This window comes from Typopeltis vanoorti, chromosome 24 (genome assembly GCF_054136105.1).
Source record: "Typopeltis vanoorti isolate ZY-2024b chromosome 24, IOZ_Tvanoo_1.0, whole genome shotgun sequence".
Taxonomy (NCBI): domain Eukaryota; kingdom Metazoa; phylum Arthropoda; class Arachnida; order Uropygi; family Thelyphonidae; genus Typopeltis; species Typopeltis vanoorti.
Window position 1 is genome coordinate 75,731,704 of NC_143572.1, and position 243,793 is coordinate 75,975,496.

Consider the following 243,793-nt stretch of genomic DNA (forward strand, 5'->3'; position numbering starts at 1 on the left):
ACGTTATATGTTATTCTTGCAGTGCACTGTGTGCAAATCAATAAGAATAACAGAATGATACAATGAATAAAATTGATCCAAGTACAGTATTTCAAAATATTTGCAAATAAATTTTATTACTATCTTTGAATTGTGTTAAATTTTTTCTTACAATCGACAAAGGATATTTATGGACATTTAAGTTCCAATGACTTATATAGATGATGAAAAAGAAAACGTCAGATTCAGGGTCACATTTTAAAGGGGAAAAATTGATATCGAAGTACTCAAAAAAAAAAAGTCCTATAAATTTAAGGCCAAGTTGATTGAGTGGATAGCGTACTCACTCGGTAACCAATTGAAAGCGAATTCGAATCCCGCTATGACCTTGAATGTTTATAAATTTCTTTAGGTGGGAGAAGATTATGTAATAACAATAATAAATAATAATAAGGATAAGAAATAATAATAAGAAGACGAAGAAGGAAGACTGTCTTAACGATAATCAATTCCATCAAAACACATTGGATGAGTGAGCATTGTTCCGAGTTAAAAACAATTAATAGACTTTCTGACGTAATGTGTAAGACTCTGAAATACCCTAAACATCTTTTCTTTTAAAATATTACACTTTTCTGTTTTACATCAATAGACTGCTCTTTGCAGCCTCCATAGCTCAGGTGGTTTCGACGATGTCCTTCAATTAGAAAGATCTGGGTTCGAATCCCGTGTTTTCAACTGAAGATGAGTTATCAGGTGTCATACGGAATCGATCGGGATTTTTTCCTCCGGAAACTCAGGTTTCTTTCCTCACGTGTACAGGCAAATCGGCCATAAGAACACACTCAATTTTGCATACAAAACATACTATAGGCACAGGGCTAACCACCCTATCCAGGAATAACGGGTAAGAAATCCAAAGGCTTATTGGATGGTCGTAGGCTTAAAGATCTGTTTAGGACCATGACAGAAGAAGAAGAAGCATGCTTTTTGGTGAGTTGTCTTTCGAAGAACTGCCATTCGATAAACTTCATTTTGAAATCTTTCCTATGAATTTTTATGACATCCATTTCCAGAGAGTCCTGTAAATGACTATTGGCAAATAACTACATCAAAAATGTATCTTGGAGTTATGAGTCTGAATACTTTTAGCGGCATCTGGTGGGAAAAAATAATAAGAAATTATTAGGCTTAGCGCTGTTTTCCGACGAGTGTAAATAGTACTTCGTTTTATACTAATACCAATAGTATCCTTTATTTATTCGTGAGTTTCTGAGTTTGTTCAACTAATACTATAACACATGGTACTCCAGGTCATAAACCATTGGTTTTAAGTCATTCTTCCCACAAAAAAAAAGAGAAAAAGAACAGATTTGTATCAAGTAAGAGTATTAAGTATTTGGCTATCAGCAAGCCAAAAAGGAAGTTGTCTCTCTTACAGAAGTGCTAATAAAAACTCCGTGGGTGTGATGACGGCATTCACCGAATCGCCATCTCCCGAATTCATTTGTGAGTTTCGTTCATTTTAATCAGAACTAATTGACGTTGGCTACGCTTTGTGGTTCGCAGGAGCAATTCGCCTTTGTACTTCTCGTGTGACTTCCCAATTTTGCTCCCCATTAACTCTGCTAGGGGACAAAATCTTTGCGCGCAGTTATAATGCACCGAATAAGTTGTATTCACGCCATTATAGTCCTCCCGTATATAATCAATCACGAACTGTGAACACTTGTTTAAAATGAACGCAGTGAAAGCTGCCCCAAAAATCCACAGCTAAGAGTTCTGCTACTGGAACAACATCATAAGCGCTAAATGTTGAGCTCGGAAGTGTCTGCAAAGCGACTTCTACAATCACGAGAATATATAATGACCCTCAAAAATATAGTTTCCAAACTTTTACGAAATAGGGTGCGAAGAAACATTCCTAATTGTTTATCTCTAGAATTCTAATATTTAAAACAAAACGGATATCATTGAATGCAACCGCCATCTACTGGTGAAGCAGTGAACTCGCACATATTTTTTTACTTTTATATATGTAATTTTCAATTCTGCAGATCTACCAATGTGATATTGTTTATCTCTCTGTAATAATAATATTATTAAAAGAAACCCTTTCTATATATATATATATATATATATATATATATATATATATATATATATATATATATATATATATATATATATATATATATATATATATATAAAGGGTTTCTTTTATATATACAGTAAATAGAAAGACCTGGATTCGATTCTCGTCAGTGACGTGGGGAACCTTTATCTAGTCTCTTTCGACTAAAGGTGAGTTGTAAAGTTTCTTTTAATAATTCATTTCAACATTGTCATTATTCTCTGACTTGTATTTACAATTTTTGCTATATGACCCACGAACTTCAACTTCCTGTCTACTAAAATCCAAGATCCCTATCCTCATCAGTTTCTTCAAGTATAATCCCACCAATGCAAAGCGACATTGGATATCTAATCATGCTCAAGTGCATGACTTCGCATTTACTAACATTAAACTGACAGCCATTTTCACATGTCCAGTTCCAGCCTATTCAAATAATTCTGCAAGTCCTGCATATCAGTAGCACTCCTCATTACCCTGCATATCTTTGCATCATCAGCAAATAGATGTATGTCACATGTCAAAGCCTTCCCAACATCATTAATGTACTGACTGAATAATGGTGGACCAAGGACTGATCCTTGAGGCACACCACTTGAATCTTGCAGATTCACACATCCCCCAAATACCACTTTTTGATATCTGGCAGTCAGCCATCCTCTTATCCCTGCCAATAGTTTATACTCCAATCCCATATTCTTCAATTTATGCAATAGTCTTCCATGCTGTATTCTGTCAAAAGCCTTAGCAAAATCCAAAAGTATCATAGTGTATCCACTCCCGTTGTCTAACTTAGTGTTAATATTATTATAGAATGTGAAGAAGTTGTTAAAACATGACCTTCCCTTAGTAAACCCATGTTGTTCATTGCAAAGTAGGGATTCACTGTCAACCCATTTCTGAAAGCAAGCCCTAACCAACTTTTCGAAATCTTCACCACCACTCCTCAGATACTGATTGGTCGATAGTTGGATACATTGGTCTTTGCATCATCCTTGTTTTATGGGATTACCATACATTCTTTCCACCTCTGTGGAATCTTTCCTGTTTGAGACTCAAATTATATAGCCTGGTCAAAGGAATAGCCAGTTCAGCTGTACACACCCTTTAGCATCCGTGCTGATATCTCATCAGTTCCTACTGCAGAATTCTTATTCAGTTTTATGCAACAGCTCTTGTACTTCTTCCTTATCCACATGAGTTTCTTCGTAAGGTGAAAAGGTAGCAGTGAGTTCAATACTACATATACCAGGTTGATAGCTTTTAACAAAATGGCTGCTCATTAGTCGAACATTCACTTCATCAGCCACCCGCATACCATCTGCATTCAATAGAGTTATTCTTTCAAATTCATTCTTTCTTTTACTTGCAGCATAGCGATAGAATTCGTGTGGGTTGTGTTTAGTTTGCTGAGGCAGTTTGGTTTCAGACTTGGCTTCCTTACAACACTTGTGACTCTTCTGGCCTGCTGCTTATAATTATCGCAACGGACATCATCCTTATGCACACGATATTCCTTCCACATCTTCGATTTTTTACGAATCTCTTGCTTAATTAGCTTGCATATCCATTTGACTCCTACCATATTTATTCGAAATTTAGGGACACATTCAAATATCGCATCATTTAAGTATTTTAAACACTTCCCGCGCACTCTCGACATCCTTTCCATCAATAACTGATACCATGGCATGGCACAGAACCCAGCATACCCCTCACATGGTCATAGTTTTCTGCTTTGTAGTTCAGCATGTAACCTTTTCAATGGAACATTCATAAACTTAGCCACTTCCCAAGCGAATACTGTATGATCACTGTCACCAACCGGGGGCAGAATTGTTACGTATTTAACTGAAACCTCCTCTGACAGTATAATGAGATCTATCACTCTTTGACTACGAGTTCCTTCTGTCACATGCTGCTTGAGGAAGTTGTCTCACAACAGCTCAATAAATTCACTTTTTCATTCTTATTTGATTTCATAGCTACCCAATCAATGTTCACCATTATGATCTCTTTTCACACCCATCGTATTTATTTGGTGATGCATTTCTTCGTCACTAGCAACCGATCCGCTAGGTCTATAACAACACCCCAACTGTGTGTGTGTTCAATCTTGTTAGACTCCACCTCACACTAGATGGCGTGAAACTCACTGCCACATGAAAAATTGTTACTAGTATTGCAGTCATAGGTCTCAACTCTAACTGTATTCAAGACATTTGATATCATTAACAACACCCCCTCCTCCTCTCCTGTCCTCTCTATCCTTCCGAAAAATACTGTAATACTGTACCCTTGACACTCGATCCCAGTTAGTACGTCTGCTTCTGATAGTCAGGTCTCACTAATGCCTACAATATGAGGTCCCAACATATTGACCAAGGCAACAAACTCTACGCCTTTCTGATGCTCCTAGCATTCGTGTACAGACATAATAAATTAGCTGAATGCCCTTTTGTATACGCTTATCTGTGGTCTGCATGACACAGTTCGACGGCTTGCAGATCTCTGTTCTTATCTAGTTCCTTACTTATGTAGACATCGTTACACATGCTTAGGACGAACACAGAATCGTTCTCTCTTCATAATCATTTCTATATTAATAACCATTCCCATCATTAACACAGTTAACTAACACACACACATATATATATATATATATATATAAACTTTTATATATTTTTATATTATTTAACCCTTCATAACTCAACAACTAAATGTATCGTATAATAATTGACGACAAGAAACAAACTGTCATTGATTTGGCAATTATTAGTATTAGTATTATCTCAGACCTCCAGGGAGTCAATGACTCATTGAGGGAGGCGGTAAATTACCCAACCCATCTATCATACCGTCCCTTAAATTAATTTACACTAGATGTGCTCACTACCCTTATGGGCAAATTATTCCACTGACTCACTTTTCTCTGGGAGAAATACCTAGCTCTTACCCCTTTCTTCTTGACTGTGAACAACCTTAACTTCCGTGGATGCCCCCATGTTCTCTCCCTTCCGTTCATATAGCGAAACATTTCATCATTCGAAATGCTATAACACCCATTCAAAAGTTTATAGACCTCTATCATATCACCCCTCTTTCTCCTGTTAACCAGTCTGCAATCCACATACTCGCAATCTGTCCTCATAATCTAAATCTCATATAATCTTTGTAACTCTTCTTTGCACCCGTTCCACAGCTTCTTTATCCCCTTGGAACCTAGGAGACCAAATCTGAGCACAGTAATCCAAGTGTGCTTATCAAAGCCTTATAAAGAGCAAAATTACTTCCTTATCCTTACATGTCAAGGTTCGCTTCAACATCGCAGTTATCTTCTGAGTTATATTTGCAACTTTTGCTATGTGACCATTGAACTTTAAATTCTTATCCACCAATACACCAAGATCCCTTGCCTCTTCAGTTTCTTGTAGCATAACCCCGCTAATATGCCGCTGGAACTCTAATCACGCCAAAGTGCATAACTTTACACTTACTAACATTCAACTGACAGCCATTTTCGTTTGTTCGGAGTTCTCGTCTATTCAAATAATTTTGTAATTGCTGAATATCAACAGCATCCCTGATTGCCCTACCTATCTTCGCATCATCGGCACATCTGATGATAGACCCTGCTTGATGTCATATAATGCATAGATTGAACAACAATGGCCCAAGGACTGAACCCTGAGGTACACCACTGGTTACCTTAAATCTGCCAGATTCACACCCACTGTATACCACTTTTTGATATTTTCTGTCAACCATCCCCTGATCCAAGTCTATACATTATATTGCAATCCCATATTCTCCAGTTTACGCAACAGCCTTTCTTACTTTTTCGTACTTTCGTACTATTCATACTAAAATTAGGATACGGCAACTATAAATGCAGAACTTGATAATCTAGTTCTGTAGAAGTTGATGATCTAGTTTTGCTTATGTGAATATAAAAATGTCAACTGTCTCGAAAATCGAAACACCAATAGCTACATAAATTGACATCCAAACCATCATACTATTTTCCTATTCCACAAAGTAAAGTTAGATAGATTTTTGTGTGTCTATGAAATGTTATAAACCTATATTCCATAAGCCCCGTGGGGAATTAATAGGATTCAAAATAAAAAATGCCATCGTGCCATGGATGTGTGTACGAGTATGTGAACGAACTTTAGGTAGTGGATGAATTTCACTGCTCGGTGTAAGACCACCATCGTGCTTACTGGACCCATGAAGTGGCTTTAAAAACCTTGCTGCAGAGATGATTTGCTCTCTAGATCACGGATTCGAAATATCAAATCCTTAATCCACCTCGATCAATATAATAAATACGTAATACAAATAGAAGTTGCAAAACATAAAATTCAACAAGCATCACGTGATGTGTGTTAAAAATTCGCGCGCTACCGCTTTGTTTACAGTAATGTTTATGTGTGGAAGGGGTGTCGCCGACTTTCCTTACAAGAAATAAGTGGTTTTGTGCCTAATTATGGTCGGTTTACGCCGCTGTTCACTCCGTCATGTTCTCAATTGCCGCCTATTTACTTGCAGTCAGTGAAAATGCAGTTGAAAGATTTAAATGGCCCAGTGGAAAGTTCCCTGGAAATTCTACGCGAGGTTGCCTCCCCCCCCCTCCTCTCTCTGTTATTTATCTGCTTTTGTTATTACGGGGTTCCAAGTGGCGGGAATGACGTATCGACTCGCGCCCACGTGCGATTGCTTGACGTGAAAAGTACATCATGTTCCACGCGAGAACAAGTGAAGTGTTTTAAGACGAACTTTTGTGTTTCTTCACAGCGAAGTGGTTTGTTGAGAAAAAGAGATCTTTGCATCCCCCGAAGGAACGAGCACTTCGTGTGGAAGCTGATTGTATCGCCGTGTCGTAAAAGGCTAACTGTTGGTTTACCGAGGGCGAAACTAAGTCTTTGTTCGTGTACTTTCATCCAGCACTAAACAAACAAAAACAGCAAGAGCAAGCACATGATGCTCTTCATTGTGAAATGGCGATGCGTCTTCCGAATTATCTTCATCCCTCTCTTCAGAAGCCCCCGATATTCTCTCGTTGACTACCTAAATTGCCGGTGAAGAGTTGGATACAAAATAAGATAAAAGCTCGAAGAGTAAAATGATGAAGAGACAAATCTCTTCTTTCTCTATTTATCTATCTCTTCCTTTCTCTCTTTCTCTCTGTCTCTTTATTTATCTATCTCTCTAGGTGGCCAAGGTGTTGCACGTGCGTTCATACCGCTCCTCCCTTCCCCCACCTTTTATACGTTTATCCGCAAGGAAGGACTTAGTTTTTTATATAGGTATATTTTCCAATCTGAGAGCAATCTACTCATACTAGCCGTGTACGCGTAAGTGTAGTGGTAAGTGATTTATGACAGTGTTCTTCTCCTGGTGTACGAGTTCAATTTCGACGCCATAATTCCTTCTCCGCCATCTGCACTCCTCACCTGAGGCTATAGCCGGCGAAGGATTACCCGCCATGGCAACTGCACATTCATGTACTACCAAGGATCTAACAATTCAAAGACCCCCTACGACTTCGGACCCGGAAGGAAGAGCAAAGTTCACCGGAGCTACGTACATGGAAAACAGGTCAGTCAATTCAAAATCTTACGCTAATGTTGTATCTAATGGAAATATCCCATCGTCTCCCAAAACACTGATCTCACACACGAATGCCACATCAGCCAACAATAAACCGATTAACGCAAAAATAACTACCACTGTTACGAACGTCATTTCCCAAGAAAATGGAATTGTTATTTTCGCCACCAAAGAAAACATCCCATTAGAAGATTATCTGACGGCGATCGCCAAAATTGTACCCACAATAAATATTACTGACGCTTCCCGCGTAGCTGGAGACAGTTCCAGCCATATCTCATAGCTGGAACTGTGTCATATTTTAGCTATATTTTAGCCATATCTCATGGGCACAAACGGTACTGCAAAAAGGCGTCGATATTGGCGATTATCACTTCGAAGCAGCCCCAATAGCATGACCCATACAAAAGTTACAGTATCAAATGTTCCCCCTGAAATCCCTCATCAACTCATCAGATCCATGTTATCAAGATACGGTTCTGTCACAGGAAAAATACGCACATTGTCAGCAGCCACGAAGAAGCCCGAATTTTCCCATGTCAAAAGCTTTCGAAGACAGCCATTAATGCACTTTCCAAAGAACGACGCACTACACGACCTCCCAAAATTAATCAACACGGATATAAATGGAATAAACTACACTTTCTACTTATCTTCCTCATCACAGTGCTTCTTCTGTCATGAAGATGGTCACATTAGGAAACAATGTCCCTATATTACCAACAGTTCATCAACAAACATCCCAGCCCAGAATAGCAAACCAGTTGAACAGAACAACATCATACATGAAGAAAATCAAAGCATAGGAAAAAGTAAACCAAAAATTCTCTCCCCATCACGAACTTCAGAGGAAAGAAAATCCCGAACTGGAAAAGACAGCGCTCATGTCGCTCTTGAACGCCTACCAAGTAATGAGATCCAAGGCTCTGATAACGAAGTCTCACAGCATGAAAACACGGATCCTCCCAACAGAGATGACAAGGACGAACTAATTAAAAGCAATCCCCAGACCCAGCAACCAGAATCACCAACCCAGCCTCCCACTAATTCAAAACCTCACCCTATAGAAGAAACTACTCAAAATGGCCTCTCATCACCTGCAGCCAGCCAAGGAGAAACTGAGTTCCCAGACGATGAGGAAACTGTACTTCCATATGACGACCTAGAAGAAGAGGAAGCTAAGGGCTAACTTCCCCACACTGAGAGTCCCCTAACCATGAAGCAGCTTTCATCCTTCATACAGAAAGTGCGAGGCTCTCCTCACAAACTAACTATAGCCCTTAAATACGCCACAAGAATCCCGGAACTAATATCTCAACTTCAGGACTACACTCGAAACTGAAATGTAAAAAGAGCAGAGCCGAGGTTAACAGGAGTAAGCGAATCTGCTACTTAATTAATGGGCTACAAACACAGTACCAGGACCAATATTAGATTAAACTTACAATCAAACTTTCATAAATCATAATGTCTATAAGCCTTTGTTCTCTCAATGCAAGAGGATGTGCCTCTTCTCTACGCAACAGAATAGTCCTTGACCAGGTGCAAAAATATCATATAGACCTAATACTTCTTCAAGAAACAAACATCATCTCCTCATCCAATTTATCCAGATGAGCAGAGTGACCTTATGACTTACAGCACTCTGCAACCCAACAACATCATGGAGCAGAAGTTAGCTTAGGTGTACATCATAGATCTCCCTACAAACTAAAAAAGTGATTGCTGATATACAAGGATATGCCTTGTATGCTCACATAATAGCACCCAACCATAATACCCTGCATAATGTGGTATATAGATGTGTTCAACATCTATATACCACAGCAGGATGCTCTGGCATCACAAGTCCTGGATTTCGTTCAAACCATCTTTCTAGTATAGACCAAGAACATGTCATAATAGCTGGAGACTTTAATTGCACTCTTGACAAAGAAAAAGACAGACTTCAGTGTGCTGAACATCGTAGCCAATTAATAAACAAACTTCAAGCACTGGTAAATGATTATGAAATCATCGACGTCTTTCGGCATCAACATCCTGATAAGAAATCCTACACATGGAGGTCAGCAATCACAGCGACTAATAGGCTACTCTACCAAGCACGACTGGACAGATACTACATTTCCAAACACACCTTTCCTCTAGTTAGAAACATCTCACACATCCCTTCCTACATTTCAGATCATTGCTTCGTCAAGCTGCAACTTTCATTATCTTTGGAAGCATCCAAATCAGGAAGTGCCTACTGGATCTTCAACAATACTCTCCTGAAAGATCCAGCTTATATGATAAACATTCAGGCTTTAATAACCAACCTCACTCACTCGAAAGTGGATACAGAACCAATGAAAACATGGTGGCCCACTTAAAATCACGAATAAAATCCTTTACGCAGATCTACAGTCACCAGAAAAATCAACAGAAGAACATTATAATCCGACAACTCGAAGAACAGCTCAAGTATCTTCCAGACGAAAGCCCTGAATATCACTCTGCCTTCCAAGCCATGCAAAGAAACGCAGAAGTATCGGCAAAAGGTGCCCTACTTATATCGTGGCATACATAAATAAATCTTTCAGATGCCCCACAAAATATTTTTTCTCTTTGGAAACAAAATGCCAGCAGCAAACTCCATCTCTGCAATCAGACTTCAAGATGGCCGCATCACAGAAGATCCAAGTAAAATCACTTCTGAAATCCTACAATACTACAAGAATGCATACAGCACTGCAGGAACATTCCATCATGCCATTCACGAAATACTGAAAGAAATAAAAAAAATCTCTGCAACAGATCGGAACCACTTAGAAAACAAAATCACGCTAGATGAACTGAAAACCGCATGCACATCTTTGCCAAAGAACAAATCTTCTGGCCTTGATGGTCTCACTACAGAATTTTTCCAAGTCGTCTGGAATCAACTCGGACCACTTCTCCTCAAACACTGCAAGAAGCCCACCTCAAGGGGCTCCCACAATTTGTCACGACCTCAGTAGCATGATTGATACCAAAGAAAGGAGACCACATTGATATCTGATACTGACTTCAAATTTCCCTAATCTAATTAATACCGATTGCAAAATCATTTCCAAATTTATAGCAAACCGAATAAAGCTAACACTGCCTGAAGTTGTTGGCCAACACGAAACGTACCCTGTCCCAGGAAGATCAATACATGAAAACCTCCATTTAATAAGAGATCTCATCCATATCGCAAACAGCCGACACGAAAACCTTGCACTCCTTAGCCTTGATCAGGAGAAGGTTTTCGATAGGGTAGAGCACGAGCACCTTTATGTCCGGAGAGGGGACATCCTTGCTTGATCCCTCGAGAGTATGACAAAGTGCGTGTGAGCCTGCTATTGATTTTTAAACAGAAGTGTGCAATTGCTATACAGAGATGCTTAAAAAGAGTACACGACATCATCATCTCCAAACGAACCAGCATAATAGAGCCACATCAAAAAATAACCCTATTAGCATATGCCGATGACGTCACTGTAATAATCCGAAATGAAGACGAAATGGCATTAACCAAGGAAGCACACACACTATATGCATAAGCCTCAGGGGGCTAAATTAAACTCTTCAAAAACTACTGGCTTGTAGTCAGGCAGATGGAAGGATAGAAATGAATCTCCGAGAGAATGTACCTGGTCAAGCGAAGGACAAAGATACTTAGGTCTGTACCTTGGCAACAGCAGAATATATAACACACTGAACTGGACACAGCTGCACAGCCCTTTTAAACAGGTGCTAAGTAAATGGAACAGCATTCGTTCCATATCTTCACTTAGAGGAAGAATACTAATAGTTAATCAGATGGCTGCGAGTGTGTTATGGCATACCCTCAAAGTACTCACACCCCCTTAAGAATTTATCCATCACATTCAAAAGGAAATCAAACGTTTCCTCTGGAACAATACTCTCTGAACTCCTCAAGCCACTCAATAAGGGAGATCAAGGCCTGATTTCCCTTGAAAACAAGATTGCATCCTTCAGGATAATCCTTCTCCTAAAGACACTTCAGTCCAGTCAAGCTTATGTAACCACTTTCGATTACATCATGAAATCATCCATCCGAGGATGTACACTTTCCACAATCCTCCGAATGGCCATTTCTGCACCATCTCCTCTTCAACTACTTCATTTTTACAAAGATGCTCTACAGCGGTGGAAAAACACAGGACTTCATCACACACTTACAGGATCAACAGAGTCAGCTGTACTATCAGAACCACTGTTTTCGAACAGAAACATCACAAGTCTCAACTGGCCAACCCTTTCTTTTCCCTACATGGAACTGGGAAGGAATAAGAATCATAAGGACCTCCTGACCCAGACTCTAAGGTGGAAAACATTCACAAGCCTACCAATGAAGAACCCAAAAACTTAAAAGCAATACCGACAGATGCAAGCTATTATTATAAAGCCTTCCCAGATATCGCTAGGCCTCAGGAAATCCGTATTTCTTCTAGAAACTGAGGGGAGCCTGCCTTTCATCTTGCATCATCTGAAGCCTCACTTCCAATTATTCCCTCCAACTACAAGAAAATATACCACTTACTCATATCAGTACCTCCAACTTCGCCCTTCGTATATTCATCCTTCTCATCTACTAAGCTGCACGTGCCACCCAGTTTTCAGTGGGAGCTTCCATATAAATCGAGGTGTGCCAAACCAGATTCCGAAATACAGTGGAGGCTATGGCATACCATCTTGCCAACTCAACTCCTACTAAGCTCTACAAATTTCAGCTAAGACAATCGGATCAGTGTCTTTTCTGCGAAGTTTCAGGCACCTTGGAACACACACATATCTAACCTGTCCCGCAAGCAAAGCGATGATCACCTACGCCCTGAGTACAGCCTCTAGCACCTGTAACTACGCACGCAGCCAAGAAGACTACTGGAATTTAGTCCACACAGAAGAGCACAAACACAAAATATGCAATTTCCTCTTCATCTGCGCCAAGGCCGTCATTTATAGTTTCTACCTTAAGCAAACAAGAAATAACCAGCACCCATCCATCCATCCATCACTGAATCGGAACAAACCCTCATGTGTGGCCTACGGCGGAAACTACAAAGCAGGCTTTCACTGGAATTTGATTACTACAAAGAAACAGGAACTGTCACAGAATTCATAGAAGAGTGGAATCCAACTGTACCCTGTTCTGGATTGCCGACGACAATACACTTCAGCTAAAGAATAACTAAAAGTGATGCTGAACTGTAATATTGACTCTTACTGAAAAGACACATCCTGCCTACCATGAATGTACCTTTTCCCCTTCAGTTCTATTGTATATCTAAAAATAAAACCCTTTTTTTCCTGTAATATACATTCTTATAATATGTAAATAGTCCGTTTTTGTTATCTATCTTCCAATGTATATTTTATCAAGTTCAATAAAATTTTAAAAAAAATCCATATCTCATAATTTCTTTATTTTTGTTTTTCTGTCTATTTGTTCATTTTTTTATCTGTCTCTCCTCCCTTTTTCTCTCTTTTTATCTATATATCTCTTTCTATCTATCCATCTCTTCCTTTCTCTCTGTTTATTTGTCTATCTCTTCCTTTCCTTTCTGTCAATCATTTCTTTCTCTGGTCCGCGCAGTGAGCCGAGTGGTACGCGCTTCACAACCATCCCCCCTGGGAAAGGAGGGGGTCCTAGGTTCGATTCGGAGCGACTACGTGCGAAGCTTAAGGATCTTTTTCAGACATGGCCAAGTTAGCCGATCTTGGGCGTGGACAGCAGGGCTTTTCCCTCCAGTTTATCTGGGGTTTTTCATCCCGCAAACAGGCAAACCAACCCCGTGAACACACACGGATTACAGTCAGGAATACTGACCCATCCATAGGCCCGATTCGTCAGCTATGCCGGTTCCGGAGCCTGGATAAAATTTGAGGGGACTGAGATAGTACCGTACATTCCGGTAAAGAGAACTCACGGCCGCTGTATCATCATACGATAATTAATTAGTTAATTAATTTCTCTCCCTCTCTGTTCTCTAGATATGTCAATCTTGTTTTACCCTCTTTCTCTCTTCATCTATTTATGTATCTTTTTCCTTTCTCTATCTATCTATCTATTTTCTCTCTCTCTCTCTCTCTCTCTCTCTCTCTTGATTCATCATCTTCTTTGTTTACTTGCTTTATTTGTGTTTGATGATTAGATGTTGAATAAACATATTTATGTTAACATAATTGAAATTCTCATCCCCTGTCTGTTCTTCGTTTCAGCTCAATCAAGTTTGGCTCCGAATATCTTATCCAACTTATCTTCTAAAAGCACATAATCAGGTATTTTCTTTATTTTCTTTTAATTACTCTTTTAATATAAATTTTATATTAGTCTTCTCTAAATTAGCCTTCGATTGGAAAGTAGGGTAGCTCCACCACCAAATCAGCCTTGCTATTGTTCGATATGTTTTAAATTAGGAGCAACAAAAAGAAGATATGTTGGTAGAAGGTGAATAATCGTCAATTGATAATGACAGCGAAGAGGAGTAATTATATTAGAAAAATACTAAAGAATATTGCTATTTTTTTTTATTTACTTACATTGGTAATATGAATGAGTTTCGAAAGAAGTCTGCAGACAAACGGACAGACGAACTGACAAAGTGATCCTTAAGTGTTATCACGGATGCTTAAAATATAAGATGAGAAAGGGGGCTGAAAAGGGGGAAGAAAGAGACGGCAAAAGAGTGATTAAATCAAAGAGAGAAGATATGAGAAAGTTAAGAATAGAAAGAAGAAAGAAAAGTAATGAAGAGAAGAGCAAATATTTAAAAAAAAAAGTGGAAAGAGAGAAAGAGAATGCAGCATACTCCGTATGAACGTTTCTTTAGTGAAGTTTAACAAAGTGTTCACGAGAACGTGTGTTGATCCTGATTTTAAAATCGTTTTGTGTACCGCGAGGTTGACGTGCACTTATTTAGTACTCTGGACCGGTTCCGACAGTCGCGAGCAACAACAACAAAAACAACAACAACAACAAAAAAAAAAAAATATGCAACTGGCAGACATTCCTTCACAGCGGGCGAGATGTGTGCGGTAAGTATTCGCATTAATGGCCTGATGTGTGCAGACGGAGGCTTTGTGCTGAGGAGGAGTCGAACCACTTCTTCATTCATGTGCAAATGGACGAGTCTGCAGGCGAAGGTTTCACGAATAACTTCGACACAGATGTAACCTGTTGCGGGTTCTTAACGAGCTGTGTTTCCTTTCTTGTAACGCTGACAAAAAAAAAAAATATCACATCCTCTCCGGTGTCTTTTGTGAGGGAGTCTCGACAGCGCAAGATTTTTTTTCTTGGGCTGCCAAAAGTATGAATGCAATTTGCATGTGTTATCGCCTTGTAGCTGGGAGTCGACCTCCGAAGGTAAATTCGATCAAGAAGGGGCAGTTAAAAGAAAGGGGAGGAAACATTATAAGACGTGATGCCCGAAGAGATAAAACTTTAATTTCCTCCACTTTGAGGCAAGGGTTTATGTAGAGAAAAAGAATTAAAAGGTCAGATAAGCATATAAGCTCCATAAAGAGATGCACATTGATCAACTTACCCCTTTAAAACAACTTTCCGTGGATAGCTCCAATGTACTGCGTGTTAATTACATCAATGAAAGTCTTCGAATGAAAATTTTGGCCTTACGAATTCCACTATAGTTTGCAGTCCTTGTAAGGAATCTACCAATGTCAAGGAACTTTTTTATTTCCTTAAATAAGGGCTACCATAACGAGCTGTTTTCTTGCTTGTAGGTAGCCAGAAATAAAAGGATTCTATTCTTTCTTTGCGATAGTTACAATATCTCAGGATTTGTTTTCTTTTGCAGCACAAGTATGAATGCAATTTGCATGAGTTACCGCATCTTGGCACCGGCAGCTTGAGGTAAATTCAATAAAGGAAGGGTTCTTTAAAAAAAATAGGGCATTACAAGTAGCGATGCCAGAAAAGATAAAAGTTTAATTTCCTCGCTTCTCTGGGATACTTTTATGTATTGTCTTGGAAAAGAAAAGCAAAAGTAAAAGATTAAGCTGATGAAAGAAAAGAAGGGGTTCCTTGAATATATTTAAACTTACTTCTTTGTATCTGGGGACTACAACACATTACCTCTACGGTGGACACAAAGTGGACACACAAAATTATCCACGAAATGAAAATAACTTCCATTTTGCAATTTTTAATGTTTTGGTTTTGAAGATGCTATGAAATGTTTTTGCATCCTCAGAGGGATCTCATTAGCAGATTCCGTTGAATCAACTGAAAAAAAAAAACTCGGAAATAATTTGAGAGTTAAGTATATCTCTGATCAGCCAGCCTGGCCTATTAAACTAAGGAAAAAACCTTTACTTCATCTGTAATCTTTTATGCTCCGGAACTTAAGTTTGTGAAAAATGGTTCTCCTATAAAGGCAATAACTTTATTAACAGTTTATTTAAAAAGCGTTACATTTTTCATTTTTCTATAGCACCCAAACATCGCTTTGTATGCATTGTCACTATTAAGTGCTTCCTAATCCAAAAAGAAATAAAAAAAGAAGAAAAATAAAGCTATTAATCATACGATTTTTTTTCGTCTATCTCATTTGCACAGCTTGAAATCCAATTCCCAGAGTTCTCCTTGTTCCTATTGTACTATATTATAATCTTCTTTGCATTTAAATGCTTACGTATGACAGAAACTAGTAACGAATAAGAAAATAAATAAATAAAAAAACTGGAAAATCCGATTGTATTGTTCTTTAAAACATCAGTTTTTATCAATGCTCAAAGTCAGCCAACAGTTAGCCCCTGAAAATATCACTTCTCTGCACATATTAAGAGTACTGCAGAGAAATATACATCAAGGGATTTCCTATTTACGTGACTTAGCCTGGCTAAGAAAAACATCTGGGTTTAGTTGATAGCCAGAAGTTCTGACAGTTTAACACAAACTGATGATTGATTGCAGATATATAGATAGATTTCTCAGTACATGGAAAATGTTGGGGACGGAAGGAATGCTTTGGTATTTTAATGGCATAAAGTGGGAGCTATTGAAGAAATATTTTGCCAGCTCTATTTCGTGAACCCGATATATATATGTAGGCAGAGAGAGGGTGGTCTGCGACGTATAAATGAGGTTTTACTTCCCAAGAATTACTTATTAGAAGCACCATTGGTGAGCTTTCACGCCAACCAATATGAATCTATAAAAATGCTTCAGGTGCTCCTGTTCCTTTAATATTCTCCGTGCCAAATTTCACCTCGATATATTGCGTACGCCACAGCTGATGTAATAGCCACTACGGTGGGCGGACGGCAGGCGGCATTTCCCCTGGACATAATGGCCCATTACATTTGGTTCGTTAATAAATGAAACTCCCTAAGCTATCTGCGGGAACTGTTAGGATGTAAAAGGTTTATTTTTCTTATAATTAAAAAGAAAACCGGTTCGCGTTGGACCTTTGCACGAAACTTCAAAAATATTATCGTGCACGAAAAGAGAATTTCGTTTTTAATTAACTTCCTATGTTTGCCGATATTTAAGAAAATTTTGCGTATTTTTCTCCGACTGAAATGTTCGCTTCATGTCTGTTGTGATTAAAACATGAAGGTGGGCGTAAAGAAAGACTAGATTAAGACTTAATCGCATTTGGCTTTCTTAGCACCTCACCAGAAGGTTATTAAAATTTCTGTCTCATTCAACTTAAGTGTTCTCAATCATTACTTTATCCATTTGAGTTAGGCTCGCTTAGGAAAATCTTATTTTAATCCGCTTTGTTAGCAACTGAGCACCTTAAATACAGCAGATGTCTTTTTGCTATCATCCACTTGCAACTTCGACTAAAAGAAAACTATATTCTCTGGGTTAATAAATACCCAGTTTTCCATAGACTGGTCACAAAGCATTTTAATTAGTACAAGCTTCCACCGCTAGATGTCGGGTAGTAGAACACGGAAATACACGAGTTGAAAACGATTAACAACAACAGATAAAGTCAAATAATGAATTTTCAAGTGATGGCATCATTTGAAAATTGATGTTTCAAAATACCATGCAATAAACACAAGTTCTGTAATCAATACAAGCTTCGTCCGCTAGGTGTAGGTGGAATATAATCTTCCGGATTAGTCGACATTTATTTTAAGGTATGGCTGAGAAGTGATACGATGAATAAGGATAAAAATGTGATGCCGATCAATTAGTTATAAATTTTTTCCCGCTAGGTATATCTCTTATCACCATGACAATGCTCCCGCTCACTCTATTTTGTTAGTGTAGGTATTGATAGACAAATACGGATGTTATCTCACATCCTCCTGAGATGTTATACAGTGTAACATTTTTATATTTTTTTCTAAAACTGAATTGGCACTGAAGGGGAAACGATTTGTGGTTACGTCCTCGGGATTAAAAGAATTAACACTCTTAACAGTTACCTTAGCTCGATGTCAAGTCGCAAGGAAACTATTTCGAAACAACATAATAAGATCAAAGGTAAAGGTCAGTGGGTTACTTTAGAAAAAAAAATCAAGAAAATGTTTTGATCACGACAGGTATTTTTCTGCTACTGGATAAAACGAAGAGTAAAAGTGGTGCAACATTTTCTGTTAATATTATTGTAAGTATTCAACTTTTCCAGAAGGTATGCCTGTGTTCGATCATTCCCTATAGACGTAGAGTAGATCTGTCCTACGTACTGGTCAAGCGGTCTTCATATATCGAGCCCACTTCTTCCTTTTAGTGCAGATAAAATTAACATCATCACCACTTTTATAATATAACTAATCCACGCAAAAGATGTTTGGATTCGTTATATCATATATAATGAAGAATCTTTTCGTGTTTCTGGAGGTTGTAGTAGTTGGGGAAGACTCAGTAAGGGAAGTTGAAATAGACAGAATGAAAGAGGAGCAAAAGAAGTTGGTTTGGTAAACTAGAAGATGGACATTAAACATATGATGACCAGCAGTTGTTCATATTCTCATTTTGACTCTTTTTAGATGCAACGCTGAGTCGGGGTATCATCACGTGTTGCACGGTGCATTTTACGGAGAAACTCGCCCCATTGATTCTACCATCGGGTAGTTTCATATGCAAATAGACAGGCAGACAGACAGAGAATGGATAAAGTAATCCAAACCTACAAAGTATTTACTCATTTTTGAAATTAATTTATTTATGAATATGGAAGCGCTTATAAAAGGCAGAATGAGCGGGCGCATTGTTATGGTGGTGAGTAATAATAATCTAAAATTATAAGTAATAAATAAGTTATTTCTAAAGCTGATATGCTGTAATGTCTTTAGGTGGAAGATGAACTTCAACCCCCCCCCCCTTGGTGAGTCCACCTCGTTGCTTATTGGCGTAGCTTAAATAGTTCCGTGTTTGGGCTCTACAGAAAGAAATTGAACGCTTAGTCCACTTACGAGATTATTAATAATATTATTACGTGACACCTTGGAGGTGTGACGTAATAATACTGTAGGTTTTCAGGTTTTGATTGGTTGAATTCAAAATTAAAAAAAAAAAACTTCAGTCAGGAAATGGACCTTTGTAGAAAAAATGTGTGTTCTCAATCATTCGTGAGTTTATGATTGATATATCATATCAATCATAAACTCACGAATTTTTGGCTTTCTCAAACGAAGTTGGGAAGGCTCTCGAGCAAACGGCATTTCCTCTCCTTCCTTTCTTATCTCTTACCATTCTTTCTTTCCTTTGTATCCATTCCATTACCTGGAAACGTACATCGGATATTTTGAAAGCATCTATCCAGTGGCGCGGTTTATATCTGAATGAAATCATGCCTCATCGTATTTCTTCACTTGCCAACGTTTGGTTGCTACGTGTTTTCTGAGCGTGTAGGTAAAGATAGACAAACATCTCTGGAAGACGATGAACTCTGGATGGCCTTTCACTTCTTGAAATGTAGAATTAGGAGTAAAAATAAGTGACATCGTAGATCAAATCATCCTAAGAATTCCATCATGTAGATTCGCGTTGGACTGGTGGGACTATTTAAAAAAAAAATAACACGTGTCAGTGTTCGGTGTATCACCATTTATTTCAAACTATTAGAGACTAGAACAGATTCACAAAAGTCCCGTTGACAGCAATGCCAGAGTCGTCGAAGTAATTAAGGCGATGAGGAGGATGCATTGTAATTTATATGTTATCTGACCGGTTCACCTGCCTTCAGAGGTTGAAACCCTCCACCTCCATATCTAACTCATCTTCACTCAAAAACTCGGATAAACGTTAGCATCCTAGACCGGTTCGAATCTCGTTTATGAAGCCAAGAACCTTTATCGGGGATTTTCAACCGCAGGTGGGTAAACTGGTCTCGTACGGAGATGGAAGTTTTTTTCATCCCTTAAAATAGGCCAATCGATCCTCGTGAATGCACACATATCTACAGACATAAATTACTTGTTGGGCAAGAAAGGTAAGAGGAAACCATCTTGTTTTGTAATCGCTTCTTCCCCAGAAAGTAGAATTCGCTACTCACCAACCATCTGGTCCAGGAGAGAAGCAGAAGACCCTCTCCTCTTACTGTACTAATAAGATCGTTACAAAAGCACTCACGTGACCAGAGCGTATGTTGATAGTACCTTTGTTTCTAAATGCAGCAATCGAACTCTGAGAATCTGAATGCTCTAAAAACCAATGTCGATGAGATCTTTGACGCCACGTGCTATTGACGAATTTCTAACATGATATGGTCTGTTAGTTACGAACCCCAACTTATTTGTTAAAAATGCGGTGTAGGTAATTAAGGGACAGTGCGTACGGTTTAGTGAGGGGGGAGGACACGTACCTTTGCAAGAGAAGTGGACATTTTCTATTTTTTTAGTGCACCAAGTGAAATGGGGATGAACGATCTTGCAATGTCATCCGAACATCTGGGGGAGCCATACGACATTTGCGATCATTCTCTTTTCCGGCAAGACTGCAAATGGATGATTCCTAGAAGGGATAACTTCCATTTTCATAAAAAGAACAAATGTTCATCCCCCTTCCTGTTTTTATGCGCATGAGAGTTCAGGATTTATCTCATCAGCAAATTACTGCCTCCTAACACTTTATAAATCCCAAATCTGCGCCACTTCCGAATCTTGTTCTCCTACATGAGGTGTAAGAGAAGCTGCACTAAACATCTCTCCAAGAATGCATGATGCTGTTTGATTAATTGCTGACCCTTCTCTCATAGACGTACTGTTTCCACTTTCTGTCTCTCCTACTGGTATCTTTATTGACAGTATTCCCGCTGGATTGACCAACACCATTTCTCCACTAAAAGTCAAGCCCATAAACAACTGAAGGTCAACATCCAGTTCCACTGAACGGACTTTTCATCCTCTTCCATACCTTCACCTTTCTACTCTGGCATTTCACACACAGTTTTCCCCTCAGAACTACAACCTTCAGTTCAAAACACACACACGCATATAGAGTATTTCGCATCTTACAGAAGTGATGCCTTAACTAACGCCTACTCTATCCCCCCCCTCCACCACCCACTCACACGAGTATGGGAAAAGATTCGATGCCGATCTCAGCTGTGAATATCGTAGAAAAAGCAAATACCAAAAAACTAACGGGTTAACACAGAATCAGCATGCAGCTGATCACCACACCTTGTTGAATAATCAAGCCTATTAGTCCACTGACGTTTAGCTTGTCCCTGTACTTTGTTGCTAGAATAAACTGGTGTGAGAATCTTAGTTGTGGTCATAATGCAAACCAACCGCAACGAAAAAAAAAAAAAAAAAATTGTGTTAACTAATCACTAGACCTCCATTGCGCGTAGCATGCTGATATACCCCCTGTTTCGTAATGTCACTTATTGACGGCGTATATAATATGCTATGCCACCTGACATACACAACAAGGATCCATCGTTGCCATGGAAACATGAAAGTATAACATCACATCCATCTTTGTCAAACAAAGAAGCAAAAATATTTTAATATATACAGTAGATAGAAAGAAAGAAAGAAAGAAAGAAAGAGAGAGAGAGAGAGAGAGAGAGAGAGAGAGATGTTATCGATTCAGTAACAAAATCATCCGTCATTCTTTCCGATGAGTTATTCAACATTTTAAGAACAATCTATGAAACGTAAGGTGTTGTTGTACAGGAAAGCATCCACACAGGGGAAGAATGGATAGTTTTTTTTTTATGACCGATAGAGTAGCAACCCGAGAAACGGTGTTTATCTGCAGTTCTCGACGTGGCCTCACATGGGAAAGGAGTACAGGGGAACCGACAGAGAGAGAGAGAGAGAGAGAAGGAAGATTTATGCAGAATCCTCGCGCACTTAGCAGAGCCTCCACTGCCTATCTGGAATGGTTTGTGTGCTGTTTCGTCAGATAGCGATCAATGCATTAGTTTCCGTGTTGCTATCGCTTCCCTAACTCGGACATCGCGTGCTCTAACTTCCTTCTGCCATTCCGTATCAACTGTCAGACCCCATTCTAAACAGACTTTCCCCTTGCAACGAATGGACGCCTTGGGTGTGATGATTTCAGTGCCTGGTAATAGCGGTTCTGTTGAAGAGATGAAACGTTGATAGGCACTTGGCCTTCGGAAACAGACAGAGGGCTTGCACACAGCACGCGGTTAATTATAGCTATGGCAAGATTATTAAAAATCATGGCGGTACCACCGTTGTAATTACGAAAACGTAATGTTAGGCTTCGGAGCTGCGAGTGGGTTCTCTGTGCGGTTTGTTCCCTCCCCCATACCCTCTACGAAATAAGTTGACGATCCAACATCACCCCCCACATTTCTCCCCCCAACTACGAACTGCCTTCACTACCATAATGATCTTTTCAAAGATAATTGCTATTTATTGGCATGCAATCAGCAGGAGACTCTTTAGTCTCCAAAGAACTATTTCAATGTGCGCAGTTTCGCCATTTGTAATGCTCATCAGGAGAAATAAAATAACAAAAATATATAGGCGTATTTTAGAAAGACTTTAAGAGGTGGGGAAAAAAGTTTCCATTCATCTCCGATAGATGGCGCTTCTTGCGCATATTCATTCTCAACTTCTAAAATGAGAAACAAACTTCGAAACACATATATCGGAAATCTATACAGCTTTTGATGCAATTGTTGCGGTGCTTTATTCCTGATGAATGAGTAAAGGTTGACTCGAAACAACGAAATTATGCTCGCATTATTCGAAGTCCTTTCTTTGTTGCTGCGGCTCTCCATACAGCTTGGCCTCATTAATTTTAAAGAACTTCAGTCTTCGTTTGCCAACTTTTCTCGAATAATCTGATAAATATTACGCCGTCCGATAACTTGTATGTCCCGAATTGATCTGTTTCTTGGGTGAATGTACAGTTCCGTATTAAGATGTGGAGTCGGTGATGCTCTCCGACCATGATACCAATCAATAGTAGAACACACCTTGCTTCCTCGATTGCACGAAATCTCGCGTGTACTCAATCGTCTGTTCGTTCGCGTGATCGGACGTTGTAAGTGCGCTACAGAAAAAAAAAAAAAAAAACTGAATCAAAAAGACCCGCTGCTTAAATTTAGATTTTTTTTCCCTCCCTTTTTTTGTGTTCTCTATAAAGTCTGCTTTTAATAATGGTATTGAAAGATTAATTGAATGCCTTGGTCCACTCTTGTTTGAATTACTACAAGAAAACGCATTTTAAAATGAAAATTCCAAGTCAGACAACACTGTCTATAGAAAATGCTCAGAATTAGCAATTGTTTAGGACGCGCGCACCATTGTTTAGCGCGTGATCTCGTCACCAGCAGCTAAGTGACAATGGTGGGCTCGATTAACAATGGCTCCACGTGCTGCCAACGACAAAACCAAAACTGCTCGAGCATGAATTTTAAATGTCGATTTCGTCCAATAGATCAATAATAAAAAAATAAAAATAAAAATATGCTTTGATTATAAAAAATGCAGACATCAATCAAATAAACACGCCAAAGGTAATCCAACCTGTTTATAATATGCAGTTGACTGCTAGCGAGAGATAAACTACGCAGACGAAGAAATTGCTGTTGCCAAGACGTTCTGCACCTCATTCAGGGTTTTAATTAGCAGATATGGAATAAAATGTTTTGTCTATTCTTCTGTCTATTTTTTAATGACCGAGGATTTTGGTAATTTTTCTAAATTTAATACAAAGTTAGTAAGATCTCATGAAAAGCGATGGGTTCCCAGTATTTTTACTATCTCTTTTATTATTATTATTATTATTATTATTATTATTACCAACGAATTAAAATTTGAAAAACGTTACAAAAAACAAATAAATAAATGAGGTTTTATGTACATAAGTAGATAGCTGAGATAAACGCTTGTCTTGGCACTGATTCTACCAACCACGGAAGATGTCCTCAGGTATTCTGAACCAAGTAGACAGAATAACATCCTGGAGGTCCGCGACTAAGTGAGGCGCAGCCGTTCACTGGAGGATGATAAGTACCACGTGATCCCTCAAATGTTCGATGAAACTTAAACCAGGTATATCAGGCTACATTTTCCTCGTGCACAGAAATACCTGGTATGAACACCCCCCCCCCCAGGTAAGAATCAGTAGTCAAGATGCGTTTACTGAGGATGAGAAAACCCAGTGATAGACGTGTGGATAATCCCCCATACCAGGATATTGTCAGCACCATCCTGTTTTCCAACCAGATAGAGCAATTGCTTAAGATATACTTAACACAATGTCAGAACAGTTGGTCAAATTCCTCTCCAAACGCGAATGCTTATTACCATCTTTAGGTGTTTCATGATTTTCACCATCCGGTGGGACATCATCCTACATATTGGAAGTCTGAATTAATTTTAAAAATAATTAACACGCCCTTATCCCAATGCCACACAAAGTAGACATGAACGAACAAAACGTGTGTACAGACATTTGCAAACATCGTCGTACGATTCAAAGGTTATGTTAAACAAATACGATATTCGCCGTACCCACTTTTCTCCGCATTCTTATAAGGAAGGGAGAGTCCAGTGCACCGACTGAAAGTACTTTATTGCTTTTTTCGCGATCGATCGTAGCGCCATCTGACGGAGACAGAGAGAATTACCGATGTATCGAACAATTACAAGCACAGATGATATTGCGACTACTTTTTTTTTTCCGATTTTCTTTCTCTTCTTTTATTTTAAACGAACTTGCAATAAGTTTAAAAAGACGTTTTCATGTCTAAAGAAATAATGACAATAAAAGAAGTACTTAATAAAAGGTATTAGATAAATTAAGTAATGGACAGAGGACAAAATACGCTGGATAGCGTTCCGACAAAGACAAACATTTAAATACTCCTTCTACCCGCGTGCGGGAAAAAAAAAAAAAAAAAAAAAAAAAAAAAAAATTTCCCGGACCTCCATTCTCATTGTAGAACACACAAAAAAAACAACACACTTTATCTTACTTTTAAGTTTTCTTTATTTTTTATTTTTTCTCGAAAACAAGAAGTATCATGCACGACTATCCGTAGGGGGATGGTTCTCGCTGTACTATTCTGGTAACGCCAAATAACGAAACCCTACAGATTTTAGAAACGGTATTCTGTTTCATGGTTAAAAGTCAAGGTTTCCATTTTATTTGTTTCTTAGTCATGAGTCGGTGTTTTCTTGAGAGTGGGACCGATCCCTATGGAGGGAAGCGCGAAGCTATTTTGTCCCATTTGTCTCGTTCATCTGCTAGTCCTATGAGTGTCATTAGCGTCTAGTGGAGCGGGGACTGAGATCCAGTCTCCTGAATAATAGCCCCTTTCGTGCCTACTGTCTCCAACCATTTACACAACAGAGACATTACCGGGATGGTGTGGCTGTTGCCATTAGAATAAAATATTCAGTGTTTATTGGGTGTTTTCACTTTATACAGGCGTCGACAGCGGTCTACCGTCAATGTACTTACATACTTACATAAAAGCGTTTCAACAGAAGCTCCCTATTCTGGCTATTTAAAATATATTTTTTTTTTCCTTCCTCGCACCCTCTGTTTCATAAGCTCTGTTTACATTAATAATGCCAAAAGTTGGTGGTTTGGTACAACAATGAAACACGTGGAGTATAATGAAAACGACATCAAACGTGTAAACAATGAAGTTTGCCATCGCGCGCGCAGAGCACAATGAAATCGACATCAGGCGTGCAAACAATGAAATTTGAAATGCGTCTATTCAACATGCACACACAAAAAAAATATATATACAGAAATGTACAAGTCTGGGAGTGCAAATGAAATTTCTTACAGCACGCACGTAAGCACGAGACAGTAATTCTTGGTAAGGCCTCAGAAAAAAGATCAACATCAGTATCTAAAAGAAATAATCCGATTGTTGCTATAAATTATGATAAAGAGTTATCTTTAAGTTGCGAAATAATGACTTCGTCCGAACTAAAAACGCGAAACACCTGATACCGGAATCGCAAATGAAACAGTATGAAATGTACTTTAGTGTATTTTGCATCGAAGCCTACGAAACGAGCACGGCTATTTAAGTGGGAGTGGAATTCGGTTCTTGGAAGACGTCAGACACTTGATTAATCTGACTAAAAAGACAGATCACCTCCTTTTAGCTTTCGTAATACGCAAATGATGCACTGCGTCATCAAAAGTTAGAGAACTGCAACGATTGCCGTAAAAATAAATAAATAAATAATAAAAATAAACAATTAACAAAAGAATCACACGAGGAAATATAATAATATTTTTAATTGTTATTCTTAAGTGATTTTGTTTACATGTTCACAACATTCCAATTATTTGTGTTTACTTTTTTGACTCATAGATGGCGTTAGGAATTTTTTCAGGAATTTCTTTTTTATTATAGGCAAATGATTCATGAATAAATTAAGTTATATCGCTAATTAAATTTTCCTTTGTAGCTACCGCAGATTTCAAGCGCATTGGGAGGGATAAAACAGACAACTGTCGCTATCTTGTGATCATAAATTCTAATTGGTATTATTGTCTGAAATAGTTTGAGTTTTACGACGTTTTTTTTTTTTTTAGTTACAAGATTAAAAATTCCACTTTCCGAGAAAAGACCTACACCGTAGATCAAATAACTGCAGAACTCACTGTTTTCACAAACAACATCACACAACTCAAAAAAGACAAACTACCAACGATCAACAAAAAACTACCGACACAAAGTCAACAACAAACGATGTATGTTCCACCCATAACAAACCAGGAACTGAAAGAAGCACTCTTACAACTAAAACCAAAGACCACTCCAGGAATAGACAAAATAAGACTCACAGACCTTATAACACACTTCGAACAAATAAATCCAATACTTTTGAAACTCGTGAACATAATATTCGACACAGGCATTATTCCACAACAACTAAAAACTGCAGTAATTACGCCAATATACAAACACGGCAAAAGAAACGATGCTCAGAACTACAGACCAATAGCTACACTACTAGTCATCTCAAAAATCATAGAAAAAATAACACACACCAGACTACAGAACTATTTACAGAAGTACAACATCATCTCACAAAACCAATACGGCTTTCAGAAAACAAAAAGCACCATCACTTTATTAGAAGACATCGCCGACACAATAAACAAAGCTCTCGACAAAAACAAGTACGCTGTCGTTATACTGCTTGACCTAACCAAAGCATTTGATACACTTGAACATGACATACTACTCACCAAACTATACTCAATAGGTATAAGAGGAACACTGCATACATGGTACAGGAACTACCTCTCAAACAGAACACAAGTAACAAAAATAGGTACATGTCACAGTCGGAGTATACAAGTAAAACACGCTGTACCTCAAGGTGCCATATTATCATCCACTCTATTCAACATATACATTAACGATGTTCATAACATATCCAAAAAAAAGTCAAATATTTCAATACGCAGATGACACTGCACTATTAGCAATCCACACAAACATTAACAGAGCTCTCTGAAAAGCACAACAAGACCTAAACGAAATCACAACATACTTCCACCAAAACGCAATTCTAATCAACGGCACCAAAACACAGATGTTGATAATACTCAACCCAAAAATCGTACGCCCCGCATCACTATCGATACATTGTCACACATACCGCTGCATTAACAACAAAAATACCTGCCAATGTTCGGAAATGAAACCTGTCATACACGCAAAATACCTCGGCTGTCGTGACGTTCTATTTTCATGTTGTGTTCTAATTTACCATCTTGTTTCGAGTCACTCTTATAAATAAAACAAGTAATTGCAAATTGATCACCGATCCAAAAGTAGAGAAATTTATAATTATACTGCGCCACCCTATTTTTAGATTAGTCTATATAAAACAGTAGGATCAATTCTTAATTAAGTTAGCAGTCTTCTCATTAGGCCGAATTATTTATTATTCCACTTGGGGCATCCGCAAGATTCGAATTTTTTATGAACGGTGCAATAAAAGGGAATTCAGGCAAACACAATATTTAGATTAAAAAATAAAACATTTAATATATGATATATAACAAATACAAGAATTCTGCTTTAAAATGAAACAATACAAATAACTTAATACATCTTGTTAAGTCACTCATTCCAATCCAATGTTCTAAAGTTTAGCATACAATTCACAGCTTCAAAATCACAAGCTTTCTTAACTCAAGTTAATAAAACAAAACTTCTCATTTGATCAGTCTTGACATATCAAATTGTACTTAATGTTTGTACATCAGTTGTACTTAATGTTTAAATTCACAGCAGGCACTAATCAAGGTAGACAATATTCCAAGCAATCTTATTTCGGACCTTGAACTTCTAAAATACGCTATAGTTAATGTTAGAATAAACAAACAAGTATGACTACTCTTACCAGATACAATCTTCAATACATCAATCTATTGCGAGCACACTTATGAATTAACTTATTTACGTTAGCGGAACACATTAAATAATATTCTCCAAGGCTTTAACTGAACTATTGCTAATCGCGCTTCACTACTCTAAACAACAGCAATAAGGTACTGATATCCTTTCTTGTTTACTTTCCTGCAACTAGTTAAATTCATTATAATTCTTCTCAGGGCAACATAGAATTAAGACGTAATCCTAGAGTAACTGGAACTAATCAGAATTTCCCATTGAATGTCCAGTTCTTTATTTATCCGGTTACGACATCAATTTTCTCCTACAACAACAGCTAATTTCACTTGCAGCTGAGTATAGGATTCACTACGTTTTTGCTCACTTTTAAACACTATTCTCATGAATTTCTGCCCTAAAGAATTTATAATTTTCTTTCACTTTTTTGCTTGTATCCTACCTTCCTTCAGGCTCCGCAAAACTCCTTCTCCCTTCTAATTCAATTTCTTATTGCCTTTTCTCCTCCCTTCTGTTTCGAGGTCACGCACTCTTCGACTCGTGCTTGTTTATTTCATGCGTCTCCATGACAACCAATGAATGCAAACATTTCGCTAATGTAATACAACGCTCTACTATTACATAAGTGATTACATAACGTTAAATTTTTACAAATAAGAATAAATAGAATATTTGAGCTACTTAATCAGCTTTTTCATTACGTATACAATTATTTATAATAACACTTTTCGTTACTTTATATATATTTTTTAGTTATCATAAATTTCTACACATATTATTATTTAATAAATTAATAGTAGGTTAAGTTTAGAATAAATATTTAAATAGTAATTCTTAATTAAGGAACAATAAATAATCTTTATACAAATCATGATTAATATATAATAAGCAATGTTAAATGTGAATGAAAAAAATAAATTACACAACATAGTTTCATTCACAATTTAACACGGTCTCTATATAGATTCCCACCTTAAATGGACTAAACATATAGGATACCTACACACCAAACTCCAGATCATCGCAGCAAAACTCTTCCAAGTTAAAGACATTATTCCACCCAACATAAAAAAAAACTCCTATATCACGGTATCTGCGAATCCCTACTCAGATACGGAATAACAGTCTATACAAATACATCAAACAGCCACCGAACAAAATTAGAAACATTACACAGGAAAATCGTGTCAACAATGATCTGGACACCTTACACAACAACCAATATCTGACAAGCACATGGCGATACACAGAATTCTGAGCATTAAAAACCTAAAACACTACATGACATTAACAAGGAATTACTTCAACATCACCTGTCGAAACAACAGAGACACATATCGTATAACACGACCTACAACAACTCTCTACATCCCCACACCCTTCGACAACTCATACGGTTCTTTTGTGAGATCACATCAGATACCCACGCAACTCAACAACCTACCAAGAAAGTTAAAACACGTAGATAACTACAGAACATTAAAAAACGAACTCTGGAAAATATACCAACAAAGTTAAGAAACCATTAACACTAATATACACATCACAAATCACTAGCATCCAATGCCTAACATCTCTGATACTGGCATTGTTAGTTCAATTCTTCTTTTTTCACTAAACGTGTACCAGTTGAAGCCAAAACTGACAAGACTGGAAGATTAGACTAAGCACTGCGAATACTAAATTTCATTCAAATTGTACTTCATCGTATAAATCTCTGACGTTTATTTAGTACACGGCGATTCTGTGCGAATAAATGGGCAAAAAATTAACAAACAAATGCTTTGGGAAGATTCGTAGTTGCTAACATGCATCATCGGCTGCAGATTTTGCTACAATGCCACACTTCTTGAACACCGTTGTTCTGCGCACGCGCGAGTCTTATTATGACGTCATGTTTTCAACAATGAAAACAACAATATGGAAAAACATTTCAAGCACACGACCGACTGTTCTTGGCAACAATGGCTTTGTTGAATAACAACTAACACGACAAAGTTTGATGTTAATTTCCTATTAGGAGACTAAAATGTTTGCAATTCAATTCTACTTCGATATTGACTTATTTCATTTTAAGGTTTGTTTGCCAATCTTGCTGCACTTGAACGAATAATAATTGGCCGCATTGGGGACAGCAAACAAACAGCTGCCATTGTGGTTTGCTAAGTCCACAAGTGCAAGCCATTCCTTGGGAAGAATAGTGACGAAAGGAGTTGTGTTGCCTTCGAGATTTCAGTTGGAAATTGTTATTGAAAATCCAGACAGCACGCGCAGTTCCGCGAGCCTCGGTAAAGATGTTTTGAACATACTTAAAGCCATTCGTTTGCTGAATCTTTGAGCATTTCTCAGTGTTACGTTGATTAAATATATATTATTATTATTAATGGAAAGGGGTGGTGTTTATGAAGATTTTGTGGATAACAGAGCAGTGCTGATTGCAAACACAAATAACGAATTAAATTATTTAAACTTTTTTTAATGCGAATGTTTTTTAAACTTATATTAAAGCCCGTATAAGAGAATAAAAACTCAACAACATAGTTCTTGAAACAACTACTAGGTGGCGCTACTAGAGCCTTCTTTGCGGTGTTTTATTTTATTAGTGTGTGGGGGAGGTTCCCCTCATTTCTCGATCGCCCCTTAGGACTATTATTCTATGACTGTAGCCTGTGTGTTCACGGGCTGGTTTGCCTGCTTGCATAATGAAAACCTCAGATAAACTGGGAGTAAAACCCTGCTGTCCACGCCCAAGACCGGATAACTTGGCTATGTCTGAGGAGGATCCTTAAGCTCCTCACGGGAATCGAACCTAGGATACTCCTCTTCCAGGCATATGGTTGCCACTAGGCTAACCGCGTGGATTTGCAGTGTTAATAGGATCGCTGTAGACACGTAGCGTTAACATTGACCTTCATCGGTAGCTAGTAAGAATCAGGGACAAAGTAACTAAAGCTATGGAGCTTATGTCTTTAACTGTGTGTTCTTAGGTAGGTTTGACTGTTTGCAGTATGGGAAAACTCCAGTGTCTGGGAAGAAAAAGTCTCCACACTTATGGATATTCCTGATATCTCTGACTGGTTTTATTATTAAAAGGGAAACTGTGGCGTTGTATTTGCGACTGTACTAAGGAAGCCCTTGAGGAAATTGGGTTAGGATTAAGGTACTGAAGCAGATACAGGAAAGGATGAGGAGAGAAGGGGATTGGATAGTTGTGTGTTCATCTTGAACTCCTGTTCCTAGTGGGAATGAGTCTGTATTGGCGTGGATATCGCTTCGGAGGCTGGAAGGAGTCGGCTAGTCTGAAAAACATCCTATGATTTGATTGACGTCTTCAGAGTTGTTATGGTAACGAACGTGTAGAATTATAGGATCAGATGAAGGATGTCTACAGACAAAACTTCGCGAATGAGAAGTCAACTGCTGGAGTAAATCTGTCTTATGGAAGCAAATTGTTTAAACATCTTCAAGGAGGGTCCAGCTGGTGTTCGGAGTAAAATCCCGCACGCAAACGACAGATTAGCACTTAGAGTGTGGAGCACCCAAAATCTTCCTGTTCCGTCTGTTATTCGCGAGCCGTAAAAATTCACAAATCAACAACCTACTTAAAGGAGGTAGTGGAGAAATTTATATCATTTTAATGCAGCGTCTTGGGTTTCGAAGTTGTCGCCGGGGAATACGGCAATAACGTGTGCCGTTGATGCAGCAGTTCTTCCATTAATCAAGTGTCACACTCCCTTAGCTGGTGCTGCCCTCTTTATATCCAACGGGTCCCCAGAGACAAATGCTAAATCAAGTGTCTGACGAGGGAAAAAATGTTAAAAGCTATTAGGCCATATTAGGAGAGACGGCATCCGAGCAGCTTGTAACGATTTCCTCATTACGCACCTAACAACAAGCCGGTCTCTGGAGTCCCATCCGCATCAAAGTGACACGGGTTGCATCGGCGAACACGTGGACCAATTTATCGAAGATAAATTTAGAAAACACTCTTTGCAAAAGACAAGAAAACTTTTCCCTCGTCTTGTGTGTGCGCGCGCGATTCGAGATAATCGCCCAAAAAAAATATGCAGCGGAGGTTAAAAGGCGTTGGGGATTTCTTGCCAGCGCCTTCGGAGGCTGTTTGAGAAGTGTCATAAACTCCTGGAAGATGTCTTTTAGCATCCGTCTCAATTAAGTGGCTTCGACGTAATTAATCTCGCCATCCTTTTCGGTACTCTACGAGCTGAGATAGGAGGGGTAATCGCTGGTGACGTTTGGTGGGTGATGGCGCATCCGTCGATGGTTTTTCTAAAAGGTCATCGGTCGGAGAGTCCGTGGTTATGCCATCAATTGTCCACTCGGGATAATCGTAGCGTATCGTAAGGTCTCCAGAATTAGGACAATCGGCGAGACGACCTCCAAAACACAGGAATTAACTGAAATAACACTTCGTGATGATGACTAATAAAACCGTACTGGTCACTTTTGTAGAATTTCCTGTCCATCTTGAAAAGAAGTTTACATGTCACGTATTGCTTGATTATTTCTTGCAAGAAATAATCCAAATTTATTGGCTAAGATATCATTATCTAGAAATTCCAGAAGACTGACTATCCGACAGTTCATATCTGCCAAACTTCACCATGACAATGCACCAGCACATTCACTTTAGCTTTCTCACTTCCGCGAGTAAACACTGGAATAATACATACATTAAAGATCTTTCTTTTTAGGCCTATAGATAAATTTCCTAACAAGTAATATTTATACACCAAACTTCCATGTTTCCTTGTGTGATTCTTCTACTTATATCTTTGTCTTGTTTTTCCTTAAAACTAACTAGTTGACCGATGTAAACTCTAATTACTCTTTAGAGGATTACTCTAAATAAAATCAAACTTTATTTAGAGTAATCTTTAACCTTTTTTCCTGCTTTATCTGTCAAGGTTATTTAGCATATCCTAAGCGTCTACTTTATTTTTTGCTATGTCATCTGCAAAACATAAGTGAAGGAGATTTTTTCCATTGATGCTAATCCATAGTTTTCCTATGTGATGTTCTTAGACTTCTGTCACAGCAGCAAACAATTTGGGTGATATAAGATCTCCTGGCCTTACTCCTCTCCCAATACAAATTTCTTTCACTGATGTTCTAAGTTTATACTTTTATTTTGAATTTTGATTTATAGATTTTAATAATCGCATATAATTTATTGGGAATAGCTTGTTGTTTTTAGCTGTTTATTATTTCTGAATGATACAGAGAATCAAAGGCTTCTTCAAAATCTACGAACACTAAATATGTAGGAAGGTTACATCCATTTGCTTTTTCTATTACTTGATTAATGGTGTGGATGTGATCTATTGTAGAGAATTCTGGCTCCCGGACAATTTTTTTTCGTTTACAGGAAGGAGTTTCTTTTATGTGGCGGAGTGTTATTGAAGGTGCTCGTTCATACATTCACTGGAGGGTGAGGTGGAATACTAACCAAGTTTGATACGTCTTCAAGTCGTTCATAAACAAACCCCACAGGGACATTTGCCATCATCAAATGACATCGTTCAACTCTCACGAACAACCAGAACACCTCAAAAGGCATTAATTTGCGTTAAGGGAGGGAAACACGTGGGAAACAGGAAGGGGGGGGGTGTTCCGAAAGGGAATCTTTATGTTTCTAATTATCGGGTATTAGGGTTAGTGATATCCGCTAGAGGGCGTCTAATGGCGAAGATATTTTCTTTTCTTTGCTGCTGTTGCAGACATCCTCTGATGAAGATTCATAGCGCTTCCCTCAAGACCGGTCATCACCCCCCTGTTGTCCCCTCACGAGAGAATGAGCGGCCCACCTTAAAGCGTTCTCCTCTCTTTTCCCCCCCATCGGGAGCTTTCAGCGGGACTCGCTGCCACTAATACGCTTTCCCTCGTGCGGCTTTCGCCAACATTACCGTCAGCACGTTTCGCGCGAGGCGTCATTGTGGTTAATGCCCCCCAGAGACAGTCGGATCTGTCGTCACGGCGTGTCCGCTCCACCTTCTGGCGTCCTGCAACTCCCCCGTCTAATACCGATTGTGAACGCCAAGGATCAAGCGGGATATTCCGGATACGGGAAGAAGGAGAAGTGACAGAAGACTGTGCCGGGAGTGCGCGTGCATTTGGTTCGTGCTTTTTTTTTTTTTTTTCTTCCGACGAGGATTTTTATCTTGGACCTCCGGTAATGATTCGCTACTTGCTTATCAACAACTGTTCCGTCCGGTCTAGCTTGTGGAAATACCCCCCCCCCCGCGCTTCCCCCGAATACTACAAGTGTCTAACGTTTAAGTAGGAACATTAATCAACAGATCAGGGTTGGGATGGGGTACACCGCAGCATCCCACTTAGAATGAGGAAGTTGAAGAGCAAAAAGTAGGAAAAGTCAAATGTTGGAAATGACTGTTTAGGCTTAGCTAGTGGAAGTGATGGAGTCTCGAAGGTTTGCTGGAGGAATGTTTTTTAATTGTCAGCCCACACACACAACGCAGAGCGAACTAGAGGAAGACAAAGTAAAATAATAGAGAGATGCGGCAGAGGCTTCATGATCTGCAAAGCTACGTTCAGATGGCGATTCGATTTCATAGCGAGCAGCCACTAATGGGAAAACATAATGAAAGCTTTAATTATTAAGCGGCGATTGCCACGTAAGAGGGAGACCACGTGTTGTTTGTGCCAAGCTAAACGACACTGTAGCCACTTTCAGCTTCGGCCGCTGTCCATTTGGAGCAATTACGGCTGGCGAAACGGCCCACTCGAACAAACCCCCCTTGCATACTACGACTTACGGTATTATGGAAGGGGACAGATATTTCGGCTATCGGAGCGTGACTGGCATCTCCGGACGCGAAGGTAAAAACATCGGAACGGACCGAGATCCGTAATGACCTCACGTCGCCATGGCAACGGATGAACTAGGAAGGAGGATGCTCCTCGCAACGAAACGCATAAAAATTGGAATTTGCGAGATGCAGTCTCCGCTAAGTGGAGATGCGGACGTCATACGGAGAAGCGAAGTGGGCGATGGATGGTCCATTCCATCGAGATGGTTCAGAGATGCAAACGCTCATTGGGGATGCAGCTCCGAATGAATGATGCTCTTTTTTCCGCATCCATTTTACTCTTTCAATAATTAAGTAATCCTCTTACAATCCGCTACCTCTCTTAATCACTGGGTGTGTAGCGGGCAGTTCGCTGAGTGGTGGTCAATGCATTCCCAAATAGGCAGTATTTTTTTTTCCTTTCTTTTTCTGTCTCTCGAACAAATCTTTGGCATTTAAATTAACCTTGGATCGGAGCGCCAACTTCATTATCCCACTTCTCCGTCGCTCCCTGTGTAACGGAGTGTAAATGCCCTTGCAGAGCAGGCTTGGAGAGCGCAAATTAAAATAACTCGTTTTATTTTCTGCCTCGCTTCTTCTCTCGTTCTCTCCGAGTACATCTGTCAGTCGTTGAGGAATTACTTTGCCCGGAAATCAAACACACGGCCATTTATCTGATATTTTATCGATTGGTGGCGCCCTGGCGTTATTCTAATCAACTGTTCATTTGGTGGAGAGAAGAGATAAATCACCGTCAGCGCCATCTGACAAACGCACGACAAACCACAATTAAATTTCTGCCATAAGTCTGAAAAATTTTTGTTGTTAGCTTTTTTTTTTCTTTTTTTCTTTTTTTTGAGGGGGAGGGGACGTTAAATAGTGGATGACGGCATCGGTGTGGACGTCTTGTTGCTCGGCAAGTGGATACGACGTTTCGTCTGCTATTGTTAGATGACGTCATAACAGACTTGCCAAAGCACGTGCTGTCAACTGGTTGTTGGGCACGAGACAGCGCGTGGTTTGAATAGATTTCCAGCACGCATTGACATGGTGGAATATACAAAAAAAAAAAAAAAAGAGAATCCACACAGATTTGATTGGTTGACGATAGGATGATCATACTATTGGATGTTATTTAAATTTTATTTTTTTTTAACTTTTTATTAAAAAAAATCGCTTGTTGGATGCATTTGTCGGGTCCTCATCCTGGGTTTAAGTTCATCCTAAAGGTGTTGCCTTGAATTCGGAAATCTATGCAGGCCAGTTTAAGGTTATCCACATTATTGTCTTTAAACTGTCCCATCAGTACTTGCGATAGAACATAGCGAGGTTTTAAGTGTCGACGCTCAGATCCTTGTTCAATTAACGCTTGATTGAAAGATTGGGTATCAGAGTTGATACTAATAGTTGTCCGAAACAGTGTAGCTGAACCCCAAAAATACACTTTTAAAAAGCAAAATTGGATAATAAGGATGAAAAGAGAGATATATTATTAAAATGGAGGATATTATGGATCCATTCATATTTTATAGCCAAATTTTAATATCAGACTTATGCCATCATACTTCAGCAAAGACGCAGTTTAAAAGTGTTAATTTAATTCGAAAAATATCGCGTGAATTTTATTCTTTATAGAGGGCGTTGGAGTCAATGAAAAGCATTGTGAACAGCTAAAAGGACACTCAAGATGGTCAGTAGAAAATGCGATTTGAACGTGTCTTTGTATTTCGTTTATGTAATAGACTTTGCCATCTTGTTTATCGAATTTTTTTTTTTTTTTTGTTTCGAATGATGAAGTTAATTTTTTTTTTTAATAAAGGAAAAGTCGAGTTCTCCGATAGCATCGTATTTAATGTTGAGCACACCCCCAATGTGTCGGAATGAATGGCTGAGTGTTTGACTTGCGGATTACGACCGACCTGACAGGTAGATAAAGAACTATAAACAGGATGCTGTCCACCATCATTTATCCGCATTTCTTCCGTGCTCCTTCAATCCTACGGAGCCAAACTTTTAATAATAAAAGTGGCAAAAACAAAATGCGCTGATAATTCCTCCCCGAGGGTCTGGAGCGTGAGATTTATGAGTGTTTTTTCATCCCGAGTCCAATTAAAGCCCGAAAGCAGGCATCCATTCTCGGAGCCATATCGATACTTGTGGTTGAGAGAAAGAACGTAGAAATCCATCAGAGCACATAACTTATTGCAAGAAAATACGAGCAGAATGTGAAAAAAATGTCATTATTTGTTTCGCCTATTGCTTTGGCTCTGGAGCGGAACATTAATTTGTAACGGAAACTATTGTCATGTATCACTGCGCCGGATATATATCTGCAACTTATGGGGATGCGTGTGACGGAACAGTCGGCAGTGCGAGGCGCTTCTCATAGAAGACAAACGGCGATAGAAATAAATCTTAAACATTTCTTAAAACGCGCTCAACAAATTTCTTAATTAATATTTTGCATTCGTCTTCGGCTGCCGCTACCAGATGGCGCTCGTGTATACCTGTGTTTACACAGCCAGTTCGATTTTAATTAAATATTTTCAAAAAAAAAAAATTAGGAGAAAGGAGAGTAAAGTTAGCACTAGCTTATTTAATAATAATAATAATAATAATAATAATAATAATAATAATAATAATAATAATAGCTATGTAAGCGATCACTATCCTATTTTTCTTACTTATGTCCCTCTACAATAAGAAAATGAAGAACTCGAATGCCATCTGTGAATACTTAAGTGAGTAAAAAAAAAAAATCGTGGTAAACGGAAACAACTGTCTATACGTTAGGAAGCAAACTAACATTCCTTTTCTTATTAATATTTTTAATAATAATTATTATTAAAAAACAAATAATAAATAAATAAATTATTCTGGAAACAGGTACAGCAGTGCCATCTACAGGTGATACCATAAATTATCAAATATTTTCCTATTTCTATCACTTATACAGTATATTCGGTCCGCGCGCGGTTAGCCTAGTGGCTATGCGCTTCGCAACCATATGCCTGGGAAAGCAGTCCTGGATTCGATTCCCTTTGCTGACGAGGCGCTTAGGATCTTTCTGAGACATAGCTAAGTTAGCCGGTCGTAGACGTGGACTGTAGGGTTTTTTCTCCCCAGTTTATCCGGGGTTTTTCCTCCCGCAAACAGGCAAACCGGCCCCCGTGAACACACGCAGCTACAGACATAGAAGGGAGGCATAGGGTTGTACACGTTCTTCTCGGAATGGGTACGGCTTGGAAGGGGATAGGACAGTTCCGTAACAAGCCAGTAGGCCTAATATGATAAAGGAAGAAGAAGATATAGTGTATCGTTATAATTAAAGGTTAATGTGGGTGTTTACTACCTTACTACTTCAGCGCCATCTGTCGATGAAGTAGTAAACTATTATACTTTTTCTTACTTTAAAAAAGAATATAGTCTGGTAAGAAAAATGGGATTTGGGATTTTTAAAAATTGAAAGAAGAAAAAGATAATGAACGAAGGAAAAAAGAATTATTGGCTTATGGAGAAAAAAAATTAAATATGAAGAGTGTTGAGCAAGGAAGGGAAGTATATCAATATTCATGTAATCAAACAGGAACATTATTTATACAATAAAGCAATCCTAATCTCTCTCTCTCTCTCTCTCTCTCTCTCTCTCTCTCTCTCTCTCTCTCTCTTGTTATTAATAAACACCTGAAAAAAAATTGTTTGAATTTTACGGAAAAGCATGCACAGAAGTAAAATCAATAACCTTGAACCCAGAGATTGTAACTTGTGAGTGCGTCTTGTTTACCATTAGGCGAATGCAAGCAAGGGAATTCTCTTGACTTGCTTTTCGTTCGCTTATTACTTTGGAATTCCTGATGATATCGGAAGAGGCACAACCACCACTTGAGACTCATCGTATCCCGTGTGTTTCACTTTCTTTTTCCTTTTTTTTTTTTTTTTCTTTCTTGTAAACTCCGTAGAGCCATGTAAATGTAGCTAGAGGGGGAAGTTGACAGGTAATGTATCGCCCAATGTAGGCCCTCTTAATCCTGGCAAATGAAACGTCAGTAGAGTAGCAAACAGAACGTGATCTTCTGACAAAGAAGTATTCCCACCCTGAGATGGAGAAAGTCGAAATGTATCGGGCACGGCGGTGTCGCCATCTGTCTCTGCCATCGGAGCTCCATAACAAGTATGGGTCCGCGCAAAATCCAGTCTTATTTGTCTCCACTGATGTACTGCTTTTAGATGGAACCCTCGTATAAATCCTAATATCTTATGTCATCAGAATTCACTTAAAGTAAATCCCGGCGTTTGCACATTCACGGGAGGGCGACGGAGTTAGAAGAAAATTCCATGCCTTTGCCCTTTCTTTCTAAAATATTCCGTTGCAAGGTGAAACATTACTTCCAAGGCTGGTTTCCATTCGCGCATACCCAAAGGAGATAATAACGTCGCCGGACAGGAGATTCGGCTTTAAGCACGGTCGAAGGCGATGTTTGCACACTTGACTCGCAGCAATTAGCGGCATTCCATCACGTGACGTTTGGAAAGTCGCTGTAAAAGACTCGGCAAAAAAGAAATGGACCCTAACATTGAGGCACGTGGCTGTTGTGAATTTCATACTACATGGCTCCAGACGTTATTCATCCCTCTAGAAATCACTTGTTTTAAAATTTTTATTTAAATAAATAGTTACTTGATTCTAATACTGCTGTGGATGGGTTGCACCGTAGGAAGATATACCCGTGTAAAAAATTATATGCAGTATCAAATTTTTGCATTTAAATGATTCTTTTCGTATAAAATCTTAATGTAAATTATATACCAAATAAAAATAAAACTTAAAATCTGGAATATTTTTTAATTTTTCTGGTATTTTTGTAAGTTTTAGAAAACACCTTTTATTTTTTAACATAATTTCTCTAGTAGTAAAACCAGATATCATTTTGCTTGCATGAAATAAGAAGTCATTTTAAATCTCATTTAGCTTTTCCTTTTTTTTAATGCGGTAATTTAAGTCATTCATTTTCCAACTTTTGCTCGTATTAATGGTAATTCAACTTTAATCATAGTTTCGAAGTCACAGTTTCACATTTCTTATTCAATCGTGTGCTTTTATATATTTCGTTTGTCTGTATATGTCTGTATATTTTATTCTGTGAGTTTCTGCTGCCAAGTCAGTGGATTCCAATAAATGAAAACTTATGTTAGTATGGAAGAAGATTTGAAAAACGTTGACGATGCATTAAACCAGTTTGCAAAAATTGGTAAAAGAGCAGTTTTACCCCTAGTCTCGGACAATAGTTCCTCAGAAGATTACAAATGGCAATCCAGGACACAACCAACTCCCCATGCAGGGAAAGACCAACAACACACCACGCAAAGAATACCTGCAATCATTCTCCGCAATAAAAACAAAAGGTCAACAGTAGTAAGTGTCATCAAAACTTAAATAATCAGAGGCTACGCTTGTATGGAAATGGCAGAGCAGATGCAACAGGGGAGGCAAAGAGAGCTGCATAAAGTACAACATGAAGCCTTGAGAAACCGTGACCCTCGCAACAAAGACGAAGAAGCCGACGGGTGAAGGTCCAAATCTCCAATGCAAATAAATTAAAATTTTACTTCTCAAACAAGCAATTACTGAAATCAGATTTGCGCAAATTCTGTTATTCCAGAGATGCTGTACTTATAGACGGCGAGTTAAATGTCAAATATCCCACCTAAATCAGGAGGGATGTTTGACAATTACCACAAGAAATATTGCAGTAGCAAAACTCCGTCTTTCTACTGAACAGCAGATATCTGTTCCATCTCAAGTGAGAAACGACTTCAGCTCAAAGTTCAACACAACCCAGTCCGTCCTACTACAACCAGAAGTGCAGCATGACATCCCACTCGTCGTTAACTGAGGATGGGCACCCGCTGTTCTCCTCATCTCCAGAGACCAGCTTCAACCATAAACTCCAAGGAAGAGATCGACGCCACGATAAAAAAAAAATAATTAAAAAAAATAAAATAAAAAAACTAGAAAAGCAAATAAACATATCCCTAGAAACAGTCATTACTACTATAGCTCAAACACACTGACACCCTGAAGAATTTATTAACTTTTTCCTCAGAAAAATACAAAACCAGAAGCGATGCCACAAAATGCAAGCCACAAAGACTGTAAATGACTCAACAGTAATTTACGGACTGAGAAAACACTATTAAGGAAGCTTAAAGAAATAAAAGACAAGAACAACATCATAGCCAAAGAACAGTTCGTATTTCGCCACATTCATTGCACGATACAGAAAACCCACAGAATTCTTCACAACAGGATTCGGCTGGAAAGGGTACACTGCAACTTCCTTCTAGACATCGCTAAAGCAGTTCATAAAGTATGGTGCAACGGTCGCCCCTATAAATTCAACAAAGCAAATTAGATCAACATGGTCTAACTTATCGAATCCTACCTAAGCAACACGAAGCTGCAAGTCAAAGTGCTAGGAACTAGATCCTTGGAACGGAAAATCAGTGCAAGTGTTCTTTAGGAGATCACTACCCTCCCTTTATATACGTCGACCACCATGGCCTTCTACGTTGATGACATAGCAGTTCTCACGACCATGACGACCAGAGAGCTAATAAGCGACTCCAATCCTTTTATGAATAGATCAACAACAATAAAAAAAGCCTCCGGATAAAATTCTCAGCTCCACCTCTAGGTGGAACAGTGAACTATCATACATATTCGCTCATACGAATAGAAAATACAAATCGCTTCGAACAAAACGATAACACTGCCATCTATAAGTCAGCCATCTATAAAATATCAAAGTTATTTACGAAATCAGCCGCTCCCCATTCAGATATACTTGAATCTTTAGCGACAATAATACTGTAATAAAATTACATTAAAACAAACGGTCATCTACTGAAATAGCGTCATCTTCGCCTCCATCCACGGAATTAGGGATGGCGGGTTTTTTAAAAAATTCTTGGTAAGATCATTGACTCCGTATAAAACCTAAACGTCATCTCATTCACCGTTCCACCCCCACGCAATCCAAGATCGAGTAGAAGTCAATGCCCTCACTCCCACATTTCCTCTACTGGTTGCTTCCATCTCTATGCACGTATTAACAAAAGATCACGCGACACAACGACAAAGGCAAGCCGACGATTGTTGAGTTGAAATGTTTATTTTTTTTCAACCGAATTGGAAAAATACCTGAAACTGCCATAACAACCTTCATTATCTATTTCTTAAAGTTTTACATTTTTTTCGAGATATATGCGAAACATTTTAATTTCTTTTTCATAAAGTAATATCAGGGGTTCGAGATATACGCGAGGGCGAGTTATATTCGAGTCAATACGGTAGATAAGTATACTTAGGAATCGGAGTGAAGATGACCAAAAATCCTAAGGAAATGGATCACCTTTGTTGGACTAATAAATTTAACGGAGCACTCGGCAAGAGTTGCATATACTGTACATGTAAAAGGTGTTAAAATTGTAGCTTTATGAACGGGCTTCCAATAAAGCATCCATGTTATACTGGGGAAGAGAGTTCATAGCAAAGTATACCAGAATCGCAGCCAATTGGAAGCGTCACTAAAAATCATGAACTTCCACTTGAAACGTTATAAGCGAATTTTTCCTATATCACACCGAAAGTTGGTCGATCTTATACGATAGCGAAGTGGTTTGTATTCCCCCCCCCCCCCAAAAAAAAAACTAACGAACCAGCTTGAAAACACACCGAATTGGCAGTTGAAACACAACTCATGTATTTAGTCACCTCTACGTAAATGGTAGCAACCGCAGTCTTGTTCCACTCATTTTTTTGTTGTCTTTGGCTTTCTTGGTTCTCCGTAACTGTATTGTCTTCGAGCAAAGTCCTCTTCTGTCTGCCGCGTATAAACTTCAATCCCATCTGTATCGAAGTCGAAAATGACGTAGGCCAGCTGCCAGAGCCACCTAACTGTCCGAAGCTGTGAAAACTGACAGGTGTGTGTGCCCTCCTCGGAGACTACAGGAGAAAGCTCTTAAGAATTTAATCAGTCAGCGGTGCGGAGGGGGGGGGGCAGGGGAACGCAGCACTTGCCCACCTGACAATTACAGCTCCTAACGAAGTCCCCGTGCAGGTGGATCCCCGGATAGATTTCCATTAAACTATAATAGAGTTCTGTACTTTAAATTGGAACCTGACTTTTTCTTTCGTTTTCTCTTTTCGCCTTGCTCGTATTCGATCGAAAAAAACAAAGCACTGCATTAGCTGTCTTCCAAAACACTCCCTAAATCTCGTGCACTCCGTTTCTCTCTCATTTACTCCCCAGGGGTCGGTCTATTTGAAAAACTTTCTCAGCAAGTGTTTAGTAAATCAGCGAGTTGGAACCGTAACAAGTTGCCAATCTGCATAGTCATTGCACGCAAATTAAGACATTGTAATTGTCAGTCGAGTTCCCCCGTGCGTCTAAAAAATGCACATCCACTTTGCCATGAAAAGTTTTTCAGTTTTTTTTTTTTTTTTTAATTGTTGACTGTTCAGTTTTTGTTGCATCTTCAATGGAAACAGACTCCCAATCATCTCTGTTATTTGCGCTACACTGCAATGATCTATGGTGACGCAAAAAAGGCCCATCAATTGGCCTGGCAACGGAATATCTCCATTTCCTTCTGGAGGAAATAAGCTAATCCACATGTGCATAAATGCATGACGAAGAAAATGTGCAGGTGAATTGTCCAATTGCCGGTAGGTGGTAGGTCATTTTCACCACCATTATTACCCTGTTTTGGGGACATTTGAAAAAATTCCATGCTTGGTTTCTGGAGTAGGATTTCTGAATTCTAATCCTTCAAGTAAACGCAAGATAGGTAGATCGAAAGCGAGCCTGTAAATTGATTTCATCAAATGTTAGCAGTTTTATAGATCTTTCAATGGGATACACTCCAAAACATTCCAGCAGCCAAGAGAGTCTCCAACTGACAGAATTTCAATAAGATCAAATGAAGAACTAGAGACGGTAAGACACTGTCTTTAGAAAATTACTGATGCATTTAAGAAGACAACCACTGCTCAAATATAAATGGGTAGAAATTCTACGTCTCGTAAGTAGTTGAAGCCAGAAGATGGGACAAAATATTGTTTTTTAAAATTATTATTATTATTATTATTATATTAAAATTGTTATTGTTTTATATAAAAAAAGTGTTCCATAACTTTTGATAGGGTAGTGTGGATTGACTATCAGGGACGAATGCTGGTCTTGAAATCCACGCTTGCTCTTGTTATCATTCAGGGAGTGAGAGATGTGATGGAAGTCTGATTAGCGGAATAATGAATTACTGACCATTTAAAACTATATATTTAGAAATTTATGTACATTTAATCATACAAATAAAACATTTATTTTACAAATGATCTTCTACTTTTTTCAATTTAGCTACTTGAATACAAATTCTACCCTCCGGTTCTTCTTTATGAACTGGTCAATAACATCGTCATAAAAAGTTGGTTGTAACTTACTTTTCCCAAGCAACACGCACACTTGTAAACACTGGCTGAAGCTCACCGGCTAGAGCTACTTTCACTGCGTATGACCTGTGTTTAAGACTACGTGAAGGGAGCGGAAATGGCTATGCGCGCGCATGAAATCACGATGCTGCAGCGAGGACCTGGAAGCTCCTACAGCCGAGCAAGCCAAGGTAGCTTTGACTAGACGAGCAAGCATCGGTCTTCGATACACAACGCAAAGCTCAATTATGGACGCGCAAGATTAAGACGTCTTCTCTCTACAAAAATAAAAACCTAAATGGAATGCTTATAAATGCGTGCATTTATTAACAAATAAATATTACTTCTTTCTCAATTAATGAGCTTGCGCAGCAAGCATGGAGAATTCGCCCCTGTTGACTATGATGTTCAAGACATGTGCTAAACGTGTTCTTGGACAAACGGCTGTAAAGGTATTCTGCGAAATGCATTTCAGTATTTGTTCTTTTACGATGTCGCTCCTCCCCACTCCCACTTTAGAAAGTTGATGCGATCGTTGAAATGGTGGACTCAACTATCGCTTAAACTGGGTATGCAGTAACATCATCTTGTTGGCACTGTTGCTAACAGACACGCTTTCAAATAATAGTCAATGTCATCATACCCAAGTAAAGTAAGGACCAATCACATCGTATCTAGATGTAATGTCACTATTCATCTCCGCTAATGGCAACAGAAGTCGCTGATATATGAACAATAACGCGATACACTCCTGGTGTTGCATATGGCAAAATAAAGGTTCTAACAATTGACACTCCGATATAAAACTATCTCTAATAAAAATGTTCCACATACCAGTTGTTTGATGGACAAGAATGATACTGATGTTCTAAAAGTGTTGACAGCATTACACCTAAAAATCTGGCACTGTTTTCAATATTTTTTATAAATATCTGCTTCCTATAAATTGTTACATTAATGATACCTTTTATATTTTTTGTCTACGGCTCGTGCATAGGCACTGCGGAACTGGAGCACTCAGCACTCCCAATTTTTCTCGATATATAAACACTATATACAGGTAATCCTCGTATAACGCGGTACTCATACAACGCGGTTTCGATATAACGCGGTCTAAAATTGTAAACCGTTGTTGAACGCGGTACGTACTTATACAACACGGTTCCGATAAAAACACGGTCTACAAATTGTAGTAATCCTTTTATCTTTTCATGTTTTTCACCGCGCGACGTAAAAATCAAACTTTATCTTCGTTAAATTTGTGTCTGTCTGTTATCCCGCATGTAATTACAAGTAGCGAATTTATATTAAGGGAAATACCCTTTAGCACGCGTGTACCTCAATTGTTTACGTATAAAACATTTATTGTTGAAAATTATGTAAGGCTTGCTTTTTTGTGTAAAAAATTATTTTTATAGTAATGGCCACAAACTGCAACGAAAGGGAAAACCAACATTGAAAACAAAATTAATTTTTCTCTATGAAAAAAATTCAAAATCACGTGATTACATGACAAAACCAGTGTTTCTTAACCAATCCTGAAATCCTATGAAAGATTAAAATATGCACTATTTTATTTTGCCTAAAACATTTATGCATTACGTGCAATGAAGTTTAAGTACAATTTGTAATTTTTATATACTTTTATACTATGTATTTGTTGCATAGTTTATGTTTTCTTAACTTAAATGAATTATCTGAATTAAATAAAAATATATTTTTTGTGGATATGTTATTGTTGTTTATATAATTTAAAAAAAAAAAAAAACGATTTCGAAACCTAACCCTACTTTTTCTATGTGATCTGAGACCTCGCATAACGCGATTTATATTAACGCGGCATTTCTACGAAACCTAACATCCGCGTTATACGAGGGTTACCTGTATTTATTAATTTATTTATATTTGTTTGTAATATTTAATTTTATCATCAACAATCCTATACAATTCTCTTAATTTGTATAAAAAATAATCAAAATCCATCTTGTAGCACTTAGGAGGGCGAAGGCAGTACTGTCTTTACCACAGTGTCATATTGATAGGCGCGCAAGCAATATGCACGTCATAGTGAGATGCGAGCTATTAGCGTAATGCAGCACTGTCCGTCGCGCAGTTCCACTGTTGTTCATATGCAGTTTGCGCCAGTAGTAGTGTTCGTAGTGCTTATCGTGTTTACTCCATCTCTTTAAATATTTGGACATTACAATTAAAGACGTAACATTTGTTATAGTTTTTATTTTAGAACATTATTGGGGTTATGATAATGGATTTTATTTTTAACTAATTTTGAATTATACTAAACTGTATAATTTTATCGCTAATAAACAATATTTTCGTGTTTAATTTTTTTTTAATTTTACCATAATTTTAATATTTTATCCAAACACACTGTACTTACAGTATGTATGGATATTTCAAAAGTTTCAGCATCCCCACGATTTCAAGCTAGGAGCCGCCACTGAGTTCTAGAGAGAATTTCTACAGTAAACTGGTTTAGCGTGAATCCCTTCTTTTCCTGGGCATTAAATACGCACGTGCGTGTGCCAACACGCTAATCTTTCACTGGCTATTTTTCCTTTGTATGGAGGAGGCTAAGGATTCTGTCAGGATATCTAAACATACAAATGATCGAGATGAAAAAGGACTTGCGTTCACGTTGTTGTTACCCCCTTCCCCCCCCCCCCAAAAAAAAAACTGATCCGAGTGTGTCCGTTTTATATATTAGCGACTGCATGGGGAGTAATCATTTTCCCATAGCCTGAGATAAGAATCGGATGTCTCTTAAAAAAGTGCCTAAAATATTCACGATGATTGGGGGTTAGAATCTCCCATCACGTACTCTCCATACGTGACAAACATCCAGTAATGACGTATTTGGCAGGAAAGTTCTGGAAGAGGGTTTATCGCGGCCATTAGCTGTAAGCTGGAAATGCCTTAATTGCTGTATTACGCTTGTATATTATATTAACATCGGAAAACTTCAGTGGAGCCATCGCATGGCGAAGAACGGCGTTTTCTACGTCGTACTGAACTAATGAATTTTAACGATCCGTTCACTCCATGTCCAAATAAATTATTTAAATAAATTTTGCCTTTTAACGCGCGCCTTTCCTGCAGTTTCTGCCTCTGACAGACGTGTTAATTCTCTATTGCAACGGCCGACGTGATTTCGGGTTATTGTTTTCCCAATTCTGGAAATGGAAAATTTTAAAATGAAGTTTATTTTCTTGGTATCTGCAAACTTAATTGAAGACTTTTAATGGATGTCATTTATCACTCTCGCCCTGCTCACAAGCGCGGAAAATTTGAGATATGATCCATCATGACATTTCTTTACAGGTAAAAGCTTCCCTAAAAGGGGGGGGGGTGAGTATGTGTGTGTGATTAGCGCAGACTGCCACGAAAATCCGATCAGATGTTCTTTTAAGATTGAGTGGCGAAGATCGGAATTTTGACGTGTTAAAAATAAGTCGATGTTTTCGAATGATTTAGGATATTTTTATGTCTTAATTATTCATCTCTGGTAGGAGAAATAAAATCCTGTAAATAAACAGAAAATGAACTATATTCACAGCGCTGAAATGCCAAACGGACGTTGATTAGCAACCGATTATCAGAAAATAACTATATTTGGATCGCTGAAATGCCAAATAGACGTAGCTTAGCAACCGATTCAAAAATAAACTAGTTTTACTCAACTGAAATGCCAAATAGATGTTACTTAGCAACCAGTTAGAAAATAAATTAGATTTACACCAATGAAATGCCAAACGGACGTCGCTTAGCAACCAATTATCAAAAAATAAACTATATTTGGATTGCTGAAATACCAAATAGACGTTCCTTAGCAACCAATTAGAAAATAAACTAGATTTACACTAGTGAAATGCCAAACGGACGTTGCTTAGCAACCAATTATCAAAAAATAAACTATATTTGGATTGTTAAAATACCAAATAACGTTGTTTAGCAACCGATTAGAAAATAAACTAGATTTACACTAGTGAAATGTCATATAGACATAGCTTAGCAGCCGATTATCAGAAAAATAAACTATATTTGGATGGCTGAAATGTTAGTTAGACGTTGCTTAGCAACCAATTAGAAAATAAACTCTATTTACACACTGAAATGCCAAATAGACGTAACTTAGCAACCGATTAGTTCATTTCATTTTCAGTGAAAGAAACAATAGTCTTTTTCACGAACAATTGAGCTCGCGAATGCAAGCTCCATTGTTGAAAGAAATCGCGGATTTATTTTTCTGTTTATTAGCTTGCTGTTTGGTTAAAAGTATTTGCACAACACACATAACCGCAAAAAGTCAATCCTGTAGGACCAAATAGTCTGTATTTAAGAAGAAAATGCTATTCGCCCCTTGATTTTCACTTACCTGAAAAACATGAAAGTAAGAACAGCCATCGAATTGCTATAAATAGCCTCTTTTTTTTTCCTTTTTTTTTTTTTTTTCAAATCCAGGCGGCATTCATTCAACTTTAGTTGAATGCTATTGGAAAAAGATAAATTTTGCAATGACTTTATTAAGAATGCCTTAAAAGGTAGACTTTAAATAGCTTCGGACTCTTTACGAAATGTTTTCCGATTCCCTTTCAATCAATTACACTTCAGAGACCGGGTTTCTCTCGGGTGCTTAAATTTTTCATCATTTGTTTGCGAATCTGCCTAATGAAATAAGTGGGTTTCGTATTGCAGTAGCACAACAGTCTACAGAGCCAGAAACTGCCGTAAAATTACTGATGCAGCTTCTAAAGTGTCTTGAAAACTTTCACGGCAAATTTCGTCTGGTGCCGGAAATAGAAATTAAATCCCATCATAGGTAGGGGCGGGGAATGCACGAAAATTATTTGGCGTACAAACGTAATTGAAATCGCCACACATTTTAAACTTCGTGTGTCTATCGCCAGATGGCAGCACCTGTGAAGTGAAAATGAGACTCCGAGGCACTGATCAATGTTAAATATGTAATCACAACTAATGCTGGTTTGCATTCTTTTTTTAATTTAATGGAAGATGCCGAAAAAGAGAAATAAATAAATAAATACCAAGTTATTTCTTTAGAAAGGTCTCTACGATTTGTTCTTTTGTTTGGCAACCCATTCAGAACTTGACAGCTGCCTTTATACAAGCTCAAATCTAAAGTTCGGTATCCCTACCTGGATTTCCGATGCTACATAAACATTCGAGCGATTCCGAGAGCAAGGCAGTGAAATACATCAGTCTAGTATAATGACAGAGGTTGTTTATGCCGCACTATAAAATAGCAGACTGATAAAATATTTTTCGGTACAATATTTTTCGATTTTTGCGCGCAAAAAGAGCCTGTTTGTTTAGGCAGACCAACATCCCACTGCAACTGCAATCCTCTCTCGAGACAACAGCTTTTCACTGAAACAGACATTCTCTCCTAACAATGGAGCTCGCGAATCCCGTGCTAAGTATTGTTGAAATAGATCATAGATTTATTTTTGTGTTTACCAAGAACTCGCCACTAAAACACTACTGCAATATTCATTGTTGATCACAATTTATCTTATTTTAGTTTATTTATTTATTTTTTTCTATTGGCGGGCGATCTCTTTCGATTACCTGTAAACAGGGCTTCGCTGAATGATGATGATATCCTGGGGGATCATTATCTGGTTTCATTTTTATCAAAGCTGTTCTCTCTCTCTCTCTCTCTCCAAGAAAATAAAAAAGAATAAACGCAAAAATAAGAGTCAGTAGGCAGCAAAGTAAACTTCGTCTGCTGCTGTTGACAGCTCTGGTGACGTTAGATGTACTAAATTTCTTTGAGTTCTTGCGTCTTGTAATTCGAAGGTAGAAATAAGAGTACGGGGTAAATAGATTTTGAAAAACTACTCTCTGAATGGTCTATTCCATCATTGGGGGGGGGGGGAGATGAGCGCTGGCCTCACTCATAAATGGCGATCTTGCATTTTATATGGATAATTAACTTCCTTTTTTTTTAGTAAGTAGAACAAATTTATTAATAGTTTTCTGTCTCGCCTATAGGTAGCGTTGGGTTTGTTTTTCTCCCAGAAATTTACGAAAACGAAATACGAAAATGAATGATAGTTCATGAAATAGTTCACAGATGGCGTTTTTTATACTTTTTTTTTAATCATAGAGTTCTTCGAAATTGTAATAGTTTATCATTAGATCGATAGATGTTGTCTGTGATCTACTGATCAAGAGATCTGTCTTTCCTCTCCATATAATAAAATAGTTTTGTTTGTTGTTGTAAACTACGACGGATGTGACGTCATGCTAGCGTGAAATTAATATGAGTAGATTCTGCTTGTTCACAGCAATCACGACATTTTTCGTATTATCCGAAATATATCACCAAAATCTGATTTTTTTTTAATTAAGTAGTTTATTAAGACATATTAAGTAATTTACGGTGTATGTGCTATTGGATATGGCCGTCTTTTCAATGCTTATATTGCTAGTTGTATTTTAGCGTGTTTTTCCTAGTTTTCTTATAAAGATAAATAGGAAAATGTGTAGTAGTTGATCGAGTGGCCGCCAGATGGCGGTAGCGTTCGTGTTTTTGTCCAGGACAATTTGCGAAGTTTATTTTATTTTTTTCCAAACCAGCAAGTAAAAAAATTTCTTGGATTTCTTGAATTAATATTATTTGGGTTCCTTTTTAAATCCTTAAAATATTTCGCATTAATTCTGTAACTTCGAAATTCCATTTCGGCTTTCAGGAACGATATTTCATTCGATAGGAGAAAGACGCATGCGCAAAGAAGCGCACCCGAGCATTTGCACAACTGAAAATGTGTTAAACACGTGAAAGGCCAATCAATAATTGTTGAAGGTAACAATGAATGCTCGCCCATTAGTTAAAGAAAAACGCGTGCCTCAAGCAGCGAGAGAAAGATTACGTGCCAGCACAACAATGGCAAACATTTGTTGTCGATTTCCTGTATGGCGAAACAAACCTCGCATTCAATGAATCTCCGAGATTCATTCATAATGCATATTTATATGTCCCTTTGGGCTGTTTTGCTTCAACTGTCTGGGAAATCAGTAAAGCTATTTGGGATGAAATTTTTATTGCATCACAGATCGTAAAATGATTCTGAGCCATTCAACGATGCATTTTGCAGAATGTTGCGGTTATGAGCCACGATTACCTTTACCTTGACAAACAGAACTCGCCACAAACATTACCAACAAGAAAAATGGCCCATTTTTTTTTCTCTTTTTATAGCTGCGGGTGTGTGCGCGCTTCGATTCACTCTTATTCTCCATTATTTCAAAATACAGAAATATTAATAATTCTGCACATGTTTTTTTTTTTTTTCAAAAAATGGGGAAAATAAAAGAAATCTCATTTTTAAATGTGAAGAAATAATTACAGGAAGTTAACGAGAACAATGGAAATTTACCTGACTCTGAACTGTCAGCATGTGGCTCCATCTATTGGCAGTAGAGATAAGTTTGATGTGTCTACTGAGTTATTCTTTGTTTGTTGTTGGTTTGTGCAAATTAAAACTTGTGTTAAAGTATACTCTAATAACAAATAAATAATCTATTATTTATATTAGAGAACTAATGTATTTGACTTACATGTTTGTTTGTTTTTTATTCTAATATTTTGATGACTTTTAAGTATTTTAGTACAACTCTGTACTATAATATGCAACCTAACAAACTAACACCATAAAAAGCAGTGAAAAAGAGCGAAAATTCAAGGACGTATTATACGAGGTATGATCCACAAGTTTCAGAACTAATCGCCAGACGGCGCTGTTCTTGTGGATCAACTATTTAACACAATAATACCAATTGAGGTTAAGGGGAAAAAATAGAGGATGTCAGTAGTTCTCTGCCTTACTTTCCTACCAAGTCTACAAGATGGTAGAAATGAATACAACTGTTGATGGTAGCGAAGGATGCAGACAGGCTGCCTACCGATTTACCAAAGTCAGCACTGAACCGGTTTCCACCAACTCATTTTGAAACATTAAAAAAAAAAATTGATTTCAATTTTTTTTTTTCAAAAAATTGATTTCAATAATGCAAATTAGTTTACTTGACAAGCAGATATTTGTCTTCATATCGATAATTCTCGCTTTTATACGTTTTTTCCATCGCCATCGTATTCATATATGTTACGTCACTGTCTATACGCAGTTGCGCGTGCGCAGAAGCAAAACGTTTCATTTGCACCCTGATTAATATTGTCAATAAAATCGGCGATGATAGAGATTCGCCAGCACATTAAAAAAAAAAAAAAAAAAAAAAAGGCACGCTGTTATCCATTTCGATACAAAGTTAAAATCGTAGAAAAAGTCGAACGGTTTTAAGATTGCTGACGTCGCACGTGAATTTTAATTTCGCGAGTCAATAATAATCTTTAAAGATGACGATAAAATTAAAGAAGTGAGTGAAAACTCCCTTCACGGGAAAGAAAATCACGCACTCTAAGCGTGAAACCATTCGAAAATTGAAAAAAATTATTAATTGCATAGATCGAAGATTTAAATGAAAAATCGATACCTGTCAACACGTAAATAATACACTTTTTTGTATGGTGCATTAATACGAGAAAAGAAAAATCAATCAATAATAAAAAAAAAAAACCTCAACAGACGCGTACAATACCGGTATCCCCGTTTAACGCGGAAATTCGCTTTGAGCAGATTTCTTGGAACGCATCCTCCACTTAAAACGGGGATTACCTATATATGAGATAACTGCGTATCGAATATGTTAAAAAGAACAAATTTCTTTAAATGCAGAGCAAAACAGTTCCCTTAAGAAAACCAGACTAAAAAAATTTGCTAAAAGTATGTTTTAGCAAATTGTACTTTTTACTCATAATTCTTAAAGAATTCTTTTAAGCATGCATATTTTCCGATTTCGCTCATTAATTCATAAAATAATCCCATTTTTCTCCTATTTGATTATAGTCAACCATTAAAAGTTCATTTAATAAATCTACAATCGTACCAAGACTTCAACGATTGAATATAATTCTATTATTTTCATTTGCACCTCCTATCACGCTATTGAAGAATAATCCATTTAGAAAAAAGAGAAAGGTGTTGGAAGAAGTCACTTATCACTTTATTTTATTTTTAAAATTTAAAAAAATAAAATTATAATAAGGAAATAAGTTTAAAATGCATTTCTTTTATATATAAAAAATATAAAATTTTTCCAGGATGGCTTGGTCAATAGCAATTATGTTTAATGTGTTTATTAAATGGATTTCTATCAGTTTAAATTATTTTCTAATAAAAATATTCCTTTTTAAGAAATTCTTAAAAGAATTTCTTAAAAAGGAATATTGAAAATTGAATTTTAAAAAGGACAAACTGAACACTTAATATTACCCTTCAAAACAACATACAAAAGTAAAATACACTTTAAAACTCCTGGCGTCTGAAGGAGTTTAACAATTCTAAGCAGACCATCTTAAACACATAACCTCCAAGGTTTACGACAAGAATTCTTGAAAAGAGTGTACGATATATTACTAAAATTTAAAATAAAACTTGAGTTATATAGAGCATGTTAAAGAAAATAAAAGTTACGTTATTATTTCATAGAAAATTAAATGAATTGCATTAAAAAAAAACTGTGTAAAAGTAGTATAAATGATTTTATATCTTCGGCCTATAATATAATAAAGGAAGTGACGTCACGAATACAACTTTTATGAGAATTGCCAGTGACCGAAGTACGTTATACAGTATTACGTTTGTAATAATGACGGACTAGGGATTTTATTATTTATTTATTTAATCTTTTTTGTATTTTTCCCTAGACGTTATCATATACACTGTTTAGAAAGACATCGACGGACACCATAGCGTGAGGAACAGCCACATTAATAAGATATAGGACCTCCTTCCGCTGCGGAGACTGCAGCAATTCTACGGGGCATACTTCCACAAGCAATGCAACAATGTGATGCTCCCAAGTCAGTGCAACATAATTGCACTGACTTGGGAGCATCACATTGCTTGAATTTATACCGGCTACAAACACGTGACTCGTTACATGGCACGATGCACCTTGCCCATGTGATGTCCGCTGACTTTTTTCCAAGCAGTGTACTTTTATCTACAGTTTGCCTGTAAGACGATCATTATATTTGCTTATTTAAATATTCAAGAAATGTACAGGTCATCGAAATTAGAAACAGACAAATTAGAAATAAACAAAACAAATCCGTCATGATTTTTTTTTTTTTCGTTTTCCTGAATTTTTAACCACATTTAATTCCAAGTTAAATTTTCTTTTCCTTTTGTATTACCTGCGTAACTTTTTTTTTTCAGTCTTTATAATCCTGGTAGGATTACCATATTTATATTTGAGAACTTCCTGATAGTTATCGTGAAGTTCTTAAACTATTACTGGTCATCTTAACTACCACTTATTCTTATTAATCAGACTTCAAATGTACAGAGCAACTGCATCCTCGCATTTATCGCTTTAAGACAATTTTAATTCTTAAATGTTTATTTCAATTGATATTAATAATGTCACTTAAAAATATCTCGTTGGTTTTGGAGATAAAAATCAAATTTCCTAGCTCTGTGATTAGCATGATGAAGAGCTTTTTACTGATGGTATAGAACGGAATGGATCATGAATTGAATTAAATAGTCTTAGTTGGACATGCAGCTATGACATCTCCATGTTATTCAGTCCGTTTTCTTATTTTCTTAACTTACCAATTAAAAATCAGAAAGCGGTCGTTTTTCTGCCAATTTTTTGGGCGAGGGTGATTTGCTGGATCAAATTCATCAAAAAAAAAAAAAATCAAAAATCAGCTAACGCCTTTTTATTCCCCTATATACGGGAGTAGGCGAGGCCATTTAGCCCTATCTAACTTTTGGAGACTGAGTGGGCAGTTCAATCTCCACTGGTACCCAATCAGAGACAGATGGCCCAAGGCTATCACTAATTAAGCGGTACGCAGTGAAGAGAGACAGCTCAAATGTGCCGCCATCTCGTGGTCCCTAACCCTAACACAATATATTTAATGTCTGAAATAATGTGAGTTCTACGGTCGATTTTCTTGAGTTTACAGGACGAAAAACCCGAGTTTCCGGGAGGAAAAACCTGCTTGCCCGTGCCAGAGATCGACTAACTCGGGAACCGGTCGAAAAAGGCTTAGAAAAATTTCCTCTAGTCGCCGACTAGACTCGAAACCAAGACTTCCTTCGTGCGGCCAAGCGCGGTGGTGTGCAAACGCCACATCCACTGAGCTACACAGGCTCCCATTATTTGAAAAATAATGATGAATTTGTGCAAACGCAAACTTTTCTTGGCTGAAAGGAAATAGGCCCAAGATTGTCTAGCGTCTATATTCGGTTGTATTTATATGTGAAACCAAAATTCAAAATCAATTTTGGTGCAATGAATAAAAGACGTGTCACAGACGTCTTTGTATGTTAAGGGGTTTAGCAGATTTATTCCTTTTTTTTTTTTGTTGAGAACATCCCCTCCTTTCTGAGGCTAACTAATTTTTGTACTACACACATGGACCTCCTTCATATCCTGTATGGCAATGTAAATACAGCTCTCGAAAATGGAGGATTCAATCCTATCAACAGCCCATTAATGCCTAGAGGTAATAGAGTGGGCTCATACTGCACGAAATACAATTATTTTAAGCAAAATACACGTGTAATGCAAAACCTTCTGCACAAAATTGTGCAGAAGGGACGGGGATGGGGATGGGGAGGGGACGGGGAGTGAAGGGGTGTTCATCATAGGCCTTGATTAGTTAGTATAGGGATGCAAGAGAGCCTGATAGTATTATGAGAAAGAAAAGACAGACAGATAGTATGAGAAATAAAGAAAAGAACTAGCTCGTTTATGTCATCATATAGAATGTTTTTTTTTAAATACAAAAAATGTCTGACTGAAAAATAAAATTTCCACAGTACAATATTAAAAAGCATTTTGATGTCAAATTGCTGGTTTTCAAATCCCTGATTCTTTCTAACCTTCCATAATGGTATTTTAATTCATAAATTATAAAAATCAAAATGCTCTTCTCGTTGCTGACACTGCAAAAAATATAACCTGTTTTGTTGTAAGCAATGGAATGGCTCCCCCCCCCAACATTACATAATCTTCGGAGTGTTTTAGCAGTCTTAAAGTTAAGCACAGAGTGTTGTAGTATTCAGGAACACTCTCAGCTTTTGGACCTTTATAATCATTAACTCCAAACAGGGGAAGATAAAAACCCAGGTAGTAGTGGAGAAGATCCGCATATGTGTGATTGGTCTGCAATATTTTATGAATTTTTGAAGCTCTTTATTGCTTAAATAGCAGAATTTTAAAACTGGAAGTCCAAATCCTCCATGCTTCTTTGATAGTTGAAGAAATTCCTTTTTAACTTTTTGGTATCAGCTGGACCAAAAAAAAATTGCACAGGTTTACTATCTAATTGCTTTTCTTCAGCTTCTGTAATGTTTGTTATGTACAACTGAGCAAGAAATATTATGGTTTTATTTATTTATTTGAAAGCAATGAAAATAGAACAAACCTAAACATAAATTTTAAAGATAAACGTACAAATTTTTTAGGTGAAAACTTAGTTGTTTACAAAATCTCTCAACAAGATCGAGCAGATTGAAATATCTATTGACAATTGACAATTGACATTTATGTCTTTAGGGGTGAAGCAAGATGCTTTTCATATTCCCCGCTATCTGTTGTGGTTGCAGTGAAGGTAAAATTTATGAGCAGAATGCTCGCCCTGATTGGGCATGGAGATTATGCATCACTAAAGGAGGCCAATATAGCTTTTGGTCTTCTGTATTTGAATATGTCCGTTGGATCGTATGCTGTAGCTTGTTGAACCAAATCGTTGGGATGTGTGGACGTCTTTAGGAAAAACTTGGTGGCTAAGGATCGTAGAAAAGAGAAGATATAGGGAATATTTGTGTCTCTGTGGAGTTGAATGTTTCTAACATACCACGGAGCATTCAAAATCATTCTCAGGCACTTGTTCTGCACTCGCTGTATTTTGATGATGTTAGCATTAGAGGTGTGGCTCCAGGCCGGAGAGGCATAGGTGATTATAGGACGAATCGTCAACTGGTATAGCTGCAATTTGATTCTGTTGCTGAGCTTGCTATTTCTATTAATTAGCGGATAGATCTGTGCTATGACTTTAGATGCCTTTGTGCATGCAGACTTGGTGTGTTGATTGAAAGATAGCCTTTTGTCGAGAATTACACCCAGGTAATTTGTTTCTGACTGCCAGGGAATTTTAATATTGAATAGTAACAAATCTCCTACAGGAGACATTGGCCTTTTTGAGAAAAGAACGGCTGAGCTTTTCTGGGGGTTGACTTCCAATCTCCATTTAGAGAACCAACCCTCCAGCTTTAGAATGTTTTCTTGAAGCTTTCTGGTAATGAAAAGGGGTCTGAGAGATCTGGTTAGTATTGCCGTATCGTCTGCATATAGGGCCAAAATGGAAGTCATCGGATTGTGTGGGATGTCTGACATGTATACAGAGAACAGCAATGGAGCCAGCAGAGATCCCTGCGGCACTCCAGCAAAGATGTGGCGCTGGGAGGATGTAGAACCGTTGATTTTTACTTGCATTGATCTATTTTGAAGATATGAGTGGATTAAATGAACCATTTTAGGTGAGATGCCGGCTGAGATAAGCTTGTGCAGGAGTCCAAAATGCCAGATTTTGTCAAATGCTTTGGATAAGTCTAGGAAAACAGCGCCTGTGCACTGGCGCCAGTTGTAGCTGGTTGTGATGTATTCAACAATTCTGTGGATTTGCTGGGTAGTACTATGGTGTTGCCTAAAACCAAACTGTTCTTTTGGAAGGATGTTTAGGTCATTTATTGAGGTTTGAAGTCGTGAGAGGATGACCTTCTCTGCAACCTTACCCAGATTTGAGATGAGACTGATTGGACGATAATTTTGGGGTAGGTGTGAGTCTTTGCCTGGCTTATGTATGGGAATTACGTCAGCCAGTTTCCAGGTGGAAGGAAAATAGTGAAATCTTAAAATTGCATTTATTATACTGGTCAGGTACACTACTGCCCTCCGGGGCAGAAGTTTAATCACACGATTAGTAATGCCGTCTGGTCCAGGAGCTTTTTTGTTCTTTAAATTTTTAATAATGTCATATATCTCAGCAGGTGATGTTGATGCAATATGGTCAGTGCTGGTGATAGGAAGTTTGAGTGAGTGTCTGACCTTGCTGTGAATCTTATGTATGTGGTCAAAGTCAAGGTTTCCATACGAAGGCCTGCATTGCTCTTCCAAGCTGTGCGCTATAACCTCTGCTTTGTCCACATCTGTGTGAGCAAGGCCCTGATCAGTTAATATTGGGGGAAGGGATCTGCCTTTGTTTTTGGTATTTTTCAGTAGTCCCCAGATGGAGTGATCACTAGGTGAAATGGAGGATAACTTTTCATCCCATACATGGTCTCTGTGAGCTTTCAGTGCATCTCTTACTGCCCCATTTAATCTGTTTAGATTTGTTTTGTCTTGTGGTGCACACGTGTTACGGAATCTCTTTCGAGCTCTGTTTTTATCTCTGATTAAGTTCATGATGTCTTCAGGCAAACGATCTGGCTTGCGGGCAGATTTGTAGGAGGAAGCTACCTTTATAGCAGAATTAATTTGTTGTGTGAGATTTGTAACTGCAGTTTCTACTTCTTCTTTTGTGTGTATGTGAGGAACAGGTCCAATATGATCCTTGAGTGCGGCTGACAGTCTTTCCCATACAATGTAGGAGTGAGAAGGAGGACACAGGAATTCCTGATTTCCCAGATGCAGCAGTATTGGATTGTGATCGGATGATAGTTCATCCATAGAAATGATACTGTACTGAAGTTTAATATCCTGCAGGATAGCTATATCCAGGATATCAGCAGTGCCGAACGTACTGAAATATCTAATTTTTTTGCAATTGATCTTCTAATAATGTTACAATTTCTAACAAATGGTGTACTAATTTTTTCTCAATTTTTTTTAAAAAAATTAAGATTTATAAAAAGATAATTAATGAATATTAAGTAGAATATAAGTTACATTATTATTTCATGCAAAAATCAAATAAAATAAATGACACTAATAAATCATGTAAAAGTAACTTTGAATGACTTTCATGCTTCTGGGTATAATATTATAATATTATAGACAGAAGTGACGTCAAGCATACAACTTTTACGTAATTTGCCAGTAAGTACTTATAGAATGTTTGTAGAATGAGCAAGTTAGGTTTTTTATCATTATTATTTATTTCACTGATTTTTATTTTCCTTTATAGAAAAATAGTGGAATATTTATACGAAAATAAAATTTGCATCAATGAAGTATTTTCTTCATTGGTAAGGAGAAGGAAGAACATACGCCTTCGGATACTAAAATGAATCCGAAATCTGTTGGTATGGCCTCTGGATTTCCAAATTTAAGTGACAAATTCTGTAGCATGTATATAGCATATATTTGCGTTCTTTTATTTATTTGCTGTTCTTTCTTCCAGTAGAAAGCTGTGGGAAATGGGAAATAAGTAATTTTAAGTCCGACACTTTGAAACTCGGTTTACATCCTGAGAGAAACTCGCAGCTTGTGACTAATTCTCTAAAAGTGTCACTTATTTCCACTGCACTGATCAATAAAACAGATAATGTGCCGCGTTCTAGGCTCACGTGTTTCTTTTAAAATGCGACACATTACATCGGAAATAGAAATAAGAATTGCATAAAGTTCGATGGTAATAACGACTGTGGACCAACCCGCCGGTTGGACGATACATTTTGCATGCATTATGGATTCAAAATAGATGTTTGCATATTCTGCCAAAATGTGTATTTGAGTACATACGACGACTTTATGAAATATAAATATCTGGGACAGTTTTGCATGTTTGACAAACCTGAAAGTCTGGTTTCGAGATAAATAAATACTTTTTTTTTTTAAATTGAAAATTTATTCTCATTTATTCTTTACACTGTTACAAAGTTTAAAATAACTTTGCGATTTTCCAGAATTTATTTTTGAGTCCTTGCTTTGACAGTCATTCAGACTATTGCCAAGAGATGGCGACACATCACTACCAGAATATAAAAGTCATCTTGGAAATCAAATATTACAGTTAACGTTTAATAGGTTGAAGGTTTCTGTGATATTTTTTGCAAAAGTTTGGTATTTTTGAAAAGAAATAAATATATAAAGAGACTTCACTGACTTTCGTGTATTTATTTCGTTTTCATGCAAGAAACTTCCTGAGAATTTGTTCATCATTCTGAAAGGTTTTTTCAATGCCTGTGTGGTGGATTGGGATTAGCTGAATACGATGCCATCTTTTATGTAATGCAGGTAGAGTCGTAGTTAATATCATAATCTTTCACTCATCCGTACTAAATGTGAAAACAACTTCGTGCACTTTCAATGGAAACATGGAAGGACATTGCAATGATCCAAGCATCCATATCGAATGTGAAGACCATCAACAATGTTCTTCCAAGTTTTTCCTGTGTTTTTTTACTTTCTACCTAAGCAAACGTATCCACAACTAGTATGGTCAATCCTATAAAATGTTCTTAAGGACTAGAAAAGACAAAACAAATTAAGCATAGGCGAGCATTTTATATACTGTATCTTTTTGTTGTCGAAAGCAGCAACCTTCATTAGTGTTGTGTCAACTGTTTATGACATTTGTTTCATTAGAAGCCGAGTTATAGTGCCAAGAGTGACAGTGTGGTTTGACGAACGGTTGGAAAATGAGTTTCAAACAGAGAGCTGCGATTGATTTTTGTGTTAAACTTGGTAAAAGTTTCACCGAGACGCATCAAATTTTTCAAAAAAGCATACGGTGATGAATGCTTATCCCATACTCAAGTTTACGAGTGGTTTAAGCGATTTCAAAGTGGTCGTGAGACGTTCGAGGACGACGAAAAGCCGGGCCGTCCAAAAACTGGACTGAGCGAAGTTAACATCCAAAAAGTGCTTGATTTCATCAATGAAAACCCGAAATCGTCCATGAAATTGATTGAAGATGAATTGGGATAACAGAATCATCTGTGCATAACATTTTGACCAAGAGTTTGGGCCTTCGTGAATTGAATTCGCGTTTTGTTCCCCACAAGTTCCGACGACCAAAAAAGTATCGAATTAAACACTGCGAGGACCTCATTAAAACCGCTCGTAAGGACTCCAACTTCCTTGAAACGATCGTTACTGGTAACGAAACGTGATGTTTTGAGTATGAGCCCGAAACAGAGTGCTGAGTGGAGACCACCAGAAGAGGGGCATCGGAAAAAAAGTCGCTTGGAGAAGTCAAAAAGTAAAGACAATACTGATTTGTTTCTATGATTCCAAGGCCATTATCCACAAAGAATTCGTTCCGCCTGGCCAAACGGTCAATGGTGAGTTTTATCTCGAAGTTTTGAAGCGTTTGATAGCGAGAATTCGTCGTGTACGGCATGAATATCGTGACGACAGACCGTTCGTCAAAACACGTTGTCACTCTTGGCACTATAACTCGGCTTATAATGAAACAAATGTCATAAACAGTTGACACAACACTAACGAAGGTTGTCGCTTTCGACAGTAAAAAGATACAACAGGTGGCGCCACTAGTTTCTTCTATTTTCGAAAAGTTCGGTTTCTTTTTGACTAGAGGGTGTATATAGGAGGATTGAAAAGAAAGGAGGTTGGAAAATGTGGGATTAGAGAGATGTGGGAGAATTATTGGTGAGGCAAGGGGTATGTGAACTTTTTTGAAAAACCCGGTTTTTTAACTGAATAAAAATAACAGTTTACGTTTTAAAAATTGATGTAAATTTCATGTAATCATCGACTTGCAAATGCAATATATCGAAAAAGTCAAGTAACAGCAAATCGCATGTGAAAACCCATCTTTTGCGCAGAGGTTTATGTAAAGAGAGCGTTTGAATTGTTTGTTTCTTCATACAACCACCAGCTGGCAGCACATTGGCTTCGTGAAGATTCGCTATCAGTTGTGGAATGGCAGGAGGATACGTTGTAAATAGAAGTGAAGGGTGTGATTTCAGCAAGCACTGAGCAAATGTCATATCATGAAATTTGATGAGATGATGGTAGAAGAAAAGCTGACGTGTTAGGCCACGCTGGCCAATAAGGAAGAAAATAAATGCTAAAAGAGATAAAAGTAGTATGCTCCTAACTGAAGAGGGTCCCAGAGTGTAGAAAGAGCGCTCTGATGATATTTGAAATGTAGATGACAATAGCTCATTAAAACTGAACAGCAAATAACAAAAAAGAAATTAAATCTACCAATATTCAATAGAATAGTCAAGAATTTTACATACCTGAGAGCTAATATTGATAATAAAGGTGAAACTGACTTTAAATTTAAGATTATATATATATATCAATTTGCTTCATACGTTTTTTTTTTTTTTTTTTTTTTTTTTTTTTTTTCCCTATTAGATATTTTGAAAAGAGAATCTGCCCTTTCCCTTAAGATTTATATAAATATAGATAAAAGAATTCTGGTAAAATACCGAATTTTTTTTTTTTTTTTTCAGTTGAAATTAATCCCTATAATTTCATGCTAAAAACTGAATTATTCGACCAAAAATATCGATAGGAAATTTAAAAGCTTAGTTGAATTTTAATTTTGCTAACGTAACTGTTTAAGAGACCATATAATAATGCAGACGTCGTTTGGCTTTGAAAAAAAACCCGGATGAATGACAACAGGAAGTAGTACATCGAGCGTTTCTTTGAGGAGTTTTCGAAACTCATCCGACAGTTTAAAAATAATAATAAAAAAATAATAATAATCGACAGTGGTGGAATTTGTCTTCTTTTTTTATATTATTGTGTCATTTAATTCTTTACGACGACAACGAAGGTAATGTTGAAATATTAACAAAGTTATCCAATATTATCAATTGCCTCGCTGTCTGCAGACGATATTTTAATCGGCTGACTGAAGCCCCGAGTTATCAGCTTTCCTGTCACTTTGCGATATTCGACTGCGTCTCAGAGTCGATATTTCCTTTCAATTAAGCGCGGAATGAATTCGATTAATTTATTTGCACTGCCGTGATTTGGATGGCACGTGATGCGAAATATCGCAAATATACTGGGACAATGGAGGAACTCGAGTTTAGAGACAATTAGCGAATATTGCAGTTCAGACTGCTAATCTGCTCGGCCGAAAGGGGAATTTTGGCATTAATTAATACATAATTGAGCCAATTATGAGCCATTGATGGAGTCGAAGAAATATTCCAATTTCCCTTTTAGTTATTAAAAAGGAAATTGGAATGTTTTCCACAGCTTGTACACACTGCTGACTATTTATACAAAGAGGGTTTGATTGTATGAGACGGATGTGACAACACAGTTAAAAATTGTACACAGTTTATTTATTTTAATTTCTTCATAAAATAATGTTGTAATTTATATTTTATTTAAATGTTATTATTTAGAAATTTTAATTATTTAAAAATCATTTAAAATTTTTAAAAACACAAAAACACCATTAAATTATCTATATCACAATATTATAATCACCTACAACAATTTCTTGAAGGGTAATGGCAGGTAACAAATATAACCAAATGTACACCATCAAATAAACTTCCACAGGATATACAACGTCTTATCCAAGAGAAAAACAGATTAAGAAGACAATATCAGAGAACAATGGACCCAGCGGATAAACAAGCAGTCAATAGAGCAACAAACCAGGTTCGATATGCCCTAAAGGACCACCGTAACCAACTCTGGAATAACAAATTTCTCCAATTAAACACAGAGGATCAATCAATATGGAAAATGATGAAATCACTCCGTTCAAAGCGTTTTACATTTCCTCCAATCCAAGGTGAATCTAATGTTGTCTACAACGACGAGGAAAAAGCTGAAGCATTTGCTGACAGTTTAGAAAAGCAATGCAGCCCCAATTATACCAATACAGATATAAATTTCATAAGTAAAATTCACACCCAAGTGCGTAAAATAACTCAAAATGCCTCATTCCAATCCAATAACAAATCCGTATCACCAACAGAAGTATATGAGATTTTAAGAAAACTAAATAACAAAAAGGCTCCAGGTCCAGATGGAATAACAAATAAGGTACTCAAGTTACTTCCTCGCAAAGGGGTTATGCATCTAGTAGCCATCATTAATGCCATCTTCCGGCTAAATTATTTCCCACAACGATGGAAAATTGCCGACGTTTTCCTAATTCCCAAACCTGGGAAAAATACACAGTTCCCTGTAAATTACAGACCAATCAGCCTTCTTTCATGCATAGGTAAGATAGCCGAACGTGCTATTCTCACACGGCTTCAAGAGGCAACAGATATCAACCATATAATTCAAGATGAACAATTCGGCTTTAGGAAATATCACTCCACAACGCTACAAATTTATAGAGTTATCGAACATATAACCCAAGGGTATGAATGGCACCAACACACTGGCGCAGTTTTTCTAGACATCACTCAAGCATTTGATAGAGTATGGCATCATGGACTAATTTTTAAACTACACGAAGTTGGTATTCCATTGCCACTAGTGCTACTTATCAAATCATATCTACACAACAGAAAATTTAAAATAAAACTCAACGGTATCAGATCCACGGAGAGGAGAATCACGGCCGGAGTACCTCAAGGCTCTCTACTATCTCCCCTCCTCTTCTCCATATACATGGCAGATCTCCCCAAACTGTCTCCAGCTATCACCGCTCTGTATGCCGACGATACAATCATTATAGCCAGATCTCTCCGTCCACACCTGGCCACAATCAAGCTGCAGAGAGCAGTCAATGAATTGGAGGATTGGTACACCAAGTGGCGTATCGCAATTAATCCAAACAAAAGCTCTGCAGTACTTTTCACCAGACGTAAGGCAGAACCGAATACAAGCATACAAATGTTTGGTAAAATCATCCCTTGGCGCAATTCTACCAAATATCTGGGAATTCATCTTGATAGACGTCTAAACTTCAAGTCACATATGGATAGTGTTACCACTAAGGCAAGTCAGACTATAGCACAGCTATATCCACTTTTGAACAGGAACAGCTTCCTAAGCATAAGCAACAAAATCTTACTTTTCAAATCGGTAATCAGACCGCAACTAACTTATGCCTCTCCAACCTGGGGTCACACGACTAAAAGCAACATCAACAGACTTCAGATAATACAGAATAAATGCCTAAGAATGGCATTTAATGCCCCATGGTTCATCAGAAACATCCAGTTACATCAAGAAGCCAATCTTCCAGATATTAAGACCTACATGACAAACATTGCAGAGAAATTCTTCACAATCACGGATAATCACCCAAATCAGTTAGTTCGACAGGCAGCGGACTACAAGCCCTCAGATCGTTTCAAACATAAAAAACCGAAATCCTCCATCGCAAGAGAAAGCTGATACAGCCTCAATGCTCACAATGAGCGGGTAAATTACCCACAATAATCTCATCACCCACAATCTAAAATCCAGATGAAGGGATAAAGAGTCAAGGACTCAGTCCATCAACCAATTAAGTTCAAGTTCAAGTTCAAGTTTGAAGGGTAATGGATGGCAATGCTGAACCAATGAAGTTTAACTGAGGTTCGGCTGTTGCTGTTATCCTGGGTTAATGAGTTCGCTCTCTTAGGTTTTGCCCTAAGGGAGCACTTTGAGTCTCCGGGGAAAGCGTTCTCCGGCACGGCCTGCTGAGGGGTGCTTGCAGGTGAATTATTTTCCTCGGAATGTGAGCGGTTCTGCTCGGTACTCGAGTTTCACTGAGTAGAACCAACGCTGAGATTTGGACGGTCTTTCGCCCACGAATGAGTTGCCTAGAGATCGTCCGATATTTTTGAGATATCACCTTTACTTACACATACGGCTGTTGCTGTTATCCTGGGTGATGAGTTTTTGAGTTCGCTCTCTTAAGGTTTTTGCCTTTGGGAGCAATTTGAGTCTCCGGGGAAGGTGTTCTCCGGCACAGCCCGCTGAGGGGTTCTTGCCGGTGAATTATTTTCCTCGGAATTTGAGCGGTTCTGCTCAGTGGTCGGGGAGCCCGTCACTGAGTGGAACCAACGCTGAGATATGGACGGTCTTTCGCCCACTATGGAGTGGCCTAGAGATCGTCCGATTTTTTGAGATTTTACCCTTTACTTACTAATCAGTTTAACTGAGATTCGGCTGTTGCTGTTACCCCACGGGGCGCTGAGATTCGAGAGCTTTGAGTTCGCTCTCTTAAGGTTTGTGCCTTAAGGGAGCAATTTGAGTCTCCGGAGAAAGTGTTCTCCGGCACGGCCCGCTGAGGGGATTTGTCGGTGAATGATGAATGATTTTCTTCGGAATATGAGCGGTTCTGCTCGGTGGTGGTGTGTGGGTGGAAGGCCATCGCTGAATGGAGCCACCGCTGAGATGGACGGTCTTTCGCTCGCGATTGAGTGGCCTAGGGATCGTCCGAATTTTTAGAGACGGCATTACCTTAACATATAGCAATGCTGTAGCCAATGAAGTTCTAACTGAGGCTCGGCTATTGCTGTTACCCTCCTGCCATGATCAGAACTTTAATAGCTCAATAACACCTTATCCCTACACTGTCCTCTACAGATAACGGGGAAGATGAAAAGCATTCTTGCTTCTCCCCTTTAAGCCAGTCCTTATAAGGAATTATAAACAAGACTGCTTGATTAATACCCTTGGAGGGTAATAGATGGCAATGCTGTAGCCAATGAAGTTTAACTGAGGTTCAGCTGTTGCTGTTATCCCCTGGGGCGCAGAGATTAGAGAGTTTGAGTTTGCTCTCTTAAGGTTTTTGCCTTAACACGTTCATTGCCTATCGCGCGATGCGAGTTCTCACCAAACGGCCGATCACGCCTTATCGCGTGGACGTCGCTAACGAAATAAAAAAATTTAAAAAAATTGGCCACCACACGAAATTCCAATTTTCAGCTTGGCAATGAAAGTTAAGGGAGCAATTTGAGTCTCTGCTTTTCTTTGGAATATGAGCGGTTCTGCTCGGTGGTAGTGTGTGAGTGGAAGGCCATCACTGAGTGGAGCCAACGCTGAGATGGACGGTCTTTCGCCCACGATTGAGTAACCTAGGGATCGTCCGAATTTTTAGAGACGGCTTTACCTTTACATATGGCAATGCTATAGCCAACGAAGTTTAACTGAGGCTCGGCTGTTGCTGTTACCTCCTGGGGCGCAGAGATTCGAGAGTTTGAGTTTGATCTCTTAAGGTTTTTGCCTTAAGGGAGCAATTTGAGTCTTTGGGGAAAGTGTTCTCTGGCACGGCCTGCTGAGGGACTTTGTCGGTGAATGCTTTTCTTTGGAATATGAGCGGTTCTGCTCGGTGGTAGTATGTGGGTGGAAGGCCATCACTGAGTGGAGCCAACGCTGAGATGGAGGTCTTTCGCCCACGATTGAGTGGCCTAGGGATCGTCCGAATTTTTAGAGACGGCATTACCTTAACATATAGCAATGCTGTAGCCAATGAAGTTCTAACTGAGGCTCGGCTATTGCTGTTACCCTCCTGCCATGATCAGAACTTTAATAGCTCAATAACACCTTATCCCTACACTGTCATCTACAGATAACGGGGAAGATGAAAAGCATTCTTGCTTCTCCCCTTCAAGCCAGTCCTTATAAGGAATTACAAACAAGACTGCTTGATTAATACCCCTGGAGGCTAATAGATGGCAATGCTGTAGCCAATGAAGTTCTAACTGAGGCTCGGATATTGCTGTTACTCTCCTGCCATGATCAGAGCTTTAATAGCTTAATAACACCTTATACCTACACTGTCATTTACAGATAACGGGGAAGATGAAAGCATTCTTGCTTCGCCCCTTTAAGCCAGTCCTTATAAGGAATTACAAACAAAATAATTAAACTACTCCCCAGAAAAGCCATTGTACATCTAGTCAACATAATTAATGCAATCCTCGGACTCAAGTATTTCCCCTTAACATGGAAAATAACAGATGTTGGAAAAAACGCCCAACTCCCTGAAAGCTACAGCCCTATCAGTCTTCTGTCTAACCTTGGAAAGATCGCAGAAAAAGTAATCCTTACTAGGCTTCAATCACAAACGGACCAACTACGTATAATCCCAAATGAGCAATTTGGATTTAGAAAAAACCACTCCACCGTTCAGCAGATCCACAGGCTGATCGAATACATCTCCGAAGGCTTCAACCGGAACCTTCATACAGCTGCAGTCTTTTTAGATGCTGCAAAGGCTTTTGATAAGGTGTGGCATCAAGGTCTTCTCTACAAACTCATCACATTCAATACACCTATTAATATAGTTAAAATAATTCACTCTTACCTCAGAGACAGATACATGCAAGTCAAAATAAATGAAACTGTATCAACCAGACGCAAGGTTCTGGCGGGAGTGCTGCAGGGCTCACTCTTGGCCCCCTTGCTGTTTTCTATCTATATTGCTGATATCCCTCAAAACCCAAGCTCAACAATCACTGCATTATATGCTGATGATACTGCATTATTAGCAAGATCTCTCAGCCCCAAACTAGCTGTCAAAAGACTCTAAAACAGTATTCACACACTAGAGAAATGGTTGATGGACTGGAGAATCCAAGCCAACCTACAGAAGAGTTCAGCCATATTGTTCACTAAAAAAAAAAAACCCTCAAATCAAGGAAGATATACATTTACTAGATGTTAAAATCCCATGGCAGAATACAGTCAAATATCTCGGAGTAATTCTCGATAAAAATCTTTTAAAGACATCTAAAGCAATAGCGCAGCCTACCCCATGATCAACAGAAAAAGTAAGCTGGATACTCAGAACAAACTACTCATATACAAGATGGTAATATGCCCAGTCATCACTTACGCATCTCCTGCATGGAGTCATACTTCGAACACAAATATTCAAAAGCTGCAGAGAATACAAAACAAATGTCTGAGAATGAGTCGGGATGCTCCGTGGTTTATCAGAAACTCCCAAATTCACAGAGACGTCAACATTCCCTACATTACATCTCTCCTTCACGACCTAGCTGAAAAGTTCTTCATCAAGACAATTAATCATCCGAACCCACTGATCAAGCAATCTTCAGACTATAATGAAGCAGATTTCTACAAATACAAGAGACCCAAATCAATTCCATGCTCAGCTGAACACAGTTAATCTCACTGCCCTTTCAGGGTGAGCTTAAAGCTCAATAATTCTCCACCCAAAGAACTTTCCTTTTCAGATGGAGGGGAATATGAAAAGCATTTATGCTTCACCCATCAAATCAGTATCATTCTGCATGCGGTAATGGGATTCGGTTGATTCTCTCTGGCCCACTGACAACTAGCTGAATGACGTTACGTCAGTAAATAAATAATTAGATACTATAATATTATTATAGTATCAATATTATAAATAAAGAGCCTGTGTAGCTCAGTGGATGTGGCGTTTGCACACCACCGCGCTAGGCCGCACGAAGGAAGTCTTGGTTTCGAGTCTAGTCGGTGACTAGAGGAAATTTTTCTAAGCCTTTTTTCGACCGGTTCCTGAGTTAGTCGATCTCTGGCACGGGCAAGCAGGTTTTTCCTCCCGGAAACTCGGGTTTTTCGTCCTGTAAACTCAAGAAAATCGACCGTAGAACCCACATTATTTCAGACATTAAATATATTGTGTTAGGGTTAGAGACCACGAGATGGCGGCACATTTGAGCCGTCTCTCTTCACTGCGTACCGCTTAATTAGTGATAGCCTTGGGCCATCTGTCTCTGATTGGGTACCAGTGGAGATTGAACTGCCCACTCAGTCTCCAAAAGTTAGATAGGGCTAAATGGCCTCGCTTACTCCCGTATATACGGGAATAAAAAGGCGTTAGCTGATTTTTTTTTTATATTTTTTTTTTATTATAAATAATTAGATATTATTATAGTATCGATATTATTATATCATTGTAAATAGGGAGAGAACATCATAGAGGACACCACAAGAGTCACACCCCAGCCAGTAATCCATCCCCTCAAGAGTTAGATTCGTGTTATGATAAATACCAAGGAGCAAAGAAAAAATGTCCTCTTCAGAGATATCTCCATCCCAATGGAGATCGACCACAACACAAATCCTGAGGAAAGAATACCTCCAGTCATCTTCCCGAAGAAGAACATTGGATGGCTGTAGCGCCATCTATCAAGACTAAAAATCGCCACATCATACATTCGCACTTAATAGTGAAAAAATAATCTTAAATTCGTACCCCGAGGAGTAACAAAGTAAATTTCTAAGAAGTCACAACTGATCTTCAAAACAGAGACTTCGACCTAATTAAGGTCAGCTGTATGTACAGGACTAACGAAGCTCCATACCCATTAGTATTAGTTAAAATCAGCAAAGATCAGGACATATATGATCTCCAACAGTCTGTGAGTTACTTATAAAAACAGAACATTTGAAATACAAATCAACAACTACTCAGTATCGTCGCTGTCAACGGTTTGGCCACGCTCAACTTCGTTGCGTTATGTGAAATGGAGAGACAATCACGCAACTGCTTCTTGCATAAAACCAAGAACATAACCAGCAAAATCTGCAATGGGAGCTCACGTGTCGCCAATTACAGAAGCTATTCACATTTCCCACTCAACCAAAGATTTCAACCTACGTATGAACTGAATTCCTCAGCAAAATATCCACCACCGGAAACTATGGCTACTCGTCAAGCTGCAATTCCTTTAGAACCTTCAACAACAAGAAAAACTTACGCATCCTCATAAAGAAGATCAACACAATCCAACGTCCAATATGCAAGCAAGCATTAATGAAATCAATGCGGGTAGTTTTCGCCGTAGGGATTCAAGCAAAGATGATCAATGAACTCGTCTGCGCCCAGGCGACAAATCCAAAATCAGGATCTACATCCCCTATTGCAAGGGCAGATTGGATACCAGTGCGGGGAACCACCCATATTCATCAGAAGAGGTATAACCACATAATGAAGTCGCTGCTTCTCTTATCCAGAACTTCGAAACCACTGTGGTAGAAATTCGTATGGCGAATTCATGCAGCTTGATGAACTTCTCTGCATATAATCGTCCAACCAAAAAGCTTCTTGGCTCCCATCGAGAGAAATTAACACAGGAAAAACGATAATAGTCTTCGGTGATATGAATGCCAAGCACAAAACCTGGAACAGCGATTCGCAAACAACAACAACAACAACAACAGAAAAATCCTCAATATATTCGTCAAACAAAGCATTGATTGGTCCAACAGAACCTACTCACTATGGTGGCACAGGTCAGCCTAATTTACTAGATACGCAATACTGAAAAATGTAGCGCACAACTACACATACTATCCACTGAAACTTATTTATTCCCGTGTTTGAGATCCTTTAGCGACTGCCAATACTGATCCTCTTCAATTCCTTGCATACACATAGTTGATGAGATACGACGGCAATTTCGTTCTTAACACTGTCTTAGAACCACAGTTACGCCTCTTGGACAAGCAATGCGGATTGTTTTCCCACTGATTAAACACCGAGGATATTCAGAAACCAGTGTGCACTGCCGTTTTCAAAATCGTGACTCCAGCCAGACAGGCACCCACACTTTCATCGAACTTCGAAAGATCCTTTGTTCTTCCCATTGCGATCAGCACTATTGACGATTATTGATCAGCAGCATTCTTAAATAGTTGCCAAGAACTCTCCCAAGTATTTTACATATACGCTGCGTAAGTGACGTTTACGTATATCATAATGGTTTCTAACTCATACAAGCAGTCAACGACTTCAGCTCAGACCATAACCCGATTTTATTCCATCTAGGTACTACACGCAATTTCACCATCAACTGAAATTAACTGACTACAGCTCTACAAGAATACCTCGCCCTAGTCTCCCTTATCGCGACAATCGAAGAAATAGAGAATGCAGTAAGATCCTTAGAGACTCAAGTGCTAACGGCAGTGACTTTTGTCACTCTCATATGCGCACTCACATAGAGGCTTCCTGAAGAAATAAAACAACTCATCCAGTAGCAAAACTAACTAAGATGCCAGTACACCAACAGAAACATGGCTCCAGCTGAACGTCCAGCATTTACCAAGACTACAAATCAGGTTTCCTTTGTTTATAATCATGTTTCGTCCGCACGGTTAGCCTAGTGGCTGTGCGCTTTGCAAGGGGAAGGAGGGTATAAAGAAGATGATGATGATAAGCATGTTTCAAAGAAGGTAAGTTACTGCTCGTGACAAGCCATTGAGCCTAACACGCGAAGAGAAAACAGAATACGTTCAAATTTTTCATACCGATAGCGACCGGAGATATATATATATAGTTAATACTGTAATTATTTGAAATTTTTTATGCATTTGATATGATAAAAAAATATACATTTTCATAACCACTGTTGACCTGAATCATTCCAGAACTGTATATTAAGCAGTGGCTTCCCTCCTTGGCAGGCAAAAAAGTACCACCAAGCAGAGCCACCCAGGTGGAAGCAATTCCAAAGACAAGAATTATTAAATGCCATCAGTGGCAGCCAGACCAGGAAGATTCATTGGGTCTAGACTGGATTCGAAGTCTTTCCAACAGCCAAAGGACGCTGTCGTTGCTCACTGAACTACGGAGGTTCTAAAGTGCAACCCTGTTCTGCCTCGAAAATGCAATAACTAGCATAAATGTTTCTAAAATAATTTGAGTATATTTTAGTTTCTCCATCCTTGAAGAATTTTGTGGCAAATTTGAATGTTTTCATCGAATGCTGACTTATCAAAGTTGTCTTATTTTTATTCGTGAAACAAACAAGCACTTTTATCATCATTATGAATTCTGTGGTGTGGTATTGGAGGTCACGTAGTTTTCGTGAAAATGCTTGGTCACCGCGTGGCAACTATTCGAGAATATTGCTGGTCAGCAATCGCCAACGGTGTTGATCACAATGGAAAAAAATAAGGATCTTTCTAACATAAATTATTGTGCGTGCCTGTCTGGCTAAAGCCACGATTTTGAAAAACAGAACAACTGACTGATTTCCAGGGTGTTTAATCAGTGGAAAAATAACCCACATTGTTTGTCTGAGGCATAACTGTGGTCCTAAGACAGTCTGTCAGAAACGAGATCGCCATCTTTTGAGAAGGCTTTGTGTAACTAGCCTAATTAATCTTCTGGCTAAAAAAATTAACCACAAAAAAGGATTCAATTAAAAAAAAAAGTTAAAGTATTTATATACCAAGTCAGCGAATGCTATACCATACTTCTCTTTTCCACTAATTTTCCTTCAGACTTTGTTTTTTTCATTTCTACCTTTATCGCTCTTCAAATTCTAATAATCATTTCTTTGCAGGCCAACTACCTAAATAGTCAAATCTTCCTTCGTGAATTCACGGAACCAGTTTTTCCAGCGAAATCCCTTCTCCAATTCATCTCATACGATATTTTCCCTGTTAAATGGTTGAGTGTTTGATCTGCACGATTCAGCTTTCGGGTATGGTTGGCCAAGTGGATGGCATTCATGAAGAAGTAAATGTTTGTTGCTTTCAATATAACTTGAACATGCTGAAGTTAAATTGTTTAGAGCAAATGGCCAAGCCAAAGTGTACACTATCGCCTGCTCATTCGAATTCTCGCTCTAATCTAATATGGAAAGATATAACGCTGGTCCATCCTTTTCTGTTCTAACAGCCTTCAATCTTTTGAGAAGGCTTTCCGCTAGATTTTGGTACGATTCTAATTCTTTTCCATTGTTCCAGAAAAGCATTAGTGAGGTGCATTACTAATGTTGGGCGATTAGGTTTGGCTCGCAGTCAACGTTTCAATTCATACTACGCGTGTTCGACGAGGTTGACATCATGACTCTGTGCAGGCCAGTCAAATTCTTCGTCACCCATCTCATCAAACCATTCCTGCACAAACCTCACTTTGTAAATGGGAACAATGTCGTGTTACTACAGGAAAGGGCCATTTCCGAAATATCGCAAATTGTCTAAAATGTTATTATAGGCTGCAGCGTTAAAGATTCCTCGTCATTCGAACTTGGAGGGCTCAACCCTAACCATGAAAGAGTCCAAACCATGATACCTCCTACTGCACCAAAGTTCACAATTGGCGCAACACATTCGGGAAAGTAGGGTTTTCCTGTCATCCGCAAAATCCAGACTTCGTACAGCCGCATGGTGAAGTATCATTCATCACTCACGAGTCCAGTGGTGGCAAGCTTTACACCATTCCATCTGACAGCCATGCAAACCCACTTTCTGTCAAGATTAGTCTTTTCAAGTAATGGTTCGTCTTTAATATTTATTTCTTTTATTAAATCGATCAGAAAAACGAAGGTCTCAGTAATTTAATCGGAGCTAAGCAAGCAACCCTCGAGATCTGTAGAATATTTTGTATATAAAGAGCTTCCCATAAATTGACTGTTCACTTATCATATTAGCGGATGTATAGCTGCAACCAAGGTGGGGACTCTAAATTTAGAACTGGTTGAAAGAATATGGCCAGGAAACGTCTATATGAAACAGTCAACGCTAATGCTAGCTTATTTATGCTTTGCCATCTCCTCATTTCGAGGGTTTCCGGCCTATTTGTGCAGAAATGTGTGAAACAAGAACAAGCTTTATTCGTGGATGTCTGAAATTTAACTGACTTAAAGAAGTTACTACTTATCCACGCAATTTCAGAACTGTAAACAAGCGTTTAATGAAGTGATTTCTTTTGGTTGAACCAGATTTTCAGATGGGGGGGGGGGAGAAAGAAAGAAAAGAAAAATTACGTTGAAATTAATGTTAAAAAGTTCTTTGTGTATCAAGATTGAACATCGACTATGGGACTTTCGAATAGATTGAACAGTTAAAAATTTAATTCTATTTCATTTATAATAAATTATTTATAAATATTAAATACAGGGTGTCCCAAAATTCACGCAAGATTTAAATTTAGCGCCATTTGTGCGGTAAAGTGTTGCCAACGAGAAAAAAAAAAGACAGCGTGACAGCTGACAGTTCAGGGTTATTAAAAATGGAGCGCTACACGAAAGAACGGATTTTCATTGTTAAGCAATATTTTAAAAATAATTCAGGTTTGGCAGCTACAGTTCGCAATTTTCGTACAAAATATGGTCGGAATAGTGATTTAACTTCATCAACTGTGAAAAGATTAATTAAAAAATTCAAGGAAACTGGATCAATTAGTGATCTTATACACTCTGGCCGTCCTTCAACAAGGCGTTCAAAACAGAAAATATCGAAGCCGTTCGTGAGAGTGTTGCTGAGAGTCCAGGAACATCAATTCGGCACCGTGGTCTTGAATTGGGTATTTCGAGATTACCCAATTTCGAGATTACTCTACAGCGTATTCTCACGAAAGATTTGCATCTTTATGCTTACAAAGTTCAATTGACTCAAGAACTGTAGCCTACTGACCACACACACAGCGAAGAGAGTTCGTTGAATGGATTATGGAACAACAAAAGTGGATGCTTATTTTTCGAACAAAATCATCTTCAGCGATGAGGCTCATTTTCATCTTGATGGCTTCGTTAATCGACAAAATTGTCGCATTTGGGGTTCAGAAAATCCACGAGTGATTGTTGAGAAACAAATGCATCCACAACGTGTCACTGTTTGTGCGGATTTTGGGCTGGAGGCATCATCGGTCCATTCTTCTTCGAAAATGGTATCGCGACATGATAATCCAGTTTTTTGTGCCTAAATTGCAAGATATGGATGTGGACGACATGTGGTTTCAACAAGACGGTGCCACATGCCATACAGCCCGAGAAACAATTCAATTACTGCATGAGTCATTTCCTGGTCGTGTAATTTCCCGTTTTGGTGATCAGAATTGGCCGCCCAGATCATGTGACTTATCGCCGTTGGACTTTTTTCTTTGGGGTTTTTTGAAGTCTAAGGTTTGTGCCAACAAGCCCACGACCACCCACGCATTGAAAGTGGAAATTGAGCGCTGTTTCAACGAAATTCAGCCACATTTATGCAAAACGGTCATGGAAAATTTCGACAAAAGAGTGCGTATGTGCCAGCAAAGCCGTGGAGGCCATTTACCCGATATGCTATTCCATGCATAACCCTATACTGTATACTTTATGAATCAATAAGAAATTACAATTTTTAATTAAAAACCTGTGTTTTCTATCAAAATTACTTCTTGCGTGAATTTTGGGACACCCTGTATAAGTTGACTGAATATTACAAATAAATATAATTATAAGCGTATTTGTAAATGAAGAAAAAAAAAACTACAGTGCTAACAGCGAAACTTGAAGTATATCGGATTTTAAATGGAAGAAAAACAAAACCAGGAACCACACAAACGTTCGGTAGGTCGATTTCCAATTCACGGCTATAAGGGTTAATAAATGTTTCTGAAATTACAAGATTATAGCCAAGTACTCAAAGTGTTATGCAAAGCAGAGTTGCAACGGTAGATTTATCGATATACTCTTGACCTAAGCGATGACTTCACCAATCACACCCAGGGAGTGAAAAGTGACTCCCAGAACGGGAGTCACTTTTTATTATCTAATTTTGCAATTCTCCTATTATCAGTTTTGCTTTCTTAATATCAAGCAAAAAGGTGACAACAGACCGACGTCAGCCAACACCCTCAAAATGGTGGTGTCATCAGAACTGCACAATCAAAGCCACAGAATTTTGTAAGGAACTTGGGTGGAACCCAATTGCATGATAAGGCTTTCAAGGCGCAATGACTCGCTAACTTTTCCTGTTGCTAATGTTTATTTACATTTAGTAGCAACCACCATTCTAATAATAATGATAGCAAAAAAAAATTTGCATGATTCATCTAAGGCTCCACGACGACAGCAGAATATTAATGACATGCATTGCAACAAAGGTTATTGAACATGGCTGATTTGTTCTAAGATAGCGACACCTCTAAATGAACTTTATTCATTTGGATCGTTCAGTTTTCGGTGCTCTGTTCGAGACTAACTCCTTCCTACTTTCCTTTGGACATTTTAAATATAAAGCAAGAAATTTATCCTGAAGAAAAGCAAAAATATTCTGTGGCATTTTATTAGAATCGTTATATCGAAGATGCTTGCAAGTTGACTTATTTATGGGAAACCGGATTCTCAACCTTCATAAAAAAAAGGGGGAAATGTAACAAGGAAACTCATCAAAAGCGACCTACTTTTTAAATTCTCAACTCAGCAATAAATCTAAAAACAGTTTCGTAAACAAGTTCATCTGTCTCTCTGACTAATTATATTTCCTTGCTAATCGTCATTTCTATATTTAAAAAAATCAATTTTTTTTGGCACACACACACACACACACACACACACACACACACACACACACACACACACACATTTCATAAGACAGTATAATTTCAATTTTCTTCGCTTATATTTCAAGCGATAGGGACCTCTACTCGGCATCGGAGTCCAACATCGTAGGGATTAACAGTTCAGGCAAAATCACAAAGATCTGTGTTCGATGTTGGTTTTTTGCTGCATTGCGAAAATAAATTTTTCTGAGGGAAAAAAAAAAATCCGCTACATCCACCTGCGACTGGTTATTTCACACTTAGTCGAAAATCGTATAGAAATAATTCGAAAGAGTAATAAAAAAATTATTAAAAAGATCGTGTGACCAACTCAAAGGCATGAGCTGCTGATTTGCATAAATTCCTTTTAAAAGATTTTTTATGTAATTGAAGATAGATTTCCAATTTTATGAAATAAATCAAATATTTCAGTTTATTTTTAATAATAAATAATTCAATCCTACGTCATTATGATTTCTAAATAATTATAAATTCTGATAAATATATAATAACATTATTATTATAGTCCTATTTGTATATAAGAAAAGGGCAAAAAGAGTGCCAATTCGGCTCCAAGTTTTTTCGAGTCAATCCTTCCCAATCCTTAATGCTGTTCTAATATAAAACTGAGTCGTCATTATTTCTTTCCAATCAACATTGTTCCTTTGACTGGAACAATGAAAGGAAGGCCGTTCTGACTTCCACTGTAGTATAAGACCTTTTCTAAGGACTTTTCATCTAAAGGTGAGTTAGCTAGTGTCCGAAAAAAAATCCGGTTTTCCTTCACACCTATCAGCTAAGATTGTAAAACGAGTATATATTTGCTTGCAAATTGTGTATTTTCTAGCCAATCTGTATGATGAAAAATCCGACTTGGCAAAGAACTCCGTTATATTACAAACGAGATCTAATCTAACACTTGGGAACCGTTTTCTGTTAAGTTTCGCAATGAAGAAAGGATCTGATAGAGGGGAAAAGATGCATTACTCGTAGGGTAAAAGTAGAATTTGAAAATGCTTGTTAGAATCGAAGTTATTAAAATGAACGTCGCAAAAGTTGAGGTGAATGAGAAATGCCGAGTTACATTTGACAACACTTACCTATAATAAAAGGATCACTGACCATTCGTTGACCACATTCAGACACTCCAGGGATTCTAAAAGCTTTGGACTTGATACAGAAGTAAAGTAGTCAACGCTAAGAAAAAATAACTGTGAATGTTACTTTCAATTATGTTAAATCATTAGTAGCATTTTCAAAATCCCATATTATCTAAACATAAACTTTAGAAGAAAAAAAAATATTTTAAATCGTATTGTGCAAAAGAATCGTCTAAAAGTAGGAGCAAGATACTTCTCGATTATTACAATACTTTAAACTTAATTAAAAGTAATTTAAAAAATACTTTTACAATCTGATTTATGTACTCATGGGAGTGTATGTAAAAAAAGACAGTGACGATACCTTTTGACCTGAAAGACCTGGAATTCCCGTTGCAGTACGATAGCAAATCTCATGAGTGTAACCTACAAGGTAAATTAGCTGGTCTGTCATGGAGGTAGTAGGGTTATTCCCCAAACCGGTCCTGTGAGCATACCCATCTACAGACAATACAACGTACAAGCCACAGTAAGCCAGGCTAAGCGAGTACAGAGGTTTATTAACATGTAACACATCGATCCCAACAAGGATTGGGAAAAGATAGAAGAAACAAATATATAATATTGCGTTACTGAATTTTCGTTTCCATTACATAAATTTGCATTTTTCGAACTGCAACCAACAAATGTTCCATTGCAATACTTAGACTAAACGATAGGTCTTGAGCCAAAAGTTGAATCTCCCCATTGGACAGCTATCCTCCTGTTAACGCAGTTTGGGCTTATATATTTCGAGAACTTGTGGAACTATTTTCGTCAAGCTTTGTACAGCAGCCATATTTTACTATCGGAAGACATGCCTATGTTCGGACCCAAAATTTTAACCCTTGGAATGGTTTATTTCCCCCTAAAGATGTCATGTTTTTAGCTTTCATTGAAAGAACAGGTAGATCTAATTTTACTTATGGACTATGTTTGGAGTCAACTGAATTTGCATTTGGATAATATCTATTTTGCTTTTATATATATATGAATACGTTCACGATTGACCACTGCAAAAAATTCGTTGCCAAGGGCTAACACAATTTTTAAAAAAAAAAAATATGAATTTCTTCACATTTAAAGTCCAACTTAAGAAAAGTAAGCTAATTTTAAGAAACCTAAAATAAGACTGTTTAGTTGACCATCAATTCGTTCTTTTGCACAACGAAAATACTTCTGATATGGCAGCAATTATATTGGCTGAATTATCAGTAATAAACAGTTAACTCTTAAAATATTTAGATTCATACGTTTGCATTAAAGTCAGAAGGATCCATTTGTAAGAGAAATAGTAGGTTTTATAATTGCTACCGTGGTTAAGAAAAAGGATCCATCAAAACAACTAAAAAACAGAATTGTAATAAGATAATCACGATGTTTTAGTCGGTCAGTTTTATTTTTTTGTGTGCATTTATAGCTTTACTACATTTTTATCGCATTTCGTGTAGATAGTAATAGTTTTATTGGGTCTAATTCAAGGTTATATTATAAGGATCGTTTTCCGTAGAGGGCGCTTTATGCTGAAGAAATATATTATTTAGATCAGTGGTTCTCAAAGTGGGCGCTGAAACTATCGGGGGGGGGGGGAGTAGTAGTGGCTTTATGAACAAAAGGGGACGTTGAATTGAAGTAAGGTGACTGCAAAAGGTATACAGGACGAAAATTAGGTGCTGAAAAAAATTTATCATCAAAAATTTCGATGATGTACTCGTAACTGTTGTATAACGTAAGTAAAGGTTGTAATGGTTGCTTTATTTTCCGAGGAAACGTACAAAATGAGAGTTACAACTGATCAGCGTTGAAGTCCAACGACATGTTTTAACAAGTCAAGTGTTGGCGGGCGCGCACTTTCAAGTGATCGGGATTTTACAAGTCCAGTACGCATTGGCAGCAACATGTCCATGTTATGACTTGTTCACTGTATAATATTGTAAATACTTGAGACGCATGAAAGCAGTTTTAGACTGTTTCTGAATTGTATGATAAGTAGTTTGCAATTTGATGCAGCACATAAAAACTTTAGTGCATTGCACACAAAGAAAATTATTGTTGTTCCAATAAAACAGTAGGTTTCACGTGAGTATTTTTATATCTTTTATTGTAAATTTATTTATTTTTTTTTTTTTACAGAGTATATCATGGCTGAACCCAAGAAGAAATGTAGATAATATAATATGGAATATTTGAAATACGGCTTTATTCAGTCGCCTACAAACAAAACATTAGCAATGTGCCTGATTTGCCAAAAAGTTTTTTCAAATTAATCTATGAAGCCTTCAAAGACTAGAAGAACATTTGACAAAAGTTCATATTGATAAAAAAAAAAAAAGGATTTGTTCGTAATTTTAAGCACTTAAAGAAAAATTTTTGAAACAACCGACCTTCGCAGGTATGTTTTCAGCAGCATCCAAACTAGATGATGATGGGTTGCGCGCGTCTTGCATTCCCTTACGGATTGCTAAATGGGGAAAACCGCATAATGTTGGTGAATTCTAATTCTAGTTCTACCCGCTGGTAGTGAGGTCATACGCACTGTGCAGCACAAGCCAGCCTCGGATATTATCAAGAAAATTCCTTTGAGCAATAATAGTGCAACGAAGAATTGATGAAATGGTCCAGGATGTTGAAGACTCAATATGTGAGTATTTAAAAACAACCCAGCTTTCTACAGAACTTCATGAGTCTACTTTACCAGGAAATGAAGCTTTAGCATATGTACGATACATAAAAGAAGAAAACATTTGCCAAGAATTATTTGCTAAAAATGTGCTAACTGACACTAAAGGAAAATCGATACTTCATACATTGGAAGAGTTTTTAAAGAAAAAGAAACCCCTGAATAAATATCTTGGTCAGGTGCTACAGCGATGGTTTATTTCTGTATTTGTTTGTTCGCTTAAAACTCGAGAACTGCTGATCCTATTTTCTTTTATATGTATCAGGTCCTAGAAAGTAGTTTCCAGGAAGATGCTGAATAATTTTGTTTTTCTGAAAAGGGGACGGTAAGCCAAATAAATTTGGGAACCACTGATTTAGATAATCAGAAATTGTTTCTTCTTCGTAAGAAAATTAAAATAACCTAAAACTTCAATTATTTAAGATCAAGCTATTTAAAGTTTTATCGATTTGGAAAAGGCATATGACAAGGTGCTAAGAGAGAAGCTATTCAATACGCTTCTCTCTTGGCACAGTTATATGGTGTCAATGGTGTATTATATCAAGCAATACTTAGTCTTTATTTGAGTTAAGTAAGTCAGCAGTTAGAATTGAAGGATGTACAGGAAGATGGTTTAATGTTAAATCTGGTGTGAGGCAAGGATGTACTTTATCCCCTCTGTTATTCATTATCTATATGGATCACGTTATGAAGGAAAGTGGTATTAATCATAATATCAAAATTGGAGATGTTAATGTCAGCTCTTTGCTTTATGCGGATGATGTTATACTTCTAAATAAATCCGCTACAAGTCTGCAAGATTCTCTGACTAAATTGAATAACTGTTGTAATAGATATGGTATCAAGGTCAGCAATAAAAAGACAAAGACAATGAAAACAGGTAGAATCATTGAAAATGTCAACTGTGCTGTGAATGGAGAACCTGTGGAACATGTAAAACATTTCAGCTACTTAGGTACGATTTTTAATGAAGATGGTAAATTAAATAGAGAACAGAATCGGCAAAGCTGGTATGTTGGGAAGTCAATTGAATAAATTCATATGGAATAAGAGAGAAATTAGTCAGAACACTAAATTAGCTGTATACAAGACAGTGTTCAAACCAGTTTTAACTTATGGATCTGAGAGCTGGGTCAGAAGTAAAACACTTGACCAAAGACTAGAGACCACAAATATGAGAGTCCTGAGAAAGATTATAGGAGTGAACAGATGGCATCAATGGCAATATCATATTAAAAACGAGGATATTAGGAAAGAACTTGACATTGTCAACATCCAGGAATGCGTTAGCAGAGCTAATCTCAGGTGGTATGGTCACTTAAACAGAATGGGCGAGGAAAGATTAACAAAACAAGTGTTCTCTGCCAGGTTGGCAGGAAAACGACCCAGAGGAAGACCAAGATATAGGTGGATTGATACGGTACAAAGTGCCTTAGACGATAGAAATAATGTTGGAGTCTTGACAAGTAACAGACTGATTTGGAGGAAAATTGTAGATAGGAAGTTAGTAATGATGTAAATTTTTTTTCATGTAGTACTGTCATATCCTGTACACCCCTTGAGGGTACATGATGGCAGGAATTTGATGATGACGATTATTTAAAAAAAAGAAAAATAATTGAGTATGGCAAAAAAAAAAAAAAATAATAATTTTGGTAATTTTTTGGACCGACTCGACATCTAGGCTAGATGCAGCTTCGAAACTCGTAGTCTCAAAACACCGTCTTCCCAAACCCTACTTATGTCACAAAAACACGACACATCTTACATAAAAAAAATAAACTGAATATTGCTCCAAATAACATCTTTCAATCACTTGCTCATAACAGAAGAGAAAAGAAAGCTATAATTGCTAATAATATAGTAATTATCTGTAATTAGAAATAATTTTAAAGATTTTAGATATGCTGTAAGAAATCTGAGAGATAAAGTATGAAGAAAATTTCGGATTAGTCAGATTAAAAAAAAAACATCCTCTTTCTTAAAGAAACCTAACCGAATGAAAGACCAGAGTACTGCTAGTTAATACGCTGATCTTAAATACGACAAAAGTATTTGGATCATTTTTAAATAATATACGCATTAATCAATAAATAAACCTTTTGCTTTTTTTCTACAACGGAAGACTAACTCATCCTGTGAAGCGCTGATTGGTCAACAGAATCTCAAATTTGGAGTATTTTTGCGACAGAAATCCTGAATTCTATTGAGGACTCATTGTGAATGTTTATTAAAGAGAGTGCTTACAGAAGCTTTCTCCGAACATTCCTATCAGGAATAACCGGAACCTGTACTCTAACCGGAATTGCTGATGGCGAACTTATGACATCCTGCCAAAAATGGCCCACTACACAAAATTTCTGTGGCGTGCCAACAGATAAGGAACAACTTTTACATCAGAAATAACGTTATTTGGAAGCGGAAACTGTGGATTAATGTTTCTAAACAAAGAAAACCCTGGCGTCTTAAATCCGTTTTTTTTTTTTTTACACTAAAATAAAGAAAGACAATTTTTAGTGTTTCATTTTATTCCCGATTGATATTCATCTGGTTTATGTAACAAGTTCCTTTAGTGTATTAGCGGCATAATACTTTCTGTGGTTCAGCCTCACACGTTACAATATTCATTTAAAACAGGTACAAATTTTATGTTTCTGTTATTAACCACAGTAAATGTAGCTCTGAACGGAACATAAAAAAGAATTAATATTTACTTCACATGACTTATTCTACCGAAATAGGATCCAATTAGCTCAACATCATGTAAACATTGATGTGCATACACAATGTTTACATGATATTTATCTGTGCCTAGAAGACATGGCAAAAACGTGCAGTGTTTTGATTTTTTTTTTTAAAATCTCTTCAGAATTTAAATATTTTGAGATTTGATACGTGAATGAATTTGTATTCTGAAAATGTAATATCCAGTTGCAGCTTAGTACCACACACACGTACTTGTCATTATTCGATGACAGCTGTTGACGCGCTACGACAATAACCGGAGACACACTGGAGACTTTCTTAATAGAAAACTGCTCTCAGAAACTCTGGATTTAGCCCTGATAAACTGAATAAGTATTTCCTGAACTGTGGATCATCCCCAATCCATATGGGGAGAGGAGAGGAAAAGAGAAGTCGGTGCATCTAGGAAGCCGTGCTGGAGAGGAAACAACTTTCCGGAACATAGACAAGCATCAAGATGACGTCACCAATTGTGACGTCGCTTCCTATAAGAATTAAGACAGCTCTTCCCCCCCCCCCCCCAAGTGTGAATGTTACACGCTACTGTAAACATTCGTTTAAGCGAAATGCAACACGGAGTGCATCTCCTCAATGGAATCATAAAACCAAAGCTCCATCTGTGACGTCACGAATTGGCTTTGTTGATCTTTACTGCATGCAATTCTAGTAATAACGACTCTCGCTTTCAAGGTCAGACGCCGAGTCACCGCTGCCCTAACGCTATTGGTTGACAGTCGCGAGAGACACGTGCGCTTTGGGCACGCCAGAGAACGCTGCTTCGCCGCTAACCAGACAACTGTGTGTTAAGTTTTGCCGTCCATACGTACTTAGTTATTTCTCTCTCTCTCTCGCTGCCGAAAAAATGACTGTGGTGGACCCAGCTTTCGAAGGCGTCGGTCAAGAACCCGGCCTGATGATCTGGAGGATAGAGGTGAGTGTCTGTTGTCGTGGCAACGGATGCGGTATAATAGCAAGCGCTGGCGGGTCGCACTAATACACAAAGAGCAATGTTCAAACGCTGCCGTAATGGGAATGGCTTCGTCTGACACTTCATTTGTGGTCTCTTAAGATCTACCGGATAATTTTGTCCATTTTGAATCTCTAATGATTGTTCTTCCTGGGCGATGACTCTTTTCTTCGTCCGTCTGTCTCGACTTTCCCCCATTCTAAAGCGCACAAGGGAGGACCATTCTGGGGAGGTTACATTCCTAAAGGGGGCAAAATAAGGGATGGGGTATGAACAAACGTGACAGGAATGTATTCACTGATGGGGCTACTGAAAGAGGACTTATAATGGATGCATGGTCCCGTTAACTTTGTTGAGGCGGGGGTTTGAGTTTAGGGGAGCTTTAGGAATGTCGTTACCATAGAAATCTTGAAAAGCAAATCCACGTAGAACCGTGAACTTGGATTTACCAGTGAGATCCCCCACCCCACCTCCACAATCGGTGAATGAGACCCACGTTAAAAACGGGAATGGTAACAACCACAATGGCGATTTTGGGGGAGAGATGTTTGCTAAGGGGGTGGCAAATTTGCCGACAGCATTAGGGTGTATGCTTGGTATTTTATGTGCGAACTTGTAGAGATTTTTCGATTCTGTAGAACAATTTTATTAATTGGTAAAATCTTTGTTCGGAATTCCATCATTATTTTGTATGCATATTATTGAGTAATGAATAGAATAAATAACATTTACAGTAAGTACGTGGTATGAATAACAAGTACTTAAGATAAGAATGAATACTTCTTTATGGATAATGCAGATAGAATCCATTTCATAATTGCAGTGCCGTGTTTTAGATGTTGGATACCAATATTATTCTGAGATTCCTTGACCCCTGAAACAAAACTTTTTTACATTTAGGGATTCACTTAAATTCTGGGATCGCTTCCCTACCTAAACCAATATAAAAAAACAAAACAAAATGGTACTTGTGGTTGCAACTCTCATATTAAATATGAGGATACCTCAAAAAAATTCTTGCATTGATAAGAATCCCAGAATTATAAATTTTGGTAGTAATTAATTAACGTATTCTGTGTGTATGAATTCCATATAATTTTGAGTATTCTAAAAGCAAATGAACTCCATATAACAAATATTTTTAAATTTCAACATATGGTTTGCGTAAGCCAGTGGCGCACTCAGGATTTAATCTTGGAGGGGACCGAGCACTCCGGATTTAATCTTGGGGGAGGGGGGGGGGATTGAGTAGACGATTTCATAAATAAAAAAAAATGAATTTTAATTAGGAAAAGAAATTTGGAAATTTTTCTATTGTTTTTTCTTTTTTGGGGGAGGGGAAGGGCCCCTTTGTCCCCCTCCCTGGGTGCGCCACTGGCGTAAGCAAACTCCAATCCCATAACTGTCATCCAGTCGATGGCGTTGAGGAGGAGGAAAAAACAGACTGTGCCTTAAAGATTTTCAGAAAGGAGCTTACTTAAGATAATAAGAATTCTTTCAAGTGTCATATTCTGTAATTTTCCTTTGACGACATTTTTACTTGTTACATATTGTCACAGACCAAAATAGCAACTAAGGAAATATGGTGCAAGTGGGCTGCTGCGAGCATATGACACACGCATTCCGGGCCAGTTGCACCATCTGTGTGTGTGGATGAAACCCGAGTGAAGTCATACTTGTAAGAGATGTCAACAATGTTTTATCGGCCTTATAACGAAGGGAATGGCAATGCATGGATTGTCCTATCAACGCCCAGATGGCCAAGACGTTCTTATTCGTTACGTCACTTCCGCCTAAATGTCATACGCATGCAGGTGGTGATACGCCCACCAGTTTTGTGGTCGTAGGTGACATTCATATTATCGGCAGGAAATGACTCGGTCCAACCTGGCAGCTGGTGTCATTTTCCCACCTTATCTTATATTTACTCACAAAACAAGTCTCTTAATACCCACCTCGCGATCAATATCAGTACTATTTTTAAATTCGGATCCATGTAATTCTCTATTTGAAAATATGCTTCTTGATCTCAGACGAGCTTTTGCGTCAAACCGATTTAAAGTGATATTAGCTTTTTGGTAACAAGAATCTTAAGATTTTATTGCTACGTGATTTGGTTATTTTGCAATGGAGTATTCTCGCTTGATGCAAGTTTTCCGTCACACCTCATTGGCAAACCTCATTTCCGTCACAACTCATTAACAGAATATTGTGAAATAATGCAAAAGGCAACAGAGAATGTGTCGCTACGGTTCATGCAAATGTTTCTCGTGTAATTATCTCCAAAAAAAGGGGGAAGGCCGCCAAGCAAAGATACTTGAGTTGTCACAAAACAATAATGACAAGAATCCGCGGAACTTACAGACCCTAAAGGCCCCCGACCTACCCAAATTGACTTTCAAAAGCATACTTTCAGAATAAGGCGGTTAGGCATTATTCCTAAATGCATATTTTGGTCAGCAAAATTCAGCGTGTTCTTATGGCCTCTTTGCTTGTTTACGGCATGAACAATTCTCCACTGTATAAGACCAGCTAGCTCGTCTTCTATTGAAAAGCGGTAATGAAGGTTTTTCGCATCCTGGACGGGATTTGAACCCAGGTCTTTCCAATTGTCCCATTAGAAACAACGAACTACGAAGGCTCTAAGTATGCTTTTCCTTTGACGTAAATGTGGTGTAAAAGTGCCAACTTTTCGTCTAAATTTGATTTGTTATGAATACTAAAAGAAGCCTTAATTACAAACCACTAGGGAAAAGTAAACTAGGACGTCCTCATAAGAGATTCAACGATGACTTATAAGGCCAGAACAGGCCATTTAGACCTAAATCCTTGACAAGCATGATGATGCGCAATTAGATGCTGTCTGTGACTTCCAAAGAGATTTTTCATTTAGCAAAAATTACTGACATATTATAATACCGCTGCTGATAATCCATTTGAAATGTGTTTAAACATTTTTTCCGTAATAAAGCTCGGAATGTATTGTGTTACCATGCGTAATGATACAGTCATTGCAATTTTTTGGTTATTAAATAGAGTGGAAAATAACCTCTTAGTTTTTATTTTCGACCTAAACTTAAGTGTTTAACTATTCGCATAGGATTCACGTGCTCCACTTGACGTGTGTACAATCTCATTAGAATTAAGTTGCGTCATCCTAGTTTTTTTAACTGAAAATCTTTAAATTGTCTGTATTGGATGGAGCGGATTTCTTGTAGAATTTACTTTTGCAGGTTCCGGAGTTAAATCTTTGCAGTAGGCAAGAGAGTTCCTCTCCTACATACACCTTTTAAAGCAGAATTTTTTTTTATTTAAACCTCGCAAATCAGAAACGACTACTTAAAATGTTTCAGGGAATAATACCAGTTAGTATTATTAAGCAAATCGCAACGCATGATGTTATAGTTCATCTCATATGTCTGCAAATTGCTTGCAGCCATCTAGTCGACTAGGCAACGCCTTGCTCATTGCTGGCAGTTGGTTACTCCAGTATCAAAAAAGCAGGACTAAAAGACTTCCACTTATTTTCTTTGAGAGAGGTGGTTTAGCTCAGTGGATGTGGCGTTCGCACACCACGACGCTTGACCGCACGAAGGAAGACTTGGTTTCAAATCTAGTCAGCGACTAGAGGAAAATTTTCTAAGCTTTTTTCGACAGGTTCCCGAGTTAGTCGATCTCTGGCACTGGCAAGCGGGTTTTTTCTCTCGGTAATTCGGGTTTTTCGTCCCGTAAACTCAAGAAAAACGACCGTAAAACCCACATTATTTCAGATATTAAATATATTGTGTTAGGGTTAGGTACCACGAGATGGCGGAACTTGTTGAGCCGTCTCTCTTCACTGCATGTCACTTAATTAGTGATAGCCTTGGGCTAGCTATCTCTGATTGGCTGCCAGTGGTGATTCAACTGCCCACTCAGTCTCCAAAAGTTAGTTAGGGCTAAAACGGCCTCGCGTACTTCCTATATGGGAATATAAAGGCGTTAGCTGATTATTTTATTTTATTTGGAGTAAAATATTTTAAATGAGTTATCTACTTCTGAAACAATTCGTTAGAGCAAAGTTCGATTTTAACATTAATTTAACTCCATTTGCACATTAATAAGGACACTGCTGTTTCGTTCAGTGTTTGTAAACAGACAACAGAATTGTAATTTACTAAAAAAATTTTCGGAATAAATTTTAATAAACGCAAACTGACTCATATACAGAATCAGACGAAATTAATAATTTAAATCAAATAGCTTAATCTAGAGTTCACTGAAGAAATTCTAGATGAAATTGTCACCGCCGATTTTACTTTACAGCTGTTTCTTCTGCCCTAGGAAAGATTTCGAGAATTGGTCATGTTCTGGGTATGTATGTATGAAAAGCAACTTTTAAGTAGATCGCATACAGGTCTTTTAAAGGACTGTTGACATCAACTCATCTATATCTCCACTGTATTTTATGCGGAATATTTGATTATATTTTCTATAATCAAACACCTGTTTTACCAACTTTGCCTCTATTATTCTGAATGTAACCATCCATCTTAGATTACCTCTGCTCACACATTTTCCAGAATGCTAACAATGCCAAATTCATTCCTAATATTGTCCTTTTTAATATGATATACTACCACTGATGCCATCTATTTACTCCCCTAATTTTTCTCAGAACTCTGCAATCTCTGCTCTACTCTGAAGTTTCATTTGTAACCCAACTTTCAGATCCATAAGTTTCACTCAATCTGAACAGTCTTTTGTCGTTTGATTATTTCTAATGTCCACATAAATTTATTCAACTGCTCTCGACATGATCCAGTACAGAATCCAAGGAGATTACGGTAGTTGTCCAATCTAGAATTTCAGAATATAAAAATGCTTAAATAAAGGTTTATATAAATATTATTGCGTGGGGGGGAAAGCTTGGAGACAAATAATTTCATCAATAAATTTTTATTTAATTTGTTGGGTTTTTCCCACAAGTAGATCCGGGGGGAAGAGCGCCTCGTTTGTCCCCTCCCCCTCTGCGGACTCCCGTGCATCCAAGAACTCGTCGAGAGAGGACATTCCACTGCACAGCTCACTGTCTCTACCAACTACACAGAACACCACTACCATCACCTACACACTGCTGGTACTGTTTCGTCTGTAAGTTGCGTATGTTCTAGTTGATTTTCCTGTATTCAGGAGGAAAAAACTCTGTCCCCTTATGAGATCGGCTAACTCACCTTCAGTTGAAAAATATCATATAAAGATTATATGGTCTTTTTCAACTGGAGGTTAGATAATATTTAATTTCATCATCAACAATCCTATACAATTCTCCTATTTTGTATAAAAAATAATAAAAATCCATTTTGTAGCACTTAGGAGGGCGCTAGCAGCACTGTGTTTACCACAGTGTCACATTGCTACGCGCGCAAGCATATGCACGTCATAGTGAGATGCGAGCTATTAGCGTAATGCGGCACTGTCCGTCGCGCAGTTCCACTGTTGTTTATATGCAGTTTACGCCAGTAGTAGAGTGTTCGTAGTGCTTATCGTGTTTACTCCGTCTCTAAATATTTGGACATGACAATTAAAGACATAACATTTGTTATAGTTTTTATTTTAGAACATTATTGGGGTTATGATAATGGATTTTATTTTAAAGTAAATTTGAATTATACCAAACTGTATAATTTTATCGACAATAAACAAATATTTTTCCATGTTTACCATAATTTGGATATTTTATCCAAACACGTATACACTGTACTTACAGTGTGTATGTATATTTCGAAAGTTGCAGCACCCCCACGATTTCAAGCCACGAGCCGCCTTAACTTTGGGAGAGTGAAAAATTTGATTCAGTGAATCATGAAATTTTAAAGGAATGCGACTACCCTTTGGTTGGTTGGTTGGTTGGCTCGTTATTGTGAATACATTTTGCGTTGTCCAAAAAACCATATGGTTAGAAGGGGGAAATTTTTTTTCCCCTTGTCTCCCGAGAAAATTTACTTTGTGGCCATCTCTCTGAAATCCATCCCAATTCCCCCCCCCCCCCCCCGCTGATAGCATTTACACCACTGCATTAAAGGTGTCATTCATTATGCATGTTGATTCAGCATCAGTAGGAACTTAATTCTTTAGGCCTTGAAAACTTACACCAAAGTGCCACCTTACAGATATTTTGAGTAATGTATCGTAATTAGTGGAGAATGATTAAGCTACTTTTCTTCGCTTTTGTTATTCAGAGCAATTTAACCAATCTTTCTTGCTTGTGTTTTCGTGGTTGCACACTTTCAGTAACCCTTTACGGAAACGTTTTGCGTAACCTACGGGGGAAAAGTATTACACAGCAATTGCTCTGAGGCATTTGGCAACTTCGACCGTATTGCATGCTTTGACAGATTACATTCTTTTCGCCGTATGCCGACTATTTTTGATATGTGGCTAATGAAACGATAATAGTAGCCATAAAAAAGATTTCGTTAATTTCTTTCTTTCTAAGTCTGTGGTCTCATTTATAACTATAAACAATGAAGAGGTACATGCTTTTCGAAAGCAGAAGGGTTATACTGAGGGCATTGCTCCCTCTGGAATATAGGCGTTGTAGTTCTACCGGAAAAATCGAAAAGCGTTAACCCCACATGCAGACATCGTGTTAGAAAATAATAATAAAGCTGCTTTTCAACTTTATACAAAGCAAAGACAATCCTATCAGGAATGCAACCAGCACTATTAGGAACTCTTAGCCCATGGAAAACACGTTTCTGACCACACAAATCTTCGCCTTGTAAGAAAAGTTATCCAATTTCCTGTTTGCATTAAAGATTGCCAGATGGCTAATTAGCGCAAACACCAACATGCTACCAGAATGAATAACCCTTATTATATGGTCGCTACAGTCGAATCTTGTAAGCAGTTTCACTAACGCTTGGGCTTTTATGATATTTCTAGGACTTGCATGAAACCTTAGGTTTCTGCTCACGTAATGTTTTTTTTTTTTTTTTCTGTTCATTATTTCAGTACACAAACCGCGACTTTTAGACGCAAACTGTGTTAATTTATGACCTAGTTTCAGTCAATAAAAATAACCAAACTTACACAAAGAGTTAATTTTCGTGATCCGAGTGCAGATAAGCAAGATGCCCTTCGTCACGCATTTCATACCTGCCGTGATTTGTTCGTTTGAACGCTGAGAGGCAACAAATATCCCTCCCCCCCCCCACTTTTTTTTTTTTTTTTTTGCTAGACTTAACCGCTAGAGTAAGATACAACAGCCTTCAAGAGAGTTGGTTATATGCTCATGTTGTCAATTTATTCAACTGGCTTTGCGTCGAGACTTGAAACCTTGAAAAGTTTGTAGTAAACGACACCCTTGACGCTTTTTTTTTTTTTTTTGCGCATGTCAACACGTGTTCGCTTGGATTGTGACATTACGATTTGGGCCATACTCAAAACAGAGGATGTAAACACCAGAGGGGTGGCACGTGAAAGATGACGTCATTCAAGTGTTTTGAGTTTCTGGAAGTGAGAATACCTAATAATTCTGCTGCACACATCACGAAGTTCCGTGTCACGAATCTGTTGATTGTTTTATGTGCTTTTAGCGTGAATAAATTTATTAGAGCACCCTCTCATTATTTTAAAAGCTTACTTGCAATTTTATTTTATTGATATCCTTTTTTTTTTTTTTTTTACTTATAACTTTCATAATTATTCCCCTGACAACGATCATCAGCGTTGCACAAATATTTTATATTTCTACTGTATTTTTCAAGGTCGTTTCCTGAATAAGTCGCATTCGTTTATAAACAATGACCAGGAAATATAGTGAATGCATATGCTCAGTGCTTTAGCCAGAAAAGACCACCCTTTGTTACTGGATTGTTAATGATGTTCTCATCAACGGCGCTGTTTCCAATTAATTATTTCTTATCTAGCAAATTACCACCCGCAAACTACATAAAGGTTCACTTTGTTTTTTCTTGTGCAATACCAGTATCTGATATTTTATGGCGTTGCGATCAATGGGGTGGTGTTTAAATTAATAACCTCGTAAAGCTCAACACAACTCTTTAAGTTTCATTTCTTCTAGATCCTGACGAAGTTCTGAGTGCTTCTTGCATCTGGAAGAAATATGCTCTCAAGCCTAACACCTTGGACATATTCTTGGATTACATTTCGCGACGCAATAAATTATAAGTAACTGGAGAAAGCAGTTGGCTCTAAACAGCTGCTAAACTTAGCTGCACTACTGTTATTATTTTTGCTAGTGAAGTTAAAGATATTCAGGATCAAACCATTAAATTCTTCTGCTACTGTGCAGCTGAACGTTTTATGCCAATTACTTTTTTATGCTATTCTATTTATCTAAATTTTATTTCTACATATTTACTTTGAATTTTTTTTTTTAATATTAAGGGTTATAGTTTATTTACAATTTTACCAGTGAAGCCTATGGATATTCTAGAGGAAATGAACCAAATACGTTATCTGAATGGAACGAAAGATCTAATACGCTGATTAAATTAAAAAAAAAAAAAGACATTATTATATGAGACTGAAGGGATATCAACAAGAGACCCAGAATGTCCTCACGATATGCAGAAAAATACTTGTGATGTGGAATCACAAGAACAAAAAATGAGGTTTGCTATCATAACAAAACAATTGCCTTCCGAAATTCAAATTCCATAATACTCTTCTAGCATTACATTCAGTATACTATACTCACCAGTGGCCAGGTAAAAACATAATTTTCTGCTATTCGCATCCAACTTTTTTGAAACATTAACTAGAAACTCACTTCTGATTCTTTATGAGCATATGGAAATTTAAAACTTCAATTACAAATAAAATAGCACCACCTTGGTCATAATTCCGATCGTATTTCTATGGACAATATTTTATATGTTTTAATTGAAATTGATTTTAAAAAGGTGAAATGGGCGCTCATTTGTAAATTCATTTTTGGAGATAATTGTATTAAAATGTTAAACCATTACAGCGCCCCAAGTGTGAGTTTCATGAGTTACAATGGTAACAAAATTTCTGCGGGGGAGATAGAAAAAGTGCAGTTTGTGATATTCAATAATGCTTTGTTGAATTAATTTGGGAGGTGTCACGTAATAATAATAATTTCAATTACTCAAGGGGATATATTCATTTACTAAAACATTAAAAAAATTGTTTATATGAAAAGTTTTATGAGAAGGAGTCAAGGCCATTACTACCCATAATAGCTGCTACAGTAATCGATATTTGATTGCCAACTTTTTCAGCACTGGAGTATATCAACTTGACAGACAAGATGCAGTTTTTAAGCATGCTTTATACTTTTCAGTATCGTAACGCTTTCACATAGGCGAACGGCTGGCGAAGCAAGGTGGTATTTTTAGCACCTAATACAGCTTCCCACAGTGTTTCACGACTTAAGGATAAACACGACGAGGGGCGTAGATGATGGGGATTTCATACCCGCCACAGTTCTTAAGTTTTCCGATGTAGAACACGAAACCGTGTTCACGAACTCCTAACTACAGAGTTGAGCTGCATAACGTTGAGCGTGCTAAATGTATTACCCAACTGGCCTTATAGAATTGCATTTTCTAAAGTCGACATTGTGTGCGCAATAAATTTCGTGATTCCTTTCTGAAAATGATGTATGGATACACAGTTATCCCATCTGGTAATGGAATTCAAAAGTTTTACAAGTTAATGAGAACAACAGATGTTCACAATTCGGAGCTTTATCATAGACGCATTTATCATCATAATTGGTTATTCACGAATCCTTGCAGGTCGAATATCACAAGAATAATTAGTAGAGAAAGATGAATGATTGTTCATTAATATTTTTTCAACTTTTTCATGATTGAATATAATTAAAGACTTGCTTTGTAAGAAACACGACATATGTTGTGGATGAGGATGTGCATATAGATTGTATTTTCATTTCAGTCTCCTTTCTGCTGTTTCGTGCTTTCCGTATGTTGCTTTCAATTATTCATGAAAAATACTCTTAAATTACCTGTCAAAGAATTTCATTTGTGCATCTTAGTTTTAAACCAAAGTAATGCAATTTAGGAATTAATAAAAGGAAACATCAACAAAGTGAAAAAAAAAAAAAAACACACCTGCTGTAGACCTAATAAAAAAAAAAAAAAAAAAAAAAAAAAAAAAAAAAAAAAAGGTAACAGCCTCATGAACAATTCAAAGAAAACACGAAGAATGACTAGCAAGGTGTAAAGGGCAAAATTAGATTATGAGACGAGGGGGGGGGGAGAGGATATCCTGAGGTGTTCTTTCACTTTTTGCCAAGTAACAGCTTTAATGGATATTGATGAAGGGAAGTGAGAGAACCATAATAGATAGTTAAATTAATGAGTTATCACTTTCCAAGAGTGTATCATCCTCACGAAGTGAATACTCAGTGTAATTACAACTATGAGATTGAATGTGATTTTGGCCAATATATTATGAGAAAGTGCAAGAGAAATGGTGATGCCTTTGACCACGCTAAGTGTTAGCTCTGGCACAGTCCCAAGGGAGTGGAAAGAGGACAAAATAGTTCCATTGTACAAAGGATCCTCCAAGACAATGGTAATAAATTATACCCCAATCATTATGTGGTAAAATTAATTATTGGAATTCAGAAATGTGGGGATTGCACAGCTTTGTGAAGTGTGGGTGTTTAACTTATTTGTTAATGATATTTCATGTAGATTAACTGGGGATCTTCATTTGTTTGCTGATGATGCAAAATTGGGCAGAATTATAAGGAGTGTTGCTGATGTCAATTCCCTTAAGGAAGATTTAAATAGACTGTTAGCTTGGACAAATGATGTTATAATTTTAATAAAAGCTGTATACTATAGTGATGGAAATGTGTTTCAACAAGTGGATGAGATTAGGGATCTGGGATGATGGTTGACAGTGGACTAATGTTCTGAGGACACATTACAGTGTTGAAAGACTAGTATTGTTGCTATGATAACTAACAAGGAAGTGGGGGGTGGTGGTGGCAATATATAAAGCATTGGTCAGACCACACATGGACTGTTGTGTCAGATTTCGTCACCTACTTTTGGTTGTGATGTGGAAACACTAGAGAAGATCCAAAGACAAATGACTAAGGTAATATCATGACTGTGGAGAGGCTGAGGCAATGTAAGTTGGAATTTAGTAAATAGGAGGAAAAGAGGTGATATGATAGGCATTTCAGTTAGTGAAGAGATTTTAATCTCTTGACTGACTGGGTATCTCATTCTTCCTTTTTGCTCTTTTTACAGATGGGATTGTTAAAAGAGCAAAAAAACAGAAGAATGAGAAGTCATCCTTGGAAGTTGTGTGAAGAGTAGGTTTTTTACATGGAGAAGTGGTGGGCGAGTGGAATGCATTGAGTGTGGAAACATAAATGAATTCAAGATTCAATATGATGGATATGTTACTAGTTAAGTGGGCATCACACAAATTGTGTGATGCCCACTAACTAGTAATTATTCACTTATTATTCATCCTCAACTCTGTGGAGGATGAATAATAATAATATAGTGGAGTAGAATCCAAGAGGAATCAGGTGACTGGTGGTGTGATACAGAGAATGATTTCATTAAGAATATCTATTTATTGAAGTTTTTTCACTTGGCTATGCTACTAGTTATATATTGGGTTTTATTCTTTATCCAAGTGTTAGCAAACAAAGTTTGTGCCTGAAGTACTTTCAGGACTGGAGCAACTCGTGGTAAAGGTGGTATAAGTTCTCATCATTTGCCTTAGTATCTCCACTAATGCAAAGCACATCTCCTTGCAGACATGTATAATGTTATGCATTAAGGGAAGGGCCACTGCCTAGACTGGTTTCCCTGTAATAAGTACGGGGTTATCTCTCCAAAAACTCGTGAGATCCCCTGGATCACCCAAAAATGAGTGACTCGAAGGATCAAAACTCAGCGTTGTTTCACCCTCAGTAACAGGCTCACCCTGTCACTAAGAAGAACTCTCAGCGTTTGGTTCTACCCAGTGGCAGGCTCACTCCATCACTGAGCAGAACCACTCAACAGCCGTGACACAGTTAACTTCATGGGCTACAGCATTGCCATGCATTACCCCTCTACTTGTGTAACAGCCAAGCCTCAGTTTGAACTTCATTGTGTTACGTCGTTACTTTCTCCTAATTTTCTATCTTTACTGTCTCTATAATCACTATTATCTACTTTACTATCGAGCCTAAGAAATTTCTATCTAGGGTTATATCCTTTTCAGATACTGGCAAAATTTATATTATGCTGTGCCAGCCAGTATCCTATAACAGAAAAGATTCTTACTTGTGGGAACAATCCTACATCTCAAGGCATACACACATCATTATGCACTTCATTACGGTCGTACAGATTTCAGATACTGGGTCATGACATGTAATCTATCTTTATATACCTTCTAAATTCTTCCTGCTAAGGTTCTATTTTATAAGTGGTAATTTGATCTCGTAACGAGGCATGACTCAGGCATAAGTAATAAAACATGTTTATTGGAATTTTTAAGACATGTACAACTAAGATGAATCATATTCAAATAATCTCAATTTCATACTAAATAAAGTTCATGCTAAGGAAGTTAATACATTCTAAGTTAGTCAAACACACTTAGTTTCCAAATTATTAATCAAACTAGATAAGGTAGAAAGCAAACACAATACCACATAAACTTATGATCCCTTTTCACATGCCACTCATTAATTACATATTATACATTCTGGTGTTACTCAATTAAAGGCTATCTGCAATCTTAATTTCACTTATCAAACTCAATCATACTCAAACATGAGAATCACTTCCGAACAATTATTTTGTTCAATGGAAACTAGTTATTCCAAATAAGTATTCTCACTAAAATTCTCTAATAAATTGTCCACATCTTATAATTACACACAATTTTCTTTCTTCTAATACTTCCAAAACATATAATAAAGTTCTCTACGTTACAGAGTTCTTTCTGGAGGTCTAGTTGCTACCATGTGTTGGTTCTGGTTACCTTGCGATTAGGCTGTCTCTGCACCTGGCATTGTGACTACATTGTCCTTGAACTACTGCCAGACAAGAACGTGTTTCTGCTGTGTCTAAGGGGACTTTCTCCGCTCCTTCCGATGGGACATTCAGCGATGGCACGATTCTGCAAAGGCCGATAATTCACGAATGGCTCTGCGTAGAATCTCTTGGGCATCTCCAGGAAAAGGCCCACTGTCTAGCATCGCAGCACCTATGCTCCTCACTCTCACGAACCACCCATCAAAACTCACCAAGCAGGAACCAGGAAAAAGAAAGAAGAGAGGTCAATATGGTGCACATCACCTTATATTCTCCTCTCGTGCACCCCCTTTTTTGCTGGGTCTTTTGCACACGACCTTTATCGTTTATGCCCTTAAGTCGATCCCTTACTCTCCCTTTGCTCTTAGGTTGCTGTTTTCATGGAAACCATGCTACCATCACCTTCTGCGTAAGCCATTGCCTCCGGTGCTACGCTCGACTTGTACAGTTCACATGCAACCTTTGGACTGTTGCTTATTACCTGTCTGGTGATTTACAGTATACTAGATAGCTTAATGAGACCAATAACAAGCCAACATTTCTCTTATATAAATTCTCTAATTTGATTTTCTGTTAGACAGCAATAAATTTCGATACATCACATATAAGGAATACATATTCTCACATATATTAAACAAGTTTTCTTTATTTTCTGCTGGTGTGCAGCTATTTCCTTAAGTAGTTAGATTTTGCATGTTAAATCCTGAATGAACAATTTCCTTGCAAAATTTCTCCATTTAGGATCTAACAATTGGCTATAGCATTGCCATCCATCAGCATTGCCTTCCCACTGGTTTTGACCCTTAAGGGTCTCATCAGTGGGAGCCAGACCCAGAGGTGGTGATACTAAGGTGGAAGTAATGGAGAACTCATATTTACCTATACGAGTTGCCAAAGGATGTCACACCCTATTATTAAACTTCTCTAGATTAGCGATAAGTTTATGGAAGTCTGAAATAGTGTGGGTTCTATGGTCAGTTTTTTTGAGTTTGGGGAATGAAAAACCAGAAAGAGGACAAAATAATTCCATTGCTTAAAGGATCCTTCAAGACAATGGTAATAAATTATATGCCAATCATTATTCATTATATGCCAATTATTAGAGTTTTCAGGAGAAGGGAAAAAAAAAAAGTTTTCTCATGCTAGATATTGAATAACTTGGGAACTAGTCTAAGAAAAAGTTACTCTATTAGCGACTGGAATTAAACATGATCTTTCTTCATTGCTGTAGATGCTCAGTAGAAATGGCAAATGCCACTTTCACTGAGCTACACAGGCCTTGAGGGGGATATGATAGAAACATAAGTTACTAAAGAAATTTTATAGAATAAGTACCAAAGGAAATTTTCAGTAGATGACAGGACAAGTGAGAACAAGGGATCAACCTTGGAAGTTGCATAGTTGAGGTTAAGAGGACTACATTTTTTGCTTGGTGAATGAGTGCAATGGATTGCAAAAGGTAGTAGTGAGTGCTCTATCAGTAAATGAGTTATAAGGAGAGATATATATTATGTGTTGTGTGAATATTGGTTAATTGAGCCTCCTGCAATGATGATAATATCATCAATAATAGTAAAATGTTACTGAAGAAATACCTCCCTTAGCAAGTCCATACAGCCTTCTGTAAAAGATTCCCATTCTCATTAATCCAATTTTGTATTCAATTTCTAACCAGCCTCTCTGACCTTGTTGTACCTTTTATACAGTTGAAACCATCTTTCCTTCTTTTGTTGCACTGCACAACTAAGAAGATACTTTTAGCTCCTTTGCACATTCCTTTAATATACATCGAAATATGCTAACTAGTTCCATAATATTGTTAACTTCAAGATTATTTATTATTATTATTAACATCGCAGTGAGATTGCAAACAACGTACAGAAAGAATGAGTGAAGGAAGACTCCCAGAGAGAGACTAAAATGTCGACTTCAAGGGAGAAGGAACAGTGGATGGCCTTTGAAAAGATGAGAAGAGATTGTAACAGGTCACTAGGCCTATTACTAGAAAGGAAGAAGAAGAACAACATCAGATGTCAGGCTCTTGACTACTCGTGATGGGAGGTCCACATTTTCCCATGCAAAAAGATTATCGAACCATGCCCTAAATCATTCACAGTTTTTGTTCTCATCACATGTTCAGGCAATTCAGTCCACTCCCCATACAAAGAACCTCCTCATCACTCCCTGCCAGGGGCTAATGCTGGTCTTGAAATTCATGCTTGCTCTTGTTATCAATCAGAGAGTGAGAGGTGTGATTGAAGTCTGATTTGCGGAATAATAAATTACTGATCATTTAAAACTATATATTTAGAAATTTATGTACATTTAATCATACAAATACAACATTTATTTTACAAATGATATTCTATCTTTTTCAATTTAGCTACTTGAATACAAATTCTACCCTACGGTTCTTCTTTATGAACTGGTCAATAACATTGTCATAAAAAGTTTGCAACTTAATTTTCCCAAGCAACATGCACACTTGTAAAGGCTGGCTGAAATTCGCTGGCTAGAGTTACTTTCACTGCGTATGACCTGTGTTAAGACTACGTGAAGGGAGCGGAAATGGCTATGCGCACGCATGAAATCACAATGCTGCTGCGTGGACCTGGAAGCTCCTACAACTGAGCAAGCCAAGGTAGCTTTGACTAGACGAGCAAGCATCGGCCTTCGATACACAACGCAAAGCTCAATTATTGCCACGTAAGCTTAAGATGTCTTCTGTCTACAAAAATAAAAGTCTAAATGGAAAGCTTATAAATGCATTCATTTACTAACAAGTAAATATTACTTCTTTCTCAATTAATGAGCTTGTGCAGCAAGCATGGAGAATTTGCCCTTGCTCCCTGCTCACACCCTTCTTATACAGCTTCCATTAATGGCTTCTTATTCTGCTCTTGTCCTCCTCTACATCAGTGCCTATGGAGTAAAGGCACCCTTGGAAAAATTAAAATATTTCGCAGCCCCCATCGGAAAAAAATTCATAATATAGACATATATTATTATAATATCTATTGTATATACAAAAGATACACAGTGAATATTGCAAAAATCAAATGCAAATATTATATTTTTATTACATCTTACCTACATATTTGACATGGCACACTTAGTCTTAAAACATTTTAAATTTGTTTTTCATTATTTCACCCCCCCCCCTCAACAAAACTAATGGCCCCAAGGGGGCCGTGGCCCACCATTTGAGAAGCACTGCTCTACATTAATCTGGTAACAACCTCCTCATCAAATCCTTTTTTTTTTTTTTTTTTTTTTTTTACGAATTTCTTCTTTGCTCTTTCTCACATTTGTATTCAGCTGAGTTGAAGATTCTCAAAATGGTGACGGTCACCTGGAGATCATCAGTATTGCCTAGTTTGCTATATGTGTGTGTGTATATATATACTGAAGAATATTGAATAAACAAGAGCTAATTATTAAGTTAATTAAACGTAGTTGATTATTTTACATTTTGTTTTTGTGCATATTTATATATAAAATATGTATATTTATTATTTTAGCAAATGGAAGTAAAACCAGTGGATTCATCCCAGTATGGAAATTTCTATTGTGGGGATTCGTACATTGTGCTTAGTGTAAGTTATGCACTTGTAATTATTTGTTTATATAGTTTAGAGCACCTTAGTCACTGAAGCTACTTGTTAAGAATATTTATGGCCGAATGACAAAACTCTGGGATATAGTGTGTGTGTGTTAAAAATACTTAGAACAGTGCTTATTTAAGATGTTTTTTTTATTAAAAACATTTAGAAATAAGCATTTGTAAATCCTGTTTGACTAAAATCCAAATGTTAATAATAAATAGTTTTAAAATTATGTATTAAAATCATTATGCTGAATGCAATATTTAGCATTCCTGTTGCATGGTTCATATAATGAAATAATTGATGACCACTTTAAATGATATATTAATGTCTTTTGAAAAATGTTAGTTTGTTTGTTTTTCTTTTTTTTCTTTCTTAATTTCTTTTCCATTGTTGCATTCTTTTCATTACTTGCAGAATTTTTACATAATTTATTTTCCCCTGAATAGTGCACTGGTTGATTAAAGGTCTGCAGTTGTGGATATAACCAAATAACATGCCTGCATTCTGTTGTTCCTTGATATAACAGACAAATATCAGTATAACTAGGTTATACTGATATTTGTTTACTTTGAGTTAAATACCTGTCCAGATATATATTATAAGCTTTGTTTACAGAAGCTAGATATTTGATAAAAGGAAGAAACAGATAAGAATTCCACAGTAACTGATAATAAAGAATTAAATATCATAGTTAACATTTAACTTTTCAGTGTTCTTCTCCAGCGCTGTCACTCCCTTTCTCTCTGTCTTTTTCTTTTATTATCTCTCATTTTTACTACATGAGCAAAGAATCCTATATTTATGAACTGGCTCACCTGATATAAAACTAAAAAAAAAAAAAAAAAACGAATGATGGTTGTGTTTCTTGGTCTATGGAAATAGCCCACTAGATCAGTGATTTTCAACTTTTTCATAACACGGCACACCTAGACTAATTATTAAAATTCTGCATCACACTAAAAATATGTTCTTTTAATTTTTTTGATGATCTGGCAAAAAATAAGTAATTTTGATTGATTTACACACACAAGAAGATGGAAGACCAGACACTAATAAATAAATGCGCAAATTATGACATTATTTCTTTTGATTAATTTGTTTTCATAAATCTCTCAGCACACCTGAAGACCTCTCACGACACACTGGCTGAAAATCACTGCACTAGATAGAGGCCAAGAAACACATTCATTATTAAATCTAACCCTCATGCCCATCATGTTACTTCCACCATGTCTTGTGTAAGATAATTATCATCTAACAAGCAATTTCATTCTTGTTATTCATAAACGTTATTTCCTACTTCTATGTGATAATAATGAGGGATAATACCTATTATTGTCATTTGTCTGTCACTCACCAGTTGCATCTGCACAAGTATTTCAGAATTATCTCTCTTTATGTTTCTTGGCCTATGGAAACAGTTCACTAGATATCTAAAATTTTTGTTCATTTCAGCCTCGCACCAAATGCCTTTAATGCCATTATCATTACTGCTTCCTAGAAGCTCCACATGGAGGTTGGGGAGACATCCCCTGCTGATAACCAGCCTGTGGAATTGCACATGTTAGGACAGACTGAAGGAATGTGGAAGTTTGAGGATTACCAGGAGATACTGAGATAGGAGTGTTGGTAGCTTGCTCCGCCTTTGCAAGGAGTTGCCCGGTGTTGTACCACTTTACCCCAGTCCTGAAGATACTTTTAGGCGCAAAGTTTGTTTGCACACACTTGGATAAAGGATTAAACTAAATTTATTATAGCCTAACCAAGTAAAAAATAAACTTTTAACATCTTTATTGAGTGTTCAATACCCTGGAGGAACTTGCATAACAATAATAATAAACTCTTCCTGTCCTGAATATTGCTGAACTTTGCAATATTCACTCTATTTTTAACCTTTACATTTTAAAATACTATATCCATCATATTCTAAATCTGTCAGTATATCATTCTCTATCAACCATATCTCACTGACTAATTTTATCACAAGTTCTGCTTCTTTGTTTCTAATGCTCCTTGCATAGGTGTGTGTATAAGCATTACACCTTGTTCCACCTTTAACAGCAAACCTGAAATGTATGTACTTTGATGAACTGAGTCCTGGCTCTGAAACTGTGTGTTGGAGGTTGGAAGTTTTTTCTCCACTTGGTTAGACTATAAATTATATATTTCGTTTAATCCTTTATTCAAGTGTAAGCAAACAAAGTTTGCACCTGAAGTATCTTCAGGACTGAGGCAACTCGTGGCAAAGATGGACAAACTTCACATCATTTGCCTTAGTATCCCATAATGCAAAGCACATCTCCTTGCAGACATGTATAATGCTATGCATTATGGGAAGGGTCACTGCCCAGACCAGTTTCGACCTTTATTGAGGTCTCTTCAGCGGAAGCCAGAGGTGATACCGAGGTAGCAATGCAGAAGTCATATATTTACCTATACAAGTTGCCAAAAGGTCACTCCTTATTATTAAATTACTCTGGATTAGAGAAAGATCCAAGTGTAAGCAAACAAAGTTCGGCTGAAGTATCTTCAGGACTGGGGAAACACGTGGCAAAGGTGGACAAACTTCCCATCACTTAATCCAGAGTAATTTAATAATAAGGTGTGACACCTTTTGGCAGCTCATATAAGTAAATATGACTTCTGCATTGCTTCAACTTTGGTATCACCTCTGGGTCTGGCTCTCACTGAAGAAACCTCAATAAAGGTAGAAACCAGTCTGAGTAGTGACCCCTCCCATAATGCATAGCATTATATATGTCCACAAGGAGATGTGCTTTGCATTAGGGGATACTAAGGCAAGTGATGTGCAAGTTTTTTCACCTTTGCCACGAGTTGCCCCAGTTCTGAAGATATTTCAGGTGCAAACTTTGTTTGCTTACACTTGGATAAAGGATTAAACTAAATATATAATTTGTGTGTTGGAGGAACGGATAGATTAGATTCAACCTGGATTAGCAGCTAATTAAGCAGTAATCTGGATTTAGAGGATGTCTGTGCAATTAGATTTGGATCTGGTGACAGTCTGAGGACTATACATGAGAGCTGGAATACCTGCTTGTTTTATAAAATATGCACTGTTATAAACATGACTGTACTCAGCCATGTATTTTTGCAGATGACTTGTCTGTATAATTTAATTAATGAATTTCTTTTTTGTTTTTAGACCAAGAAGTCAAGAAGTGGCAAATTAGACTGGGATATTCACTTCTGGCTAGGAAAGGATACTTCTCAGGTAGATATGATTTTGATAAAAATATTTAACATATGTTATATATAGAATTTAATTGATAGGTGCATTAATAAACAAGAATAAACAGATATTTAACAGGCAGAAGAATTCATAAATTTCTGTCATCTGTTTTTTTTTTATTGGCCTGTTTGATGATCTGATATTATTTCAGGTTTTTAATGCTCTTTTTTTAAATTTATATTTTGAAAGAATTAACCCATGCAAATAAAAAAGATTTTGATCAAATAACAAATCAAAATATGACATTTTTGAGTAGTAGTTGAATTTTTCTGGCAGATTGTACTTCTATTTTATTTAGAAATCAGCATATGAAAGTTTGAACTGACTACAGTTATTAATTTTTTTTTTTTTTTAATTTTTTTTAAACCAAAAATTTCTCATTTTCTTTCTCTGTCACACCCAAACATGCTTGTTGCATAGATGTCAATGCAATATGTTTTCTTTTGATTACTTAATGACAATAATACCCATTCCAATAATGGAATGGGTGTTATGTACAAGGAAGATTCCAAAAGCAATGCCTCCACTGTGACCACTCAAAAGACGTAAAATAAAGTGAACCAAAGACAGTTTTGTTCACTTTATTTGTTAGGTCTTCTTTATTTTTATACCTCATTTTGCAATATAATCTTCCTCCATTTCTTCACTTCATAACAAGTTTTTCAAAGTTGTAAAACTCTTTAAGTGTCTTTGGAGCCATTTTCTTACCTTTTAGTTTGATTTGTTTTGTATTTTTCTCAATAGATCCCCTTGAAATGTCTTTAATTTAGGAAATAATCAGAAGTTTGAGGGAGTAACCAAGTCCAGGCTGTAAGAAGGATTTTCAACAATGTCATTCATTTAAATGGCTACTGAAAACATTAGATTTGAAGTCTAACATTCTCCCTATAACACAGACTTGGCTCATTGAATCCCTGATTATTTCATAAAATTTTGAAAATAATGACTATATCATGATGAAAAAATAACAATAAGAAATTGTTACGGTAGAGACTTAAAAACTATATTTTGGTTTTTTTTGTTTCACTGACATCTTTTGGGTGGGAAGCTATCACAGCATAAGCATTACTTTTGAAACACCCCTCATAATTATCATTTCAGAGGCAAGTGGGGCTCTTCCCCCCACTCTGGAAATTCAGGTTTTTTTATCTTGCAAAATTTGTAAACTAGCCAGAAGAACAGATAATTAACAGGCGTAATACACTGGCCTCGTCACCTTAGTTGCATCAGAAATAATTCCAAACATGACCCAACCCATTCCAACTCATAATTATCAGTAGGCTTCTTGGGTATATATGTTTGGTAAATTTTTGTGTGAGTGTAATTGATTTGCATTTGTTGTTGTTATTATTATTACGTGATACCTACAGGGAGTCCAAAGACTCATCGAGGGAGGGCACCTACTCTACAGGTCTCTGTCTCCACCACTCAATCCACCAACTACAACGAACTGCAACTACCATCATCATCTATCACCACTGGTATTTTCACAGACAATCGCAAACATCCATGCCATGGCAGGATTCAAATTTACAGCGTTTTGGCTGGAGAGCAGATATGCTAACCACTCGGCCAACCAGGCCAGCACTAGAATCAAACTGAGGATGCTCTTGTTTTGGACTGTTTAGTAGTACAGAGGAGTGTAAACAACACTTCCACTGAGCTACACAGGCTCAGCTTATTTCTTATGCAAGCTGATATTTCATGGATTATAATATTAATGAGTTCAAGGTATTATATTTTGGAGCACAGAGATATAAGGTTGTGTTCTGTCTTGATGGAACTATGCTTCAGGATGAGGATATGGGAGACAATGGACTGAAGTTTAAAGGCTGCATTACAAGTGTTACAAAGACTGCACATACTATTGCTGCTATGAGTACACTGACAAGTAGGGATAAGGAAGTAGTTTTGCTTACTGTATAAAGTGCTGGTCAGATCACACTTGGACTATTTTGCACAATTAGGTCACCTAGTTTTAACTGTGATGTGAAAACATTGGAGAAGATCCAGAGATGAGTGACTAAGGCAATATCAGGACTCTGGAATGTCAGTTATGGAAAGAGGTTAAAGGAATATAAATTACAGAATTTAGTGGAGGAGGAAAAGAGGGGTTATAATAGAAATGTTTCTGTTAGTGAGGAGATTTTACTAGATTAATACAGAGGCAATTATAAAAAAGAGTAGAAACTGAGAGAGAAAAGAACAAGAGGCCATCCTTCGAAGTTATGTAAGGTATGAAGAGTAGATTTTTTTAATATTTAAAAAAAAAATTTTTTTTTATGGATGAGTGGAACACATTACCTGGAATGTGTTGTGAATGGAGGGAGTGCTATGGATTTTAAGGTTCAATATGATAAATATGTTGTTGGTTGAGCGAACCTCCCATGATGAGTCTTCTGATTCTATGGAGATTGTTGCAATGATGATGATAATAATAATAATAATGAAGAAAAATAATAAAGCAATTTATTCTCAGCATGATTTTCTGGCTTAAGCAAATGCACAGAGCTGTGCATTTGCCTAAGCCAGAATTCAGTGATGAATTTAGTTCATTTATATCAGGTCACTGTATAATAATTTTTATACCATCATAAAAATTGGAGGTGATGATTGATAGAAAACTGAAATTCAGGGGGGGCATATTGCAAAGGTGGTGAAGGTAATCCAGAGGATTGCTGCAATACTGAGAAGGATGTTGACATGCAGAGATAGAAGAGTTATCATTCCATTGTATAAGACCCTGATCAGACCACACTTAGACTATTGTTCTTAAATTTGGTCCCCAGGATTTGAAGGGGATAAATTAACTGTGGAAAGGGTGCAGAAGCGGATAACAAAGTTGGTTTCAGGACTGTACAATGTTAATTATGAGGATTGGCTGAGGGAATGTGGACTGCAGAGTTTGGTGGATAGAAGAAGGAGAGGTGATATAATCGAGACTTTGTTGAGAGGCAGTTATAGGGTGGACACTGGGGAGTTCTTTCACTTGGTGGAGCAGTGAGAAGGAGTGATGACAAGAGACCATTCCTGGAAATTATGAAAGGAAGCTGTGAGCAAGAGGGTGAGGAGTGGTTTCTTTGCATGGAGGGTGGTGGAATCATGGAATGCATTGATAGAGTGGTGAGAGCAAGAACGGTCAGTGAGTTCAAGGAGTGGTATGATTGTGTTTCCTAGGAAGGACCTCCCACAATGAGTCTCTTGACTCCATGGAGGCCTGAATAATAATAACAATAATAATAATTACAGCAGAACTGTAAATCAGTTTAAACTTTGTATAGATCTAATAAATTAGATAGGCTTGCTAATCCCAAAGGTTCAGTGCCAGAAATGCTGCTGTATGACTATCAGTGCATTACAGAGGATATTCAGTTGTTTGCAGATGATGAAAAAGGTTATTAGATATAAAGGGGAAAAGGTTATTAGAGACAGTGCTGATGTGGTCCTTCAGGTTGATTTGAGTATGTAAATGCATTGGGGGGGGGGAGGTGTCAGTTTATTGCAAAAATGTAATGTCTTTAAATTTGGGGTCCACTGATAGAATGTTGCATGCTCTGTTGGCAGAAATATATACTAGACGAAGTGGAAGAGGTAAGGGATCTTGGGGGTGATGATTGATAGAAATTTGAAGTTTAGGGGCCATGTTGTGAAGGTTAATCCAGAAGATTGCTGATATACTGAGAAGGTTGTTGATCAACAGAGAAAGAAGAGTAGTGATACTGTTGTATAAGGCCATATCTGAATTATTGGGCTCAGATCTGGTAACCAGAATTTGAAAGGGATGAATTAACCTTGAAATTGGTGCAGAGATGGGTAACAAAAATGATATCAAGATGGACTGTACAGTGTTAGTTATGAGAATAGACTGAGGACACATCAACCCGCAAAGTTTGATGGATAGAAGATGAAGCAGTGATGTTATCACTGCTTCATCATATTGCAATGATTAAACAACAGTTTAAACATTTCACTGAAATGAGATGTTTAAACTGTTGATGAATGATTACAGGATTGACACTAGGGTGATCTTTCATATGGCAGAACAAGGGAAGGAACAAGGACAAGGGGCTATCCCTGGAAGTTGTGAATGGAAGCAATGGGCAAGTGGGCAAGATTTTTTTTTTTTTTTTTTGCATCGACGGTGGTGGGACCATATAATTGCATTGTCTACTAGGGTGGTGAAAGATGAACAACTTTAAGGAGTGGTATCATACTTTGGTTGTCTAAGATGGACCTCTCACAATAAGTCTTGTGACTACATGCACATGGTGGTCCTAAATAAGAATAAAAATAATAATAAAATTAGTTTGAATGCACCGACCTTGGTATTTGGGATAATTTCTTATTTGTTTCTAACTGAATAAATCTGTTTCAAATTATTCAGTTAGCTCTCTACCATACCAACTTTGTTTATTCCATTATCCATTTCCATATTTCATTTGTGGCTTCACTAAAAATTATGCCTAAGTATTTCGAATTTTCTGAACATGGAGTTTAATCTGTTGATCATGGGGCAAGTAGGTTGCTCAATAATGTTAGGTTCTATGAAAGCATATATATAACAGGCTTATTATTATTATTACCTGACACCTACAATCTTCACAGGAGGGCAAGCTACTTCACTACACACATTTCATCATTATCCCTACTATTTAATCCTCCAACTACACACAACTCACCATCTCCACTACTTAATTCTCCAACTATACACAGTGCCATCCACCACCAACAATATTTTTTGTCTGTAAATTGCATCTATTCTCATCACCAATTTGCTGGTATGCAGGATAAAAACCCTGCTACTTCCATATAGGATTGGCTAACTCGCCCTCAGTTCAAAAAGCCCATATAAAGATTCCTTTCATTGTGATGAGAATCAAACTCAGGTTTTTTTCCAATCAAAGGGCACAATCTCCCATTGTTCTTCCAATTATGCTGTGGAGGTGCTTTCATGCAGATAGAATCACACAGTATTATGTAATCTTCCTTTGGTCATACCAAATGAACATGATTAATTCATTTTTTTTCAACTTGTGTTTTATTTTCAGGATGAGTCTGGTGCAGCTGCTATCAAGTCTGTTGAGTTAGATAATGTCTTGGGAGGCAGTCCTGTGCAGCATCGGGAAGTTCAGGATCATGAAACTAAACAATTCCTTTCATATTTTAAAAAAGGTGTAAGGTAAGAGACAATTTTCAGCAGATATCAGTGCAAATTTAGAACTTCTATCATTTATGGTATTGAAATTATAGTACTTACCTGATTCAGTTCATATAATTAATGCTTATCATTCTTTTAAATCAGTGAAAATAAGAGATTGATGTACTTGTGCAAATTAATTTTATCTGTTTTGAAATTTTAAATATTTGTTATAATCACTATTATGCTAAGACAGAAACAAATAAAAAAAGAACAAATTTTATGCAAATATTCTATTTCAGATATAGCCACTCACTGACTGTCTTTATAAACAAAGATATATTTTAAATATTAATCTTGTGCAATCATAGGCCATTACTATTTTGCTGGTGGTTTAGAGTAGGTATTCAACAGCATAATAGGAAAAAAGATGATGACACATAATAGGCCAGTTTGGAAGAAAATCATTTGAAAACAATTAGTAATGACATGACATAGTATCTAGTGCATCCCTTAAAGCATATTCTACACAAGCATCTCCACAGGGTCCAAAGGCCTTCTATGATTATTTACCCTTCCTCTCTCTCTCTCTCACACACACAACAGGGTAGAGAATCGGAAAGGATATTTGTTTCAATAATGAAATACTGTGAGTAGGCATATTTAAAATAATTATAATACCAGATAAAAACACATGTAATATATTTTATTAGTAAAATTTTTGCCTAAGTATTATAGACATCTTCAGTACAAAAAACACTTAATGGCAATTGAACATTTACAGACAATTCTAAAAAGTACCATCTAATTAGCTAATGTAAGATAACTAAAAAGGTCAGTAAATTTCCCAACTTTTAAAAAAAAAAACAGCTGTGTATTTAAACAAAATAAAATTAGGAAAGATTAGCTGATTTAAAAAGTACTATCTCCCACAAAGGGGATAGACGTAGACCATCGGATCAGTTTAAGTTAGGAGAGTGAAGTAGAGCTTCACACTTTTCTTTATATATAACCATTCCACAAGAATTGTCTTTTATGAGAAACTCTTGTTTGGTTCCAATGAACTCTGTGTCTAGTATTGATAGCATATGCTGCAAGTCCAGACTGTTTAGTCTCACGGTATTCAATATAAGACTTGTGTTATTCTAGCCAAATAAAAGCAGATCTTCCTGTTTGTCTGAAATGGGACCAACAAGAGCAAGGAATCTTCTAAGGACAAGCTTCTACCTCTCAATTATCTAAGCATCTACCAGATTCCTTCAAATTGGTAACATGATAGGTTTATCTGCCTTATTTTTTTATTTTATGTTAATTAGTTAAACTAAAAAACAAAGGAAAAAACAGAAAATACAGTGTTGTAGCATTAAGCTCTCAAGCCAAAGGTGGAGTAGTTAAGTATTTCATTGCTTCATTATTTCATTCTAAGCACACCAGTCAGAAATTCAATTTTTGACATCTTTCACCAAATATACTTGCAGTTGTTATTAACAGCTAAGATTATACATGTGAATATATCTTGATGTTCCATAATTTAACAGAATTTGAGATAAGGGTTTTCATATTACACCATTCAAAGTTCCCTTTGTGTATCATGTATATCTATTTTTTTTTTTTTTTAAATAGAATGTTATATGTTTTTTTTTTTTTTTTTTAGATACCTAGAAGGTGGTATTAAATCTGGGTTTAGGCATGTTGTAGATGATGTTGTGAAACGTTTACTACAAGTAAAAGGAAGGCGTAATGTACGCATATATGAAGTGGCCTTAAGTCCTGATTCCATGAACAAAGGAGATTGTTTTATACTTGATGTAGGACGTAATATTTATATCTGGGTAGGTGAGAACAGTGGAAAAATGGAACGGATAAAGGCTATCCAGGCTGCTAATGCCATTGCTTCTGATGTCCATGCAGGAAGAAGTACTGTGCATATAGTAGGTAAGTAAAATCTTTATAATAATTGAAAACACTGACAAAATAAATGGGTTAATGTTGATATTAACAGTAAGGAGTGCATAACTTTTATATTTGAAAAAATTCATTAAAAATTAATGTTTTCTAAAACATGAAATAATAATATTTGCTGTTGATTCTGTACTTAAAGGAAAAGATGAATAGAACATTGAATACTTAAAACTTAGAAACATTGAGTACTTTCATTTCATAATGAATATTCTTTAAGCCTCTTTTCATTGTAGATTAACTACTCATTTGACATATGTTTTGAGACATTTGGAATCTTTTTTATGAATGTTCAGGATGTATCTTTATTATTATTATTATTATTACTCCAAGATATCTTAAGAGATTATAGCCAATTGGATCTATTTATTCAGTGATTTATATTTCTTGGGCATCAATATGACATTGAACTATCTAAGAAGAATGCTAAGGAACTAATAAAGATTAAATACTAATTATGGTAGGAGAAATTAATTACTTATTCCTCATTATTTCATAAAATGCTAAAAACCAAGGATAAATATGGTTCATAAATTGAATACTTTCAGGATCATTAGTTATTACCCATCATGTGACAACAGATACTGTTACTGTGATTACATCACCCCCCCCCCCCATGGAGCCAGCATATTCATCGTAGGAGGTTCACTCAACCAATAACATATATGCTCCCACCCACAATTCTCCATATAAAAAATCTAGTCCTCACATCTTTTTCACTACATCTTTCCTAACTTTTTTATTATTATTATTACGGGTATCTCCATGGAGTCAGTAGACTCATCGCGGGAGACCCAAACTAGCAAAACAATATCTGTCATATCTCTTCTTGAATTCATTTACAGATGAAGAGCTCACAACAAAGTCAGGCAATGAATTCCACTCATTCACCACCCTCCAGGCAAAAAACCTTGTTCTGACACCTTTGTTAACCACACTCTTCTTTAATTTCCAGAGATGACCTCTTGTTCTTCCATCACTATCACACAGCTGAAACATTTCCCCTGCATCAATCCTATAAAAACCTTTTAGTAATTTGAATGTTTCTATCATATCCCCTCTTCTTCGCCTATCAACCAATCTCTGCAATCCACAAGCTCTCAATCTATCAACGTAGGGAACATTTTTTATATCACTCACCAACTTGGTCACTCTTCTCTGAACCCTCTCCACAGCCTCCTCATCTCCAAGGAATCCAGGTGACCAGACCTGAGCACAGTAATCCAAATGTGGAAGTATCAATGCTTTATAAAGGGGAATAATAACCTCTTTATCTCTGGATGTCAGTGTGTTCCTCAACAACCAAGTAATCCTATGTGCAATCTTGGACACCTTAGCAATGTGTCCTCTGAACTTCATCTCCTTATCTACCAATACCCCTAAGTCCCTAGCCTCATCAATCTCTTGGAGTACCTTTCCATCTATGTAGTACACAGCTGGTAATCTTTTAATCCCAAAATGCAAGACTTTACACTTTTCCACATTGAACTGACATCCATTTTCTTTTGCCCATTTTACCAGCTTATTTAAATCCTCCTGCAAACTTTCAACATCAGCTTGATTTTTTATTGCACTACACAACTTTGCATCATCAGCAAACAACTGAATATCTCCCTTTAAGCCGTTTCCTATATCATTTATATACAAATTAAACAACATTGGCCCAAGCACAGAGCCCTGAGGCACACCACTGGTCACCTGCCTCATTCTGGACTCGGCTCCTCCATACACCACCTTATGGTATCTCTCCCTGAGCCATTCTCCTATCCATATCACCAATTTAATATCCATTCCCATCTGCTCCAATTTGCGTAACAGTGTTCTATGGGGTATCCTGTCAAAAGCCTTAGCAAAATCCAGAAGTACCACTGTGTAGCCAGTTCCTTTGTCCAACTCTGATGTTATTCTATTATGGATAGTTAATAGATTGCTAAGGCAGGATCTACCTTTAACAAAACCATGTTGGCCTCTATAGAGTATCATATCCTGATCCACCCATTCTTGAATTTTGTCTTTAACCAACTTTTCCAATACTTTTACCACTACTCCTGAGATGGTGATTGGTCTGTAATTCAATACTGCAGTTTTAGAGCCACCCTTATGCAAAGGAACCACTTTGCCTAACTTCCACTCCCTAGGGACCATACCAGAGTTCAAACTTAAATTAAATATCCAGGTAAGAGGGGTTGACAATTCATTTGCACATTCACGCAACACCCGAGCTGATATTCCATCTAAGCCTACCGCAGTGTTTGCATTTAAGTTTCGCAATATATTTAATACCTCTGATTCTTTAGCTTCAATTCTCACATTAGGTATTGCTATAGGTATAGAGATATCCTCACTTGGGTGATAGACTTTTGAGAAGTGATCACTCAGTAACTCGACTATTACATCTGATTTTGTCACCTCAATACCATCAGCACCCACTAAGGTTATCCTTCAAGTCATTCTTCCTCTTACTTGCCACATAGCGGAAGAACTCTTTGGGATTACCCTTGATCTCTTTGGCTAAGGTCTTCTCATAATCTGATTTAGCTTTTCTTACTATGCTGGTAACCTTCCTAGCTTGAGCCTTGTACTGCTCATGGGTGTCCTGATCGCCCTTCTCCTTGTAAATTCTCCATAACATTTTCTTTTTTTGTAGTTCAAGCTTGATACTACTGCTCATCCATCTAATGCCTGCCTTGTTTGACCTCCTGACCATGGGGACACAATCTGATATTGCTTTCCTCAGATACCCGCTGATTTTATCCCAAGCACTGCTAACATCTTTCCCTTGCAATATGTTCTGCCATGGGATGGCTGCAAGCTCACTCCGAAGCTTGTTATAATTGCCTAACCTGTAGTTTCGTACATACCCCTTCTTAATAGAAAAATCCACAGATTTTGCAACCTCCCAAGTCAATACCACATGATCGCTTTCACCAACTGGAGGTAACGAGGTCACCTTACTTATGCATATAACCTCTGAACCAATAACCAGGTCCAACACTCTCACACCACGTGTCCCTTCAGTTACGTGCTGTTTCAAGTAATTATCTCGTAGCAGATGTATGAACTCCATTTCCTTTTTGCTACGTGATATTTCCTCCTTCCAATTGATATCACCATAATTAAAATCCCCCATAATAATCACTAAGCCTTCACTCATTGCACTAAGTTGCTGATGCATGAATTCAATATCTCCCCCTGTACTCCCTGGCCTATAGCAGCATCCAACTGTATATTTGGTTGCGTTGGTCACTATTTCGCACCAGACTGCCTCAAATGAACTCTCATTCACATGTCTATCATCATGATATACTACTTTCTTTGGCTGCAACACATCAGCTATCATCAACAGTACTCCTCCTCCTGTTCTATCTTCTCTATCCTCCCTGAAAATACTGTACCCATCACATTCAATTCCAGTGACCACATCTTCTGCTGACAGCCAAGTTTCACTAATGCCTACAACTTTTGGTGAGATTTCACTGACTAATGCCAAAAATTCTTCTCTCTTATTTCTAATGCTTCTAGCATTGGTATACAAAAATTGCAGATTCCCTCTAGATCTTGTACCGGCTTTAGAACTGATATATAAGTCGCTAACTACCGTAGTCCTATGCCGATATTTTTCCCCTCTCTTCTGCAATTTATTCTGCCTATAAGGATCAATAAATACACAATCAGTGCTAAAGTTTCTCTCTCTTACACTCAACCTTTTCAATATTAGTTTCCCTGCCCAATAACTTCAACCTGTTCAGAAAACAATAACTTCTTCAATCTCTTATGTCCTTCCATGTTAAGATGCAGTCCATCTCTAGCATACAACTGCCTTTTTCCTTCAAACACTCCAAACATCAACAAACTCCAGACCTCTTTTTCTGCACATTCTTGCAATCATATCATTCATTATCATTGCTCGTCTACTTAACTCGTAATTGTCAAAACGAGGCAGCACACACACTATTCTCCCATTGACACTTTTCCTCTTCACAATATCTAATAATGTTCTTAAATCTTTTCCTACCCGATTTATACTACCTCTCAGGTCATTCGTACCCACCATAACTATCATCTTGTCTGTTTCATGCCCTCTCTTTATTGCTAAAGCCACTCTTTCTATTGTACCATCAGCCAAGCACTCCTCATGCATACCACTCTCCATACCCTTAATCATAGAATCGCCATATATTTTACCACTATTAACTTCATTCAAGTTCACACTCATGGACTCATTCTCTACACTATTCAGCATGACTCTCCCAGCTTCATTACTCAACTCTCTATTACTTACCCCCCCACTCTCACTACATCTCATTTCTTCTTGGCCACTTTTGGTTTTATTATGTTGACTTCCAATCACTCCCATACTATTTATTACTGAATCATTCACCAAAGACTCACCCATATGTAATCCTGTTCTAGTTACTTCAGCTAAAGTAATCTCTATAGTCTTAATTTCTCTGTTTAACACATTAAACTCAGCTTTAACTTCCAGTATCTCCTTACCGATCACTTCCACTTCCTCATGAAGAAGATGAAGGTCATTTTTCATTTTCATAAACTCCCGCCGAAGTTCTTCCGCTACGGTCCCGATGTCAGCTTCCATTCCTAAACGCTCCAGCCTATCCCGACACTTCTCACATACGTCGACATTTTCTTTCTTTTCATTTTGCCAGACCGACCACAGATCCTTCACATTTTTCGGTGCATACATGTAGCAGTTTCCGCAACGCATCCATTGCGAAAAATCTAACGCTGAGCCAGCCTTTCGTGTAGTAGTAGAAGTCCTGCGCGCCGCTGACGTACGTTTCTTGTTGGACGCCATCTTTACACGTTGATATAGCGAAACAAACGGCAGTGAAAACACAATATATACAACACAGTTCTAAACAATAATACCACTGAAGGACACTTGTTTCTAACCGATGCACAATTTTAGCACAATTTGTGACAAAAAGCCACACTATATTTAACTTTAAAAACACGTTTTCTAGACTAGCTTAACTCGACCGCCACATTTACCAAGGACACTAGCGCCACCCATTAACTTACAAGATTGGATTCCTGTTCTTCCTCTCTCTCTCACCTACTCCTTTTATAATCCACTCTATTAATCCCATAAAATATCCTCACTAACTTTAACATCTTTATCTTATCACCTCTTTTCTGCCTACTGCCAACCATCACCCTCAGAGCTTGAATCTTATCTACTTCCTAAAGCACACTCTCATCAATACAGTACACAATCTTACATCTCTATACTTGTTAAAACTCTACCCCCACTCATTTGTCCAAGCTTGAAAGTAAATATTCAAATCTTCCTGAAGGAAATTAACATCAATGCTCCTCAACTTTGCATTGACATCAAATGACTGAAAATCCCATGTCAGTCCACATGAAATATTAGTAACAAATAAGAACAGATCCCTGGTGCACACCACCAGCTGCCTTCCTTTTTTGAGACACTTTCATCATACAAAACTTTGTTATTGTTCATAGATCCAGTCTTCAATCCATTTAACCAATCTATTTTTCATCTTATTTACTAAATCTTCAAGATCTCTAGCCTGATCACGGTCTTCAAATATAATTACCAATATAATATGTTATTGTATATATCATAATACCAAAATGTACAACTTTACTAACACTGAACCAACAGCTATTTTTACATGTGTACAATTCGAACATATTGAAATAATTTTTCAGATGCTGCATGTCAGACATGTTCCTGATTATGCTGTCTACCTTAGCATCATCAGCAAACATCTGTATGTCATTAAATGTAATTGAATAACAATGGACCAAGAATTAATAGCCACAGTTTTGTAGAATTACACCCCTATCACACACAACTCTTTTTGATATATGTCAGTCAACCATTCTCTTATCCAAGCTGATAGTTTATAATCCAATCTATTATTCTCCAATTTATGCAAAACAGCCTTCCATGATGTATTCTTTCTAAAGCCTTTGTGAAGTCCAAAAGTATCATGGTATATTCATTCCCCATGTCTAACTTGGATGTAACATTACTATAAAATGTGAGCAGATTGTTCAAACATGACCTTCCTTTAGTAAATCCATGCTATTCATTATACAGTATAGATTCTCTTTGAACCCATTTCTGTATGTGAGCTCTCACTAACTCTTCCAAAATCTTCACCATTGCTTCTGAGATGTCTAAGTCAAGGGTCACCAAACTTCTTTTACCATCGACCCCTTCAAGAGTTACTTGACTTTTTATCGACCCCCTCTATTTTACTATTACGTAATCATGATAGGACAAGCAAAAAAGATGCTTATGTGAGTTTTTAGATTTTTTATTTTATAGTTAGTGTTTATTATATGTATAATATATATTATTATATTACTATTACTATCACTAGTAATATCACTGGTGTTACTAGTGATATTAATATCACTGGTATTACTACCAGTCCTGCTCAACTCTTCAACATAGAGAAGTTTAGTTCGTGAATGAATAACTATTGAATTATAATATGTATGTTGATGAATTTTAGAACATTAACGCTCGCTTGTATGTCGATGCGCAAAAAATAAGACTGGGATCGAATACGTGTAAGTATAAGTAAATAAGAACCGCGCACGTGTCGCAATCTCGCTCCCGTTGTGCCGGCCGGGCAGGAACCACAACATCCGTTTATTGGTAAATACGTTATTTTGGCCTACTTGATTGTCCTCCGTAACTATTTTCATGACCTTGCTCCATCTTTCAGGTCCTATTCATGTCACTGTTCCCACGATTCACTCTTAATTGCATCGTTGTCATTCAGGATGGAGGTAATCCAAGTTAACCAAATTATATATTACCCGTACAATGATGTCTTATATTTTTCTATCGATCCCTAACAATGTTATATCGACTCCTGGGGGGTCTATATCGACCACTTTGGCAACCACTGGTCTAAGTCAATAGTTAGATGTATTAGTCTTTGCACTACCATTGTTCATCAATACTATCATATATGCTTTCCAGTCCTGTGGAATCTTTCTTGTTTTGACTCAAATTATACAACCAGTTCAGCTGAATGCTCTTTTAGCATCATGCTGATATCCTGTCATCACCTAGTGCTGAATTCTTATTCAGTTATGCAATAACTATAGTACCTCCTCCTCATGCATATGAGTTTCTTCATCCAGCATAGAGCATTCAAGCCCCCATGTTTCATATACACCAGATTGATTGCTCTTAGCAAAACTGGCACTCATTGAACAATCTTTCTGCATTTGCCATCCACATATCACCTACTCTCAATTATACAGTTAAATAAACCCAGTATAAGTTTGCAAGATTTATTAACTAAATATAGAGAAAATAGAGTAAGGGAGGGGTACAGCTGATGATTGCAAATGCATTGAAGCTAAAGAGAATAGGAGATCATGAATCCAAGCTTGTAGATGTGCAGCTCATTTGAAGCAGTCTTGGATAAGATAGAAGCCAATATGATAAGATATAAGCTAGGAATTCAAAGGATGATGTGAAAATATGAATGAGAAAATTATCAGAGTGAGTGCAGGTCAAGTAATTATCATGTGGACTTCTATGAAGGCATAGGAAGGAAGAAAGATCACATTGAAAGAAGGAAATGCATTTATTCACCTGCTAAGAGATAATTAAATGAAACGGCATTTGATGGAAGGAACTTAGCCTTTGAGAATGTTGGATCAGGTCATTGAATCAGAAGATCTGTCCATAATTAGGGTGGCCACATTGCCTTCACTTGGAGACCGTGATCATCCTTTGAGCAATACAAGGCTCAGGAAGATGTCAAGAAATGTGTCCAGCATGCTAAGGAAAGCAAAATCAGATTATTAGAAAAAATTAGCTGGGTAGGCAAAAGGAAACCACACACCAAAAACATTCATTTGCTGTGTGACAAAGTAAGAGGCAGAATATGGACAGATAACTTTAATTAGTGCTGATAGTAGCAAGGTGACAGAAGCAAACAATATATTTGAGTTACTTAGTGACCACTTTGCAAGGCTCTGTGATCTGAGTGAGAATATTGCTTTGTGACAGAAAATGAAATGAGACTAGAGGTTGATGAATTGGAACTACTTGGGATAAAACAAGAATATAATTTCTTTTGAAGTGCAATATACCTGGATTTGAATCCTGTCTGGAACACGAATCTCTATAAGGGATTTTTACTTAAAGTTGAGTTAACTAATTTCATGGAGATGGATGCATTTCTCCTTTCAGAAGCGTTTTTCTCTTATCCCTTCAAGACAAATAGATTAGTCAGAAAATGCACACAGTTGACAGCCATGGTAGACTCTAAGGTCGGACTAACTGCCATGTCATAAACATTAATGAAATTTCTATAAAGTGAAGTTTCTAGGCTGTGACATGCTGTTGAGCCTAACATGTAAGGCGAAGATGAGAAGAGATGAAACTAAATTTAAATGAATTGTTTATATTAACTCTTACAGTAATTTTGTTTAAAAAATAGTGTACAGTCAGTCACATCAAATTACTTGACTGACTGTACTGATATGCAGCACACAGTGAAGTGCTGACTGAGCCAGTACTAGAATATGTGATGTATACTTGAATATGGTGTATATTTTGAAACTGAAATGTATAAAACTGAAAAGAAAAAAAATAAAATTAACTAGAAACTAATTGACTTTTATTTTGGGCTGGTCTGACCACACTTTTAAACATTAATCTGAAGGATTTATAAGTTACATCTTTCCTTTTTTTTAATGCTAAATATGCACATCATATTTTGCTTTAGCATTTAGTAATCTTAGTACTTTCTTAGGCTCCTTCAAAATATTCTCTTGGAAATGCCAAACCAGTACTTTTTCCTTTTCACAAGACCTTATCTGATTTTCCCTTTCAGTCGTTTCCGACCGTAGGTGACTTTGTAGGCATTGCCCACAAATGTTTAGGTAAGAAATTATTTTTGCTTTTTTATTTTTTATTTTCCTGTTTAAGATGGAAGCAGTACTGAAGGAGAAGTGATGGCATTTTTTGAAGAGGTGGATGTAATGTTGATATTAAAGATTCAGAAGAAGGTGGAGATGATACAAAGTATTCCTGGTGAGACTTTTACTGGGTAGTTCACCATTGCTTTCCCCAACTCCCCAATTTTATCCAGGCTCAGGACTAGCATATGGCTGGGACGTGTTCATGGGGCCTGTTTGCCTGTTCTGGGGAACGAAAAACCAGAGTTTCTGGGTGAAAAAAAAAACCCTACCTCCGTATGAGACCGGCTAACTCACCTTTAGTTGAAAGAGACCATATAAAGGATTCCTCATACCACTGATGGGAATCAAACCCAGGTCTTTCTGATCAAAGGGCTTCATCTATACTGACTGAGATACGGGAGATACGGAGGCTCCTTTTCACAAGAAAAGAATGAAAATCATCCATCACTGAAAAGCTTTTGCAAACATCCATGTCACTAGAAGTGTAATGAACAGTGATCAGTAAGATTAAGTAAGGGCTTTATTTCCATATGGCCAGAAAGATGTCATTTACATTAGTTATAATATTAAATTTGCTGAGAGCAGTACCTGTACTTGCTGCTTAGTATTATTATTCAAGTTCTAACACATTTCCATACAACTGTTAGAAATGTTTAGGTAAGAAATTATTTTTCCTTTTTTTTTTTTTTTTTTTTTCCTGTTTAAGATGGAAGCAGTACTGAAGGAGAAGTGATGGCATTTTTTGAAGAGTTAGGAGGTGGATGTAATGATGATATTAAAGATTCAGAAGAAGGCGGAGATGATACAGATTCAGAACATGCAGCAGAATCCAGCATATCACTTTTCAAGTATGTAGCATAACATTGGCATCTGAACTTCTTAAATCTGCTGAAAATTTTAAATATTTTAGTAATAATATGACTTTTCTGATCAAAAGTTTATTAAAATAATATATGCATTTCTATTTAAAGTTCTTAATAAACTTTAATTGAATATTATAATATATGTATTATTTTTATTATCATAAATTTAGTTTAATCCTTTATCCAAGTGTGAGCAAACAAAGTTTGCGCCTGAAAGTATCTTCAGGACTGGGTTAAGGTGATACAACACTAGGGCAACTCGTTGCAAAGGTGGAGCAAGATAGCAAGATACCAACACTCCTATCTTAGTATCTCCTATAATGCAAAACACATCTCCTTGCGGATATGTCTAATGTTATGCATTAAGGGAAGGGCCACTACCCAGACCGGTTTCGACCTTTATTGAGGTAGAATGGGAGTTCATGCCTTTCATCACTGGTCTCTTTAGATTTAAAAAAAAAAGTTGTGCTGAGAGTCAGCTTGATAGTGAGAGAGGAGGAGAAAAGATAGAGTGGATAGTAGTAGATAGTTAAGAGGCCTCAGTCGATCTACTTGGCCTGACTTAAATGTCAGCACCAAACAGATCTCCGACATTATCTCCCTCCATCCGTTCTTTTCAGCTTTCCCCGGTCAGTCACCTCTTCAGGTGTCTGCTCGAGGAAAGTGGGGAAAAACAAATGAAAGAAGCACCACATGTAAAAGAGGAACTAGTAAATAACATTAAAAATTACATATAACAATTTGTAAGAAACTAGGAAAATTCTGAAATTTCAACCTGAATGACCAGTTTAATACTGAGAAGAGCGGGGGCAGAGCCTGGCCTGGGTGATGCAGCCCACAAGGAGCTGCACCGCCTCGGTGTAAGCCTTCGCAGCCCAGGATCTCAGGATACCCCCTCCTGTGTGGAATATACATAGACCTTTTTTTACAACAAAATTCTAATCTGAAAGAGGACAAGAAGAAGAAAAAACAAACCAGAATTTTTATTTTTTTTTTTGTGGCAGTTCGATACTAGGAGTCGACTGACTTGTTAGGCGAGGTTTAAATCCTCCTGCTGTCTATTGTTATGGGTTTTAATGATGAGATCTGCTAATTTGTCTCCACGGATGTGGTTTAGCATGTAGAGGCCTCTGTGCAGTGCTAGTCCCACGTCGTCCTCTGCATCGATAAGACCAATGATCTTTTCAGGAGTGATTTCATTTATATTATCGACAAACACGTCGTTCCATTTTGCACTGACGACTCTTGGCCCGTTTTGTCCTGTGAGTATCAGTTGAATGTCTCCGAATGTTTCTATTGCTTTTCGTAGTCTCGCCGCCTTCTCGGGGAAATCTTTTAAGAGATGCAATATAGGTGCATTGGCCTTTGCATGAGGGAACTTTGTGGGTTCTGAAGTTGACTTTATATTTCCAACTTGTGCCGGACTTCCTTGTTTCGATTTTTTAATATTTACTTCTTCAGGGCTGGCTGGCCTCTTTTGTGTGGTTTCTGCATTGTTGATTTCCATATCTACTGCCTCCGTGTCCTCGTCTATTGTGACAGCAGTGATAGTTCCGTTTTGTTGGTGCTGCTGGTTATTTTCGGTTGCTACGTCTGTAGTGGCGGTTTGATCGGTGGCCAGTTCCTCCTGCCCTTCATCTCTCCTGGTTGCAGGCTTCTCCACTGGTGTACTTGGCAGTGTTTCGGAGGTGGCGGCATGATTCTTTGTTGTTCCCTCATGCGCGGCCTTCAGGGTGGGGAAATCATTCGGTTCTGCGCCGATAACATTTTGGGCTGTTGTTTCCTTGTTGGACGTAATAGTGCCTCCCAATTTTTCGGCCAGATTTATGTCCGGACAGGTGTCTATTTTATGGCTGTTAATGCCGATTGGCACTGTGCTAGTGTATGACCCGCTGTTAGGCAGTTCTTACACTTTAACTTAGGGCACTGGGCCCCGAGATGAGTCAGGGCTCCACATTTAAAACATTGCCTCTTTACTCCCGGGTAACTTACCATTACCCTGGCCGATCCGATCATTACAAAATTCGGAACTTCTGTTTTCATCGTTAACGAGAACGTGACTTCCCCCGACATCCATTCAGGATAGTCAGTGTCTTTGCCTACTTGGACATCTTGTACGGTTCCCCATTTCGAAAAGACTTGATTAATTATGTCGTTCCCTCCTTCTAGGTATTCCAGAGGGAATCGCTCTATTCTCATCTTTTTAGAGATGCTACCAACGACAAAAGGATGGCAAAGTTTCCCTTGACACTCAACCCCTTTGAGTAGTTTCTCCCTTGTTGTTGTATTTTTACAAACTACTTGATATCTGCCACCCCCATAGGGGGTAAAGCCAGAAATATTATCTGCCCCTACGTAGTCAATTAGCGCTTTCGCAAACGTCCTCTTGTGTACACTTGCGTCGATTTCGAACCCGAGGGTTCTTACTCTCGGTAGAGCCGAAGACATACTTCAAAAAAGGGGAAGAGTCGACCCTTGTACGATCCGAGTCCACAAAAGGACAGACCTGTAGAAAAGGCCAAGCTTTCCCTGTTTGCAGATAAGAAAAAACTGTTAAACTTAGGTACAGGGGGAACACAAAGAACCAAAGAAAAAGACAAAGGGTTCTTACCAAGGCAGCAGGACTGTAATAGGAGCTCTCTCTCGGGGTCTGGAAACTGGAATCCAAGGCTGGGATACTTTCACTGCAGAGCTGGAACATGGAGCTTTCTCTCGGGGCCGCTGAATCTGGAACTTGTCTCATCAGTGAGTAGCTAGACCTAGTGGTCTCTTCAGTGGGAGCCAGGCCCAAGTCGATATCAGACAGAAGCATTAGCAGGTCATCTCCACCTATAGGAATTGCCAATTGGTGTGCCACCCTTTTTTTTAATAAATTACTCTGGATTTAGAGAAAGATGTTGAAAGTTTATTTTCCACTTGGTTAGAGTATAATAAATTTAGTTTAATCCTTTATCCAAGTGTGAGCAAACAAAGTTTGCGCCTGAAAGTATCTTCAGGACTGGGTTAAGGTGATACAACACCAGGGCAACTCGTTGCAAAGGTGGAGCAAGCTACCAACACTCCTATCTTAGTATCTCCTATAATGCAAAACACATCTCCTTGCGGATATGTCTAATGTTATGCATTAAGGGAAGGGCCACTACCCAGACCGGTTTCGACCTTTATTGAGGTCTGTTCAGTGGGAGCTTTGTTTCTTCTTTGTTTCTTCTTTGTTTGTTCACACTTGGATAAAGGATTAAACTAAATTTATTATACTCTAACCAAGTGGAAAATAAACTTTCAACATCTTTCTCTAAATCCAGAGTAATTTATTAAAAAAAAAGGGTGGCACACCAATTGGCAATTCCTATAGGTGGAGATGACCTGCTAATGCTTCTGTCTGATATCTCGACTTGGGCCTGGCTCCCACTGAAGAGACCTCAATAAAGGTCGAAACCGGTCTGGGTAGTGGCCCTTCCCTTAATGCATAACATTAGACATATCCGCAAGGAGATGTGTTTTGCATTATATAGGAGATACTAAGATAGGAGTGTTGGTAGCTTGCTCCACCTTTGCAACGAGTTGCCCTGGTGTTGTATCACCTTAACCCAGTCCTGAAGATACTTTCAGGCGCAAACTTTGTTTGCTCACACTTGGATAAAGGATTAAACTAAATTTATTATACTCTAACCAAGTGGAAAATAAACTTTCAATATTTTTATTATCATTATCAATAAAAATATACTGGGTCTTCTCGCTTTCACTTAGATCTTTTCAAACACCAGTCTGATATTGGGTGAATGGATATATCTGTTGCGAACCTGTAGATGGGAGATGTGCTTCATTGCCTAGTGTGAGATTATTATATATATGTGTGTGTGTGTGTGGAAAGTTTTTTACCTTGGGTATATATATGAGAAGACGATGAGAAATACTGTTTCAAAGAACAGAAGCAGATGGATTGAAAGAAGAGGAAGATAAATTGGTTATGTAAGTTTGAATCTAGACTGTAAATGGATCTTGACCAGAAGCTGCTCCTGGTCAGAAGGAAAAAAGAAAAGGGGAAGGTCTAAACTAACTTGGCAGAGAATGGCAGAAAAAGTAAGAAGGATGGTCTTGTCATGAGGGCTGAAGAGTGTCCGAATTAGTTGCAAAAGACAGGGTTAACTGGAGAAGATGTCTTTATTTGTCACGGGGCACAAAGATGATAAGTAGGTAGTTGCCAACAATATTAATACAAAGCAGCATGCTTAAAAAAATTGATCACATTTTTAAAAAATGTATTTAAGTTTTAAATTAACATGGATATCTGAGCTATTTCATCATATTCCAGTTGGTTGGAAAGACTGTGTTCATAGATGTGAGAAATGTTATAAGCCTTTCCAATAAAGTCTCACTGTGTCTTAGGTGGGGAATTGGATTTTTTTTTTTTTTTAAATTCTGGTTGATGAATATTTTTTCTTTTATTTTGTGCAAAAAAAATCAAAAATAGTGGGGAGGGGATTCTGCTTATTTGAAGACCAAAAACTTAACTTTGATTTGAAAAGTCTTATGAAATATTCATGTGGGATTCAAAAAGGGATGATCTTCAACTACCATATTTTTCGATAGATATCTATACAAAAAAGTCTAAATTCGTTAAAAATGAACATGTGCAATATACATTAGAAAGGTATGAGAGGTAAATCAAATATAATAATAAAACTAAGGTAGAAGTATTACTTAATATTTATTGAACATTACACTGTCCAAATCCAAAATTCTTCATCAGACTCAATATTGAAAGAATCAATTGCGTTAAAAATTTCGTTGGGTATTTCTTCAGCTTCATAATCATTGTCACTGGACACCACTGCATTCCCTTGTGCTTTAATGAAACCATTTCTAACACAATTTTCACTTACAGCAGCCCAACTTTCTACAATCCATGTAACTATATCTTTATATGATGTTCTTTTCATCTGCCCTGTTTTGTTATATTCATGGATGTCATTCATCATCCAGTCTTCCCACGTAGCCCGCAAATTGTCTTTGAATGGTTTATTTACTGCAAGATCAAGGGGTTGGAGTTTTTTTGTTAAACCACCTGGAATGACTGACAATTTGAAATACTTACAATTGTTTTAACTTCTGCTGTCGTGTGTGTCCTATACGAATCTAACACTAACAAAGATTTTGGGTTGAAAAATGCCATTTTTCTCTTTTGCCACACATTCTCCAACCAAAATTTTATAACCTCGGAATTTATCCAACCTTTATCATTAGCAGTAACAATATCTTTGGAATCACAGCCTTTCGGAACAGTCTTTCTTTTGAAAATAACCATCGGTGGCAGTTTGGAACCATCTGCAGTTATGCAGAGAACCACAGTAAAGTTAGACCTTTCGTGCCCTGTTGTAGCAACTGAAACTTCTTTTGCTCCCTTCAGATTCACAATCCTACAACTAAGCATGTCAAAACTTACGGGAACCTCATCCATATTCCCAAAGTGACAAGCATCAACCCCACACAAGTTTTCTCTCAGAAACAAACGAAATTTAGTTATTTTCTCTTCCCAGTCGCACGGCAAATTTTGTCCAACACTAGTGGAGGAGCGCACACTTAAATTGTTTCTCTTCATAAATCCATAAACCCAAGATGGGTATGCCTTGAAATCCTTTGTTATTGTTTTGCGAAATTCTTTTAGATTCATGCAACACCCGACAGTAGATATTCTCATACCTTTTAGCTCTTTCACTAACAACCCAATCAAACAGTTTTTTTTTCTATGGTTGGCCACAAACAAAATGAGGTTTAGAAGTTGGCCACTTCTAAACCTCATAGTACGTTTCCTCGTATGGAAACATTTCAGGACTGTTTCAGCCTTTCGCTATTCAATACCAGCTTCTCGATTCCCTTTTTCCTATGCTATTTCTACCACTTCAAGCTTGAACTGTGCTGTGTAGAATTTTCTCCAAGAAGTACTTCTGTCTTCCATGGGTAATTCAGATCTAATAACAAAATATAAACAAATAATGATTTACTTTATGAAATATTTTAAATCGGGATGTACGAATAATGTAACTTCATAAAATACAAGAAAATGTACATCTACCTTTCAATTGTTGATGCAACTAGTTACAAGAGAACGATTACTAGCAACGCACGTGCTTTTAAAGAATTCCTCCTTCCTCTGTTCTGTACTTCCTAACTCTACCGCTAGTTGGTGCATGCGCGTTATCTATACATCAAAAGGAGTGATGAAAATGTTGGGGGGGTGGGCGTTATCTATAGAAAAATACGGTATATGATAAATGACATATAGACCTCTGAAACCACTGTAGCAAATTGTGATCTTTATTTATTTAGAAATAAATTATATAAAAACCTAATTTAAGTCCATTTTTATGACATGCCGTATGATCCATTTCATACTTCTGTATAATCCCCACCCCCCCCCCCCCCCACCCCCCCCCCCCCCCACCCCCCCCCCCCCCCACCCCCCCCCCCCCCCACCCCCCCCCCCCCCCACCCCCCCCCCCCCCCACCCCCCCCCCCCCCCACCCCCCCCCCCCCCCACCCCCCCCCCCCCCCACCCCCCCCCCCCCCCACCCCCCCCCCCCCCCACCCCCCCCCCCCCCCACCCCCCCCCCCCCCCACCCCCCCCCCCCCCCACCCCCCCCCCCCCCCACCCCCCCCCCCCCCCACCCCCCCCCCCCCCCACCCCCCCCCCCCCCCACCCCCCCCCCCCCCCACCCCCCCCCCCCCCCACCCCCCCCCCCCCCCACCCCCCCCCCCCCCCACCCCCCCCCCCCCCCACCCCCCCCCCCCCCCACCCCCCCCCCCCCCCACCCCCCCCCCCCCCCACCCCCCCCCCCCCCCACCCCCCCCCCCCCCCACCCCCCCCCCCCCCCACCCCCCCCCCCCCCCACCCCCCCCCCCCCCCAGGCAAAACTAAGATTTAAACCAAACTGGCAAAAATAAATACAAAAAATAAACAAACTCGAGATACAAATTCTAATTACAAAGTAAGAATACTAAATGATTCAAGCATAAGAAATTTATACGAACAGAGGATTAACAACTACTTAGAAAAAATACAAGAAAATGAAGACATTGAGAAAGAATGGAATAATATAAAAGAAATCATCGCATCAGCAGCATATGAAAGTCTAGGAACACATAAACAAATATCATAAAAATAAAAAATTACATATATGGGACAATGAAATAAAGCAATGATAAAAAGCTGGTCAAATAGCAAAAAACAAAATGAAATTGAATATAAAAAAGACAGCAATAGCCAAAATAGAAACCAGAAAAAGAAAGAGAAGGCTGGGGGAAAATTACATCATATTTAGAAAATGACAAAGAAAATAAGACCACGTGAGTACAAAATACTAAAACACGTGAATGCAGATAGAAAAGAAACTGCAAATAAAAATTGTGAAGTAGATGTAAAAGAATTCTTGGATTACTTTACAGATATAATATAGTCACGTGCTATATAGGACGTGTAATATAGGACGGATAATACTGCCATCAAAAATAATTACACCAGAAATTTACAAAATACCTTAAATGATAGCATAAAAATGAAAGAATTAAAGGACAAACGAAATAAAAAAAAAATGGCAAATCAGCAGGGGACAAAAGATGGGACAAACTCCGAACTGTATAAATTTGCTGAAAAAAATTTCATCAGATTATTAACATTTTTAAAAAATACATATACAAATGGACAAATACCATATTGAATGGAATACAAGTATAGTAATACTTATATTTAAAAAGGGGAAAAAACAAAACCTGCTAATTACAGACTTTAGATTATTGAATACATGCTACAAAATATATAGCAGAATACTTAATAAAAAATTGAAAATATTCAGTGAAAAAATATTATTCGAATGTCAAAATGGATTTAGAAAAGGACGTTCTACAATGGATGAAGCTTTGTTTAAAACTGCTCATAGAAAAAAGAAGAAAAATTAATTTGGACACTTAAACGGCATTTGACAAAGTAAAAAACCTATATACTGTTTGATATACTCCAAAGAATAAATATACCTAATATTTTACTACATGAAATATTGAATTTATACAAAGATAATGAAATAAAAATAAATGAAAAATTGCCTGAAAAACAATATCAACCAAGGAGTAAAACATGGGTGCCCTCTGTGCCCAACACTTTTCAATATGAAATATTAACACAGTGGAACACTCCTTGAGCAATCAAGTACAGCAATTTCCCTATGATCAGGTAATAATCCCAGATAAGGAAGACAATTTACAAAGAGCAAAAATAACGCTATAGTAGAATAGTTTGGAATGAAAATTACAATCGATAAAAGTAAAACAATGGCATTTAGTGAATAAACTCCAGTTAGAAGGAAAATAGTTATTGATAATAAAATAATTAAACAGATAAATACTTTCAGTTATCTTCATCATACAAATCAAGGATTTAGGCCAGAATGGCCTGTTCCGGCCTTAGAAGTATTCGTTTCAGAGTTATCTTGGATATGAAATATCAAAGGAAGGAGAGAAAGACATAAAATTAACATTTTCAAACTTTTTACAGATTATAGGCCTGATAAATAGAACACTCAACCCAAATATCGTACAAAAAGAAACACGCTTGCAAATATCCAATACTTTAGCAGTGTCCACTGAAATTTCGGCTATAAACAAAGAATAAAAACAAGTGAATTGAGATTCATGAGAAGAAAACTGCAAATTACACATTATTAGATCAAAGAAGGAACGAAGACATTTTAAAAGAACTAAAAACAAAATCAATAGAAGGAAAAGTAAACAATTCTAACCAAAATTGGTTTGAATATGCAAACCGAATGGTCAACTCCCGATATCCGAAACAAATGCTAAAATATAAGCCAATTGGAAAGAGAAGGCAGGGGAGAAAACGATAATGGATGGAAAATGAGACCGGAACAGACCAACATGGCCTAAACCCGTAATTTGTGTGGTGATGATATGAAGATAACCTATTGGGAAATAAATAAAAACACCATGTTTCTGTTTATTTTTGTTGTAAGTATATTTGTTAATAACTAGTTATTAAATAAGTAATAAAAATTACTAAGATAACCGAAATAAAAGAATCTTCTAAAAATAAAATTATCTCACGTGAAAAGTTTTGGTCCCCCAGCTACAACGTTCAAACGCCGGTTGTTCTTTCATTGCCCTTTAACAGACAGCCCATTATACAAAAACGCTGCTGTGAGAGAGTGCTAGAGTTCCAGGAGACCACAACACTGTAAATTATTTTTTAAAAGACGTGGGCCAGGTCCCAACATTAATACTCGTAAATACCTAAGTTCATACATTAAACTAACATAAGTATTAATAATTAATTATGGCATAATCAAAAAGAGTATTAGTACACACATGTATACGGTGTGGCATGTTCACAAATATAAAGTTACATTCAAATCAGTTATCAAACCTGGACTAATGAAATCTTGTAGCATATTTTAGTTTGCTCAGGCCAACATCATTAAATTAATTTCCAATGATTTTCGTTGACATATCGCATTCTGATCACCAAAAATTTATAATATTATTATTATAAGTACTTACGAGTGGATCCAGACTTTTTCTCCTCTGTGCTGGTAGTTTGTATCGCTCTGTAGGCTTCAGTTGGATGAATCAAATTCTGTTGCGTCACAAACAACTTCAATACGAGATTTCTTAACATCACAAATAAACAAAGTCCCTTGTCTCTTATTCATATTAAATTTGAAATCTGCAGGCCTATTACTTTTAAAAAATCACGGCACTCCGGTTTCCAAACAAGCACTTTCACCCTACACTACGAACTTGCGAAGAAAGGAATCAGTGTTACTAGATTTGAGAAACAGATACAGACTAACTTGATCTTTAATTTCAGTGGAAAATTTTTCTTTATATTGCCTTGCTGATTGGTCACTGGCATTTGCTACACAGATGTCATTTCGTTCAGATTGGAGAGCAGAGGATACCCGCCCGTGGCTGTAATTGGCTGGCAGGCAGTCTTTTTCTGCTTGTCATAAATAGCCAGAGGCGTAGCTAGTGGCGGGTGGTTATGGATAGCCCCAGGAGTCATTTCGAAATTTGCAGTTCATTTTAAATAGTCTTGAGAACTCATTTCAAAATATTGTAATACTACTGCGATTATTCCTGACGATCGTGTTGCTAATTGTTAGAGGAGTTTTTCTAAAAATGAAATTGATTAAGAATTACCTACATTACTATGAAATAGACTTCCCCAATGTCATCGACGATTTTGCTAACAGAAAAACAACAAAAATAACATTTAAGAATGTTGAATTAACGTTTTCCTTCAGAAATAAAGTGTTATTCAGAAATAAATTGTTTTCACTAAACTTGGTTAGACTTTGTGTAGTATTTTTGGTGTGTAGCGAGAAGAGTAGCAACCTGAAACACTCCTCAGGTGGCAAAAGCTGTAGCTACACGGCTGTAAGCAGCAGTATTCCCTTTCCCGTATGTTGAAAGATTTCGATGTGTGAAAATTAATTAACGCAATTCATGAATACTTCCGTGTTCAAAAATACGCGGCATGGTCATTGATATTTGCTACACAGATGTTACTTAGGCGTTTTGGGTCTGACTTTATAGACGCTTCACGAATATTATTTTCTTCAGAATATTTCCACTGTAAAATATTTAAGTGAAAAATGCTTAGAAATCTAAAAAGACAAATTCCAGGAGAACTTCTCACGGCCCATGTATAATCGTTGCCAGGGCCGCGCGGTTGAAAAACACTGCTCGAAGCATGTAAGTGCTGTTTAGCTTTCATCCTACATGGACGGCAAACTGAACATTCTCAGTTTAGTTTGTCTGCAGATTGCAACAGACCAGACGTTAAGACTAAACATGATCCACTCGCCGAATATCTATCCAGCAGGTGAACCAAGCAAGAAGGCCGTGAACTAGTTGCACGCAGAAAATTACGATAACAATTTGATGATTTACAAATTTGATAATTCGTTACTAACATCGCCCTGAGAGCCAAATGGATTTTTTTAATTTATAAGTAATAATGAATGAAAGACGTCACAAGAGGGCTCTTGTGTAGATAAATTTCACAAACTCCCTCTTATTTTCCACGTGAGCATCGCGTTCATTTGTGTTATGGATTGAGTTGAAAACTTATCCCAAATCAGATCGATGGGTTTAAAGCCGCGAAATCTTCTGATATTTTCCATTTCATTTAAAAAATACTGGTCCTAAACCACTCATGAATCGCGACCTCCATTTTAAAAAAAAATACTGATGGATTACATTCCCGTTTTTTTTTTAAATAAAAGAATGATATTCGAAGTAATTTGACAAAGCAATTTGCGGAGATAATGCAACTATTTAGATAGAGGCGGCCCGATCTAATGTGGCGAATTTCTGAACAAAAGAATACAAGTTCGTATACACGTCAGTGAATGAATGGCAATCTGAAAATATGCTAGTTACGCCTTTAATGAAAAGTGGGTTTTTTAAATAAAAAGAAGTAAAAGAAAACTATAAACAGTGAGTTATAAATATGAACAAGTGGACTGCGTCAGCAACTTTTAGTTGCCATACTCGCTTTCGAAACAAGTAAGCGTCTTAAGGCAGTGTTTTGGAACTTGTGGTCCGCAACAGTGAGACAGGTGGTCCACGGCTAGACTTAAATTAATTAAATAAATATTTTTTTAATTATCCAAACAAAACAAATTAAAATTGAATAAGTAAAAATTATTGAAATCAAATGAGACTTAAAAACCCAACAGTCAGAATGTTCAAAGGCGGAAGCAAAAAAACAATATTGTTGTCCACTTCATTATTATTCGTCATTCTGCCGCTAAATTTGTAGTGGCAGAAGGACGAATAATAAAAGAGGGGTGAAGTGAAAAATAATTTAGTTTTATTGCTTCCTCCTTCCCGTGCTGTTTTTGTCAGATTTAAGTGAACATGTGTTGTCCACATTTCAACCAAGGCTGAGTATATCTTCAGAAGTGCTAAGTGCTACTTGGACAAACTGTGTCTTGAGTTAACGCCAGTTTAATAATGGAAAAGTGGATTAGGACTAGGAGGTGTTTGTATAATAATAATAATTTCATGGCAGATGTGATCCCACTTCCCCTAACCACCTCACCGGCCATTATGAATCACACACGCATCCTACTTGTTTCCTCCACCATTAACCACGGATATAGTTATATGAATCTATTCACGAAGCTTCTCAGCTACGTTTTACTTTAGTTTAATTGTAATCGGATTAGTGCATCAGAATTATGAAACCAATCTTCTTCTCTTCACGTCTTAGACATAGCGTGTTCCGGGCTATGAGATACACGTGCTAACATAACTCAAAGGTAACAGAAATTGGGAATGTGACGTCAATTATCTTTCTTCTTTTGTTGTCATTTGCAAAAAAAAACAAAAAAACTAGGTCATGATGTTGTCGTTCCCAGACCACTGCAGCCACTTACCCGTTACTAAAAAATAAGACGCAACTAGGGGAGGGCATTAAACAGACGACATCGAACTTCCCCCTAGTTTGGTATTGGTTAGGACTTCGCTTATTTTAATATTGCATAACGGCCAATTTTCTGAGAACACATAGGGGCGATAGCTAAGTATACATTGCTTTTTTCTTCACTCTTATAGCTACGCTTTCAGAAATTCGTAACATTTTTCATTATTTTGAAGATAGATAATACTTGCTGTGTTTTTTTTTGTTTTTTTTTACCAGTATCTAGAATATACAGCTAATTTAGTGTTTTAACTAATTTCTCTCTTATTTCCTATAAATTCAACTGAAGTTCTACAATGTATACTTTTATTCAAGTGCAGGAGTTACACAATTTTTTTTTTCTTAAATTCTGGAATTATAAACAATCTTGGTAGAGGGGTGGACAACTCGCAAACGAACAGGTAGTAGCAAAAGAAGCGGTATGTAAACGAAATAAAGGTGAACAAAAAGATTACGAGAGTGTCGAATGTTGACTATGAAGACAGATTAAGTAAGTGTACGAGCAGAGTTTGTCAGAGGGGTGAAACTATAATAATAATAAAAAAACAAATTATTGCGAGATTTTTTAGGATAGGTGTAGATAAGCACAGTGCAAAAATAACGTGCTATGCATTGCTGCAGTAAACGTTACTTTTCGATTAGTTTTAATAGTTAGTGAAAATTGAAGTTCAATTGTTTACACCCTTACAATTGTATGATTAAGTTGGGACTCCAACAAAAAAAAAAAAAAAAATGTTTTTGAGAAGGAAGTAAACTACGCAATTTCAGTTTCTTTTTTGAAAACCTCGTGCTAGGAGGCTCGAGTCTTAGGAGAGATCAATTACTGAAAAGATCTGACATCTTAAAAAAATACATATTCCTTTCATATTTCTTCACTTAATATTGTATCACTTTGCAAGAACAATGAAACCATCTTTTTTCGCTAATTATCTTAGTCGTCAATACATTTTATTCTCCCAGATCTTGATTTCCGATAAACATTTTTTTCTAACAATTGTTAAAAATTATGAAAATCCGAATCTGAAAATAAACACAACCTCCATCTGTTCCTAATCAAGTCTTACTTATTTTCTCTTCATAATCTTAGTTCGATGGTCAGTTCGCAAATTGCGTGAAGGTTCGCACTTTTACGATTCTGGTTTATAGAGAATTCTACGTAAATCCTGAATCACATCGCGTAATTCATTTTCTTTTTAACGTAGTTTATAAAGAATATGCATAAGACAAATCTCTGCACTTCAACACGGAATTACCATCGATGAGTCTGACTCAATGAGGAGTTTGTATAATAACAACTTTCTTGGTTTCTCCTCATCACTCACTACAAATCGAAATAAACGGCACTTAAAAGTCAACTGTTATGTGCATATTTTCTGCTAATTTTCGTATTAATGCAAAGTTTTGAAGTAGCGACTTTCCACACGCTTTATCATTCGCAACATGTAGAGGCGCATGCTGCAAGGTGATTAAAATTGTATTTCACCTTTGATGGCTAATCCCCCTCCCAAAAAAAAAAAAAAAAAAAAAAAAAAACTATCACGCACACTCGCAAATGCTGCTATGTAACATGAGTGCACTTCCTTTGTGTTTGCATTCGTTCCTTTTCCAAAGTAATTGTACCACAGAACTTTTAATATTCCGATAACGAAATAAAATCAATTATAAATTAACAAATTCTGTATGTTTACTCATTTATATTCTCCGATAATTATAAACCATTCAATTATGCGAAATTCGAGAAATTAATGTCTAAATACAGTGTTATCCTACAAAAGCAATATCAAAAAAAAATGCTTCAAAATATCTGTAAATCAATCAGAAAGGTGTGGGGAAAAAACTGTGTATTCGGTTATTATTATTATTATTATTCGCAACACCTCCAAGTTGTGCGAAGACTAATCGCGGGGGCACACATACTATACAACTCTGTCTCCACCACTACAACGATCATCCACATCAGTGCCACTACCACCCACCACCACAGCTAGGCTGGAGGACTTTTTAGTGTGTCTACTGAAAGTGTAATATATTCCTCACTTCCTCAATAATTTTCTTTAGCATACAGCCTGTTACTCGAATCAGGATATCAGAAAACGTATTGTTATCATAACGTAAACTGTATTCTATAATAACAGCATATTCTGTGTACCACAATCCTCCTAAAGCAACTCGTTCTGAAATTTGCCTGTTATAAGATTGATTTTAGTAAATAAGAATAGTTTGCCAAAAGTGAAACTTTGTCAATTAAATTTTCATAGCAGTGTGCGCCACAGATTAGAAAATTTCAAAATAGTATTTTTTATTACAAAACAGTAAAACGTAGCTTTATTGAAGAAGCTAAACTTTTGCTACTGTTTACACTAAAATGAATTGGCATGATCCCCAAGTGATTTACGTTTGTAACGGTAGTTTGGCGGACCATTATAAAAATAAATTCTCTGAGATATCCGCAGGTTGAATAGGTCTATAACCCCCACCCCCAAAAAAAAATGATTAGGTAACGCTTATGCGACTTTTCTTTTGAATAATTCAAATCCCACATTGTTTAAAAACCGAATACGAAACTCAAAGATTGGAATCAGAGAGTTTCATGCCGATATAGAAAACTAAAGTATCGGCGGCATAGCGTTAGCCAATGCAAGTGACCCTAGTATGTAGTACTAGGGTCACTAGTACGTAGTACAATACTAGTACGTAGTACTAGGGTCACTTGCATTGGCTAACGTATTGCCGCCGATACTTTAGTTTTCTATATCGGCATGAAACTCTCTGATTCCAATCTTTGAGTTTCTTATTCGGTTCCAAAACAATGTGGGATTTAATATCCCCTTAATTTTAATAACGTTTATATCGCCGAAATGAAGCTTATTAGCTTTTTATATTTAAGTAATTCAAATCCTTCTTTTTTTCAAGATAATTGTATCACAGCATTTCTGTGTTAGAAAGGCTGCTAATGAACAATTGAAAATGAAACAAGACATTCTTGATGTATTCTGCACTACAGCTTGAGGAACTTGAGTGTGACTTCTGGCTTAGTGTTACTCTTTTCTTTCTCACTACCCGTGAGGGTAATCTAAGCGTTTAGCTTTCTCTCCAGCTGAGAGGATTATTATGGAGTATTTCGAAGACGCTGATTATTTCAGAAATAGCAACTAACACCAGTAAATTAGTAATATTTAGAATTTTTTAAGAAGAAAAAAAAAAAGGTATTTCTAAAACTTCGAAAAATTTCAACATACAGCCGATTTCAGATTTAATAAATTTTGAATGCTGTCTGTGGATGCTTTCAAAACAGTAGAAATCTTCAATATAAGATATCCTTCAAATTATATTTCATATAATATGAAGACCTCCTGTATCGAGGTCATCATCAGAAAGATACATGTGCATAGGAGACCAAGCTGCTCTTGCACTCTATGAAGGTAAATTAAATCTACGCTGTTAAATCTTTTTCTTAGGCTGACCTCTGTTCATAAAAAAATTAATTAAATAAATTACAATTACATGTGATAAATAACATGTGAAATTCGTTATTATTTTGTGGAACAGACAATGAATAATTGTGCAGCCAAAAAAAAGATCGAAATTTTGTAGGACAGTAAAGGTAATTCCAAGTAACACAAAGGTCTCTACAAATGTTAATCCGTTAATAGCTCTAAATTGTCGTTAGGGGATTAACGACGGAGTAGGAGGAGGGTAATTACATGATATAAGGTAGAATACGTTTTGATCAATGAAAAAGCTGAGATGGTCTGGCTATTTAACCCATCTTGGCCGGTAGGGGGGGGGGTTTAATTCTTGGAACAGATAGTAACGAAGAAAGAGGAAACCAATTGGATGTCGATCTTTACCTCCATTCAGTTGTATGGTTTAATGAGAGCAGAAATAATAGAGTAAAAATTTGGAAGGGTTCTCCGCATCAAATTCCCTGCACATACAAAACGACGACTGTAACACTCCTTCATTTGAAAATACCAAAGGAAGCAGCTTCGTTGATCAGACAATACCAAACAATGCCGCTATTTTCCTCCGGGTTTCTGAATGGATATGCGAAGAAGAGGAAAGCTGTTCTGATCATCGCACATTAAGTTTCATTATCAGTAGCAAAAATTTTAATGGAATACGAAACACACAAACCAATTCAGCTTAGACAAGAACCCAGCCATCTGGACATCAGCACAAGCCGATATAACTTCCTTGCTTCTGCGCGTTCATCAGGTGTGAAAAAATCCAGAGATCAAACACTCAGAACAACCAAGAAGCTAAACATCGATGGAAGAAAATCAGTACCTTGGTGGAACGACGAACTAAGTCCTAAGAAAACGAAAAACTCGGACGACTATTCCAAAAAAATGCAACAATCAAGATTTAAGACAGTAGAAGTCAGAACTACTATAAAGCCAAGTACAGTCCAAAATTACTAACGCGAAAACACAATCATGGGGGAAAAAAAATCTACACTTTTAACCGTATCTAATCTTTTGAATTGTGTGTATAAATTATCAGCAACACTAAAACCATAGCAGACACTGCAGCTATTATGATGAGGAAATCCACTCCTTACGACGACTTCTTTACAAGTAAGGAAACGAGTGAGTATAAAGATCAATGGATCCAAGAAAAACTCATGGACAGGAAGAAATAACCAGCGATTAATAGTAGGAGCGTTTGTCGAATTCATAACACAGTTGACAACGAATGCCTGGAAAAAAAAAAAAATGGCCGATTTATATTAGCGTGGAAACGCTCTAAAATTATACTCATAATCAAACCAGGAAAAGAAACAACCGGCGAAATCAGCAAATGAAGGTCAGTCTCATAAACGTTTTCGATTAACAGAATAATCAATTTGTCTGCTGGAGAAACCTATCAAACAGGAGTCAATTGCTTTGGATCTCAATACAGCACAGTAGACGCAACTATAGAGGTTAGAGTCTACCGGGACAAAAAAAAAAAAAAAAGTATTACTGATCTCACTCAATGTACAAGGAGCCTCCGATGCTGCGTGGTGGCCAGCCTTAATCATCAATTAAGAGATTTAAGATGTCAAAAATAAAACCTACTCTAATTTACAAAAAAAAAATTTTACAGACTAAAGAGCAAACATGAAAATAAAAACCCAAACTGTAGCGAAAGAAGACAAACGAGGCTGCCAGCAAGGTTATTGCTGAAGACCAGGTTTCTGGAGCATCCAGTACGACTCACTATTAAGACTTCCTTTCACTACTGAAACAAAAGTCGTAGCTTTCGCTGATGATAATGATCCAGGGACGCGAAGGCTTACAGTTAGAAGTAACTACCAAAGAAAGATCTCTTTAAAATTGCAGGGTGGACACAGGAGAAGAACGTCACCTTCAATAGCGACAAGTCTGAAGTGCTTCAAAAAACGCTTCACGCGAAAAATGAAAACAACCTCTTTCTAACTTGGGAAATTCTCGAGGTAGCCAGTGAGCTAAAGTACCCTTGGAGTAGCAATAGATGGAAAATTTACCTTCAACAAGCGCATCTCATACGATGCCTAAAAAATCTTACAAATAGTAAATCTTCTACCTAAGTCGTTAAGGTTGAAGTGAGGGGATTAGGGCAATGATCGCTGATAAAAATATGTTCCGGTGCTATACTATCATTGATATCTTGTGTTACATTTGCCTAGAAACATCCACTAAAATCTAAGTAAAACCGACCAAAGGTAAACAGAGTTCATCACTTTATAGCCATACTTATAATTAAAGGGTTGAGGATAATATATCTTTCGAGGCAGCTTGCGTTATTGCTGCTCTACCACCGATCTGCCTGAAAATACAAGAATTATCTCTTATATATGTGAAGTCGCTTCCGGAAGACAACGAAAATTCCAACATTGTTCTAAACATCGAATTCAATATTGTAGGCGGCTTCATCCAGTAAAGAGAACATACACAGTATTAAGGATAAGGAAAGCTCTGAACGTGACGATTTCCACACACACAAACTCCTGGAAGCAAAACGAAGGGAGCATCGCAGTGCCGTATCTAGAGTTCCTGTCGCCCGGGAAGATTCCTGAATTTTCCGTCCATCTCAATACACACCAAAAATACTACAAAAAGTCAAAACGAACCCATAGGTAAATAAATTAAAAGACCATGTTTATGTTCATTTTAGTTGCAAGGGCTCACATTGGTGAATGCGGGCATGGCAAATCCGAGATACTCAAGCTACATCTGATCTTACCTCGTACAATATACACTTGGTATATCATATCTGGAGACGGGGTCTGCCCTACCGACGGTGCATTTGCACGGGGCGGAAATTTTTTTGGAGTTGGCCAAAATGAAGATTTAGAATAAATATTAATAATAATACTATTGCGTAAGATCGCAGTTTTTATAATAAGCTGACTAGTGACTTATGTCCATGATGCTGTTTCTATTTCCGACAATCCGTCGATTAATGATACTCGCGTAATGCTCTTCGGTAATCGAAGCTGTGAGTCATTCTCCGCTTACTCTGTTTCCCTCTGGCCTCTCCTCTCTATTCCTTCATGCATACGCAACAATGGAGTCTGCAATAAAACTGCATTGAAAAGTTCATTATGCGATATTATATTTCCATCCTGTGCTTGTTAACTTACTATGAATTGAATTTTCCACTGTTAGCTGGTGTTAAATTCTGAATGAGAAGAATTATAATATACTGTAATAGTATCTCATTCAGAGTTTAACCTGATCTGACATTCCCAAGGGCAATTTGGTTCATCAGAATAAATGTTAAAATATCATCTGCTGTTGTGTGCTACTATTTTGTATAATATATTGAAATATATTTGTAAAAGCTTGTAGTTGTATTAATCTTGCTAATTCTTAGTATGCATACCATGTGAACTGAAAATGGGAACTTGGAACTTAATCCGATTATATGAATTACTGCCTAAGGCAAGACACGTGTACTAGAAAACGAGTCATATACGAAGTAATTGAAATTTCCACTAAAGTCCTTCTTTTTGAGTAACGGCCATCGATACTTTAATCTAGAACGTTTCAGTTGTTTTGAGCTTGTTTTCAAGGAAAGTTGATTTTGCTCAGTGTTAGTGACTGTTAAAGTGATAAGTTTTTTTTTAAGTTTTATATAAATTAGTAGGTAGTACAGTGTTTCAGCCTCCATTAATTACTAAATAATACCGCACTAATAATAATATTTTATTGTAGGGTTTAAAACTATTTTCATATTCAAATAGATTACAATTTTCAATAAAAGAAAACAAAATGTTAGGTGCAGAATATCGCAAAGGGAAACTGAATGTTAGCTAAAAACATAGCGGGACTTTAGTTAAATATCTAAAAACTGAATCGGCTGATGTAGAGCAGCCGGAAATAAGCAAATGTACCGAAACCAATGATTCTGAGCTCATGGCAAGTACTTCTACCTCGGATCTCAGTAACATAGACATTGCAAGGAATCTCGAAAATGAGATTGATATCACAATTTTTCGAATCTAGAGAATTAAGTGATAAACTTGATAGGTACACTGATCCAGCTAGATGGAATCCTTTAAGCCAAAAGACTGGAAATCGTAAAAAAGGGCCCGCCAGAGAAACCAAACAGTGATTTAATTTTTCCGTGCAGCTCTAATGGTAGGAAAGTTTCATTACATTTTTACACGATGGAACTAAGCAATGGAGAACATAATAAGCGATCATGGTTATTGTATTCAAATGAAAAAAATTTTCATTTGAATGAAAAAATATTATTCTAAGGTCAAAATGGATTTAGAAAAGGACGTTCTACAATGGATGAAGCTTTCTGATTAAAACTGCTTATAGATAAAAGAAGAAAAATTAATTTGGACACTAAACGGCATTTGACAAAGTAAAAAAGCTGTATACTGTTTGATATACTCCAAAGAATAAATATAACTAATATTTTACTACATGAAATATTGAATTTATACAAAGATAATGAAATAAAAATAAATGAAAAATTGCCTGAAAAACAGTATATCAACCAAGGAGTAAAACACGGGTGCCCTCTGTGCCCAACATTTTCAATATTTACATTAATGAAATATTAACATAGTGGAACACCTCAAGCAATCAAGTATAGAAATTTCCCTATGATCAGGTAATAATCCCAGATAAGGAAGACAATTTACAAAGAGCAAAAATAACGCTATTGTAGAATAGTTTGCAATGAAAATTACAATCGATAAAACTAAAACAATGGCATTTAGTGAATAAACTCCAGTTAGAAGGAAAATAGTTATTAATAATAAAATAATTAAACAGATAAATACTTTCAGTTATCTTCATCATACAAATCAAGGATTTAGGCCAGAATGGCCTGTTCCGGCCTTAGAAGTATTCGTTTCAGAGTTATCTTGGATATGAAATATCAAAGGAAGGAGAGAAAGACATAAAATTAACAATTTCAAACTTTTTACAGATTATAGGCCTGATAAATAGAACACTCAACCCAAATATAGTACAAAAAGAAACACGCTTGCAAATATCCAATACTTTAGCAGTGTCCACTGAAATTTCGGCTATAAACAAAGAATAAAAACAAGTTTATTGAGATTCATGAGAAGAAAACTGCAAAATACACATTATTAGATCAAAGAAGGAACGAAGACATTTTAAAAGAACTAAAAACAAAATCAATAGAAGGAAAAGTAAACAATTCTAACCAAAATTGGTAAACAATTCTAACCTAAACCCGTAATTAGTGTTGATAATATCAGAAACGACCTATTGGGAAATAAATAAAAACACCATGTTTATGTTTATTTTTGTTGTAAGTATATTTGTTAATAACTAATTAATAAATAAGTAATAAATATTACTAATTTAACCTAAATAAAAGATAAAATTTTCGAAAAATAAAATTGTCTCACATGAAAAGTTTTGATGGGGACGGAACCCCCCCTCAGCTACGCCATTCAAACACCGGTTGTTCTTTCATTACATTTTTAACATGGAGTCCATTATACAAGAACAGTGCTCTAGCCCAGTGTGTCTTAATCTGGGAGACCGCAACACGGTAAATTCTTTTTCATAAGACGAAGTCCAGGTCCCAAAAAATTTACTCGTAAATATCTAAGTTCACACATTAAACTAACATAAGTATGACTAATTAATTATGGCATAATCAAGAAGAGTATTAGTATACTTATGTATATGGTGTGGCATTTTGACAAATATAAAATTACATTAAAATCAGTTATCAATCCTGGACTAATGAAATCTTGTAGCATATTTTAGTTTGCTCAGGCCAACATCATTAAATTAATTTCCAATAATTTCGTTGACATATCGCATTCTGATCACCAAAAATTTATAATATTATCATTATTAGTACTTACGAGGGGATCCAGACTTTTTCTCCTCTGTGCAAAAGTTTGTAGTTTGTACAAAACTCCTTTTGTACATCCTGGAGATCGCTCTGTAGGCTTCAGTTGGATGAATCATTCTGTTGCGTCACATACAACTTCAATACGAGATTTCTTAACATCACAATTAAACAAAGTCCCTTGACTCTTATTCATATTAAAATTTAAATCTATAGGTCTATTAAACTCTATTACTTTTAAAAAATCACGGCACTACGGTTTCGAAAAAAGCACTTTCACCTAACAATACGAACTTGCAAAGAAAGTATTCAGTGTTACTAGATTTGAGAACCGGATACAGACTAACTTGATCTTCAATTTCATTGGAAAATTTTTCTTTACACTTGCTTACTGATTGGTCACTGGCATTTGCTACACAGATGTGATTTCGCCCAGATTGGAGAGCAGACGATACCCGTCCGTTGCCGTAATTGGCTGGCAGGCAGTTTTTTATGACCTGTCAAAAACAGCTAGAGGCGTACCTAGTGGGGAGTGGGTGCGGATGGCCCCAGGAGTCACTTTGAAATTTGCTGTTAATCTTAAATAGTCTTGAGAACTCATTTCAAAATATTGTAATACTACTGCGAATGTTGTAATATAATATTGTAATAATAATAATATTGATATTGTAATATGTTAATACTACTGCGATTATTCCTGACAATTGTGTTGCTCATTGTGAGAGCAGTTTTTCTAAAAATAAAATTGATTAAGGATCACCTTCGTTACTATGAAAGACTTGGCCAACTGTTGGATTCTGATTATGTAGAAAATAGAATAAATGTTATTTGATTCAGAATCCAACATGATTTTGCATCACAGAGGCCGCGTTGTAAATATTATTTAATGTAAATAACATAAATTAAAATTGATATCATATAACTGCCCTAATTATATCAAGTTTTTAATTGTTTAATCAAAAGAAAGTGTTAATGATAAAGAAGTTCTGTATTAAATATTAATAAGCTGTTTTATTTATTGTTATGTCAATATTGTAAGAACTTATACTTGTAATTTAACTACGCATTTGTTGAAACGCAAATATTCTATTTATTCTTTTTGTGAAAGTTTATTAATGTTATGTAATAACTCAATGTACTTGTATAGCCTAATGTAACATTCGCGAGAATGTTTACGTTTATCGGTTGTCATAGAGACGCGTTAAATAAACGAGCGCGTGTGAAGGGAGCGTGGGAAAATAAGAAGAGAAAATATATACGTAGTAGTCGGAACGGAACTTTGGAACTATAAGGTAGCAAGGACTAGTAAAAGAGAGTAAAACTAGTAAAAGAGAAGTAAATAAAAGGTAAGGGCAGGAGTCGAGTGGATATTTTTTTTATAAGTGAATCTTATAGTTGGCTGAAAGCAAAATCAGCAGTGGTAATAAAAGGAAATTAATGCCTTAGTCGGATAATTTAGAGAACTGGACATTCAAAGAAGAATTCTGAATAAATCCAGTCAGTCTAGAATTACGACTTATTTCTGTGCTACCATAAAAGGAATTGTACGGAGTTTAACTAGTTAATGAGTGATAAACAAGAATAATTAATGTACCCTATAGTTGTTGTCTGGAATCATAAAGCGAGATTAATAATGTTTTAGTTATAACCTTGGAGAATTCTTATAAATGCGTTTCGCAAGTGTGATAAATACAATTTGAAAGTGTGCTCACAAAATATTGGAAGTACTGAAGATTATTTCTGGTAAGGACAGTCATATTAATTTATTTCAGTGTATGAAGATTTAAGTATTAGTTCCGTTGCGCTGTTTCTAACATTAACTGTAGCTTACCATCGAGGCTGAGAGTTAAAAATATAGACATTGAAATGATATCTGCCGTGGTTAGTGCCTGTTATGAGTCAATCGTAGAGTGTAGTTGAGAGATACAAGGAAACTGATTAATTAAGAATTTCTATTGTAATAAGTTGGGTATAGGAACTTTGTGATTCTGAAACTGTGAATTTGTATGTGAAAGTTTGGAAGATTGGATTAATATGAATGACTTGACTTGATATGCTAACTTGACTGGTTTGTCATATTTAGAAGTGGAATTTATGTAATTGTTATATAACCATATATTAAATGTTTTGTTTGTTAATTTAAATATTGTGTTTGCCTGAATTTCTTTTTACTGCACCGTTCACAAAAATTCGGATCTAGCGGGAATCCCAGAAGGAAAGAAAATAAATACCATCGGCCTGAATGAGTGAAAAGACTACTAACTAATTTTGAATTAATCCTACTAATTCATATAGACTTATCTAAGGATAGAGTGGCGCAGTATAATAGAAATTTCTCTACCCTTAGATCAGTGATTAATTTGCAATTAGTTTTCCTTTATTTTATGAAAGTGACTTTTAGCAAGATGGCGGGTTCGAACGTCAAGAGAACACGTCACGACACAACGTCATCGACGATTTTGCAAACAGAAAAACAAGAAAAATAACATTTTAGAATGTTAAAATTAAAGTTTTCCTTCAAAAATAAAGTGTTTTAATTTATTTCCCTCGACGTCATTTTGACTTACTTTTTGTAGTACTTTTGGTGTGTAGTGAGAGGGGCAGCAACCTGAGAGACCATCCTGGGCGGCAAAAGCTGTAGTTACACGGCTGTAAGCAGCGGTATTCCCATATGTTGAAAGTTTTCGATGTGTGAAAATTAACGACAATTCATGAATACTTCCATGTCCAGAAAAACGCGGCATGGTCATTGATATTTGCTACACAGATGTTACTTAGGCGTTCTGGGTCTGAGCTTTTCGACACTTGACGAATATTACTCCCCTCAGAATATTTCCACAGTAACATATCTATTCATGAAAAATGCTTAGAAAACTCAACTAACAAATTCCAGGAGAACTTCTCACGGCCCATGTATAATCGTTGCCAGGGCCGGCGGTTGAAAAACAATACTCGAGGCATGTAAGTACTGTTTAGCTTTCAGCCTACGTGGACGGCACACTGAACATTCTCAGTTTAGTTTGTCTGCAGATTGCAACAGAGCAGACGTTAAGACTAATCGTTATGGCGAATATAAAAGTTAAAACACGAAGAAGATAATACTCATGTGTACGTAATGTGTTGTGATAGACGTCAATTTACATTAAAAACCGCTCGTTTTTTTTTAACTAAGTGACGTGGTATTATTAAGAGAGGGAATAAGATGTCATCAAAACTGTTATCTTTAAAATCTCAAGTGAAAAGCAGAAAGAGTGAGCAAGGAAACGTAATTTAAGAAAAACAGACTGAGTCTTTCAATAAAAATGTGGATAATTTAAGACTAAACATGATCCACTCGCCAAATATCTATCCAACAGGTGAACAAAGCAAGAAGACGTGAACTAGTTGTAGACAGAAAATTACGATAACAATATGATAAGTTACGAATTTGATAATTCATTATTAAATCGCCCTGAGAGCCAAATGGATGTTTTTAAAAGTACTTATGAAGACAGACGTCACAAGAGGGCTCTTGTGTAGATAAATTTCACAAACTCCCTCTTATTTTCCACGTGAGCATTTTCGTGTGGACCGCGTTCATTTTTGTTATGGTTTGAGTTGAAAACTTATGCGAAATCAGATCGATTTAAAGCTACGAAATCTTCTGATATATTCCATTTCATTTTGAATAATACTGGTCCTAATCCACTAACGAATCGCGACCTGCTTTTGAAAAAAAATAATGACAGACTGCATTCGCGCGTGTTTTTTTTTTTTTTTTTTTTTAATAAAGGAATGACATCGGAAGTAATTTGACAAAGCAATTTGCAGGAGAAATTATCATTATTTTTAAAGCAATTCTAACCACTAAACGGTAGAACATTATCATGGGTAGTCGAAGTCAATAAAATTTAGAATATTAGTGTAAAAAATAAACAAAAGCAGTACCATCGACAGGGTGTAGCAGAGACGCAGCCTACCAGACGCGGTGTTTAATAAGGGCGCTCTTGGAGTCAAATTGCCGCAGGAAACAGGGTAGCAAGTGTGGAAAATTTTTTTCAAGGTTAAACGGATTAAAAATAATAGCTTATAATTTAAATTTAGAAGAGCTTATAAACAGTTTTCTTGTGCGATATCCCCGAAGAGCAAACATTTAATTAATATTATTATGTAATCGTTTTGCATTAATGTTTCTCTTGTAATAAAAACAAAATAGCAACTGGAGATTTTGTTACATTTTTGTCTTATAATCCATCACGGGCGAAATATCATTGTTTGCCTCAGAGCGCGATCTATTCTAGCGACGGCCCTGGACAAAGGAATACAAGTTCGTATACACGTGAATGAATAAATGGCAATCTTAAAATACAATAATACAAAATAAAAAGAAGTAAAACATATACAGTGAGTTATTAGCATTAACAAGTGCACTGCGTCAGCAACTGTTGGTTGTCATACTCGCTTGCGAAACAAGAAAGCGTCTTAAGGCAGTGTTTCTGAACTTGTGGTCTGTGGACCACAGGTGGTCTGCGACGGGACAGGTGGTCCACAGGCAGACTTAAATTAATTAAATTTTTTAATTATCCAAACAAAACAAATTAAAATTAAATAAGCAAGTAAAAATTATTGAAATCAAATGGAGACATAAAAAATAACAAATATCATCAGAATGTTCAAAGTCAGAAGCAATAAATCTATATTGTTGTTCCCTTCACTCCTCTTTTATTATTCGTTATTCTGCCGCTAAATTTGTAGTGGCAGAAGGACGAATAATAAAAGAGGGGTGAAGTGAAAAATAATTTAGTTTTATTGCTTCCTCCTTCCCGTGCTGTTTTGTCAGATTTGATGTGAATATACGTTAAAGGTCAGTATATCTTCAGAAGTGCTAAGTAATAATTGGACTAAGTGTGTCTCCAGTTAACCCCAGTATTTATATATTTTTCCGAAACGTTTTTTAATAATGGAAAAGTGGCTTAAAACTAGGACTTTGAAAAGAAGGGCAAATGAAACAGGCGATGCTAACCCTAATTGTGATACACGTGTTGTAACGGTGAGGAAACCTTATACTATTAAAGTAGAAGAAACAAGCAGTTCAAAGAAAAATTACAGTAGAAAAAATAAAAAAATATTCGGGATTACTTGGTGTGGAGAGAAAAGAAACCTCAATGTGGTTTGTGTTTTGAAGTGTTCTCAAACAAGTGCATGAAATCTGCGAAACTCCGACATTTAGAAACTAAACATTGTGATGTGAAAAATAAGCGAATTGAATTTATTCAGATACGCTTAGGGACATTAAACCATGGGAAAGATGTAATTTCGGCCATGGTTCCATAATAGCAAAGCACCGGAAGCATTCTATCTCTTAAGTTTGCGCATAGCGAAAACAGGGAAACTCATTCGATCGGCGAAAATTTGCTACTTTCAACCTATAAAAGATGTGGTAAAAAACTATGTTTAGCGTCCATTGATTTGACTCTTTCAAATCGCAGAATTAATGATATGGCAGGCGACGTAGAATCTCATTTAATCGAAAGAGTTAAGAAGAGCCCTTATTATGCGTTACAAACAGACGAGACTACTGATGTCAGAGATGATGCGCAGTTAATATGCTACGTAAGATATGCACATGATAACAACATTCATGATGATATTCTGTTTTGTAGAACTTTGCCATCCCGAACAACTGGAGAAGAAATATTTCACACTTTCAATAAGTACATAATACACAAAACGGATTCTATGGGGAAAATGTATAGGATTCTGTTCGGATGGAGTTCGTGCCCTTGACCATAGAAACAAACAACCCCAGTATGCCTGCTTGTAGGCAGGCATAGTGGGGTTGTTTCTATGGAAATGGAAGTAGCTCCGGATATGAATTGGGTACATTGTTTCATGCATAGGAAAGCGTTAGCTTCCAAAGGAATGCCCCCAGAAGTTAAAACAACGCTGTAAAGCTTATTAATTTTATTAAAGCTCGACCGTTAAATCAGGTTATTTTCAATACTCTGCGATGAAATGGGCAGTGAATATTCACAACTTCTGTTTCACTCTGAAATTAGCTGTCTTTCCAGGGGCAAGGTACTAAACAAGGTTATTTCAGTTAAGGCACGAAGTTTTATTATTGATTAACGAACGTTATTCTGATTTTGCATCACAACTTGTTGACGAAGCATGATTATCAACACTATTCTATCTTTCAGACATTCTTTCTAAATTAAATGAACTAAATCTCAGTCTCTTTAGGGAAATTCTTTCTTTAACTGTTCTTGATGCCGACAACAAAATAAAGGCATTCGAGAAAAAACTGGTGTTATGGATTAGTTATGTAAAAGACAAATCCTGCACCCTTTCCAACATTGGAAGCAGTTTGGTGGAAAATTATATTTTTGTTCATTCTGAGTTTGTGGAAAGGATTTGTGACCACCTCAAAAATCAGAAACGGAATTTTGAAACATATTTTCAGAATAACTTTTATAAGAAATTTTTGTGGGTGCGAGATCTATTTCAGGCTTACAGTCACCAGAACTACTTTTCGTTACCGAAAAAAGAACAGTTAATTGAGCTTTCAAGTGACTTAAAATGCAATTCCGTGATATTGGTTTGGCTCGATTCTGGATCTCCCCTTCAGTGACAAGTGAATTTCCAGAATTATCTGAAGAAGCATTGAAAATCGTCATGCAGTTTTCTGCAGCCTATCTTTGTGAGAAAGGATTTTCATCGCTCCTTCAAATTAAAACAAAATACAGAAATCATCTTAGTGTGTATGCCATAAAACTTTATTATAAAATTTCATTTTTCTTGCTTTTCTGTTTGCAAAATTGTCGATGACATGGTCGAAGTTTAACTATACATAATAAATAACGGAAAAACTCACGTATAAATATTATTTAATAGTATAATTTTCGCCTGTGTGTCACAGGCATCTTCAGTACAATAATTGGCACAAAAATTAAACACTAACTGACAATTCCAAAAAGCGCCACCTAAGTAGCTGGTGTAAGATAACGAAATTTGTTAATTTTTGTGCCAATTATTGTACTGAAGATGCCTGTGACACACAGGCGAAAATTATACTATTAAATAATATTTATACGTGAGTTTTTCCGTTATTTATTATGTATAGTTATGTCTACTCACGGTTTACCTCTTTTAAAACTTATGGTCGAAGTTTATTTTATCACTCAGTTGATCTTTTATAGACAGTACGAAAATTTTCAGTTATCGGTTTGTATAAAACACGAAGTAAAAGCAACTTACTGAATATTAAGATAATTTTGCATCTCTTGAAAATAATCCGGATTGGAGTGAACAAATTGCTCAAAATTCTATTATTTTAAAATAATTGAAAACAAAAATACATCATTTATTGAGACACGACAAAATCCATTGATTGTTTTTAAACAAACAAAAGGCAGCTTTGTCAGTTGAGTAGGCTTAATAATGTATGAAATGAGCTTATGAAATCAAAGGTTAACTAAGAAGGAACCGGTGTCTTAAACCGAAATGAGAGAAACGGAAAACAGTGTGGATATATTCGCCTCACAGCATGTTGGAAAGGCAAAGCAACCTGTGCTGCCTCTTGCTGGAAGCGACTCGAGTTTGTGGAGTGGCCTACCGAGAGGGATCTTGGAAAGACTGAAACGATGCTCTGTTATGAGGTATAAATCTCAGTAAGATGCTGCTTTGAGGTTATTTGAAGTGTATGTGCCTTTCTGTATAAGTATTTTGGTAATTCGTATAACTAGTTGTATTTCGTATAGTGGCAGCATAGCGGAGCAGGGCTGTAGGCTGGTTTTTAGTGTGCGCCTCTTTAAATTGAATGGTCGTACTTTTATAAGTGTGTCTCCCCTCAGTTAGATGCTCAGGGTGTGATGCTTAGATGCTTAAGTGTGTATACATACGAGGAGCAGGGTACAGGGCCGTCACCAGATTAGATCGCGCCCTCAGGCAAACGATCAATATATGCTTTTCGCATATAATTTATAATCAGTTTAATTTTGGAAAAACTTCTTTCCACACTTGCTACGCTGACGGGAATTGTTAGCGTAGCAACGTCGCCTACCGCAATATGGCTCAACGAGAGCCCTTAAGATCTCGTTATTGTGGCAGTGGATGTAGCACGTTATTGTTTCATAAATAGTAGGTTTAGGCTGGTTTCAAGCATACTTCCTTTAAAATGGAAAAATATTACTCCATAAATGCTTTATATCCATTTAAATGCTTAAAAAAAAAGCATTTAAATGGATGTGAATGATTACATGGTTTTTTCCACAAAATTTGGAATATGGGACTACACACACTGCAAGCACTATTTTGAGAGTTTTTAAACTCGATCCTTCACATGCTAAAGTCACATCAACAAGCGATTCACTAGAAAGTAAGCACTCATAAACTTTGGACAAAGTTGCCTGATGATCATCCGACTTCAAAAACAACTGTCATCAATTTCATTTCTTCTTATGAAAACTAACTTATAAATGTAATTAAACTATTATTCATAACCATTAAGTCATATGCAAATGAGAGAGATACAAGGTTAGGCCTAACAACAATTATCCAATACTTACACATCTGATACTATATTAAATACCAACCAATAAACATAAAAATTCAAAAATATCTAGCACAATAAGTAGCTGCCCCGGCTGTTAAGGGGCAGCTACTTATACGCCACCATCTACGGAAATGGCTATGAGCAAGATGGTGTCCCGTTGCCTTTCTTGCTGTACGATATCCAACAACGGTAACATGAGTGATCACCAGGCCATTCTGCCTGTTTGCGGGATGAAAAAAATTCTTGATAAACTGGTGGAAAAAAGCCTTCTGTCCACTCCCAAGAGTGGCTAATTTGGCTATGGCAGATCCTGGAGCTGCTCATGTCGTCAACGGGAATCGAACCTAGGACTCCTTACCCAGGCATATGGTCGCGAAGCGCAAAGCCACTAGGCTAACCGCGCGCGACGTAATTATCGTGGTAGATATTTTTGAATTTTTCTGTATAAAATTGTGTGTTAGGTGCATTGGGATTGTTCATTGGTTGGTATTTAATATAGTATCAGATGTGAAAGTATTGGATATTTGTTGTTAGGCCTAACCTTGTATCTCTCTCATTTGCATATTACTTAATGGTTATGAATAATAGTTTATTACATTATAAGTTAGTTTTTATAAGAAGGAATGAAAATGAAGACAAAGTTGTTTTTGAAGTGGGATGATCATGAGGCGACTATGTCCGATGTTTATAAGTGCTTACTTCCTAGTGAATCGCTTGCTGATGTGAGTTTAGCATGTGAAGGATTAAGTTTAAAAGCTCTTAAAATAGTGTGCAGTGTGTAGTCCCCTGTTCCAAATTTTGGGGAAAAAACCATGTAATCATTCTATTGTAATTTTGAAAGATACAGGACATGCGGATTCACAATAGTTGTGGATTTTATGTATAATGGTGAAGTAAATGTATCTCAAGATCTTGCTGTTTTAAGGATACTTGTGACATAAGACTGAATATCTGCACGTAACCACAAAAAAAAAACGAAACCACGTAACCACGAAACTGAACACAGCATCTTTTGGTCCAGGACTCGCCTCTTACATAGATCCTGTTATAGGTTCGAACGTTTGTTAAAAGAAAGCGTGGAGGCCTTGCTCCATCGTCCCAACCTGAATCGTAATGACTGTCTATCTATATTAAAAATCTGGGAAAGTCTAATCAAGATTACTCATTATTATTTTTTTTTTTCTAATCATGTCTCTACTTCAAAAAATTCCGTTTCATACTTAATGATAGAACATCACGCGGCGTGTTCTATTATTAACGATCTATTGTTAGTATTCTAGCTGCTATGTTTTTAAACTGTTCTTGTAATACCACTGAGGATGGTCTGCTATTTCCAGACCGAAATATTTGGTTAATTAAAATATCTTCCTTGTGGTTACGTGCACATATAATTGTATCTCATGATCGTTTGCCTGAACTTTTAAATATTGCAAAGCTAAAGAACAGCCTTGCACATCTCATCGGCATGAATGCCAAGGCTGTAAGGAGGATCAAATTTCATCGCAAGTGGATGAATTGGAATCACGCATGTTAAAGAAGATACTACTTTGTCGCCTGCTGCCTTGTTGGATGCTGGGAATATGGAGGAGTGTGATCAAACTTCGACACACGCGAATGAGTCGGACTCACGACATACTGAAGAATATGCTAGTGATGTGATTTCTGCTACTTTGTCGACTGCTGGTTTTGTCGGATGCCAAGGTGGCGGAGAATATCAGGAGAATACCTCAGAGTCTGGTCCAGGCATTGTTGTCAAAGGATAATTCTAGTAGATCTTTTAATACGGATAGAGGGGAACAATCATCAATACATTCCCATCCATGGATTCTGGCATCGATTCCTTTGGCAGATCGGCAGCGAAGGATTACACCGAGGGAATCCACTGCTGCTAGACCAACACTGCCAGGCCTTCTCTTGGTGCCTTGCGAGGGAAACTGGCACGAGAACAAATGTGGTCCTCACAGGAAGAATATAAAAAAAGGAAAGTTTAATAGAAAACAGAAGAGGACCTCCAAATCGAGGGATGCCGTTTTAGATGGTGGAAGCATCGAAGAAGTTGAGTGCACTGTTTTTTATGTGCAAAACTCAAATGTAGTAGCAACATCAAACAAGAGAAAAAATCAGATTAATTGATCTGGCAAATGGGATTACTGAGACGCGTCGAGCAATTCGAAGGACTTTAGGAGACCTGCGCAAAATTTGCTCGGAAAAGTTATTAGGATGATGCAGATGTTCTGGTGCTTCATAGCGGTTTGAATAAAGTGGTATGTGGGAAAACAAGTGGAGATGTCAATTTAACACGATGAAATGTAGGGTTTTGCATTTTGGATCTCAAAAAGTAAAGCTGCGTATCATATTGGAGACGTTACATTACAGGAGGTGGAGAAAGCGTGTCTTGGGATATTAGTGGATAAAGAATTGAAGTTCAAGGGACATATTGCAAAAATAATTAAAAAAGGCAAAGAAATGCCAGGATACTCAGAAGAACACTGACGAGCAGAGATAAGGATGTGGTCATTCCGCTGCACAAGGTTTTGATTAAACCACATCTGAACTACTGCGCATCCATTTGGTCACCTGCGTTACTTCTAGGTGAGAAGTAACGTGGAAGCAAGCTGTAGAAAAAGTTCAGAGGCGAATCACAAATGCAATATCGGGATTGTGAAATACTGACTGCGAAGAGAAGTTGAGAGAATGTAGATTACAGACTCTATTCAATAGGAGGAAGACGGGCGATATGATTGAGACATAAATTGCTACGGATTAATTGCTTATCATAAATTGTTTATCAAATTGATAGTGAGGATATTTTTTAAAGGGTTGAAGGAGGGGAAGGGGATAGAGACAAGAAGTTATTGTTGGACATTGTGTTTAAAAGAATGCGGCATGACTTTTTTGCATGGAGAGTAGTTGGTGAGTGCGCAAACATTGAACCAATTTAAGATGAGGTGTGATAAACATTATCTCTGTTAGGATGCATCTTACTATAACCTCAATTGGTGAATCTTGACTCTAGGAGGTGTTTGTATAATAATAATCATAATTTCATGGCGGATGTGATCCCACATCCGTTAATGGAGGAAACAAGTAGCTATACGGATATAGTTATACGCAGAGGTGAGCTATAAGGAGCTCGCGCGAGCCCTTTGTGAAATTTTTCTGAAATTTGCGAGCCACTTCTTGTTGTTTAATTATCTTGTAGAACTAGAAAATACCACCTTGGAATGTATACATGTTACTATTATTGCTATTTAAAATTCGTATGGACTTTCTTTCTGATAACTATTTAAAAATTCATTTCATTGCATTTTGTGCTGATGGAGCTAGTGTAATGTTAGGAAACAAATCAGGTGTTGCAATCAAACTTCCACTAAAATTCCCCAACGTTGTGATTTGACATTGCGCTCATCGTTTACACTTAGCATTAGACGATTCGATAAAAAAACATTAAAGAAAAAAATCATTTTGAAATATTTATGGATAAATTATATGATTTTTATCATCAATCACCAAATAATCAACGAGAATTAAATACGATTGCAAAAGACCTTGGTATCGAAATTTTAATGATCGGCTGTATGATTAGACCAAGATGGGCAGCTTGCAGTTAACGAACGGCAAATATAAAGGCTTTTTAAACCGACTTCTCAATTTAAATTTTTAAAAGATCTAGCGTTAATGATTGATATCCTGCAGGAATTATCAAATGTCAAAACCTCTATAAAGTTGCAATGGAGTATTATAAGGGCTAGGTTAGGGCTCTTATATTTATTTTATTTATTTTTTTTTTTGCTCGACGACGCGAGCCCTTTGTTAAAATTGCCATAGCTCACCACTGGTGGTTAACGGAAATCCATTCACGAAATCCATCTACGTTTTAAGTGAGTTTAATTGTAATCGAATTAGTGCATCAGAATTATGAAACCAATCTTCTCCTTCCTCCCTTCACGTCTTAGACCTAGCGGCGTGTTCCCGCCTGTGAGATACACATGCTAACATAACTCAAAGGTAAAAGCAGGAATAAAAACTAAAAGAAAAATGCATACCTTACGACCATATTGGGAATATGACGTCATTTATCTTTCTTCTTTTGTTGTCATTTGCTGTTAAAAAAAAAAAAAAACTTACGAGAAACATTAGATGATGATGTCGTTCCCAGACCACTGTAGCCACTTACCTGTTACTAAAAAATAAGACGCCACTAGGGGAGGGCATTAAACAGACGACATCGAACTTCCCCCTACTTTGCTATTGGTTAGGACTTCGCTTATTTTAATATTGCTTAACGGCCAATTTTCTAAGAACACGAAGGGATGATAGTTACCTCCAGTTTCAGATATTCGTCATTTTTTTCATCATTTTGAACATGCAAAATAGTTGCATTTTTATTCTCACTACGTATATACCTTTATTCAAGTGCACCAATTGCAACTTTGGTTTCTTTCTGTAATTTATAAACAAACTTGGTGTGGCAGGAGGGGGAGGGGAAAACAATTCCTGAAACAACAGGTGGTAGCAAAAGAAGCGTTATGTAAAATAACGTTTTTGGTGAACAGATTTCAGGAGCGTCGAATGTTGATTCTGAGGACAGATTAAGTAACTGTACGAGAGTTTCTCAGAGGGAGCGAAAAAATGGGGAAGAATATAATAATAAAAAAACATAAATTATCGGGAGATTTTTTACGATAGTTGTAGATTAAGCGTGCATGAATTAAGCGTTATGTATTTTTAGCCTCAGTTTTAATACAATCAGTGAAAACTGAAAAGTTCTATTGCTTACGCCCATGTGTATGATTTAAGCTTTCGACATCAAAAAAAAAAAAAATTGCATTTGAGCAAGAACTAAAATAAGCAATTTGTGTTTTTTTTTTTTTAAAATCCTCATGGAATGAGAATCGAGTGTTAGGAGATACTGAAAAGATCCGACATCTTAAAAAAAATACATAATAATTATATATGGAATATTCTGCGATTCCTTGCAAGAAGTCTTAAAATTATGTTAGCAAAGTTGGCATGCATCATCACCACATATGAAGTCAAGAGCTTAACGACTCTTAGTTCAAGGTGGAAGACAAAAGGTGGAAAGAGGAAGAAAGTTACCGCTTGTAGAGCGGTAACTTTCTTCCTCTTTCCACCTTTTGAAGAAGCGTTATCTTTTTGTGTGTGTGTGTGTGTGTGTGTGTGTGTGTGTGTGTGTGTGTGTGTGTGTGTGTGTGTGTGTGTGTGTGTGTGTGTGTGTGTCTTTTATCATTACTAGGGTTTAGGTTCTCCCTGGAGAAAGATGCCAGTCCCTTTCCTAATTTTTGTTCACCGTGCAGTTCACTGAGACAGTTTAGTTCTGTGGCTGCATGGAGTATAACCGGCGATCCTGTTAGTTTGTTCTGTCCTATCCATCGCTCCCTAAGGACGACTTGAGTCTCCACTAATGAGGACCTTAGGACGAATTAATGCGCCCCGTTTGTCACTGACTGCTGCATCCCCTAAGACAGTGTTTCTCAAAGTTTAGGATGCGTACACCCCGGGTGTACGAGAAAGGACTTCAGGGGAAATAAAAAAGAATTATTATAAACGTATATATTTCTCAATAAATTTTGTTAAAACAGCTTCATTTGAACAGTTTTCCAATTCACGATCACTCCTGAATCCTCGTCAAGCTTCGTATATGAACGAACGTTGAAGTCGAAAACAACGCGAAGAGCGTACGATAAGGACTGATTAAAAATATAATTACGTGAATCACTAGTAGATGTAATTAAGACAGTTAAGCAGATATTAATCAATGGGCTAAAATAACAATTAATATGTTTCTACTTCTTTTACAGTGTTTAATCGCTTCAATAATATACGTATGTTATAACACGTCTAATAAATGTTGATTTGGATTTTAACGGTACTGATGCGAACACAGATTGATCAGAAAATAATTATTTATTAACTTAAAAGCTACTATTTCGCTGGTATTATATCCAGCTTCTACAGAGCACACAAACAAAGTTTGTTACAAATGCGAGACAACCACAATCCGGTGTAACAGTGGGGCTAGTTAAACTAATTGCAGCGTGCAACACAAGACTAAAGTCCTAAAGAGGCGCCATCTAATTTAAAAAAAAAAAAATTAAAAATAAAAAAAATAATAAATAAATATTAGTCCAAAGTTTTGAAAAAATGGACGTCCAAATAGTAGTCTTTGAAAGTTTTGAAAAAAATAAAATAACAATAAAGAAATAATAATTTGGTCTTAGGATGAGTTTCCCAAATCTTGGGTAGTTTTATACATCATAGTTGTTAAGATTTGGAGTATGTTTTAAGGCTTCTGTTGAATCAAGGAACAACCTCACTGACTTGTAGAAGCTTTTGTGCAGTACTTTTTTTTTTTTTTTTCAATTGATCCTGTGTGCCGGGGTATCCAAAGCATGGTCTGCCAGAGCCGACTTGCCATAGCGAAAGTGTCGGATATATTTTTTGTGTTCACTGAGGTCGATGTCCACAGTTCTTCCTGTCTGTCCGTAGTAGGTTCGATGACATGAACAGACTCCTGGACGCGATAAAGGAGTGAATCTGTCCTTAGGTGAACGGATTAGAGTTGCCAATTTCACATAAGATTTAAATACGGTGCGTAGTTGGTGTTTGGTAAGCACCCTAGATTTCTTTTTAGATGTGCCTTTAATGTATGGGATGATGACAGTTTTTTTGTAGTCTTCTGTGGTAAACAGTGGGGGGGGGGAATATCTGAGGAGCATTTAGTATTTTATCTATCTAATGGGCAGCCATTGGTCAGGAAGGTGTGACATAGGTGAGAAGTTCAGCAGTGAGAGCAACGTCATTGGAACAAATTGCTCTAGCTCTATGGATTAGTGTTTTTAGGATACCATATTATTGAGAAGGGTGATGGTTTATATAAATATCTCCCTGTATGTGTGGGTATTCTATAAACAGGAAAAGATAAGGAACCTTCTGGAAGACGTGTGATCAGTGTGTTCAGGAAGGGCAGGTAGTCATTGGCTTCTAGTTCCATGGTAAAGTGGATTTTATGGTGCTGGGTATTTGTATGTACTAAAACTGTATTCAATGTGTCTGGGCCATGTGGCCAAATAGCAAAAACATCATCAACATAGCGTAGCCAGAGACAAGGTTTGAGAGTGGCTGTGTTGATAGCTAGCTTTTCCAGATATTCTATGTAGGAGTTGGCTAAGGGGGGGGGGGGGTTTCCCATAGCTGTCCCATCTAATTGTTTGTATATTTTTAATTTCCATGTAAAATAGCCTGTCTGTAACGTAAATTTAAAATATATCAAGCGGAAATTGTGAATTTAGTGAGTTAAGTGTTTCGGTCAATGGTACATTAGTGAATAATGAGATGATATCAAAACTCACCATTACGTCTCAACTATTTAAGGTGTGGTTTTCTAAAATACTTTTTGGGTAGAATTTTTAACAAAAGAGGAAGAAATGTTTTGCAAGTGACTAGTAGTTTGGCTAAACGTTTAGCTAGTTTATATGTAGGACTGTTTATACAATAGGACGTAAAGGTGTACCTTGTTTGTGAATTTCTGGAGCTCCACATATTCTGGGTGTTTTAACGTGAAAGAGTTTCAGTTTGTTGACTGTTTCTTTTGACCAGGAAGTGACTTTGTTCAATAATTTGTACACTTTATTCTTTTGCGAGTAAGTAGGATCTCGTTCTATAATTTGATACGTTGACCGGTCTTGGAGAAGTGTGTGCATTTTGCTTTCATATTCTGTTTTATCCATTACTACAGTGGCGTTTCCTTTGTCCGATTTGGTTATGGTAATGTGGTTACTATTGCGTAGCTGTTTTTGAGCCATTATTTCCTTATGTGGGATATTATATTTTGGGGGGCTTTTAATGGATTAGGATATTGGCCACGTCTAACCTAATATTATTGGCTATTGTTGGAGGCAGGTCGTATATCCCACGTTCAACGGAAGCCGTTATTTTGGTTTTAGGAACTTCTTTAGGAGTTCGGCAAACCTGTAATAAATATAATTAGCTTTCAAATTCTTAAGTATGGAACATTGGTTAAAGACTGGATTTAAAAAAACGCACAAAACAGAGCAATATAGCAGATACATGTAGTTGTAAGCAACAAGAAAACGTTGATATCCTTATCAAATGAAGCTGATAAGGGTTGTGTCCTCTGACATCGCTGAAAAGCGAACAACCATTAAGAAGATGAAAAAACTTGTAAGTACAACGATATATGAATTACTTGAAATGCGGATTATTATTAATATTATTATTATTATTATTATTATTATTGTTGTTGTTGTTTTTGATGGTCGGGAAATGAAGAGTATCCCATTTCGTTATGGGCATTTGTGGTTAACTTTAAAAAATGAAAGCATGAAACCATCTAATTTAAATCCCCATTTAAAATCGAAACAACGAATACAAGGACAAGCCTGTGGAATGTTTTGAATATAAACTAAATAATGGGAAAGAATCTCAAAAAATGATGTCGATCATGTCAGGAGATGAAAATAAGGCTTTAGAAGCTTCATATATGGTGTGTGGCTATTAATAGCAAAAAGTGGTGCAGCGGAAACAATTGGTGAAACGTTGGTCAAGCCTGCAGCAAAAATAACAGCAGAAGTTATAATCGGAGATAATGCAAAAAGGTCTTTTGATCGGATTTGCCTTTCAAATAGTACCGTTCATCGAAGAATCAATGAAATGGCTGAAAATATAAAACTCCATGGTCGGATCTAAAAAATGGCTCGTTTCGAGGATTCAAGCTGTTGTAGCAGATGCAAATTCAAGACATCGCTGCACACACAAGGAGGTTTTGGATACAATACGATGTCTAAAGACCTAAGAAATGTTCCGGGTGTAGCTGTAAAAATCATAAATTATATTAAAGGCCTTCCTCTAAATGCCACATTTTTCTCACAACTTTTTCGAAGAAATGGGAAGTAATCCCACGCAGTTTCTTGTCCATACCAATGTTCGTTGACTTTCTTGTGGAAAACGAGTCCTTACCCGTTTATTTGAACTTCGGAAAGAACTATTATTCAGAAAGTGATAATTATTAAGTTAGTTTATTTGAAAAATCAATAATTTTATTGCTCCCAAATTCATTAATATCACAAACACCATCAACACACAACCTAAAAATATTGTTTTTATAATGTATTGCTATTAACTTGCATGTAAGTAATGCTCATCACGTCATAGAGAATGAAGAACTGCTAAATCACAAACACATAACTATGAGAAATATTTTTTTTTTAGATTTTAGAACACGTGTCATGTCTTAAAATAATTTACATTTTCACTCTTAAAATGTAAACGTAATGTTGTAAACGAAGCTTCTTTTGGTTTCATATTCGAAAGCACATACAAGGCGAGTGTCGTCTAATTCCTCTAATCTAAGTGTAGTCTAAGGAAATTCCTCATTGGTTAAATGAGATTAAGCACAGGTCAAGGTCAACTCATGACCAATAATGGAATTGGAAATAAATGCAATATTGGCTTTCTATTATTCTCACGTCGTTTAATATTAATACTGACAGTGCGATATTAAACGCAACCTAATAATACATGCTTTAAAAAAATATATACTTCATAATGAAGTTTTATTATATAAAATTTAACGAACGACATACAGAAGTCTGATTTCAACAGAGAAGGAATAAATGACTTTTTTATAATTTATTTTTCGTACAGTTTAGGCCAACGTTGTCACCGGTGTTAATGCACTTTTGTTACCGTCCGTAGAGCAGGCTGCGTATATTTATAGTTTTTAATGCAAAATAAGAGATCCTTTCATATTTCTTCACTTTGCAAGAACAATGAAACCATCTTTTTTTTTTCTTTTGCTAATTATCATAGTCGTCAATGCATTTTATTATCCCAGATCTTGATTCCCGATAAACATTTTTTTCAAACAATTTTTATAAATTGATGAAAATCCGAATCTGAAAATAAACACAACCTCCATCTGTTCCGAATCAAGTTTTACTTATTTTCGCTTCATAATCTTAGTTCGATGGTCAGTTCACAAATTGCGTGAAGGTTCGTACTTTTACGATTCTGGTTTATAGAGAATTCTACGTAAATCTTGAAGCATATCGCGTTAGGCGTATTCTTTATAAACATCGTTTATAAAGAATATACATATTTTCTGCTAATTTTCGTATTAATGCGAAGTTTTGAAGTAGCGACTTTCCATATAATTTAACATTCGTAACATGTATAGGCGCATGCGTCAAGGTGATATTTTATTTCCAAAATTTTCATAGATAGAATTAAAATTGTATTTCGCCTTTGATGGCTAATCCACCCCCCCCCAAAAAAAAAAGAAACTATCACGCACACTCACAAATGCTGCTAGGTAACATGCGTGCACTTCCTATGTGTTTGCATTCATTCGTTATTTTTCCAAAGTAATTGTACCAGAGAACAAAATTCCGAAACCGAAATTAAATTGATTATTATAAATTAACAAATTGTGTATGTTTTCTCATTTATATTTATACGATAATTATAAACCATTAAATTATATGAACTTCTAGAAATTAAAGTCTAAATACAGTGCCATCCTACAAAAGCAAAAGCAAAATAAAATGCTTCAAAATTGTGTGTGTGTGTGTGTGTGTGTGTGTGTGTGTGTGTGTGTGTGTGTGTGTGTGTGTGTGTTAAAGATACCAAGCTATTTTAAATATAAACCTGGTTTGAATCCATTTCCCAAGTAAGTAAACAGACAAGTCAGTCAAGTTTGCACCTACAAATAGTACAAGTCTGTGTGACCCGTCTTAGGCAACGATAGTTTAAGCTATTCTGAATAGTAGTCCAAATCATTCTCCGAGTTGTTTTATTTCTTAATTTTGGAAACATTCTGTGTACCACAATCCCGCCTAAAACAACTCTTTCTGAAATTCGCCTGTTATAAGATTGGTTTTAGTAAATAAGAATAGTTTGCCAAAAGTGAAACTTTGTCTATTCAATTGTCATAGCAGTGTGCGCCACAGATTAGAAATTTAAAATATTTTATTACAAAACAGCAAAACGTAGCTTTCTTGAAGAAGTTAAACTTTTGCTACTATTTTACACTGAAATGCAGTCCCAAGTGGTTTACGTTTGTAACGGGTGTTTTGCAAACGAATTTTAAAATAAATTCTCTGAAATTTGGAGGAGGTTTGGACTTGAAAAGTATTAATGCTATTTGGAACCAAAGCCGGGTAGCAACAGCTGAAGAAATATCATATATCGCATAGTCAACTGCCAGAAAAAAGACCTTCCCCCTCCCCCCCAAAAAAATAAAAATGATTATGTAACACGTATGCGCCTTTTCTTTTAAATAATTCCAATCCTTTTTTTTTTCCCAAGATAATTGTATCACAGCCTGTAAAAGAAATGTCAGCATTTCTGTGTTAGGATGCCTGCAAATGAACAATTGAAGACATTCTTGAAGTATTGTGCACTACAGCTTGAGGCACTTTAAGTGTGACTTCTGGCTTAGTGTTACTCTTTTCTTTCTAACTACCAGTGAGTGTAATCTAAGAGTTTCGCTTTCTCTCCAGCTAAGGGGATTATTATGGAGTATTTCTAAGACTGGATTATTTCAGAAATAGCAACTAACACCAGTAGAACAAAAAACAAAAATCACACTACTGAACTTTCTCATGCAAACATTTTTGCATGGGGGAAATAGAGCAAGTATTTCTAAAACTTCGAATAATTTCAGCAGACAGCCGATTTTAGATTTAATAAATTTTGAATGCTGTCTGTGGATGCTTTCAAAACAGTAGAAATTTAGAGTAATTATTTAATTGAGTTCCAAAGGAAGAGGCGCGGGGGGAATGAAGAAGTAAAAAATCTTCAATATAAGATATCCTTCAAATTATATTTCATATAATATGAAGACCTCCTGTAACGAGGTCATCATCAGAAAGATACATGTGTATAGGAAACCAAGCTGCTCTTGCACTCTATGAAGGTAAATTAAATCTACGCTGTTAAATATTTTTCTTAGCCTGACCTCTAGTAATCAAAAAAAAAATTAATTATTTAAATAAAATAAAATAAATTAAAAATATAAAAAATCAAATAAATAAATAAAAATAAAAAATAAATAACTACAATAAACTTTGTTAACGTCCTCCTGTACTATGATTCTTCTGGATTTGTATAGCTCAGATAAAGGTCACAAAATTTCATAAATAAAATTAAAAACATTTACTCAACTACCAAGATTTATTTATTAGTCAGCTTTCACTAATAAATCCTTTTCCCTTTTCACCAATGTCCAGATCAATGATACTATCTTTCACCTACAGAACATATTTACACACGGCATCTTTGCCCACGTACTCCGCTCCGGATATTTCGTGTGGAAAAACTATTTTTACCTTCAAAAAGAGGGTACAGCAATGGGCTTACCACTTCCCCACCCCAACAGCTAACTTTTATATGGAAGACTGAGCAACGAACTCAGCGTGCCTAGAGCCCAAAATGTGGCTCAGATACATCGACGATATTTTCGCAATTTGGCTTCACGGCTGCCAAGCACTAAATATATTCCTTAGCCACCTGAATAAACAACACAAATGTATCCAATTCACCATTGAAATGGAAAGAAACAACTCTCTTCCGTTCCTAGACACACGTCTTCCCTCAGGTTGTCTCTCTCCTTCTCAGTCTACCGCAAACCTACACGATAAAGGCCAGTACATAAACAAAAATGCTTATCACCACCCAACACAAAAACTAGAGGTCATGAGCACCCTTAAACACAGAGCTGAACTATTTGTTCAAATGAACAAGAGCTAAACCAGGAATACAAAATCATCAATCATATATTTATAAAAAAATTGGTTACAGTAAAAATCTATTCACAAGACCCTCCACAGAGATGCAGGTAAAAAGAAAAGATTTCAAGAATGATATTGCCATACCTTATGTTGCAGGCATTTCAGAAAAAATACACAGAACACTACACAAATACAACCTCAAAACCACCTTTAAACCTCCGACAAAATTAAGACACTACTCAGTTCTTCCAAAGATTTTTTTCAACACCTAGCCCACCCAGGGGTATACAAAATACAATGTATATGTAACCTACAGGGAGGAAACAGGGGGGAACCATCCCAATTAGGAAGGACGAACATGAACGACACATTAAATACCTCCATTTTGGAAAAAGCGACCTTTCTGACCACACACTCCAAACTACCACAGAACTGATTTGAACGGGGCCAAGTCCCTACACCGCACCAAAACTGGTTCGAGAGGAAATTTAAAGAAGCATGTGAAATGCTCAAACATAATCCAAATCTGAAGAAAAATGATGACCTAACCATTCCAAGATTGAGGAGGACTCATTCGCAATCTTTATAGCAACCAGAACAAGCCAAAGAAAATTCCTAATACAAGAAGACTTGGTGAAGTGTTTTTTCTTCCCTTAACATTCAATAGCAACTTTAACTGTACAAGTCAAGAAGAATATTAATATAGGAGGATTTTAGCAGCGTTTATTGTAGTTTTTTAATTTATTTTATTTATTATTTTTTTACTAATTTTATATATTTATTTATTTATCTTTTGATTTTTTATATTTTTTATTTTTTTTATTTTAATTAATTAATTATTTTTTATCACTAGAGGTCAGGCTAAGAAAAAGATTTAACTTACCTTTATAGATTTAATTTATCTTTATAGAGTGCAAGTGCACGTATGGCTTCTTGGCAGGCGAACTCACACATTCATTATGGCATGTTTCAATTCTTGGTAGTCTTTTACTTTAAGTTAGCCTTTGTGATCAGTCATAATGACATCGAGAATTTCAAATGCAATAAAACAAACACTTTTGTTTTATTGCATTTGTTTTATTGAAAAATTGGACAATAGTTTTTGGTTAGATACTGTGTTGCGGTGCAACATATGGTTTTGCTTGAGTCTATACAGCATAGTTTCTGTGAGAGAGGACGTGTGATTTATTAGCTTGCGCCGTTTTTATTCCATCTGTCTCTAATTGCACTATTTGTTGAGAATGACATTGACTGCATAAGCGTCTACAGTCTATGTCAGTACCTTATTCCGTAATACAATAAAACTAAATTCGACACTTTTAACTACTTGCGCGATACGGGAAGACACAAAATTAACGAAGATAAATTTTGATTTAAGTCCCGCGGTGAAAAATATGAAAAAAAAAATAAATAAAGGGTTACTAGAAATTGTAGGCCGCGTAATATCGAAACTGCGACCGCCTTATACGAGTGTTACCTGAATACCGGTGCTATACTACCATTGATATCTTGTGCTGCACCTGCCTGGAAACATTCACTAAAATCAAATAAAACCGACAAAATGTAAACAGAGTTCAACACTTTATAGCCATACGTATAAGTAAAGGATAGAGGACAATATCCTTCGAAACAGCTTGCGTTATTGCAGCTCTAACACCGATCTGCCTGAAACTGCAAGAATTCTCTCTTATATATATGAAGTCACTTCCGGAAGACATAACGAAAATTTCAACATTGATCCAAATTGTTACAAACTTCCACTTCACTACAGTAGTTGGTCTCATCCAGTAAGGACAACAGACATTAAGGAGAAGGGAAGCTCTGAACCTGACGATTTCCATATATATATATATATATACACACACACACACACACACACATGGAAGCAAAACCGAAGGGAACATCGCAGTGGCATATCTAGATCTTCTTATATTGCCGCACAAAAGATCCCTGAGTTTGCCTCCCCTCTCAATACACAACGAAAATACCACAAACAGTCACAACGACCTATAGGGATATAAATTTAACACTCGGGAGGTCGAGGTCGTAATTTGGCAGCGTAGGACGACGTATATCTGAGAGACACATTCATTACTATATGTGCCGAAATGCAAAAAAAATAAAGAACAAACACCGCAAATATAATACTTGATGGTACAAATTAAGTGAATATTGAATCCAACATTATTTCATACCCGAATATAGAAACTACAAGAGTTTCGTGTTGAAAAAATATATATAGAAACTAAATGTTTCGACGGAAACAAGCATAAGTGGTGGGGAAGGAACTCGTTGCAAAGGTGGAACAAGCTACACTTGTATTCCCCTTGTATTTTCCATAAATGTAAAGCACATCTCCTAGAGGATATGTATAATAAATATTGAAACCAACATTATTTCGATATTATTTCAAGAGTTTCGTGCGGAAAATATAGAAACTAAAAGTATCGGCCGAAACAAGCATAAGTAGTGCAACTTTGGGCAACTCATAGGAAAGATGAGGCAAGCTTCAGAGCGTTTTCCTCCGTATTTTCCATAAATGTAAAGCACATTTAGAAATTATTGAGCAAAGAATAAAAAAATAAAAAACTCAACTATACTATACTGACATCGGAGGGTGGGGTATCTCTCAGATAATACAATTTACTGTAAAATATCACAAACCTTTACTACAAAAACGTGTTCCGTTCAACCAAACTGATAGCAAAAAAAAAAAAAATAAACAGTACTGAATATCACTCGTAAAATACGCACGCCCAGCAGTCATGACCTTCAACCTATACAATAAAATATGTATGTGTATTAGCAAGTATTTGTCAGATCTGCCGCAGGTCAAATATCAAAAATCTTTGCATAATACGTGTTAAACCAAATTGACAGCAACCAAAGTGCGATATAGCACTCGTAATATACTCACGTGCAGCTAGTCATGACCTTCAACCTATACAACAGATAGGTTAAAGAATATTCATGTTAACAATTAGCATGTCGGGAGGTCGAATCTGTCAGATCGGATTCGACCTCCCGAGTGTTAAACACAATGTTTATGTTTATTTTATTTGCAGGGGCTTACATTGGTGAGTACGGAAATGGCAAACCCGAGATACCCAAGCTATACTTCCTACAATATCCACAATATGCACTGAGAGACCCCTCCCTCCACTGCTATTAGAGCAATTCGAGGGCGAGGGGTCACTCTTTCCTCTCAAACTGTACTTTCCACAATCTACTAAAAAAGGCAAGCCTAGTTGCTTAAGGTGGCAGCCCAACCACTAGGATACCTATCGTCATGCTAGTCTCATGACAGAGGGAAGCACATGTTACTTTCAAGTGTCAACGAAATCAAAACAGGATAGAAAACATGGGAAAAGGCCTCAAAGTGGTAAGGTTAGGAAACTGGAAAAAGAAAAACTTTGTAAAATATTCTACATGGAACATTAGAAGCATAGCACATAGGGAAGAAGAATTAGATAAAATTTTAAATGACGAATATATAGACATTGCAGTTCTCACAGAAAAAAAAAACGAAGCTTCAAGGAACAAAAGAAACAGCTAACTACAATATCATATGTAGTGCAGTGGACAAACAAATACATGCAAAAGCTGGAGAAATGATTTCAATCCACAAATCAATTAAAGCAAAAAGAACTCATTTTACTTACTGGAATGAAAGAATATTTAAAGTGCGATTAAAATTAAATAAAGAAAATTTAATACTTCTTGCAGCATATGCCCTGAAGAAGGAAAATGAAAAGAAAATGATTACTTTTACAAAGAGTTACAAGGAATATGTGAAAAATTAAATAAAACAAACCATATAATTCTTGTCGGAGATCTTAATGCTAGAATAGGAATGAAAAAATTAACAATAATATTTTTAAAAAAGGAGAGCCAACAAAAATGGAAAGCGATTATAGAATAAATAATAATGAATACATATTACAAACATAAAAATATACATAAATATACGTGGTGGGGAAGAGGACAAAAGTCAATAATTTCATTTGCTACTTTTTAGCAAATGAAAAAGCAGCAAACCTCTTGCTAGACGTTAAAGAGAAGAGGGCTGGAAATCATTATTTAGTAAGGCAAAACTAAGATTTCAACCAAACCGGCAAAAAAAAAAAAATAAATAAATACAAAAAATAAACAAACTCGAGATACAAAATCTAATTACAAAGTAAGAATACTAAATGATTCAAGTATAAGAAATTTATGCCAACAGAGTATTAATAACTACTTAAAAAAAATACAAGAAAATGAAGACATTGAGAAAGAATGGAAAAATATAAAAGAAATTATTGCATCAGTAGCATATGAAAGTCTAGGAACACATAAACAAATATCATAAAAATAAAAAATTACATATATGGGACAATGAAATAAAAAACAATAATTGAAAATAAAAAGCTGGTGAAGTAGCGAAAAGTAGCGATGAAATTGAATATAAAAAAAGACGAGCAACAGCCAATAGAGAAACCAGAAAGAGACATAGAGAAAGCTGGGAAAAATTCGGATCATATTTAGAAAATGACATACAAAATACGACCCGGGGAGTACAAAATGCTAAAACACACATAAAAATGCAGATATAAAAGAAACTGCAAATATAAATTTTGAAATCGATGTTAAAGAATTCTTGGATTACTTTATAGATCTTTGGTCGGATAATACTGGCATCAAAAGTAATTACACCAGAAACTTACAAAATACCTTAAATGATATCATAAAAATGAAAGAATTAAAGGACAACCTGAATAAAATAAAAAAATGGCAAATCAGCAGGGGAAGATGGGACAAACTCTGAACTACATAAATTTGCTGGAAAAAAATTTCATCAAAGATTACTAAAATTTTTAAATAAAATATATACAAATGGACAAATACCATATTGAATGGAATACAAGTATAGTAATACCTATATTTAAAAAAGGAGATAAAACAAAATCTGCTAATTACACAGGTATTACTTTATTGAATAGATAATACAAAATATATAGCAGAACACTTTATGAAAAATTTAAAATATTCAGTGAAAAAATATTATTCGAATGTCAAAATGGATTTAGAAAAGGACGCTCTACAATGGATGAAGTTTTCTGTTTAAAACTGCTCATAGAAAAAAGAAAACAATTTAATTTGGAAACTAAAAAGCATTTGACAAAGTAAAATGCTATGTAGATATACTCCAAAGAATAACTATACCTAATATTTTACTACATAAAATATCAAATATATACAGAGAAAATGAAATAAAAATAAATGAAAAATGTCTGAAAACAATATATCAACCAAGGAGTAAACAGGCCACCCCTGTCTTACTCCAAGCATATTGTACTTTCCTCAGGCCAACATCATTAAAATAATTTCGAATGATTTTCATTCACATATGCCATTCTGATCATCAAACATTTATAACATTATGATAAGTACTTACAAGTGAATGCAGACCTTCTCCTGTGCCCAACACTTTTCAATATCTTCATTAATGAAATATTAACACAGTGGAACACCTTAAGCAATCAGGTATAGAAATTTCCAGATGATCTGGTTTTATTATTATTTTTTTTATTCGTATGGAGTTTCCTCCATTTTTCTCCACCCCATCCCTATTGGGGCGTGTTGAGCCCCCTCATGGGGGGTTAAGTATTTATGGATGTGTATGTTCACAGGGCCGGATTGCCTGCTTGCGAGATGAAAAACACCAGATAAACTGGCAGAAAAAACCTACTGCCCCGCGCGCGAGACCGGATAACTTGGTCATGGCTGAGGAAGATCCTCAAATTCCTCACGTCTTCGAAGGAATCGAACCTGGGACACTCCTTCTCCAGTCATATGGTTGCGAGGCGCACAACCACTAGGCTAACCGCGCGGTCGATGATCTGGTAATAATAACAGATAATGAAGACAATTTACAAAGAGCAAATTTAAACGCTATAGTAGAATAGTTTGGAATGAAAATTCCCATAGATAAAACTAAAACAATGGCATTTAGTGAACAAACTTCAGTTAGAAGCAAAATAGTTATTAATAAATAAATAAATAGAACACTCAACCCAAATATAGTACAAAAAGAAACACGATTGAAAATATCCAATACTTTAGCAGTGCCCACATTATTATATGGCAGTGAAATTTCGGCAATAAACAAACAAGATAAACAAATTATAAAAGCAAGTGAATTGAGATTTATGAGAAGAACTGCAAAATACACATTATTAGATCAAAAAAGGAACGAAGACATTTTAAAATAACTAAAAATAAAATCAATAGAAGGGAAACTAAATAATTCTAAACAAAAATGGATTGAACATGCAAACCGAATGGCCAACGATATTCCAAACAAATGCTTAAACATAAGCCAATTGGAAAGAGAAGGCAGGGGAGACCTTAAAAAAAGGATATTAAGGATCAAAAAATGATGAATAATGAGACCGGAACTGACCAATATGGTCTAAACCCGTAATTAGTGTTGTGATAATATCAGCAATGACTTATTGGGAAATAAATTAAAACACCATGTTTATGTTTATTTTGGTTGTAAGTATATTTCTTAATAACTAATTATTAAATAAGTAATAAAAATTACTAATTTAACCTAAATAAAAGAATCTTCGAAAAATAAAATTGTTTCACGTGAGAAGTTTGGCTCGGGACGAATCCCCCCCCCCCCAGCTGGAATGCCGGTTGTTCTTTCATTGGATTTTAACACAGTCCATTATACAAGAACGCTGCTGTAGCCCAGTGGTTCTTAACCTGTGAGACCGCAACATGGTAAATTCTTTTTAAAAGAAGAGGGCCAGGTCCAAAAAATTTACTAGTAAATACCTTTAAACTTTTTTTTAAAGTTCATACGTTAAATGAAGGATTAACTAACATAAGTATTAATAATTAATTACGACAATCAAAAAGAGTATTAGTACACACATGTATACGGTGTGGCATGTTGACAAATATAAAATTACATTTAAATCAGTTATCAATCCTGGACTAATCAAATCTTGTAGCATATTTTAGTTTGCTCAGGACAACATCATTAAATTAATGTCCAATGATTTTCGTTGACATATCGCATTGATCACCAAAAATCTATATATAATATTATTATAAGTACTTACGAGTGGATGCAGACTATCTCTCCTCTCCTTTTGTACATCCTGGAGATCGCTCTGTAGACCTCAGTTGGATGAATCAAATTCTGTTGCGTCACAAACACCTTCAATACGCGATTTCTTAAGATCACAATTAAACAAAGTCCCCTTGTCTCTTATTCGTATTAAAATTTAAATCTATAGGCCTATTACTTTCGAAAAATCATGGCACTACGGTCTCGAAAAAAGCACTTTCACCCTACAGTACGAACTTGCGAAGAAAGGATTCAGTGTTACTAGATTTGAGAACCGGATACAGAATAACTTGATCTTCAACTTCAATGGAAAATTTTCCTTTATTCTTCCTTGCTGATTGGTCACTGGCATTTGCTACACAGAAGTTATTTCGTTCAGTTTTGTGAACAGAGAATACCCTGCCTGTTGTAATCGGCTTGCAGGCAGTTTTTATGACCGGTCATAAACAACCAGATGAGTAGCTAGTGGTGGAAGGGGGGCGGCACTTTGAACTTTTTCAGTTAATTCTAAAATACAGTCTCGAGAACTCAGTTCAAAATATTGTAATACTAATGCGAATTTTCCTCATAATTGCTGTAATTGTTGCTAGTGTGAGAGCAGTTTTTCTAAAAATAAAATTAATTAAGAATTACTATGAAATAGTCTTCGCCAATGTTATCGACGATTTTGCTAACAGAAAAACAAGAAAAATAACATTTTAGAATGTTAAAATTAAAGTTTTCCTTAAAAAAAAAAGTGTTTTAATTTATTTCCCTCTACGTCATTTTGACTTACTTTTTGTAGTACTTTTGGTGTGTATTGAGAGGGGCAGAAACCTGAGAGACCATCTCGGGCGGCAAAAGCTGTAGCTACACGGCTGTAAGCAGCGGTATTCCCATATGTTGAAAGTTTTCGATGTGTGAAAATTAACGACAATTCATGAATACTTCCATGTCCAGAAATACGCGGCATGGTCATTGATATTTGCTACACAGATGTTACTTAGGCGTTCTGGGTCTGAGTTTATAGACACTTGACGAATATTACTCCCATCAGGATATTTTCAGAGTAACTTATTCCCCTCAGAATATTTCCACAGTAACATATTTATTGATGAAAAATGCTCAGAAATTTAAAATGACAAGTTCCAGGAGAACTTTTCGCGGCCCATGTATAATCGTTGCCAGGGCCGCGCGGTTGAAAAACACTGCTCGAAGCATGTAAGTGCTGTTTAGATTTTAGTCTACGTGGACGGCAAACTCAACATTCTCAGTTTAGTTTGTCTGCAGATTGCAACAGAGCAGACATAAGGCTAATCGTTATGGCGAATATAGAAGTTAAAACAGGAAGAAGATAATACTCGTGTGTATAATATGTTGTGATAGACGTCAATTTACATTAAAAATTGCTCATTTTTTTTTAACTAAGTGACGTGGTATTATTAAAAGAGGGAATAAGATGACATCCAAATTGTTATCTTTAAAATGTCAAGTGAAAAGCAGAAAGAGTGAGCAGGGAATCGTAATTTTAAGAAAAACAGACTGAGTTGGATGCATTTGGGGCAAATTCTACAGGAGTTCCGTCGTGTTTAATTGAAGTGAAAAACTGTCAATAAAAGTGTGGATAATTTTAGACTAAACATGTCCACTCGCCGAATATCTATCCAGCAGGTGAGCCAACCAAAAAGCCGTAAACTAGTTGCACGCAGATAATTATGATAATATTTTGATGATTTACAAATTTGATAATTCATTATTAAATCGCCCTGAGAAGAAAATGCATTTTTTTAAAAAGCACTTATGAAGACAGACGTCACAAGAGGGCTCTTGTGTAGACAAATATCACAAACTTCCTCTCTTGTTATGATTTGAGTTTAAAACTTATGCAAAATCAAATCAGTGTTTAAAGCTGCGAAATCTTCTGATATTTTCCATTTCATTAAAAAAAAAAAAAACTGGACCGAAATCATTAATGAATCGTGACCTGCATTTCAAAAAAAAATAATAATAATAATCATAGCCTACATTAGCGCGTTTTTTTTTTGTTTTTTTTTTTTAATAAAGGAATGACATATTCGAAGTAATATGACAAAGCTATTTGCTGGAGATCATTTATCATTATTTTTCAATCAATTCTATCCACTAAACGTGAGAACATTATCATGGGTAATCGAAGACAACAAAATTTGGAATATTACTGTAAAAAATCAACAACAGCAGTACCGTCCATACGGCGTACAACAGAGGCAGCCTGCCTGACGGCGCGGCTTAATAAGAGCGCTCTTCGAGCCATAAGGAGCCGTCGCTACGCTAAGACGAATTGTTACGCTAACAGCGTAACAAGTGCGAAAATCAGTTTTTCAAAACTTAAACTGATTAAAAATTATTTGTGAACAGCAATGACCCAAGAAAGATTGGTTGGTCTAGCAACGTTATCGAGAGAGGCAGACACAGCTTATAATTTAAATTCAGAAAAACGTATAAACAGTTTTATTGTGCGATATCCCCGTAGAGCAAACATTGAATTAATATTATGTAATCGTTTTGCATTAATGTTTCTCTTGTAATAAACACAGAATAGCAATTGGAGATTTTCTTATATTTTTGTCTTATAATCCATCAGGGGCGAAATTTCGTTGTTTGCCTCAGAGCGCGAGCTAATCTAGCGACGGCCCTGGACAAAGGAATACAAGTTCGTATACACGTGAGTGAATAAATGGCAATCTTAAAATACAATAATACAAAATAAAAAGAAGTAAAACATATACAGTGAGTTATTAGCATGACCACAAGTGGACTGCGTCAGCAACTGTTGGTTGCCACACTCGCTTGCGAAACAAGAAAGCGTCTTAAGGCAGTGTTTCTGAACTTGTGGTCTGTGGACCACAGGTGGTCTGCGATGGTCCACAGGCAGACTTAAATTAATTAATTATTTTTTTTTTTAATTATCCAAACAAAACAAATTAAAATTGAATAAGTAAGTAAAAATTATTGAAATCAAATGGAGACTTAAAAACCCAACAGTAAGAATGTTCAAAGGCGGAAGCAAAAAAACAATATTGTTGTCCACTTCATTATTATTCGTCATTCTGCCGCTAAATGTGTAGTGGCAGAAGGACGAATAATAAAAGAGGGGTGAAGTGAAAAATAATTTAGTTTTATTGCTTCCTCCTTCCCGTGCTGTTTTGTCAGATTTGATGTGAATATACGTTAAAGCTCAGTATATCTTCAGAAGTGCTAAGTAATAATTGGACTAAGTGTGTCTCCAGTTAACCCCAGTATTTATATATTTTTCTGAAACGTTTTTTTAATAATGGAAAAGTGGCTTAAAACTAGGACTTTGAAAAGAAGGGCAAATGAAACAGGCGATGCTAACCCTAATTGTGATACACGTGTTGTAACGGTGAGGAAACCTTATACTATTAAAGTAGAAGAAACAAGCAGTTCAAAGAAAAATTACAGTAGAAAAAATAAAAAAATATTCGGGATTACTTGGTGTGGAGAGAAAAGAAACCTCAATGTGGTTTGTGTTTTGAAGTGTTCTCAAACAAGTGCATGAAATCTGCGAAACTCCCACATTTAGAAACTAAACATTGTGATGTGAAAAATAAGCGAATTGAATTTATTCAGATACGCTTAGGGACATTAAACCATGGGAAAGATGTAATTTCGGCCATGGTTCCATAATAGCAAAGCACCGGAAGCATTCTATCTCTTACGTTTGCGCATAGCGAAAACAGGGAAACCTCATACTATCGGGGAAAATTTACTACTTCCAGTCTATAAAATATTTTGGTAACAACTATGTTTGGCAACTAAGTTACTGAAAGATGTTGATTTGATTCCTTTTTCAGATGACACTGTCGGTAGCGGAATTAATAATATGACATATGTCGTAGAATCTCAGATAATCGAAAGAGTTAAGAAGAGCCCTTATTATGCGTTACAAATAGACGAGATTACTGATGTTACAAATGATGCGCAGTTAATATGCTACGTAAGATATGCACATGATAACAACATTCATGATGATATTCTGTTTTGTAGAACTTTGCCATCCCGAACAACTGGAGAAGAAATATTTCGCACTTTCAATAAGTAAATAATACACAAAAGGGATTCTGTGGGGAAAATGTATAGGATTCTGTTCGGATGGAGTTCGTGCTCTTGACCATAGGAACAACCCCAGTATGCCTGCTTGTAGGCAGGCATAGTGGGGTTGTTTCTACGGTAAAGGAAGTAGCTCCGGATATGAATTGGGTACATTGTTTCATACATAGGGAAGCGTTAGCCTCCAAAGGAATGCCACCAGAATTTACAACTGTGCTATACAACGCTGTCAAGCTAGTTAATTTTATTAAAGCTCTACCAATAAATAACAGGTTATTTTCAGTACTCTATGAAATGGGCAGTGAATATTCACAACTTTTGCTTGATTCAGAAATTCGCTGGCTTTCGAGGGGAAAAGTACTAACAACGTTATTTCAATTAAGGTAAGTTTTATTATTTGTAAATGAACATAATTCTGATTTTGCATCACAACTTGTTGACGAAGCATGGTTATCAACACTATCCTATCTTTCAGACATTCTTTCAAAATTAAATGAAGTAAATCTGTCTTTTTAGGGAAATTCTTTCTTTAACTGTTCTTGATGCCGACAACAAAATAAAGGCATTCGAGAAAAAACTGGTGTTATGGATTAGTTATGTAAAAGACAAATCCTGCACCCTTTCCAACATTGGAAGCAGTTTGGTGGAAAATTATATTTTTGTTCATTCTGAGTTTGTGGAAAGGGTTTGTGACCACCTCAAAAATCAGAAACGGAATTTTGAAACATATTTTCAGAATAACTTTTATAAGAAATTTCTGTGGGTTCGCGATCCATTTCAGGCTTGCAGTCACGAGAACTACCTTTCATTATCGAAAAAAGAACAGTTAATTGAGCTTTCAAGTGACAGTGGGCTTAAAATGCAATTCCGTGATCTTGGTTTGGCTCGATTTTGGATCTTGCCTTCAGTGAGAAGTGAATTTCCCGAATTATCTGAAGAAGCATTGAAAAGTCATGCAGTTTTCTACAACCTATCTTTATAAAAAAGATGGGGAGGGACCCCCCCCCCCAACTATGCCCCTGTAACTTAGCGGTCCGTAGAACTGTTTCAGGCATTTTACTGGTCCTTGGGCTTAGAAAGGTTGAGAAACGTTGTCTCGACGGATAGAAACATTTATTAACTAAACGGAATTTTGTTTTCTTTTTAAAGAAACGTTTTAATTATTCTGTTTTATTTTATTTTATTTTATTTGAATTTATCAGTTATCGGTTTGTATAAAACACGAAGTAAAAGTAACTTACAGAATATTAAGATAATTTTGCAATTTCTAGAAAATAATCCGGATTGGAGTAAACAAATTGCTCAAAATTCTATTATTTAAAACTAATTGGAAACAAAAATACATCATTTATTGAGACACGACAAAATCCATTGATTGTTTTTAAACAAACAAAAGGCAGCTTTGTCAGTTGAGTAGGCTTAATAATGTATGAAAAATGTACTTAATGAGCTTATGAAATTAAAGGTTAACTAAGAAGGAACCGGTGTCTTAAACCGAAATGAGAGAAACGGAAAACAGTGTGGACATAATTACCGCACAGCATGTTGGAAAGGCAAAGCAACCTGTGCTGCCTCTTGCTGGAAGCGACTCGAGTTTGTGGAGTGGCCTACCGAGAGGGATCTTGGAAAGACTGAAACGATGCTCTGTTATGAGGTATAAATCTCAGTAAGATGCTGCTTTGAGGTTATTTGAAGTGTATGTGCCTTTCTGTATAAGTATTTTGGTAATTCGTATAACTAGTTGTATTTCGTATAGTGGCAGCATAGCGGAGCAGGGCTGTAGGCTGGTTTTTAGTGTGCGCCTCTTTAAATTGAATGGTCGTACTTTCATAAGTGTATAACACCTCAGTTAGATGCTCAGGGGAAGTTAAGTGTGTACACGAGGAGCAGGGTACAGGGCCCTCACCAGATTAGATCGCGCTCTCAGGCAAACAATCAATATATGCTTTTCGCATATAATTTATAATCAGTTTAATTTTGGAAAAACTTCTTGCTACGCTGACGGGAATTCTTAGAGTAGCAACAGCGCCTACCGCAATATGGCTGAACGAGAGCCCTTATTAAGCGGCGCAGTGAGGCAGGATGCCTCTACACCGTCGATGGTGCTGGTTGGGTATTTGTAAGTATGAATCGTTGTTGTTAAGCCTAAGATCTCGTTATTCTTTCATGTCTAGTAGGTTTAGGCTGGTTTCTAGCATACTTTCTTTTAAACTGAAAAATGTTACTCCATAAATGCTTTATATCCATAAAGCATTTATGGAGTAACTTTAAGGTTGTTGTGGTTTATTGCCTTTCGGCTATTAAGGGGCAGCTACTTACAGCCACCATCTACGAAAATGGTTACGAGCAAGATGGTTTCCCGTTGCCTTCTTTGCTGTACGATATCCTACAACTGTAACATGTGTGTTCACCAGGCCAGTTTGCGGGATGAAAAAAACTCAACATAAACTGGTGGAAAAAACCCTTCTGTCCACTCCCAAGAGTGGCTAATTGGCTATGACAGATCCTTGAGCTTCTCATGTCGTCGACGGGAATCGAACCTAGGACTCCTTACCCAGGCATATCTATATGGTTGCGAAGCGCAAAGTCACTAGGCTAACCGTGCGCGACGTAGATATTTTTGAATTTTTATGTGTAAAATTATGTGTAAAATTATGTGTTAGGTGCATTGGGATTGTATATTGGTTGGTATTTAATATAGTATCAGATGTGAAAGTATTGGATAGTTGTTGTTAGGCCTAACCTTGTATCTCTCTCATTTGCATATGACTTAATGGTTATGAATAATAGTTTATCACATTATAAGTTAGTTTTTATAAGAAGGAATGAAGGAATGAAAATGAAGACAAAGTTGTTTTTGAAGTGAAATGATCAAGAGGCGACTATGTCCAATGTTTATAAGTGCTTACTTCCTAGTGAGTCGCTTGCTGATGTGACTTTAGCATGTGAAGGATTAAGTTTAAAAGCTCGTAAAATAGTGTTTGCAGTCCCTTGTTCCAAATTTTGTGGAAAAAATCATGTAATCATTCTATTGTAATTTTGAAAGATACAGGACATGCGGATTCACAATAGTTGTGGATTTTATGCATAGGGGTGAAGTAAATGTATCTCATGATTGTTTGCTTGAATTTTTGAAAATTGCAAAGCTTAAGAACAGCCTTGTACAAATCATCAGAATTAATTCCAAGGCTGTATGGAGGATCAAATTTCATCGCAAGTGGATCAATTGGAATCATCACATGTTGAAGAAGATCGTACTTTGTCGCCTTGTGTCTTGCTGGATGCTGGAAATATGCCAGCGATGTGACTTCTGCTACTTTGTCGTCTGCTGGTTTTCTCGGATGCTAAGGTGGTGGTGGATAATATCAGGTGGAGTCCTCGGAGTCGGAAAAAGTTGCCGAGGACTTATTGTCAAATGATGATTGTAGTGGATCATTTAATGCAGATAGAGGAGAACAATCATCAATACATGCCCAATCATGGATTTAAGCATCGATTCCTTTGGCAGATCTGCAGCGAGGGATTACACCGAGGGAATCCACTGCTGCCAGACCAACACTACCGTCTCTTGGTGCTTTGCGAGGGAAACTTGCACGAGAGCAAGTGCGATTTTGACAGGAAGGATAAAAAAAACGAAAAGTTTAAAAGAAAACAGAAGATGACCTCCAAATTGATGGTGGAAGCATCAAGAAATTTAAGTGCACTGTTTTTAATATGCAAAACTCAAATGTAGTAGCAACATCAAACAAGAGAAAAAATCAGATTTATTGATCGGGCAAATGGGATTACTGAGACAACGTCGAGCAATTCGAAGAACTTTGGTAGACCTGCACAAAATTTGCTGGGAAAAGTTATTAGGATGATGCAGATGTTCTGGTGCTTCAGAGCGGTTTGAATAAAGTGGTAAGTGGTATGTGCGAAGACAAGTGGAGATGTCAATTTAACACCATCAAATGTAAGGTTTTGCATTTTGGATCTCCAAAAGTAAAGCTGCGTATCATATTGGAGACGTTACATTACAGGAGGTGGAGAAAGCGTCTTGGGATATTAGTGGATAAAGAATTGAAGTTCAAGGGACATATTGCAAAAAATAATTAAAAAAGGCAAAGAAATGCCAGGATACTCAGAAGAACACTGACGAGCAGAGATAAGGATGTGGTCATTCCGCTGCACAAGGTTTTGATTAAACCACATCTGAACTACTGCGCATCCATTTGGTCACCTACGTTACTTCTAGGTGAGAAGTAACGTGGAAGCAAGCTGTAGAAAAAGTTCAGAGGCGAATCACAAATGCAATATCGGGATTGTGAAATACTGACTGCGAAGAGAAGTTGAGAGAATGTAGATTACAGACTCTATTCAATAGGAGGAAGACGGGAGATATGATTGAGACATAAATTGCTAAGGATTAATTGCTTATCATAAATTGTTTATCAAATTAATAGTGAGGATATTTTTCAAAGGGTTGAAGGAGGGGAAGGGGATAGAGACAAGAAGTTATTGTTGGACATTGTGTTTAAAAGAATGCGGCATGACTTTTTTGCATGGAGAGTAGTTGGTGAGTGCGCAAACATTGAACCGATTTAAGATGAGGTGTGATAAACATTACTATAACCTCCGTTGGCGAGTCTTGACTACAGGAAGTTTTTGTATAATAATTTCATGGCTGATGTGATCCCATTTCCCTTAATGGAGGAAACAAGTAGCTATAAGGATATAGTTATACGGAAATCTATTCACGAAGCTTCTCATCTACGTTTTACTTGAGTTATGAAACCCATCTTCTTCCCTTCACGTCTTAGACCTAGCGGCGTGTTCCCGCCTATGAGATATACGTGCTAACATAACTCAAAGGTAAAAGCAGGAATAAAAACTAGAAGAAAATGCATACCTTAGCAACATATTGGGAATATGACGTCATTTATCTTTCTTCTTTTGTTGTCATTTGCTATTAAAAAAAAAAAAACTTACGAGAAACAGTAGATGATGATGATGTCGTTCCCAGACCACTGCAGCCACTTACCTGTTACTAAAAAATAAGACGCCACTAGGGGAGGGCATTAAACAGACGACATCGAACTTCTCCCTACTTTGCTATTGGTTAGGACTTCGCTTATTTGAATATTGCATAACGGCCAATTGTCTGAGAGCACGTAGGGGCGCTAGTTAAGTATTCACAGCCTTATTGTTGACTCTTATAGCTCCAGTTTCAGATATTCGTCATTTTTTTTCATTATTTTGAAGATACAGAATACTTGCTTCCCCCCCACACCCAGTATCTTGAATATACTTTAATTCAAGTGCAGGAGTTGCAATTTTGGTTTCTTTTCCTTTTTCTTTCTTTTTGTTTTTAAACTTCTGGAATTTCTAAACAATCTTGGTGAGATGGGGGGGGCGACAATTTTCTAAACGACAGGTGGTAGCAAAAGAAGCGGTATGTAAACTGACGATAATGTTGAACAAAGATTTCAGGAGCGTCGAATGTTGACAATGAGGACAGGTTAAGTAACTGTACGAGTAGAGTTTGTCAGAGGGGGTAAAAGAATGGGGAGAATATAATAATAATAATAAAAAAATTTAATGGGAGACTTTATAGGATAGATGTAGAATAGAACAGTGCATGCAATAAGCGCTATGCATTGCGTGCAGTAAACATGTTATTTTTGGATCAGTTTTAATAGTTAGTGAAAATTGAAGTTCAATTGCTTACACCCAAGTGTGTGATTAAGTTGGGACTCCAAAAAAAAAAAAAAAAAAACGTTGCATTTGAGGAGGAACTAAAATAAGCAATTTCGTTTTTTTTTTTTTTCCCTAATGGAATGAGGATCGAGTGTTAGGAGAGACTTAATTATTGAAAAGATCGGACATTATTTTTAAAAATATTTCATATAATAATTATATGAAATATTCTGCGATTCCTTGCAAGAAGTCTTAAAATTGTGTTCACAGAGTTGGCATGCATCATCACCACATATAAAGTCAAGAGCTTAACGACTCTTAGTTCAAGGTGGAAGAAAGTTACCGCTTGTAGACGGAGAGAAGGGTAATCTTGTCGTATCTTTTATCATTACTAGGGATGAGTTTCTCCCTGGAGAAAGATGCCAGTCCCTTTCCTAATTTTTGTTCACCGTGCAGTTTACGGTGAGAGTTTAGTTCTGTGGCTGCATGGAGAAAAACCGGCGATCCTGTTAGTTTGTTCTGTCTTATCCATCGCTTCCTAAGGACGACTTGAGTCTCCACTAATGAGGACCTTAGGACGAAAAATGAGGACCTTAGGACGCCCCGTTTGTCACTGACTGCTGTCATCCCCTAAGACAGTGTTTCTCAAAGTTTAGGATGCGTAAACCCCGGGTGTACGCTAAAGGACTTCAGGGGAAATAAAAAAAGAATTATTATAAACGTATATATTTCTCAATAAATTTTGTTAAAACTGCTTCATTTGAACAGTTTTCCAATTCACGATCACTCGTGAATCCTCGTCAAGCTTCGTATATGAACTAAAGCGTACGATATGGATTGATTAAAAAAATAATTACGTGAATCACTAGTAGATGTAATTAAGACAGTTAAGCAGATAGTAGTCAATGGGCTAAAATAACGATTAAGAGGTTTCTACTTCTTTTGTATAATCGCTTTAATAATATACGCATGTTATAACACCTCTAATAAATGTTGATTTGGATTTTAACGGTACTGATGCGAACACAGATTGATAAGAAAATAATTATTTATTAGCTTAAAAGCTACTATTTCGCTGGTATTATATCCAGTATCTTCAGAGCACACGAACAAAGTTTGTTACAAATGCGAGACAATCACAATCCTGTGTAACAGTTGGGCTAGTTAAACTAATTGCAGCGTGCAACACAAGTCCTAATGAGGCGCCATCTAATTTAAAAAAAAATTAAAAATAAAAAAATAAAATAAATAAATATTAGTCCAAAGTTTTGAAAAAATGGACGTCAAAATAGTAGTCTTTGAAAGTTTTGAAAAAAATAAAATAGCAATAAAGAAATAAGAATTTGGTCTTAGGATGAGTGTTTCCCAAATCTTTAGTAGTTTTATACATCATAGTTGTTAAGATTTGGAGTATGTTTTAAGGCTTCTGTTGAAACAAGGAACAACCTCACTGACTTGTAGAAGCTTTTGTGCAGTACTTTTTTTTTTTTTTTTTTTCAATTGATCCTGTGTGCCGGGGTATCCAAAGCATGGTCTGCCAGAGCCGACTTGCCATAGCGAAAGTGTCGGATATATTTTTTGTGTTCACTGAGGTCGATGTCCATAGTTCTTCCTGTCTGTCCGTAGTAGGTTCGATGACATGAACAGACTCCTGGACGCGATAAAGGAGTGAATCTGTCCTTATGTGAACGGATGAGAGTTGCCAATTTCACATAAGGTTTAAATACGATGCGTGGTTGGTGTTTGGTAAGTACCCTAGATATTCATTTTCATTTTCATTTTCAGATGTGCCTTTAATGTATAGGATGGTGATAGTTTTGTTGTAGTCTTCTGTGGTAGACAGTGGGGGGAATTTCTGGGGAGCATTTAGTGTTTTATCTATCTTATGGGGATTATAGCCATTGGTCAGGAAGGTGTGACATAGGTGAGAAAGTTCAGCAGTGAGAGCATTTTCATTGGAACAGATTGCTCTAGCTGTATGGGTTAGTGTTTTTAGAATACCATATTGTTGAGAAGGGTGATGGTGTGATTGTTTGTGTAAATATCTCCCTGTATGTGTGGGATTTCCATAAACCGAAAATGATAAGGAACCTTCTGGGAGCCGTGTGATCAGTGTATTCAGGAAGGGCAGGCAGTCATTGGCTTTTTATTCCATTATAAAGTGGATTTTAGGATGCTGGCTATTTGGATGCACTAAAAATGTATTCAATGTGTCTGGGCCATGTGGTGAAATAGCAAACACATCATCAACATAGCGTAGCGAGAGACAAGATTTGAGAGTGGCTGTGTTGATAGCTAGATTTTCCAGATGTTCTATGTAGGAGTTGGCTAAGGGGAGATCCCATAGTTGGCCCATCTAATTGTTTGTATATTTTCAATTTCCATGTAAAATAGCTTGTCTGTACCGTAAATTTAAAATATATCAAGCGGAAATTGTGAATTTAGTGAGTTAAGTGTTCGGTCAATGGTACATTAGTGAATAATGAGATGATATCAAAACTCACCACTACGTCTCAACCATTTCAAGTGTGGTTTTCTAAAATACTTATTAGCTGGGTAGAATTTTTAACAAAAGAGGGAGAAATGTTTTGCAAGTGGCTAGTAGTTTGGCTAAATGTTTAGCTAGTTTATATGTAGAACTGTTTATACAATAGGACGTAAAGGTGTACCTTGTTTGTGAATTTCTGGAGCTCCATATATTCTGAGTGTTTTAACGTGAAAGGGTTTCAATTTGTTGACTGTTTCTTTTGGCCAGGAAGTGACTTTGTTCAATAATTTGTACACTTTATTCTTTTGCGAGTCGGTAGGATCTCGTTCTATAATTTGATACGTTGACCGGTCTTGGAGAAGTGTGTGCATTTTGCTTTCATATTCTGTTTTATCCATTACTACAGTTGCGTTTCCTTTGTCTGATTTGGTTATTGTAATGTGGTTATTATTGCATAGCTGTTTTAGAGCCATTATTGCTTTATGTGGGATATTATTTTTGGGAGGCTTAAAATGAATTAGGATATTGGCCACGTCTAACCTAATTTTATTGGCTATTGCTAGAGGCAGGTCGTATATCCCACGTTCAACGGAAGCCGTTATTTGGGTTTTTGGAACTTCTTTAGGAGTAAAGAAGTAAAGTAAACCTATAATAAATATAATTAGCTTTGAAATTCTTAAGTATGGAACTTTGGTTAAAGACTGGATTTAAAAATACGCACAAAACAGAGCAATGTAGCAGATACAAGTAGTTGTAAGCAACAAGAAAATGTTGATATCCGCATCAAATGAAACTGATAAGGATTGTGTCCTCTGACATCGCTGAACAGCCAACAACTAGGAAGAAGATGAAAAAACTTCGTAAGTAAAATATGAATTACTTGAAATGCGTTTTTTTTTTTTTTTTTTTTTTTTTTTTGATGGACGGAAATGAAGAGTAACCTATTCCGTTATGTGTCATTTGTGGTAAACTTTAAAAAATGAAAGCATGAAACAATCTAATTAAAATCGCTTAAATCGAAACAATGAATATAAGGACAAGCCCGTGGAATGTTTTGAATATAAACTAAATAATGTGAAAGAATCTCAAAAAATGATGTCGATCGTGCAGGAGGTGAAAATAAGGCTTTTGAAGCTTCATATATGGTGTGTGGCTATTAATAGCAAAAAGTGGTGCAGCGGAAACAATTGTTGATACGTTGGTCAAGCCTGCAGCAAAAATAATAGCAGAAGTTATAATCGGATATAATGCAAAAAGGTCTTTTGATAGGATTTGCTTTCAAATAGTACTGCTCATCGAATAATCAATGAAATGACTGAAAATATAAAACTCCATGGTCGGATCTAAAAAATGGCTCGTTTCGAGGATTCAAGCTGTTGCAGCAGATGCAAATTCGACACATTGCTACACACACAAGGAGCTTTTGGATACAATACGATTACCCTATTATCGGAATGGATTCTCCTTTTTTGGATCATGCGCAGAAGTGTCGAAGGGTCTGTAATCTGTGGGCGAACTATACCAGTGAAGGTAATCTAAGCGTTTAGCTTTCTCTCCAGCTGAGGGATTATTATGGAGTATTTCTAAGACGTTGATTATTTCAGGAATAGCAATTAACATCAGTAAAGTAGTAATATTTAGAATTTTTTAAGAAGAAAAACAAACAGTTTGGCATGGTGAAAATAGAGCACAGTATTTCTAAAATTTCGAATAATTTCAGCAGACAGCCGATTTTAGATTTAATAAATTTTGAATGCTGTCTGTGGATGCTTTCAAAACAGTAGAAATTTAGAGTAATTATACAATTGAGTTCCAAGGGAAGAGTGAAAAAGTAAAAAATCTACAATATAAGATATGCTTCATATTATATTTCATATTTACCAATTTAGGGACATAAAACACACGTTTTGAAATAATTATTTTACTAATTATTAATGAAATAACACTTGACGTTTCGACCTCCTGTATCGAGGTCATCATCAGAAAGATACATGTGCATAGGAGACCAAGCTGCTCTTGCACTCTATAAAGGTAAATTAAATCTACGCTGTTAAATCTTTTTCTTAGCCTGACCTCTGGTGATAAAAAAAATAATTAAATAAAATAAAAAATATAAAAATAAATAAAATAATACATGAAAAACTACAATAAACTCTGCTAAAGTCCTCCTGTAAATAAGATACTTCTGGATTTGAACAGTTCAGATGCAGGTTACAACATTTCATAAACAAAATCAAAAACATTCACTGAACGACCAAGATTTATTAGTCCGCTTTCACTAATAAATCCTTTTCCCTTTTCACCAATGTCCAGATCAATGATACTATCTTTCTCCTACAGAACATATTTCCACACGACATCACGTTCTTCTTTGTCCACGTGCTCCGCTCCGGATATTTCGTGTGGCAAAACAATTTTTACCTTCAAAAAGAGGGTACGGCCATGGGCTCACCCCCCCCCCCCATTAGCTAACTTTTATATGGAAGATTTCGGGCAACGAGCTCTAGAGTCAACGTGCCTAACGCCCAAAATTTGGCTCAGAGAAGTCGACGATATTTTCGCCATTTGGCTCCGCCGCCCGAATCACCAAATACAGGTAACCCTCGATGACGCGGAAGTTAGGTTGCGCAGAAATGCCGCGTTATGCGAATCTCAGATCAAATAGAAAAAGTACGGTTAGGTTCCGAAATCATATAATATTATATAAACAACAATGATATATCCAACAAAACGTCTATTTTTATTTAATTCAGGTAATTCATGTAAGTTAAGAAAACATAAACTATGAAACAAATACATTGCATAAAATGTTAAGAATTACAAATTGTACTTCAACTTCATTGCACATAACGCATAAATGTTTTAGGCAAAATAAAAATAAGTGCATATTTTAATCTTTCACAGCACGAGGATTTGAGGATCGGTTAATAAACATCGGTTGTCATGTAATCACCTGATTACCACAAAACAGTAGACTACTTCTATCTTTAGAAACTTTGAATCCAGGAGCTGATCTTCCATTTGTCGAAATATAGGTGCGTTTTTGCACTTTTTTCCAATATAAGCCGGATTCATCCGCATTGTACACCTGGTCTGCACTATAAATATTTATAAACTTTCAGAGTTTTTTGTTTAAGATTTCCATCCATAGGAATTTTCTTTTGAGGTGCAACCTTCCATCAAAATCATTAGAGATTTCTCCATTTTCTATTAGAATATCGTGCACACGAGCAACGCGCTTTGCACTTATCGTTGACCCAGCAATAAACACCTTCTCGGATTTTATGTTCATTTTGTTTGATTCATTTAAATGCGAAGTCCCTGCAAAAATTCCTGGTTTTTCTCCATTTTTCAACCGATCCAAGATTTTGAATATTTTTCTTCGAGAGAAATTAATTTTGTTTCAATGTTGGTTTCCCCTTTCGTTGCAGTTTGTGGCCATTACTATAACATTAATTTTTTACACGAAAAAGCAAGCATTACATATTGTACATAACTCACCAGAAAATAAAGTTCTCAGTTCAGATGAACATACTTATGAATTTTAATGCACTTTCCTGGCAGAAACGAGGACAATTTTCAACAATAAAAGTTTATACGGTAAACAATTAAGGTACATGTGTGCTAAAGGGTATTTCCCCTAATATAAATTCGCGACTTATAATTACATGCGGGATACAGGCAGACATAAAATTAACGAAGACAAAATTTGATTTTTAAGTCGCGCTGTGAAAAACATTGAAAACATGTAGGGTTACAACAATTTGTAGACCGTGTTTTTATCGGAACCGTGTTGTATAAGTATCGCGTTATACGAGGGTTACATGTACATTTCTTAACCACCTAAACAAACAACACATATGTATCCAATTTAGCATTGAAATGGAAAAAACAACTCTCTTCCGTTCCTAGACACACGTCTTCCCACAGGCTGCCTCTCTCTTTCTCAGTCTACCGCAAACCTACACGATAAAGGCCAGTACATACACAAAAATGGTTATCACCACCCAACACAAAAACTAGAGGTCATAAGCACCCTTAAACACATGAACTATTGGTTCAAATGAACAGCTCTAAACGAGGAATACGAGATCATCAACCATACCTTTATAAAAAGAATGGATACAGCAAAAAACTATTCATAAGATCCTTCAGAGATGCAAGTAAAAAAAAAAAAAAAAAAAAGCTTACGAGAACACAAACCTAGGCATCCCTGTGCTTTCTTCGGTCAAATAGGTAGTGCAAGCTAAGGCAACTCGGGAATGCTGAGGATTATGTTCTCGTAGGCTCTCACGTCAACTTGCGAAACTTTCATACTTTCCACAAACATTCGGCTTTGAAATAATGTGGAATCGAATTTTACTTCGCCGACGACATTCGACATCGCCGAAATAAAACCGTATCGCTCCTTCGTTTACTAATAGACGATTCGGCTGATCTCAGGGGTAGTCCAACACCAGGCAACTCGTTGCAAAGGTGGAGAAAGCTGCACTGTCCATGCAGCTTTCCGGAAATCAGAAATTGCTTGCCGTTCTGAGTAGTTCTCGTTATCAGATCGACTGTCGCAGTGCTTGTGTTCAAGTAACCCTTATTCTACTTAATAATGCTACCCCCTCCCTAAGAGTAGGGATGCTGGCAATTCGGACATGTCAAAGAGATGCCGTAAAGTGATTCCTTTTAAGTGAAAAAGATGAAAGTTCTGTTCTTCAAAAATAAAAAAGAAATAATGATAAAAAAACTTGCTGAGGTTGCTATGACTGCATTCACATCGCTTTCCTTACAGTATGTTGTTATGATTGTTCTGTTTATTATTACTGTGTGTTAACTGTGCCTGATTTATAAATTAAACTTTACCATAGGCATATGTGTAGAGGAATAATGATAGTATAGATATAGGGTTCACTGCTATCCGCGGTTTCAGGCATACGCGGGGGGTCACTGGGATTTGTTTAACCCGCGGATAAGGGGGGGTGACTATTGTATTTCATTTCGCACATGTGAAATTCGTTTATTTTGGGGAACAGACAATAAATAAATTGTGCAGCAAAATAAAAGGGTCAAATATTGTGGAACAGTAAAGGAAATCCCAAGTAACAAGGTGCATGAAAAGCCAAATGACACAAAGGTTGCCGCTCTCTATCAAGGTTAATTGCTAATGGGTCTAAACTTGTCAAGGGATTAACGACGGGGGAGAGGGTGTAATAACATGATAAGGTCGAATAGGGATGAAGGTTTGTTCCATGAAAAAGGTTAGGGTGGTCTGGCTACTTCACCCATCTTGACAGGTAGGAGGGGGGGGGGTAAAATCTTGCTGGGAGTGTGTATCTCCACTATCACACTGACATAAAATACGACTTTTAAAAAACGGGCAACATCGTAGAGTTTACCATCAACCACGGCCTAATTCTTGGAACAGATAGCAACGACGAAAGAGGAAACCGAATGGACGTCGATCTTAACGTCCATTCGGTTTTATGAGAGCAGAAGTAATAGAGGTAAAAATTTGGAAGAGTTCTCAGCAAATTATTTTTTAGGTTTAGTTATTTTTTTTTAATCTTTGTTCAATAATTTTTAGATTGTAACTGAAAATAAATAAACCATCATGTAGTACTGAAATAGAGAGCCAAAGACTTAATTATCATACATGTTCCTCTATAATAGTGCTTCCCAAACTTCTGGATGCCAAAAATTAAAATAATACGGTCCCCCCTAAAAAAATCATAATAGAGATATATTATTATAATATTTAATGTATTTATATTCAATACAAAACATACACAGCGAATATTGCAAAATCAAATGCATATATTACATTTTTCGCCTCTTACCGTTTGGTTCTGAAGACGATGAGGGCTGTTCTGGTAAAATATGAAATACTCTCCCTTTTTTTTTTTTTTTTTTTGAGTCTGTTTCTGCTTCTGATTGTTCGCTGGATTTTTTTTATTTTTTATCTCCCACTCATCCATCTCAGGGTTAAATTTTTGTGACGTAGAATAGATCAAATAATATCACCACTTACCGATACTGGCACACCACAGACTGATAACATGAAATTAGTGATTATTACCTGAATAAGGGAATCCCCGGACCAGGCACGTTTTTCTCTTTTGTGACTTTTCTTCCTTTACAGCAATTAAGCCTAACCCGAAACGGTTAGAGCGCAACCGAAAGATAAAAGCATAGCTGACGATTGAGTTGAAATGCTAATTCTCTTCAACCGAATTCCATATGTAAAACTGCCATAACATTCGTTATCTATATATATTCATTATCATATGTGAAACTGCCATAACAACATTCACTATATATTATATATTACTTAGTTTTAACACTTTTACGAATTTTAACACGTTCCGTTAAATTTTATTGGTGCCTTGGGAAATCGAACACACACACATCTATTTAATAACAATAGTTTTTTGTTAGATACTGTGTTTGCCCATGCAACATATGGTTTTTTTTTCAGTCTATACAGCATAGTCTCTGTATGAGGGGGGACATGTGATTCATTCATTAGTGTGTTTTTATCCCAGTTGTCTCTAATTGCATTATTTGTTGAGAAATATATTACACACTCCTCATACCTTATTCAATGGCATAATAAAAGTACTTGTGTTTATTGCCTCTGCAGTATAGTGGCTGTTAGGGACGGGTGTTGTTTACAACTGCAAGGGAGTTACTATCTCTCCACGTGAACTTGTTTAAGCTTTTTTCATGTGTGAAGTATATGTGAAACTTTTATTGGTAACAGAAAACTAGCTCGGATGACAGTGATAATATAAAACGAGTTTTGATATGTATATAAAGTAAATATCAATAGTCTCTGATTACGAACGCGTGATGAAAGGGACAGGAAGATTTGGAGCTTCTCTGGAAAGCATTCGAAGTAAATACAATTAACCACTGCTTGGAAATGAAACACATGAATAAGCAATATTTACTAATATTAATTAAGCGCCGAAATACGCAGGAAGCAAAGTATGTGAACCAACACCAATGTGTGAATTTTCCATTAAAATATAAAATATAACAAAAAAGAAATAATAAAAGTTAAATACGTTTCTTTTAAAATAAAAAAATCAACTTAGTGTTATAACATTTTAAATTTCTTTTCATTATTTCACGGGCCCCCAAGGGGGCGCGGCTCACAGTTTGGGAAGCGCTACTTTAGAACAGTGTTCTTCAACCTATGGTCCGCGGAAATTTCCTGGCGGTCAGCCAAAAATTTATTCGTCTATCAGAAACAAGGCTCCAGCCACGTATATCAAATTTTTTAACCTCTAAGCAGCATCAGATGTCGCACGAGCTAAAATTTGTAATTTAATAATATTGGATTTAATGAATAAATACTATCTACATAGGTTTATGTTTCTGTTTTAGCCGTCAGCCGGTTCACGAAATATTTCTATTTTTCCCGTCCACAGGTGTAAAAAGGTTGAAAAATGCTGCTCTAGAAGATGTGCTTTACATTTATGGAAAATACTAAGGAAATTGATCTGGAGCTTACTCCACCTTCAAAAATATCTTCTGAATTAATTTTATAGAAACCCTTCAGTAATTTGAATGTCTCAATCATATCTCCCCTCCTATCTACCAATTTTTGCAACCCACAAATCCTCAACCTGTTCTAATAAGGTTCATTTCAGAGACCTGCTATCATCTTGGTCACTCGCCTTTGGATCCTCTCCAACTTCTCCCCATCAAGAAGAAACCTAGGTGACCAAATCTGGGCAAGGTAGTCGAGATGGGGTCTTATCAAGGCTCGATACAGAGGAACAATAACCTGATTGTCTCTGCTTGTCAACGTATTCTTCAGCAACCAAGTGATTTGATGAGCTGATTTGGCCAATTTTGCAATGTGTCCCCTAAATTTCAATTCCTTATCCACCAACACTCCTAAATCTCGTGCCTCATCAATTTCCTGGAGCACAGTTCCGCCAATGCAGTAATCTGTCACCCCAATCGTCTGAGTGCGTTAACACGCACTCAGACGATTACCAAAGAACATACAATAACCAAGATTTAAGACAGTAGAAGTCGGAACTACTATAAAGCGAAATACAGCTATCAGTAAAACATTACAAACGAGAAAAATTATGGAAAAAAGTTCCATAATTTCAACCGTATCTATTCTTTGGACTTGTGTCTGGAAATTATCAGCAACATAAAACCTTAGCAGATACTGTAGCTATTATGATGAGGAAATTTATTCTCGATGACGACGAATCAACAGATGAAGAAATCCACAAACCCACAAGACACTCCTGGAGACGACTTATTTACAACTTGAAAAACGAGTCAGTATTAAGATCAATGGATCCAAGAAAAACTGACGGAGAGGACGAAATAACCAGCGACATATTCGTAGGAACGTTGGTCGAATTCCCCGAATTCATAACAACGAGTGCCTGAAGAAAGGAAAAAAAAAAAAAGTGGGCGATTCCCTTTAGCGGCGAAACGCTCTAAAATTATACTCATAATCAAACCAAGAAATTAAACATCCGGTAAGTTGCTAGGAAAAACATCTGATTAACCGAATAATGCACTTTGTCTGCACAAGAAACCGATCAAGCAGCAATCAATTACATTGGGACCTCAATCAGGCACAGTAGTTAGATTCGACTGCCAAAAAAAAAAAAAAAAAAAACAGTAGTACTGATCTCATTCGATGTACAAAGGCCTCCGATGCTGCGTAGTGGCTAGCCATGATCAATCAATTAAGAGATTTAAGATGTCCAAAAAAAACATTTCACAGACAGTACCATAACATTAAAAACCAGAACTATAGCGAAAGAAGTCAAACGAGGCTGACCGCAAGGTAATTGCTGAAGATCACGCTTCTGGAACTTCCAGTACGACTAACTGTTAATCCTTCCTTTTTTTAAGTTAAGGGATATTACATCCCATATTGTTTCGTAGCCGAATATAGAAACTATATAAAGTGCGGCGAGTCCAGGCGTAAGCAAATACCTGGATAGTGCAACACCTGACCCACTTGGTAGTGCAAACTGAGGCAACTCATAGTAAGGGTGGAGCAAGCTCCGATCACTATTCTTAGTATTTACCCATAATCTGAACTTAGCTCCTAGGAGTTGTATTACGTGTTGCACTATCCAGGTATTTGCTTACGCGTGGAATCGCCGAACTTTATATAGTTTCTATATTCGGCATGAAACTCTGAGTTTCTTATTCGGCTATGAAACAATATGGGATGTATTATCCCTCAACTTAAATAAGTTCATGTCGCCGAATTGAAGTCTTTGGCTCTTCATATAATTAGTTAAGACTTCCTTTCACTACTGAAACAAAAGCCGTAGCTTTCGGCAATGATATTGATTCGGGGTCGTGATTGATGGCTTAAGTTAGAAGTACAGCCAACGAAGATCTCTTTAAAATTGCAGGGTGGGAACGCTAGAAGAACGTTACTTTCAGCAGCAGAAGTCTAAAGTGCTTCAAAAAACGCTTCACACAAAAAATGAAAACGACCTGTTACGATCTTCCTAAACGGGGAAGTTCTCAGGTAGCCAGTGAGCTAAAGTACCCTTGGAGTAACAATAGATGAAAAGTTTACCTTCAACAAGCGCTTCTTATATGTTACCGAAAAAATCTTACAAATAGCAAACCTTCTAAGTCGGCAAGGATTAAGTGGGGATTAGGCCAACGAGCGCTGAAAACATTATATACCATAGCTACACTACCACTGATATTCTGCACCTGCGTGGAAACATTCACTAAAATCAAAGTAAAACCGACAAAAGATAAAGAGAGTTCATCACTTTATAGCCATACGTGTAATTAAAGAACAGAGGACAATATCCTTTGAGACAGCTTGCGTTATTACAGCTCTAACACCGATCTGCCTGAAACTGCAAGAATTCTCTCTTATATATATGAAGTCACTTCCATTATCCCCTCTGTTATTCATTATCTATATGGATCACATTATGAAGGAAAGTGGTATTAAACCTGTTATCAAAATTGGAGATGCTAATGTCAGCTCTTTGCTTTATGCGGAGATGTTATACTTCTAAAAAAATCCGCTACAAGTCTGCAAGATTCTCTGACTAATTGAATAACTGTTGTAATAGATAGGGTATGAAGGTCAACAATAAAAAGACAAAGACAATGAAAATAGGCAGAATCATTGAAAATGTCAACTGTGTTGTGAATGGAGAACCTGTGGAACAAGTAAAACATTTCAGCTACTTAGGCACAATTTTTACTGAAGATGGTAAACTAAATATAGAAATAGACAACAGAATCAGCAAAGCTGGTATCGTGGGAAGTCAATTGAATAAATTCATATGGAATAAGACAGAAATTAGTCGGAACACTAAATTAGCTGTATACAGAGTGTTCAAACCAATTTTAACTTATGGATCTGAGAGCTGGGTCAGAAGTAAAACACTTCACCAAAGACTAGAGACCGCAGATATGAGAGTCCTGAGAAAGATTAGAGGCGTGAACAGATGGCATCAATGGCAATATCATATTAAAAACGAGGATATTAGGAAACAACTTGACATTGTCAGCATCCCGGAATGCATTAGCAGAGCTAATCTCAGGTGGTATGGTCACTTAAACAGAATGGGCGCGGAAAGATTAGCAAAACAAGTGTTCTCTGCCAGGAAAACGACCCAGAGGAAGACCAAGATATAGGTGGATTGATATGGTACAAAGTGCCTTAGACGATAGAAATATAAGATGTGATAATGTTGGAGTCTTGACAAGTAACAGACTGATTTGGAGGAAAATTGTAGATAGGAAGTTAGTAATGATGTAATTTTTTTCATATAGTGCTATCATATCCTGTACACCCCTTGAGGGTACATGGCAGGAATTTGATGATGATGACTTCCGGAGATATAACGAAAATTTCCACATTGATTCAAATTATTACAAACATCTAATTCACCCAGTAGGTGGCCTCATGCAGCAAAGAGAACATACACAGTATTAAGGATAAGGAATGCCTGAACGTCACAATTCCATATATATATGTATATATATATACACACTAGGGGAGGATCTGCCCTCCCTCATGGCGTCTACGACGTCTAATGCCCGGAGTTAGGCGCTGGTAATCCGGAGACAAAAAACGTGACATAAAAACGTTTCAAATTTCGGCATCTTTAAACACACACACACACACACACACACATGGAAGGAAAACAGAAGGGAACATCGCAGTGGCGTATCTAGATCTTCTGCGATTACGATTACTGAGTTTGTGCTGCTCTGAATACACACCAAAAGTACTACAAAAAGTCAAAACGACCCATAGGGGATAAATAAAAACACTATTTTTATAGTTATGGGGTCTCACATTGGTGAGTACGGTTATGACAAACTCGAGATACCGAAGCTTGTTCTCATCTTACTTCGAACAATATACACTTGTTATATCATATCTGGAGACTGGTCTTATACTGTGTCTTACTTACTCCCCCCCCCCAGTGCTATTAGAGCAATTCGAGGGCGAAAAGTGACTCTTTTCTGTCAAACTGCAGTTTCCACTTTCTACTAAAAAAGGCTTGCCTTTTTTAGTTAATACGTACCCTAGTGGTGGCAGCCCCACCACTAGGACACATATAGTCATGCATTAGTCACTTAATAGGGAAACACATGTTACTTTCAAGTCTCAACGAAATCTAAACCAGACGGAAAACATGGGATACGGCCGCAAACTGAAAATGGTTAATAAAGTTTGGAAAAAGAAAAAGTCTGTAAAATATTCTACATGGAATATCTGAAGCATTTCACATAAAGAAGAAGAATTAGATAAAATTTTAAATGACGAAAATATAGAAATTTCAGTTCTTACGGGAACAAAACCAAAGCTTCAAGGAACAAAAGAAACGGCTAATTACAATATCATATGTAGTGGAGTGGACAAACAAATACATGCAAAGGCTGCAGTAATGATTTGCATCCACAAATCAATTAAAGCAAAAATAACTCGTTATACATACTGGAATGAAAGAATATTAAAAGTGCGATAAAAATTAAATAAAGAAAATTTAACAGTTGTTGGAGTGTATGCCTCTGAAGAAAATGATTACTTTTACAAAGAGTTACAAGGAATATATGAAAAATTAATTAAAACAGACCATATAATTATAGCCAGAGATCTTAATGCCAGAATAGGAATGAAAAAAATTAACAATAATATTTAAAAAAAAAGGAGAACCAACAGTAAACAAAAATTGAAAGCGACTCATTAATTATACAATATATAATAATTTAAAAGTAATGAATACATTTTACAAACATAAAAATATACATAAATATACGTTGTGTGCAAGAGGATCAAAATCAACAATAGACTACTTCATAGCAAATGAAAAAGCAGAAAACCTCTTCCTAGACGTTCAAGTTAGATGAGGGCTAGAAATTGACACACATCACTATTGATTAAGGCGAAACTAAGATTTCCTCCAAATTGGTGAAATAAATAAATACAAAAAATAAACAAACTCGAGATACAAAATCTAATTACAAAGGAAGAATACTAAATGATTCAAGCATAAGAAATTTATACCAACAGGATTAATAACTACTTAGAAAAAATACAAGAAAATGAAGACATTGAGAAAGAATGGAATAATATAAAAGAAATCATCGCATCAGCAGCATATGAAAGTCTAGGAACACAAACAAATATCATAAAAATAAAAAATTACATATATGGGACAATGAAATAAAAACAATAATTGAAAATAAAAAGCTGGCTTTTAAAAGATGATTAAGCAGCAAAAAATAAGAAGATGAAATTGAATATAAAAATAGACGAGCAATAACCAAAAGAGAAACCAGAAAGAGACACAGAGAAAGCTGGGAAAATTTTGTATTCAATTTAGAAAATGACATACATAATAAGGCCGGATGAGTACAAAATACTAAAACTCATTAATGCAGATATAAAAGAAACTGCAAATATAAATTGTGAAATTTATATTTGAAAAGAATCTTGGATTACTCTACAGATCTTTGGACGGTAATACTGGTATCAAAAATAATTACATCAGAAACTTAAAAAATACCTTAAATGATATCATAAAAATGAAAGAATTAGGACAACCGAAATAAAATAAAAAAATGGCAAATCAGCAGGGGAAGATGGGACAAACTCTGAACTGTATAAATTTGCTGGGAAAATAGTTTCAGAGATTATTAACATCTTTAAAATATATATATACAAATGGACAAATACCATATGGAATGGAATACAAGTATAGAAATACCTATATTTAAAAAAAGGAGATAAAACAAAAACTGCTAACTACAGAGGTACATGATACAAAATATAAGGACATAACTTATTGAAAAATTCAAAATATTTAAAATGTGAAAAATATTATTCCAATGTCAAAATGGATTTTGAAAAGGATGCTCCACAATGGATGCAGCTTTCTGTTTAAAACTGCTTACAGAAAAAAGAAGAGAATTTAATTTGGAAACTAAAAGCATTTGACAATGTAAAAAGCTATATACTGTTTGATATACTCCAAAGAATAAATTTATCTATTTATACTTATGTATAGTTTACTACATAAAATATTCAATATATACAAAGATAATGAAATAAAAATAAATGAAAAATGTCTGAAAAACAACTATAAACCAAAGAGTAAGACAGGGATGCCCGCTGTGTACAATACTTTTCAATATTTACATTAATGAAATATTAATAGTGGAACACCTTAAACAATCAAGGTATAGAAATGTCCCGGAATAACAAAATAAATACGCTATTATTTGCAGATAATCAGATAATAATAAAAGATAAGGAAGACAATTTACAAAGAGCAATATATAATTTAAACATTATGGTAGAACAGTTTGGAATGAAAAATTCCATCGATAAAACTAAAGCAATGGCATTTTGTGGACAAAATCCAGTTAGAAGCAAAATAGTTATTAATAATAAAATAATATAGAACAGATAAATACTTTAAGTTTCATACGTAAGTACGAATAATTAAAAATGGTTTAATCAAAAATAGTATTAGTATACTTATGTACACGGTGTGGCATGTTGACAAATAAAAAATTACATTTAAATCAGTTATCAATCCTGGACTAATGAAATCTTGTAGCATATTGTAGTTTCCTCAGGCCAACATCGTTAAATTAATTTGTGCTCATGTTCAATGATATATCCCATTCTATCACCAAAAATTTATAATATTATTATTATAAGTACTTACGAGTGGATGCAGACTTTCTCTCCTGTGTGCTGGTAGTTTTCTCCTCCTTGTGTACATCCTGGAGATCACTCTGTAGGGTTGAGTTGGATGAATCACTATCTGTTGCGTCACAAACACCTTCAATACGAGATTTCTTAACATCACAATTAAACAAAGTCCCTTGTCTCTTATTCATATTAAAATTTATATCTATAGGCCTATTACTTTTGAAAAATCATGGCACTACGGTTTAGAAAAAAGCACTTTCACCCTACAATACGAACTTGCAAAGAAAAGATTCAGTGTTACTAGATTTGAGAAACGGATACAGACTAACTTGGTTTTCAATTTCATTGGAAAATTTTTCTTTACACTTACTTGCTGATTGGTCACTGGCATTTGCTACACAGATGTTATTTCGTTCAGTGTTGTGAACAGAGTATACTCTGCCTGTTGTAATAGGCATGCAGGCAGTTTTTATGACCGGTCATAAACTGCCGGAGGCGTTGCTAGTGGTGGGAGGGGGGGGGGTAAACCCCAGGCGGCAGTTTGAATTTTTTCAGTTAATTCTAAAATACAGTCTCGAAAACTCAGTTCAAAATATTGTAATACTAATGCGAATTTTCCTCATAATTGCTGTAAGTGTTGCTAGTTGTGAGAGCAGTTTTTCTAAAACTAAAATTAATTAAGAATTACCTACATTACTATGAAATAGTCTTCGCCAATGTTATCGACGATTTTGTTAACAGAAAAACAAGAAAATAACATTTTAGAATGTTATTAACGTTTTCCTTCAAAAATAAAGTGTTTTAATATATTTCCCTCTACGTCGTTTTGACTTTTTGTAGTACTTTTGGTGTGTATTTAGAGGAGCTGCAACCTAAGAGACCATCCAGGGCGGCAAGAGCTGTAGCTACATAGCTGTAAGCAGCGGTATTCCCTTTCCAGTATGTTGAAAGATTTCGATGTGTGTAAATTAACGACAATTCATGAATTCTGCCATGTTCATAAATACATGGCATGGTCTTTGATATTCGCTACACAGATGTTATTTAGGCGTTCTGGGTCTGAGCTTTTCGACGCCTCACGAATATTTCCACAGTAACATATTTATTCATGAAAAATACTTAGAAAACTCAACTGACAAATTCCAGGAGAACTTCTCGCGGCCCATGTATAATCGTTGCCAGGGGCCGCACGGTTGAAAAACAATGCTTGAAGCATGTAAGTGCTGTCTAGCGTTCATCCGACGTGGACGGCAAACTGAACATTCTCAGTTTAGTTTGTCTGCAGATTGCAAGAGAGCAGACGTAAGGCTAATCGTTATGGCGAATATAAAAGTTAAAACACGAAGAAGATAATACTCATGTGTACGTAATGTGTAATGATAGACGTCAATTTACATTAAAAATCGCTCGTTTTTTTTTTAACTAAGTGACTTGGTATTATTAAAAGAGTGAATCACATGACATCAAAATTGTTATCTTTAACATGTCAAGTGAAAAGCAGAAAGAGTGAGCAGGGAAACGTACATTTAAGAAGGAACAGACTGATCAATTTGTGGCGAATTCTACGGGAGTTCCGTCGTGTTTAATTGAAGTGGAAAACTTTCAATAAAAATGTGGATAATTTAAGACTAAACATGATCCACTCGCCAAATATCTATCCAGCAGGTGAACAAAGCAAGAAGGCCGTGAACTAATTGCACGCAGAAAATTACGATAAGAATATGATAAGTTACGAAGTTGATAATTCGTTACTAACATCGCTCTGAGAGCCAAATGGATTTTTTTAAAAGTACTTATGAAGACAGACGTCACAAGAGGGCTCTTATGTACACAAATATCACAAACTCCCTCTTATTTTCAACGTGAGCATCGCATTCATGTGTTATGGATTGAGTTGAAAACTTATACCAAATCAGATCGATGGGATTAAAGCCGCAAAATCTTCTGATATTTTCCATTTCATTTAAAAAATACTGGTCCTAAACCACTAATGAATCGCGACCTGCATTTCACAAATATAATGATAGACGTTTCCAGCGTTTTTTTTTTTTCCTTTCTGAATAGAGGAATGATATTCCAAGTAATGTGACAAAGCAATTCACACAAGATAATTTATCATTATTTTTACAGCAATTCTGTCCACTAAACCAGTGGTTCTTAACCGGTTCCCCAGAACGCTGGTGTTCCGCCGGTGAAAGAAGTCACATGACACAATTCACTGTGTCACATAAATGGCGAACCTATAGCGCGCGTGCCAGAGGTGGCACGTCCGAAAATTTTGCAGGCACGTCAACAATTTACAGGTAATATCCTTTTATACGTTTATAAATTATTCAATTTTTTTTAATTATTAAAATACGTGCAAGTTAAATTTTGTCTTACACGAAAGAGTCTAACCAACAAATACAAAGTCAACTGTACGAACAAGGCCCAGCAGCTGAAAACTAGAGCTCATGTAAAGAACCTCTAGCCGTTGGCTGAGGGGAATAATAACATGACTGAGCTCATAGAAAAGAACTGTGTTTAGTCGACAAAACTGTTTCATTATTTAAAAGCGTAGTCCCAAATGATAGTCTTAGAAAGACTATCATTTGGACTACTATTTCAAAACTTTGAATTTTTTTTTTTTTTTTTTACCTAGATGGCGCCATAGTAGGACTTTAGTCTTGTGTTACACGCTGCAATTACTTAAACTAGCCCCACTGTTACACCGGATTGTGATTGTCTTGCTTGTGTAACAAACTTTGTGTTGTGTGCTCTGAAGATGCTGGATATAATACTAGCGAAATATGAGCTTCTAAGTTAATAAATAATTATTTTCTTATCCATTTATGTTCATATCATACCGTGAAATCTATTACAACATGTAAAGAAGTCTGTTTTCGTTGTATTGTTGTTATGATGGATTTTTGCAGTACTCTTCGCGTAATTTATTAGATGTGTGGGATAGCTGCGATTTTTATATATATATATATATATATAAAATAATCAGCTAACGGCTATGTTGTTCCCGTATAGAGTAGGCGGGGCCGTTTTACTCTATCTAACTTTTGGAGACTGAGTGGGCAGTTCAATTTCCACTGGTAGCCAATCAGAGAGAGATAGCTGGCCCAGAGCTATCACTGATTCAACGGTACGCAGTGAAGAAGGCGGCAAGCTAGTGCAGCTATCTCGTTGTCTCTAACCCTAACACAATATTTTTAATGTCTGAAAAGAAGAGTGGGTTCGACGGTCGATTTTCTCGAGTTATTTATAAACGATTTTTATGAACCTTTTTATACGCGATTTTGATAAACCTGTGTTAAATACTTTAATTCCGTGTTAAGATAATTGCTGTTGGTTGAGAATTTGTAAGCTTTGATAAATTGTGATAGGATGACTGATTTTTTAACGGAATATGGGTGGTATCAATTGAAATGGAGGTAGTTTCTGATATGTGGGGGTTTGTGGGATATCTTCGTGGCTATTTTGTTGCTGGTTAAGAAATTGATGGATTTGTCCTGTTTCCATGGTGAATTTTAGTCTGTTGCTATAATCGTTGAGGGATGTTTGTAAAGCGGTGATGTGTGAGGGTTTACCAATGCATAGAATATCGTCTACGTATCTGCCATAAAAAGTGATGCCGGGGGTGGGGAGTAGGAGTGATTTTATATGTGCCAGGAATAATTCTGCTAGTTGTCCACTGATGTTTTAGCCCATGGGAGACCTAAAATTTGAATATATATGGAGTTGTTGAACTTAAAGAAGAGTTGGCGGATATTATGAGTTTCATCAAGTTAATGATGTCATTTGGTGTTAATTTTGTGTGTAGAGTGTGGTCCTCTGTGAGTAGTGTGTGCTCGGGACGTCCACGTCAGTGTCGTATAATCATACGGACGACGTTGTACGATTAATCATACAGTTAGACGTTGTAAGTAATGGTTTGATGAGTTGGCAATAAATTTTGATAAAGAAGCTGTGGTGGTGTTCTTGTAGAAAACTATGGGTTATAATCCTGATAAACCACCCAAATATCAATAACAAAGATGGCATGAAAATTCCAAGGATCTGGATGGCACACATTCAGCCTACCTAATATGAAAGATCCAGCAAAAGTCAGGACTCTAGCCAAGCCGTAACTAGTATTAGAGACCATTCCATACCAACTGGCTAACATGATGTTAATATATATATATATATATTAGACAACACTAATAATAGAACTCTAGCGGTGATGTATAATTTTTTATTTTTATTTTATTTTTTTATTATTATTTTTTTTTTTCACCAGAGGTCAGGCCAACAATTGTAGCGGTTGGTCAGTGTCTTTAACGAACCAGTTTGATTGTAGTATAGCTTGTTTCCTATGTATATTTGTACGCTCCAGAAGATGACTTCCACATAAATGTCGAAACGTCGGATGCACATTTTAGTTATATTAAACTGAAGTTTTTATTCAAACACGGTAGTTGTCTCCATAATTTTCAGAAATGAAAGTTCTGGACTTCATAAAATAAAAAAGAAATAATAATAAAAAACATGCCGAGGTTGCTATGACTGCATTCACATCACTTTCATTACAGTATGTTGTTATGATTGTTCTGTTTCATTGCTATTGTGTTAACTGTGCCTGATTTATAAATTAAACTTTACCATAGGCATATGTGTAGAGGAATAACCATAGTACAGATGTAGGGTTCGGTACTATCCGCGGTTTCAGGTATACGCGAAGGGTGGGGGGACTACTGTATTTCATTTAGCACATCTGAAATTCGTTTGTTTTGGGGAACAGACAGTAAATAAATTGTGCAGCAAAATAAAAGGGTCAAATTAGATTAAGGGGATAAAAATCCCTTATTATTTTACAGCCAGTATGCGAAACTCTAAAGATCGAAAACTACGATCTACGAGTTTTTCATGCCCAAGAACAATCAGCGAATCCAAGCGTAAGTGACCACTTGGGTAGTACAACACCAAAAGGTTCAAATATTGTGGGACAGTAAAGGAAATTCCAAGTAACAAGGTACGTGAAAAGACAAGTGACACAAAGGTCGCCGCTCTCTATCAAGGTTAATCCGCTAGTGGGTCTGAACTTGTGGTTAATGGAGGAGGGGGGGGGGAAATGACTTGATATGAGGTAGAATATGGAAGAAGTTTTGATCCATGGAAAACGCTAGTGGGGTCTGGCTATTTCACCCATCATGGCTGGAAGGGGGGTGGGGTAAATCTTTTGCTGCGAGTATGTATCTAGACCAGTGGTTCTTAACCGGTGTTCACCGAACTTGTTACAAGTGTTCCGTCGGGGAAAGATGTCACATGACACAGTTCTGAGTGTAATTGGCAACTGAAGACTGCTATGCGCGTTGACTTCTAAACCAACATAATATCGTTATAGGTCAATGGTAGGCTCTATTAAAGATTTGTTACCCTTGCAAAGAAAATAAACTCAAATGTTATATCTACCAGTGGCGCACCCAGAGGGAGACAAGGGGGGCCCTGCCCCTAAAGAAAAAGGAAGGAAAAAAAACACTAGAAAATTTTCTAAAAATATTTTCTATAATTAAAATTCATTTTTTTAATTTATGTTGTGTCGTGTCTTCTATTTCTATACTACTTATGAATTAGCGGTCATTGCAGATGCTCAGTCATAGGTCGTATGCGATGCGTAGTGTTTCTCATATCGTCTACTCAACAAGGTCCCCACCCCCAAGATTAAATCCTGAGTGCGCTACTGATATCTACGCACTGTTTTTCGCTTATAGAATCCCTACTTGCAAAAACATTACCGGCAATATTAAAAACTGTATTAGACCAAGTTGTAAATTCCATCAAGTCAAGATCTTTAAAAGCACCTCTTTTTAAAAACACTTTGCATATCTATGGAAACCAAGTACACATCCTTGCTTTTGCACACTGAAATGAGACGGTCATCCAGGGATAAAGTGCAATTCCGAATTTCAGAACTTAAGAATGAATTATTGGCCTTTTTTCAAAATGTGCTAAAATGGCATATTTAGCCGATATTTTTTTTTTTATTACTTGAACAGCGTTAACACAAGTATACAAGGGGAAAATGAAACTATTTTGACATCCACTGACAAATTGTCAGCTTTTCAGAAAATCTCTTTGGAAAAACCAAATATCAAAAAAAAAATAAAAAATACAGTGGACGTATTTCCTTCGTTCCATAATAAAAATGTCGAGGGAATTATTTCCGTTATAATAGAACATTTGCAATATTCAAAGAAAATATTTCAAGTTTCTTTCCTTCCTTAAAACCACGCTACCGGCCAGGACGTATACATACATTTCCGTGGATGCGAAGTGAATATTAAAATTGTAATACCATTCATATTACATTGAAATTTATGATGGATACGAAGCTTTTGACGGTGCGTATTTGATCTTTAATGGCCGATAAGGTGATTAAATACGTACAATGAGTGGATACGGAATCCCTTCGGCCCAGTTAATACATCGAGTTGTGAAGTTTCCTTACAAGAAAAATTAGTCAACTTGTCATAGGATCGTGCTCTAAAAATGAAATTCTCTGAAATAACTCTTGAGGAATTATGCATTTTTGTCCAAACCGAACACCCAGCTCTCTCCGCAAGGGCACTGAAAAGTTTGCAACAGTTGTCAGCATCATATTTGTGTGAGCTCGGTTTCTCAGTATTAACCAGCATAAAAACTAAAAAGCGTTCAAGCTTTACTAATATGGAGAAAGAGACGAGGGTAGCGATATCACGTGTTAGACCTGATATTGCTGAAATCTGCAAAAAGCCGACAAGCTCAAGTATCGCTTTAAAATAAGTTTCATTTTTATAAAAGGCAAGTCCAGGCATCTTTTTATTGTTAATTTTATGACCCTAATGCTTTTGGTGTTCCCCACATTTTTCTTATAATCAAAAGTGTTCCGTGACTTGGAAAAGATTAACAACCACTGATCCCGACTATCACACTGACATAAAATACGACTACAAAAAAATGGGCAACATCGTAGAGTTTTCCATCAACCACGGCCTAATATACAAATGGACAAATACCATATTGAATGGAATACAAGTATAATAATACTTATATTTAAAAAAGGGAATAAAACAAAACCTGCTAATTACACAGGTATTACTTTATTGAATAGATAATACAAAATATATAGCAGAATACTTTATGAAAAATTGAAAATATACAGTGAAAAAATGTTATTCGAATTCGAATGTCAAAATGGATTTAGAAAAGACGTTCTACAATGGATGAAGCTTTCTGTTTAAAACTGCTTATAGAAAAAAGAAGAGAATTTAATTTGGAAACTAAAAACCATTTGACATAGTAAAAAATCCTATATACTGTTTGATATACTCCAAAAAATAAATATACCTAATATTTTACTGCATAAACTATTGAATATATACAAAGATAATGAAATAAAAATGAATGAAAAATGTCTGAAGAACAATATATCAACCATGGAGTACGACAGTTAAGCTCTGTGCCCGACATTTTTCAATATTTACATTAATGAAATATTAGCACAGTGGAACACCTCAATCAATCAAGTACAGAAATTTCCCGGAATAACAAACAAAATACGCTATTATTACGCTATCGAATTAACGATGTTGTTTTCGAAGGCAAGAAAATTACTTCGATGTTCTTTAAGGATGAATTGTTTGTGTGTGCAGTGCAGTTAAATTTTTCGCTTTTTTTTTTAAGATCCCATTTAATTCACCAATTGCTGATGATAATGTCGATAATCATCGCAGCATTTGCTCGAGAACAGTAGTCAACAGGCAATCTTTCGACACCTTAGAAACGTCGACGATTTTTACTTTTCCAATCACTGGGAGCTCTCGATCCTCACCTTTCACATTAGCAACTGTTACTCGTTCGTTTGAAGATTTAAATGCTTTAGCTAGAAAATAATTTATAAACAAATAAGCATGCTCAGGCATTGCACGAGTATAGAGTCCAGGTTCAACTGCATTCGTTGTGAAAATCCTCGGAAGAATAATCAGCCATAATTTTTGGCCGCTCGGTCTTAATCGACACATCGACTGATAACATAAAAAATCACCACTTTTTTTCTTCACTATGAATATGCTTGCACACAATAAATTATCGCATTTTCCACCTTCAAAATCATCCATCAGTTGCAGTGAAATTTTCTTTGCCCATTGCTTTTTTTTTAATTTTAAAGTTTTGCTTTTGGACGCATCAAAATGCATTAACCGCACCATTCTTTTCACAAATATTACAAAACAAAATTTGTAATGCTGATTCAACTTGAGTATCCTTATCAGATCGGGCTCTCTTCCATTCCACGTTCTCATTAGTAAGAGATGAAGTTTCAATGTTTGATCTGTTTTTTTCTTAAGATCCTACACAAGAGTGGTTGTAAAAATTTTAAATGTACAGCTGCAGTACGCTGACTTCTTTTGGGCAACTTATCATAGCACTCCAAAATTTCTGATGTTTTTCTTCAATTTCTGATGCGGATGATATGGCAATTCTTAGCAGATCTCTCAGGAGGAATATAGCCACGCAGCGCTTACAAACTGAAGCAACAAATTTGGAGGACTGGTTCAGAAAATGGAGAATATCTGTAAATGCCGATAAAAGCACTGCCATTCTCTTCACAAGAAGACAAGCATCTCACTTTGGAGAAGTTAAACTTTTTAACACAACCATCCCATGGAGAACTAACACCAAATATCTAGGCATTCAACTTGATAATCATTTAAACTTTAACTCCCACATAGTTTATGCATGCAAAAAAGAAAACTCTGCAATTGTGCAACTCTATTCTCTCCTCAATCGAAGAAGTCAAGTCAGCACTGAAAACAAACTACGGATCTATAAAACAATTATCAGACCATCGTTAACTTACGGATCACCGGCATGGGGTCACACTTCCCCCACCAACATCAAAAAGCTACAAGTTATTCAAAACAAATGCCTCTGTATGATTTTTAACGATCCGTGGTTTGTCAGAAATGCTCTCTTACATCGCGATGCCGATTTCCATATATTCCCACTTTCCTCCATAATAGTGTTGCTGCTTATTTTGCCAAAGCAGCTGTTCATCCAAACCAACTCATTCAAGAGTCATCTAACTATGACGAACACGACAGGTGGAAACATAAGCGCCCGAAAGCAGCTCTGCTTATCAGTTCAGGTGCCTCCGTACAGCCCTAAATAGGGTGAGCCAGGTGCCTCTGTACAGCCCTAAATAGGGTGAGCCAGGTGCTTGCTAATCTTTAATACAAGATTATTTCATAGCGACGAAGGGATCGGAGTCCATGGGACTGATATCCATCATGCCACATCAGTCATCGGTCATCGCTTGCTGTCGCTTCTCGTCCTTTTGACAATTATGTTCTGCTACAGTCTGGCCATTCCTTGGTAATTTACCATAATCACGTGTCTTTAATACTGAAAAAAATTGTCACAGTTTTGGTCATTTTGAGTTTGACGTAAATTTTATTTTATTTATATATTTTACAATCGTCATAACATCGCGTCTGCACTATCGCGAAAATGAAGTAGTGTGGATAACCCACTTCCCAGGTAATAGATTCCAACTAATATTGAAAAGGCCCAAACCTAGTGATGTCCTATTTGAAGGCTTTTTTTTTTTTTTTTTTTTTTTTTTTTTTTTTTTTACAACGATCAAAACACAATCCTAATTTCGCCTTGAGTAGAAAACCTCCGAAATATTAACTGCTGGGACTACCAGTAGGATCTCTATGATGTCGCTACTCGTAATTATAAGTTAATTGAAGATGGAATTGTATTAGAAGGTGAAAGTTTTTTGGCCACTCCAGCGGGGGTATTAAATTCATATATCTAAGGACACTTCTTGCTGAAATTAATGATGAAATTTTAAAAACAACTTTTCAAGAGTTTGGTACAAGTTTGTAGAGATATTCCGATCACAATTTGCTAAATATCCGGGCATTGAACAGGGCGATAACATTTACGTCAAACTCAAAATAACCAAAACTGTGCCAAATTTTTTCAGTATTAAAGGATACATGGCCTTGGTGAATTATCAAGGTATGGCAACACTATGTAGCAGATGCCCAAGACGACGGCCACTCTGCCAAAGACTACACCCTCTAAACAGATGTGAAAACTGTGCCACAATAGGGATTTGCCAACCGAGCTGCAACGAACCTTGCAATCGGTGTGGAGATCCCTCTCGTAGGAGGTTTCAGTGCATAATGTCTAACAAGTCAATAGCGTCTCTAGAAGAGTTTCCACCTCTACCTGCCACTATAATGGATACACGTACTGAGGGCAAAGAGCAAAATATCCCCTTCACAAAAGTCCCCAAGAAAGATAGATATACTGAAGGTGAGGAGCAAATTATTCTTTCTGTCACTGCAGTGGCAGATATCCCAAAATCAAGTATAATTGACTACACCGAAAAGTTACATAACGTCACAGTATTAGACAGCCCAAACAAGAAAACGTAGTCTGTCTTGAAGACCTTTTTATAGAATATGATTCAGAGAATGACGAGGTAGACAGCGAAATTGAACGCGAATATTCCCTTCTTGAACAACTGGTGACAGACTCAGAAGAACTTGTCAGAACAAGTAAATGATAAAGAAGGAAGCTTAACAGTAAATAATGAACAAGTCAGTTTAGTGAAACAGTCAGTGGTTATCCATTAAGACATGGCGAATCAACACTTAGTTAACGTAGGTCCCAAAAGGCCAAGACCTAGAGCGCATAGTTTCGACACTAATGTGTCACAAGAAACTGACCACAGAAGCAAAAAAAGCTATAAAAAATCACAGTATCAGCCGCTTTCTTCGAAACGACAATAATGGGTAAATCAACTACAATAAAAATCATCATCCTGAATATCCAAGGTTTCAATAGCACTAATAAACAAACATGACTACATGACTTACCATAACTGGGACATTATTTTTCTCCAGGAAACATTCATTATCCAACTTAGCTCAGTCAAAAGTGTCGAAAATAAATTGAGAAACAAAACCTCCTGGAGCTTCGGAACCAACAGAAGCAAAAGCTGTTTAATCCTAATTTCAAAGGAAAAATCCTTTTCTCCAGAAGAGATCAGGAAGGTAGAATCATCTCTGTTAACATAAAAATAAACAACCACAATATCAAACTTATAAACGTGTACGCCCCGACAGAGAAAGCAGAAAGGAAAATATTCTTAAAAAGCCTACACCCCTACTTGGAGGGGACTTCAATTTTGTAATGAACACCAAACTAGACAAGGAATGAAGAGATCCCAATCAAGGCGACGGAGGGAAACACCAACCACCAAACACCGAGTGAATTGTGCCATGAACTTAACTTGACAGACAGCTGGAGCATCTTATACCCTGAACAAAGAAGCACCACATGGCGATCCAGCAGGAACGTAAACAGAAGACTGGACTATTTCTGCTTCTCCCAGAACCCGATTGACGCGCTAAGTAAGACTACCATTGACACTACTAGCCACACGTCCAGAATCTCGGATCGGCAGCGGTAGAAGGTGAAATGACAATTTACCTTCCTAATGAAGCATTTCATGGCACAGGCTATTGGAGATGTAATCCAACACTCTTTGCAGACACTGATATTAAAAAGGAATAAAATTGGCTGCTTGCAAAGCAAGTAGAAGAAGGTAACATAGAGAAGAAGGCACGATGGTGACGCAATATAAAAGAACAGTGTGAGGCGAAACTTCAAGACCTTGCAGCTAACATAAAACAAAAATATAGCAAGCTATAAAAACTTATAATAATCTTTCGGCAAGGAAGTAATAACAACATCCCACAAATCCAGCAAACTCTTCAACACTACGAACAGATAGTGATACTCGAACAAGACGATACAAACACGGAGCTTTTAAAGGCAAGGGCAAGGAAAGTATCAGCAGAAAAACAATTTTCACGAGTATTCTACCAACAAATCAAGGATGATAGGAAAAAGAAAAATATTGAAGAAACATCGTACAACAATAAGATCTACAGCAAAGAACAACATCATCGAAGCCGTTCAACTACTACACGCAACTATACACTGCAGAACCTGCGGAAGAAGCTTTGTGGCCTAGTCTTTTAAGGAAACACCGACAGTCTCTCATAGAGATATTATGGAAAATCCCATCTCGCTTACCGAAATTATATAAAGACGGCATTGAGGACCTTCAAACAGCATGCAGCTCCTGGAATAGATGGCCTACCAATAGAATTCTACAAAGTATTCTGGGCCCAGCATTACTACAGGCATTCGAGTACTGCACTAAACGAAGAAACCTCACAGAATCACGGAAAACAGGAATAATTACACTTGTCCCAAAAAAGGGAAACCTAAAAGAAGTTGCCAACTGGAGCCCGATCACGGCCTTAAATGCATGCTACAAAATTCTGGCGAAAGGCCTCTCAACACGTCTCTCCCAAGTACCACCAATAATACTGCAGAATGGGCAAGCATGTTCATTTCCCGGTAGGGGGATGTCTCATAATATCCTTTTTCTACGGGATTTCATTCCTTATTTGAAATACGTAAAACTGCCTTCTGCACTAATCACTCTAGACCAGAGCCAAGCCTTTGATCGAGTGTGCCATGAGCTTTTGTTCGAAACGTTCTCAAAGCAAGGGATGGGACCAAATTGCCTTCACCTTCTTAGAACCGTGTAATCAATAGCCGAATCTCCATCAACGAATTAATAATAACAGATCCAATCAGGATTAAAAGAAGAGTTCAACAAAGCTATCCTTTATCCCCAGTTCGCTATATAAAAATCCTGGCCAATCAGCGAAAAAACATAAATTAAAAGTGTAGAGCGGTCACACCCAAGTGCAATGTACGCAGATGACATAACCATAATAATTCGTAACGAACGATCTGTGATGCGATACCAACCAAAAACAACAACAACGTTACTGGCTTGCTGGGTGAAGCATAAAATGCTTTTTATTTTCCCCTTTATCTGTGTCGAGAAGCTTGATGGGGAGAGGTTGTGAGTCTTATGCTTTCACTTTGTGAACTATGGAGTTAGCTCTGTTCTGCTGAAAGCAGGATTGCCTTAGGTCTTTTATGTTTGTGATAGTCATGTTCACTATAACGGGAAGCTTGTCTGATTAGTGGGATGGGATGAGAATGTGCCTTGCTGAAGAACTTTTCCGCATAGTCATGAAGGAGAGTACGAATGTCAGGGGTTCCAGTTTCTCTGTGGATCTGCGTGTTTCTGACGAACCATGGGGCGTCCAAGATCATCCGCAGGCATTTGTTTTGTATCCTCTGTAGTTTCCGGATGTTAGATTTGGATGTGTGACTTCATGCCGGGGATGCATATGTGATTACTGGTCGTATTACCATCTGGTATAATAACAGCTTGTTGCGTTTATCCAATTTGCTGTTGCGATTGATCAGGGGATAGAGTTGGGCTATGGTTCTGGATGTTTTTGTGCCTATGAGCTGGATATGGCTGTTGAAATTTAGCTTTTTGTCTAGCTGTACTCCAAGGTATTTGGTTTCTGTCTGCCATGGTATCTTTTTACCGAGATGAATATCATCTTGGATGAAGGCTTTGCGGCTGGTGAATAGTATAGCTGAGCATTTGACGGGGTTTACTTGTATCCTCCAGTCGGCGAACCATTTCTCTAGCTTTGTGATGGTATTCTGGAGACGACTGATCGCCAGGTGTGGGCGGAGAGATCTTGTCATTATGGCTGTGTCGTCAGCATATACGGCTGTGATGGTAGTCCTCAGGTGCTGAGGAATGTCAGCCACGTAGATTGTGAAAAGTAAAGGAGCCAATAGAGATCCCTGTGGTACTCCTGCCAGAATTTGGCGCTTAGTTGAGATGGTGTCATTTATTTTTATCTGCATGGATCTGTCAGTGAGGTATGTTTTTATTAGACGGGTAAGGTTTATTGGAATGTTGACCTGAATGAGTTTGTAGAGTAATCCTTGATGCCATACCTTATCAAAGGCCTTGGCAATATCCAGAAAAACTGCAGCTGTGTCAAGGTTCCAGTTGTATCCTTGAGTGATATGCTCCACTAGTCGGTGTATTTGTTGCACTGTGCTGTGCATTCAGCGGAAGCCAAATTGTTCGTTCCTAATTGGTCTGATTTTTCTTGTAGTCTTCAAAGGATAATTTTTTCAGCAATCTTTCCTAGGTTGGAAAGCAGCGATACCAACCACTAAAATATTTATATTTTAGGTAACATTTATTTCCTATCCTTTAAGGTGTATTATAAAATACTAGAAAACCTTAAAAGAATTTGAATTTTTTTAATAGTTTATAACTATAATATAATATTTAAAAGTTTCAATGCATATTTAAATACAAATTTAACGTATTATTGGAATATTATCTAAAATATTAATTTTAACCTATTACTATTGGTTCTCAAGGCAGTTATTGGAATTCTTATTTTGCCTGTCTTCAAAATACTGAATCTTATTTTGAACAAGGTGATTGGTTCTCGCAGACAGACGACGGATCGGTTATGTTACGCAGATATAATTCGCAGTGAGCAATCAAGAGAGGCTTTCCATTAAATAAAGTTCTGCAGATTCAACATTATTATTACTGTCTCGTGGGAGAAAAACGGTAAATTTTCACCGTTAGAATTGTATCAGATGTTCTGTTGGAAAATTGGTAAGAAAATAATTTTTTGCATTTTCTTTTCAAAACACAAAGAAAGAATATCTTAAATTCACCCAATGAAAAAGAAACTGCTACATGTTTTTCTTCAGTTATTATCTGGTTTTTTCTTGGAGCACAAAGAAGAAATCACTGCACATAACGTGGGAGATTTTAAGAGGGCAAAAATCGTTAAATTGATTACATTGTAACTAATAGGGAAATCATGTCAGGAAAAAATATTTATGTGAGAGTTCTAACATCAGCAGACATAACATTTCTTCTAGTTTCGATACGAAGTTTTCTTGAAGAAGCTAAACTTTTGCTACTATTTTACACTGAAATACAGTCCCAAGTCATTTACCTTTGTAACGGTTGTTTGACGAACGAGTTTTATAATAAATTCTCGGAGATATCTGTAAGATGAATAGGTCTACAACCCACCCTTCCGAAAAAAAAAATTATACAACACATATGCGCCTTTTCTTTTAAATAAGTCAAATCCTTTTTTTCCCCAAGATAATTGTATCACAGCCTGTAAAAGAAATGTCAGCATTTCTGTGTTAGGATGCAAATGAACAATTGAAAACGAAACAAGACATTCTTGATGCATTCTGCACTACAGCTTGGGGAACTTTAGTGTGACTTCTGGCTTAGCGTTACTCTTTTCTTTCTCACTACCCGTGAGGGTAATCTAAGCGTTTTGCTTTTTCTCCAGCTGAGGGATTATTTTGGAGTATTTTTAAGAAGTTGATTATTTCAGAAATAGCAACCAACAGCCATAAAGCAGTAATATTTACAAATTTTTAAGAAAAAGAAACAAAAATAACACTACTCAACTTTCTTTTGTGTGGTATGCATATAAACAGTTTTGCATGGTGAAAATATAGCGGAGTATCTCCTCAACTTCGAATAAAATCCGAAGACAGATGATTTTAGATTGCAAAGAAATTGTACAGAATTAGAAGCTTCGACGGTGCAACAAGATTATTGCCGTATTTCTTTTGTCAAAACGGTAGAAAGTAATAAATTTGAATGCTGTCTGTGATGGATTTCAAAACAGTAGAAATTTAGAGTAATTATGTAATTGAGTTCCAGAGGAGGGGCGGTGAAGAAGTTAAAAATCTTCAAAAGGAGCATAAATTTTAAAACATTCCGTATAAGATATCCTTCATATTATATCTTCAACACATCTAAAGGTTCTGCACTGGATATTATAGAAATATGCAGCCTACAAAAAAAATAAAATAAATAATAATAAATAAATTAAATGAAAAAAAAACAAAACAAATCTGTTGCAATATTAAGCAAAAGACGAAGGCGAACGAACAGTCCCTGCTCAAATATCATTGGATATAAATTTTTGATACTAAAAGGGACTCATAAACGATAACAGAGTAATGCAGTTTAACGTCGTTAGTTATTCATAAAAAAAAATTTAAATAAATACATAAAATGAAAATCGTTTCTTAAACTGCGAATTTTCAAATGCAAACTAGCATTTGAAAATCCACGGAAAAAAGGTTCCGTATTGTCAGTAAAGTGGAAGAACGAAAAGTAGTCTTCACTGATTTGAAGAACGAAAGGCAGAAAATTCAATACTAGCATTAAATAAATGTATTACAATGGCTGGTCATTCATTTCAGGATGGATTACCGTAGGTCCCCTCTTATCCGCAGATAAACCGCCATCCGGAAGTATTAGATGGAAAATTCCAGAAATAAACAATTAAGAATGACGTCGGCAAAGTGGAATTCGATCCCACATTATTTCAAAGCCAAATGTTTGTGGAAACTATGAAAGTTTCGTAAGTTGATGTGAGAGCTTACGAGAACAAAATCCTCAGCATTCCCGAATTACCTTAGCTTGCACTACCTATTTGACTGAAGAAGGCAAAGGGATGTCGAAGATTGTGTTCTCGTAAGCTCTCAGGTCAACTTACTAAACTTTCCACAAACATCCGGCTTCGAAATAATGTGGGATCGAATATCCACTTTGTCGACGTCATTCCACATCACCGAAATTAAACCGTATCGCTCTTTCGTTTACTAATAGACGATTCGGCTCATTCCAGAGGTAGTCCAACCCCAGGCAACTCGTAAGGTTGGGAACGCTACACTCTCCTTGCAGGCTTCCGGAAATCAGGAATTGCTTGCCGTTCTGAGTAGTTCTCGTTATCAGATCGACTGTCGCAGTGCTTGTGTTCAAGTAACCCTTATTCTACTTAATAATGCCCCCCATCCCCACAGAGTAGTGATGCTGGCAAGTCGGACATGCCAAAGAGAAGCCGTCAAGTGCTTCCTTTTAAGTGAAAAAGATGAAAGTTCTGGACTTCATAAAATAAAAAAGAAATAATAATAAAAAACATGCCGAGATTGCTATGACTGCATTCACATCACTTTCCTTACAGTATGTTGTTATGATTGTTCTATTTATTATTATTATTGTGTGAGAGGAATAACCATAGTATAGATATAGGGTTCGGTACTATCCGCGGTTTGAGGTATACGCGGGAGGGGGGGGGGGTCTCTGGGATTTGTTTAGCCCGCGGATAAGGGGGGGAGGTGACTATTGTATTTCATTTCGCACATGTGAAATTCGTTTATTTTGGGGAACAGACAATAAATAAATTGTGCAGCAAAATGAAAGGGTCAAATATTGTGGAACAGTAAAGGAAATTCCAAGTAACACCATACAGGTAAAGTGACACAAAGCTCGCCGCCCTATCAAGGTTAATACGCTAATGGCTCTAAACTTGTTAAGAGATTAACGACGGGGGAGAGGGTGTAATTACATGATAAGGCCGAATAGGGATGATGTTTTGATCCATGAAAAAGGTTAGGGTGGTCTGGCTACTTCACCCATCTTGACAGGTAGGGGGGGGGATAAAGTTTTACTGGGAGTATGTATGTCCACTATCACACTGACATAAAATACGACTTAGAAAAAACGGGCAACATCATAGAGTTTACCATCAACCATGGCCTAATTCTGGAACAGATACTAACGACGAAAGGGGAAACCGAATGCACGTCGATCTTAACGTCCATTCGGTTTTATGAGAGCAGAAGTAATAGAGGAAAAAATTTGGAAGAGTTCTCAGCATCAAATTCCTTACACATACTAAACGAGGACTGTAACACTCCTTCATTTGAAAATACCAAAGGAAGCAGCTTCGTTGATCAGACAATACCAAACAATGCCGCTATTTTCCTCCGGGTTTCTGAATGGACATGCGAAGAAGAGGAAAGCTGTTCTGATCATCGCATGTTAAGTTTAATTATCAGTAACAAAAATTTAAACGGAATATGGAACACAAACCATCGCGTTAACATCAAGTACTTCTCCAATAAAACCAATCCACAGATATTTGTAAAAGCATTAAAAACAGAATTTTCACTCCTAATCTCAGAACATCACTTTAACACTCGGGAGCTCGCATCTGATCTAAGAGATACATGCTAAATATTTAATATAAATATTCTTACACAATTGAGTGAATAGCCTGGAGGTAATGAGTAGCTGTGCATTCATGTTACGAGTGAAATACCGCACTTTTTTTTTTTTGGCTGTCAGTTTTTTTGATAATAAATTGTATCTAAGAAATACCGCGACCTCCGATGTCAGTATAGTATGGTTTAGTTGTGTTTTTTTTTTAATCTTTGTTCAATATTTTTTAGATTGTAACTAAAAATAAAAAAACCATCATGTATTACTGAAATAGAGAGCCAAAGACTTAATTATTATACATGTTCCTCTATAATAGTGCTTCTCAAACTTCTGAATCTGACATTCATGACAATCTGGCCCCCTTTGCAAAAATTAAAACATTTAACGGCCCCCCTCGAAGTAATAGAGATATATTATTATAATCGTTATTTATATTTATATTTAATACAAAACATACGCAGCGAATATTGCGAAAATCAAATGCATACATTACATTTTTTGCCTCTTACCGTTTGATCGTGAAGACGATGCGGGCTGTTCTGGTAAAATATGAAATACTGTCCTTTTTTTTTTTTTAGTCTGTTTCTGCTTCTTCTGATTGTTCGCGGGATTTCATTATTTTTATTTTTTATAAAGCACTTATCCATCTCAGGGTTAAATTTTTTTTAGCGTAAAATAGATCAAATAATATCACCACTTACCGATACTGGCACACTACAGACTGATAACATGAAATTAGTGAATATTACCTAAATAAGGGAATTCCCGGACCAGGAACATTTTTTTCTTTTGTGACTTTTCTTCCTTTACGGCAATTAAGCCTAACCCAAAACAGACAGCAAATACAGGTTATTAAAACGTGCATGGTTGGTGCGGTATTAACAAAAGATCGCGCAACCTAAAGATAAAAGCATAGCTGACAATTGAGTTGAAATACTAACTCTCTTCAACCGAATTCCATATGTGAAACTGCTATAACATTCATTATATATATATATATATATATATATATATTACTTAGTTTTAACACTTTTACGATTTAACATGTTCTTTTGAATTTTATAGCTGCCTTGGGAAATCGAACTCACACACATCTAATTAATAACAATAGTTTTTTGTTAGATGCTGTGTTTGCCCATGCAACATATGGTTTTGTTTCAGTCTATACAGCATAGTTTCTGTATATGGGGAAATGTGATTCATTAATTAGTGTGTTTTTATCCCAGTTGTCTCTAATTGCACTATTTGTTGATAAATATATTACACAGACACCTCATACCTTATTCACTGGCATAATAAAAGTACTCGTTTTTATTGCCTCTGCAGTATAGTGGCTGTTAGGGAGGGGTGTTGTTTACCACTACAAGGGAGTTACTATCTCCCCACATTAACTTGTTTAAGCTTTTTTCATGTGCGAAGTATATGCGAAACTTTTATTGGTAACAGAAAACTAGCTCGGATGACAGTGATAATATAAAACAAGATTTAATATGTATATAAAGTCAATATCAACAGTCCCTGATTACGAACGCGTGATGAAAGGGACAGGAAGATTTGGAGCTTCCCTGGTGAGCATTCGAAGTAAATACAATTAACCACTGCTTTGAAATGAAACACATGAATAAGCAAAATTTACTAATATTCATTAAGCGCCGAAATACGCAGGAAGCAAAGTTTGTGAACCAACACCAATGTGTGCATTTTTTCCATTAAAATATAAAAAATAACAAAAAAATAATAAAAGTTAAATATGTTTCTTTTAAGATAAAAAAATCTACTTAGTCTTAAAATATTTTAAATTTGTTTTCATTATTTCACGGTCCCCCTCAACAAAAAATACGGCCCCACAAGGGGGCCGCAGCTCACAGTTTAGGAAGCGCTGCTTTAGAACAGTGTTCTTCAACCTATGGTCCGCGGACCGGTGCCGGTCAGCGGAAATTTCCTGGCGGTCAGCCAAATATTTATTCGTCTATCAGAAACAAGGCTCCACCCACGTATATCAAATTTTTTAACCTCTAAGCAGCATCAGATGTCGCACGAGCTAAAATTTGTAATTTAATATCATTGGATTTAATGAATAAATTCTATCTACATAGGTTTATGTTTCTGTCTTAGCCGTCAGCGGGTTCACGAAATATTTCTCCAATATTTCCCGTCCACAGGTGTAAAAAGGTTGAAAAATGCTGCACTAGAAGATGTGCTTTACAATTATGGAAAATACCAAGGAAAGTGATCTGGAGCTTAATCCACCTTTACTACTACGAGTTGCCATAAGGCACTATTTATGCTTGCATCCGCCGAAACCTTTAGTTTTTATATATTCGACACGAAACTCTTGTAGTTTCTATATTCGTCTATGAAATAATGTTGGATTCAATATCCACTTAATTTGCCGTCATGTATTATATTTGCAGTGTTTGTTCTTTATGTTTTATTGCATTTTAGCACTTACTAGTAATGAATGTACCGCTCAGATATAAAGCGTCGTACGCTGCAAAATTACCGATGCGAGCTCCCGAGTGTGAATGGGAACAGCGAACAACTCAGCTTAGACAAGAACCCAGCTATCTGGGCATCAGCACAAGCCGATACAACTTCCTTGCTTCTGCGCTTTCATCAGGAGTGAAAAAATCCAGAGATCAAACACTCAGAACAAACAAGAAGCTAAACATCGAAGGAAGAAAATCAGTACCTTGGTGGAACGACGAACTAACAGTCCCAAGAGCACGCCTTTAAACACACTCAGACGACTATTCCTAAAACGTGCAATAATCAAGATTTAAAACAGTAGAATTCAGAACTACAATAAAGCCAAATACAGCTATCAGTAAAACATTACAAACGATAAAAATTATGGAAAAAAATTCGGTAATTTCAACCGTATCTATTCTTTGGAACTGTTTATGGAAATTAGCAACAACACTAAAACCATAGCAGGCACCGCAGCTATTATAATAATGAAATTCATTCCCGCTGAGGACGAATCAACAGATGAAGAAATCCACAAAACCTGACGCCGACTTATTTACAACTTAAAAAACGATTCGGCATTAAGATCAATGGATCCAAGAAAAACTGGTTGAGAAGGCGAAATAACCTGCGACATATTCGTAGGAACGTTGGTCGAATTCCCCGAATTCATAACAACAGTTAACAACGAGTGCCTGAAGAAGGAAAAAAAAAAAGTGGGCGATTCCATTTGGCGTGAAAACGCTCTAAAATTATACTCAGAATCAAACCAGGAAATTAAACATCCGACGAAATCAGCAAATGCAGGCCAGTCTCATAAACGTTGCGGTAAGTTGCTAGGAAAAACATCTGATTAACCGAATAATGCACTTTGTCTGCACAAGAAACTGATCAAGCAGCAATCAATTACATTGGGACCTCAATCGAGCACAGTAGATTAGAGTCGACTGCCAAAAAAAAAAAAAAAAAAAAACAGTAGTACTGATCTTATTCGATGTACAAAGCGCCTCCGATGCTGCTTAGTGGCTAGCCATGATCAATCAATTAAGAGATTTAAGATGTCCAAAAAAAACATTTTACAGACAAAACCATAACATTAAAAACCAGAACTGTAGCGAAAGAAGTCAAACGAGGCTGACCGCAAGGTAATTGCTGAAGACCACGCTTCTGGAACATCCAGTACGACTAACTGTTAAGCCTTTCTTTTTTTAAGTTAAGGGATATTACATCCCATATTGTTTCTTAGCCGAATATAGAAACTATAATAAAGTGCGGCGAGTCCAGGCGTAAGCAAATACCTGGATAGTGCAACACCTGGCCCATTTGGCAGTGCAAACTGAGGCAACTCATAGTAAGGGTGGGGCAAGCTCCGATCACTATTCTTAGTATTTACCAATAATGTGAAATTAGCTCCTAGGAATTGTATTACGTGTTGCATTATCCAGGTATTTGCTTACGCGTGGAATCGCCGAACTTTATATAGTTTCTATATTCGGCATGAAACAATCATCAACTTCATCATCATACGTATCAAGGATTTAGGCCTAGTATGGCCTGTTCCGGCCTTAGAAGTCATCGTTGAATCGTTTAAGAGGACGTCCTGGTTTTCTTTTTCCTAATGGTTTGTACTTTAAGGCTTGTTTTGGTAATCTTTCTGTTTTCATTCTTTGAACGTGTTCCATCCATCTATGTTTATATTTTTTAATTTTTTCAATTACTGATTCTTGATTTAATTCTTTCATAATATCTTCGTTTCTTTTGTGATCAAATAGGGTATACTTTGCAGTTTTTCTCATAAACTTCATTTCTGCTGTTGATAATCTTTGTTTGTCTTTTTGTTTTATTGTCCCGATTTCGCTTCTATACATTAAGACCGGTATGAAACAAAATGGGATGTAATATCCCTCAATTTAAATAAGTTCATGTCGCCGAATTGAAGCCTTTGGCTCTTCATATAATTAGTTAAGACTTCCTTTCACTACTGAAACAAAAGCCGTAGCTTTCGGCAATGATATTGATTCGGGGTCGTGATTGATGACTTAAGTTAGAAGTAACAGCCAACGAAGATCTCTTTAAAATTGCAGGGTGGGCACGCTAGAAGAACGTTACCTTCAACAGCAGAAGTCTAAAGTGCTTCAAAAAATGTTTCACACAAAAAAATGAAAACGACCTGTTACGATCTTCCTAAACGGGGAAGTTCTCAGGTAGCCAGTGAGCTAAAGTACCCTTGGAGTAACAATAGATGAAAAGTTTACCTTCAACAAGCGCTTCTCATATGTTACCGAAAAAATCTTACAAATAGCAAACCATCTAACTAAGTCGGCAAGGATCAAGTGGGGATTAGGCCAACCAGCGCTGAAAATATCTACCATAGCTATACTACCACCGATATTCTGCACCTGCGTGGAAACATTCACTAAATTCAAAGTAAAACCGACAAAAGATAAACAGAGTTCATTACTTTATAGCCATACGTATAATTAAAGAACAGAGGACAATATCCTTTGAGACAGCTTGCGTTATTGCAGCTCTAACACCGATCTGCCTGAAACTGCAAGAATTCTCTCTTATATATATGAAGTCAGTTCCGGAAGACATAACGAAAATTTCCACATTGATTCAAATGGTTATGAACATCAAATTCACTACAGTAGGTGGCCTCATCCAGCAAAGAGAACATACACAGTATTAAGGATAAGGAAAGCTCTGAACGTGACATTTCTATATATATATATATATATATATATATATATATATATATATATATATACTAGGGGAGGATCTTCCCCCTCCCCCCCATGATGTCAACGACGCCCAATGCCCCGAGTTAGGCGCTGGTAATCCGGAGACAAAAAACGTGACAAAAAAACGTTTCAAATTTCGGCATCTTTTTACACACACACACACACACACACACACACACACACACACACACACACACACACACTCATGGTAGCAAAACAGAAGGGAGCATCGCAGTGGCGTATCTAGAGCCTCTGCCGCCCGGGACGATTCCTGAGTTTGTGCTGCTCTGAATACACACCAAAAATACTACAAAAAGTCAAAAAGACATATAGGGGATAAATTAAAACACCATTTTTATGTTTATTTATTTGTGGGGTCTGACATTGGTGAGTACGGGTATGACAAATCCGAGATACCCAAGCTTGACCTGATCTTACTTCGTACAATATACACTTGATACATGATATCTGGAGACTGGTGCTATTAGAGCAATTCGAGGGCGAGGAGGTGACTCTTTTCTCTCAAACTGCAGTTTCCACTTTCTACTAAAACAGACAAGCCTTTTTTAGTAAATAGCTATTCTAGTGGTGGCAGCCCCACCACTAGGTCACACATATAGTCATGCTAGTCACTTGACACAGGAAAACACATGTTCATTTCAAGTCTCAACGAAATCTAAACCAGACAGAAAACATGAGAAACGCGCGCAAACTGGAAATGGTTAATAAATTAGGAAAAAGAAAAACGTGGTGAAATATGCTACATGGAATATTTGAAGCATTTCACATAAAGCAGAAGAATTAGATAAAATTTTAAATGACGAAAATATAGAAATTGCAGTTCTTACAGGAACAAAAAAGAAACTTAAAGGAATAAAAGAAACGGCTAACTATAATATCATATGTAGTAGAGTGGACAAACAAATACATGCCAAAGCTGGAGTAATGATTTGCTTTCACAAATGAATTAAAGCACAAATAATTCGTTATAAATACTGGAATGAAAGAATATTAGAAGTGCGATTAAAATTGAATAAAGAAAATGTAACAGTTGTTGGAGTGTATGCCTCTGAAGAAAATGATTACTTTTACAAAGAGTTACAAGGCATATATGAAAAATTAAATAAAACAGACCATATAATTATAGCCGGAGATCTTAATGCCAGAATACGAATGAAAAAAAAAATTAACAATATTTATAAAAAAGGAGAACCAACAGTAAACAAAAATGAAAAGCGACTCATTAATTATACAATATATAATAATTTAAAAGTAATGAATACATTTTACAAACATAAAAATATACATAAATATACGTGGTGAGCAAGAGGACAAAAATCAACAATAGGCTACTTCATAGCAAATGAAAAAGCAGGAAATCTCTTCCTAGAGGTTAAAGTTAGAAGATTGCTAGAAATTGACACACATCACTATTGATTAAGGCGAATCGAAGATTTCCACGAAACTGTTAAAAAAAAAAAAGGAAAAAAAATACTAGAGAAACAAAATCTAATTACAAAGTAAGACTACTAAATGATTCCAGTATAAGAAATTTATACCAACAGAGGATTAATAACTATTAATCTATATATAAGGCTAGGAACACGCAAACCAATATCATAAAAATAAAAAATTACATATATGGGACAATGAAATACAAACAATGATTGAAAAGAAAAAGCTGGCTTTTAAAAGATGGTTAAGTAGCAAAAAACAAAATGAAATTGAATATAAAAATAGACGAGCAATTGCCAAAAGAGAAACCAGATGATGTAAAATGAATAGATGTAAAAAAAAATAATCCAAAAATTCCTGGATTACTTTACAGATCTTTGAATGGATAATACTGGCATCAAAAATAATTAGACCAGAATCTTACAAAATACCTTAATGAAAAGAATGAAAGAATTAAAGGACAACCGAAATAAAATTAAAAATGGCAAATCAGCAGGGGAACATGGGATAAACTCCGAACTGTATAAATTTGATGGGAAAAAATTTCATCAAAGATTACTAAAGTTTTTGAATAAAATATATACAAATCGACAAATACCAATAGAATGGAATACAAGTATTGTAATACTTATATTTAAAAAAGGAGATAAAACAAAACCTGCTAACTACAGAGGTACATGATACAAAATATATGGCACAATACTTATTGAAAAATTCAAAATATTTAAAATGTGAAAAATATTTTCAGAATGTCGAAATGGATTTTGAAAAGGATGCTCTACAATGGATGAAGCTTTCTGTTTAAAACTGATTACAGAAAAAAGAAGAGAATTTAATTTGGAAACTAAAAAGCATTTGACAAAAGTAAAAAGCTATGTACTGTTTGATATATTCCAAAGAATAAATAAACCTAATATTTCACTACATGCAATATTGAATATATATATATATATATATATATATATATATATATATATATATATATATATATATATATAAAGATAATGAAATAAAAATAAATGAAAAATGTCTGAAAAACAATATCTCATCAACCAAAGAATAAGACAAGGATGCCTGCTGTGTCCAACACTTTTCAATATTTACATTAATGAAATATTAATACAGTGGAACAGCCCTTAAGCAATCAAATACAGAAATTTCACAGAATAACAAAATAAATACGCTATTATTTGCTGATGATCTGGTAATAATATCAGATAAGGAAGACAATTTACAAAGAGCAATATATAATTTAAACATTATAGTAGAAGAGTTTGGAATGAAAATTTCTATCGATGAAACTAAAACAATGGCATTTTGTGGACAAACTCCAGTTAGAAGCAAAATAGTCATTAATAATAAAATAATAGAACAGATAAATACTTTAAGTTTCATACGTAAGTACGAATAATTAAAAATGGTTTAATCAAAGAGAGTATTAGTATACTTATGTATACGGTGTGGCATGTTGACAAATAAAAATTACATTTAAATCAGTTATCAATACTGGACTAATGAAATCTTGTAGCATATTGTAGTTTCCTCATGCCAACATCATTAAATTAATTTGTGCTGAGACATATCCCATTCTGATCACGAAAAGTTTATAATATTATTATTATAAGTACTTACGAGTGGATGCAGACTTTCTCTCCTGTGTGCTTGTAGTTTTTCCCCCCCCCCCTGTACATCCTGGATCCTGGAGATCGCTGTGTAGGCTACAGTTGGATGAATCACTATCTGTTGCGTCACAAACTCCTTCAATACGAGATTTCTTAACATCAAAATTAAACAAAGTCCCTTGTCTCTTATTCATATTAAAATTTAAATATATAGGCCTATTACTTTCGAAAAATTATGGCACTGCGGTCTCGAAACTATCACCCTACAATACGAAATTACAAAGAAAGTATTCAGTATTACTAGATTTGAGAACCGGATACAGACTAACTTGATCTTCAATTTCATTGGAAAAATTTTCTTTACACTTCCTTGCTGATTGGTTACTGGCATTTGCTACACAGAAGTGATTTCGTTCAGTTTTGTGAACAGAATATCCCTGCCTGTTGTAATCGGCTTGCAGGCAGTTTTATGACCGGTCATAAACAGCCAGATGAGTAGCTAGTGGTGGAAGGGGGGGGGGGGGACGGACTTTCAACTTTTTCAGTTAATTCTAAAATAGCCTCGAAAACTCAGTTCAAAATATTGTAATACTATTGCGAATTTTCCTCATAATTGCTGTAAGTGTTGCTAGTGTGAGAGCAGTTTTTCTAAAAATAAATTAAGAATTACCTACATTACTATGAAATAGTCTTCGCCAATGTTATTGGCGATTTTGCTAACAGAAAAACAAGAAATATAACATTTTAGAATGTTGAATTAACGTTTTCCTTCAAAAATAAAGTGTTTTAATTTATTTCCCTCTACGTCGTTTTGACTTTTTGTAGTACTTTTGGTGTGTATTGAGAGGGGCTGCAACCTGAGAAACCACCCCGGGTGGCAAAAGCTGTAGCTACACGGCTGTAAGCAGCAGTATACCCTTTCCAGTATGTTGAAAGATTTCGATGTGTGAAAATTAACGACAATTCATGAATTCTGCCATGTTCATAAATACATTGCATGGTCTTTGATATTTGCTACACAGATGTTACTTAGGCGTTCTGCGTCTGAGCTTTTCGACACCTCAGGAATATTATTCCCCTCAGAATATTTCCACAGTAACATTTATTCATGAAAAATGCTTAGAAAACTCAACTGACAAATTCCAGGAGAACTTCTCGCGGCCCATGTATAATCGTTGCCAGGGCCGCGCGGTTGAAAAACAATACTCGAAGCATGTAAGTGCTGTCTAGCTTTCATCCTACGTGGACGGCAAACTGAACATTCTCAGTTTAGTTTGTCTGCAGATTGCGACAGTGTAGACGTAAGACTAATCGTTTTGGCGAATATAAAAGTTAAAACAGGAAGAAGATAATACTCGTGTGTAGGCAATGTGTTGTGATAGACGTCAATTTACATTAAAAATCGCTCGTTTTTTTTTTTTTTTTTTACTAAGTGACGTGGTATTATTAAAAGAGGGAATAAGATGATATCAAAATTGTTATCTTTAACATGTCAAGTGAAAAGCAGAAAGAGTGAGCAGGGAAATGTGAATTTAAGAAGAAACAGACTGAGTCGAATGAATTTGTGGCAAATTCTATAGAAGTTCCGTCGTGTTTAATTGAAGCAGAAAACTTTCAATAAAAATGTGGATAATTTAAGACTAAACATGATCCACTCGCCGAATATCTATCCAGCAGGTGAACCAAGCAAGAAGGCCGTGAACTAGTTGCACGCAGAAAATTACGATAAGAATATGATAAGTTACGAATTTGATAATTCGTTATTAACATCGCCCTGAGAGCCAAATGGGTTTTTTTAAAAGTACTTATGAAGACAGACGTCACCAGAGGGCTCTTGTGTAGACAAATATCACAAACTCCCTCTTATTTTCCACGTGAGCATCGCGTTCATTTGTATTATGGATTGAGTTGAAATATTATACGAAATCAGATCGATGTGTTTAAAGCCGAGAAATCTTCTGATATTTTCCATTTCATTTAAAAAATACTGGTCCTAAACCACTCATGAATCGCGACCTGCATTTCAAAAAAATAATGATAGACGTTTCCAGCGTTTTTTTTTTTTTCCTTTCTGAATAAAGGAATGATATTCCAAGTAATGTGACAAAGCAATTCACACAAGATAATTTATCATTATTTTTACAGCAATTCTGGCCAATAAACCAGTGGTTCTTAACCGGTAACCAAGAATGCTGGTATTCCGCCTGTGAAAGAAGTCACATGACACAATTCGCTGTGTCACATAAATGGCGAACCTATGGCACGCATGCCAGAGGTGGCACGTCCGAGAATTTTGCAGGCACGTCAACAATTTACAGGTGATATCCTTTTATACGTTTATAAATTATTCAATTTTTTTTAATTATTATAATACGTGCAAGTTAAATTTTGTTTTACACGAAAGAAACTAACCAACAAACACAAAGTCTACTGTAGGAACAAGGCCCAGCAGCTGAAAAGAAAACTAGAGCTCATGTAAAGAACCTCTAGCCATTGGCTGAAGGAAATAATAACATGACTGAGCTGATAGAAAAGAACTGTGTTTAGTAGACAAAACTGTTTCATTATTTAAAAGCGTAGTCCCAAATGATACTATCATTTTTTTTTTTTTTACCTAGATGAGTAAAAAACCCGTGTAACACAAGACTAAAGTCCATAATAGGACTTTAGTCTTGTGTTACACGCTGCAATTACTTAAACTAGCCCCACTGTTACACCGGATTGTGATTGTCTTGCTTGTGTAACAAACTTTGTGTTGTGTGCTCTGAAGATGCTGGATATAATACTAGCGAAATATGAGCTGCTAAGTTAATAAATAATTATTTTCTTATCCATCTGTGTTCATATCATACCGTGAAATCTATTACAACATGTAAGGAAGTCTGTTTTGGTTGTATTGTTGTTATGATGGATTTTTGCCGTACTGTTTGCGTAATTTATTAGATGTGTGGTATAGCTCCGATTTTTATATAAAAAAAAATCAGCTAACGCCTATGTTGTTCCCGTATAGAGTAGGCGGGGCTGTTTTACCCTATCTAAGTTTTGGAGACTGAGTGGGCAGTTCAACTGGTAGCCAATCAGAGAGAGACAGCTGGCCCAGGGCTATCACTGATTCAACGGTACGCAGTGAAGAAGGCGGCAAGCTAGTGCCGCCATCTCGTTGTCTCTAACCCTAACACAATATTTTTAATGTCTGAAAAGAAGAGTGGTTTCGACGGTCGATTTTCTCGAGTTATTTATAAACGATTTTTATGAACCTTTTTATACGCGATTTTGATAAACCTGTGTTAAATACTTTAATTCCGTGTTAAGATAATTGCTGATGGTTGAGAATTTGTAAGCTTTGGTAAATTGTGATAGGATGACTGATTTTTTAACGGAATATGGGTGGTATCAATTGAAATGGAGGTAGTTTCTGATATGTGTGGGTTTGTGGGATATCTTCGTGGCTATTTTGTTGCTGGTTGCGTACAATATCTTCTACGTATCTGCCATAAAACGTGATGCCGGGGAGGGAGGGGGGGGAAGGGTGGAGGTGGAGTGATTCTATATGTGCAAGGAATAAATCTGCTAGTTGTCCACTGATATTTTGGCCCGTGGGAGCCCGAAAATATGAATATATATATATGGAGTTGTTGAACTTTAAGAAGTTGACGGATATTGTGGGTTTGATCAAGTTAATGATGTCATATGGTGTTAATTTTGTGTGTGTAGAGTGTGGTCCTCTGTGAGTAGTGTGTGCCAGGGACGTCCACGGCAGTGTATAATGAAGTTGCATCTAGTGAGGTGAAGATGTCATCTCGGGATGAAGTAATGTTATTTATTTTGTGGAATAGGTCGTCCATATTTTTAATCATACAGTTAGACGTTTTAATTAATGGCTGTGATGAGTTGGCAATAAATTTTGATAAAGAAGCTGTGGTGGTGTTCTTGTAGGAAAGTATGGGTTATAATCCTGATAAACCACCCAAATATCAACAACAAAGATGGCATGAAAATTCCAAGGATCTGGATAGCACACATTCAGCCTACCTAATATGAAAGATCCAGCATAAGTCAGGACTCTACCCAAGCCGAAACTACTATTAGATACGATTTCATACCAACTGGCTGGAATGATGTTACTATATATATATATATATATATTAGACAACACTAATAATATGACTCTAGTGGTGATGTAAATTTTTTATTTCTATTTTTTTATTATTTTTTTCACCACAGGTCAGGCCAACAATTGTAGCGGTTGGTCAGTGTCTTTAACGAACCAGTTTGATTGTAGTATAGCTTGTTTCTTGTGTATATTTGTACGCTCCAGAAGATGACCTTGACATAAAGGTCGAAACGTCGGATGCACATTTTAGTTATATAAAACTAAAGTTTTTATTCAAACACGGTAGTTGTCTGAATAATTTTCAAAAATGAAAGTTCTGGAATTCATAAAATAAAAAAGAAATAATAATAAAAAACATGTGGAGGTTGCTATGACTGCATTAACATCACTTTCATTATAGTATGTTGTTATGATTGTTCTATTTTATTGCAATTGTGTGTAAACTGTGCGAGATTTATCAATTAAACTTTACCATAGGCATATGTGTAGAGAAATAACCATAGTACAGATGTAGGGTTCGGTACTATCCGCGGTTTCAGGTACTATCCCTGTTTCAGGGATAGTACCTGAAACAGGGATAGTACCTGACGAACCAGTTTTTTTGTAGTATTTTTAACAAACCAGTTTGATTGTAGTATAGCTTGTTTCTTGTGTATATTTGTACGCTCCAGAAGATGACCTTGACATAAAGGCCGAAACGTCGGATGCACATTTTAGTTATATAAAACTAAAGTTTTTATTCAAACACGGTAGTTGTCTGCATAATTTTCAAAAATGAAAGTTCTGGAATTCATAAAATAAAAAAGAAATAATAATAAAAAACATGTGGAGGTTGCTATGACTGCATTAACATCACTTTCATTATAGTATGTTGTTATGATTGTTCTATTTTATTGCAATTGTGTGTAAACTGTGCGAGATTTATCAATTAAACTTTACCATGTGCACAAATTCACATGGAGAGAAGAGGCTAGGAATAAGAAAAGTCTCATTGACTATGTTATTGTTGATAGTGATGTTTTCTCCCTGGTGCAGGACACCAGAGTGTACAGAGGATTTGAAATTGGAAGTGATCACTATTTAGTCTTGAGCAGGATAAAATTGAATTTCATATTGAAAAGAATAACATGTAAGAAAGTTTTAAAGCGAATAAAAGTTGAGCAGCTCTCAGATGTGAACTGTAGACTAAAATACAGAAATATTATTGAAAAGAAAATGAAAGAGTTTGAGAACAGGAATCAAACCTTGGAGATTCAGTGGCAAACTCTGAAGGAAACATTGATTGATTCTTCCAGAGAGGCATGTGGTGAGGTTGTGTGCAAAGATAAAAAAATCAGAACTCCCTGGTGGACACAGGAAGTTAAAGAGGCAGTGAAGGAAAAGAAGAAAGCATATCAAAAGTTCCTGGCAAATAAGTCAGCTTTTACTCTTACAGAATACAGAGACAAATGTAAGAAAGCTAAACAGTGTGTAAAACTAGCTAAACAAAAGTCATGGGAGGACTTTGGCAAGAATATAGAAAATAAATATCAAGAAGGTGGCAAAATATTCTGGAGGTTGTTGAAGAAGCTTAGGAATGGAGGAAAGAGTGCTGTAAAAGGAATTAGAGATGATAAAGGTGAAATGAAAACAGGAGAAAAAGATATCCTTGAAGTATGGAGTAATTACTTTGAAAAACTGCTAAATGAAACAAGCAGTGATGACAGCACAGTGATAAAAAACACTGACCAGGCATGCAGTCAGGAATACATATCCATACTTGAAGTAGAAAAAGCCATCAAAGGCTTGAAATGTGGAAAGGCAGCAGGAGTAGATGATATTCGACCAGAAATGCTGAAGTATGGTGGTATAAGAGTCTTACAGTGGCTGCACTGCATAGTTCAGAAAGCCTGGACAGAGGGACGAATTCCCGATGATTGGAGTAGAGCTCTCATAGTACCCATATATAAAAAGGGAAATAAAACTGAATGTGAGAATTACAGAGGTATTTCCCTACTGAGTGTTCCTGGCAAGATCTATGCAAGTATACTTGAGAAACGGTTGAGAAGAATTGTGGAAGAAAAGCTTGGTGAAGAACAAGCTGGATTCAGGCCAAATAGAGGCTGTCAGGATCAGATCTTCACTTTACGACAAATAGTCGAGAAAGCATGGGAATATAACAAAGATCTGTATTTAAGTTTTGTCGATTTGGAAAAGGCATATGACAAGGTGCCAAGAGAGAAGCTATTCAATATGCTGCAGTTATATGGTGTCAATGGGGCATTATATCAAGCAATACTTAGTCTTTATTTGAGTTGTGAGTCAGCAGTTAGAATTGAAGGAAATACAGGAAGATGGTTTAATGTTAAATCTGGTGTGAGACAAGGATGTACATTATCCCCTTTGTTATTCATTATCTATATGGATCACATTATGAAGGAATGTGGTATTAAACCTGATATCAAAATTGGAGATGTTAATGTCAGCTCTTTGCTTTATGCGGATGATGTTATACTTCTAAATAAATCCGCTACAAGTCTGCAAGATTCTCTGACTAAATTGAATAGCTGTTGTAATAGATATGGTATGAAGGTCAGCAATAAAAAGACAAAGACAATGAAAATAGGCAGAATCATTGAAAATGTCAACTGTGTTGTGAATGGAGAACCTGTGGAACAAGTAAAACATTTCAGCTACTTAGGCACAATTTTTACTGAAGATGGTAAACTAAATATAGAAATAGACAACAGAATCAGCAAAGCTGGTATGGTGGGAAGTCAATTGAATAAATTCATATGGAATAAGAAAGAAATTAGTCGGAACACTAAATTAGCTGTATACAAGACTGTGTTCAAACCAATTTTAACTTATGGATCTGAGAGCTGGGTCAGAAGTAAAACACTTGACCAAAGACTAGAGACCGCAGATATGAGAGTCCTGAGAAAGATTAGAGGCGTGAACAGATGGCATCAATGGCAATATCATATTAAAAATGAGGATATTAGGAAAGAACTTGACATTGTCAGCATCCAGGAATGCGTTAGCAGAGCTAATCTCAGATGGTATGGTCACTTAAATAGAATGGGAGAGGAAAGATTAGCAAAACAAGTGTTCTCTGCCAGGTTGGCAGGAAAACGACCCAGAGGAAGACCAAGATATAGGTGGATTGATACGGTACAAAGTGCCTTAGACGATAGAAATATAAGATCTGATAATGTTGGAGTCTTGACAAGTAACAGACTGATTTGGAGGAAAATTGTAGATAGGAAGTTAGTAATGATGTAATTTTTTCGTGTAGTACTGTCATATCCTGTACACCCCTTGAGGGTACATGGCAGGAATTTGATGATGATGATGACTTTACCATAGGCATATGTGTAGAGGAATAACCATAGTACAGATGTAGGGTTCGGTACTATCCGCGGTTTCAGGGATAGTTTCAGGGATAGGGTTCGGTACTATCCGCGGTTTCTGAGATAAACAAATCCCAGAGCCCCCCCCCCCTCCGCGGTATACGCGGAGAGGGGGGGGGGCTCTGGGATTTGTTTATCCCGAGGATAAGGGGGGGGACTACTGTATTTCATTTCGCACATGTGAAAGTCGTTTATTTTGGGGAACGGACAGTAAATAAATTGTGCAGCAAAATAAAAGGGTCAAATTAGATTATGGGGATAAAAATCCCTTATTATTTTACAGCCAGAATGTGAAACTCTAAGATCGAAAACTACTATCTACGAGTTTCATGCCGAATCCAAGCGTAAGTGACCACTTGGGTAGTACAACACCAAAAGGGTCAAATATTGTGGGACAGTAAAGGAAATTCCAAGTAACAAGATATATGAAGAGACAAGTGACACAAAGGTCGCCGCTCTCTATCAAGGGTAATCCGCTAATGGGTCTGAACTTGTGGATAAGCGAATAACGTGGAGGAGAAGGGGGATGACTTGATATGAGGTAGAATACGGAAGAAGTTTTGATCCAAGGAAAACGCTAGCGGGGTCTGGCTATATCCCCCATCATGGCCGGCACGGGGGTGGTAAATCTTTTGCTGAAATCTTTTCCTAATTAAAATTCATTTTTTAAATTTATGTTGTGTCGTGTTTTCTATTTCTATAGTACTTATGAATTAGCGGTCATGCAGATGCTCAGTCATAGGTCGTAGGCGATGCGTAGTGTTTCTCATATCGTCTACTGAACAAGGTCCCCACCCCCAAGATTAAATCCTGAGTGCGCTACTGATATCTACGCACTGTTTTTCGCACAGATAATCCCTACTTGCAAAACATCACCGGCAATATTAAAAACTGTATTAGACCAAGTTGTAAATTCCATCAAGTCAAGATCTTTAAAAGCACGTCTTTTTAAAAACACTTTGCATATCCATGGAAACCAAGTACACATCTTTGCGTTGCGCACTGAAATGAGACGGTCATCCAGGGGTAAAGTGCAATTCCGAATTTCAGAACTTAAGAATGAATTATTGGCCTTTTTTCAAAATGTGCTAAAATGGCATATTTAGCCGATATTTTTTTTTATTACTTAAACAGCGTTAATACAAGTATACAAGGGGAAAATGAAACTATTTTGACATCCACTGACAAATTGACAGCTTTTCAGAAAATCTCTTTGGAAAAACCGCATTTCAGAAGAAATAAAAAATACAGTGGACATATTTCCTTCGCTCCATAATAAAAATGTCGAGAGAATTATTTCCGTTATAATAGAACATTTGCAATATATAAGAAAAGATTTCAAGTTTCTTTCCTTCCTTAAAACCACGCTACCGGCCAGGACGTATACATACATTTCCGTGGATGCGAAGTGCATATTAAAATTGTAATACCATTCATATTACATTGAAATTTATGATGGATACGAAGCTTTTGAGGGTGCGTATTTGATCTTTAATGGCCTGCAAGGTGATGAAATACGTACAATGAGTGGATACGGAATCCCTTCGGCCCAATTAATACATCGAGTTGTGAAGTTTCCTTACAAGAAAAATTAGTCAACTTGTCATAGGATCGTGCTCTAAAAATAAAATTCTCTGAAATAACTCTTGAGAAATTATGCATTTTTGTCCAAACCGAACACTCAGCTCTCTCCGCAAGGGCACTGAAAAGTTAGCAACTGTTGTCAGCATCATATTTGTGTGAGCTCGGTTTCTCAATATTAACCAGCATAAAAACTAAAAAGCGTGCAAATTTTACTAATATGGACAAAGAGACGAGGGTAGCGATATCACGTGTTAGACCTGATATTGCTGATATCTGCAAAAAGCCGACAAGCTCAAGTATCGCTTCAAAATAAGTTTCATTTTTATAAAAGGCAAGTCCAGGCATCTTTTTATTGTTAATTTTATGACACAAATGCTTTTGGTGTTCCCCACATTTTTCTTATAATCAAAAGTGTTCCGTGACTTTGAAAAGGTTAACAACCACTAATCCCGAGTATCACACTGACATAAAATACGACTTCAAAAAAATGTGCAATATCATAGAGTTTACCATCAACCACGGCCTAATTCTTGGAACAGATTGCAACGACGAAGGAGGAAACCGAATGGACGTCGATCTTAACGTCCATTCGGTTTTATGGTTTAATGAGAACAGAAATAATAGAGTAAAAATTTGGAAGAGTTCGTTCTCAGCACCAAATTCCCTACACATACTAAACGACGACTGTAGCACTCCTTCATTTGAAATTACCAGAGGAAGCAGCTTCTCTGATCTGAACACTGGCAAACAACGCTAATCTGCCCCAGTATTCGGGTACATTCGGTTTTCTGAATGGAAATACGAAGTTGTTCTGACCATCGCATATTAAGTTTCATTATCAGTAACAAAAATTTAAACGGAATACGCAACACAAAACATCGCGTTAACATCAAGTACTTCACCAAGAAAACCCATTCAGCGATATTTGTAAAGGCATTAAAACAGAATTATCACGCCTATGCTCAGAACATCACTTTAATGGGAACAGCGAACAACAGCTCAGCTTAGACAAGAACCCAGCCATCTGGACATCAGCACAAGCCGATATAACTTCCTTGCTTCTGCGCTTTCATCAGGCGTGAAAAAATCCAGAGATCAAACACTCAGAACAACCAAGAAGCTAAACATCGACGGAAGAAAATTACCTTGGTGGAACGATGAACTAACACACACTCAGACGACTGTTCCAAAAAAATGCAACAATCAAGATTTAAGACAGTAGAAGTCAGAACTACAATAAAGCCAAGTACAGTCCATAATTACAAACGTGAAAACACAATCATGGAAAAAAATTCTATACTTTCAACCGTATCTAATCTTTTGAACTGTGTATATAAATTAGCAGCAACACTAAAACCTTAGAAGAAACTGCAGCTATTATGATGAAGAAATTTATTCCCGATGACGACGAATCAACAGATGAAGAAATCCACAAAACCACAAGACACAAAACCTGACGACGACTTATTTACAAGTAATGAAACGAGTCAGTATTAAGATCAATGGATCCAAGAAAAACTGGTGGAGAGGACGAAATAACCAGCGACATATTCGTAGGAACGTTGGTCGAATTCCCCGAATTCATAACAACAGTTAACAACGACTGCCTGAAGAAGAGGGAAAAAAAAAAAAAAAAGTGGGCGATTTCCTTCAGCGTTTACACAGTCTAAAATTATACTCATAATCAAACCAGGAAAACCAACATCTGGCGAAATCAGCAAATGAAGGTCAGTCTCATAAATGTTTCGGTAAGGAAAAACATCCGATTAATAGATTAATGCAGTTTGTCTGCTCAAGAAACCTATCAAGCAGCAATCAATTACATTCGGACCTCAATACAGCAGAGTGGATGCAACTATGGAGGTTAAAGAGTCTAATGCAAAAAAAAAAAAAAAGCACTACTGGTCTCATTCGATGTAGAAGGAGCCTCCGATGCTGCGTGGTGGTTAGCCATGATCAATCAATTAAGAGATTTAAGATGTTAAAAAAAACCTATTCTAATTTACAGACAGAAGAGCAACCATGACAATAAAAACCCCAACTGTAGGGTAAGAAGTCAAACGAGGCTGCCCGCAAGGTTATTGCAGAAGACCACGCTTCGGGAACGATCAGTAGTGAAAGACTTCCTTTCATTACGGAAAAAAAAGTCGTAGCTTTCGCCGATGATAATGATCCAGGGACGCGAAGGCTTACAGATAGAAGTAACAGCCAACGAAGATCTCTTTAAAATTGCAGGGTGGGCACACGAGAAGAACGTCACCTTCGATAGCGGCAAGTCTAAAGTGCTTCAAAAAACGCTTTACACAAAAAATGAAAACGACCTGTTACGATCTTCCGAAACGGGGAAGTTCTCGAGGTAGCCAGTGAGCTAAAGTACCCTTGGAGTAACATTACGAAAAATTTACTTGACTAAAAAATCTTATAAATAGCAAACCTTCAAGCGAAGTCGTTAAGGATTAAGTGGGGAGTGGGGGGATTAGTTCAGTGATCGCTGAAAACAATATATAGCGGTGCTATACTACCATTGATATCTTGTGCTGCACCTGGCTTGAAACATTCACTAAAATCAAAGTAAAACCGACAAAAGGTCAACAGAGTTCAACACTTTATAGCCAGGATAATAAGGGTAGAGGAAAATATCTTTCGAAGCAGCTTACCTAACGCCCATCTGACTGAAACTTCAAGAATTCTCTGTTCGGGAATAAATAACCAAAATTCCACCATTGTTCCAAATTGCTACAAACTTCCACTTCACTACAGTAGGTTGTCTCACACAGCAAAGAGAAGAGATATTAAGGAGAAGGGAAGCTCTGAGCCTGACGACTTCCAGACACTCAAGGAAGCAAACCATAAGGAAGCATCGCAGTGGTATATCTAGAACTTATGCCGCCCGGGAAGATTTCTGAGTTTGCCTCCCCTCTCAATACACACCAAAAATACTACAAACAGTCACAACGACCTATAAGGAAGCAAATTAAACCACCATGTTTATGTTTATTTTAGTTGTAGGGGCTCACATTTATGAATAGGGGCATGGCAAACCCGAGATACCCAAGCTAAACCTGATCTTACTTCGTACAATATACACTTGATATATCTATCATATCTGGAGAGCGCTCTTCTTTCCCTTTACCCTCTCTCATTTCTTACTTATCCTCACCCCAGTGCTATTAGAGCAATTTGAGGTCGAGGGGTGAATCTTTCCTCTCAAATTGTGGTTTTCACTCCACTAAAACGGCAAGCCTAGTTGTCTTATGGTGGCAGCCCCACCACTAGGATACCTTCCCCATGCTAGTCACTTGACACAGGGAAGCACATGTTACTTTCGAGTCTCAACGAAATCCAAACCGGACAGAAAACATGGGAAAAGGTCTCAAACTGGAAATGGTTAATAGACTTTGGAAAAAGAAAAACATGGTGAAATATGATACATAGAACATTATAAGCATAGCACATAAAGAAGGGGAATTAAATAAAATTTTAAATGACGAAAATATAGACATTGCAGTTCTTACAGGAACAAAAAAGAAACTTAAAGGAACAAAAGAAATAGCTAACTACAATATCATATGTAGTGCAGTGGACAAACAAATACATGCAAAAGCTGGAGTAATGATTTGGATCCACAAATTAATTAAAGCAAAAATAACTCATTTTACATGAGGAAAATGAAGTAGTGTGGATAACCCACTTCCCAGGTAATAGATTCCAACGAACATTGAAAAGGCCCAAATCTAGAGATGCCCTGTTTGAAGGCTTTTTTTTTTTTTTTTTTTTTTTTTTTAACAACGATCAAAACACAATCCTAATTCCGCCGTGAGTAGAAAACCTCCGAAATATTAACTGCTGGGACTACCAGAAAGGTCTCTATGATGTCGCTACTCGTATTTATAAGTTAATGGAAGATGGAATTGTATTAGAAGGTGAAAGTTTTTTGGCCACTCCAGCGGGGGTATTAAATTCATATATCTAAGGAAACTTCTTGCTGAAATTAATGATGAAATTTTAAAAACAACTTTTCAAGAGTTCGGTACAGTTGTAGGGATATTCCGAACAAAATTTGCTAAATATCTGGGCATTGAACAGGGCGATAAAATTTACGTCAAACACAAAATAACCAAAACTGTGCCAAATTTTGTTAGTATTGAAGGATACATGGCCATGGTGAATTATCAAGGTATGGCCACACTATGTAGCAGATGCCAAGACGACGGCCACACTGCCAAAGGCGACCCTCTGAGCAGATGTAGAAACTGTTCCACAATAGGGCTTTCCCAACCGAGGTGCAACGAACCTTGCAATCGGTGTGGAGATCCCTCATAGGAGTTTCAGTGCATAATGTCTAACACGTCAATAGCGTCTCTAGAAGAGTTTCCACCTCTTCCTGCCACTATAATGGATACAAGTACTGAGGGCGAAGAGCAAAATATCCCCTTCACAAAAGTCCCCAAGAAAGATAGATATACTGAAGGTGAGGAGCAAATTATTCTTTCTGTCATAATTGACTAAACCGAAAAGTTATATAACGTCACAATATTAGACAGCCCAAACAAGGAAACGTAGTCTGTCTTGAAGACCTTTTTATGGAATATGATTCAGAGAATGACGAGGTACACAGTGAAATTAAACGCGAATATTCCCTTCTAGAGACTCAGAAGAACTCATCAGAACAAGTAAATGATAAAGAAGGAAGCTTAACAGTAAATAATGAGCAAGTCAGTTTAGTGAAATAGTCAGTGGTCATCCTTGAAACATGGCCAATCAACACTTAGTTAACGTAGGTCGCAAAAGGCCAAGACGTAGATCGCAGAGTTGTGACACTAATGTGTCACAAGAAACTGACCACAGAAGCAAAGGCTATAAAAAATCACAGTATCAGCCGCTTTCTTCGAAACGACAATAATGGGTAAATCAACTACAATAAAAATCATCACCCTGAATATCCAAGGTTTCAATAGCACTAATAAACAAAAATGACTACATGACCTACCATAATTGGGACATTGTTTTTCTACAGGAAACGTTCATTATCCAACTTAGCTCAATCAAAAGTGTCGCAAATAAATGGAGAAACAAAACCTCCTGGAGCTTCGGAAGCAACAGAAGCAAAAGCTGTTTAATCCTAATTTTAAAGGAAATCCTTTTCTCCAGAAGAAATCAAGAATCATCTCAGTTAACATAAAAATAAACAACCACAATATCAAACTTATAAGCGTGTACGTCCCGACAGAGAAAGCAGAAAGGAAAATATTCTTAAAAAGCCTACACCCCTACCTGGAGGGGACTTCAATTTTGTAATGAACACCAAACTAGACAAGGAAGGAAGAGATCCCAATCAAGGCGACGGAGGGAAACACCAACCACCAAACACCGAGTGAATTGTGCCATGAACTTAACTTGACAGACAGCTGGAGCATCTTATACCCTGAACAAAGAAGCACCACATGGCGATGCAGCAGGAACGTAAACAGAAGACTGGACCATTTCTACTTCTACCAGAACCTGATTGACGCACTAAGTAAGACTACCATTGACACTACTAGCCACACGTCCAGAATCTCGGATAGGCAGCAGTAGAAGGTGAAATGACAATTCACCTTCCTAATGAAGCTTTTCATGGCACAGGCTATTGGAGATGTAATCCAACACTCTTTGCAGTTTGCAGTATTCCTTTTTAATCAGTGTCTGATATTAAAAAGGAATAAAATCGGCTGCTTACAAAGCAAGTAGAAGAAGGTAACATAGAGAAGAAGGCACGATGGTGACGCAATATAAAAGAACAGTGTGAGGCGAAACTTCAAGACCTTGCAGCTAACATAAAACAAAAATATAGCAAGCTATAAAAACTTATAATTTTTCGGCAAGGAAGTAATAACAACATCCCACAAATCCAGCAAACTCTTCAACACTACGAACAGATAGTGATACTCGAACAAGACGATACAAACACGGAGCTTTTAAAGGCAAGGGCAAGGAAAGTATCAGCAGAAAAACAATTTTCACGAGTGTTCTACCAACAAATCAAGGATGATAGGAAAAAGAAAAATATTGAAGAAACATCGTACAACAATAAGATCTACAGCAAAGAACAACATCATCGAAGCCTTTCAACTACTACACGCAACTATACACTGCAGAATCGAAGGAAGAAGCATTGTGGCCTAGTCTTTTAAGGAAACACCGACAGTCTCTCATAGAGATATTACGGAAAAACCCATCTCGCTTACCGAAATTATATAAAGACGGCATTGAGAACCTTCAAACAGCATGCAGCTCCTGGAATAGATGGTCTACCAATAGAATTCTACAAAGTATTCTGGGCCCAGCATTACTACAGGCATTCGAGTACTGCACTAAACGGAGAAACCTCACAGAATCCCAGAAAACAGGAATAATTACACTTGTCCCAAAAAAGGAAAACCTAAAAGAAATACCAACTGGAGACTGATCACGCTCTTAAATGCAGACTACAAAATTCTCGCGAAAGGCCTCTCAACACTTCTCTCCCAAGTACCACCAATAATACTGCAGAATGGGCAAGCAGATCTGAGAAGCGATACCAACCCACTAAAATATTTATATTTTAGGTAACATTTATTTCCTTTCTTTCAGGTGTATTATAAAATACTAGAAAACCATAAAAGAATTTCAATTTTTTTAATAGTTTATAACTATAATATAATATTTAAAAGTTTCAATGCATATTTAAATACAAATTTAACGTATTATTGGAATATTTTCTAAAATATTAATTTTAACCTATTACTATTGGTTCTCAAGGCAGTTAGAGGAATTCTTATTTTGCCTGTCTTCAAAATCCTTAATCTTATTTTGAACAAGGTGATTGGTTCTCGCAGACAGACGACGGATCGGTTATCTTACGCAGATTTAATTCGCAGTGAGAAATCAAGAGAGGCTTTCCATTAAATAAAGTTCTACACATTCAACATTATTATTACTGTCTCGTGGGAGAAAAACGGTAAATTTCCACCCTCAGATTTGTATCAGATGATCTGCTGGAAAATTGGTAAGAAAATAATTATTTGCATTTTCTTTTCAAAACCCAAAGAAAGAATATCGTAAATTCACCCAATGAAAAAGAAACTGGAACATGTTTAACTGGAAAAACTACATGTTTTTCTTCAGTTATTATCTGTTTTTTTCTTGGAGCACAAAGAAGAAATCACTGCACATAACGTGGGAGATTTTAAAAGGGCAAAAATCGTTACATTGATTACATTATAACTAATAGGGAAATCATGTCAGGAAAAATTATTTATGCGAGAGTTCTAACATCAGCAGACATAACGATATTTTCTTCTAGTTTAGATACGTATTATTCTTGAAGAAGCCAAACTTTTTGCTACTATTTCACACTGAAATGCAGTCCCAATGATTTACGTTTGTAACGGGTGTTTGGCGAACGAGTTTTAAAATAAATTCTCGGAGATATCTGCAAGATGAATAGGTCTACAACCCCCCCCCTTCCGAAAAAAAAAATTATATAACACATATGCGCCTTTTCTTTTAAATAATTCAAATCCTTTTTTTCCCCCAAGATAATTGTATCACAGCCTGTAAAAGAAATGTCAGCATTTCTGTGTTAGGATGCCTGCAAATGAACAATTGAAAACGAAACAAGACATTCTTAATGTATTCTGCACTACAGCTTGGGGAACTTTAGTGTGACTTCTGGCTTAGCGTTACTCTTTTCTTTCTCACTACCCGTGAGGGTAATCTAAGCGTTTTGCTTTTTCTCCAGCTGAGGGATTATTTTGGAGTATTTTTAAGAAGTTGATTATTTCAGAAATAGCAACCAACAGCCGTAAAGCAGTAATATTTAGAAATTTTTAATTTCTAAATATTAAAATATTTAGAAATATTTGAACTTTCTTTTGTGTGGTATGCATATAAACAGTTTTGCATGGTGAAAATATAGCTGAGTATTTCCTCAACTTCGAATAAAATCCGAAGACAGCTGATTTTAGATTGCAAAGAAATTGTACAGAATTAGAAGCTTCGACGGTGCAACAAGATTATTGCCGTATTTCTTTTGTCAAAACGGTAGAAAGTAATAAATTTGAATGCTGTCTGTGATGGATTTCAAAACAGTAGAAATTTAGAGTAATTATGTAATTCAGTTCCAGAGGAAGAGGAACTGAATACGGAATGTTTCAAAATTTATGCTTCTTTTGAAGAAGTAAAAAATCTTCAAAAGAAGCATAAATTTTGAAACATTCCGTATAAAATAATAATAATATATAAATTAAATAAAAAAAAAAAAATAAATCTGTTGCAATATTAAGCAAAAGACGAAGGCGAGCGAACAGTCCCTGCTCAAATATCATTGGATATAAATTTTTGATACTAAAAGGGACTCATAAACGGAAACAGAGTAATGCAGTTTAACGTCGTTAGTTATTCATAAAAAAAAAAAAATTTAAATAAATAAATAAAATGAAAATCTTTTCTTAAACTGCGAATTTTCAAATGCAAACTAGCATTTGAAAATTCACTGAAAAAATGCTTCTGTATTATCAGCAAAGTGGAAGAACGAAAAGGAGTCTTCACTGATTTGAAGAACGAAAGGCAGAAAATTTAATACTAACATTAAATAAATGCATTACAAAGGCTGGTCTGTCATTTCAGGATTGATTACCGTAAGCCCCCTCTTATCCGCAGATAAACCGCCATCCGGAAATATAAGATGGAAAATTCCAGAAATAAACAATTAAGAATGACGTCGTAAAAGTGGAATTCGATCCAACATCATTTCAAAGCTAAATGTTTGTGGAAACTGTGAAAGTTTCGTAACACAATCCTCAGCATTCCCGAGTTACCTTAGCTTGCACTACCTATTTGACTGAAGAAGGCGAAGGGATGTCGAAGTTTGTATTCTCGTAAGCTCTCAGGTCAATTTACGAAACTTCCCACAAACATCCGGCTTCGACATAATGTGGGAACGAATATCCACTTTGTCGACGTCATTCCACATCACCGAAATTAAACCGTATCGCTCTTTCGTTTACTAATAGACGATTCGGCTCATTCCAGGGGTAGTCCAACCCCAGGCAACTCGTTGCAAAAGTTAGGAACGCTACACTCACC

General features: G+C 36.7%; 1 protein-coding gene across 1 annotated transcript; it reads left to right on the forward strand.

The window, feature by feature from the left end:
* Nucleotides 1-85,484: 85,484 nt before the first annotated feature.
* Nucleotides 85,485-239,805, forward strand: LOC150093414 (gelsolin, cytoplasmic-like). The gene is made up of 7 exons (XM_090413610.1): nucleotides 85,485-85,676; nucleotides 102,292-102,366; nucleotides 105,545-105,613; nucleotides 110,680-110,810; nucleotides 112,423-112,703; nucleotides 122,386-122,527; nucleotides 239,703-239,805. The coding sequence occupies exons 1-7, from the start codon at nucleotides 85,608-85,610 to the stop codon at nucleotides 239,803-239,805; spliced, it is 870 nt and encodes a 289-aa protein (XP_090269736.1). The 5' UTR covers nucleotides 85,485-85,607.
* Nucleotides 239,806-243,793: the final 3,988 nt, after the last annotated feature.

Coding starts and splice junctions, on each gene's coding strand:
- LOC150093414 (XM_090413610.1), top strand. CDS start 85,608: ATGACTGTGGTGGACCCAGCTTTCGAAGGCGTCGGTCAAGAACCCGGC. Junction 85,677..102,291: donor TGATGATCTGGAGGATAGAG/GTGAGTGTCTGT, acceptor TTATTATTTTAG/CAAATGGAAGTAAAACCAGT. Junction 110,811..112,422: donor TATTTTAAAAAAGGTGTAAG/GTAAGAGACAAT, acceptor TTTTTTTTTTAG/ATACCTAGAAGGTGGTATTA.